The following is a 287,189-nucleotide window of genomic DNA, read 5'->3' as shown; positions in this document are numbered from 1 at the left end:
AAGAGCTAGTTCTGAATAGTGATTCAGCTGTCCACAGTTCCGACCTGTTCACGAGGCCTGCTGCTGGTTACTCTCTGGCAACCTCCACTCTAGACTCTTAGAACAAAGGAAAGTTCTGGCACTGGGACACACTGGCCGTTCCGTGGTTGTCCGGGCTGAGTCTCAGGATGGTCAGGAGGCGCGCTGTGAGAATGTCCTGCCCTTGGGATTCTCCTTTGTATTCCCTTTAGAATTGTTGAATCTGAATCTGAATTTTGTCTGAATCTGAATCTGAATCTCAATCTCCCAGGCTCTCTGTGTTGCCTGTTTTACCTGGAGGAACTTCAGCTCATTGATTGGCTGAAAGTTCCATGGGCATCAGAGTCCCACGTGGGTTACTCGGCCCTACCAGTCCCTGATTGGTTGATCAAGGTGAGATATGAGTCACTTAGTCCTGACACTTAGTAATGCAGTCCAGATGTCCAACTGGCACTCCCTAAACAGATAGGCGCCAATGGATGACCATTGATCATGATAGCCAGGCTTAGCTAAGTGCATCCCCCTGTGGGAGCTGTCCTTATCAAAAGAAAACATCTTGCATGAATAGTTTCTCTGTGGCTGCACCACAGAGATGAACAGAGAAATGGGGCCTCATTTGGGAAGCTCAGAAACACTTAATTCTGCCTTATTATTTAAGCCTCACCGCTACATCTTAAAGCACCAATATATTTCTTGCAAAGCTCTCTACATTTTAAGAATCAATTTACTTATTAGATTTCCACTTCAAGACTTGTTCGGCTGGCGTTCTGGGAGTCGCGTTTATCAGAATTGTATTGAAATCGTTTCCCACAGAGCTCAGATGTCAAAGCACAGCAGCAGCTCTCCACAGCGATCCTCTATAGCGCCCTTTCTCCCGCAGCTCCGTCCTCATTGGAAGGAAGCAAGAGTGAAAGGCTGAAGTGAAATTGAGCGGGGACGAAGGCAGTGAAGAGAGAGAACGTGGGAAGAAGAGAAAAACGCAGGGGAAAAAAAGCAGCGTCGTAAAAGAGGTGACAGAGCTGTCCTCTCTATAAGTGGGGTGCCAGGGAGCTTTGCTCTAGCTTACGGCCACACCCCCTTGAGCATGCCTGATCTTGGAAGCTGAACAGGGATGGGCCTGGTTAGTACTTGGATGGGAGACAGCCTGGGAATACCAGGTGCTTTTAAGCGCAGGAGGCGCCCTATCCCCGCTCGCTCGCTCATTCCCCTGTTCACAAGTGCAGTGCGGCTTGTCCGTCTGTTTATTTGTCAGCTCTGGCGAGACACGGGTGCTTGTGTATTAGCGTGAGCGTTTTTTTTATTCTGATCATGAACAGTTTTACAAGTCCGCAAAGGATCGAGGAAAGGTTTATCGCCAGCTGAAAAGAGACACAGCGCTTCGGCTGTGGAGACTTGCTCGGCTGGCGTTCGGGGAGTCGCGTTTTTCAGAATTGTATTGAGATTGTTTTCCACAGAGCTCAGATGTCAAAGCACCGCAGCAGCTCTCCACAGCGATCCTCTATAGCGCCCTTCCTCCCACAGCTCCGTCCTCATTGGAAGGAAGCAAGAGTGAAAGGTTGAAGTGAAATAGGGCGGGGACGAAGGCAGTGAAGAGAGAGAACGTGGGAAGAAGAGAAAAACGCAAGGGAAAAAAGCAGTGTTGTAAAAGAGGTGATGGAGCTGTCCTCTCTATAAGAAGGGTGCCAGTGATCCTTGCTCTTGCTTACGGCCACACCCCCTTGAGCACGCCTGATCTCGGAAGATAAACAGAGATGGGCCTGGTTAGTACTTGGATGGGAGACTGCCTGGGAATACCAGGTGCTGTAAGCTTTTAAGCGCAGGAGCTTGTAAAACTGATCATGAACAGTTTTACAAGTCCGCAAAGGATCGAGGAAAGGTTTATCGCCAGCTGAAAAGAGACACAGCGCTTCCGCTGTGGAGACTTGTTCGGCTGGCGTTCGGGGAGTCGCGTTTTTCAGAATTGTATTGAGATCGTTTTCCACAGAGCTCAGATGTCAAAGCACAGCAGCAGCTCTCAAAAAAGCAGCGTCGTAAAAGAGGTGACGGAGCTGTTCTCTCTATAAGAAGGAGAAGAAGAAGAGGAACAGAGGATTCGTTTGTCTTAAGTTAGACTTTGTTTTTTTGTGTTTTTTTGGTGTTTTTGGTTGATTTTTGAGGCCCTCCCCTTCAGCCTAGCTCTGTTTGGGGAGGGGAGAGACTTTTGGGGTTTTTTTGTTGCTTTTTTGTTGCTTTCTGAGTCCTGTTTGTGTTTTAATGGAAGGAAAAAACATGGAGGCAGAGAATGTTATTGTAGTGGAGGAGGAGAGTGGTGTAGGAAAGAGAAGGATGAGGAATTCGGACCGACCCCCCTGGCGGGTTTTTGCAAGGGCGCATACTGTTGTGGTGGATGTGAGCGGCGTGGAGAAACCGTCTGCGGGTGCTATTATCGCAGCTGTGTACGGCGTCTGTGGGGAGGGCTCTCTTTTTGCCTGCCGCCCCCAGACGCCAAAAGAGTTTGAACTGACTCTGGACTCAAAAGAACATGCGGACGCGGTGGCTGTGGGGCTGGATGTGCAGGGCACACCCTGCTACTGCCGCTGGCTGGAGCGGAAGGAGGTAGTGGTGTCCTTCCTCCACCTCCCTGCATATATCTCAGATTAGACTATCAAGGAGAAGCTGAGTAGCTGGGGGGTGAGAGTCATTTCGGACATCAGGATGCGCCACTACCCCGGGACCACCATTGCTGATGGCAAGAGGTTTGTTCGGATTCGCTTTCCCGATCATGTAGCCTCGTTGCCATACAGCACCCGCTTCGCCACGGCAGAGGGGGACCAGTACTTCAGGGTCCTCCACGACCAGCAACAAAGGGTGTGTCATGTCTGCCTGGACTTGGGGCACATCGCCAAGGACTGCCCTGAGTTCCTCTTCTATGAGTGCAGACAGCCCGGCCATCGCGCCAGGAAATGCACCGCTGCCAAGTGCCCGGACTGCCTCCATGCGCTCATGAGCTGCAACTGCGAGCCAGAGCCGGAAGATCCAGCCGCCGCAGGAGCAGCTGCCCGCAACGCTGAGGAGGTTGAAGATGGACTACGAGTGGCCACTGCAGCTGAGCATGGAGAGTTGCTAGCAGCGGCGCCCCAGGACCCCAGTGAGCCAGCAACGCCCCAGCCGGTGATGGGGGAGAGGCAGAGGAGGCCCCTCCAATCCTGGGTACAGCGCAGCAGAAAGGAGCCGGGGACCAGCCAGCATCTCCACCAGCAGAGGCGCCCCGTTGCCCTAACAATCCTGCTGCATCCCACTCTGTGCCGCAAGACAAGCAGAGGGAGGTTGCTCCACAACATGCGGCGGTGCAGCGTGGTGCAGCTGAGATCCTACGGGCACCACCACCACCAGAGGCTGCCCCTCAGCGTACCAGTGGGCTTTTGACACCCAAGCCTGTGCAGGGAGAGAGGCAGAGGGAGGAGGCGACGGCACCAGCACCACCACCACCATCACCGTCAGCGGTTCCCCAGCTGTGGGCAAGCCGGGGTACAACCGCCTGGGCACTCGAAGGCTGGAATCCAGTGGCACCACGTCAGGCCTCAGCCCAACCTGAAGCCCAGTTCAAGAGTTGTCCGCAGACCCATCCCTGATGTCTCTGCGGTGGCGGAGACAGGAGGTGGGGAGGAAGCGGCAAGTGTTGGCAATGAGAATGTGGCAGAAAGGGCGGGGGAACTGTCGCGCGGGCCGGAGAATTAATTTCACTCTTATGGCCATATGCGTGATGGCAACTTTCGCCTCTTTAAACGCCAACGGGCTGAGGGACTGAGCAAAGCTGGGGGCAGTGTTAGCTCTGCTGGGGCGGACGGATGTTGTCTGCCTCCAGGAGACCTTTTGGGACGAGGAGTGTGTCCGGAAGGTGCGAGCACAGTGGGACGGGGAGCTGTTTTACAGCAACACCTCCAGCCTGTGCAGGAGGGGGGTGGCTGTGCTGGTGAGGAGGGGAGTGTACGAGAGCGTAAGGCTCCTGCACCGCGACACGTAGGGCCAGCTCCTGCAGGTCGGTCTTGGGTTTCCTGGACAGTCCGTGCTGCTGAGCAACATCTACGCCCCCAATGGGGAAGCTGAGCGGCTCGCCTTCTTCAAGCAGCTGGAGGCGAGCTGCTTTCAGCAGCCAGGGCTGGTCGTCGGAGATTTTAACTGTGCACTGAGTGCGCTCGATGTCGCGGTTGGGATGACCTTTAAGAGCAGTGCTGCTCGCAGCTTCCTGGAGCGCAGTGCGGAAGCTCACTGGTTCGTGGATGCGTGGCGTCAGGCTTAGTGTGCGCGGAGGGACTTTTCTCGGCGGCAGGTCGTCGAAGGTGTCTTGAGACAGAGCCGGATCGACCTGTTGCAGGGGCACATGAGTCTCTTCCCGTGCCTGAGCCAGATGCGCTATGTGTTCATGACCCTGAGCGACCATGCTGTGCTTCACTTTTCTCTAGCAGGGGCACAGGAGGACCGGTGCCCCGGCCTCTGGTGCTTTAATAAGGCGCTCCTGGGGAGGCTTCATTCTGTCAGGGCATAGAAGACCTTATCCGGCAGCAGCTGCAGTGTCCCCTGTATAGGTCAGAAAAGCTGGTCTGGTGGGATAATCTCAAGTAGGCCATCAAAGAGTTCAGTATCTAGTATGGCCTGTCCCGGGGGCGGGAGAAGGCCAGGCGGGAGAGACAGCTTCGGGCTCGGATCACCTCAGAGCTCGGGCTCCTGGCAGATCACGGCGGGGGCTGCGAGCTCTTGCTGGAGCTGAGGGGTGAGCTGCAAGCCCTGGAGGAGGAGAAGTGGAGAGGAGCCAGGGTGCGAAGCAGAGCCCAGTATCTTGCCAAGGGCGAGAAGAGCATGAGGTTCTTTTTCGGCCTGGAGCAGGAGAGGCAGCGCAGCTCCTTCATCGAGGAGCTGGTGGGAGAGGACGGTGTGCGGCTCTCTGCCCCCGAGGCCGTTAGGAATGAGGTGTTTTCTTTTTATAGCGCCTTGTTCTGGCCGAAGTGGTGGATGAGCAGCAGACCCGGGCCATGCTGGCTTGGGTGAGTACCCGCCTGTCACAGAGCGATCGTGAGCTCTGTGACAGTGCGTGAGCTTGGAGGAAGTGCTTGAAGCACTTCGGGGCTCGTCTCCTAACAAGAGCCCTGGGTGGGACGGGCTCTCCTTCAAGCTCTACAGACACTTTCAGCAGTCCCTGGGGCCCCTCCTTCTGGAGGTGTTCCAGGAGATTGCCAGGACCGGCGCTCTGACCCCATCTATGAGAAGGGGGGTGATCTCTCTTGTCTACAAAAAGCAGGGGGATCCCTCCCTTTTGAAAAACTTTCGCCCGATCAGTCTGTTGAACACAGACTATAAGATACTAACTTGTGTTCTCTCCCTCAGGCTCGGGAAGGTTCTGCCCAGGATCCTGTCGCCTTCGCAGACCTACTGCGTCAAGTGGAGAGACATCGCGGACACGGTGTGCTCCATCAGAGATGTTGTGGACCTTATGCGGGAGCAGCCGAGGGGTGGATACGTCCTGAAACTGGACCAGGAGAAGGCCTTCGACAGGGTGGAGCATTCCTTCCTGTTTGAGGTCTTGAAGAGCTTTGGCTTCGGCGAGGCCTTCATCTCCTGGGTGAGGCTCGTGTACAAGGGGATCGTGAGCTGTGTCAAGGTGAATGGTTCCCTCACGAGCTTCTTTCCAGTGACCTTGCCTGGGGGCACCGCCACCTCGTTGATCTACCAATATGCTGACGACACCAGACTGACGTTGGCAGAGGTGGCGGAGATCTCGGCCATTTTAGAGGTGGTGCAGGCCTACTGCGCTGCCTCGGGCGCCAAGGTAAACTTGGAGAAGTCTGAGGTCATGCCGGTGGGGAGGGCAGACCTTGCCCCGCTCTTCGGTTACCCTTTCAGGGTTGAGACGGGTCACCTGAAGGTCCTTGGCATCTACATTAACGCTGATGAGCAGGCCACTGGGCTTCTCCTGTGGAAGGAGAAGCTCATTAAGATGAGGGCAAATTAAATCGGTGGAGACACAGGTCCCTGACCCTAAAGGGAAGGGTCCTGCTCGTTAACACACTGTGCCTGTCCCTCTTGTGGTACCCACTGTCTGTGATGCCTCTTCCTGAACGGGTAGAGAATGAGATTAGGCAACTGGTGGTGGGATTCGTGTGGGAGGGGAAGCCTCCGCGGGTCACTCATGACACCCTCATTGGGAAAATCTCCAGGGGTGGGCTGAAGCTGTGTGATGTAGGCCTGAAGCTGAAAAGCTTTAGGCTGAAAGTAGTGAAGAAGTTCCTTGACCTGGATAATGTCAGCATTTGGAAGATTGGTATGGGAAGCTACCTCGAGACTTGCGGGGGCTTGGGGCAGGAGACTCTCCTGGTGAGGCTGACTCCGGGGTTGATAAAACATCTGCCCTCCTTTTACAGGGAGGTCCTGCTGGCGAGGGGGTAGTTCATGTCCCAGCATGTCTCCTACACGCTGGAGACCCGGGCCCAGATTCTGGAACAGCCTCTGTTCCTCGACCCCCTGCTGGTGTCTCGATGGAACAGGCAGCTCTACGAGGCTGGCTTATCCAAGGTCAAGGATCTTCTTTATGAAGTAAAGGATGGATTTCTGCCCACCCAGGCTATTGTCGACGCTGTGCGAGAGGTCGACGACGAGCTGCCTGTCAGTAAGATCCGTCAGGATTACGAGCAGCTCAAACTCGGTCTCCCGGACAGTTGGCTGGAGAAGCTCCATCTACAAGACGGGGCAGCAGGCCCGGCCTGGCCGGAGCTGAGGGTGAAGTGGGGGGACCGTGGGGTGGACCTCCTGGGGTTCACCACCAGCATGTTCTACAGGCTGATGGTGGCGAAACGCTTCAGAGTGCCGGTCTCAGAGGTGTTCTGGGGTAAGATCTTCCCCCAGCTCGAGCCAGGGCGTACTTGACGGATCTGCTGGATGGCCTGTTTCGCTCTGTTCGAGGAGCTGTTCTTGACGGGGTGCCCTGGAAAGAGCTTTTCCTCTTTGGGTACCGCGGGTCTGAGAGGGGGGTTAACGCCATTTTAGTGAACCTCTTCCTCAGCCTAACGAGGACAGCTGTCTGGGAGAGGAGGAACCTCATGATGTACAATGGCCTGAAGCCAGACCTTGTCAGGCTGTGCATTGCCAGGGTGAAGGACTGCTTCTCTCTCAGCCTGGCCTACTGCAGGGCTGAGAGGCGGATGGCCGACTTTCGCAGGATCTTCTTAAAAAATAACATCTTTGTGGACCTGCGGGAGGAAGGCCTGTACTTCCGGCTCTGAGATGGGGGTGTCTTTGAACAAAAGACACACACGGCTCCACCCTTTTCCACCCCTGAATAGCATTGGCGAGTTGAATAGCATTCAATTCACATCGAATAGCATTGGCCCCTGAATAGCCCCTGAATAGCATTGGCGTAGCTCAGCACTGGGCCACTGGGCACAATTTCCCACCGTTTCCAGAGTGTAGTGGTTATCACGTTAGCCTCACATGTGGAATGTCCCCAGTTCAAAACAGAGCAGCTTTTTTTGTTGCCACGCACACTGTTTGGGGATTCGCCTAGCGCTGTGATCGAACAGACCCACTCACCTCTTAGTGTGGCGGGATCTGCACAGTGCATGTCGCAGCGCTTTCTGCTTTCACTTCAATGTGCTTCCTGATGTCGAGTCGTGTGCTGTGCAGAGGCTCTGAAAGCGAGAGCAATGAAAAAGTGCACAGCGCTGTGAAAGAAAACACAGAGAAGTGAAAGGCAGTCCTTTCTCTAAGACCGGGGTAAAGTTAGCTTGAAGTTCAAAAACGATTTTGGCACACCTGTAGTGCTTTCGCGAAATCTTTAAACGCGTTACAAAAACACTTGCTTTGTGTATAAAATGCATTATGAATGCTTTCTCAGCCTTCACTTTGCCATTTTTATGACTTTTTTTTACCACGCTCAAATATTGTTTTGTCCATATCTTCACAATGGAAGCACAGAACGTCTTCAAACCAAATGCATTTTAAAGACCACAACTTGTGGAAATTTCGACATTCTCTACATCAAACTTTCAGTGAGCTAATTTCGTTTTTCATCGATGCGTAATTACGCACTAACTGGAACCCGGGGGACCGCTGTGTGCACATGTTCACAATGCGAGAAATACTGTTCAATACGGCTTCATGCGAAAAACCCGTATATGACCTTAGGAAGCAGAACAGTGCAGTCTCCAATTACCCAGACTGTAAGATGACAAGATGAGTTGATGGAAAGAGCACAAAAGTTCAGCTCGTACAATAGGCAACGAAGATCCCAGCGTCGTCATCGCACATGAAAGGACTGCCTTGCAGACCAAGGGCAGTGGGCGGTGCCCTGTAAGAGGGGCAGAGGCGGTTCTTTTTCTTTTTCCCGTTTACAACCACTTTTGTGCAATATATGCCAGGGACCTGTGCAATACATTTATATTTATATTTATATCTATGGTTACATCTATATCTATATTCATACGTGTGATACGATTTTCTGTGTACTGTTCTGTTCTAGTTTCCTCTTGTGTGTCCGGACTGTGAGTAACTCTTGTATTGTATTGTATGTATTGTACTATTAGTATATAATTCGTTACACTGTGGCTGTGTTGTGTGTGTTAAGCTGCTGTTGCACTGCAATTTCCCTCACGGGATCAATAAAGTATCTAAGTAAGTAAGCCATGATGCCGAGACGCATGAAGCGAGGGGGATTAGCTCAAATGGTAGAGCGCTCGCTTAGCATGCCCGGTGCTCTCGTTTAGCCTCTGCAACTTCTGACAGGTGCTCCTCCATTGCGGAGAGAATGTCCTTCAGTTGTCAAGCGTTGAAGGGCCACACCTCCTTCCCAACCTCAGTCTGCACTGAGTGCGTCTCCGGCATTTTCTCGTCCAATTTGTCAGCTTAGCAAGTGAAAAGTATATCCGAGTGAAAACAGTGCTGATAATACTCTCACGAATTGTTAGAAGACGTGCTTTTGATCATCGATTGCTTAACAATCACATTCGTTCGACTTGAGCCATCAAGCTCGTAGTTTTCCTTCAAATCTTGAAAGCTCTCAGTGAGAACATCATAGGCTGCAGGACGCCCCGTAACTTGATTACTTCAACAGAAAGAAGAGCAGACAGCTCGACAAATATGTGAGGCGCAGAGAGCGCAAGGCGAGCCGCACACGTTTCGGTGGCTGAGAGAGGGCAGTTTTTGCTTCTGCATTTCCCAAGTAAGGACGCATGACAACAAGCTCATCTACGACACAGTGGTGATGAGTTTTCAGTACGTGTTCTTTTGAACGAGCAATGAGGTTGCCGCCTTGGACAGCTGACTGCACGCTCTCATTGTGCCACGTGATGAGAATTCACCTGGCTCGTTCAGTCATTAGTCACATTCCATCGTTTGCCATAAGCAGACGCTGCGAAGTGATGTGGATATCAGTTCCCAGTCTTGTGGAAGAGGAGGAAAAGAGCACACGAGGGCTCGTCCGGGAGTTGAACCCGGGACCTCTCGCATCCTAAGCGAGAATCATACCACTAGACCAACGAGCCACAGCAGCACTTTCCATTTCAATCTGTCAGCGAGCTTGAGGATGGGGAGAGGCGCCATTCGCTCGTCCAGTCAGACCTTCATCAATAAGTCAAGAAAGCTGCAATTACACGACTGCCTTGCAGACGAAGGGCAGTGAACTGTGCCCGGTAAGAGGGGAACAAGCGGCACTAGGTGACGCCGAGGCATAAGTCCCAGCGGGGGGGGTTGGCTTGTATGGTACAGCGCTTGCTTTGCATGTGGGAGATAGCAGGATCAATTCCCGCATCCTCCAGGTGTGTGCTTAGAGCTTGATGTGCCGAAAGGTGTCCTTTAGCCTGTGGTCCCGCCTTACATGGAGAGCATTGTGCAGCTGTCAAGCGTTTCGCAGCCACGCCCCCTTTTCATCTTCTCTCTGGCTTAAGCGTCACTCCTCCCCTCTCTCTTGACATTTCATGTCAGCATGTCAGAAGTCCGAGTGACATTTTTAATGGCTGAGTGAGGGCACGATGCTGAAGCAGAGAGGCCACTTCAGCCACAGAGACTTGTGCTAGGTGAGATCTGAAAGACGGACTCGCAACAGAAACAGACCAAAAATGTATCGGTGAGATCAAAAGGCAAATGCAACATTCAGCAGAGGGCGTCTAAAGATTAGGGAACGGGCGACTGACATCCATGTGAGGCAAACTTTCTGGTGTGTGTACTGCAGCTGGGCTTGTTGGCGTAATTGGTAGTGCGTCAGTCTCGTCATCTGAAGGGCCTGAGTTTGATCCTCACACGGGGCAGGGCTGCTTCCTCTCTTGCTCTTTTCAAACACTTGCGGCAACTGTTCGCTCATAACCACGTCTGGAATGCGTGACCTTTACACGGGCGAGAAGCAACGCCGCATCCCTTTTCTAAAGAACATTCACATTCAGAAATAAGTCAAGAAATTTGCCATTACTTTCGCTCGCACTGCTGTCAGCCTGCCCATGTTGCCAAAGAAAGATTCACTCGGCGTCAACATGACAGAACAGCGATCACTTGAAAGCAATGTTCCACACTCCGTAAGCAAGAACTTCAGTGTTTGCAGTCACCCGATATGCCAATAGTCAAAGGAGCGCAAAACACGAAGCGTCAAAAGACAAGATGAGTTGATGGAAAGAGCGTTGAATTGATGAGCACAAAAGTTCAGCTCGTACAATAGGCAACGAAGGTCTCAGCGTCGTCATCGCACTTGAAAGGACTGCCTTGCAGACCAAGGGCAGTGGGCGGTGCCCGGTAAGAGGGGCAGAGGCGGTAAGACATGATGCCGAGACGCATGAAGCAAGGGGGATTAGCTCAAATGGTAGAGCGCTCGCTTAGCATGCAAGAGGTAGCGGGATCGATGCCCGCATCCTCCAGGTCTGAGTTTGGATCTCCGGAAGCCCGGTGCTCTTGTTTAGCTTCTGCGACTTCTGACAGGTGCTCCTCCATTGCGGAGAGAATGTCCTTCAGTTGTCAAGCGTTGAAGGGCCACACCTCCTTCCCAACCTCAGTCTGCACTGAGTGCGTCTCCGGCATTTTCTCGTCCAATTTGTCAGCTTAGCAAGTGAAAAGTATATCCGAGTGAAAACAGTGCTGATAATACTCTCACGAATTGTTAGAAGACGTGCTTTTGATCATCGATTGCTTAACAATCACATTCGTTCGACTTGAGCCATCAAGCTCGTAGTTTTCCTTCAAATCTTGAAAGCTCTCAGTGAGAACATCATAGGCTGCAGGACGCCCCGTAACTTGATTACTTCAACAGAAAGAAGAGCAGACAGCTCGACAAATATGTGAGGCGCAGAGAGCGCAAGGCGAGCCGCACACGTTTCGGTGGCTGAGAGAGGGCAGTTTTTGCTTCTGCATTTCCCAAGTAAGGACGCATGACAACAAGCGATCGCGGTGCTCATCTACGACACAGTGGTGATGAGTTTTCAGTACGTGTTCTTTTGAACGAGCAATGAGGTTGCCGCCTTGGACAGCTGACTGCACGCTCTCATTGTGCCACGTGATGAGAATTCACCTGGCTCGTTCAGTCATTAGTCACATTCCATCGTTTGCCATAAGCAGACGCTGCGAAGTGATGTGGATATCAGTTCCCAGTCTTGTGGAAGAGGAGGAAAAGAGCACACGAGGGCTCGTCCGGGAGTTAAACCCGGGACCTCTCGCACCCTAAGCGAGAATCATACCACTAGACCAACGAGCCACAGCAGCACTTTCCATTTCAATCTGTCAGCGAGCTTGAGGATGGGGAGAGGCGCCATTCGCTCGTCCAGTCAGACCTTCATCAATAAGTCAAGAAAGCTGCAATTACACGACTGCCTTGCAGACGAAGGGCAGTGAACTGTGCCCGGTAAGAGGGGAACAAGCGGCACTAGGTGACGCCGAGGCATAAGTCCCAGCAAGGGGGGTTGGCTTGTATGGTACAGCGCTTGCTTTGCATGTGGGAGATAGCAGGATCAATTCCCGCATCCTCCAGGTGTGTGCTTAGAGCTTGATGTGCCGAAAGGTGTCTTTTAGCCTGTGGTCCCGCCTTACATGGAGAGCATCGTGCAGCTGTCAAGCGTTTCGCAGCCACGCCCCCTTTTCATCTTCTCTCTGGCTTAAGCGTCACTCCTCCCCTCTCTCTTGACATTTCATGTCAGCATGTCAGAAGTCCGAGTGACATTTTTAATGGCTGAGTGAGGGCACGATGCTGAAGCAGAGAGGCCACTTCAGCCACAGAGACTTGTGCTAGGTGAGATCTGAAAGACGGACTCGCAACAGAAACAGACCAAAAATGTATCGGTGAGATCAAAAGGCAAATGCAACATTCAGCAGAGGGCGTCTAAAGATTAGGGAACGGGCGACTGAAATCCATGTGAGGCAAACTTTCCGGTGTGTGTACTGCAGCTGGGCTTGTTGGCGTAATTGGTAGTGCGTCAGTCTCGTCATCTGAAGGGCCTGAGTTTGATCCTCACACGGGGCAGGGCTGCTTCCTCTCTTGCTCTTTTCAAACACTTGCGGCAACTGTTCGCTCATAACCACGTCTGGAATGCGTGACCTTTACACGGGCGAGAAGCAACGCCGCATCCCTTTTCTAAAGAACATTCACATTCAGAAATAAGTCAAGAAATTTGCCATTACTTTCGCTCGCACTGCTGTCAGCCTGCCAATGTTGCCAAAGAAAGATTCATCGGCGTCAACATGACAGAACAGCGATCACTTGAAAACAATGTTCCACACTCCGTAAGCACCCGATATGCCGATAGTCAAAGGAGCGCAAAACACGAAGCGTCAAAAGACAAGATGAGTTGATGGAAAGAGCATTGAATTGATGAGCACAAAAGTTCAGCTCGTACAATAGGCAACGAAGGTCCCGGCGTTGTCATCGCATTTGAAAGGACTGCCTTGCAGACTAAGGGCAGTTGGAGGTTGCTGTTTTGAGACGGAGGCATTGGGATGGTGGGCCGAGATCTATTCTTCTTAAGGAATTCTTCATCGTGAAAGATCGGTCCACAGGTCATCCAAAGAACTCAGGGAATCATGTGCTACTGAATGGAGTGAAGTGCTGAAACACATGACATGCCCCCTTGATCTCACATGCTGCAACATGCACAGCTACCGTCCACACCAGGCAGTGGGGCTTCAGCAGAATTTGCTACGCCACCTGCAATTACATATCCAGCTGCACACATATACATGGCCCTTCTTTCGTTTTCAGGATCTCAAAAAAAAGCTTAGCTTGGTTTTCCTGCCACCTGATTGACCTCATCTCCCTCAGAATGTGCCCCGCCACATTCATTGCTGAAGCAGGACGGAGGCCAACGGACATGTCAGAACAGTGAGGTTCAACGATCTCTCCAAAATATTGTGGTTGTAGTGGAAGAGATATGTTTTAAATTGTACCTTGGTATTTCAAACTCTCTCTAGAATGTTATCCATTTCTATTTTATTTTGACAGGAACTGTTAAAAGGCTAATGACACTAGATGAAAAGAGAAGAAAGAAAACACAACGTTTCAGCCGTGGAGCCTTCTTCAGGTATGAGGGCTCCACGGCTGAAATGTTGTGTTTTTTTTCTTTTCTTTTAAGCATGGAATAGACCTATTACTTGTTCCTTTGCAGCCTACACATGGTGACGCAGCTCCCCACCTCTAGTATCATTGAACTGCTAATGATACTAGATGCCTGGTAGTTTGTGGTACTTGGTTATTGTCTTATATTTGCTCAAACTGCATATGTGTGATTGCATATTTTTGTGTATTTTCATATGTCAATATTTAATTCACTGACATTCCTGTATGCTTGGAAGGAATGCAGATTGGATTTGACACAGGACGCCTGCTCATATATGTTGATCTTTGTTGGGCTGGAAAAACAATGATAAAAAGTGAATGAAAAAAGATCTCTCCAACATTTCCCTTCTCTTGGCCATGGTTACACTGCCCTTTCTTTCCATCTTTTGTCCTTCTACAAAGATTCCAGGGCTCTTTATCCATCATAATATCAGAAGCCAAAAATAACCATCTAATGTGTAAACAGCATTTGTAATGTTGGTAGCTGGAAGAGGTTAAGTATATTTGCAAGACCTAGTTGATTACACCACAGACTTACTTTGTTGCTGTCCGTTTTTTTTTTCTATTTTAAAGACTGTGCTGGACTGTAGCACTATCATAGAAGATTTTTTTCAGGACACATCACAGTTCCATAGTAGAATTTATCAATAGTAGAATTCCATAGGACATTATTTATCAACATCTAACATTACCCAGTGTGAGACTCTGCCAGTAAACCTCAGAGCATTGAGTTCTCCACTGGTGAAGATGGCTTTCTGAAGTCATGAAATCCACTGCTGGGATGCCTGAGAGACAGTGATTGAATCCTGGCTGGAATTAGGCTCTCTGTTAGTGTTGATCTATGGGAATTATGTGGTAAAAAGGGAAAACTCCTTTACTTTAGTCACTTTGAAAGTTCAAATGTACAGATCTTCAGAAACCCCAGTCTGAAGGATGAAGCAGGTTCTGCTCAAGGAGTTGCCTACGTTTTGCTCCATTCACTCCAAGCAGATAGTCCAACATTTGCCTTCTCTTGGCCATGATTACACTGCTCTTTCTTTCCGTCTTTTGTCCTTCTACAAAGATTCCAGGACTCTTAATCCACCATAATATCAGAAGCCAAAATTAACCTTCTAACATGTACAAATCATTTGCAATGAAAGGAGGTGGAAGGGTTTAAGAATGTTTGTAAGACCTGGTTGATTACCACACATAGACATACTTTGTTGTCAGTTTTTTTTCTCTTTGAAAGGCTATAGGAGGGGTGTGATGGACTGTACCACTATCATAGAAGATGTTTTTCTTCTAAGGGCAGTTCTGTAGTGGCAAGGCGTATTTAAAATACAGGAATTAAGTTTGCTGCTCCCTTGCTAGTCCCTCTCTCCCTCATCTCAGTGCAGCTGGATACAGAGAGGCCATTCCATCTGGTTCACATTTAAGGTGTTTTTCTAGCTGATAGAGTTTCCTGATAAGGAACACCTCCCAAGGCTGAGATTCACCAGCCACCCTAATAAGTGGTCATCTCTGGCGCCTTACTGTCTGGGAGATTCCATGGGAGAGTCTCATCCCAAGGTTTACAAGGTCAGAGGTCATTGATACTCATCCTCTACCTCAATCAGCCAATCAGGAACTGGAAGGGCAGGGTAACCCCACGTGTGTCTCGAATGCCCGCGGAACTTTAAGCCACTGTACTGCCGTAGTTCCTCCAGATAAAACAGGCAGCACAATGCCCAGAAGGTGTCCCTCCAGGATGTTCTCAGACTCAGCTCGGACAATCACGTGACGGCCAGTGCGTCCGAGTGCCAGGACTTAACTTTGTTCTAAGAGTCGAGAACTGAGGTTGCCCGTGCATAACAAAAAGATCTGCCCAAGGTTAGCCCAGCTGACAGCCTCGTGAACCACCGGTACTCCACCGCCAAAGCTCGCCTGATCAACGAGTGAACTACGGTTGGAACTGTCGACAGCTGAATCTCAGGATTCAGGACTAGCGCTACATCGGGAACGAACTGGTCTTCTTCCCATCTAAAGAGTGTGACTTGCTTGGACCTGCAGTCACTTTCCATGTGCACAAGCTCTGCTAGTTTCAGCCAACACTAACTAGCCAGTCTTCAAAGAGCATTAGCAGCGCATCGCAGCAGGAATCTCTCCCTCCTCTCCTTCTCGCCAGCCGCACCGGCCACTGCCTGGCATCAAGCCAGAGAGCGCCGATTGCACACAGCAACAGCCTGCCACTGCTTCTTTGTGTCCGCGGGAGATCTGAATCCACACAGATCGGATGAGTATTCAACATTCTGCATTACAGCTTGAGAATTCCATTGTTACCTCAACCACAATTGATATCAATCTAATACCTATGAGTGATGTACTTGCTTTTGAGTATCTAGTGTAGAAGTTGTAATCCCAGCTCATTTACGAAACAGTCTAAATGAATGGTATACTGAATGTATGTCCCTCTTGGTTTGGAACTCTTAGTGATTTAATATATACCTTTTGTATTCTGCTAACCCACACTCTTAAGATCTGTTATGTTTATATGCACATTTTATGTATTAATAAGTGTATTAGTATCAGTGTGTGTGCGTTAATGAGTTAACCCGCAAGGTCGGTTTTCTAATAGCCATCAAAGAATCATTTTGTGACTTACTGCTACAATTAATAATTGTCCCAGTAAATACACAAAACCCCTACACATGCATGGAAACCAATATTTACCTGCTAATCCAGAATGCAGCAGAGAACAGTTGGACAGAAGGTTAGTATCTGTCGATACTGCATCACAGAAGTCAGTCTCTTCCCCCTCATTATGCAGACTGACTTGTTCACGATGAACTGTCCTCCAGTGACAGTCAGCTGCAATCACTGAGTCAGACATGGTGTTGATACACTGATGGCACTTTGGCTGATTTGGTTAATATGCTTTCCTCAGGAGATGCTGAGTTCAAATCCCAACAGTGCTTTTCTTCCTGTCTTGTCTTACAAAATGTATCACTATGGATGATTATGTATAGCTTGATTTTGTTTAATGCAAGTTTTCATTTTCTTTCTAGAACAACTTGCTTTTCATGAAATTCATACAGCTTGCGAAAGATGAAATACAAATCTTGCCTTGTATATTGCAGGCTGGTAAGAAAGAAGCATTATTTTCTTTTTTTTAATCAGAAGCTTGCAAATGGAGAAAAGGGACACACGTGAGTCTCTGTTAATTGAAAGGTTAGTGGTTTGAGCCTACCCAGAAATGCACTTCTCATTATTGCAATGTAAATCTCATCTCTACTTATTCGGATTTCTTAGCAAAACCTTAACCCACTTGATATTTGCAGGAAATGTGAATGTTTTTGTTAAACAATTAAGTACATAAGTCAATATCACTGGGAATTGCCAATAATGACCAACATTCAAGGACATCATATTCAGCCAAGGACTTTGATCTTCGAACGGCTGGCAGAAGAATTCATTTATGCTCTCGATGCATCCTTAGTTAGAATATTTAAAATTACGACACAGATTTGTTGGAGAACTTGACAAGCAAAAAAGACAGTTGGACAGCATGATGATGTTAGGACTGTACGTTTGTATTTTAATACTTTTGTATATTTATCTTAATTTTAATATACATGTAACCACAAATGCTGTTCTATGTAAATACATTTTGTTGTATTTTATCATATTTTAGCTGATGGCACAAGGGGGTCTATTATACCTTCCGAAACTTCCAAGACAACTATAACTGAGGCTCATATTTTAATATAATTTGCTTTAAAAGAAAACCAAAATGTGTAAGATATCATCCCTCAATATTGACGTTCAAATGAAGGATTTAAAGAAGCAACAGCGATAGGAGAGTACATTGATTTTGGACCAATGTTTGCATCTGAACAATCCTTCCTCCTGGAAAGAAAAAAAAACAGGTATGTTTTGAGTCTCATGATGATGCTCTTCTGGATAAAAAAAAACAGTGCAAATTTGTTTCGGATGTATTTTGGATAACATTATAACTGTCATCGAAGAGAAATTTGATCAGTTGAATGCAGTCGAAACTTTTGACATTTTATATGATGACAGGACATACATTTAGGACTCAGTACCGATACACTGCTGCTATTGATGTAGTAGAAATAAGTGTATTGGTAGTTTTATCTGAGGCAAGAAGTACTAGAACACCTCCTATAAAAATGTTAGGATTCAGAGCAAGAAATATTTTTCCACCTCACCCAATGGTATTGCATTAACGAGGCTGAATCTGGCTTCTTATTCGCCAGCTTCTTCTGCCTTAAATGCTGCTGCTGTGATGTTATGCCGCCTTTCACCTGTAGATGGCTCTTTACAGTAATTTTTAAAAGTACTAATCGGGATGGATTACTGTATTTATCCTCAGTAAAGGGGAATATGTAAGTAGTGACTATCCGAATAGAATTTTTGTGTGAAACACATTTCAGAAAATTGTAAACCAATTTTCAAAACTCACAATAACACAAACACAATAAGTAAATAAGACAAAGGTAAAACATAAGTTCACAGGCACTTTCTGCATATTTACCACAACCTTACCTTCTGATCATAAAAAGTCTTAAAATCTTGCATTTTACAAGAACTTTTTAAAATAAATGGGACATTTAGAACATGGCATATGAGAATATATGGTTAACTGAGGATGAGCAACTGGTGATGGCACTTTCTGCTTCTTGCTATAAACCTATCCCCTGGTTATAAAAACATCTAAAAATTCTGACACTGAGGTGTGAGAGACAATGGAACAGACTATCAAAATCCTGAACTTTAGGAAATTTTACTGTGCCATTTTTTTAAATATGACCCTGTGAACATGGCATGTCCCTCCTTCCTCATTACCAAAACATCTCAATGTTCCAACACTATGTACATTGGTAATTACAACACTTCACTGTTGCATTTCTGAGTTGTGACATTGTGAACATGGCATGTTAAAGTATATAGAAAATCTAGATCAGAACAGGCTAAATGCAATTCATAGTGATGTATCATTTTCTTACTTTCTAAATGAAAAAATAAATTCAGTGATTATGACACTTCGGTATGACATAAAATATGCTTCAATGACAGAATAAATACTCATGGAATAAATACCCACAGTGGACATTCATAGTTGTGATTATAGGAATGTTAAATATCAGGTGAGTAGCTGCGTCAGCATGCGTAGGCTGCAAAGGAACAAGTAAAGGGTTATTCCATGCTGAAAAGAGAAGAAAGGAAACACGACGTGTTGGCCGTGGAGCCTTCTTCAGGTGTTAGAAAGACAGGGCAGTATGCAAAGATAATTTTCTTTTTATCTTTGCTTACTGCAGTTTATCTTTGATGACAACATCAAAGACCTTAAGGGATTCTTACGGCAGCTCCACATCAACTTCCTTTTATAACTAACCTCATCAGATCTCTCAACTACACTCTTTCAGTTTCTCACTTCAGAGAAGGATAAAAAACTCAATCATCCTCTACAGAGAAAAACCATCAACACCCCTACCACCTCCACCAGTCCTAACCTTGTTGTTACTGTACCCTCTGACCTTTCCCTTTCACCCCTTTGCATCCTCAGCTAACATATTTTGATATTACAACACAATTACAATAGATTGTACAGTATTTACAGTTTAAAATTAAGATAAATGTCAAAATATCAAAATCCAACTGCACAGTGCTAACAAAACAATGCTTGTCAAGTTCTCAAACAAATCCGCATTGTATTTTTAAAATATTTCAGCAGAGGATGTGACGGGAGTATAAATGACGATTCGACGATCATTTTTCTTGGGTAAATATGGTTTTCTGGGGAGTTGCGATGTTGGGCATTATTGGACATTTTTGACACGTGTTGAACAGTCGCATTTCCTACAAATATTAAAATGGCTATGGTTTAGCTGAGAAATCCAATCGACCTACAGTATGTAAAACAATGTTTACATCGCAGAAGAAAGCCGTCCCTGGGGGGACTTGAACCACCAACCTTTCAGTTAATAGCCAAACGCGATAACCGATTGTTCCACAGAGTCTTTCCTCAGCTCAAAAAAAAAAATCTCTTACCGTTTATTTTGCCAGCCGGTAATATTTCTTCTGCACTGATAACCAAGAACTGAATTTCATGTTTCGCAAGCTGTGTGAATTTCATTAAAAACAAGTTTTCCAGAAGGGAAATGAACACATGCATTTAACGAAATCAAGCCCTTTGTGAGTGCCCAAAATGGTACGTTCTGTACTACAAGATAAGAAGAAATACACGGCTGGGATTTGAACCGCGGTTCTTTTGTTCAATAAAGAGGCACTTTAACCAACTAGGCTACAGTGACAGGACCACCATCACCTTTTACACCCACTTGGACACACCGCTCTGAGACATCTGTGTTCAGAAAGCGCTGAAGCTGCTCTCAGAGCAAATTGCCTCTTTTACATACAGTAGCAGCCCCGACACTGAGAAACGAAGAGAACTGGCTTTTATCTGGCATTTTTCATGTCCAATGCGTTTGACATCTCCCAAGGGCGACAGAGTTCTTTTGCAACACTATTTCTTCTTCTTTTTTATTTCTGTACGCTTTGATAAAAAACGAGAAATCGTGCAAGGGAAAAATGTATTTGTTTCATAGAGAAAACGTACACCAGGAAATGTTGTGTTGAGAAGAGGTGATTTAACATGATACGTAACCTAGTTTATCGGAGTAAATGCTCACCCAGCAAGGTCTGGAGAAGTTGGAGAGTCTGGTGGATGTGTTAATTATACGGTGTTGTGGAAGAAAACAGTCTTTCTTTGAATTCTCAATCAATCGGAATTCCAGTGCGAAACATAAACCCTTTGTCTGATTTAAAGAAATAATATTTTAAAAATCATAAAAAATCGGAAAACACACGTTTCTCACTTTGAAATTTTAGACGGGGCGGTATATTACTAGTAGCGACGCTGAGCACACTAGGGGGGAATTCCGGTTATGTGAAATACCAACAGTTTAATAAATAACGCATCTGATTTTGAATCATAAGATTGTAGGTTCGACTTCTACCTGGCTCGTGTAAATTTTATTCAAGCTCCTCAGTAATAGATGTCTATTATGTAATGAACCGCACCTAAAAGCAAACATTGGGTCTGTTTCCTTTGTTTTCCAGCATGAAATAGCAAATCGTTACAAAAAGTACCTGCTAATGTCCAATAGCGGGTTTTTTTTTCAAATTACATTTTCAGGCTTCAGACACTTTTTAATAAAACAAAAGTGTCCGGAAACTCCCTAACTTTCAGGTTTGCTTGAACCTGTATTAAAAGAAGTTATTTGAAACTTCCGGGATTCCATTCTCTGATGTAGCTGTCTCTAAAGACGGATGTGATGTTTCGCAGATGTGAACTGTGCCTTCTCTCTTGTGTTCAAGGGTATTCGCTGTGTGAGATCCTAACTGTATGTCCAGTAGGGCTCTATTTTGTTTAGATTATCTGTGTGGTGTACAGATAGAACTCAACTACATGGTGTGAATTCCGTGTTTAGGACGAGCAGAACCTGAAAAACGAAAAGCAGACCTCAATGTGATTTGAACATGCAGCCTACTGATCTGGAGTCAGATATGCTACCTTTGCGCCATGGCTATCAGCACCTTTGAATTTCCCAAAGGAGACAAATCGACTTCACACAAAAAAATCTCCTGTGAAGAGCGACGCTCTTCCGAAGAGAGTCTCTTCATCCCAGACCACATTTTATTCTTCCTGCGCAGCTCTTGTGCAGGTGTTGTTCTCAATTACAGATCCAGGAACACTAATTTTTTTCCCCTATTTTTTTAACTTAAGTACCCCATGGTGCAACGGTAGCACGTCTGACTCTAAATCCCCAAGTTCATTTTCAAAGTATATCGGAGTCAACTGATACTGATCAGGTTCTGCTGCTACTGAACCCGCAGTCTTCACCTTAAAGTTCAATTCCCCAAGCCTTTTGACCTTATATGTCCATCCCTTCTCGTCAAAACTCGTATTTTCACAGAGTACCCTTCAGAAATCGCAGTATAGAATGAAAAAACTCCAGTAGATCTCGGCCGCTGTTGGTGATTTTCCTTTAAAAATAAATGAATCTCTGGAAATTTTACGGAGTGTATCACTTTCACTGAGACCGAGAAGTGTTAAGCTGTACATGAGTCTTTGTGGTTCGGTTGTTAACCAAAAAGGTTGTGGTTTGAGCCCTCCCAGGGACACTATGAGCCTTTTAATGTACACACCCGTCTCACTTTATCTCCACGGCCGGTCTTGTACCGCAATCAAATACAGAGCCCGTAGGAGGCAGTAAGCTCGCATATATAGCTCACTGTGTATATAATGAAGAAGTAGAGGTTAGTTTCTCATCTGCGCGTTACAGAGCCTTATGCAACTCGTACTGTACCAATAGCTAGGGTTTGATCCCTGCACGGGCTATTAGTTGAAAAGCCATTGTAAATGACGTGTAAGAGATTTATAGATACTGTAGATCAGTGGTTCTCAAACTGTGGTACGCGTACCGGCAGTGGTACGTGGAGTGCCACCAGGTGGTATGCCAAATGACCCTGGAACTGTGTAGTGTGCACTGAAAAATCGGGATGGGTTTTCATATTTTGTATTTTAATACGTGTCGAATACGCAGCCTACGTACTACGATACAGTGCATGCTAATACTTCAGTGGACACAAGAGATACTCTGTAATTCTATACCACTCTATAGGAATGCGTGCTACGGATGCAAGTGACCAATTGTATTTAAAAAAAGCTATTGTATCTCCAGCAAATAGGGAGAAAGGAGAATGTGCGTGATTTTGGAACAATGCCAACATTGTAAACACAGGAATGCATAGAAATACGTGCTACGAACGCAGGCAATCTTGTGAGCACACGAAAGCGTGATAACAGAAAAATATTTAAGAACTGTTCGAATTTGAGAAAAATACACCAAGCGTCTCTGTGTTTCGCTCCCATGCGCATGAAATAAAAACTTTAAATAAATACGGAAATAAAAACAGAAACGCGGAAAAATGCAAGCTTGCGGATTGCTAAAGCAGGTAAGCTACACTATTTTTGAAGAACCTTATTTACCGTTGGCAAAAGAGCTGACACGTATTATGTGTGGAGAAAAAGCTGCTAAACAGCTCGACCTGCTGCCCCCCTCCCCCTGAAAGACACAGTCATTCAAAGAATTATTGAAATGAAGGATTATATCAAAAGTACACTGATAGACCGCGTTAAGATGAGCAGATGTTTTTCACTGCAATTAGATGAGTCTGTAGTCGATTTGGCCAATTTGCTCGTTTACGTTAGATACGAGTTTGAGGGTATGTCCCATGAAGACTTTCTGTTCTGTAAACCGCTACCAACAGGAACTACAGGAGAGCACATATTTCAGCTTCTGAATGAATTTTTCGAAGAGAATGGCCTCGACTTGATAAAATGCGTCTGAGTTTGTACAGACAGTGCTAGAGCAATGACAAGCCGACATAACGGTGCAGTTGCACGAATTAGAGAGGTTGCTCCAGAAATTAATGTACGCATTACAACATCCACCGCGAGACCTTTGCCGTCAAGAAAATGCCTGACGATTTAATATCTGTTAGACTCTGTTGTGAATTGTATCAAGGCTCGAAAAATTAATTCACATCTCCTTTGCTCAACTAAATAGGCTCACCCCTCTCACTGAAATGGTGCTTTTTTATTAGTTGTTGTTAATGTTTTTTTTCTGTAAAATACTTTGAGAAGCCACCTTTAAAGGCGCTATATCAAATAAAGTTCATTATTAAAATATTTATTATATGTATGTGTGAGTATGTGCACGTACACTCATGTTGGTCATTGAGAATTTCTGGGGTTCCTATGAGATGATGACTTGTAGGTGGTACTTGGATGCTTTGGTTGGATTAGGGATGGTACTTGGTCCAAAAAGTTTGAGAACCACTGCTGTAGATACTTTATTGATCCCATGAGGGAAATAATAAAGCTTATCCAGCTGGCTTTTATGTTTCACACTAAATTGCGATCTTGAAACCAAAATAATTAGAAATATGGAACACAACCATTGTTCTCCAAGAAGGAAAGCTGTTTAACACTGACGTCACTCCTTTTTATTTAACCCAGATTGTGAAGACAACTCCACCCTATCAAAGGAAAATGTTGCACAAAAGTTGGAAAGGACACTCTGAATCCATCTGTACTCTATATTTGATTTCCGCGATCCGTTCAAGGCTGCTTGGTGCTTCGCAAGCAAGTCATTTCAGGGAAGAAACTCAGTTTAGAGAACTACTGGTGCATTTTCACTCATTGAATTTGATCTTTGTACTCTCTTTTCATTCTCAGCTATAATATTTCAAAATTACAGTTCGGATTTGTTGGAAAACTTCACAGGCATTATTAAGTTAGGACTGTACAATTGTATTTTAATATCTTGGTATATTTACCTTCATTTTAATATGGATGTAACCATAAATGTTGTACTTTTGTCGTACATTTTAACTGAGGACGCACGACGACTATTATACCTTGTGATACATGCAAGACATCTGTAAACGAAGATGTAATTAGTCAAATTGGCAATTAACAGAAAACCACAATTGTATAATATTATTTCTCTATGTCGATGATCAGTTGAAGGATTTGAAGAAACTATATATTATTCCTCGATATCGATGATCAGTTGAAGGATTTGAAGAAACAGCAGCGATAGCAGGTGATTTTGGTTTTGAACCCATCTTTACACCTCAATAATCCATTTGTCCTCGAAAAAAGAAAAGACAGGCATGTTTTGAGTCTCATAATGATCATCTTCTCGATCCAAAGAAACATATAAATTTGATTCCTTCCGTAGTATTTGGGTTTTCTTACGAAGATCTCACGAAGTATTGCCAGGATCTATATTTAGCGTTCGGTAGTGATAACACTGCTGATATTGATTGAGTAGAAATCTATGATGTATTGACAACTTTATCTGAAGCGAGAAGTCCTAGAACGCTGCCTATGAAGTGTTACGATTCATACCAAGATATACTTTTTGTTTTCAACCCAAAATGCTGCTATTGCATTAATCATTATATGAACTATACCAGTTTTGGTAGCTTCTCTGCATGATTTTTCAAAACTGAAACTAATTACAAAATTATTTAAGATCAACCATGACAAAAAATTATAAATCAGGACTAATATTAATATCAACTGATGTTACTACAGAAAAAAAGATTTAACTGAAATATTAATAAGACTATTTGTGATTATGTCACTTCTCTGCTTCAGCAAGGTCAATATAAGACTCTGAAAGTAGTAAAGCAAAACTGAACTCAAAATCATATTAGGAATTCTGAGCGATATCTCCATACAGGTAATCCAACAGAACGTTGAAATATTTGAATATCATCTCTCTGTATATTGCGCTGCTTTTAACCTAGAGTAAAACTATTGGATTGAAGGAATGCTAACCGCTGGGTTAAAATGTATAGTTGTTATTTGGAGAAATCTGTAAACTCGTGATCTTATATGTTTTAAAAGACAGCACAGGAAAAAACAGTGCTGATTATTTTCCGGAGACGGAGCACTGATGACCTATCTGAGCTAATCGATAAAACCCACCCAGTGGATACTCTAGCAGAACGTCAAAGAACATTCACCTTTGTATCCAAAGAAACCACAGGAACAACATCAGGTAGCACAATCAATTCCCCTTTTAAATCTTTCCTGTAAGGTATGCTATGTGAATTCATGAAGTTAATCCTCTGATCTCTTTTGAGCACGAACAAAGTATTTCTGATGGAGCGCTCTGTTCAAAGATAAGCTATTACCCCTGCCAACGATTCGGCGTGAAGAATTAAAAGTTTCACAGACAAAAGCAGCTCACCACCACAGCCAATATTGAATGTACTGTACTTGCCGGTACACTATCATGTGCACTGCCTCAAAAGTGATCTTGGCAGATGTTGTTCCCTACATAAAGCTGAACATGCCAAAGAGAATTTTTGTTGAGAAAACAAAATATTTTTTCTGCCTTGATGTTTAGCCTGTCTTTTAGAAAGTCTATCTCTAAACACCTCCTGCAGCCTAACAAAAAGCACTTTTACTGGTCGTATTGCAGGTCTTAAAACACTAACATTTGGCAGCGGTGGGATTCAAACCCACGCCCCCAGAGAGACTGGAGCCTAAATCCAGCGCCTTAGACCACTCGGCCACACTACCTTCCTCCATGTCTGTCTTCCTCACATTCCTGGCTTGGACTGGGGGGGCTTCAGCTCTTGTCGTCCGATCTAATGATATCATGACATGTGGAAGTGACTGCAACTTCATCTTCCGAGATGCTTTCAATAGCACAAACGCTACTTTCACCGGCACAAACATAGCAATAATGAAAGAGGTGGGTTTCATCCTTTGTGCTGTTTGTAGGGGCGCAACTCTACGTCGATCTACTGACTTGAAGAGCAAAAATCAAAATCCTCTGCTATTACTGTTGCTTTTTTCATAGTTTCTTTAAATCCTTCATTTGAACATAGATTTTGAAGGATATTGATGATAATACCACATAAATTGTGGTTTTCTTGTGATCGCCAATTTTTTTCAAATACCAGCCTTTTTTACAGTTCCTTGCGTGTTTCACAAGGTATAATAGCCCCCCTCGCATCCTCAGCTAACATATATTAAAATTACAATAGATTATACAGCATGCATGTTTACATTTATATTAAAATTAAAGTAAATATACCAGAATACATACAGTGCTAACCCAATAATTCTTGTCAGGTTCTCCAACAAATCTGCGTTGTTATTTTAACGTTTCAGCTGAGGGTGCAACAGGAGTATAAATGAATTTTCCCGCCAGCCGTTCAAAGACCAAATTCCATGAGTGAACATTATTTTCTCAGAAGTTGCCGGTATTGGACTTTGCCGGTGGTAATGAATTATATCCACAACTGTTGTAGTAGTTCCTTCTTGAAATTCGACACGTGCAAAGCACTCGTAATATCATAGGTGTTAAAGTTCGCTGAGTCTATTCGAGTCATGGTGTGTATCCCTGCCTATCATTGGGAGACGGGTAGCTTTTTTACACTCAGATTCCAATCTTCAATGCTTTGTGTCAGAGCTTACATAACTTTCATTTTCTCACATTTTCTGACGACTGTTCCAAAGGGGCACCCTGTCAATTCTGAATACTTTTAAAAAATCTGCCTGCATGTTTGATTATTGTCATTTCATTTCGAAAAAGTTCAATATTGATCATAACTAAAGAAAATAATGATCACGAACAAAAAAGGGATAAAGATGCGAGTCGATCTTGAATCACAGCTGGGTGACACGGTCTTCTGTTCTGATATGGTTGTACGAGAAACAGGAGGAATCGCCAATCTCCTATAGAACATAAGTTGAATCAGGAGTGAGACATTTCGTATACTCGTGCATATGTCAACACCTGACCTACATCGTAAAACTAACATTAAGTTGTCAGAGACATTCATTTATATACAAACAAGAGACAGACCAAGTAATAATTCTACATTAGTTCAGGTGGGTAAACCTGAACTAACTAACTAATAAACCTATTAATAATTCTACATTAACGTGTCCTACACTGATCAGACTAATTGACATGGTCTGATTCAGAGCCTGTGCAGTTCGTGCTAATTACAACAAGGACAGTTCTGAACCCTCATCACCGAACTGAGCACAAGTTCAGCTGTTCTCCAGTTTTGTTACGCATGGTTTTTCATTGCAATTGAGTTCAGAGCTGGAGCTGAACTCCAGACAGTACAGTGTTTTGGGTAAGTTGTCGAAATTCGCATGAGGCTGCAGACAACTTACCTAAAGTGTGTTCTATAGCTTTCAGGTGGAGTTCATTTATATAAAAGAATGTAAGTGGTATAAACGAAACAAGCCAGACGGCAGTCCAACCTACAGTATAATTTTCTGATGGAAGTCCTGACACGTTATTCATTACGCCACTGACCCTGCTATTGTAGTGCTAAAATAAAACACGTTTTCTACATTTATGTCTGTTTAAAAATTACTATCTAAAAAAGACAAAGGGTTTGTGTGTCGCGCTAAAATTCCGCTTCATTTCGAATGCAAATAAAAACCATTTTGTTCCAAGAAATCATAAATTTGTCACATCCTTCATACTACTGATAAGTATACGAATAAATACTCGGAAGAAGCCGCTCAGGTATTAGAGAGATTTAAAATCGGATCGGAGGATTTAGAGTCCAGACTGCAAACCAACAGCTGACACAGGTCTTTTATAGAACCGTTTTGATTTCCTCTACTTTGTCCCCGTGACGTCACTGTCCTGCTCACAGCCGAGCCCGACACACGTCTGGTTTCTGTCGCTGGGCGCTCACCCTGCAGTCCATGCGGGTCCTGATACCCCAGTACAATGACGGGGACACTAAACTGTAATCAGGTGCCGTCCTTCAGCTGAGACGTAAAACCGAGGTCCTGAATCTCTGTGCTCATTCAGGAGAATGGTGGTGGTGGAGGGGAGTCCCCATTACCTGTAAAGCGCATTGAGTGGAGTATCCAGAACAGCGCTATATAAGTGTAAGCAATAATGATGATGATGATAATTATTATTATTATAATGTAAAATGCAATAAAAAAATCAAACTTTGATTCAAAATAGATTAATGTAAAAACTGATAAAGCTAATGCTTTTTTCAGGGCTATATCTACTTTTTTTTTAAAAAGCGAAGTCTGTCGCGATTGTGAGAGTTAGAGAATGTGTTCCAGCGGGTGCCTTCATATCATGAGCGTCAGTCTCGCCCGTAGCTGCGAGAAGGTTAAAAGCGCACAAGTGATCTGTAGACGATGTTCGGGGAAGAAATAATTCTGTTTTCAGCACAGGGAGTGAGAATGAGCTCAGCCCGGCTCCCAGCAGAATGCATTCTGGTTTGGTTACTGTTAGACTGTGCGTCTGAGGCTCTTTGGATCGCAACGTAAAAAAAACAATTGCTCACATCGTGTGACTTCCACGACAGGAAGGAAAGATATCACTTTAAAAAATCAGAACTGAAGATTTGGATCCTGGGCCTCAACTTCGAACCCCTCCAATCTGGCTTCCGTCAACTTCACAGCACAGAAACCGCCCTAGTCAAAGTCACCAACGATCTCCTAATAGCTTCTGATTCTGGTTCTCTTTCCATACTCATCCTTCTTGATCTCAGTGCTGCCTTTGACACTGTTGACCATAACACCTTGCTTTCTCGTCTTGAGACTGTGTTTGGAGTCTCTGACACTGCCCTCAAATGGTTTAAGTCTTACCTCACTGATCGCTGTCACTTTGTCTCTCTCTCAATGGGTACAGGTCTGAAATCGGTCTTGTCAAGTCTGGTGTCCCCCAGGGCTCAATACTGGGCCCCTTGCTCTTCAGCATTTACATGTTCCCACTTGGTCAGCTTTTAAGATCACATGGCCTCAGCTTTCATTTTTACGCTGACGATACTCAAATATACATCCATACCAAACCCGACACTGACGTGGCTGTCTCTATTCTATCTAAATTCATCTCTGACATAAAAATTTGGATGACTCAAAACTTCCTTCATCTTAACTGTGACAAGACTGAAGTCATGCTTATTGGTACCCCCCATCAACTTCGTAAAGCCAGTCCTGTAACCCTGTCTGTAGATGGCTCTGTACTAGAGCTTCAATCAAAATTGAAAAACCTTGGGGTTATATTCGATTCTGGCTTAACATTCGACCCACATGTACAGCATACTGTCAAAACATCTTTTTTTCACCTTAGAAATATCGCAAGACTACGCCCTATGCTATCATTAACTGTGGCTGAAAAGCTGATCAACATATTTGTATTCTCCCGAATTGACTACTGCAATGCTCTGCTCCCTGGTGTATCTAAATCTACTCTGAACAAGCTGCAGTATGTCCAAAATTCAGCAGCCAGAATCCTGACCAGGTCTAGTACAAGTGTTCACATTACTCCTATCCTGGAGTCCTTGCACTGGCTTCCGGTCAAATTCCGCGTAGACTTTAAAATCCTCATGCTCACCTACAAGGCTTTACATGGCTTGGCACCTCAATACCTGTCTGAACTTTTATCGCCCTACTCCCCACCTCGCAACCTCCGCTCTTCAAATTCTGCCCTCCTTACTGTCCCCCAAGCCCGTCTACATTGTATGGGCGACAGGGCCTTCTCCTGCTATGCCCCCAAGCTCTGGAACTCTTTGCCCAAGGATATTAGAGAGACACCTTCTCTAAACTCCTTCAAATCCAGACTCAAAACCTTCTTCTTCAGAAAAGCCTTTACTTAACTGGTTCCATTCTTCACCCCTCTGCTCTTCTTAATACCATCTTCCACGGTCTCCTCTATTTTTATTGTTGTATTGTTGTAATTATAATTGTGTCCTGTCTTGTGAAATTTTCTTATTTATTGTTGTAGTCTTCTTATTTATTGTTATTGTCATCCTGTAAAGCGCTTTGAGAAGCCACCTTTAAAGGCGCTATATAAAATAAAGTTTATTATTATTATTATTATTATCAACTTAAAAATAAACAGAGTTTAACGACAGGAAATTGATTCCAGTTGTCAGATCACGTATACGCATACCTTAGCTTTGTGCAACAACCTGAAACTTTCAGGTACCATAAATAATATTATTGCTAAACATATGCCATTCTAATCTGCAATCTGCATTCTAAAAATGCATTAAGTCCTGTTCTACACCTGCATGCTTTGGAAGCGCTGGCCTACCTGTATCAAAATATCAGATTGTGTTTCTGCAACATTTCGTGCATAGTACGCCATCTTATCTAAAACAGTCACAACAAGGGCTTTACATGCAGTCTGGGGTATTTTCCCCTTTTATATTTTTGCCACTTTATATCGAACCTGTTATACTCCCAGAAGTGCACAGTAGCTTGTACTTAATAAAAATGTACAATTCACCGCTGGTATAAACAGATGTGTGCCGTGTTTGCCTTTGTAAGCATTTGTTTAAAAAATAAGTTCACAATACGATAAAAACACAGAAAGCACAAACTTTATAATACAACGATACAAAATCAATACCAAATCATTATGCCAATGAAGTAACTATCCTTTGAAAACAGAGAACACCTTTATATCTACAAAAAACTTGACATTTGTATGTATTTTTGAATTACAAAGCAGACAGTCTAGTCCCTTAATTCAAAGATCAGATCTTGGCCAAAACAAGACAATCAGACGTGGGCTGAATTCGGAACAGGAGCCTTTGCTTAGTCGATTATTGAGCTTTTGATCAATGTCTGAATAAAACGTTTTTAACTCTTTGATTAAATTACACAAAAAGCACCTTCCTTCGAGCCAGAATCGAACCAGCGACCTAAGGATTCCTTGTTGACTCTACTACAGTCCTCCGCTCTACCAACTGAGCTATCGAAGGGATGCTGTGGCATTGCTTTCAGGCACATACTGCCCAATGAAGTAAAATGTGAAATGGGTGATTTAAATCCCACTTCGACATCAAGTTTCCAACTCGTTTCCTTAGTCTCATTTACCTTGAATTTAAGCCACGAACCAGAATTCTACTGTATAAACTTCCAGGGATATTACAAAATGTTTGATGGGGCATCAATCATTACAGGCGGAAATTGATTCCTTTTTTTTCTCGAGGGATCATATTAAACATTTCATTAGTCTCGAGAGGAGGATCACCATGAGACACAAAACAAACAGTTTCTTTCTGTCTTTATTAGAAAGTAGCGTTTGTGCTACATTAATAATATTTTCGTGAAAATAAAGAAGTTGTAAATTTTAAAAATTTATATCTGAATCGAAATGTGGTTTTGAGTTAAATATTAGCGTGTTCATGTAATTAGTTTGTGTTTGTCATTACTATATATATTGCCATGTTACTAGAATTTTTAACTGAAGTTTACTAGTTGTGTTTTTTATAATGATTAGACATTTGAATACAATATTGTATATAATGTATAATTTGAACTACATATTGTTAAGGTGTGAATAATTGTATATTTTAAGAATACATTTCTAAAACAAATCATTGGCTTTATTTACTAGTTTCTACACCTATAAAAATCTTTCTTTGATGTCTAATAGACATCAAAGAAAGATGTCTATTATACATCAAAGATGAGCAGTGTGTGTCGTGTTCACAGCTGATAACTAGAAGATGTCTGGAAGAGGCAAAGGCGGAAAGGGACTCGGGAAAGGAGGCGCTAAGCGTCACCATAAGGTTCTCTGTGACAACATCCAGGGAATCACCAAGCCCGCCATCCGCCGCCTGGCTCGCCGTGGGGGAGTGAAGCGGATCTCCGGGCTGATCTACGAGGAGACCCGCGGGGTGCTGAAGGTGTTCCTGGAGAACGTCATCCGCGACGCCGTCACCTACACCGAGCATGCCAAGAGGAAGACCGTCACCGCCATGGACGTGGTGTACGTGCTGAAGCGCCAGGGCCGCACCCTGTACGGCTTCGGAGGCTAAACAGGAGCGGAGCTTCACTACCGGACCCTGACGTATAAACCCAAGTGACCCAGTGACATTTGTCACTGCTGAGGTTGCTTTATGGGTCTATTTTCTATGCTGATCTGTGCTGATCAATTGGAAATCAAATGCAAAAAAGACCCGTTCCCACACCTAAGGTCAAATATTAGGAATCAAAACTGCTCGAGTGTATGGAAGCACACAGCTTTATCAAGATTTCCAAGTGCAAGATCTTTTTATTCATAAAAGACCCTATTTATGTTGTATGAGCAATATTAATATTAATACAGAATCTTTTTTCACCAAATAAATGGGCTTCCTGACTTCAGAAAGCCTTCTAGACAAATACTAAAAGAGCAAAAATTCAATTTGGTAAATGAAATGAAAACACATTCCCTACCAAACCTTGAGTACAGGCCATTCAGGATGATAATACAAAACCATTTATAATTCAACAAATAAAACCTGTCAACTGGTAATCACCACTTATCATAAAAAAATAAGTAGCAATACACAGTAGGGGACTCTTGGGTGCAAGTTAAATCCATGCAAGAAGGGGGTGTAGTGTTATATTTCCAAATCAGATATGCAAATGAGAGATCTGGCCCAGCCAATCTCAAAGCTCCCTTGGTCTGGAGTGGAGCTGCTCCCCTCTTCTAGTTATTCACACTGGAGTTAGGTTACATATTAGCACATTTCATCTAACAGTTGCTGCAGAAACAAAAACGTAAACAAATGACCTGGAATGTGACCACACCTATTAGAATGTAGTTCAACAGATAACTTGTAAACCTTGTCATAAGATTTTTTTTGTGCTACAAAATATACTTTATTCCGCAAAAAAAAAAAAACATCTCAAAAGGAACATCTCACTCATATTAGCACTCCATGGAATAAAAAACAACGGCGGAACGGAGATTGATTGTCCGTTATCAATCTTTGCAAGTGGGGGCAGATTTGCGCAATTAAGAGAGTCCCTCCAAACCTACCACTTGCTATTGTCCTTTAATCCCTGTATATCCCAAAGTCCTTTCCAGCGCTCCCTCGCCGTGGGGAAACCCCATTTGGCGACGTGGTGCTTCGTCCTCCTCCTGAGGTCCGCCAGGATCCTCTTCTCCAGCTCCCTCGCCCCCCACTTTATGTTGTGCCGGATGAGAGTGTTCCTCGCCTTCCACAGTCATTGTTTTGTGAGGGACAGTAGCAGCCCCCACAGGTCCTGTGTCCCCTTGTCCAGTCCGGTGGGTGCCAGCCCCCAGCAGAATGTACTGGTAACTGAGCACCGCATCCTTTCCCAGGAGTTGCATAATGTTGTCCATTCTGCCCCACACCGCCTTGGCGAAGAGGCAGCTCCAGAACACGTGCTCCTGAGTCTCCTCGACAAAACACGTGTCCCGGGGGCAATGCGGATTCCTGGTTAGCGAGTGTCTGTAGAGAACCTCTCTGGTAGCCAGTCTCTTGTGTACAGCCATCCAGTTGAGGTCCTTCAGTTGGTTGTCAAGTTCTTTGGGCTGTGTCCTTTCCCAGACTTGTCTGGGAACCTGCAGCCTTTCGTCAGCGACCAAATGCCCCCTCACCTCTTTGTACAGGGCTCTGTGGTTGGTGCAGAGCTCTGGCTGTCTCGTGGCCTCGTACCTCCTGCTCCACTTGACAGCGTGGGTGTAGAACTTCGGTCGCCTCTCTGCCTTGGGCCCAGTGTTTGACCACTGGACCAAGTGCCTCATCGGGACGGAGAGCCACAGCCTGACAAAGTACTGGTACTTGTGGCCAATGGGCTCCTGCAGCGCCCGACAGAGGTTGCAGTAGAAGATGCAGTCGAGTTTCAGGGGGAAATGTGGGACATCTCGAACCCCTTCCTCGACCGGCTGACACATCCGGTTTCTCGTGATGTACTCGTACTTGCCACCCCAGACGAAGCCGAAGATCATCCCTTGCGGCGCTCGTCTGAGTCTGGCCGGCAGCGGGTACACCACCGCCAGGTAAACCAAAGCCGGCAGGATGTCTGCTTTCAACACCATCACTTTCCCTGTGTAGGACAGCGACCGTGTTTTCCACAGACCCAGCTTCGCATTCACCTTGGCGATCATCTTGGTCCAGTTGTTGGTCTCGTTGTCCTGGCTCTGGAAGGAAACCCCCAGTATTTTGAGGGGCTCCGTGCAGAGCTCGAGACCCTCCGGCGCTGTCGTCCTGTGCTTCCAGGGCCCGAAGAACTTCAGTTTGCTCTTTCGGCCTCGCCCCCCACTTTCGACCATGAGGCTCTGGAGTATTGCTCCATGACCTGCAGGGCCCTCCTTAACCCCCTGTCCGACCTCAGGAACAGCATCGTGTCGTCGGCGTACTGGGAGATTTTCAGGGTTTCCCCCGCGCCTCCCGGTATCTCCAGGCCGTCGATGACAGGGTCCCATCTCACCGTCTCTGCTAAGGGCTCTTGAAGAGGAGATGATGCCCTCCCTCATGGTGTCTCCGATTTTCCCCCGGCGGAAGATCTTCTGCGCCACTTCCACCAGATCTGCCGCCAGGGTGTCCCAGAAGCAGGTGTAGAATTCCTTGGGGAGTCCGTCCGGCCCTGGCACCTTGCCATTCTCCATGGACAAGTACGCCGCCTTCAGCTCCTCGGCCGCGATCGGACCCTCCAAGTCCTCCCTCACCTCCTCCGGTACTCGTGCCTTCAGCTCCTCCAGAAAAGCATCGCCTGCCTCCACCTCCGTCTGCTTTTCTGAAAACAGCTCCGTGTAGAAAGCGGTGGCCGCTTCTACCTTGTCGCTTTCGTCCAGCACTTCCTCTCCATCTCCCCGTCTCAGGCCGTGGATCACCCTCTTTTTCTGGGCTCCTCGGACCTGATTGAGTTTGCGGAGCCTCTCCTTCAGGTCCCGTGCCCGGCTGAATTGAAGGCTCCTCCCCCGTTAGCCGAGCTGTACTCCTCCTATAGTTGTCTCTGGAGTCGTGCAGCTTCCTTCCTCTCCCTGGCCGCCTTCCGTCTGCAGTACGTCTGCGCCAGGGTTCGGGTCCTGTCCTTCACCGACTCCCACCATTCCACCATGGAGCTGTAGCCGTCTCTCAGATTGACCCAGCTCGCGTAGTCTTTACGGAACAGTGCCTTGAAGTCGTCTTCCTGCAGTATCTCCCGGTTCAGCTTCCAGTACCCACGACCGAATCCCGGCAGGTTGGTGTTAGCCACCACCGTCAAGCGCTCGTGGCTGGAATACCACTCCGGGGACACCGTCGCCGATTCCAGGGAGCAGGTCGTGTGCAGAAAGATGTAGTCCATGCGGCTGCACACTCCCCGGGAGTTTTTCCATGTCATTCCGGCGTCGTTAGGGCGGCACTGTCTGAAACCGTCTACCAGGGAGAACTGCTTGAGTAGCGACTCCAGCTCTGCCGAGCTAGCGTTGCTCCCCTTCTCCCGGTCAATGTTGAAGTCCCCGCCAAGCACCACCTGTCTGTAGGTGGTGCAGCAGCTGGCCAGGTCAGCAAACACTTCCTTCCGGATAGAGGGTTCCGTCGGAGCATAGACATTAATTGCTCTCAACTTCTGCCCCCTCCAGTCGATGTCTGCGACCAGGATCCGGCCCTGCACCACCGAGAAGTTGGAAACCAGCGTCATCTCTGGGTTTCTGAGGAGGATTCTCACTCCGGAAGAGTGGACCCCTCCTACGCTCCAGCATGATTCTCCCTTCGTCCATTCCCTGGTGAATGTCAGCTTGTCCCTTTCATCTTTCAGGTGGACCTCCTGTAAGAAACAAACTGAGAAAGACTTTGAGACCAGATCATGAAAGACTCCCCATCTTTTCACCGGGTCTCTTAGCCCTCTCACGTTAGTTGTTAGAAAGGTAAGTTTCACAATCATGATTAAACAAGTGAAAGTTGAACCTCCTCTCTTTGTGCTTACAGTGGAAAACTTGGGAGTCTACATCTGGGCACTGTTTAGCCTAGATGTAACTCCTCTCGTTCGGGTCCTGGGGGGAATATGCTGGGCTCCCTCCAGGTCTCGCTGGGGACTGAAAGGTAAACATGCTGGACAGGTCCAGCCCTACCATCAGTCCCAGCTCCAGGGCGGCTTCAAAGTAATCTTGTCTTCCTCGAGGATACTCTCCGCCACCGCTTCGGGAAGGCTTTTTTCTTCCCTTTCTCCAGGAGTTTCGGGGACCTCCAGTTGCTCCTGGGCCTTGGGGGAGGGGGGCTCCACTTCCTGGGCTGCCTCTTCCTGTTGTTCCTGGGCCTCAGGGGAGGGGGTTCCGACTTCCTGGGCTGCCTCTTCCTGTTGTCCCTGGGCCTCGGGGGAGGGGGTAACCTCTTCCTGGGCTGCCTCCTCCTGTTGTCCGTGGGACTCGGAGGAGGGGGGTTCCGTTTCCTGGGCTGTCACTTCCTGTCATCTTTGGGCCTCGGGGGGGGGGGTTTCCATTTCCTGGGCTGCCTCCTCCGGTTGTTCCTGGGCCTCGGGGGAAGAAAGTTCCGTTTCCTCTAGGACGAGGAAACGGTTCTCCCTTACCACTGTAGGAAAACCGGCTCAGGGACGCCAAATATGTAAGAAAACCGGCTCAGGGACGCCAAATATGTAATCATAGTGGCTCTCTGAAGGCACCAGTTCTGTAGGGTTTGGGCATTTACTGAGACAATTATTAATTGTAGCAGTAAATCACAAAGTTGATTCTTTTGATGGCTTTAGAATCCAACCATGCGACATAACTCAAACAACGCACACACACAGGTACTAATACACGAGGATACATTTATTAATACATAAAATATGCATGTAAACCTAACAGATCTTATCGAGAGGGTTATCAGAATACAAAAGATATATATTCAGTCAGTTACGAAGTGTTACACATATCAAGAGGACATACATTCAGTATATCATTCATTAAGACCGTTTCTTAAAGTGAACTTGGTTACAACTTCTACATTAGATACTCAAAACAAGAACATAACTCTTAGGAATTAAATTGATATCAACTGGTTGGGATTACAATTGAATTCTCGAGCAGTAATGCAGTGAAGTTGAATACTCATCCAATCTCTGGGGATTCAGATCTCCTGCGGGCACAAAGAAACAGTTGCAGGCTGTTGCTGTCCAATCTGCGCTCTCTGGCTCGGTGCCAGGCTGTGCTGTGCGGCTTGCGATGGTGCGCTGCAGATGCTCACTGACCAGCTAGTTAGTGTTGGGTTTAACTAGCAAAGTTTGTGCACAGGAGAAAAGATGACTGTGGGTCCCAGCAAGTCAGGAAGAGGACTGGTTCGTTCCTGATGAAGAGCTAGTTCTGAATAGTGATTCAGCTGTCCACAGTTCCGACCTGTTCACGAAGCCTGCTGCTGGTTACTCTCTGGCAACCTCCACTCTAGACTCTTAGAACAAAGGAAGGTTCTGGCACTCGGACACACTGTCCGTTCCGTGGTTGTCCGGGCTGAGTCTCACGATGGTCAGGAGGCGCTCTGCGAGAATGTCCTGCCCTTGGGAGCCTTCTGCTCCTGGGCCGTCCTGCCCTGGAATTCTCCTTTGAATTCCCTTTAGAACAGTCCACAGAATCCTCTCCAGAATCTTACTGAATCTTACTGAATCTCGTGTTGCCTGTTTTTACCTGGAGGAACTTCAGCTCATTGATTGGCTGAAAGTTCCATGGGCAACAGAGTCCCATGTGGGTTACTCGGCCCTACCAGTCCCTGATTGGTTGATCAAGGTGAGATATGAGTCACTTACTCCTGACACTTAGGAATGCAGTCCAGATGTCCAACTGGCACTCCCTAGACAGATAGGCGCCAATGGGTGACCATTGATCATGATAGCCAGGCTTAGCTAAGTGCATCCCCCTTTGGGAGCTGTCCTTATCAAAAGAAAACATCTTAAATCAGCCTGCATGAATAGTTTCTCTGTGGCTGCACCACAGAGATGAACAGAGAAATGGGGCCTCATTTGGGAAGCTCAGAAACACTTAATTCTGCCTTATTATTAAGCCTCGCCGCTACACCACTCTTTTCTTTTGTCCTTCCGAAGGTGGATCCTCTTTCCCTTCTTGCTGGGAGTTATCCAGGGCCCTTCCTCCGGTCAGCCATTTTGTCCGTCGTCCTGGCGGCCATCTTGAGGCACTGGTGCGGCTGGGGTGTGGCCTCGGCAGTTTCGGTTCTCTGCGGGGGAGGTGCGGGTTCTTTGTTCTCACCTCTCTCCCTTTGTCTTGAGACCGGTTTCTGCTGGTCGGCTTCCACCACCTGCGCAAACGAAGGTTTGCTTACCTTGCATTAGTGAAGGAGGTGTCCCTCGGCGCCGCATCCATCGCAATTTTTGGCTGCCCGGCAGGTTTTTGCCAGGTGCCCCTCTTTGTTACAGTTGTGACATCTGACGATGTCACACATGTTCTCCTTGTGGCCGGACTGTCTGCACTTCTTGCAGAAATCCGGCATCCTGGGGTAGTAAAGGTACCCCCTGTCGGCTCCGATGTTGAAGCGGGCCGGGGGGTGCTGGAAACCGTCGACGCCCTCTAGGTCCTCTTTCAGGAGGACTCGGTACTGGCGTTTGCCGTACCAGACGCCGCAACTGTCCCTGATCTCCGTCGGTTTGCCCACCACAGTTACATACCTCCCTAGGTACGCTGTTACCAGTGCCATTGGTACGTAGGGGTTGTACGTGAGGATTGTGATGGTCCTCTGGTTTGTCTTCCTCATAGGCTCCGGCTTGAAATCAGAGAAACAGGGGTGCTTACCTTTTTCTCTGATCATTTTCGTTGCCTTTTCATATGAGGCGTCCGTGGCTATGTAGGCCTCCATGTATCTCTCTGCCTTGTTGTCTTGCAGGCAGTAGAGATCTCCGGCCACCAACTGCAGGATCCCTCTCAGGAAGGTAATGAAAAAGGATTTCGCAGTTGGCATCGTCTCTGTTTTCTTGGTCCAGTGGAACCGGATCAGTGTCTTCTTGTCTGCCATCTGGAAAGGAGAAAAAAGAAAAAAGGAGAGAAAGAGAGAGAGCAAGGTCCTGTGGAGAGGACGGTTTAGCTGCTAAAGGAGCAGCGAGTGAGCCCTGGACTTTGTCCTTGTGGGCAAAGCCCAGCTAGGTGCAGGCGCAGGAGGAGAGAGAGAGAGGGAGTGGATAGCGCTTCTGAGTCTCGAGGAAGAAAGCAAGCACCGCGGGCAGGCCACGAGTACCTACTCCCAGCCAAGAGGCCAAGGAGGTGGAGCAAGAGAAAGGGGGAGGGGAGAGGAGAGAGCAGAGAGAGAGAACGTTGCTGCCGGATCCCAACCAGCTCAGCTGCTGCTTGGCCTTAACCCCCTAGGCTCAATCTAGGGCGATACCAGCTCAAGCACTCTTCAGGATCTTCGATCGCCTTCTAGAACTTTGGAAAGACAAGAACTGCGGGCATGCCACTTGAACTTGATCTTAGCCAAAAGGCCGATAAAATTGGATTCCAGCTCACTGGCCCTGCAAAACTTAGTTCAAGACTTTAAACTCTCAGACACATATAGATGTATATATCCCACAACAGCAGGATATACATGGTCAGGGAGGAATAGCAGCTCCAGAATTGACTATTGCTTTGTCTCAGAGAGAGTGAAAGTTGTTGGGGTCACTCTTCAGCCTGTCTTCTTCTCAGATCATCAGGCTTTAGGGTGTAGAGTGGAACTCCAGGGCGGGACTGTCTTTGGCCCAGGCCTCTGGAAACTCAACACAAAGCTGCTAGAGAACGAGGGGGTAGTATCCCGCTACAAGGAGAAACTATCACAGTGGCTGTCCTTGCAGTGTCTGTACGGGTCAGTAAGAGAGTGGTGGGAGGAGGTGAAGGTGAGGACAAAGGCCTTTTTCATGGCTGAGGGAAGGAAGGCTGCTGCCAGACGGAGAGGAGTGCTAGCCAGGAAACAGAGGCAGCTGCAGCGTCTCTACACGATGCTGCACAGTGGCTTCGATGTGCTTGAGGATATCACCCTTTTAAAAAAGGACATCCGGAGCATAGCCGAAGAAAGCAGTCGAGGAGTGCTGTTAAGAAGCAGAGTGCAGTTCTTGGAAGAAAATGAGAAGTGTACTCGCTTCTTTTTCAGGAAAGTGGTAGGCTCCAAGTCTGTCATGGAAAGTGTAGTTGATGAGGAGGGAAGAGAGAGTACAGAGCTGAGTGCTATCCTCTCCTGCATCGAGGCCTTCTTGTCACGGACGTCCAAAGGGACTAACTGTGGGGAGCAGGAGTGCGGAAAAAGACCCATATGCATAGCGGCGAGACGGGAAAAAGGCCCGGGTTCATTAGTGCAAAGAGTTCAGGAATGCCGTATAGAAACCTGTGCCCTCAGGGAGCGGACGTGGGGCGCCCTGGTGCTAGGCGGGTCTCAGGACATCCGAACGTCAGTGCTGAGCGAGGACAGAGTGCAAGACCCGGAAATATATAGCCCAAGGGAAAGAGAGGGACAGGAAGGACAGCAGACCAGGAACTAGGGACAGGACAGAGAAGGACCGCCCTCTGGCTGCAGAGGGCGTGACACTTCTACTCAAGACTGTACAGCTCTACAGAGGTAAAGGATGAAGAAATTCATTTTTTTACCTCAAACCTAGAAAACGTTTTGAGTGAAGAAGATAGGGAAGTACTTGAGGGGAATTTGACAGTAGAAGAGCTGAGAGGCTATGGAGAGCTTACAGAAGGGGAAAACTCCGGGTGCTGACAGGCTCCCTAAAGGGGCGTCTGCTTTTACTACTTGCATGAAGGCAAAAAAAAGCCAATCCATGTGAACGAACGGCGCTTTACAGAGGAGTACTGCCTGACTGGATCGTTGATGAACGACAGAGGTCACTCCGACCTCTTCTCGGTTTTCTTCAATGACTTACTAAGGATCTTCTTCACATTCGCCCATGCAGGGGAAGCCAGTTACACCAAAGCAAACACAGGAAAGTGCAATTCAAGCAGAGACCAGGAGAGACTTGTTTACACCGAGAGTGGGCGGAGAATGGAACAATGCGCCCAGCCCTGTTGCTGGAGCCGATTCTTGATGAGATCTTGGGCTCACTAAGAAGCCCCCGCTGGATGCTAATCTTTCTGTTGTTCTTGCAGGTCCTGCACTGCATTTGAGCCAACAGAGCTCGTCCTGGTCTGTCGGCACAGCCCAATTGCGAATGATCTGCTCCGTGTACAGAAGGAACGTGCGTTTGGTACAAGAGTGCATGAAGGCACCGGAAATACATTGGCAACAAATGACCGGTCGCTCAAGACCTCTGTGAAGTACAGGAGCGTGCAAAACGATGCTGTTTCCGCCCAGTCTCGAACCGGGGACTTTTCAGCTGTTAGGCTGACGTGACAGCCTCTACGCTACGGAAACCAGCAGGGACTGCTGCTGGTGTCTCGCTTGCATTTCAGGCTGAGAAAGGGAAGCGTCACTTTAGGAAGGGGGTGCTGCAGAGAGGAACAGAGGGCTCCATGAAACAAAACGCTGAAACGAGAAAGGGAAGCGTCACTTTAGGAAGGGGGTGCTGCAGAGAGGAACAGAGGGCTCCATGAAACAAAACGCTGAAACCCGGGATCGAACCAGGGACCTTTAAATCTTCAGTCTAACAGTCTCCACACCCACCTGCTCCAGCCTTCCTGTGTTGCAGCATGAGCGCACCAAGAGTAGTGGGAGAGTGTTGCAGGAACGTCACTCAGAAGGAAAGCCACCCAGGTGCGCCCTCTGAGCTCTGTCCAGCGCATCTTCCTCGCATGGACTCCTGCCTGCGACGGGCAGGAAACAATTAGCAAGAACAGAACGACACCCCATGGGTGTCTCATGACCGCACCTTAGGTTGTGACACGTGCAGGTGTGAGGGGTTGCCGGGCTACTTTGGAGCAGAGCTTGGGCGGAGGGGGGGCGGGAAAGCAGACAAAGAGGTGACACCTCAAGGTCTGCACGATCACAGCTCTCCGCCGCCCCAGGCTTCCGCTCGATAAGCTACTGGACACACCCGCCCCTCCTCACACAGACCGTGGAAAAGCCCCCGAGTGGGAGGGCTCGCTCTTCCTCCCAGGAGCTCTTGGACACGACGCCCAGACAGGGCGCGGGGAGCCGCCGCCTGCAAACACGGCTCCAGGCAGGACTCCAATCCGCAGGAGCCGCAGAGCAGAGCAGAGGAGATGGGGGCAGCTTAGCTCCTGTGCAGAGACCTGAGCTGTTGTTGCTGCGGACGCTGTCTTTTCTGTTCTCGGGGTAGGACATCAGGAAGCACATTGAAGCGCTGCGACATGCACTGTACAGATCCCGCCACTACTGGACCCGATTTCCCCGGATCGAAACCGGGCTGAAACAGGCCTGTTTCGTTTGTTGCCACGCACACTGTTTGGGGATTCGCCTAGCGCTGTGATCGAAAAGACCCACTCACCTCTTAGTGTGGCGGGATCTGCACAGTGGATGTCGCAGCGCATCCTGCTTTCACTTCAATGCACGTCCTGATGTACCCCGGTCTCCCGCGTGACAGGTGGGGATACTCGCCACTATACTAACGAGGAAGACATCGCTCTCTGCTTAGTGTGCAAAACACTTACTTGCAGCATTGTGGGTGCTGTGGTTTAAATGCTATTGGTCTGTGAACAGAATACCCCTATCCCAGTGCATTGTGCCACATTAAATAAACGCACGAGAAAAAGAGATTCAGAACGCAAAGCTGTGTCAGTGTTCTGTGTAAAAAATCGGTTTGAACATCATGGGAGCTGTTTTTAATAAGCTGCTGAGTAAAGAATATTTTAATCTTCCTGCTGTCAGTAGTATTGTGCATATAGTTGACTCTTACCTGAATGAAAACAGGACGTAAAGAAAGGGTTTCAGAATTCAGACAAAGCTTTATTCGCGTGCTTACAGTCTGAGTAATTGGAGACTGCACTATTCTGTTGCCTATAGTCATATACGGGTTTTTCGCATGAAGCCGTATTGAACAGTATTTCTCGCGTTGTGATCTTGTGTATACAGCGGTCCCCCAGGTTCCAGTTAGTGCGTAATTACGCATCGATGAAAAACCGGAGGTTTAAAAAAAGATAATTAGCTCACTGATACTTTGATGTAGAGGCTGTGGAAATATCCACATGTCGTGGTCTTTAAAATGTATTTGGTTTGAAGGCGTTCTGTGCTTCCGTTGCGAAGATATGGACAAAAGAATATTCGTGATTGGTCAAAAAAATGTCATATAAACGAAAAAGTAAAGGCTGAGAAAGCATTCACAATGTATTTTATACACAAAGCAAGTATTCTCGCGATTCTAAGAGGTTTCGTGTAAACGCTACAGGCGTGCCAAAATCGTTTTCGAACTTCAAGCTAACTTTACTCCGGTCTGGTACCGTAGGTCACGTAGGTTAAAATCCCAGTCATGTTTTTTTTCCTATCTTGTGGTACATAACGTACCATTTCAGACTATCACAAAGGGCTTGATTTCGTTGAATGCATGTATTCATTTCCTTTCTGGAAAACTTGTATTTCAAGAAATTCACACAGCTTGCGAGAAATGAAATTCAATTCTTGATTATCAGTGCAGAAGAAATATTACCAGCTTAACCTGGAAGTTGTGATGCGAGACACAGACCCACCATTCCATCTGTGTGGCGCGTTCGGTTGTTCACTGAAAGGTTGGTGGTTCGAGTCCACCCAGAGACGTGTTTCTTATGTGATGTAAACATTGTCTTCGCAAAGGTCGATTGGATTTCTCAGCGAAACCTTAACCATTTTAATATTTGCAAGAAATGCGAGTGCTTAACAGGTTTCAGAATCACCGGGAAATGTCCAATTACTGTATGCCCAACATCGCAACTCCCCAGAAAACCATATTCACCCAAGAAAAAGTCGAGTCGTCATTTATACCCCCGTTGCATCCTCTGCTGAAATATTTTAAAAATACAATGCAGATTTGTTTAAGAACATGCAAGCATTGTTACATTAGCACCGTGCATTTGGACTTCGATATTTTGACATATTTACCTTAATTTTAAACATAAATACTGTACAATCTATTGTAATTTTGTTGTACTATTAAAATATGTTAGCTGAGGATGCAAAGGGGTGAAAGGGAAAGGTCAGAGGGTGTAGTAACACCAAGGTTAGGATTGGTGGAGGTGATAAGGGTGTTGATGGTTTTTCTCTGTAGAGGATTTTGAGTTTTTTTTCCTTCTCTGAAGTGAGAAACTGGAAGAGTTGGGAGTTGAGGGATCTGATGAGGTTAGTTATGTAAGGAAGTTGATGTGGAGCTGTTAGCTGTAAAAACTCCTTAATGTCTTTGATGTTGTCATCAGCGATAAACTGCACTCAGCAAAGATAAAAAGAAAATTATCTTTGCTTACTGCCCTGTCTTTCTTACACCTGAAGAAGGCTCCACAGCCGAAACATTGTGATTCTTTTCTTTTCAGCAGGAATAGTCCTTTACTTGTTCCTTTGCAGCCTACGCATGCTGACGCAGCTACTCACCCGATATCTAACATTCTATAATCACAACTATGAATGTCCACTTTGGGTATTTTTTCGATGATTATTTATTATTATTATTTATTCTGTCATTGAAGCATATTTTATGTCATACTGAAGTGTCATAATCACTGAAAAAATATTTTTTTCATTTAGAAAGTAAGAAAATGATAAATCACTAGGAATTGCATTTAGCCTGTTCTGATCTAGATTTTCTAAATACTTTAACATGCCATGTTCACAATGTCACAACTCATAAATGAAACAGTGAATTGTTGTAATTACAAAAGTACATAGTGTCGGGACATTGAGATGTTTTGGTAATGAGGATGGAGGGACATGCAATGTTCACAGGGTCAAATTTATAAAACGCTACAGTAAAATTTCTTGTATTTCGGGATTATGAGAGCCTGTTACATTGTGTCTCACACCTCAGTGTCAGAATTTTGAGACATTTTTATAACCAGGGGTAGGTCCATAGCAATAAGCAGAAAGTGCGATCATCCTTTGCTCATCCTCGGTTAACCATATATTCTCATATGCCATGTTCTGAATGTCCCATTTAAAACTGCTATATTAAAATTAAGACTTTTTATGATCAGAAGGCAAGGTTGTGGTAAATATGCATAAAGTGCAAGTGAACTTATGTTTTGCCTTTGTCTTGTTATTGTGAGTTTTGAAAATTGGTTTTCGATTTTCTGAAATGTGTTTCACACAAAAATGCAATTTGGATAGTCACTAATTATATATTCCCCTTTACTGAGGATATGTACAGTAATCCATCCCGATTAGTACTTTTAAAAATTACTGTAGAGAGCCATCAGAAAGGGAATGAAAACTTGCATTAAACAAAATCAAGCTGCATGTAATCATCCATAGTGATACATTTTGTAAGACAAGACAAGAAGAAAGACACTGCTGGGATTTGAACGCAGAATCTCCTGTTTAATAGGAAAACACTTTAACCAAATCAGCCAAGATGCTGTCAGAGTATTAACATCATGTCTGCATAAGTGATTACAGCTGACTATCGCTGGAGGACAGTTCACTGTGAACAAGTCAGCCTGCATAATGAGGGGAAGAGACCAGCCTCTGTGATGCACTATAGAGTTACACTAACCTTCTATCCAACTGTTCTATGCTGCATTCTACCCTAATAGTAAATATTGATTTCCGTGCGTGTAATATTAATTTTTTTGTCAAATATTATCAAGCACAAATTTTGTTGTTGAAAATAAGCCTTATGGTTTTCAATGTTGTGATCCTTTTCCCCCACTGTCACCCAAATTGATACACTGTGCTTTGACAATTCTTCAGGCGATATTGTTTAGAGGAGCTCAGTAGAATTAGTTTGCGTATATAAAGTATTTATTTTCCCTTTAATCCTTTAAAACATATTACATTTTCAAAATATTGTATCTTTCTTCCTACTAATTGTAGCGGCAATGCTTGTTAATAAGACAGAATTAAGTGTTGCTGTGCTTTCCCAAATGAGGCCCCATCTCTCTCTTCATCTCTGTGGTGCAGCCACAGAGAAGCTATTCAGGCAGGCTGATTTAAAGATGTTTTCTTTTGATAAGGGACAGCTCCCAAATGGGGATGCATTTAGCTAAGTCTGGCTATCATGATCAATGGGCATCCATTGGCGCCTATCTGTCTAGGGAGTGCAAGATTGACATCTGGACTGCATTCCTAAGTGTCAGGAGTAAGTGACTCATATCTCACCTTCATCAACCAATCAGGGACTGGTAGGGCCGAGTAACCCACGTGGGTCTCTGATGCCCATGAAACTTTCATCCAATAAACGAGCTGAAGTTCCTCCAGGTAAAAACAGGCAACACAGAGCTCCAAGACTATTCTAAAGGGAATTCAAAGGAGAATTCCAGGGCTGTGAGACAATTCCAGGGCGGGACGGCCCAGGAGCAGAAAGGCTCCCAAGGGCAGAACATTCTCGCAGCGCGCCTCCTGACCATCCTGAGACTCAGCCTGGACAACCACGGAACGGCCAGTGTGTCCGAGTGCCAGAACTTTGCTTTTTTCTAAGAGTCGAGAGCGGAGGTTGCCAGAGAGTAACCAAACGATCCACCCGAGGTTAGCACCAGCAGCAGGCCTCGTGAACAGGTCGGAACTGTGGACAGCTGAATCACTATTCAGAACTATCGCTTCATCAGGAACGAACTGGTCTTCTTCCTGACCTGCTGGGACCCACAGTCATCTTTTCTCCTGTGCACAAACTTCACTAGTTTCAGCCAAAACTAACTAGCCGGTCTTCAGAGAGCATCAGCAGCGCAACGTCGTGTGATCCACTGTCCCAGCCTGAGGAACAGACAGTCAGCCCGTCTCTCAATAATAATAATACGGTGTGTGATCTCCTGTCCCAACCTGAGGAACAGACAGGAGTGAGCCAGTCTCTCAATAATAATAATACAGTGTGTGACTTCCTTTCCCAGCCTGAGGAAAAGACAGTGAGCCTGTCTCTCAATAATAATAATACAGTGTGTGATCTCCTGTCCCAGCCTGAGGAGCAGACATGCGAGCCTGTCTCTCAATAATAATAATACAGTGTGTCATTTCCTGCCCCAGCCAGAGGAACAGACAGTGAACATGTCTCTCAACAATAATATAAATAAACTGTGTGATCTCCTGTCCCAGCCTGTGGAACAGACAGTGAGCCTGTCTCTCAATAATAATAAAACAAATTTTGATCTCCTGTCCCAGCCTGGGTAACAGACACTAAACCTGTCTCTCAATAATAATAATCCAGTGTGTGATCTCCTGTCTTAGCCTGAGGAACAGACAGTGATCCTGTCTCTCAATAATAATAATCCAGTGTGGAATATCCTTTCCCAGTCTGAGGAACAGACAGTGATCATGTCTCTCAACAATAATATTAATAAACTGTGTGATCTCCTGTCCCTGTCTGAGGAACAGACAGTGAGCCTGTATCTCAATAATAATAATAATACATTGAGTGATCTCCTGTCCCAGCCTGGGGAACAGACAGTGAGCCTGTCTCTCAATAATAATAATACAGTGTGTGATCTTCTGTCCCAGTCTGGGGAATTGAAAGTGAGCCTGTCTCTCAGTAATAATAATATAGTGTGTGATCCACTGTCCCATCTTGAGGAACAGACAGGAGTGAGCCAGTCTCTCAATAATAATAAAGCAGATTATCATCTCCTGTCCCAGCCTAAGGAACAGTCAAGAAAGAGCAAATCTCTCGATAATAATAATACAGTGTGTGATCTCCTGTCCAAATCTGAGGAACAGACAGTGAGCCTGTCTCTCAATAATAATAATACAGTTTTTGATCTCCTGTCCCAGCATGAGGAACACTGAGCCTGTCTCTCATTACTAATAATACACTGTGTTATTTCCTGCAAAAGCCAGAGGAACAGACAGTGAGCATGTCTCTCAACAATAATATTAATAAACCGTGTGATCTCCTGTCCCAGTCGGAGGAACAGACAGTGAACCTATCTCTCAATAATAATAATACAGAGTGTGATCTCCTGTCCCAGCATGAGGAACAGACAGTGAGCCTGTCTCTCAATAATAATAATAATAAAGTGTGATCTCCTGTCCCAGCCTGAGGAACAGTGAGCCTGTCTATCAATAATAATAATACAGTGTGTGATCTCCTGTCCCAGCCTGAGGAAAAGACAGTGAACCTGTCTCTCAATAATAATAATAATACAGTGTGTGACCTCCTGTCCCAGCCTGAGGAAGAGACAGTGAGCCTGTCTCTCAATAAAAATAATACAGTGTGTGATCTCCTGTCCCAGCATGAGGAACAGACAGTGAGCTTGTCTCTCAATAATAATATAGTGTGTGATCTTCTGTCCCAGTCTGGGGAAAAGAAAGTGAGCCTGTCTCTCAGTTATAATAATATAGTATGTGATCCACTGTCCCAGCCTGAGGAACAGACAGGAGTGAGCCAGTCTCTCAATAATAATAAAGCAGATTATGATCTCCTGTCCCAGCCTAAGGAACAGTCAGGAAAGAGCAGGTCTCTCGATAATAATAATACAGTGTGTGATCTCCTGTCCCAGCCTGAGGAACAGACAGTGAACCTGTCTCTCAATAATAATAATACAGTGTATGACTTCCTGTCCTAGCCTGAGGAACAGACAGTGAGCCTGTCTCTCAATAATAATAATACAGTGTGATCTACTGTCCCAGCCTGAGGAACAGTGAGCCTGTCTCTCAATAATATTAATACAATGTGTGATCTCCTGTCCCAGCCTGAGGAACAGACAGTGAACCTGTCTCTCAATAATAATAATAATACAGTGTATGACTTCCTGTCCTAACCTGAGGAACAGACAGTGAGCCTGTCTCTCAATAATAATAATACAGTGTGATCTACTGTCCCAGCCTGAGGAACAGTGAGCCTGTCTCTCAATAATATTAATACAATGTGTGATCTCCTGTCCCAGCGTGAGGAACAGACAGTGAGCCTGTCTCTCAATAATAATAATACAGTGTGTGACTTCCTGTCCTAGCCTGAGGAACAGACAGTGAGCCTGTCTCTCAATAATAATAATACAGTGTGTGACCTCCTCTCCCAGCCAGAGGAACAGTGAGCTTGTCTCTCAATAATAATAATACAGTGTGATCTCCTGTCCCAGCCTGAGGAACAGTGAGCCTGTCTCTCAATAATAAAAATACAGTGTGTGATCTCCTGTCCCAGCCTGAGGAACAGACAGTTAGCCTGTCTCTCAATAATAATAATACAGTGTGTGACCTCCTCTCCCAGCCTGGGGAACAGTGAGCCAGACTCTCAATAATAATAATACAGTGTGATCTCCTGTCCCAGCCTGAGGAACAGTGAGCTTGTCTCTCAATAATAATAATGCAGTGTGTGATCTCCTTTCCCAGCATTAGGAACAGACAGTGAACCTCTCTCTCAGTAATAAAAATACATACAGTGAGCCTGTCTCTCAATAATAATAATTCAGTATGTCATCTCCTGTCCCACCCTGAGGAACAGTGAGCCTGTCTCTCAATAATAAAAAAACAGTGTGTGATCTCCTGTCCCAGCCTGAGGAACAGACAGTGAGCCTGTCTCTCAATAATAATAATAATAATAATAATAATAATAATAATAATAATACAGTTGTAGTGTGCTCTCACGAGGCACCAGTTCTGTAGGGTTTGGGCATTTACTGGGACAATTATTAATTGTAGCAGTAAATAATAAAATGATTATTTTAATGGCTAGAATCCAACCATGCGATATAACTCAAACAACGCATACACACAGGTACTAATACACGAGGAAATATTTATTAATAAAATATTTATACATAAAATATTTATACATAAAATATGCATGTAAACCTAACAGATCTTATCGAGAGGGTTATCAGAATACAAAAGGTATATATTCAATCAGTTACGAAGAGTTACATATATCAAGAGGACATACGTTCAGTATATCATTCATTTAGACCGTTTCGTAAATGAACTTGGTTATAACTTCTACATTAGATACTCAAAACAAGTACATAACTCTTAGGAATTAAATTGATATCAACTGGTTGGAATAACAATTGAATTCTCGAGCTGTGATGCAGTGCAGTTGAATGCTCATCCAATCTCTGGGGATGTAGATATCCTGCGGGCTCTCTGGCTCCGTGCCAGGCTGTGCTGTGTGGCTTGCGACGGTGCGCTGCTGATGCTCACTGACCGGCTAGTTAGTGTTGGCTTTAACTAGCAAAGTTTGTGCACAGGAGAAAAGATGAGTGTGGGTCCCAGCAGGTGAGGAAGAATACCGGTTCGTTCCTGATGAAGCGCTAGTTCTGAATAGTGATTCAGCTGTCCACAGTTCTGACCTGTTCACGAGGCTTGCTGCTGGTGCTAACCTCGTGTGGATCCTCTGGTTACTCTCTGGTAACCTCCGCTCTAGACTCTTAGAATAGAGGAAAGTTCTGGCACTCTGACACACTGGCCGTTCCGTGGTTGTCCGGGCTGAGTCTCAGGATGGTCAGGAGGCGCGCTGCGAGAATGTCCTGCCCTTGGGAGCCTTTCTGCACCTGGGCTGTCCTGCCCTGGAACTGTCTCGCACCCCTGGAGTTCTCCTTTGAATAGTTCTGTGTTGCCTGTTTTTACCTGGAGGAACTTCAGCTTGTTCATTGGCTGAAAGTTTCGTTGGCATCAGAGACCCACGTGGGTTACTCGGCCCTACCAGTCCCTGATTGGTTGATCAAGGTGAGATTTGAGTCACTTACTCCTGACACTTAGGAATGCAGTCTAGATGTCCATCTGGCACTCCCTAGACAGATAGGCGCCAATGGATGACCATTGATCATGATAGCCAGTCTTAGCTAAGTGCATCCCCATTTGGGAGCTGTCTCTTATCAATAGAAAACATCTTTAAATCAGCCTGCATGAATAGCTTCTCTCTGGCTGCACCACAGAGATGAAGAGAGAGATGGGGCCTCATTTGGGAAAGCACAGCAACACTTAATTCTGTCTTATTAACAAGCATTGCCGCTACAAGTGAAAGACTGTAGTGAAATAGAGTGGGGACGAAGGCAGTGAAGAGAGAGAACGTGGGAAGAAGAGAAAAACGCAAGGGAAAAAAGCAGCGTCGAAAAAAGAGGTGACGGAGCTGTCCTCTCTATAAGAAAGGTGCCATTGAGCCCTGCTCTCGCTTACGGTCACACCCCCTTGAGCAGGCCCTCTGACGTCACAGGGGCCGTGGTCAGCGTGAGAGCAGGAAGAAGGAGAGGAATAGACCATTTGTTTGTCTCAAGTAAGACTTTGTTTTTTGTGAATTTTTGTGGTTTTTTGTGAATTTTTGGTTGATTTTTGAAGCCCTCCCCTTCAGCCTAGCGCTGTTTGGGGAGGGGAGAGACTTTTGGTTTTTTGTTGTTGCTTTTTTGTTGCTTTCTGAGTCCTGTTTGTGTTTTAATGGAAGGAAAAAACATGGAGGCAGAGAATGTTATTGTAGTGGAGGAGGAGAGTGGTGTAGGAAAGAGAAGGATGAGGAATTCGGATCGACCCCCCCGGCGGGTTTTTGCAAGGGCGCATACTGTTGTGGTGGATGTGAGCGGTGTGGAGAAACCATCTGCGGGTGCTATTATCGCAGCGGTGCATGGCGTCTGTGGGGAGGGCTCTCTTTTTGCCTGCCGCCCCCAGACGCCAAAAGAGTTTGAACTGACTCTGTACTCAAAAGAACACGCAGACCCTGCCGCTGGCTGGAGCAGAAGGAGGTAGTGGTTTCCTTCCTCCACCTCCCGGCATATATCTCAGACGAGACTATCAAGGAGAAGCTGAGTAGCTGGGGGGTGAGAGTGATTTCGGACATCAGGATGCGCCACTACCCTGGGACCACCATTGCTGATGGCATGTAGCCTCGTTGCCATACAGCACCCGCTTCGCCACGGCAGAGGGGGAGCAGTACTTCAGGGCACATTGCCAAGGACTGCCCCGAGTTCCTCTGCTATGAGTGCAGACAGCCCGGCCACCGCGCCAGGAACTGCACCGCTGCCAAGTGCCCGGACTGCCTCCATGCGCTCATGAGCTGCAACTGCGAGCCGGAGCCGGAAGATCCAGCCGGAGCAGGAGCAGCTGCCCGCAACGCCGAGGGGGTTGAAGATGGACTACGAGTGGCCGCTGCAGCTGAGCATGGAGAGCTGCCAGCTGCGGCGCCCCAGGACCCCAGTGAGCCAGCAACGCCCCAGCCGGTGATGGGGGAGAGGCAGAGGGAGGCCTCTCCAATCCTGGGTACAGCGCAGCAGAAAGGAGCCGGGGACCAGCCAGCATCTCCACCAGCAGGGGCGCCCCGTTGCCCTAACAATCCTGCTGCATCCCACTCTGTGCCGCAAGAGAAGCAGAGGGAGGTTGCTCCACAACATGCGCCGGTGCAGCGTAGTGCAGCTGAGATCCTACGGGCACCACCACCACCAGAGGCGGCCCCTCAGCGTACCAGTGGGCTTTTGACACCCCAGCCTGTGCAGGAAGAGAGGCAGAGGGAGGAGGGGACGGCACCAGCACCACCACCACCATCACCGTCAGCGGTTCCCCAGCTTACCAGTGAGCCAGCAGGGCCCTCTTCTGGGTCCAGGCATGAGAAGCCTGCTGGGGTCAGCAAAGGCGCTGCTGCGAGGCGTGTGACCAAGCGGCAGTGGCAACGGCGAAAAGACCCTGGCAAGGTGGACATAGGCCCAGACGAAAAGACGCCCGAGGACCCAGAGGAGCCTGAGGGGAAGCGCCCGGTTGCCCTGCAGCGGCCACAAGACACCGGCCTGCCAAGTGAGGGAGCCTCTTCAATACTCGGTCAGGCACCGTTGGCAGAGACTGAGGAAGGGGAGTTGGATATGGTCGTGGGAGGAGAGGTAGGGGAAGTGGTGGAAGTAGGAATGGAGGATGGGTGTCTGGAGATGGATGGGGCAGGGACGGAGGAGGGGTATTACAGGACATGAAGATGGAGGGGGAAGGGGAGGTGGTGGAGATGGATGGGGTGGAGAGGGAGGACAGGGAGGAGGGGGAGGGGAGTGGGCAAGCCGGGGTACAACCGCCTGGGCCCTCGAAGGCTGGGATCCAGTGGCACCACGTCAGGCCTCAGCCCAACCTGAAGCCCAGTTCAAGAGTTGTCCGCAGACCCATCCCTGATGTCTCTGCGGTGGCGGAGACAGGAGGTGGGGAGGAAGCGGCAAGTGTTGGCAATGAGAATGTGGCAGAAAGGGCGGGGGAACTGTCGCGCGGGCCGGAGAATTAATTTCACTCTTATGGCCATATGCGTGATGGCAACTTTCGCCTCTTTAAACGCCAACGGGCTGAGGGACTGACCAAAGCTGGGGGCAGTGTTAGCTCTGCTGGGGCGGACGGATGTTGTCTGCCTCCAGGAGACCTTCTGGGACGAGGAGTGTGTCCGGAAGGTGCGAGCACAGTGGGACGGGGAGCTGTTTTACAGCAACGCCTCCAGCCTGTGCAGGAGGGGGGTGGCTGTGCTGGTGAGGAGGGGAGTGTACGAGAGCGTAAGGCTCCTGCACCACGACACGGAGGGCCGGCTCCTGCAGGTCTGTCTTGGGTTTCCTGGACAGTCCGTGCTGCTGAGCAACATCTACGCCCACAATGGGGAAGCTGAGCGGCTCGCCTTCTTCAAGCAGCTGGAGGCGAGCTGCTTTCAGCAGCCAGGGCTGGTCGTCGGAGATTTTAACTGTGCACTGAGTGCGCTCGAAGTCGCGGTTGGGATGACCTTTAAGAGCAGCGCTGCTCGCAGCTTCCTGGAGCGCAGTGCGGAGGCTCACGGGTTCGTGGATGCGTGGCGTCAGGCTTATGGTGCACGGAGGGACTTTTCTCGCGGCAGGTCGTCGAAGGTGTCTTGAGACAGAGCCGGATCGACCTGTTGCAGGGGCACATGAGTCTCTTCCCGTGCCTGAGCCGGATGCACTATGTGTTCACGACCCTGAGCGACCATGCTGTGCTTCACTTCTCTCTAGCAGGGGCACAGGAGGACCGGGGCCCCGGCCTCTGGTGCTTTAATAAGGTCAGAAAAGCTGGTCTGGTGGGATAATCTCAAGTACGCCATCAAAGAGTTCAGTATCTCGTATGGCCTGTCCCGGGGGCGGGAGAAGGCCAGGCGGGAGAGAGAGCTTCGGGCTCGGATCACCTCAGAGCTCGGGCTCCTGGCAGATCACGGCGGGGGCTGCGAGCTCTTGCTGGAGCTGAGGGGTGAGCTGCAAGCCCTGGAGGAGGAGAAGTGGAGAGGAGCCAGGGTGCGCAGCAGAGCCCAGTATCTGGCCAAGGGCGAGAAGAGCACAAGGTTCTTCTTCGTCCTGGAGGAGGAGAGGCAGCGCAGCTCCTTCATCAAGGAGCTGGTGGGAGAGGACGGTGTGCGGCTCTCTGCCCCTGAGGCCGTTAGGAATGAGGTGTTTTCTTTTTATAGCGCCTTGTTCCGGTCCGAATGGGTGGATGAGCAGCAGACCCAGGCCATGCTGGCCAGGGTGAGTACCTGCCTGTCACAGAGCGATCGTGAGCTCTGTGACAGTGCGCTGAACTTGGAGGAAGTGCTTGAGGCACTTCGGGGCTCGTCTCCTAACAAGAGCCCAGGGTGGGACGGGCTCTCCTCCGAGCTCTACAGACACTTTCAGCAGTCCCAGGGGCCCCTCCTTCTGGAGGTGTTCCAGGAGATTGCCAGGACCGGCGCTCTGACCCCATCTATGAGAAGGGGGGTGATCTCTCGTCTACAAAAAGCAGGGGGATCCCTCCCTTTTGAAAAACTTTCGCCCGATCAGTCTGTTGAACACAGACTATAAGATCCTAACTCGTGTTCTCTCCCTCAGGCTCGGGAAGGTTCTGCCCAGGATCCTGTCGCCTTCGCAGACCTACTGCGTCAAGGGGAGAGACATCGCGGACACGGTGTGCTCCATCAGAGATGTCGTGGACCTTATGCGGGAGCAGCCGAAGGGCGGATACGTCCTGAAACTGGACCAGGAGATGGCCTTCGACAGTGTGGAGCATTCCTTCCTGTTTGAGGTCTTGAAGAGCTTCGGCTTCGGCGAGGCCTTCATCTCCTGGGTGAGGCTCGTGTACAAGGGGATCATGAGCTGTGTCAAGGTGAACGGTTCCCTCACAAGCTTCTTTCCAGTGACCAGGTCAGTGCAGCAGGGCTGCCCTCTGTCAGCTCTGCTCTACTCCTTAGTGGCTGAGCCCCTGGGTCTGGCGATCCCCAGTAAGGAGGGGGTGTGCGGTGTCACCTTGCCTGGGGGCACCGCCACCTCGTTGATATACCAATATGCTGACGACACCACACTGACGTTGGCAGAGGTGGCGGAGATCTCGGCCATTTTGGAGGTGGTGCAGGCCTCCTGCACTGCCTCGGGCGCCAAGGTAAACTTGGAGAAGTCTGAGGTCATGCCAGTGGGGAGGGCAGACCCTGCCCCGCTCCTCGGCTACCCTTTCAGGGTGGAGACGGGTCACCTGAAGGTCCTTGGCGTCTACATTAGCGCTGATGAGCAGGCCACTGGGCTTCTCCTGTGGAAGGAGAAGCTCATTAAGATGAGGGCCAGACTAAATCAGTGGAGACACAGGTCCCTGACCCTAAAGGGAAGGGTCCTGCTCGTTAACACACTGTGCCTGTGCCTCTTGTGGTACCCAGTGTCTGTGATGCCTCTTCCTGAATGGGTAGAGAACGAGATTAGGCAACTTGTGGTGGGATTCGTGTGGGAGGGGAAGCCTCCACGGGTTGCTCATGACACCCTCATTGGGGAAATCTCCAGGGGTGGGCTGAAGCTGTGTGATGTAGGCCTGAAGCTGAAAAGCTTTAGGCTGAAAGTAGTGAAGAAATTCCTTGACCTGGATAATGTCGGCATTTGGAAGATTTTTAATGGTACGCTACCTCGATGACTTGTGGGGGCTTGGGGCAGGAGACCCTCCTGATGAGGCTGACTCCGGGGCTGGTAAAACATCTGCCCCCCTTTTACAGGGAGGTCCTGCTGGCGTGGGGGGAGTTCATGTCCCAGCATGTCTCCTACACGCCGGAGACCCGGGCCCAGCTTCTGGAGCAGCCTCTGTTCCTCAACCCCCTGCTGGGGTCTCGATGGAACAGGCGGCTCTACGAGGCTGGCATATCCAAGGTCAAGGATCTTCTTTATGAAGTAAAGGACAGTTTTCTGCCCACCCAGGCTATTGTCGACGCTGTCCGAGAGGTTGACAACAAGCTGCCTGTCAGTAAGATCCATCAGGATTACGAGCAGCTCAAACTCGGTCTCCCGGACAGTTGGCTGGAGAAGCTCCGTCCACAAGACGGGGCAGCAGGCCCAGCCTGGCTGGAGCTGAGGGTGAAGTGGGGGGACCGTGGGGTGGACCTCCTGGAGTGCACCACCAGCATGTTCTACAGGCTGATGGTGGCGAAACGGTTCAGTGTGCCAATCTCTGAGGAGTTCTGTGGTAAGATCTTCCGCCACCTCGAGCCGACATGGATCTGGGCATGTCTGAGGCTGCCTTTCCTGCCCTAGAGATGCAAGCAGCTGGACTTCATCCGTCACAACTGCGTTTTCACCAAGATGGTACTGCAGCGCTTCCATGCTGAGGAGGACTCCCTCTGCCCTGTGTGCAGGAAGTGGACGGAGGGGCTGCTGTACCTCTTTTCTTTCAGTTGTGATGGATTGAAGGATTTGAGGGCGTGCTTGACGGATCTGCTGGATGGCCTGTTTCGCGCTGTCCGAGGAGCTGTTCTTGACGGGGTGCCCTGGAAAGAGCTGTTCCTCTTTGGATACCGTGGGTCTACATCCCATAACCTTTAACGGCAGATGCCTGGGTGAGGATTTATTTTAAAAGTAAACATTTTAGTAAAGTCCGTTATATTGTTAAAATCTATAAGCGTTATAAATATCAATTTTTTGCTTGTGCTTAAAAGTTATCGCTGCTAAATGTGTCTTATTCAATTATTTTAACACTTTTATGACCTATCCACTAAAATATAAAGACCAGCCCCACAATGCTCTTCTCAAAAAATAAAATAAGTTACATTTTTTGATTCAATGTAATTTCTTTTCTAGGCAAACACACAACATTTGAGGTTTGGGTTGCATGTGAATATTTTTAAGGTTTAAAGACTTTACATTCACGGTATGTGGAAAATTATTTCAAACTTTTGAAAAGCTGTTAAGAATTTCTCATCAAAAATAAGTTTACGTATTTTAATTCAACGTGATTACTTTTCGCTCTCGATAAAACACGTGTGATTTTGGGGCAGGGGGATATGGTGGGGCATTCTAAAACATCACAACCATTTGAAAACTGTCTTGAGCTATGTAGGCATGGTTACGGATTTGGAGTTTATGCTTAAATGAGCCGACTTGCCGGTTTTGAAGTGTGACACCTTAGCTGTCAGGCCCCGATATTGACTGCTGCGAAGATGGCTTCTTTGAGTAGTGAATCATCGGATTCCTCTGCTATGCAAACTGAAGAGGTAAGTTGCTAAAATATTTTTTCTGATAATGGAATTGTTGTTTCAAACTGCGCTTAGCGTATATCATTTTCAACACTTCGTCTTCTTTTTAGCAAAAGCTGACCCCGCACTCAGTGGTGTGTGACAGTGGCTGTCATGTGAGCACGTACGGGGAATCTGGTGTTGGTGAACCGTCAACGACTGATGATAAAGAGTCGCTACAAATAGTCAATATTAAACCGCGGCGAGTTTGGAGGAGACTTTGTGTGTGTATGTGTGTGTGTGTTTACACGCCCTTGCTGTATTTTGAGACTTGCTGTCAGGGTCAACCACACTGTCACCGGACCCTGGCTGCAACAGCCCACACCCCGGGATCTCGCGGCCCACTTTACTCAGTGTGTGTGTGTGTGTGTGTGTGTGTGTGTGTGTGTGTGTGTGCGCGTGCGCTTGATGTTTTTTGAGACATGCTATCAGGGTCAACCAGTCTGACACCTGGCTGCGGCTGGTGCCGCTTACACCTCGGGAACTCGCGGCCCTCACCAGACTCCCCACACACCGCCGTAACGCCCCGATTCCTTAGGGTTATAATAGAGCGCGCTGAAACCTACGGCAGACTTGATCACCTTCCAACCCTCGTCGCTAATACGTGCTTTCATACACTTATTTATAAATTGAGGGGGATGCGATGGTGGGTATTTGGACCCTGAGGCCCAGGGAGTGGAAGGCGGGACAACAACACTCATAATGACACACCATTGGCTCTGGAGGGGGCGGGACATCCACTCGTAATGATGCACCATTAGCCAAAAAGGGGGCAGGACATCTGCCCATGGCGGCCTCCCATTGCCTGAAAAAGGGGGCGTGGTACCTGTCAAAAAGTTTGACGAAAGGTGTCACTTTATTCTACTCCCAGGCCAAAAACAGCCCTCGGCTCATCAACTCAATCCGGAACTCCTGGTCTCACAACCGCATTCCCTCGGTGCTTTCCTACCACCCTAACCCAATTTCTATCCCCAGGACCATCATTAACAATGACTCCATTTTACAGGACGATCCCTCCATCGGTACTCTTTTTCCCGACCGCCCAATCATCTCTTATCGCTGACCACCACATAAGCTTCTTGTTCACAGCTCCCTCGCACTTGGCACCTTCCCCTGCAACAGCACTCGCTGCATCACTTGCAAATACATATCTAACAACATTCAGGGCATCACAGGACAATTCCGGATAACCCTGACAACATCCTGTATCTCATTTACTGTATCGCTTGCAAAAAATGCCCAGCTATCTACATTTGGGAAACCGAAAGGAGTCTAGGAGAACGATTCAGAGAACATATTAGGGCTGGGAAGGTTAAAGATTTCTGCAAGCCCATAGTTTTTCTTTTCACCTCAAATGGCCAGGATCTCTCAATGACTGACTTATTTTAATGTAATCTTCTCTATTCTCTTGCAGGTCTTGACTTCATACCTTTCTTCACCTCTCTCCACTTTGCACTTCCTGAGTGGCCTCTCTGCCGCTCCTGCCTCCTCCCCTATCCCAGCTTTTGTTCTTCTGTGCTATTTAACCTTTGTAACCTGCCCTGTCTTTCTCACACCTGAAGGCTTCACAGACGAAACGTTGAGTTTTCTCTCTTCTCTTTTCAGTATGGAATAAACCTATTACTTGTTCCTTTGCAGACTACACATGCTGACATAGTTTAGTTCAGGTGGGTAGCTGCTTTAATATACATTTGTAAATGTCAATTTAAAACTGTAAAAATAGTAAGATTATAACTCCACTTTAAAATGTGGCAAGAAATAGACACATGGCAGGCTACACCCTGGAAAGGACACCAGTCCATCACAGGGCAAAGATATAAAAAATAAACATATAGGCAGCACATATCAAGCCTTACAAGAAATCATTAACACCCTCAACACACACCACAGGTCCATTAAACTCAAATACACCAAGCATGGTAGCCTGATAGACTTCCTAGACACCACCACATACAAAGTTTCTTCCTTCAACAACACAGACAAACTGGACATCAAGGTATTTTTCAAAGACACATTCACACGGCTTACTGCACAAGGATAGCTTCCACCCAAAACATACTTTCAAAGGACTGGTAAAATCACAACTCCTACACTTCCACAAAATCTGTACACAACAACAAGACTTTGAGGAAGCCAAATAAACACTCTTCCAAGCTTTATGCCAGAGAAGATACACACAAAGTTTCCTCAAAAATGTGGCACAAACATTTCTAAATAGAAAAACTCCAGATGACAGAAAAATACCCCTCAACACATCATATTTTCAACTCAGCATAAAAACCAACCAAAAACCATGATATTAGAAAACACAAACATACTGAGGGAGCACAAAATCATATCTGCACACAGAAAAAAACAAAAACCTTTAGCATTAATTAGACCAAAGCAAGCTAAAACCTGTACACAACAGATCATATACACCAAGAGCCAAACATTTCATAACAGAAAACAACTATCCAAAACAAAGAAACTAAAGAAATCTTCCAGTTGCAAAGGGCACTCTCAGAAAACATCAATAACGCCATCTACAGCATCCAGTGCAAAAAGTGCGGGGTGACCTATGTGGGGGGAACGGGTAACTCCATCCGAACCCAGCTGACACAACACAGGTACATCAGGAACCACGGGACTGGAAAGCAACCCCAACTGGACAGAGACAGAAAGAAAGAAAAAGGAAAGGGAGTGGATCAAAAGACTTAATACTATCTTTACACAAGACCTGTATATCAGAAAAACTGGGAGGGTTTTAGTCGTTGGAAGGAGAGTCCTCTCCTTGTCCCAGATGGTCCCCTCTCGGATAAAGTCTGGGAGAAGGAGCTTCGTTCCCCTCTCCTAACTAGCCAGATCCTACAGGGACTGGAACTCTTCACCATACTAACACGCAACAAACAGAAGAATAACTGAAACCAATCAGCTATGGAAACTCACACAGCTTGCACAGTCCTACTAGGGAGGAAAACAAAAGACCCTGATTGCCTATTGAGATGTTAATGGTCCATGCATAATCCCCACCAGGAAAAGCAGAAACCCATTCACCAACTGAAACTGCACCTACTCATACAGAAACGTACAGAAGGAACACAGACCATAGGATACAAACTAGCCCCCTAGGAGGAACTACAACACACTGCCCCTTACAAAACAGGATAAAAACAAGCCAGCATGGACACAGTGTTCCAGAACAATGCCTGAAGAAGACCCAGGCAGAAACATAGCGACACACAGAAAGGCAAGATAGTCTTCCTATGGAGCCACAGATTCTACAGAGTTAAAGCTGCCTAACAGTGGAAACCTAACGGTGTCAACAAAGCTTTAGGCATTTAAATGGTAAGTATGGATCAATCCAGAGTTGACAATGCACGCAACCATATGGTCACCCTCCACACTGCCTACACAGCAAACATGTCAGACAGGATACCTTCCACCAAGGAACCAGGATCATCTACAAAATGATCCAAACAGTCCACCATTTACAAAACACAGCAGTTTTATTGGACGGGAGAACCGAGCACCCGCCAGCCTACGACGGAAGACCGAGGAACTCATAAAACCTGCCAAGCCACCTAAACTCACATATCTGAAGCTGGTAAGCAATGCCAAAAATTGGCTTCACACCTCACTGCAGATCCTCGAAGAGCACTACGACGAAAATCTGTCATACAACTAGAGGATCTTGAGCTTCCCCACTGGGAGGAAGCTTTCACACTTACTTCCAACTGATCAAAGAAACATTATGGGAGGAAATTGCAGAACACCACCTTTGGACCCTACAGTACACAAACTATCAATACTGGGTTAGGGAAGGACACTCGGGCAGATCAAATTATCACAGCAGTTTTTAGATTCTACAACGACTTCTACTGGAAAGACTGCGAACAAGACCAAGTAAGAGTTAAGTTGTTTTATAAAGTCATTATTTTAGAGCAAGGTATAATTCTGATAAAAATACAATAAACAATATGGTGAAGCTATTGGAGAGAAAATTAAGGCTCGGTTAAGAAACTGAAACAGTCTTGACTTGTTCCTTTACACAAAAGTTATTTATTTTCAAAAGAGACCCATGAGGATTCCTCTGGTGTGCAAGACCTGCCTGAAGACATTTGACCAGTTTCCTCTTCACCTAAAGAGGGTGTGTATGAAATGAGCCTCAGCAGAGGAGATCAGCAAGGTCCTTCTCCAGGCCAGGAAGGACTTGTTGAATCACTTGAGGAATCGGCAGGTCAGGGATTGCAAGAGCATAGGGCTCATGTGTGGTGAGAATGTGAGACTGGCGGAGTCCATGGACTGTTTTATGTGGAATCTTGAAGACACATCAGCAAGGTAAGATATTTAGAATTTATAAGGGTTCTTCTGTTTCATTTCTAACCTTTACCTTTATGTAAGGGTATGTTAAAATGATATACCAGTGGTCCAGATGCCCTGAGCAAGAGGCTGCTGTCCAGGAGGAAGAGATGCCAGAGACTGAAGTGGAAGAGGAAGGGGAAGATGTGAGTTCTGGAGAACTTTCTATTTTTTCCAAATGTATCTTTTGTTTTATACTTGTATTCTAGTTTGTCTTAGAAGTAAAAATGTTTAAATGTGTATTTTGTATTCCTTCTGTCCCCCCAGTTCTTAAAAGCCATCAGCAGGCTTTCAGGAAGATGGTGACCCAGGCTGGACTGGACAGAACGCACTCCCTGGATGCTCCTCACCTGGCTGGGTTTAAACAGGACCTTACCAAGGATCTTGGAGTGGCAGATTGCTCTCAGGAGGTATTTATTTTTTAAAGGCATTTAAAATTGAGCAGTGATATTTCCATAGCACATGTTTTTACTCCTTAGCTTAAAATTCACCCATGTGAAATCTCAGCCATAAACATAGTGACTCTACATTTATCAGGTAGAAAATGTTTCCAGATTCCTGTTTTTATGGATCCATCTGCATCTTCCTTAAACTTTGTAAAGGGCCTATCCAAAACAACAATTATTGTAACCAAATGAAGACCACTGGACTGTCTCACCAAATCATTGCTAATTATATTAAGAACATAAACCATTTTCCGGGCTACATCCTAAATGATATCAGTGTGAAAGTAGAGGATCCCAGCCTGGCTAACCTCATCATCAACTTCCAAAGTATCCTAAAGGATATTCAGAAGAAGAACAGTAAGAATGTTGCCAAGAGATTACTAAAATTAGGTCATTTTCATTATAAAACTTCTTTCAGTTGTACTTTTAATTTGAATACAAAAAAAGTTGATGAGTACGAATTTCTCAAACAGATATAGACAGTTGCAGAGTCCAGAACCAAGTACGAAGGATTGCTGGAAGGTGTTGATGGTTGCAAAGAGAGATGTGTTCCACAGACTGGGCAAGACATCACCTTACCTGAGCAGCTTCTTGTACTGTATTACCTGCAGGCCTTTCTCCACCTGAAGCACCTGCAGCACCCAGGGGTGGTAAAGAACATGTTAAATCTTTGCGCATAGCGCTCCTTTGGAAGAACTTTGTCCAAGTTCAAAAGCAATCGTGGGATTTACTTCATGCGTGCAAAAAGCATGCCTCGCACGACAGATTTAAATGGGGAATGGAGCCTGCTTCTTGCTGTTTTTCCTGTGGTTGCAGTTACAAAGTTGATCGTGCTTTCACATTCTGTTATCAGTATTCACTGGCTGAGCTTTATCAGTTGGTTCGTAAAGGAATCTCTGCTTCGGTTCCAGAAAAGTCATCTGTAGTGTGTTTTTTTCCGTGCCCATGGCAGTCTTTTAAAGCTGGTAGTAATGGCGGCGAAGTTAATTTTTTATCCTCTTTAAAAGAATAAGGACGGGCTGGGGCGAGCTCCATTTACCACTCTTTCAGCTAACTGCCGAACTCGCGAACTGATTACACTGCAGAGCCACAGGCGCCTCGCTTTTCGCCATTCTCTGGGTTAGGGTGAAAAAAAAACTTTGTTGGTATTAGCTGGCCTGCTGGGAGTACCTCTTCCTCACTGATAAGAAAGATTTGTGTTTCATCTTTCGCAAGCTGTATAGATTTCTTTCAAAACAAGTTGTTCCAGAAAGGAAACGAACACTTGCATGCACCTGAATTAAAAGGCATGGGATTTGCCCATAAGGATAAATTCTGTACAGTAAGACAGGAATAAAGGCACCGCTGGGAATCGGACCCAGGATCTCCTGTTTACTAGACAGGCGCTTTAGCCAACTAAGCCACGGCACCGGCAAAGTGCTGTCCTTTGACAGCCACTTGGACACGTCTCAACTGCTCTGAGACATCTGCGTTCGGTGTGCACCGAGCCTGCTCGCCTTGCAAGTTGCCTCATTTACATGCTGTAGCGGCGAGGCTTAATAATAATGCAGAATTAAGTGTTTCTGAGCTTCCCAAATGAGGCCCCATTTCTCTGTTCATCTCTGTGGTGCAGCCACAGAGAAACCATTCATGCAAGATGTTTTCTTTTGATAAGGACAGCTCCCACAGGGGGATGCACTTAGCTAAGCCTGGCTATCATGATCAATGGTCATCCATTGGCCCCTATCTGTTTAGGGAGTGCCAGTTGGACATCTGGACTGCATTACTAAGTGTCAGGAGTAAGTGACTCATATCTCACCTTGATCAACCAATCAGGGACCGGTAGGGCCGAGTAACCCACGTGGGACTCTGATGCCCATGGAACTTTCAGCCAATCAATGAGCTGAAGTTCCTCCAGGTAAAAACAGGCAACACAGAGAGCCTGAGAGATTCAGATTCAGATTCAGATTCAACGAGATTCAAATTCAGATGCAACAATTCTAAAGGGAATTCAAAGGAGAATTCCAGGGCAGGACGGCCCAGGAGCAGGAGGCTCCCAAGGGCAGGACATTCTCGCAGCGCGCCTCCTGACCATCCTGAGACTCAGCCCGGACAACCACGGAACGGCCAGTGTGTCCGAGCGCCAGAACTTTCCTTTGTTCTAAGAGTCTAGAGTGGAGGTTGCCAGAGAGTAACCAGCAGCAGGCCTCGTGAACAGGTCGGAACTGTGGACAGCTGAATTACTATTCAGAACTAGCTCTTCATCAGGAACGAACCGGTCCTCTTCCTAACTTGCTGGGACCCACAGTCATCTTTTCTCCTGTGCACAAACTTTGCTAGTTAAAGCCAACACTAACTAGCCGGTCAGTGAGCATCAGCAGCGCACCGTCGCAAGCCGCACAGCACAGCCTGGCACGGAGCCAGAGAGCGCGGATTGGACAGCAACAGCCTGCAACTGTTTCTTTGTGCCCGCAGGAGATCTGAATCCCCAGAGATTGGATGAGTATTCAACTTCAATGCATTACAGCTCGAGAATTCAATTGTTATCCAAACCAGTTGATATCAATTTAATTCCTAAGAGTTATGTACTTGTTTGAGTATCTAATGTAGAAGTTGTAACCAAGTTCACTTTACGAAACGGTCTTAATGAATGATATACTGAACGTATGTCCTCTTGATATGTGTAACACTTTGTAACTGACTGAATATATACCTTTTGTATTCTGATAACCCTCTCGATAAGATCTGTTAGGTTTACATGCATATACTATGTATTAATAAATGTATCCTCGTGTGTTAGTACCTGTGTGTGCGCGTTGTTTGAGTTATGTCGCATGGTTGGATTCTAAAGCCACCAAAAGAATCAACTTTGTGATTTACTGCTACAATTAATAATTGTCTCAGTAAATGCCCAAACCCTACAGAACTGGTGCCTTCAGAGAGCAACTATGATTACATATTTGGCGTCCCTGGGCCGGCTTAATCTACAATGCGATAGTTCCACCACTAAGAGAAAGGATGAGAAATGGCTTTTATCTGTCACTTTTCATGTCAGAGGATCTCAATCTGCTTTCCCTGTACAAGAGGATGTCCAACTCATGTAGCTAAAGACGTAGACGACAGTGCTCCACTGAAATCTTGATCTCACAACCCTCGGCATGACTCCGCTGTGTTCTGCTTTAGACAAAGGGGGGAAAAGACTTCTTTCATCACACGTTTTGCACTGTTTACGGTGTTTGCAGTGCTCTTTCTTAAATGAAAACCAGGAATCGGCACCATATGAGGTGAGACTAGATAATATTGGAACAAGTAGCCTCGCCATTCCATGCGTGACGTGAGCAAAGTGTAATTCCTGTCTTTATAGTGTGCTTGTTAGAGACATAGCTGGCACCCAGAGCGCTTTAAATCCAGGAGTCAGCAGCCCAAGACAAGAGAGTTTCCATCGTCTATGTTTTTTGCGTGAAGGGGGAAACCATGCGTGTGCTGCAAACGATCTTAGTATCGAAGTGCCGTCCCACATAACCGATCCGAACAATCTGCTTTACAGAGGAGCACTGCCGGAGCTTATCGTTGGCAAACTGAAGACCAGGCTGACCTCTTCTGTGACTCTTGAACACTGAGTCTCAAGGTTGTGAATTCAAGCTCCACGCTGGCGGGAAATTCCATAGGTAATGATCACATTTTCTTGCATGCTAATCAAAAGAAATATTAAGAAACTTTTCCCGATACCAGTTTTTTACAAAAGTAAAGGCACACGGCACATGTGTGCCACATCACGTCCGAGTTTAGTGACAACTACCTCAGAGATTGTAAGCTGGGTAGTTTCAGATCAGATCACTTTTTTTATCAAAGGTTCAAGCAAACCCGAATACTTTTGCAAGAGACATTTCAGAATCCCAGTCAAATCCAGTAAGATTGCTGGTACCTTTGAATTCGACTGAACTATAGCACAGATCTGCAGTCCACCATTAGAATACTGTGGGTGTGTTGTATAAGCCATACTGCCCAAAATAGTTCTAAAACATGAGAAGCATCCTCGTTTAGGAATGTGGTATAAAGTGAAATGGTCTGGGAAGAGTCCTACGTTTGAACAGTTCAAAATAGACGTAAAGGGGTATTTACGGACTCTTTCGAAATGTAAGAACGAGCTGTGCGGACCTTATCTTTATTTACCTTGTGTAATCGTTTTTCATAAAGTGTAATTGTATTATAGCATGTGCCCCTGACGATTTTCTTGATACGTTATATGTGCTCTTGTTTGTATTGTATGTAGTTTTGTTGTTCAAATAAAACGTAAAGGACACAACTTTCTGGATGCGGCTGCTGTAAAAATAAAATGACATCAAGGGTGCTGTACGCAGAGGTCTGAAACCTGCTCAACAGAAGATCTTTATCAAGAGGTGTTAAAGAAGTAGAGATCTCGCCATGAGAGGGGAAGCATCTCAGAAAAAGCAGGTGCAGTCGGTTCCACGGTCATAACGCCACTAATTCGGGTGACAAGAGCAAAACCCACCCGGCTTCCTCCGGGCAAGTAATGAGACAAAAAAAGAGGGCCCAGTGGGTAGCGTGGCCGAGCGGTCTAAGGTGCTGGATTAAGGCTCCAGTCTCTTTGGGGGTGTGGGCTTGAATCCCACTGCTGCTAGGAGTTTTTGTGTTACAACCACCAAATGGAGCAATGTGTTAAAAGCTACTTTATCAGCTTAACATCAAAGCAGGGAGAAAAAAGTGTTTCTTCTTCTCAACACAATTTATCGTTTCCACCTTCAGCAGGGAAGTTTGTCTACCAAGATCACTTTTGAGTCAGTGCAAATCACAGTGCGCCCTCAATTTTAATGTCGGTTGTGCTCCTTTTATCTGTGAAACGTTAATGTTCTGCATTTTCAAGTCGAGTCATCCTCAGGGGTAGAGCTGATTATGTCTTTCCGCATAGCGCTCCATCAGAAATAACTTGTCTAAGTCCAAAAGAGATTGTGGGTTTCACTTCAAGCAATCACAAAGAATACCTCACATGTCAGATCTAAATTGGGAATTTGTTGGTTACGAAGCTGAACGTTTGTCCATGTTCTGCTAGAGTATCCACTGGCTTGCCTTTATAAGCAGTCTTGGAAAGATAAGCTGTGCTTCATCTCAGGAAAAATCATCAGTACTGTCATTTTATTCTGTGTGTATGGCAGTTATTTAAAGTATATAAAAATCACGAGTTCATAGACTTATCCAAATATCAACGGGACCTTGTAAACCTGTCAGAAGAATTCCTTCAATCCAATAGTTTCACTCCAGGGACAAGGCAGGGAAACATAGAGAATTCTTATTTAAAGACAACATCCGTATTGGATTGCATGTAAGCAGGCACCACTCAGAATTCCTAATATGATTTTGAATTCAGTTTTGCAGTGCTTTAGTGCTTTACTACTTTCAGAGAGTCCTTTATTGACCTTGCTGAAGCAGAGAAGCGACATAATCACAATTGTGACCAGTTTTTCTGCTGTTTCTGGTTAATACTGATTATTATTTTGTATTTTGATTAGTATTTTTCGTAGCGTTCTTCCTCAGCTTTTTAGTTATTTGGTGAGCAAGAACCACTGAGAACGAGTCTGAATCAATCAAGAACACATATGGTACTGCTGTCCTGTGTATTACTGCTTCATCCTAATTGAGCTTTTCAGTGTTGAAGAAGACGTTTCCAATTTCGATTGCTGGTTTCAGAGGATGTGCTACAAGATCACAGATTCATTTGAAAAGATTTGGAGATGCATTGGCTGGGATTCAAACCTGGCTCAATTGCATGAAGGCACCTATACTCAGCAACGAGAGGAAAGGAGAAGGGGCCAGAGGTAGTGTGGCTGAATGGTCTAATATGCTGGATTTTAGGCTCCACTCTCTCAGGGGCATGGGTTTAAATCCCACTACTGCCCAATGTTTCAAGACCTTACTTCCTGTGATTTGTAATATGGTCAGTAAAAGCACTTTATGTAAGTATCTCTTATGTCAGCGCTACAAGTCACTTACTGCTCCACAGGTCCGGGGTTCAATCCCTGGCATCTTCAGGTGTTTTATATAACTGTACTCACATTGAAATCTTCTGTTGAGTGAGAACTCTTTGCTCGTGTTCATAGAGAGCCAGGTTTACCTTTTGAATCTCACCCGGGATTTCCTGAGAGATGATTCAGCGAGCGAGTCCTCCCTCTGGACTCCGCACTGAGCTGAAAGCTGTACGAATTCCTCACTGTGTGTCCTATACTGTTACAGGTGGTCCAGCGTAAATGTGCAGCACAGTGATATGAACAACTTGAACTTTTTCTGTATGTGAAGGAAAATGCAAAAGAGCATGTAAAGTATTGATCATATAAAATATCCATGGTACAACTCGATAAAAAACTGAAGCACAAAACAGCGACTTTTGATGATTACAAGAGATTCAAGAAACACAACCGTCCACAGATGGGTTCGGATCCTGAACGCTTAAGTCAAAAGAACAAAAGCGAAGTAAACTCTCTTCATTGTCTTATAGTTTATGTAATAAAACAATTTTTTACTTTCTTTATAATTTAAGTTTCAGTTTAGGAAAATCGTGCCCAGAAGCTACCAAAACTGGTAATGTTCACATAATGTGTAATGCCAAAGCAGCAGTTGGGGTGGGAAACAAAAGGCATTTCTTGGTATGAATCCTAAAACTTCATAGATGGCGTTCTAGGACTTCTTGCTTCAGATAAAGCTGTCAATACATCATAGATTTCTACTCAATCAATATCAGCAGTGTTATCACTACCGAACACTAAATATAGATCCTGGCAATAATTCATGAGTTGTTTGTTAGAAAATTGTTTATGGTTTTTTTTAAACATATTTTCAATACCAGACAAAAAGTCGAAAGTTTCAATTTCATGCAACTGATGAAATCTCTCTTCAATGGAAGTTATAAGTACAGTACATCCAAAATACTGCGGAATCAATCAAATTTACATGTTTCTTGTGGATCCAGAAGATCATTTTGAGACTCAAAACATGCCTGTCTTTTCTTTTTTCGAGGACGAAGGAGTAGCAGCAGGAGTAGCAGTTATGGCAAGAACGTGTTTAGAGTTCAGGACTTCTAATTTCTAATGCAGAGCCATCGACTCGGAAAGCACCGCCCGCGATAAAAGAAATTGCAGAATTGGTCTGTTCATGCTGCCTACACGCTTTGAATTGCTGGCATTTTCTGCAAGCGTTCCTTTTTGAGGGTTCATGAAATTCCTCACATTTGAGCCAACACTAAAATATTTCATTCGGGGTCGCCTAATTCATAGTGCAAACCGAATCTACAGGGGAATGCTGTGGAACATGAAGCCGTTTGTTATTCTGTTGTGAGGTGTGAGGGGCGGAATGCAAATCGAGTTGGTGAATAGAAAATGAAACAGGAGTGACTTCTTGAGCTACGAATTCCAAAAAGTATGAAAACCTGTGCATTTTAACAGTGCAGAATACTCACAAATTGCACTGAGTTGCTTGCTTTCTTCTGCTGCTTTTATATTTCAGTCATTCACTGTCAGCTAGCACTGGAACCATTCAAGAGAGGTAAAAACGGAAGCTGTCAGGAGTGGGATTTGAACCCACGCCTCCATTTGGAGACCAGAACACCCAAGCCAGCTGGAAAGACACATGTCCTTGAGTCTGGCGCCTTAGACCACTCGGCCACCCTGACAAGCGAAAGCAAGTGGTGTGCTGAATGCACCAGTAGTTGACTAAACTGAGTTTCTTCCCTGAAATTATTTGCTTGCGAAGACCCAAGTTGCCTTGAATGGATCTTGGAAATCAAATATACGGATGGATTGTTATTCGGTTGTGAGTTTTGAGGGGCGTATTATAAATTGAGTTGGTGAAAAGGCGCTTTTTGTTAGTCTGTCGGGAGGCTGCACAAGGTGTTTAGAGGGAGAATTCTAAAAGGCAGGCTCTCTATGTTTAACATCAAGAAAGATTTTTTTTTCTCAATGGAAATGCTCTTTGGCGCTTTCAGCTTTACGTAGGGAACAACGTCTGAGACCACTTTTGAGCCAGTGCAAATGGTAATGTGCCACCAAGTACATTTAATATTGGCTGTGGTAGCGAGCTGCTTTTGTTTGTGAAGCTTTTACTTCTTTAAGCTGAATCATTGGCAGGAGTAGCTTATTAAATCTTTGCTCATTGCGCTCCATCAGAAATACCTTGTCCATGTTCAAAAGAGATCAGGGGATTTACTTCATGCTTTCACATCGCATACCTTACACGAAAGATTTAAATGGGGAATTGATTGTGCTTCTTGATGTTGTTCCTGTGGTTGCCTTGGTTACAATGGTGAACGTTCTTCCACGTTTTGCTAGAGTATCCACTGGGTGGGCTTTATCAATTGGCTCGGATAGGTCATCAGTGCTCCGTCTCCAGAAAAATAATCAGCACTGTCTTTTTTCTGTGGGCATGACCGTCTATAAAACATATAAAATCACGAGTTCATTGATTTCTCCAAATAACAACAATACATTTTAACCCTTCAATCCAATAGTTTTACTCCAAGTAAAAAGCAGCGCAATATATAGAGAGATGACATTCAAAGATTTCAACGTTCTTATTGGATTGCCTGTATGCAGATATCGCTCAGAATTGCTTATATGATTTTAATTCAGTTTTTCTCTACTACTTTCAGAGTCTTTTATTGACCTTGCTGAAGCAGAGAAGTGACATAATCACAAATGCAACCAGTTGTGCAGCTGTTTCTGGTTAATAATCATTAATGCGAAAAAAAAAAGCTCCTTGCATTAAGATCAAGAGCAACCAACGCGCTCGCTTGTTGAGTTGGGTATTTTCCGAGCTACTCTTCCTTAGCTGTGTAGAGGTTTGATGGGTTTACTGAGACAATTATTCATTGCAGCAGCAATCACGAGGTGATTCGTTGTGGCTTTTAGAAAATCAATTGTCAGAACAACTAACAACGCACACACACGGGTTCAATACACGAGATACAGTTATTAATATAAATTGTGCACCAAACATATACCAGTCTGCCTGGATACAAGCGGCAGACCTTACTGTGAGGGTTATCAATACACAAGGTATATAATCTCGAAGAGATGCAAACACAAAGAGATACACAACAGAGAATATATGTCAATATATATCGTTCGGTTACCAAATCGCTAATCAGTGTTATTACCCACTGTTACTCTAAACTCGGAAGTAAATGCAATACTCATGAATTAAATTGATAACAACTTATGTTGAGGTACAATTGAATTCTCGAGACGCAATGTAGAACATGGGGTTTACTTATCCGCTGTGTATGGATTTGGAATTTCCTGGCACGAACACCAAACCAGCTGACAGGCTCTGTTGCAGCCTCGGTTCCAGCGGTTGTCCAATGGGCATTGTCCCGGCGTCCTCTGGCTACCGACCAACCAGTCGAGGTGCAGCTCAGAGTTGGACGGGCGGAGGAATCTGATTGCGGCGCGCAGGGCAGTCGTTGCTCCGAGGGGATCTACCAGCAGTCCGGCTGGCTAGTAGAAAGTCTCTATGCACAGAGTGTGACTGCGAGTCCTCACAAGTCACTCTTTTGCCCGGGAAGAAGCTGGTTCGTTCCCGGACCAGCGCTGCTTCTGAATAAACTATTCAGGTTGTCGACAAGGGTCCAACTGTAGGCTGCCGTTGATCAAGCGGAGCATTCACGTTGGTAGAATTCTGAGTACGTACGGGATCCTCGGTCTCGTGCTTAGAACAAAGTCCAAGTCCCAGTGCAGACAACAGCAGTTGTCACATGATTGTCTCTGAGGATGCCCGAAAATGGCCAAGGAGAGCCCCGATCTGAGCTTGCGCTCCGTTTTTGACCAAGACACAGATGTGTGCTGATTGGTTGAGATTTTGGCGGGCATTGGAGACCCACGTGGTGTTACCACGCCCTGCCAATCCCTGATTGGTTGATCAAAGTGAGATATGAGTCACTTACTCCTGACGCTTAGGAATGCAGTCCAGATATCCAATCGGCACTCCCTAGAAAGATAGGCGCCAATGGATGACCATTGATCATGATAGCCAGGCTTAGCTAAGTGCATCTCCGTTTGGGAGCTGTCCCTTATGAAAAGAAAACATCTTAAATCAGCCTGCATGAATACTTTCTCTGTGGTTGCACCACAGAGAGGGAGAGTGAGATGGGGCCTCATTTAGGAAAGCACAGCAACGCTTAATTCTGTCTTATTAACAAGCATTGCCGCTACAGCTGTAAACTTATTTGGCGAGCATGGACCTCTGAGAAGGAGTCTGAATCCATCAAGAAGACAGGAATTCTAATATCGCACTGCCGTCTTGTGTACAAAATATTTGTTCAGCTCTAACGTCTGTGTGCGTTGACAAGGCATCTCAAACGGACATATTAAATAAGAAAATGATCCTTTCTGTTACCATTCCTGCAGTTGGAGCGTTGTTTCACCCTTTTACGTTCTACAATATTTACAGACAAGGTTTTATCACTGGAGTTGTACAGAACAAGTGTGCATCAGTCCATGAAAATCATCAGTACTGCTGTTTTTCTATGCATTGTTTAATCAAGAGCACTTAAAAGATGCAAAAGATGGATTGTGTTCTGTGAGCACCTGCACATCTCTAAGTCACTTCCACAGGCATCTATGTTGGGGATGTAGCTCAGTGGTAGAGTGCTTGTCTTAAATGTATGAGGTCCTGGGTTCAATCCCTGGTTTCTCCAAGTGCTTTATGTTACTGTGCTCACATCGCAGTCTTCTGTTGAGTGAGAACTCTTTGCTCGTGTTCATAGAGAGCCAGGTTTACACAATTAAACTCGAAGTGCTACAGTGTTCTCTGAAGTTTTAAATGTACCTCCAAATTATTTAGTTCTGTTAACTACCAAAGAATGTGAACTAATTTAAAGCCACATTCAGGAAATCCAGAGAACATCTTCACACTTGTCGTGGCTGTTGCAAAAAAACCTCACCCGGGATGTTGAATCTCACCCGGGATTTCCTGAGAGATCATTCACTGAGTGAGTCCTCCCTCTGGACTCCGCACTGAGCTGAAAGCTGCGCGAATTCCTCCCTGCGTGTCCTGTACTGTGTAGCACAGTGACAAGAACGCCTTGAGTTTTTTTCTGTATGTGAAAGAAAATGCAAAAGAGCATGAAAAGTATTGATGGTATAAAATATCCATGGTACAACTCGAGAAAGAACTGACGGACAAAACAATGACATTTGATGATTACAAGAGAAACACAACCGTCCGAATATGGGTTTTGATCCTGAACACTTGTGTTAAAAGACAAAGCAAAGGATATAACCTGTAAATGTCTTCATGTCTTACAGTTTATGAAATAACACAATTTCTTCCTTTCTTAATAATTTCTTACTATTGATAGATGCTTTTTTGAATTTTAACAGAATCACAATTACAGACATTTGGGGTTAAACTGTTATTCACATATTCACATATAATTATGAGACTCAAAATATGCCTGTCTTTTCTTTTTTCGAGGACAAATGGATTATTGAGGTGTAAAGATGGGTTCAAAACCAAAATCATCTGCTATTGCTGCTGTTTCTTCAAATCCTTTAATTGATCAATGATATCGAGGAATAATATTATACAAATTGTGGTTTTCTGTGAATTGCCAATTTTATTGTAATTACATCTTCGTTTACAGATGTCTTGCATGTATCACAAGGTATTACAGATGCAGCAATTCAAAATGGGTGGGGTATTTCGCGGCATACCCCGGTGGGCGTGTCGCGGTGTCACGCAGTATCACGCGGTTAATCGCGTCATTTGGTGTCATCCCGGAAACTATCCGGCGTCACCTTGTAAAACCGCCAGGGGGAGCTTAACCTCTCATGTACAGCATTTGAGCTTTTAATTTTGAACTGTGTATTACAGCATGTTAATCATCAGTCATTAAAATGTTGGTATATTTTATGAAAGCAAGATTGCTCAGTTGGACAAAAGTACACAACCTACCTTTATCAGAAATATTTATGCATCAAAGCCTTTACCGAAGATATTACTAATAGTATTAATAATGGATGACTTTGGACAAGCTGTATACTCAAAGTATAATTTCTTTAGCACATTTGTACAAGCACTTGGAATCTGTCCAAGCCATACTTTGTCAGGCATTTTGTTTTACTTCAACGGGCATAAAAACTTCCTTGCTTTTAACAGGGCGTTTCATAATTTCTAACTACGAAAATGATTTAAAATGCGACACTTATCATTCAACTAGAGCTCAAAATATCACAAGGATACTCAAGAGCACAGCAAAGACTGTATTAAGAGATACTTGTATGTAGCAACACTTTCTTTTCCGTATACCAGATTTTATGGAACGACTTCAGAGGGGTGTCAGCCGGTCAGATTCCAGGAATCGGTACTTTAAAGGAAAAATACACACCGGTATTCCATTTCTCCCTAACGATTTAAAGCATCGAAGTATATAACTAGCATGTGAAATAGCGTGTGAAAAAATGGTAGTTTTAAGCTTTTCTGCTAATATAATATGGAATCGCGTATCTAAAGAATTTAATAACGATATGATTATATTCGTGTACTGCGACAGGGCTGTGTAGGGCTGTTTCGCCTCTCTCTTTATGCAACTTCCCTAGTAGCCTACTGGTCTACGTGCCCAACTATCAACTCATGGGTTGTGTGTTCAAATCCAGCTTGTGCAAACATTTCTTTGAAAAAATAGAATAGCGATATTATGGACAATCAATTGACTTTTATATTTCAAAATATCACAACATGATCGATTCTAAGTCATTTTTGATAACAATGAATAGTCACCTTCTTCCCTTCTGACAATGGTCCCTGTTTCTGCTTCCTGCTTCTAGTGTGTGTGTGTGTGCAATAGAGTAAATTTTTATAGAGAAATGCAGGCTGGACAGTATGCGTTACAATATAAACATTTATATTGATTTAAATCGTCATCTGATTTAAATCGCAAACGCGAGTTTAATTATATGTGTTTTTTAATCATAATTAGGCTAATGCAACATAAATTGATACAGTATCTTTGTCTTCTAAGTATCTTAATAAACTTTCAGCATACCTTTCTACCCGTTTAGATTTATATTTCTTGGGATTTTGGGATCAAACGTGGAAGGATTAGATTGTAATCGTTTTTATTTTTCAAATATGAGATTGTATTTCTGAATGTTATGTTACACCTACAGTAGTTCACTGCTTTAAATACATCGAATTAAGAAAGTTATGTGTAGCACTTTAGATATTTTTTTCTGAACCTGGGAAAATCTGATCATGTTTCTCTATAACAATAATAAAAAACTTTATTTTACATATCACCTTTAAAAGTGGCATCTCAAAGCAAAAAAGTAGATGGGAAAAACAGTTAAAAGGGACCAAAGTAAATACCAGACAAACACAAACGTGTTTTTAATAAAATGCTTTTATTCATATAGCAGAGAGTGAGAGGGACATCCAGCAGGGAGAGACACACACACCGGTTTCCATTGACAAAATTGTTTTTTTTCAATTCCTCTTGTCTAACAGGAATGTTTTGTTGTGGACAGACTGTTAGACTAGAGGAAAAGAGCGCCTCCTTCTACGAAGCATTTTGTTGATCCGATCACTAATTCTTTTCCAGTCGCACGCAGTAAGGGTTGAGAATCTCCGATTCACCATGCTACTATTGGTTTCCCGGAGATTGCAAGGCAAGGGACTTTTGCCTCTGGACCCATCGAAATTTACAGACGTGGCCCACCCCCAGTAAATTTCAAAAGTCACAAGATTTCGAAACACGAGGGCGGCGTAGCGGTCGGCTCTTGCTTTCCCGTCTATGCTGATGCACTGCAAGTACAACCCCCCCTCCATCTCCTGAGTGATGGGTAGTTGGATATCTGGGAGAATTATTCGTCCCACTGGCGTCTGTGAATTCCGCTCTGTAAATGGTGCTTCCTGGGGGGAGATAGACGGCGGGGACAGCATCAACAAATTCCTGCGCGGTGGTGAGCGGAGAGGCCGGGATGGAGTGTCCTGAGGCGGTGTGTGCTCTGCGGGGGGCAGAGCTTCCGCCAGGCATTGCAACCTGCGCGGCGGGGAGAGGCACTTTTCGGGAGACAGCTGCTCAACTGTTTGACTGCTGGAACATACTGTCTCCTTCCTCTGCATTTTCAGGAGTGTCTCTAGCCTCCCAGTCCTCCCTAGTAATGCATCGTACTGCTCCCGCTGCTGCCGAAATGTCTCCACACAGATGCTGCTTCTACAGGTTGGCACCCTGGCCAGTGGCCGAGAGTAGAGACCCACGGCCTGTGGCAAAATAACATAATTCATGTAAGAAATAAAGTCACACAGTAGTATTCATCAGTCGCGGAACAGAAGTGAAAATAAACTTTTCTTTTTTTCCGTCTTACCGCTTTCTTTTTTACTCTCCTGGTGGTAGATCGTTTCGCCCGTGCGGTGTTTTCTTGAAGAACAGGCTACGAAGAAATAATTATAATTGAATTTAAAATTCAAAACGGCAATAATACCTTGTAATATACGCTGTAATCACGTATTTCAGATGAAGTCTGCTGTATTTGCTTACCCTTCGCTCTTTGGAAGCTGGGGCGGCAGAAGCACCCCGTCTCTTCCCGTAAAAGGTCTTGGTCTCCATATTGTACTATGGTCGCTGTAGTGCAGGTTCGCAGTTCTTTTTTTGTGATGGGAGCTCACCCAATCCCTTTGTGTATTTATGCTATATTCACATGTACAGCTAGAATGTTCATTGTCTTCCAATGAAAGGCGGGTGCCTCTTGCCAAAGTCGGGAGACATTAGAGGCTTGCCACACCCGGACTGTTAAACCACCGCATTAGCACGTCAAAGCCCATTGAGGACCCGGGCGCAATAGTTGTTTTGTCCCTTGATTTACTGATGTGCATTAATTAAATCTTGTCATTCAGGTCTTTTTTTCTCTATTTGAATTGTCGTTTACACATGCACGACTTTAAAAGCTAGCAAGACAGGTTTCGATTCACATTAGCTGGCGAGCCTTGTAAACAAAAAAACGAATAATAATGTAACATGCCACTGTTTGTTCATGAACAAAGTTACACTGAGATTTCCTTAGATACCCAATTAAAAAATAAATAAATAAAAATTTGAATCCCCTGCGGAACACATTCCATAAGAATCAGCAGTTTTACAGTATATATCGCCTTTAAAGGTGGCTTCTCAAAACGCTTTACAGGATAAAAACAACCAGAACAGGAACAACAACAATATTGTATTTCATTGCACTTTGAAAACCAAGTAATAACTTAACTATACGTGCAAACGTTTCATATGTTGCTGTTGTGAATGCCTGTGGATTGTATCTTATTTGCCTTGAGTCCTGGTTATCTCTCTCTCCCTTCCCCCCTCTCTCCCTCAATTCAATTCAATTCAAGGTGTTTTATTTGCATGACAGATGGGTACAATCAGTGTTGGGTATGTATATTTTGATATTTACACCCGGCGCGGCACCGAGGGAGCATCTGCATTTATAACTTAGTTTTTAAAATTAGTCAAGCAATATGAAGCATCTCCTTTTACTTTTAAGTCCCTTAAATACATTGAGCACAGCTTTCTCGCCACTTAAGATTGCTTTTTGATACCATCCTTACAAAAAGCAGAAACTTTCCGATGACTCACAGTACAAGTGGAAAGATTACAGATTTTAATCGTCTTTAATTTTATTACGTTATACGTTTTAGGAACGTTTCATCTAAACAAACACCACAAAACTATTCTCGATTGTATTTCTGAATGTTATGTTACACCTGCAGTAGTTCACTGTTTTAAATACATCGAATTAAGAAAGTTAGATGTAGCACTTTAGATCTTTTTTTCTGAACCAGGGAAAATCTGATCATGTTTCTCCATAACAATAATAAAAAAATTTATTTTACATATCACCTTTAAAAGTGGCGTCTCAAAGCAATACTGTAGACTGTAAAAACAGTTAAAAGGGACCAAGGTAAATACCAGACAATCGCAAACGCGTTTTCAATAAAATTATTTTATTCATTCAGCAGAGAGTGACAGGGACATCCAGCAGAGAGAGACACACACACTGGTTTTCATTGACAAAATTGTTTTTTTTTTTCAATTCCTCTTGTCTAACAGGAATGTTTTGTTTGTGGACAGACTGTTAGACTAGAGGAAAAGAGCGCCTCCTTCTACGAAGCGCTAGTTTAGTACTATAAAATACTATTAAAATCTGTAATCTTTCCACTTGTACTGTGAGTCATCGGAAAGTTTCTGCTTTGTGTAAGGATGGTATCGAAAAGCAATCTTAAGTGGTGAGAAAGCTGTGCTCAATGTATTTAAGGGACTTAAAAGTAAAAGGAGATGCTTCATATTGCTTGACTAATTTTAAAAACAAAGTTATAAATGCAGACGCTCCCTCGGTGCCGCGCCGGGTGTAAATATCAAAATATACATACTCAACACTGATTGTACCCATCTGTCATGCAAATAAAACACCTTGAATTGAATTGAATTGAGGGAGAGAGGGGGGAAGGGGGAGAGAGATAACCAGGACTCAAGGCAAATAAGATACACTCCACAGGCATTCACAACAGCAACATATGAAACGTTTGCACGTATAGTTAAGTTATTACTTGGTTTTTAAAGTGCAATGAAATACAATATTGTTGTTGTTGCTGTTCTGGTTGTTTTTATCCTGTAAAGCGTTTTGAGAAGCCACCTTTAAAGGCGATATGTACTGTAAAACCGCTGATTCTTATGGAATGTGTTCCGCAGGGGATTCAAATTTTTATTTAAAAGTAAAATCACCTTTAAAATTGGTAGTACCTTTTTTAGTACTATATTTTTGTATTATATTCCCTATTAATCAAACTCTAAGAGTATGTATCGGCTTGTCAGTCAGGTCTTTTTTCTCTATTTCAATTGTCGTTTACACATGCACGACTTTAAAAGCTAGCAAGACAGGTTTCAATTCACATTAGCTGGCGAGCCTTGTTAACAAAAAAACGAATAATAATGTAACATGCCACTGTTTGTTCATGAACAAAGTTATACTGAGATTTCCTTAGACAGCGATTAAAAAATAAACGTTTCATATGTTGCTGTTGTGAATGCCTGTGGAGTGTATCTTATTAAGCTCTAAATTGCATTTTGAGCGCGGTTTTTGACTTTTTTTAAATTGCATTTTGGGCGCGGACAGAACATACAAGGGTTAATGAACTGCGCCAAGAAATTTAAAATAGTATTCTTTAGGTGTGAGGGTAGGAGTGGACCACAGCAGGCATAATCAGCAAACCAGGAAAACAAAGAACAGGACAGGTGAAATGTGTATCCAGAAAGCGAATGATCAGAAAAAGGAAATGGTGTTACGCCCAGGTTTTCGACCCAATTGTTTTAACTTGCTAATGCATCAGACACATTTCCTGGCGTATTGTGTTTTAAATAAAATAGGAGTGTCTTTCCCTGGCATTAGCTCATCGGTATGGTGTAAGTTTTATCTGTACCATACCATACAGTATATAGGTACAGAATTCAAGCTGCACCACTGTATCGCTTTGGTAAGTGGACGGACAATGACCAAAATCACGAAAACTCTCTCACACCAAATAATGGAGATGAAAAGAAACGGGAAGTCAACACGGGACATTGTACAGCAGTTGGCTTCGATGGACATCTTCGTTTCTGAAAGCACAGTGAGATGGCATTATAAAGGGGAGAGGAGGCAAAGAGAATCTAAACCGAGGACGATTCAAAGGTAAATAAATTTCTAAAAATACCTTTCTTGCATGTAAATACAACTACGCACATTATTTTTAAAACTAACTGCTGATCTCTTTTTTTTTCCAAGTCTTATTGTGCGAGCTGTCGACAAACTGACTGATGAAAATGATGAGCTACCGGCGATGCAAGTCCAAAGATGGCTTTGGGCTGACCTCGGTGCGACCGTTAGCCCGACATCGATAAGAGGAGTACGCAGGAGGCTTGGATGGAGATACAGAAAAACCAACACATGCCCCATGATAAGGCAAAAAAACAAAGAGGAAAGACTCAAGCAAGCGCTCCAATGGATTGAACAGGGGGAGGCATTTCAGGATGTACTTTTCACCGACGAAACAACAGTGGCTCTGGAACAGTTTTCAACAATGGCATTTTGCAAAAAGGGGAGATATGTGGACAAGCCAAAGCCCAAACATCCACTGAAGGTTCACGTCTGGGGGGGTATATTTAGAAGAGGCCCGGGACCACTTCTTATTTTCGAAGGAATTATGGACCGTGTATTCTTCGAGGAAGTTGTGGTCACACAGCATGCTGCCCCATATATCAGGGAGCAGTTTGGATCAAGGCACCGTCTCTTTCAAGACAACGATCCGAAACAAACAGCAGCAAGGGCGAGGCTTATAGCAGAAGGAGTGAACTGGGTGAAAACTCCAGCCGAATCCCCAGATCTAAATCCGATAGAGATGGTTTGGCATTCGTTGAAAGACTACGTTCGGAAAACTGCTAAGCCCGTCACAAAGCAGGAACTGATCGATGCAATCTGTAAATTCTGGGAGGAAGAACTGACCGAACAAAATTGTAAAAATTTTATTAACAGGCTGTTTCGTGTTCTTCCTAGGATTGTTGACCGGGGCGGGGGACATTCGGGAATGTAAGTCTGAGAAAGACAGTCTCACGTTTGTGGACAGTCTGTCCACAAACAAAACATTCCTGTTAGACAAGAGGAATTGAAAAAAAACAAATTTTGTCAAATAATTTTTTTGAATCCCCGGCGGAACACATTCCATAAGAATCAGCGCTTTACAACCCTTACTTCGTGCGACTGGAAAAGAATTAGTGATCGGATCAACGAAATGCTTCGTAGAAGGAGGCGCTCTTCTCCTCTAGTCTAACAGTCTGTCCACAAACAAAACATTCCTGTTTGACAAGAGGAATTGAAAAAAAACAATTTTGTCAATGGAAACCGGTGTGTGTGTCTCTCTCTGCTGGATGTCCCTCTCACTCTCTGCTGAATGAATAAAAGCATTTTATTAAAAACGCGTTTGTGTTTGTCTGGTATTTACTTTGGTCCCTTTTAACTGTTTTTCGATCTACTGTATTGCTTTGAGATGCCACTTTTAAAGGTGATATGTAAAATAAAGTTTTTTATTATTGTTATAGAGAAACATGATTAGATTTTCCTTGCTTCAGAAAAAAAGATCTAAAGTCCTACACATAACTTTCTTAATTCGATGTATTTAAAGCAGTGAACTACTGTAGGTGTAACATAACATTCAGAAATACAATCGAGAATAGTTTTGTGGTGTTTGTTTAGATGAAACGTTCCTAAAACGTATAACGTAACAAAATTAAAGACGATTAAAATCTGTAATCTTTCCACTTGAACTGTATGTCATCGGAAAGTTTCTGCTTTGTGTAAGGATGGTATCAAAAAGCAATCTTACGTGGTGAGTAGCTGTGCTCAATGTATTTAAGGGACTTAAAAGTAAAAGGAGATGCTTCATATTGCTTGACTAATTTTAAAAACGAAGTTATAAATGCAGATGCTCCCTCGGTACTAGTATTTTAGTACTTAGTACTAAAGTACTAAGTATTTATTTTAGTACTAAAAATAAGATACACTCTACAGACATTCACAACGGTGACTGTCAGAAGATAGGACACAGCGGCTCAGGCACCTGCTGAATGGAAAAGGGGCACTTTAATGTTCTGTATGGCTAATACTAAAGCCAATACTAATATTCAATACTTTAATATTCTTTTCTGTATGTTTAACAATAGTGGGTACTGGCCTTATTCGTCCCTGCTCCCGTTGTTTGGTGTTAATGTGTTGTTAAGTGTGAATTTGTACCTGTTTCCCTGAGGTCTGGCTTTTTTTCTGGAAAACCATAACTCTGTTCTTGTCCAGATTGACTGTCGGCGCCCAGGTCTGACAGTGCTGCTCCAGCAGCGCCAGGTTCTGGTGCAGCCTCTGTTCTGTGGGCGACAGCGGGACCAGGTCGTCTGCAAAGAGCAGGAACTCGATTTCCATAATTAATGCAGATCAGTAAATCAAGGGACAAAACAATTATTGCGCCCGGCTCCTCAATGGGCTTTGACGTGCTAATGCGGTGGTTTAACAGTCCGGGTGTGGCAAGCCTCTAATGTCTCCAGACTTCGGCAACAGGCACCCGCCTTTCATTGGAAGACAATGAACATTCTAGCCGTACATGTGAATATAGCATAAATACACAAAGGGATTGGGTGAGCTCCCATCACAAAAAAAACTGCGAACCTGCACTACATTGACCACAGTACAGTATGGAGACCAAGACCTTTTACGGGAAGAGACGAGGTGCTTCTGCCGCCCCAGCTTCCAAAGAGCGAAGGGTAAGCAAATACAGCAGACTTCATCTGAAATATGTGATTACAACGTATATTACAAGGTATTATTGCCGTTTTGAATTTTAAATTCAATTATAATTATTTCTTCGTAGCCTATTCTTCAAGAAAACACCGCACGGGCGAAACGATCTACCACCAGGACAGTAAAAAAGAAAGCGGTAAGACGGAAAAAAAGAAAAGTTTATTTTGACTTCTGTTCCGCGACTGATGAATACTACTGTGTGACTTTATTTCTTACATGAATTATGTTATTTTGCCACAGGCCGTGGGTCTCTGCTCTCGGCCACTGGCCAGGGTGCCAACCTGTAGAAGCAGCATCTGTGTGGAGACATTTTGGCAGCAGCGGGAGCAGTACGATGCATTACTGGGGAGGACTGGGAGGCTAGAGACACTCCTGAAAATGCAGAGGAAGGAGACAGTATGTTCCAGCAGTCAAACAGTTGAGCAGCTGTCTCCCGAAAAGTGCCTCTCCCCGCCGCGCAGGTTGCAATGCCTGGCGGAAGCTCTGCCCCCCGCAGAGCACACACCGCCTCAGGACACTCCATCCCGGCCTCTCCGTTCACCACCGCATGGGAATTGGTTGATGCTGTCCCCGCCGTCTATCTCCCCCCAGGAAGCACAGCGGAATTCACAGACGCCAGTGGGACGAATAATTCTCCCAGATGTCCAACTGCTACCCATCAATCAGGAGATGGAGGGGGGGTTGTACTTGCAGTGCATCGGCATAGACGGGAAAGCAAGAGCCGACCGCTATGCCGCCCTCATGTTTCGAAATCTTGTGACTTTTGAAATTTACTGGGGGTGGACCACGTCTGTAAATTTCGATGGGTCCAGAGGCAAAAGTGCCTTGCCTTGCAATCTCCGGGAAACCATTAGTAGCATGGTGAATCAGAGATTCTCAACCCTTACTTTGTGCGACAGGAAAATAATTCGTGATCGGATCAACGAAATGCTTCGTAGAAGGAGGTGCGCTTTTCCTCTCGTCTAACAGTCTGTCCACAAACAAAACATTCCTGTTAGACAAGAGGAATGTAAAAAAACAATTACGTTTGTCAATGGAAACCTGTGTGTGTGTCTCTCTCTGCTGGATGTCCCTCTCACTCTCTGCTGAATGAATAAAAGCATTTCTATTAAAAACGCGTTTGCGTTTGTCTGGTATTTACTTTGGTCCCTTTTAACTGTTTTTCGATCTACTGTATTGCTTTGAGATGCCACTTTTAAAGGTGATAAGTAAAATAATGTTTTTTATTATTGTTATAGAGAAACATGATCAGATTTTCCCTGGTTCAGAAAAAAAGATCTAAAGTGCTACATCTAACTTTCTTAATTCGATGTATTTAAAGCAGTGAACTACTGTAGATGTGACATAACATTCAGAAATACAATCGAGAATAGTTTTGTGGTGTTTGTTTAGATTAAATGTTCCTAAAACGTATAACGTAACAAAATTAAAGACGATTAAAATCTGTAATCTTTCCACTTGTACTGTATGTCATCGGAAAGTTCCTGCTTTGTGTAAGGATGGTATCAAAAAGTAATCTTAAGTAGTGAGAAAGCTGTGCTCAATGTATTTAAGGGACTTAAAAGTAAAAGGAGATGCTTCATATTGCTTGACTAATTTTAAAAACTAAGTTATAAATGCAGACGCTCCCTCGGTGCCACTCCGGGTGTAAAGATCAAAATATACATTTGTCCCGGGCAGAGGCCGAAGAGTGCCCGGCTGGGGTGCGCGGGGAAGAGCAGGACAGGAGTGAAAGTGGTCAGAGCGGGGTTTAGGAAGGCGTACAGTCTGGGCAGGTATAGATTACACTTTTCTAAAACGTATTTGAAAAATAAAAACTATTACAATCTAATCCTTCCACGTTTGATCCCAAAATCCCAAGAAAAATAAATCTAAACGGGTAGAAAGCTATGCTGAAAGTTTATTAAGATACTTAGAAGACAAAGATACTGTATCAATTTATGTTGCATTAGCCTGATTATGATTTAAAAAAACACATATAATTAAACATGCGTTTGCGATTTAAATCAAAACACGATTTAAATCAATATAAATGTGTATATTGTAACGCATACTGTCCAGCCTCCATTTCTCTATAAAAATGTACTCTATTACACACACACACAATAGAAGCAGGAAGCAGAAGCAGGGACCGTTGTCAGAAGGGAAGAAGGTGACTATTCATTGTTATCAAAAATGACTTAGAATCGATCATGTTGTGATATTTTGAAATATAAAAGTCAATTGATTGTCCATAATATTGCTATTCTATTTTTTCGAAGAAATGTTTGTTAAAAGAAAAGTCCAGCACCAGCTGGATTTGAACACACAACCCGTGAGTTGGTAATCGGGCACGTAGACCAATGGGCTACAAGGGAAGTCGCATGAAGAGAGAGGCGAAACAGCCCTACACAGCCCTGTCGCAGTACACGACTATAATCATATCGTTATTAATTTCTTGAGATACGCGATTCCATATTATATTCCCTTTTAATCAAATTCTAAAAGTATGCTTGTTGACTCCGGTATCACGTTAGTTAAAGTGTGTTAAAATGTTTAGGGAGAAATGGAATACTGGTGTGTATGTTTTCTTTAAAGTACCGAGACCAGCCATATACTGTATGTTTAAGTTCCAAAATTAATATCGTTTATGGCCTTCACACGCGTTGCAGTATGCTCCTATTCTTTTTATGCTCAGGCACTAAGATTTCCCTTCAGTGGTAAAATTCCATATAAATATTCAATACTTAAACGGGCACATATTTAAGACATTAAATATACATATACATACTGTATACAGTACAGTTTGCATACGGTAATATGTTTATGTTCCTAAATCAATCTCTTTTATGAGCATGTGAAAAGCATGGTGGATCGATTCTCAAAAATTACTGTACTTTGCATGATTGGAAACAAATGCGTGATTGCGAAATGCTGTGGTGTTACTTTTACAAAGACGGTCAATAAAAAAAAGAATGTGGACCAGGGCAATACTTTGAGTTTACACTTACAGCTTGTCCAAGGTCATTCATTATTACTACTATTAGTAATATCTTCGTTAAAGACTTTGATGGCCACAGCTCAAACATGAGAGGTTGAGCTTTATTAGCTCCACCTTGCTGAAATTCTGGATACTATTATTTTGCTTGCTGTATTATAGGTGAATTTACGGTAACTAGCAGTATTTACCGGTAACTCGCGGTAGACTGCGTACAGCGTACCGGAAAATAATGCGGTATCGCCCGCGCATTTTGAATGGCTGCATCTGTATGTTCCAGCAGTCAAACACTAGGGTGTCAGCCGTCTCCAAACAGACCTTCATCTCCTGAAAAGTGCCCCTCCCTGCCACACAGGTTGCTGTACCTGATGCAATGCGTATCTCCATACAACCCTCCACCCCCAGCAGAGCACACCCCCTCAGGACCCTCCATCCTGTCCTCTCTGCTCACCACCACTAATGAATTGGCTGGTGCCGTCCCCACTGTCTCTCTCCCCTCAGGAAGCACCATCTACACAGCAGAACTCACAGATGCCACGTACAGTTCTCCCAGATGTCCACCTTTTGCCCATCAGTCAAGAGAAGGAGGGATTGAATGTGCAGTGTGTCGGCACAGAGGGGACAGCCAGAGCCGACCGCTACGCTGCTCTTCCGTTTCGCAATTTTGGGACTGGGGGTGAACCACATCCATAAATTTTGACTGGTCCAGAGGCAAAAGGGCTTTGCATTCTCCAGGGAAACATAGGTATGGTGAATTGGAGATTCTCAGAACTTACTTTGTATGATTGGAAACCGATACATGATAGGATAAACAAAATGCTTCAAAGAAAGAGGTGCTATTTCTCTCTGGTTTTAGTCTGTGCAGCAATAAAACAATCAGATTAAACAAGAGAGAGTGCGACATTACTTTTCGTCAATGAAAAAATAGTCTTTTCATGTTTATTTAAGTGTCCTTCTTTCGTTTGGATTGCATTAAACAACTCGGGAGTTATTGTTATGATTACTCTATTATCGAATCCTCAACTCGTTCACTTTTTGTTATTTTGGGAACATTTTGACATGTTGCTTTTAGCCGTCGATTCTGTTGAATTCACTCAGTTTGTAATGTAGGGTAAGTTAAACTTTGATACAGGACAAATGTATTTCCCACAAGCTGTACTGTAGTAGCATTAAAAATATACAACATGACACTGTATGCATGTGGCACATCTTTGTTCAACTTAAGAAAAAACAGGACATTTGATTGCTGATTGCCTTATGTTAAAGGCCAACAATGACACCAGAAAACTGAAAGTTCCTTCCCCTCCCCAAGTAGAACTGTCTAATCTACATAAACACAGTGGGGTGTAACACCTAGCCTAGACTTTGTGAGAAGTATGGAGCTGTGTTGCATTAAAATGGCTGCAATGGAATATACATAGTAGGCAAGAGTTAATTTCAAGCTGAAAAGAAAAGACTCAACATGTCCCATTAAAATCAGAAATTTTCTTACAAGTGTAAATCCAACTATTTTCTAATTGCTTTATCCAGGACAGGTAACAGTTTCACCAATATTATTTGGTAACTTTTTACGATTGTCAGACTTCAGAATGCTTCAACTGATGTTTAAAGATATGACATAATGCGTACTGTGTTAAAGAGCTATTGAGCACAGAACATCTTTACACTTGTGAAAAGATTTGCACGTGCAGTTTATTCTTATCTGTGTGAAAACAGGAAATATCGATGGAGTTTCAGAAAGTAAACAGAGGTCTGGAACACCATATCTAAGACGTTTAATAAATTGAAGTTTGTGAAAACAGTGACAAATCACCCGCAAACAAAATACAATTTTAGAATACAAGCAGTTTGAAATGATTAGTTGTTATTAATAAATCACTTAACTTTGAACATTTTGTGATATTTAGAAATACATTTTCTAGCAACAGCGCAAATGCTGCACATGAGACATTAAGCTTTCATAGCTCCGCCTGGCGGTTTTACAAGATATTTCACCCTACTTTGATACATCATGCGATATCCTACAGTTCTTTGCAGAACAAGCACTGCTATTTACTGCACATTTTGAATGGTTGGATCTGTAGTTCTACTCAGTTTGGTGTATTCTCGATAAACCAAACTGTTGCCCTCCCTCCAACTCACCATTCCTCCCTTATGGTAGTGTATGCAGAGAAACCCATGTATATAAACCCACAGGGTCAATTGCAATGGACATCCCAAGTTAAAACACAGCCGCGTGCTAAGTTAGTACGGTACATTCTGGAGATCATCTCCCGCTCCGAGTTCAATTGCAGCAAAAACATGTGGAACAAAGATGGAGCTCAGCTCAACTTGTGCTTAATCCGGTTCCAAGGGCTTGGCCTTGTTGAACTAATTAGCCCGAACTGGAGAGGACTGTACATCAGAACACTTCTGATTAGTAGAATAATACATAGGCCACATTAATATACAATTACTTTTCTGTTTCTTCTTTATATTCAAAATAAATTTCCTGACAAATCAGTTAGTTTTTAATTTAAGAATTGCATTTAGGCTACAATTCACCTGATGAGGCTACGTCATTATTAAATGAGATACCCAATTGTAATTAGTCATGAAACAAATGAGAACCACAGCTGTGCATTTGAAATTGAACACTACTGTATTATTGCAGCATTAATTTTGTTTAACACTCCAGATGAATAAGTGGACACATCGTTATAGCTAAATCATTACAAAACACACCAACTAATAACCAGTAAAGTTAAGTTTAATTTTTAACAGAACTGGAAATTAAACTTGTGCAAAAAAAAAAAAACAATTGTTCCTCTGACCTAGGCATTTTTTTTTAAGGCAATACATTTCTTTAGCAGGGTGTGCTTTGTGCTTACTTTTCAGAACTTTGATTTTCTCCCTCTCCTGTATCAGTAGGAGCGTACATTTCAAATTAAGTTATTTTCTAGTCAGTTCCAATGTCTTCTTTTCAGTTCAGCTCAACTTGTGCTTAATAAACATTTGGAACCAAGTTGGAGCTCAGCTCATCTTGTGCTTAATCCAGTTCACAGGGCTCAGCATTGTTGTTGTACTATTTAGCCCGAATTGCAAGGGACTGTGCATCAGAACATTGCATCTGATAAGTAGGTTAATTCATAGACCACGCTAATTACTTTGTCTCTTGTTTAAAATTAGTCAGGAAATGTAGTTTAAATATAGTTTTAAAATGTAAGAATTGCATTGAGGCTACAATTCACCAAATGAGGGATACTCAATTGCAATAAGTCACAAAACAAATGAGAACTGCAGCTGTGGGCTTGAGACAGGACACTACTGTATTAATTTGACATTAATTTATTTTTAACAGAACTTTACTTATAAAACTACCTGAGCAAATAAATACAACAATTATTGTTCGTCTGACCTTCTCAGAATCAGTTCCAGCATCTTCCTTTCAAAGTGGGGAAGTGCTTGCTGGCGTGTTGTTTTGCTAACTCATGCTTATCCTTTATAACGGTATCTTCTGACACCTGTGCACAATCCAACAACATTACAAGACCAGCACTATAACAGGAGTCATAAAAACACAAGAAGCCACATTGAACGAGCTTTCAGAATTGTAAAACATTGCTTTGCTTGTCTGTCATTTGGTTTGCATACCAGTCCATCAAGAGCTAGCACAACCCTGGCTGTTTCAACACAGTCATTGGATCACAGCCACAGGACAGAAAAGGGACTGTAAACCATCATAAATTACTTAAGATGCTGAGTTTTTTCCTTTAACATGCTTGGGTGCCACCTATTTCCTCCTCATCCCTGCTTTCCTCTGATAACCACAAATACGGAGACCCATCACTAAAATATTTAACAAATCTATCCAGTTGACTCCTCGATTTTATAGAACACATTAAAGCCTCACGCTACATTTATATAAATAATAGTTTAAGTTCTGTTCTCTTCACTCCCTAGCACCTTAAACTTCACAGCTACTAGTAATGATTAACATTCAACATAATTAGGAAATGTCACTTTTGTAAATACACATATTAATCAGCTTCATTATGAATAAATGTGGTATGAGTGTTAAGCAATTTTAATTAAATATTACAATGTTTTCAAGCGACGGATGCATAAATTCAGTACGTGGTAACGATATTATTTCCACTATATTCTGGAGCCTTCTAATGCAATTCATCGTTACACCAAGTATGGTACTAAGTTGCTCAAGCCATATTAAGAGGTGGTTTAAAATAATTCACTAGTTTAGTCACTTCTAGAGGGCAACAACTATTACTCTGTGTTCGTTGCAATTGAGAACAGGTTTAGTACGGTGCTGGACTAAGCACAATAGCAACGTTCATTGCAATTGGACTTAAGGTGGAGCACAACTTCAGACCACAGCTGCGTACTAAACACGGGTTGAACGCCTGTTAGTACTTCACTTTCAGTTTGTTGCAATTAACCCCTAGACTTTGCACTACTAAGGTCTAAATCAAGCTCAAGCAGAGACAACCCATTAATGGCTTTCATAACTTCCATTAGTCTCCACCTCTGTCTTCCCTAACTCATTCTTGATCTTTCTAAACTAGGCGTTTAACTGAAATTCAGCCCAATGATACTGTTTAGCCTGAGAAAAAAATATAATAAGCGCTATTCCTGACAGCCTGAGAGAAACACAGATTCCTATAGCCTCAACTGAGCAAAAGAGTCAGTTCCTGCACTTTCTGAAGTATTATTTAAAAAAAAAAACTCCAGCACTGGCTGGAGAGGCTGTGTCCGGGCTCAGCGGTTATATAGGACAGGACTCAGCGCGCAGCAGGTGTGACTCATTGCTCTGCGCTGCCCGTGCGGAATGCGCGTCTCCTCCCTCCACACGCCACCGCCTCGCTAAACCGCCTTCATACTCCCCAGCAGCAATAACATCTCCATTTATTACATTTATTCTTCCATCTTAACCTAGAAAACTGCTGGGACGTTTCTGTGAACCGATAAAGCTCTCTCTGTTGGTTTTCACACGTAGAAACAATGCACGAGCTGAAAGCAGGAAGTCAAGCACTCCTCCCTCACTGTATATCTGGGTCCAGACTTCCGAAAACTCCTAAAAGTGAATTTCCAGAACGCCATATTAAAGTCTCCCACCCGTTCGTTTCAAATACATCAATTAGATGAGTTCGGGTTCTTTTCTGATGTATTTTAATAGTTTGGCACTGTGCCTTGTTAAATATGTTACAAGCAAAGTTTATCAACTTCATGCGAGATTTTGCGTGGATACAAAAACATTATATGATATCTATAACACACGTGAAGAGTGAATCTGAATTAATCAGAATGCTTTGCTGCACCAGAATTGTTATTTACGTATTTTAAAAATACATCTGGTGCATCTGAAGACAGAATAAAACCCAGAACTGTAAAAGGACGACAGACCATTAAACTGTCTGGTGATATTGCTGCATGTATAATAGAACACGTTATTGTAAAAAATGTTTACATTCGTGAATTAGTATTTTTTTAATTATACCAAATGTCCGTTAAATAATGAATTACGTTTATCAGACCATAAACACTATTATATGAAAAAAAAAACATTTACTATACATGCATTTAACTCGCTTTTTTAAAAAAACATGACAATACGGTAGATGAAAATTGTTGTTCAGCGCTTTTGTATTAAATATACTCTACCAGCCTTTTAAGTCATGTGTCAGAAATAAAGTGTATAAAATTCGCTAAATCAAACAAAACACAAGCGCTACGAAAAAGAAAAAAATGTGTTTACCCTGCAATTTTATCTTGCTGAAACGTTTTTTTTTCTGTGGCACTAACGGGCTAACGGTTAGGATTCCTGGTTTCCTGATTACATAGAAATGTGTCTCTCTTGTCTTACGGTGTCCAAATGACCAGTTCAGTGTAGAAAGGAGCAGCGTAAAACACCGGGGTAAAGTTAGCTTGAAGTTCGAAAACGATTTTGCCACGCCTGTAGCGTTTACACGAAACCTCTTAGATTCGCGAGAATACTTGCTTTGTGCATAAAATACATTGTGAATGCTTTCTCAGCCTTTACTTTTTCGTTTATATTACAGTTTTTGGACCAAGCACGAATATTCTTTTGTCCATATCTTCGCAACGGAAGCACAGAACGCCTTTAAACCAAATGCATTTTAAAGACCACGACGTGGATATTTCCACAGCCTCTACATCAAAGTATCAGTGAGCTAATTATCTTTTTTTAAACCTCCGGTTTTTCATCGATGCGTAATTACGCACTAAGTGGAACCCGGGGGACCGCTGTATACACAAGTTCACAACGCGAGAAATGCTGTTAAATACGGCTTCATGCGAAAAACCCGTATATGACCATAGGCAACAGAATAGCGCAGTCTCCAATTACTCGGACTGTAAGCACGGGAATAAAGCTTTGTCTGAATTCTGAAACCCTTCCTTTACGTCCTGTTTTCATTCAGGTAAGAGTCAACTATATGCACAATACTACTGACAGCAGGAAGATTAAAATATTCTTTACTCAGCAGCTTATTAAAAACAGCTCCCATGATGTTCAAACCGATTTTTTACACAGAACACTGACACAGCTTTGCGTTCTGAATCTCTTTTTCTCGTGTGTTTATTTAATGTGGCACAATGCACTGGAATAGGGGTATTCTGTTCACAAACCAATAGCATTTAAACCACAGCACCCACAATGCTGCAAGTAAGTGTTTTGCACACTAAGAAGAGAGCGATGTCTTCCTCGTTAGTATACTGGCAAGTATCCCCACCTGTCACGCGGGAGACCAGGGTACATCAGGACATGCATTGAAGAGAAAGCAGGATGCGCTGCGACATCCACTGTGCAGATCCCGCCACACTAAGAGGTGAGTGGGTCTGTTCGATCACAGCGCTAGGCGAATCCCCAAACAGTGTGCGTGGCAACAAACGAAACGGGCCTGTGTCCGCCCGGTTTCGATCCGGGGAAATCGGGCCCAGTAGTGGCGGGATCTGTACAGTGCATGTCGCAGCGCTTCAATGTGCTTCCTGATGTCCTACCCCGAGAACAGAAAAGACAGCATCCACAGCAACAACAGCTCAGGTCTCTACACGGGAGCTAAGCTGCCCTCATCTCTTCTGCTCTGCGGCTCCTGCGGAGTGGAGTCCTGCCTGGAGCCGTGTTTGCAGGCGGCGGCTCCCCGCGCCCTGTCTGGGCGTCGTGTCCAAGAGCTCCTGGGAGGAAGAGAGAGCCCTCCCACTCGGGGGCTTTTCCACGGTCTGTGTGAGGAGGGGCGGGTGTGTCCAGTAGCTTATCGAGCGGAAGCCTGGGGCGGCGGAGAGCTGTGATCATGCAGACCTTGAGGTGTCACCTCTTTGTCTGCTTTCCCGCCCCCCCTCCGCCCAAGCTCTGCTCCAAAGTAGCCCGGCAACCCCTCACACCTGCACGTGTCACAACCTAAGGTGCGGTCATGAGACACCCATGGGGTGTCGTTCTGTTCTTGCTAATTGTTTCCTGCCCGTCGCAGGCAGGAGTCCATGCGAGGAAGATGCGCTGGACAGAGCTCAGAGGGCGCAGCTGGGTGGCTTTCCTTCTGAGTGACGTTCCTGCAACACTCTCCCGCTACTCTTGGTGCGCTCATGCCACAACACAGGAAGGCTGGAGCAGGTGGCTGTGGGCTTTGCGCACTGCCGAAATAGTTCAGTTGGGAGAGCGTTAGACTGAAGATCTAAAGGTCCCTGGTTCGATCCCGGGTTTCGGCATTTTGTTTCATCGCGCCCTTTGTTCCTCTCTCCAGCGCCACCTGCCTAAAGTGACGCGTCCCTTTCTCAGCCCCAAACGCAAGCGAGACACCAGCAGCAGTCCCTACAGGTTTCCGTAGTGTAGCGGCTATCACGTTCGCCTAACACGCGAAAGGTCCCCGGTTCGAGACCGGGCGGAAACAGCCTCGTTTTGCACGCTCCTGTACTTCACAGAGGTCTTGAGCGACCGGTCATTTGTTCCCAATGTATTTCCGGTGCCTTCGTGCACTCTTGTACCAAACGCACGTTCCTTCTGTACGCGGAGCCGATCATTTGCAATTGGGCTGTGCCGACAGACCAGGACGAGCTCTGTCGGCTCAAAAGCAGCGCAGGACCTGCAAGAACAACAGAAAGATTAGCATCCAGCGGGGGCCTCTTAGTGAGCCCAAGAGCTCATCAAGAATCGGCTCCAGCAACAGGGCTGGGCGCATTGTTCCATTCTCCGCCCACTCTCGGTGTAAACAAGTCCCTCCTGGTCTCTGCTTGAAATGCACTTTCCTGCGTTTGCTTTGGTGTAACTGGCTTCCCCTGCATGGGCGAATGTGAAGAAGATCCTTAGTAAGTCATTAAAGAAAACCGAGAAGAGGTCGGAGTGGCCTCTGTCGTTCATGAACGATCCAGTCAGGCAGTACTCCTCTGTAAAGCGCCGTTCGTTCACATCGATTGGCTTTTTTTTGCCTTCATTCGTGCGAGTAGTAAAAGCAGACGCCCCTATTCTGCTGTGACCCGGATTCGAACCGGGGTTGTTGCGGCCACAACGCAAAGTACTGACCACTATACGATCACAGCGAGTTACCGAGACACATGCGGCAGGGCGGAAAGGGCTGTGCTCTCTTCGTGTGACATAATTCGGAAAAGTCCTGACGTTGCATTTCAACTGAGCCCCAGTATACATCGACCCTTCGACACTCTGAGTGACAACTCTCTTGCGTGTTTTCTCATATTTATGTAGTTTGCTTGCATGATGCCGGGAACAGCATGGTTGTTCGCTGCCATATAGTCTAGCGGTTAGGGTTCCTGGTTTTCACCCAGGCGGTTCGACTCGGTTTTGCCTCCTGCTTTCCAAAAGATCAGCACCGTGTACGAAAGAGCCGCATTAAAACTACTCGAACGTGCAAAACGTGCGAGAAGAGGGGGCGCTTGTTTCCAACCGAAACTTCTCGCGTGTGAGACGAGCTGATCATCGCTGTGGGAGGGTTACTCTGGTAGACAGGGCTGACCTTCGGCAATAGGATTTATAGTCTCCAAGATGATATTTGCACTTTCTGGAGAGGCGATTTTCTCCACTTCAGTAGCCCGATTTCGTCGATTGCGTGGAGAGGACTGTAGAATGTGGCGCCGCCTTTCCTGCTCCGTCCATGACAGGCGTGCTGGTCTCTGGAGAGAGAGCACGGTCCATCAGCGCACTCCAATAAAGGCACTGGAAGCAGCTGAATCGCATTGGCGAAGCTCAGCGCTGGGCCGCTGGGCACGTCTTACCACCGTTTCCGTAGTGTCGTGGTTATCACGTTCGCCTCACACGCGAAAGGTCCCCGGTTCGAAACCGGGCGGAAACAGACATCTTTTGTCGCCAGGCACAAAAGGGGATTGGGGATTCGCCTAGCGCTGTGATCGAACAGACCCACTGGACCCACCTCTTAGTGTGGCGGGATCTGCACAGTGCATGTCACAGCGCATCCTGCTTTCACTTCAAGGCGCGTCCTGATGTACCCCAGTCTCCCGCGTGACAGGTGGGGACAGGTGACAGGTCCTATACTAACGAGGAAGACATCGCTCTCGCCAACCCCCGGCATCGTGTCCCGACCCACCATGCTGGAAGCCGACGCGTGCTGTGATTCCTTTACGGAGCAGAAATGACAACCGAGGAGCCGAGAGATCATTTCAGCATTTCGCGTCTGAACGGAAAACACAAACGACCAACTCGGAATGACTTGCCTTTGACGCTTTTCAAAGCGTTCTTTGTGCACGACGACTACGCCGCCTAGCAGATACAAAGGGGTTGTACAACTTTGAACTAGCAAATGGAAGAGGGCTAAGCCCCCTCTCTTTTAGCCCAGGTTCGATCTGTCTCCCAGAATCACCAGGGCGCACACACACACATCCGTGCCGTTGAAGTGCTCTGCTTCATTTCTAAGGGCAACTCAACATTCACTCCTACCCCGAGTGCAGAAAAGACAGCATCCACAGCAACAACAGCTCAGGTCTCTGCACAGGAGCTAAGCTGCCCTCATCTCCTCTGCTCTGCGGCTCCTGCGGAGTGGAGTCCCGCCTGGAGCCGTGTTTGCAGGCGGCGGCTCCCCGCGCCCTGTCTGTGCGTCGTGTCCAAGAGCTCCTGGGAGGAAGAGAGAGCCCTCCCACTCGGGGGCTTTTCCACGGTCTGTGTGAGGAGGGGCGGGTGTGTCCAGTAGCTTATCGAGCGGAAGCCTGGGGCGGCGGAGAGCTGTGATCGTGCAGACCTTGAGGTGTCACCTTTTTGTCTGCTTTCCCGCCCCCCCTCCGCCCAAGCTCTGCGCCAAAGTAGCCCGGCAACCCCTCAAACCTGCACGTGTCACAACCTAAGGTGCGGTCATGAGACACCCATGGGGTGTCGTTGTGTTCTTGCTTATTGTTTCCTGCCCGTCGCAGGCAGGAGTCCATGCGAGGAAGATGCGCTGGACAGAGCTCAGAGGGCGCAGCTGGGTGGCTTTCCTTCTGAGTGACGTTCCTGCAACACTCTCCCGCTACTCTTGGTGCGCTCATGCCACAACACAGGAAGGCTGGAGCAGGTGGCTGTGGGCTTTGCGCACCGCCGAAATAGCTCAGTTGGGAGAGCGTTAGACTGAAGATCTAAAGGTCCCTGGTTCGATCCCGGGTTTCGGCATTTTGTTTCATCGCGCCCTTTGTTCCTCTCTCCAGCGCCACCTGCCTAAAGTGACGCGTCCCTTTCTCAGCCCGAAACGCAAGCGAGACACCAGCAGCAGTCCCTACAGGTTTCCGTAGTGTAGCGGCTATCACGTTCGCCTAACACGCGAAAGGTCCCCGGTTCGAGACCGGGCGGAAACAGCCTCGTTTTGCACGCTCCTGTACTTCACAGAGGTCTTGAGCGACCGGTCATTTGTTCCCAATGTATTTCCGGTGCCTTCGTGCACTCTTGTACCAAACGCACGTTCCTTCTGTACGCGGAGCCGATCATTTGCAATTGGGCTGTGCCGACAGACCAGGACGAGCTCTGTCGGCTCAAAAGCAGCGCAGGACCTGCAAGAACAACAGAAAGATTAGCATCCAGCGGGGGCCTCTTAGTGAGCCCAAGAGCTCATCAAGAATCGGCTCCAGCAACAGGGCTGGGCGCATTGTTCCATTCTCCGCCCACTCTCGGTGTAAACAAGTCCCTCCTGGTCTCTGCTTGAAATGCACTTTCCTGCGTTTGCTTTGGTGTAACTGGCTTCCCCTGCATGGGCGAATGTGAAGAAGATCCTTAGTAAGTCATTAAAGAAAACCGAGAAGAGGTCGGAGTGGCCTCTGTCGTTCATGAACGATCCAGTCAGGCAGTACTCCTCTGTAAAGCGCCGTTCGTTCACATCGATTGGCTTTTTTTTGCCTTCATTCGTGCGAGTAGTAAAAGCAGACGCCCCTATTCTGCCGTGACCCGGATTCGAACCGGGGTTGTTGCGGCCACAACGCAAAGTACTGACCACTATACGATCACAGCGAGTTACCGAGACACACGCGGCAGGGCGGAAAGGGCTGTGCTCTCTTCGTGTGACATAATTCGGAAAAGTCCTGACGTTGCATTTCAACTGAGCCCCAGTATACATCGACCCTTCGACACTCTGAGTGACAACTCTCTTGCGTGTTTTCTCATATTTATGTAGTTTGCTTGCATGATGCCGGGAACAGCATGGTTGTTCGCTGCCATATAGTCTAGCGGTTAGGGTTCCTGGTTTTCACCCAGGCGGTTCGACTCGGTTTTGCCTCCTGCTTTCCAAAAGATCAGCACCGTGTACGAAAGAGCCGCATTAAAACTACTCGAACGTGCAAAACGTGCGAGAAGAGGGGGCGCTTGTTTCCAACCGAAACTTCTCGCGTGTGAGACGAGCTGATCATCGCTGTGGGAGGGTTACTCTGGTAGACAGGGCTGACCTTCGGCAATAGGATTTATAGTCTCCAAGATGATATTTGCACTTTCTGGAGAGGCGATTTTCTCCACTTCAGTAGCCCGATTTCGTCGATTGCGTGGAGAGGACTGTAGAATGTGGCGCCGCCTTTCCTGCTCCGTCCATGACAGGCGTGCTGGTCTCTGGAGAGAGAGCACGGTCCATCAGCGCACTCCAATAAAGGCACTGGAAGCAGCTGAATCGCATTGGCGAAGCTCAGCGCTGGGCCGCTGGGCACGTCTTACCACCGTTTCCGTAGTGTCGTGGTTATCACGTTCGCCTCACACGCGAAAGGTCCCCGGTTCGAAACCGGGCGGAAACAGACATCTTTTGTCGCCAGGCACAAAAGGGGATTGGGGATTCGCCTAGCGCTGTGATCGAACAGACCCACTGGACCCACCTCTTAGTGTGGCGGGATCTGCACAGTGCATGTCACAGCGCATCCTGCTTTCACTTCAAGGCGCGTCCTGATGTACCCCAGTCTCCCGCGTGACAGGTGGGGACAGGTGACAGGTCCTATACTAACGAGGAAGACATCGCTCTCGCCAACCCCCGGCATCGTGTCCCGACCCACCATGCTGGAAGCCGACGCGTGCTGTGATTCCTTTACGGAGCAGAAATGACAACCGAGGAGCCGAGAGATCATTTCAGCATTTCGCGTCTGAACGGAAAACACAAACGACCAACTCGGAATGACTTGCCTTTGACGCTTTTCAAAGCGTTCTTTGTGCACGACGACTACGCCGCCTAGCAGATACAAAGGGGTTGTACAACTTTGAACTAGCAAATGGAAGAGGGCTAAGCCCCCTCTCTTTTAGCCCAGGTTCGATCTGTCTCCCAGAATCACCAGGGCGCACACACACACATCCGTGCCGTTGAAGTGCTCTGCTTCATTTCTAAGGGCAACTCAACATTCACTCCTACCCCGAGTGCAGAAAAGACAGCATCCACAGCAACAACAGCTCAGGTCTCTGCACAGGAGCTAAGCTGCCCTCATCTCCTCTGCTCTGCGGCTCCTGCGGAGTGGAGTCCCGCCTGGAGCCGTGTTTGCAGGCGGCGGCTCCCCGCGCCCTGTCTGTGCGTCGTGTCCAAGAGCTCCTGGGAGGAAGAGAGAGCCCTCCCACTCGGGGGCTTTTCCACGGTCTGTGTGAGGAGGGGCGGGTGTGTCCAGTAGCTTATCGAGCGGAAGCCTGGGGCGGCGGAGAGCTGTGATCGTGCAGACCTTGAGGTGTCACCTTTTTGTCTGCTTTCCCGCCCCCCCTCCGCCCAAGCTCTGCGCCAAAGTAGCCCGGCAACCCCTCAAACCTGCACGTGTCACAACCTAAGGTGCGGTCATGAGACACCCATGGGGTGTCGTTGTGTTCTTGCTTATTGTTTCCTGCCCGTCGCAGGCAGGAGTCCATGCGAGGAAGATGCGCTGGACAGAGCTCAGAGGGCGCAGCTGGGTGGCTTTCCTTCTGAGTGACGTTCCTGCAACACTCTCCCGCTACTCTTGGTGCGCTCATGCCACAACACAGGAAGGCTGGAGCAGGTGGCTGTGGGCTTTGCGCACCGCCGAAATAGCTCAGTTGGGAGAGCGTTAGACTGAAGATCTAAAGGTCCCTGGTTCGATCCCGGGTTTCGGCATTTTGTTTCATCGCGCCCTTTGTTCCTCTCTCCAGCGCCCCCTGCCTAAAGTGACGCGTCCCTTTCTCAGCCCGAAACGCAAGCGAGACACCAGCAGCGGTCCCTGCAGGTTTCCGTAGTGTAGCGGCTATCACGTTCGCCTAACACGCGAAAGGTCCCCGGTCCGAAACCGGGCGGAAACAGCCTCGTTTTGCACGCTCCTGTACTTCACAGAGGTCTTGAGCGACCGGTCATTTGTTCCCAATGTATTTCCGGTGCCTTCGTGCACTCTTGTACCAAACGCACGTTCCTTCTGTACGCGGAGCCGATCATTTGCAATTGGGCTGTGCCGACAGACCAGGACGAGCTCTGTCGGCTCAAAAGCAGCGCAGGACCTGCAAGAACAACAGAAAGATTAGCATCCAGCGGGGGCCTCTTAGTGAGCCCAAGAGCTCATCAAGAATCGGCTCCAGCAACAGGGCTGGGCGCATTGTTCCATTCTCCGCCCACTCTCGGTGTAAACAAGTCCCTCCTGGTCTCTGCTTGAAATGCACTTTCCTGCGTTTGCTTTGGTGTAACTGGCTTCCCCCGCATGGGCGAATGTGAAGAAGATCCTTAGTAAGTCATTAAAGAAAACCGAGAAGAGGTCGGAGTGGCCTCTGTCGTTCATCAATGATCCAGTCAGGCAGTACTCCTCTGTAAAGCGCCGTTCGTTCACATCGATTGGCTTTTTTTTTCCCTTCATTCGTGCAAGTAGTAAAAGCAGACGCCCCTATTCCGCCGTAACCCGGATTCGAACCGGGGTTGTTGCGGCCACAACACAAAGTACTGACCACTATACGATCACAGCGAGTTACCGAGACACACGCGACAGGGCGGAAAGGGCTGTGCTCTCTTCGTGTGACATAATTCGGAAAAGTCCTGACGTTGCATTTCAACTGAGCCCCAGTATACATCGACCCTTCGACACTCTGAGTGACAACTCTCTTGCGTGTTTTCTCATATTTATGTAGTTTGCTTGCATGATGCCGGGAACAGCATGGTTGTTCGCTGCCATATAGTCTAGCGGTTAGGGTTCCTGGTTTTCACCCAGGCGGTTCGACTCGGTTTTGCCTCCTGCTTTCCAAAAGATCAGCACCGTGTACGAAAGAGCCGCATTAAAACTACTCGAACGTGCGAGAAGAGGGGGCACTTGTTTCCAACCGAAACTTCTCGCGTGTGAGACGAGCTGATCATCGCTGTGGGAGGGTTACTCTGGTAGACAGGGCTGACCTTCGGCAATAGGATTTATAGTCTCCAAGATGATATTTGCACTTTCTGGAGAGGCGATTTTCTCCACTTCAGTAGCCCGATTTCGTCGATTGCGTGGAGAGGACTGTAGAATGTGGCGCCGCCTTTCCTGCTCCGTCCATGACAGGCGTGCTGGTCTCTGGAGAGAGAGCACGGTCCATCAGCGCACTCCAATAAAGGCACTGGAAGCAGCTAAAACGCATTGGCGAAGCTCAGCACTGGGCCGCTGGGCACGTCTTACCACTGTTTCCGTAGTGTAGTGGTTATCACGTTCGCCTCACACGCGAAAAGTCCCCGGTTCGAAACCGGGCGGAAACAGACATCTTTTGTCGCCAGGCACAAAAGGGGATTGGGGATTCGCCTAGCGCTGTGATCGAACAGACCCACTGGACCCACCTCTTAGTGTGGCGGGATCTGCACAGTGCATGTCACAGCGCATCCTGCTTTCACTTCAAGGCGCGTCCTGATGCACCCCAGTCTCCCGCGTGACAGGTGGGGACAGGTGACAGGTCCTATACTAACGAGGAAGACATCGCTCTCTCCGACCCCCGGCATCGTGTCCCGACCCACCGTGCTGGAAGCCGACGCGTGCTGTGATTCCTTTACGGAGCAGAAATGACAACCGAGGAGCCGAGAGATCATGTCAGCATTTCGCGTCTGAACGGAAAACACAAACGACCAACTCGGAATGACTTGCCTTTGACACTTCTCAAAGCGTTCTTTGTGCATCGAACAGACCCACTCACCTCTTAGTGTGGCGGGATCTGCACAGTGCATGTCGCAGCGCTTCCTGCTTTCACTTCAATGTGCTTCCTGATGTCGAGTCGACTGCCGTGCGGAGGCTCTGAAAGCGAGAGCAATGAAAAGGTGCACGACGCTGTGAAAGAAAACAGAGAAGTGAAAGGCAGGCATTTCTCTAAGGAGGTGAAAGAAAAGCTACTCCCCGTCGGGGAATCAAACCCCGGTCTCCCACGTGACAGGCGGGGATACTTGCCACTATACTAACGAGGAAGACATTGCTCTCTCCAACCCCCGGCATCGTGTCCCGACCCAGCATGCTGGAAGCCGACGCGTGCTGTGATCCCTTTACGGAGCAGAAATGACAACCGAGGAGCCGAGAGATCATTTCAGCATTTCGCGTCTGAACGGAAAACACAAACGACCAACTCGGAATGACTTGCCTTTGACGCTTCTCAAAGCGTTCTTTGTGCACGATGACTGCGCCGCCTAGCAGATACAAATGGGTTGTACAACTTTGAACTAGCAAATGGAAGAGGGCTAAGCCCCCTCTCTTTTAGCCCAGGTTCGATCTGTCTCCCAGAATCACCAGGGCGCTCACACACACACACACCCGTGCCGTTGAAGTGCTCTGCTTCATTTCTAAGGGCAACTCAACATTCACTCCTACCCCGAGTGCAGAAAAGACAGCATCCACAGCAACAACAGCTCAGGTCTCTGCACAGGAGCTAAGCTGCCCTCATCTCCTCTGCTCTGCGGCTCCTGCGGAGTGGAGTCCTGCCTGGAGCCGTGTTTGCAGGCGGCGGCTACCCGCGCCCTGTCTGTGCGTCGTGTCCAAGAGCTCCTGGGAGGAAGAGAGAGCCCTCCCACTCGGGGGCTTTTCCACGGTCTGTGTGAGGAGGGGCGGGTGTGTCCAGTAGCTTATCGAGCGGAAGCCTGGGGCGGCGGAGAGCTGTGATCGTGCAGACCTTGAGGTGTCACCTCTTTGTCTGCTTTCCCGCCCCCCCTCCGCCCAAGCTCTGCTCCAAAGTAGCCCGGCAACCCCTCACACCTGCACGTGTCACAATCTAAGGTGCGGTCATGAGACACCCATGGGGTGTCGTTCTGTTCTTGCTAATTGTTTCCTGCCCGTCGCAGGCAGGAGTCCATGCGAGGAAGATGCGCTGGACAGAGCTCAGAGGGCGCAGCTGGGTGGCTTTCCTTCTGAGTGACGTTCCTGCAACACTCTCCCGCTACTCTTGGTGCGCTCATGCCGCAACACAGGAAGGCTGGAGCAGGTGGCTGTGTGCTCTCGGCACCGCCGAAATAGCTCAGCTGGGAGAGCGTTAGACTGAAGATCTAAAGGTCCCTGATTTGATCCTGGGTTTTGGCATTCTATTTCATGGCGCCCTTTGTTCCTCTCTTCAGCTCCCCCTGCCTAAAGTGACGCTTCCCTTTCTCAGCCCGAAACGCAAGCGAGACACCAGCAGCAGTCCCTGCAGGTTTCCGTAGTGTAGCAGCTATCACGTTCGCCTAACACGCGAAAGGTCCCCGGTTTGAGACCGGGTGGAAACAGCCTCGTTTTGCACGCTCCTGTACTTCAGAGAGGTATTGAGCGACCGGTCATTTGTTCCCAATGTCTTATCGGTGCCTTCATGCACTCTTGTACCAAACGCACGTTCCTTCTGTATGCAGAGCCGATCATTTGCAATTGGGCTGTGCCGACAGACCAGGATGAGCTCTGTCAGCTCAAAAGCAGCGCAGGACCTGCAAGAACAACAGAAAGATTAGCATCCAGCGGGGGCTTCTTAGTGAGCCCAAGATCTCATCAAGAATCGGTACCAGCAACAGGGCTGGGCGCATTGTTCTATTCTCCGACCACTCTCGGTGTAAAAAAGTCCCTCCTGGTCTCTGTTTGAATTGCACTTTCCTGCGTTTGCTTTGGTGTAACTGGTTTCGCCTGCATGGGCGAATGTGAAGAAGATCCTTAGTAAGTCATTGAAGAAAATCGAGAAGAGCTCGGAGTGGCCTCTGTCGTTCATCAACGATCCAGTCAGGCAGTACTCCTCTGTAAAGCGCCGTTCATTCACATCGATTGGCTTTTTTTTGCCTTCATTCGTGCAAGTAGTAAAAGCAGACGCCCCTTTAGGGAGCCTGTCAGCACCCGGAGTTTTCCCCTTCTGTAAGCTCTCCATAGCCTCTCAGCTCTTCTACTGTCAAATCCCCCAAAAGTACTTCCCTATCTTCTTCACTCAAAATTTTTTCTAGCTTTGAGGTAAAAAAATGAATTTCTTCATCCTTTACCTCTGTAGAGCTGTACAGTCTTGAGTAGAAGTGTCACGCCCTCTGCAGCCAGAGGGCGGTCCTTCTCTGTCCTGTCCCTAGTTTCTGGTCTGCTGTCCTTCTTGCCCTCTCTTTCCCTTGGGCTATATATTTCCGGGTCTTGCACTCTGTCCTCGCTCAGCACTGACGTTCGGATGTCCTGAGACCCGCCTAGCACCAGGGCGCCCCACGTCCACTCCCTGAGGGCACAGGTTTCTATACGGCATTCCTGAACTCTTTGCACTAATGAGCCCGGGCCTTTTTCCCGTCTCGCCGCTACGCATATGGGTCTTTTTCCGCCCTCCTGCTCCCCACGGTTAGTCCCCTTGGACGTCCGTGACAAGAAGGCCTCGATGCAGGAGAGAATAGCACTCAGCTCTGTACTCTCTCTTCCCTCCTCATCAACTACACTTTCCATGACAGACTTGGAGCCTACCACTTTACTGAAAAAGAAGCGAGTACACTTCTCATTTTCTTCCAAGAACTGACACAGCTTCTTAACAGCACTCCTCGACTACTTTCTTCCGCTATGCTCCGGACATCCTTTTTTAAAAGGGTGATATCCTCGAGCACATCGAAGCCACTGTCTCGTGTAGAGACGCTGCAGCTGCCTCTGTTTCCTGGCTAGCACTCTTCTCCGTCTGGCAGCAGCCTTCCTTCCCTCAGCAATGAAAAAGGCCTTTGTCCTCACCTTCACCTCCTCCCACCACTCTCCTACTGACCTGTACAGACACTGCAAGGACAGCCACTGTGATAGTTTCTCCTTGTAGCGGGATACTACCCCCTCGTTCTCTAGCAGCTTTGTGTTGAGTTTCCAGAGGCCTGGGCCAAAGACAGTCCCACCCTTGAGTTCCACTCTACACCCTAAAGCCTGGTGATCTGAGAAGAAGACAGGCTGAAGAGTGACCCCAACAACTTTCACTCTCTCTGAGACAAAGCAATAGTCAATTCTGATTCCTCCCTGACCATGTATATCCTGCTGTTGTGGGATATATACATCTATATGTGTCTGAGAGTTTAAAGTCTTGAACTAAGTTTTGCAGGGCCAGTGAGCTGGAATCCAATTTTATCGGAGAGCTAGACTGCCTATCTGTGTGCTCTAAGATACAATTAAAATCCCCTCCCACTATCACGTCTGTGCTACATAACAATAGGGGAGAGAGTGCTTTGAGTAGCTCCACCCTTCCTCCCACATCAGTAGGACAATACACATTGATTAGACGCAGGTTAACGGTCTCCCATTCCACATCCACACACAGCAACCTGCCATCTATGACCCTCTGAATACTTTTCAATTTGAATGCCCATCCTTTGAAAAGAATGGCCACGCCAGAGGTTCTGTTGTTATTGTCCCCTGACCAATCAGAAGGCCCTTTATCCCACCTATCTTCAAAGCTTTTATACCTCTCTTGATTTACTTCTTTTTCTTTTTCTTCTTACCAATTTCCTGCCAGCCATCCTCTGAATGAGCCTTCATCAGGGTGGCAGCAGTAAAAGCGTTCACGGAGTCCATTTCAAGGAAGGGGGTAGAGGGAGGGGTGGAGGGGTTCCAGCTGTCCCCATCGCCATGCTCTCCTTCCTCCTCGCTCGGGGAGAAAACAGAGTCATTTTTCCTTTTCCTCAAGTCCAGCTCCTGGGAGCACTGAGGGGAAAGGGGTGCAGCCGATGCACCAGTCTCCTCTTCCCCCTCACCCACCAGCTGCTGCAGATCCTCCGTGATGGACTGGATGGAGGAGAGGAGGGCATCTGTAGCACTTGCAGAGTCTGAGAAAAGCAGCTCCGCTGAATCCTGGGTATCCTCGCTGGACCCGCTCCACCAGGGCGCCCCACACTGGCCCTCGTTCTGAGGAGCAGGAGTGGGGGAGGGGTCCTCGCTGTTCTCGGGGGTTTTCAAACCCTCGTGCTTGTCTGGTGCAGTCTGCAGTTGTGGGGGCGTAGTGGATTTCTCTTCCACCGGCCCCGGAGCCACAGCAGGACTGATCCTGGCTGGAGGCTGAGAGTCTTTGTCCAACAAGGGTTCTTTGTTTGACTTGTTATTTGCTTTGGGTTTTCGGGCCGGTTTGGCTCAAACAAGCACTGCCTCATCCTTTCTCATTTTGAGTTTATTGGCGTAGGCGTGAGGGCAGTTCTTAAAAACGTGTCCTTCCGAGCCACATAAATTGCAATTTGGCAGCATTGAACAGTCAGAGGATAAATGTCCCTGTTTGCCACAGGTCTTGCAGCATTTCACAGTGCAGGACAATGCCAGGTGTCCCACAGCACCACAGCGCTGTGACACACACCTTTGGTTGTCCCACATAAAAAACATAGCCATTGCAGGTGCCCAGTCGGATTGTAGAGGGCAGGTGCCTTAAGTCTCCATTTACATTGTCCGGTTGCAAACGAACCTCGAATTTCCTTGCTCCTGTTTTTATACTATCAACATCTCTAACCTCAGTTCCATGGTGGACGGTGCAGTACTGGTTAAGCCAGGTTTGAATGTCCTCCGTCTTTGCCAGATTCGAGAACATAACAACATGCACTGTTTTCCTCTCTCTCTGTGTCAGAGGCTGCAAGTTGATCTTCTCAAGGGCAGGAACTTTCCCTCTTTTTGCCTCAAACACATCCACACATCGTTCAAACAGAGAATAGGTAGCAAAAACAACCTCAAATGCTTTCTGACCTGGGAGAGCGAAGATGAAATCCAAGTGCCAAGGTTCAAAGCCAAGTTCCTTCTGCAACACTTTTCTGCTGAACTGCATGCAATCCATGAAGAGGTCATCCAAAACCTCAAAACGCACAGCATTCTTGCGGGATCCAAAACTTGCCATTTCATAAACTGCAAAACAAACACTGCTTCCACAAAACAAGAAAACAATCCAACTACTCCACCTACAGGATGATCAAGGTATCTCCCCTGCCAGGTAAGTATAAGTTATATAAGGCCCTGCAAGCGGCCTGGACCCACAGCACAAAGCGCGCAGCCTAGCCCAGCTACTCGCCCCGCACGCCACTGCCTCCTGCTGGGCCCACTCTTTCGCACACTCACACACCACACTAACACTCAAAAGGGTGGGCAAAACGAGAAAACGAGCGCGCCGTTTCCTACACATCTGCAGTCGCCAATGCGCATTCGCAGCATGTCCCGGGATGCAATTCGGCCTCATTTGCATAACACCAGACCCACAAATCGCTACGCAAGCTCGCGTCGTGCGCCTGCCACGCACCGAACAAACACCAGAGCCTTTTCAGCAATTTCCAAAAAATGGGCCTGCTCGCCTGCCCACAAGGCTTCGTCTCTTACCCGCTCTCCAGAGCCTGCTGCCTTCTGTGCTGTTCTCTCGGCACCGCTGCAGCGCACACAACTCCTGCAGCGCGGGGAGAAAGTTTCCACGCTCCGCCGCAGGGAAGGCTCGCTCCGTGCGCACACGTCCTTTCAATGCTAGTTCAACAAGTGCTCCGCATTAGCAGCGTCAGGGCTCCGGCATGTTGCACCTCACCTCACCTCGCACAGCCCCCTCCTTGAATGTCTGGCGCTGGGCATGCCCCGCTCTCCTCCACCTTATCTTATCGCGTGTGACCACCGACAATGGCCACAATGCACCTGTAAAGTGTTAATTGGGGCACAGGAACAGCCCGTCTCGTCTCGGGGGCCGGCTTCAAAGACAATAACCGCAAACACAACGGGGCGGAGGAAGTAGACGACACAACACATGCAGGTACATTCAGCTCCGGCGGGAACGAGTCATTTGTTGGTCTTTTCAAGTGCTGAGAGCTGAGTAATCCTTCGCTTGTATCGTTTCTCCCTGGTAACTGCGACTCATGACTGGGCTCACCCACAGCAGCCCAGCAGGTGTGAGACTGGCCGGCATCAGGATGGGAGATTCCCCCCTGAAAAGCTCATGTTGCTGCTGCTCCTGCAAGAGGTGTTACTGGGACCAGTATGGAGCACTCACCCTGCGGTCCATGTGGCTTTCTCATGCCCCAGCATCCTGATGGCGACACTCTACTGCGCAAACAGGCGCTGTCCTTCGGGGGAGGTGGAAAACTGAGGTCCCGACCCTCCTTGTGTCAGTGTCTCAGGGAGAGGATGGGCACTGTGAAACTGACAGGGCTGTGTGGGAGAAGCTCCTCCTACAGGTCTAGGCACAGAAGAGCTTCACCAACAGAGTCACACAGCGAACGTGATAACTGCTACACTACGGAAACATGCAGGGGCTGCTGCTGGTGTCTTGCTTGCATTTTGGGCTGAGAAAGGGAACGATGGGAACTTGTGCCCAGTGGCCCAGCGCTGAGCTTCACCAATGCTATTCAGCTGCTTCCAGTATCTTTGTTGGAGTGCGCTGATTGACCATGCTCTCACACCAGGGTCCCACATTCTACAGCCCTCTCCACACAATCGACAAAATCAGGCTACTGAAGTGGAGAATATCTCCTCTCCAGAAAGTGCAGATATCATCTTGGAGAGTATGAATCCTATTGCCGAAGGTCAACACTGTCTACCAGAGTCACCCCTCCCACCTCCTGCAAGTTTCCAAGCTGCAGAGATGATCAGTTCGGCTCACACGCGAGAGGTCCTCGCTTGAAAACATGCGCCCCCTCTTCTCGTACGTTTTACACATGATCGAGTGGTTTAAATGCGGCTCCTTTGTACATGGTGCTGATCTTTTGGAAAGCAGGAGGCAGAATGGAAACCTTCCCATACCAGGAGTTGAACCCAGGCCATGTGGGTGAAGATCAGGTATCGTAACCGCTAGACCATATGGGAGCATACAGCCATGTTGTGCCGTGCGTCATGTAAGCAAACTGTAATTGCTGCCTTCATGACCTGCTTGGTGGAGAAAACACACAAGAGAGTTGGCACTCAGAGTGTCGAAGGGTCGATGTATACTAGGGCTCAGTTGAAATACGTCAGGACTTTTCCGACTAGTGTCACACGAAGAGAGTACTTCCTTTCCAACCCCCCTGTGTCTGTCTCGGTAACTCGCTGTGATCGTATAGTGGTCAGTATTTTGTATTGTGGCCGCAACAACCCCGGTTCGAATCTGGGTCACGGCAGAATAGGGCCACGGCAGAATCAATGACTTACTAAGGATCTTCTTCACATTCGCCCATGCAGGGGAAGCCAGTTGCACCAAAGCAAACGCAGGAAAGTGCATTTCAAGCAGAGACCAGGAGGGACTTGTTTACACCGAGAGTGGGCGGAGAATGGAACAATGCGCCCAGCCCTGTTGCTGGAGCCGATTCTTGATGAGCTCTTGGGCTCACTAAGAGGCCCCCGCTGGATGCTAATCTTTCTGTTGTTCTTGCAGGTCCTGCGCTGCTTTTGAGCCGACAGAGCTCGTCCTGGTCTGTCGGCACAGCCCAATTGCAAATGATCGGCTCCGCGTACAGAAGGAACGTGTGTTTGGTACAAGAGTGCACGAAGGCACCGGAAATACATTGGGAACAAATGACCGGTCGCTCAAGACCTCTGTGAAGTGCAGGAGCGTGCAAAACGAGGCTGTTGCCGCCCGGTCTCGAACCTGGGACCTTTCGCGTGTTAGGCGAACGTGATAGCCGCTACACTACGGAAACCTGCAGGGACTGCTGCTGGTGTCTCGCTTGCGTTTCGGGCTGAGAAAGGGACGCGTCACTTTAGGCAGGTGGCACTGGAGAGAGGAACAAAGGGCGCGATGAAACAAAATGCCGAAACCCTTGATCGAACCAGGGACCTTTAGATCTTCAGTCTAACGCTCTCCCAACTGAGCTATTTCGGCGGTGCGCAAAGCCCATAGCCACCTGCTCCAGCCTTCCTGTGTTGTGGCATGAGCGCACCAAGAGTAGCGGGAGAGTGTTGCAGGAACGTCACTCAGAAGGAAAGCCACCCAGCTGCGCCCTCTGAGCTCTGTCCAGCGCATCTTCCTCGCATGGACTCCTGCCTGCGACGGGCAGGAAACAATTAGCAAGAACAGAACGACACCCCATGGGTGTCTCATGACCGCACCTAAGGTTGTGACACGTGCAGGTGTGAGGGGTTGCCGGGCTACTTTGGAGCAGAGCTTGGGCGGAGGGGGGGCGGGAAAGCAGACAAAGAGGTGACACCTCAAGGTCTGCACGATCACAGCTCTCCGCCGCCCCAGGCTTCCGCTCGATAAGCTACTGGACACACCCGCCCCTCCTCACACAGACCGTGGAAAAGCCCCCGAGTGGGAGGGCTCTCTCTTCCTCCCAGGACCTCTTGGACACGACGCCCAGACAGGGCGCGGGGAGCCGCCGCCTGCAAACACGGCTCCAGGCAGGACTCCACTCCGCAGGAGCCGCAGAGCAGAGGAGATGAGGGCAGCTTAGCTCCTGTGCAGAGACCTGAGCTGTTGTTGCTGTGGATGCTGTCTTTTCTGCACTCGGGGTAGGAGTGAATGTTGAGTTTCCCTTAGAAATGAAGCAGAGCACTTCAACGGCACTGGTGTGTGTGTGTGTGCGCCCTCGTGAATCTGGGAGACAGATCGAACCTGGGCTAAAAGAGAGGGGGCTTAGCCCTCTTCCATTTGCTAGTTCAAAGTTGTACAACCCATTTGTATCTGCTAGGCGGCGCAGTCGTCGTGCACAAAGAACACTTTGAAAAGCGTCAAAGGCAAGTCATTCCGAGTTGGTCGTTTGTGTTTTCCGTTCAGACGCGAAATGCTGAAATGATCTCTCGGCTCCTCGGTTGTCATTTCTGCTCCGTAAAGGGATCACAGCACGCGTCGGCTTCCAGCATGCTGGGTCGGGACACGATGCCGGGGGTTGGAGAAGGCGATGTCTTCCTCGTTAGTATAGTGGCAAGTATCCCCGCCTGTCACGCGGGAGACCGGGGTTCGATTCCCCGACGGGGAGTAGCTTTTCTTTCACCTCCTTAGAGAAATGACTGCCTTTCACTTCTCTGTTTTCTTTCACAGCATCGTGCACCTTTTCATTGCTCTCGCTTTCAGAGCCTCCGCACGGCACACGACTCGACATCAGGAAGCACATTGAAGTGAAAGCAGGAAGCGCTGCGACATGCACTGTGCAGATCCCGCCACACTAAGAGGTGAGTGGGTCTGTTCGATGCACAAAGAACGCTTTGAGAAGCGTCAAAGGCAAGTCATTCCGAGTTGGTCGTTTGTGTTTTCCGTTCAGACGCGAAATGCTGAAATGATCTCTCGGCTCCTCGGTTGTCATTTCTGCTCCGTAAAGGAATCACAGCACGCGTCGGCTTCCAGCACGGTGGGTCGGGACACGATGCCGGGGGTCGGAGAGAGCGATGTCTTCCTCGTTAGTATAGGACCGGTCACCTGTCCCCACCTGGTTTTCTTCAATGACTTACTAAGGATCTTCTTCACATTCGCCCATGCAGGGGAAGCCAGTTGCACCAAAGCAAACGCAGGAAAGTGCATTTCAAGCAGAGACCAGGAGGGACTTGTTTACACCGAGAGTGGGCGGAGAATGGAACAATGCACCCAGCCCTGTTGCTGGAGCCGATTCTTGATGAGCTCTTGGGCTCACTAAGAGGCCCCCGCTGGATGCTAATCTTTCTGTTGTTCTTGCAGGTCCTGCGCTGCTTTTGAGCCGACAGAGCTCGTCCTGGTCTGTCGGCACAGCCCAATTGCAAATGATCGGCTCCGCGTACAGAAGGAACGTGCGTTTGGTACAAGATACATTTGGTACATTTAATATAGCTGGTGACTTAATATAGTCACCAGCTATATTAAATACTGCACCGACGTTTGTGTACCAGAAATGAAAATTAGTTCATTTCCCAATCAGAAACCGTGGTTCAACCACGACATTCGCAATAAAATAAAAGATAGATCCACCGCGTTCAAATCGGGGGACAAGGAGCTGTACAAGAAATCACGGTATGCATTAGAAGAAGCCATAAAACGCGCCAAACGGAGCTACAGAGTGCGGCTTGAAACGCAGTGCGCTGACACCCGGAGGCTGTGGCAGGGATTACAGTCAATCACAGGCTACAAGGGCTGCAGCCAGGAGATTGACACGAACAACGCATCCCTGCCTGACGAGCTGAACCACTTCTATGCCCGCTTTGATGCTCTGAACACGGGCACTGCCGAGAAGACCCCAAGCGTGCAGGGCGAGTTTGTTCTGAAACTCTCAGAGCAGGACGTGCAGAAGACTCTGAGCAGGGTGAAAATCCGTAAGGCTGCAGGGCCTGATGGGATACCACCTCGAGTCCTAAGGACATGTGCAGCCCAGCTGACCACAGTGTTTACGGACATCTTTAACTCCTCCCTGTCACAGTCCATGGTCCCCACCTGCTTTAAAAAAACCACTATTGTTCCAACCCCCAAAAAGACAAAAGTGACATGCCTGAATGATTACCGCCCAGTAGCATTAACATCTGTGGTGATGAAATGCCTGGAGAAGCTGGTGTTGTCACACATCAACTCCTCCATCACAGAGTCCCTGGACCCCCTGCAGTTCGCCTACCAGAACAACAGATCAGTGGATGATGCTGTCTCCCTGGCTCTGCATACAGCCTTGGAACACCTGGACACTAAGAACTCGTATGTGAGAATGCTGTTTGTGGACTACAGTTCAGCATTTAATTCCATCATACCCTGTCAACTGGTGACAAAGCTCAGGGGATTAGGTCTGTGCAACTCTGTCTGCAACTGGCTGCTGGACTTTCTTATCGAGAGACCACAGGTGGTGCGGATAGGCAATAAAACATCTACACCACTCACCCTGAGCACTGGAACCCCACAAGGCTGCTGTCTGAGTCCAAGGTTGTACTCCCTATTTACTCACGACTGCACAGCCAGACACAGCAATAACCGCATCATCAAGTTTGCCGATGACACCACTATAATAGGACTGATCAGTGATGATGACGAGTCCACTTACAGGGATGAAGTTGTACAGCTGCTTAGGTGGTGTCATAGCAATAACCTGGACTTGAACATAAAGAAAACGAAAGAGCTAATAGTGGACTTTCGGAGACACAGGCCACACACTCACAGCCCACTCAGTATTGATGGAACGGAAGTGGAAACAGTCACCAGCTTTAGGTTTTTGGGAATTCACATCTCTAAAGATCTAACCTGGACTGTGAATACTGACTCTATCATGAAGAAGGCTCAGCAGCGCCTTTATTTCTTGAGGTGCCTCAAGCGATGGGGGATGCCAACACATGTGTTGGTGAACTTCTACCGCTGCACTATCGAGAGCGTCCTCACCAACGGGATCACCGTGTGGTATGGCAACACCTCTTCGCGAGAAAGAAAGGCACTGCAGAGAATGGTCAATATGGCCCAGAAGATCATCGGCTGCGGTCTCACCGAGATTAAACAGCTCTATGAGGACCGCTGCCGTGGTAGAATTCTGGCCATCACAGAGGACAGTCACCACCCAGGGCATGAGCTCTTCACCCCACTGCCCTCAGGCAAGAGATATAAGAGCATACGGACACTTACCACTAGATTCTTCAATAGCTTCTATCCACAAGCAGTGAGACTGGCGAACACATTTAGCCATCCCCCTCGGACCACACCTACACCATCACCATCTACCTCATTGTAATTTATTAATTGTACGTCTCCAGTCATTGTTTACACGTCTGTATTGTTTACATTCAAACTGTCTGCATGTTTACTTGCACATTGTCTATTGTTTGTTTGTACATTGTCTTGATGCACTGTTTGCACTTTGTTTTGTTTTTTACACTTGTTTTATAATCGAGAGACTTTCTGTAAGTAAGAATTCCATTGTACCAGTACCGGTTACATATGGCAATAAAGTTCAAGTTCAAGTTCAAGTTCAAGTTCAAGTTCATGTCAGGGCCATACGACAGTGTTTTACACAGAGAGTGGCGGGGAAGGGATGTTAGGGCTTGAAGACACTGCTTTATGTAGAGAGTGGAGGGGAGGGTTTCAGGGCCATAAGACACTGGTTTTTACAGTGAGTGGAGGGATTGGTGTCAGGGCCATATGACACTGCTTTACACAGAGAGTTGCGGGTGTGGGATGTCAGGGCCTGACAACACAGCTTAACGCAGAGAGTGGAGGGGTGGGTGTCAGGGCCATACAACACATCTTTACGGATACAGTGGCGGGAGTGTGATGTCATGGCCTGACGATACTACTTTACGCAGTTAGTGGTGGGGGTGGGATGTCAGGGCCATACGACACTTCTTTACATAGAGAGTGGCGGGGGTGGGATGTCAGGGCTAGACGACACTGCTTTATTCAAAGAGTGGAGGGGTGGGTGTCAGGGCTATGTGACTGTGCTTTCCGCAGAGAGTGGTGGGGGTGTGATGTCAGGTCCTTATGACAGTGTTTTACACAGAGAGTGGTGGGGGTGGGATGTCAGGGCCATATGACACTGCTTTACACAGAGAGTGGCGGGATTGGGATGTCAGGGCCATATGACACTGCTTTACACAGAAAGTGGCGGGGGTGGGATGTCAGCGCCTGACAACACAGCTTAACGCAGAGAGTGAAAGGGTGGGTGTCAGTGCCATACGACACTTCTTTACGTAGAGAGTGGCAGGGGTGGGATGTCAGGGCCTGACGATTCTTCTTTACGCAGAGAGTGGCGGGGGTGGGATGTCAGGGCCTGAAGATACTGCTTTTCGCAGAGAGCGGAGGAGGTGGGTTACGACAGTGCTTTCCACTGAGAGTGGTGGGGGTGGGATGTCATGGCCATAAGACACTGCTTTATGCAGAGAGTTGAGGGATTGATGTCAGGGCCATACGACAGGCTTCTGCTTGAATTTGTACTCCTCCTCTCTCTCCCTACCTCTACCTCTCCCTCTCTCTACCTCTCTCCCTACCTCTCCCTTTTCCCCTCCCTACCTCTCTCCCTACCTCTATTTCAATTCAAGGTGCTTTATTAGCATGACCGATGGGTACAATCAGTGTTGCCAAAGCAAATAAAAATAATAAAATTAACATGGAACAAAACAAGAAATAGAAATAAAATAAAATCTACAGACATGTTACAGACATTTACAACAAATACATATTATAAAATATTGACATATACTGTAGGCGGCTGGAGCATTATTGGGAGACAGACTCACTGTTCCTCAGGCTGTGACAGGAGATCACATACTGGGCTGCCAGATCAACTGAGTTCCCTCCTCCCTCTCCCAGTAGGATTGGGACCTGTTGTGGTTTTGGCAGGTGTGGGAACTCTGGGATTAGATTTCTGAATTTCGGGAAGAATGTTTCTCTAATCCCAGAGTATCTGTCACAGTGCAGTAGGAAGTGCACCTCTGTCTCTATTTCTCCCCGCTGGCAGTGGGAGCACAGCTTGTCCTCTCTGGGCAGCCAGGTCTCCCTGTGTCGCCCAGTTTCTATGGCCAGGTTGTGGTCACTGAGCCTGTACTTCGTCAGGGTCTGTTTCTGTTTGTTATTTTTTATTTTGGTCAAATATTCAGCTAGTGTGTATTGTCTGTTTAAGGTTCTGTAGCATTCCAGTTTATGTTGTGTTTGTGTGTGTGTGTCCCAGTGTGTGAGATATTGCTGTTTGATCTGTGCTGTGATGTGGTTGAGTCTGGGTTGTGGTGCTCTACCTCTCCCTCTCTGTGGGGCCAGCAGGGGGTGCTCACCCTGTGGTCTGTGTGGGTCCTTATGCACCAGTATAGTGACGGGGGACATGATCTGGCCCACCAGCGACGAGCAGGTTACCAGATCTAGACAACGGGGGCAACTCTTAGTCGTATGAGCTTAGTCACACATCGCAGCGATTAAAAAAACAAAATAAACGTATTATGTCTGTTACTAACGACTTTTTTTTCCTACATTGAAAGTCTCTTTCCCGGGTGATTTTCTAGGGCTCTTCATTTCTCCTCGGTGTCTCATCGCGGGCGGATTTGAAACAGACCACAGAACCTGCCGCTGCAGTGCTCTCGGTTAGGGGCTCTCATCCTGCATCATCAATCTTACACAGGAGGGACGGAGCTGGATTTCTGTCTGGAAAATAAACTCCAGAGTGAGAGAGAGAGAGAGCAGAGAGGGGTAGGGAGAGGTAGAGAGAGGTAGAGCGCTAGAGAGGTAGAGAGAGGGAGAGAGGTGGAGGGCGAGGGAGAGGGAGAGAGGGGGAGAGAGGGGGGGTTAGGGAGAGAGGGAGAGGTAGAGAGAGGGAGAGGTAGAGGTAGGGAGAGAGAGGGAGGAGGAGTACAAATTCAAGAAGGAGAAAATCCAAAACACAACACAGGCGTCGGCATGCGTGGGCTACAAAAGGAACAAGTAAAATGTTTCTTCCGGGCTGAAAAGAGAAGGAAGGAAAACACACCGTTGCGGCGATACGACACGAAGACGCCGAGCCAGTTGAGCACAGCAAACCCAACCTGTTCTCACAAGTTGCTTGTGCTTCAGGCGAAATAAAAGCTGCTGAGCTAAATCAGGAAAGCGGTAACTATTAGGACTGCTCATTGTTCCTCAGGCAGGGACAGGAGATCACACACTGTATTATTATTACTGAGAGACAGGCTCACTTTCTGTTCCCCAGACTGGAACAGGAGATCACACACTGTATTATTATTTTTGAGAGACAGGCTCACTGTGTCTTCGTTTGGGCTCGGACAGTAGATCACACACTGTATTATTATTACTGAGAGAGAGGCTCACTGTCTGTTCCTCAGGCTGGGATAGGAGATCACACACTGTATTATTATTTGTGAGAGTCTGGCTCACTGTTCCCGAGGCTGGGACAGGAAATCCCACACTGTATCATTATTATTTAGAGACAGACTCACTGTCTTTTTCTCAGTCTGGGACAGGTGGTCACACACTATATTATTGAGAGACAGGCTCACTGTCTGTACCTCAGGCTGGGACAGTAGATCACACTGTATCATTATTATTAATATTATTGAGAGTCTGGCTCACTGTTCCCCAGGCTGGGACAGGAGATCCCAAACTGTATTATTATTATTGAGAGTCTGGCTCAATGTTCCCGAGGCTGGGACAGGAGATCCCACACTGTATCATTATTATTTAGAGACAGACTCACTGTCTTTTTCTCAGTCTGGGACAGGAGGTCACACACTGTTTTATTCTTATTGAGAGACAGACTCACTGTCTTTTTCTCAGTCTGGGACAGGTGGTCACACACTATATTATTATTGAGAGACAGGCTCACTGTCTGTACCTCAGGCTGGGACAGTATATAACACTGTATTACTATTATTAATATTATTGAGAGTCTGGCTCACTGTTCGCCAGGCTGGGACAGGAGATCCCACACTGTATTATTATTATTGAGAGACAGGCTCACTGTTTGTTCCTCAGGCTGGGACAGGAGATCCCACACTGAATTTTTATTATTGAGAGACAGGCTTACTCTCTGTTCCTCAAGCTGAGACAGGACATCACATACTGTATTATTATTATTTAGAGACAGGCTCACTGTCTGTTCCTCAGAGTTGGACAGCAGATCCCACACTGAATTATTATTATAGAGAGACAGGCTCACTGTATGCTCCCCAGGCTGGGTCAGGAGCTCACACAGTATTCTTATTATTGAGAGACAGTCTCACTGTCTGTTCCCCAGGCTGGGACAGGAGATAACACTGCATTATTATTGAAAGACAAACTCACTGTCTGTTCCTCAGGCTGGGACAGTAGATCACACTGTATTATTATTATTGAGAGTCTGGCTCACTGTTCCCCAGGCTGGGACAGGAGATCCCACACTGTATTGTTATTATTTAGAGACAGACTCACTGTCTTTTCCTCAGTCTGGGACAGGTGGTCACACACTGTATTATTATTGAGAGGCTCACTGTCTGTTCCTCAGGCTGGGACAGTAGATCACATTGTATTATTATTATTGATATTATTGAGAGTCTGGCACACTGTTCCCCAGGCTGGGACAGGAGATCCCACACTGTATTATTATTATTTTGAGACAGGCTCACTGTTTGTTCCTCAGGCTGGGACAGGAGATCACACACTTTATTATTATTATTGAGAGAGAGGCTCACTGTCTGTTCCTCAGACTGGGACAGGAGATCAGACACTGTATTATTATTGAGAGACAAGCTCACTGTATGTTCCCCAGGCTGGGAGAGGAGGTCATACATTATATTATTATTATAGAGAGACAGGCTCACTGTATGTTCCACAGGCTGGGACAGGAAATCACACTGTATTATTATTATTTAGAGACAGACTCACTGTCTTTTCCTCAGTCTAGGACAGTTGGTCACATACTGTATTATTATTATTGAGAGACAGGCTCACTGTTCCTCATGCTGGGACAGTAGATCACACTGTATTATTATTATTATTATTATTATTATTATTATTATTATTATTATTACTCAGAGTCTGGCTCTCTGTTCCACAGGCTGAGACAGGACATCACATATTGTATTATTATTATAGATTGACAGGCTCACTGTCCCTCAGGCTGGGACAGGAGATAACACACTGTATTATTATTATTGAGAGACGGGCTCACTGTCTGTTCCTCTGGCTGGGACAGGGGATCACACACTGTATTATTTTTATTGAGAGACAGGCTCACTCTCTGTTCCTCAAACTGGGACAGGAGATCACACACTGTATTATTATTATTGACAGATAGGCTCACTGTGTCTTCGCTTGGGCTTGAACAGGAGAGCATACACTGGATTATTATTATTGACAGAAAGGCTCACTGTCTGTTCCTCAGGATGGGGCAGGAGGACATACACTATATTATTATTATAGAGAGACAGGCTCACTGTATGTTCCCCAGGCTGGGACAGGAGATCACATTGTATTATTATTATTGAGAGACAGTCTCACTGTCTGTTCCTCAGGCTGGAGCAGGAGATCACACACAATATTATTATTACTGAGAGACAGGCTCACTGTCAGTTCCTAAGAGTTGGACATGAGATCCCACACTGAATTATTATCATAGAGAGACAGACTCACTGTATGTTCCCCAGGCTGGGTCAGGAGATCACACTGTATTATTATTATTGAGAGACAGTCTCACTGTCTGTTCCGCAGGCTGGAGCTGGAGATCCCATACTGTATTATTATTATTGATTGACAGGCACACTGTTCCTCAGGCTGGGACAGGAGATCACACACTGTATTATTATTACTGAGAGAGAGGCTCACTGTCTGTTCCTCATGCTGGGACAAGAGATCACACACTGTATTATTATTATTATTATTGAGAGACAGGCTCTCTGTCTGTTCCTCAGGCTGGGACAAGAGATTACACACTGTATTATTATTATTGTGAGACAGGCTCATGGTATTTTACCCAGGCTGGGAGAGAAGATCACACTGTATTATTATTATTATTGAGAGTCTGGCTCACTGTTCCCCAGGCTGGGACAGGAGATCCAACACTGTAGTATTATTATTGAGACACAGGCTCACTGTCTGTTCCTCAGGCTGGAACAGTAGATCACAGTATATTAGTATTATTATTGAGAGTCTGGCTCACTGTTCCCCAGGCTGGGACAGGAGATCCCACACTATATTATTATTATTGAGAGACAGGCTCACTGTTTGTTCCTCAGACTGGGACAGGACATCCCACACTGGATTATTATTATTGAGAGACAGGATCACTGTCTGTTCCTCAGGCTAAGACAGGAGATCACATACTGTATTATTATTATTGAGAGAGGCTTACTGTCTGTTCCCCAGGCTGGGACAGGAGATCACACGGTGTAATATTATTATTAGTGAGAGACAGGCTCACTGTTCCTCAGGCTAGGGTAGGATATCACACACTGTATTATTAGTATTGAGAGACTGGCTCAGTGTTCCCCAGGCTGAGAGAGGAGATCACACACTGTATTATTATTATTGAGATATAGACTCACTGTCTGTTCCTCTTGCTGGGACAGGACATTCCACACTGGATTATTATTATTGAGAGAAAGGTTCACTGTCTGTTCCTCAGGCTGGGACAGGAGATCACACACTGTATTATTATTATTGAGAGACAAGCTCACTGCTCCTCAGGCTGGGACAGGAGATCACATAGTTTATTCATATTATTGTTGAGAGACATGCTCACTGTCTGTTCCTCAGGCTGGGACAGTAGATCACACTGTATTATAATTATTGAGAGTCTGACTCACTGTATCCCAGGCTGGGACAGGAGATCACACACTGTATTATTATTATTGAGTATCTGGCTCACTGTTCCCCAGGCTGTGACAGGAAATCACACACTGTATTATGATTGAGAGACAGGCTCTCTGTCTGTTCCTCAGGCTGGGACAAGAGATTACACACTGTATTATTATTATTGTGAGACAGGCTCACGGTCTTTTCCCCAGGCTGAGAGAGAAGATCACACTGTATTATTATTATTATTATTATTATTATTATTATTATTATTATTATTATTATTGAGAGTCTGGCTCACTGTTTCACAGGCTGGGACAGGAGATCCAACACTGTAGTATTATTATTGAGAGACAGGCTCAGTGTTCCTCAGAATGTGACAGGAGATTATACTGTATTATTATTATTGAGAGACAAGCTCACTGTTCCTCATGCTGGGACAGGAGATTACACTGTATTATTATTATTGACAGATAAACTCACTGTTCCTCAGGTTGGGACAGTAGATCACACTATTATTATTGCTTAGAGTCTGGCTTACTGTTCCCCAAGCTGGGACAGGAGGTCACACACTGTATTATTATTATTGAGAGAGAGGCTCACTGTCTGTTCCTCAGACTGGGACAGGAGATCCCACACTGTATTATTATTATTGAGAGACAGGCTCGCTGTCTGTTCCTCAGGCTAGTACAGGAGATCACACACTGGATTATTATTATTGAGATATAGGCTCACTCTCTGTTCCTCAGGCTGGGAACGTAGATCACACTGTATTATTATTATTGAGAGACAGTCTCACTGTCTGTTCCTCAGGCTGGAGCAGGAGATCCCATACTGTATCATTATTATTGATTGACAGGCACACTGTTCCTCAGGCTGGGACAGGAGATCGCACCCTGTATTTTTATTATTGACAGATAGGCACACTGTGTCGTCGTTTGGGCTGAGACAGGACATCACACACTGTATTATTATTACTGAGAGAGAGGCTCACTGTCTGTTCCTCATGCTGGGACAAGAGATCGCACACTGTATTATTATTATTGAGAGACAGGCTCTCTGTCTGTTCCTCAGGCTGGGACAAGAGATCACACACTGCATTATTATTATTGTGAGACAGGCTCATGGTATTTTACCCAGGCTGGGAGAGAAGATCACACTGTATTATTATTATTATTGAGAGTCTGGCTCACTGTTCCCCAGGCTGGGACAGGAGATCACACACTGTATTATTATTATTGAGTATCTGGCTCACTGTTCCCCAGGCTGTGACAGGAAATCACACACTGTATTATGATTGAGAGACAGGCTCTCTGTCTGTTCCTCAGGCTGGGACAAGAGATCACACACTGTATTATTATTATTGTGAGACAGGCTCACAGTCTTTTCCCCAGGCTGAGAGAGAAGATCACACTGTATTATTATTATTATTATTATTATTATTATTATTATTATTATTATTATTATTATTGAGAGTCTGGCTCACTGTTTCACAGGCTGGGACAGGAGATCCAACACTGTAGTATTATTATTGAGAGACAGGCTCAGTGTTCCTCAGAATGTGACAGGAGATTATACTGTATTATTATTATTGAGAGACAAGCTCACTGTTCCTCATGCTGGGACAGGAGATTACACTGTATTATTATTATTGACAGATAAACTCACTGTTCCTCAGGTTGGGACAGTAGATCACACTATTATTATTGCTTAGAGTCTGGCTTACTGTTCCCCAAGCTGGGACAGGAGGTCACACACTGTATTATTATTATTGAGAGAGAGGCTCACTGTCTGTTCCTCAGACTGGGACAGGAGATCCCACACTGTATTATTATTATTGAGAGACAGGCTCGCTGTCTGTTCCTCAGGCTAGTACAGGAGATCACACACTGGATTATTATTATTGAGATATAGGCTCACTCTCTGTTCCTCAGGCTGGGAACGTAGATCACACTGTATTATTATTATTGAGAGACAGTCTCACTGTCTGTTCCTCAGGCTGGAGCAGGAGATCCCATACTGTATCATTATTATTGATTGACAGGCACACTGTTCCTCAGGCTGGGACAGGAGATCGCACCCTGTATTTTTATTATTGACAGATAGGCACACTGTGTCGTCGTTTGGGCTGAGACAGGAGATCACACACTGTATTATTATTACTGAGAGAGAGGCTCACTGTCTGTTCCTCATGCTGGGACAAGAGATCGCACACTGTATTATTATTATTGAGAGACAGGCTCTCTGTCTGTTCCTCAGGCTGGGACAAGAGATCACACACTGCATTATTATTATTGTGAGACAGGCTCATGGTATTTTACCCAGGCTGGGAGAGAAGATCACACTGTATTATTATTATTATTGAGAGTCTGGCTCACTGTTCCCCAGGCTGGGACAGGAGATCCAACACTGTAGTATTATTATTAAGACACAGGCTCACTGTCTGTTCCTCAGACTGGGACAGGACATCCCACACTGGATTATTATTATTGAGAAACAGGATCACTGTCTGTTCCTCAGGCTAAGACAGGAGATCACATACTATATTATTATTATTGAGAGAGGCTTACTGTCTGTTCCCCAGTCTGGGACAGGAGATCACACGGTGTAATATTATTATTAGTGAGAGACAGGCTCACTGTTCCTCAGGCTAGGACAGGAGCTCACACTGTATTATTATTATTGAGAGACAAGCTCACTGTTCCTCAGGCTGGGACAGGAGATGACACACTGTATTATTATTATTGAGAGACAGGCTCACAGTCTGTTCCTCAGGCTGGGACAGGAAATCAAACACTCTATTATTATTATTGAGAGACAGGCTCACTGTTCCTCAGGCTAGGGTAGGATATCACACACTGTATTATTAGTATTGAGAGACTGGCTCAGTGTTCCCCAGGCTGAGAGAGGAGATCACACACTGTATTATTATTATTGAGATATAGACTCACTGTCTGTTCCTCTTGCTGGGACAGGACATTCCACACTGGATTATTATTATTGAGAGAAAGGTTCACTGTCTGTTCCTCAGGCTGGGACAGGAGATCACACACTGTATTATTATTACTGAGAGACAAGCTCACTGTTCCTCAGGCTGGGACAGGAGATAACACACTGTATTATTATTATTGAGAGACAGGCTCACTGTCTGTTCCTCAGGCTGGGACAGGAGATCACATAGTTTATTCATATTATTGTTGAGAGACAAGCTCACTGTTCCTCAGGCTAGTACAGGAGATCACACACTGGATTATTATTATTGAGATAAAGGCTCACTGTCTGTTCCTCAGGCTGGGACAGTAGATCACACTGTATTATTATTATTGAGAGTCTGACTCACTGTATCCCAGGCTGGGACGGGAGATCACACACTGTATTATTATAATTGAGTATCTGGCTCACTGTTCCCCAGGCTGTGACAGGAGGTCACACACTGTATTATTATTATTGAGAGACAGGCTATCTGTCTGTTCCTCAAGCTAGTACAGGAGATCACACACTGGATTATTATTATTGAGATAAAGGCTCACTGTCTGTTCTTCAGGCTGGGAACGTAGATCACACTGTATTATTATTATTATTGAGAGTCTGGCTCACTGTTCCCCAGGCTGGGACAGGAAATCACAAACTGTATTATTATTATTGAGAGACAGGCTCACTGTCTGTACCTCAGGCTGGGACAGGAGTTCACACACTGTATTATTATTATCTTTGAGAGACAGGCTCATTGTCTGTTCCTCAGGCTGGGACAGGAGATCACACACTGTATTATTATTATTGAGAGTCTGGCTCACTGTTCCCCAGGCTGGGACAGGAAATCACAAACTGTATTATTATTATAGAGAGACAGGCTCACGGTTCCTCAGGCTGGGACAGGAGATCACACTGTATTATTATTATTATTATTATTATTATTGAGAGACAATTTCACTGTTCCTCAGGCTGGGACAGGACATCACACTGTATTATTATTATTGACAGATAAACTCACTGTTCCTCAGGCTGGGACAGTAGATCACACTGTATTATTATTATTGAGAGTCTGGCTCACTGTTCCTCAGGCTAGTACAGGAGATCACGCACTGTATTATTATTATTGAGATACTGGCTCACTGTGTGTTCCTCAGGCTGGGACAGTAGATCACACTGTATTATAATTATTGAGAGTCTGACTCACTTTTTCCCAGGCTGGGACAGGAGATCACACACTGTTGTAGTGTGCTCTCACGAGGCACCAGTTCGGTAGGGGTTTGGGCATTTACTGGGACAATTATTTTTGTGGCAGTAAATCACAAAATTGATTCTTTTAATGGTCTTAGAATCCAACCATGCGATATAACTCAAACAACGCACACACAGGTACTAATACACGAGGATATATTTATTAATATATAGAATATGCGTGAAAACCTAACAGATCTTATCGTAAGGGTTATCAGAATACAAAAGATATAAATTCATTCAGTTACAAAGAGTTACACATATCAAGAGGACATAAGTTTCGTATATCATTCATTTAGACCGTTTCGTAATCGAACTTGTTTACAACTTCTAACATTAGATACTCAAAACAAGTACATAACCCTTAGGAATTAAATTGATATCAACTGGTTGGGAGCAGTAACGCAATGAGGTTGAATACTCACTGCCGGTGGACTTGTGTTCTCACCATTTCCGTAGTTGGGAGAGCGTTAGACTGAAGATCTAAAGATCCCGGGTTTCGGCATTTTGTTTCATCGCGCCCTTTGTTCCTCTCTCCAGCGCCCCCTGCCTAAAGTGAACGCTTCCCTTTCTCAGCCCGAAACGCAAGCGATACACCAGCAGCGGTCCCTGCAGGTTTACGTAGTGTAGTGGTTTTCACGTTCGCTTCCCAGGCGAAAGATCCCTGGTTTGAAACCAGACGGAAACAGCCTCTTTTCGCACGCTCCTGTACTTCACAGAGGTCTTGAGCGACCGCTCATTTGTTCCCAATGTATTTCCGGTGCCTTCGTGCACTCTTGTACCAAACGCACGTTCCTTCTGTACGCGGAGCCGATCATTTGCAATTGGGCTGTGCCGACAGACCAGGACGAGTTCTGTCGGCTCAAAAGCTGCGCAGGACCTGCAAGAACAACAGAAAGATTAGCATCCAGCGGGGGCCTCTTAGTGAGCCCAAGAGCTCATCAAGAATCGGCTCCAGCAACAGGGCTGGGCGCATTGTTCCATTCTCCGCCCACTCTCGGTGTAAACAAGTCCCTCCTGGTCTCTGCTTGAAATGCACTTTCCTGCGTTTGCTTTGGTGTAACTGGCTTCCCCTGCATGGGCGAATGTGAAGAAGATCCTTAGTAAGTCATTGAAGAAAACCGAGAAGAGGTCGGAGTGGCCTCTGTCGTTCATCAACGATCCAGTCAGGCAGTACTCCTCTGTAAAGCGCCGTTCGTTCACATCGATTAGCTTTTTTTTGCCTTCATTCGTGCGAGTAGTAAAAGCAGACGCCCCTATTCTGCCGTGACCCGGATTCGAACTGGGGTTGTTGCGGCCACAACGCAAAGTACTGACCACTATATGATCACAGCAAGTTACCGAGACACACACGGCAGGGCGGAAAGGGCTGTGCTCTCTTCGTGTGACATAATTCGGAAAACTCCTGACGTTGCATTTCAACTGAGCACCAGTATACATCGACCCTTCGACACTCTGAGTGACAACTCTCTTGCGTGTTTTCTCATATTTATGTAGTTTGCTTGGTGGCGCAGTCGTCGTGCACAAAGAAGGCTTTGAAAAGCGTCAAAAGCAAGTCTTTCCAAGTTGGTCGTTTGTGTTTTCCGTTCAGACGCGAAATGCTGAAATAATCTCTCGGCTCCTCGGTTGTCATTTCTGCTACATAGAGGAATCACAGCACGCGTGTTAAAAGAAGACTGTGATATTCGGTGCGTCTTGGATTAGACGAGATTAAAGAGTGAGTAGTTTTGTTTTTCTGTGATGTAATGGGACCAATGAAGAATGTGGCATTCAGACTAATGTGGAGTATTTGTTTCCTTAGGGAAATTGCCACTACCATATACTGGGGCATTAGGACCCATATGGACCGCAGGGTGAGCGCCCAGCGACAGAAACCAGACGGTACAGTGTGTCGGGCTCGGCCGCGAGCAGGACAATGACTTCACTTAAATGTTTAACTGATAAAACCCAAATGAACCAAACCTGTATAAATTAGTGGTGGAAAGGAGTCTTTTTATATAGCAAGAGGTCCCTGATCCTTTGGTAAGAACGATGGGTATATAACCCATTGTCCTCAATATTAGAAATGAATCCTTGAGCACTGCTGTTGTACCAACGGTCCATAAAAGCCTAACATTACCCTTTCTTGCATAAATTGTAGAACATGCCGTCACATTTCAGTTGCACCTCAGTAGCAGTTTGATCTATTATCACCCTACTCCCCACCTCAGAACCTTCGCTCTTCTTATTCTGGTCTCCTAACTGTCCCCCACGCCCATCCACACTGTATGAGTGACAAGGCCTTCTCCTGTTATGCCCCCAAGCTCTGCAACTCCCTCCCCAGGGATAGCAGAGTCACCTTCCCTAAACTCCTTCAAATTCAGACTCAACACCTTGTTCTGTAGAAGAGCCTTTACTGAACTGGTTCCATTCTTTACCCCTCTGCTTCTACTTTCCTTAGTACCACCATCCATGGTCTCCTCTGTCTATTGGAATTGTTTTATCCTGTGTATTCTTATTGTAATTATTTCAAGTGCTTTGAGAAGCCACCTTTGGAACCATTATATAAAATAGTTTATCCTAAATCCTTGAAGCTTTAATAGGGCAGTGCAGTAGGGCTAAAAATTGACAGCCTTTGTGGGCCAGCAGGATTTGTGCAAGTTATAGGTAGTCACAAAGGAAGACTAGGATTCACTTGAAATTCATGACATGGGACACTGAAACAGGGGAGAGGCTTTGTGTAGTAAGCGTTCAGTCTCAATCTACACAGTCTGTGGTGCTGATAGAGGTGGTTGTGAACACCTGTCTTGCCAGTCAAGTACTGGGATCTCCTGTCTCAATCCTAATACTTCCCATAACTGTCCAATACTGTGAAATCAACACCCATAAGACAAGACCTCCAAGATTCTAACTGTACCATTATTCACTGATGTTTGCGCACCAGTATTGTTCCTCTGCTAAGGAAGGGAAGGCCTACTTTACACCAAGCCCCTGTTGACAATTCCTTCCTTGTGTTTCTTTTAGTCAGTCTGTGCAGCCTAGAATGGGACACCAGATCTCACTCTTACTGGGCACAACAGTAGCAACTCACACTCCATAAGCACTACCCCTCTCAGAAACGGGAGGATTTCCAGTATATTGAACACCTCTGTCTCTCCCCCAGTAAAAAAAAAGGCACACTGCCCTGCCCAAGGAATAGTGCGGCCATCTTCCCCCAGTACAACGCTTTATTACTCCAGCCATTTTCAGTCCTCATTGGCAGCAATATGGGAAGCATTCTTGAAAGGGGAACCCCCACAAATACTTCCCTTGAATTCCTCCACCCCATTCAAACCTATAAACCATAAAGAAACAAGGGCAGGCAGAAGGGTCTTTCACAGCTTTATTGAGATGTTGCCATTACAAGGCAAGTGGAGGCAGGAGAGTCACAAGGGCCAGGCTGGAGCCTTCATTCAGGCACCTGTGGAGGAAGAAGGAGAACAATCCAGCTACACTGCAGGACACCACCCCTACAGGAGCTCTTCCTGCCAGACCCTACCTGTCCACTGGCCAACATCTCCAAAGTCCTCTGCTCCCTCCACATCCTCACTGGTGCTCTCAGCATCTTCACTGGAGCTCTGAGGGTCTCCTTCCTCATCCTCAGTCCAGTCAGCTCCCACATCCAGAGGAGCTTCTACTGGTGCCACAGCCACCCGACTACTGGTCACCAGGCTCCTGGTACCTGTGGACAAGCAACACCCAGGAGTGAGGGATCCGCTATACCCAGAGACCCACAGTCTACTCATCTAAACAGTCCCTTTGTCCAGCACGGGATCATTCCTCAGTTGTCCAAGCATGGTTGTCTCTTGAGCAGAGATGCATCCACAAGGGATAGAGAACCAGACCCACCTTCATTCCGACTGCCAGCACACCTGGACTCACAGCAGGCACAGACCTCATGGTCACCATACAGCTCCTCCCACCTGGAAGAGAGGAGGACAGGTGAGGCCTAAACCTGGCATTTCCCAGAGCACCCTCAGCAGGCTCCTTGCAGAAGTACCTCTTAGCCTCCCTGTTGTAGGTGCAGGACTTGGTCCCTGGTGTTGCTTTAGCAGGAGCCACAGCCATGACACAGTGCATGTACAGCTCAGTCACTTCATGCTGCAAGAGGGAAAGGCACAGCATTAAGGGATCAAGGCCAATAGAGGGACAGAGAAGGACCTTCTGCCATCAGTGAAGGCAAGCTGGCAGCTCTAGGCACTACAGCTGCCACAGTCTGGTTCACATCTAGATCATGGCTGTGAAAGCAGACAATGGATCAGTAGAGCAAGAAGGCTGAGCAGCCTTTGAGAGCAGTACCTTCCTGGACAGCTTCTTCTGGAAGAGGAAGGCATCAATTGTGAAGCGGAGCACATCCTTCTGCTTGGAGGGGACAAACCTGGACAGGCAGCCATCTGCCTTGCTGTCCACCATGCACCTGGGGACAAGGACAAGGATGAACCCCTGCAGGCTCTCAGGGCTCCTGCCCACCTCCCCTCCCAGAAGGGGCCGTACCCCAAGTTGTCGATCACGGGGAAACGGGGCTGGGAGTGCTGGTCTGGTTTCCCCGTTACGTAACACGAGTGGATGTACAGCCTCTGCTCCGCTGTGGCAAAGTAGGCAGTGGCCTGGAAGTACATGGGCTGACCCAGGAAGTACTCATCCTTGGGAGAGAGCCGGACCCAGTGGGCTGGAGAGAGAGGCAGCATTACACCTGCACACAGCACCCCCTGCAGGCAGGTGAAGCCACTCGCTCAAGGAGCTTACAGTTGGTGGTGAGCAGCACAAAGCTGTGTTTGTTCTTCAGGTCCTTGAAGAAGGTCCTTCTCCTGGCCCACGTGGGGACATAGCCAACCTTGTAGGAGTAGTGGAACCTGCAGGACAGAGGGGATGAGGGGCTTCTGGACACTTTCTCAGTGGCTTCTCAGCAGCAGCAGAGCCCTGCCTACCTGTTGTAGGAGCACTTGACCGGCACAGAGAAGGGAATGAAGCGATGCACAGGTGCACTGGAGGAGGGCGGGGCATAGCGGAGAGTATTGGAGTACACCAGGCGGCCCTGGACAACCTGCAGGGTCACAGAGGAAGGGATATTCCCAGGAAAGGCAACCCCGATACTGGCCCTACAGCTCACATCGATACACTGCCTGTAGATGAAGACCCGCTTACCGATCGCTCGGTGCCGCACTCGTGAAGCCCGTAGATGAAGTAGAAGTAACTGCGTGTGGTTCGGCTGACGCTGCAGTTGCCCAAGGTCACCTCCGATGGCCGACAGCTGAAGCCGAACAGGAGCCGACTGACCCTCACGTACATCCTGCTGGAGTCGCACCACACAGCCACTCCTCGGGTGCCCCCGATGGCCGGGCGAGCCGGCTGCCGCCCTCGCTGGGGAGGAAACAGGACGCTCTTGATGTAGGCGGGTAAGGGCCGGCTGCCGGCTTCGGGCTTCATCTTCTCCTTGACGAAGTACGGCGAGTACGCGTCTCTGGACACGGGAAGGCGGCGAAAGTCGGGAGCCAAGGACTGCGAGTCGTTCTCGCTTGCAGACAGGTCTTCGGAGGGCGCATCTGCCAGGTTCAAGTCCTCCGACTGGGCTGCGTCTTCAGGAGCCGGGAGGTCGGCCTGGAGCGCTAATTCCCGAGAGTCCCAGCCAGCCGGCCCGGCGGAGATCAGTGCGGGGAGCCCGGCCCCTGCGCACAGGCACAGCACAAAGAGAAACGAGCGCATTGCCAAATTGACGTCCCGCTAAACTGCTACAGAAGTAAGACACATAAACCACCAAACTGTGTTGAAGCAAGAGAGCATAAAGTGTGAACGCGGTGACTAGGTTTTTATACTAGTAGGACTATGCTACCACACACATGGTCGCACTACCGCTCAATCAACACAATCAATTACACACAGAGACCCGGATTGTTCTCAGCGTCTAATTAGAACCTGCTTCCAGTCAGAGGCGGGACTCCGTGAAGCCGCCTGAACACTTTCCCGTGTGTATCTGACCCCAGCGGAGGAGTTCCACGTAATTTCGACAGAATTAAATCACCCACACGTGTAAAATTAGCTCAGATTAATTTATTGTTCAATTAGTTTCTAATTTCCAAGGACAGTGTGTTAAACTCGCTGTCAGACAGAGTACGGAACATGCGACACGTCCGTCCACACTTTCTTTTATCGAGGGGGTTGTTCTATCAACACGTACTGCAATGAAAATAATTTTACTCATTTTCATGTGTAATTGCATGTCATATTAAAATGTGTAATACAAGCATTTCTTTGTTTTCCAGTAAAGAAATACTGATCAGCTTTTGACATGTTCTGATAAAAATTTGTCTGATTTCTCAGAGATTGCTTTTGCTTCGCAGCACTGAGAACCAATGGAAGCCCGTTTCCGCCAGGGAGTAAAAAAAAACGCACTATGGTATCTCAGAATTGCGACCTAAAAACTCAGAATTTTGACTTTATATCTCACATTTGCGACTTCGAAATAGCCCATATTTCATTGTCTATGCTTTTGTTATTGTAACGGATTCGGGTTCTAGGGCTTGTGCCCTCGCCGCTCCCACCCTACTTCGTGCCTCACTGTATTGGCTTGAATCCAGGCCTTGCTAGCTGAGCTAAAGAACATTTTAGATATAAAGTCGGAGTTCTGAGTTACCAAGTCGCAATTTTGAGTTACTTAGTCGGAATTCTGCGATACCATAGCGCGTTTTTTTAACTCCCTGGCAGAAACGGGCTTTCATACATTTCAATTAGTCTGATCAGTGTAGGACAAGTTAATGTAGAACCATTGCTATGTCTGTCTCTTGTTTGTATATAAATGAATGTCTTTGACAACTTAATGTTAGTTTTTAATTTAGTTTTACGATGTAGGTCATGCGTTAACATATGCACGAGCATACAAAATGTCTCCCTCCTGATTCAGCTCATGCTCCATAGGAGAGAAGCGATTCCTCCTGCTTCTCGTACAACCATATCAGAACAGAAGCCCGTGTCGCCCAGCTCTGATTCAAGAGCCACTCACATCTTTAGCCCCTTTTTTTATTCGTGATCATAATTTTCTTAAGTTTCTTAAGCATTTTAATGAATTGTTAAAAGATTGATACACAAATCGCTAAATAAGAAAACGTAAAAACCCAACTGTAAGCAATTGACCATTCATATTCCTGAATTTTAAATCCCTGTGTTTATCTGTGTCCAAGTGCCTGGTGCAGCTATTTTGAAAGCAGAGTCTATGATTTATTGCGGAGGCGCATTGTTGCCACCCAGGAAAAAAATCTTAATTAATAAATACCAAATTATCTCCTAATTACGAGATAGCAACGATGTCATTTGTGTGTATGAACAACCTGTTACATTTGCAATGGCAGTACCTACAGGCTATCGAAAGGTTTGCTGGCACTGTGGGTTTAGTTTTCCTGACAATGTGCATGCTGAGAAATGCGCACGGACTGACTTTCTTCTCGCAATGAAAATGTTACCGTTTGTACCTCATGTAAACACAGTTCTAACCATTAGCACACTCATATACAGTATATCCTGAATCAAGAACGAATGTGACCTAGAATCCATTGTACTGCTTCAAACTGAAAGTCAGATATGTAGTCTCAAAACTACATAACTCAGGATTTTTTTTTTCCTTGATGGCAGCATTGGCTTCTGTTATTTAGATTCAACCACTGAAGAGGTTGGTTTTGTGTTTTTAGCTATTGAACATAACTGGTAAGTTTAAGTCAGTTCTTGTAACTCTTTCCGCTCGAAAGCGCTGTATTAATACCGGCGCACCTGTCTCCACAGGAAAGTTATTGCTGTTCCAAAACCAATGTACTGCAGCTTGTGGCCACGTGTTCCTGCTGTCAGCATGTGATACCATGTTCTTCCACCGCTAGAAATATTACTGCTCTAGTACAGGAGTAAAAGAAGAAACAAATGCAAACACCGTTTAGAAAAAACACACACGTCTCAGGCCTTAACTATGACAAGGATGGGATTTGAACCTAGACGAGCAGAGCACAGTGGATTAGCAATCCAAAAAAAGACTCCTGTTTAATTTTCTTTTCGCTTGCTCGATTTGTAGTACGCACCTCAATCCTTACAACCGGCAAACAAAAGGGCTTCATGTGCCACAGAATTCTGCTGCAGGTACGGTTTGCACCGTGTATTGGGCGAACCCGAATGAAATATTTCAAATATGTGAAGAATTTCATGAAACCTGAAAAAAGAAGATCACAGCCAATGTCAACAATTCGGAGCCTGTAGGTAGCTTCAACAGAACAAAACGATCTGAAGCCGCAATTCTTTCATAGAGTATTGTGACACTCTACGCTGTTGCTATTACTGCTATATCTGCTGCCGTTGCTTAAAACTCTACTCAGCGGGCAAGTTAGTTGTACAAGGAATAGACTACTTTGAGCCGTCCAAATTCCATTATGTGAATTTAAGCTTTTTTTTATTAATAACAGCATTAGTAATACAATGCGTGCTCAGAAACGTTACTTATTAGCTCATGAAGCAATAGTGTTTCGACAATTTGCGGTCTTCAAAAAGTAAACGCTGAAGTTTTTATACTTCCTTGTGAGCAGATCACCTTTGATTTAGAAAAGGAAAACTTACTCCCCTGTTGCTTTCATTACAATATCTGAATCGAGACCCAAGCGCTAAGAAAGCTGAAAAACGCAGAAGTCATAAACCCGATTTTAATTTAGATACACATTTTCTAATGCAGCCTTCATTACAAGACAGTCTATTTCTCGAAAGCGTGTTATGTAAAAAAGAGAAAAACGAAAATATGTGGATGACAATATTTAAAAGCTGAAGATTTTACTTTTGAGAAATTGTCATTTTATGTATCTAGACGCTTTTCAACCACTTCTTTTAGAACTTTGCTGTGCTTCCTGAATCATTTTCAGTGTTATAAACTGGGTGTGGAAGTAGCGATCACTTTGTAGAGCAGTTGATAGACTGGAGCTGTTCAGACTACTCTTCTTATTTCTCAAATGCTTCCATCATTTTTCTTTCACACTAGGACGCGAGTGTGCACATGTGTTTGGTTTTCGTTTCACTGATTCTCATTGAAGATTTGTGAATTAAGGAGGAAAAATCAGTTGCTTGGGAAAGCAGAAGGTTTGGTTCTCAACGATCTTGAAGACACGCCCATGTAGTGCAGCGTGTGATATTTGTACTATAAAAGACCAAGTGCTCAAAGTGACGTCTGCGTTTACCGTTTAGACTTTTCATCTCGGGCGCACTTTTAGAAAGCAAAGATAGAGCAGTTGTGTTGAATCACCCTATGACAGCTGTCAGCAGAGTGGCGCAGCGGAAGCGTGCTGGGCCCATAACCCAGAGGTCGATGGATCGAAACCATCCTCTGCTATACACACCGTCAGTCTAAGAAAGTGAATTTAAACAGATTTTTTTCTCTCGTGTGTGTGCAAGCTTCACACTTACTGTATTCGTTAATCTTTACCAATAGCAGATGCCCAAATGTATCTTTGGTTGTTCTGTGATCCTTCATAGTTTCCTCAATTCCTTCAAATGAACATCCATATCAAAGCAATTATATATATACATTACAATTAAGGTACATATTAAAAATATCAACGCACATTTGTATAATGCTCATTTAATAATGATTGTCAAGGATTGTCAAGTTCTCCAACAAATCTGTGTTCTAATTTTAAAATATTTTTGCTAAGGATACAACGGGTGTATAAATGAATTCTCCCAACAGCCAGTTAAAGAAAAAATCCACATGTGAGGATGGTTTATTGGACATTGACTTAGGTACTTAATTGTTTACTTGTTGTAGTTGCACACGAGTAAAACACGAAGATTTCCTGCAACATTCAAGAGGGTTTGCGAAGAAATCCCTTCAATTTTTAGCGGAGATTATGTTTACATCATCACAATCTGAAGCTCGTCCCTGAGTGCGTTTGACCCAGCAGCCCTTTGTTTAACAGCTGCACAGGGACACATTCCCATTGCTTTTCACAAATCACTGGCATTTTTTTGCAGCATTTCTTCTGTCCTGAGAAGCAAGATTTGTATTTTATCTTTCAGAAGTTGTATGAATTTTTTGAAGTTCAGAAACAAATTGTTCCAGAAAAGAAATGAACACTTGCTTCAAAGTAAATCAAGACGTATGTGTCTCTTGCTGTGTGTGCTCTTATCTGTCCATCTCTCGCTCCTCTTCTCTCTGGCAGTCTGTGTAGAGTATCTGAAGGGGATGTAACACCACTTGGAAAAGAAGAAAAATTCTCAGGCAGAATAAAAAATCATTATTCTCTTCTCAGTCAGATTCACAGCTCAGACTCACACTCAGACAGAAGCTCAACTCCGTACTGCTCTCTATCCTCACAATCCAGAACCAGAAGATATTCAGACAATCAGTGCTGCTACATGAACAATATCAGACAGAACAGCCTGGACTCATGTCACATTTCCCCCTTTTATCCTTCCTCCCAGCCCTCTTAGAGACATAGAAGAGCTCCTGGTTCTCCTCTCTGTGAACTGGGCTCAGGGGTCACTGATCTGGCAGTTGTGGGCTCTGTTCCAGGTCGAAAGCAAGAAGGTTCTATTAACGCTTTCCAGGACTTCCAGCCCTTCAGTATTACTTTCTTTACTGTATGTCAGCCTCCCAAAATGTTTATAAATGTTTTATAACACACATGAGTGTGGAATTATCTTATTATTTATATATAGTATTTATGTAATAAACACCAGTAGTGACACTATGATCAGTATATTGATTATTTGTAGCCGATGGTCCGATGGTCGTGTCTACAATAGTGACCATTTGACCAGTCTGTAGCTCTGGGCAGTGGGACTCAGATCACACAGAAGACCTGTCTGTGTGTGATTCCACACCAGCCCTGGGATTCAGCTACTCTCACAAATGTCTCACAGACTGTCTTATAAATTTACAATTAGATGAAGTCATGTAACAGTTTTACAGATAATTTAAATAATCAGACAGCAGTTTTGGCAGTGGATACATCTCCACATGGGGGAAAGGGACAGTAAAATAGTAAGGAAAATACAAAAGAAGAAACTGAAATATATGCGCTCACTGTAAAGTATGAAGAGGTGGTCAGACAAGCAAAACAGCTTTGTGGATAATGTGAAGTGACATTGTTTTGTGTCAATCAGCTCACGGATTCAGCTTCATGTGCCTTAAGCTGTGCATGCCTTCATGAAGACTCTCTTTAAGATGATTGCACCTTTCATTGTCAAATCGCCTTCTTTGCATACAAAAGTTGCACCAATACTAAGAGAAAGGATGAGGAATGGCTTTTATCAAGCGATTGCAGTGTTTGTTTGACTGAGGATCCTTGTGTGCTGAACTGGCCATACAATTACAATACTTTTGTGAGAGTAAATATTACTGGTGCATCACAGTTCTTATAATGGTGAAAACAGGAGCACCTTCTCTACATTTTTGACTGAAGTATTTAAACGGAAAGAAATACTTCACTATGCAATTCATAAATGCAATTGAGCTCCTTTAAATGTTCTAGTCTGATGAAACAATGTATAGAATTAGGTGACAATATCGGAATTCATTCAAATGCACAAGATTAATTTTCAGCAACAAAAAAAGTGCTCGGAAATATTTTACAAGAATGAAACCTTACATTCACCTAAATAAACATTCACCCTCTACATTAGCAGAGAACAGTAGGACAGAAGGTTAGTGTCACTGGACTCTGCATCAGAGAGGCCGATCTCTTCTCCCTCATTATGTAGGCTTACCCACTCATGATGAACTGTCCTCCAGCAATACTCAGCTGCCATCATCGACTCAGACATGACGTTCATGTACATATTATACCTTAATAAGACACTGCGTTACAATGATTTGATCAAAACAACTGGTGAATAAATAATAATTAAATATTTTTTTCCTTTCTTTTAGTAGCTAAAGACCAAAAAAGAAGCATTTATTCTTTTCCTCTCCTACCAGCCCTTACAAGTCACCCAGTTTTTAGTTTAGAGCTGGATTAAAGCTCCAGTCTCTTTGAGGGTTGAGTTGGAATCCCACAGCTGCCAAATATCTCCAACTATCTCAGTGTTAAGAAGCAAAAAAACTCACATTTGCTGCAGAAGGAACAGGAGAATTCGTGCCATTCAGCCTCATTCAGCGTGATGTCATTTTCTCATTCTCGTTTTTAGATGCTTGTGATCGAATCTATGATCCTTATGAGTGTGGTCACCCTCCATAAAGGTAGCACAGATACAACGTGCCACGTTTTCAGAGAATCACATTAATTACAGGTCAGAAGAAGGCGACAAAGTGTCCGCTAGGCAGTTCAGCGATTTCAATGGTGTTCTCTGTTGTTTAGGTCCAGAATGACACCCGTTACAACCAGGAAACACACAGTGTCAGGCATCAAAAAGACTTCCCATAACCCTGATCCTCTCCTTGATCCGGTGATGGCATCCAGACATTTCCTGCAACACAGCCAGGATACGGTCTTCAACAACACGAGTGAAAAGCTAATTCCCAACCTTTGCAATCCTTTGCAAAGAAGGACCGCATGTGCTCAGTGTTAAATGCACTGTTCATTATTAATAATAATAATAATCTTTACATTATATAGCGCTTTTAAAGGTGGCTTTTCAAAGCACTTTACAGAATGACAACAATAAAGTTAAAAAAATACACAAGATAAGCAGGATGAGAATACACAGTTAGAGGAGACAATAGATGGTGGTATTAAATACAGTAGGAACAGAGGGGTAAAGAATAGTTCATTAAAAGCTCTTCTAAAGAAGAGGGTTTTGAGTCTGGATTTGAAGGAGTTTAGAGAAGGTGACTGATATCCTTGGGGATAAAGATCCAGAGCTTTGGGGCAAAACAGGAGAAGGCCCTGTCACCCATAGAGTGTAGTCCAGATGGACTGGGGGACAGATAGGAAAACACAATTAGAAGAGCGAAGGTTGTGAGGTGGGGAGTAGGGCGATAACCCAGACAGGTACTGAGGTGCCAAGCCATGGAGAGCCTTATAGCTGAGCTTGAGGATTTTGAAGTTGACAGGAAGCCAGTGCAAGGACTCCAGGACAGGAGTGTTGTGATCACAGTCCAGTGCTTATTTCTTTCTTGTGGCTGCTGGTTCATTTTCAACTGTGGACTCTTAAGAAGTCCTGTATTTGACTTGATCAACACCAATCCCTAGAGGATTTCGAAAGGTTCAATAAAAATGATACATGACTCTGGTGGGACTCAAACCCACACCTTTGAATGACTTAATTCTATCGAGGCCTAGAAGTCCAACACGCTCTCCATTGCGCCACAGAGCCAGCTGTATGAAAAAGTGTTTGCCCCCTTCCTGATTTCTTATTTTTTTGCATGTTTGTCACACTGAAAGTTTTAGATCATCAAACAAATTGAAATATTAGACAAAGATAACACAAGTAAACACAAAATGCAGTTTTTAAATGAAGGTTTTTATTATTAAGGGAAAAATTAAACCTACATGGCCCTGTGTGAAAAAGTGATTGAGATTTATCAGTCTGGAAAAGTTTATAAAGCCATTTCTAAAGACCAAAATTACCCCAAGAGCACAGCGAAGACTCATCCAAGAGGTCACAAAAAACCCCACAACAACATCCAAAGAACTGCAGGCTTCACTTGCCTCAGTTAAGGTCAGTGTTCATGACTCCACCATAAGAAAGAGACTGGGCAAAAATGGCCTGCATGGCAGAATTCCAAGACGAAAACCACTGATGAGCCAGAAAACATCTTGATGACCCCCAAGACTTTTGGGAAAATACTCTGTGGACTGACGAGACAAAAGTTGAACTTTTTGGAAGGTGTGTGTCCCATTACATCTGGCGTAAAAGTAACACAGCATTTCAGAAAAGGAACATCATACCAACAGTAAAATATGGTGGTGGTAGTGTGATGGTCTGGGGCTGTTTTGCTGCTTCAGGACCTGGAAGACTTGCTATGGTAAATGGAACCATGAATTCTGCTGTCTACCAAAAAATCCTGAAGGAGAATGTCTGGCCATCTGTTCGTGACCTCAAGCTGAAGCGCACTTAAGTCCTGCAGCAGGACAATGATCCAAAGCAGGCAAACTTCTATGCCCGCTTTGATGCTCTGAACACGGGCAATGCTGAGAAGACCCCAAGTGTGCAGGGCGAGTTTGTTCTGAAACTCTCAGAGCAGGACGTGCAGAAGACTCTGAGCAGGGTGAAAATCCGTAAGGCTGCAGAGCCTGATGGGATCCCACCTCACATTCTGAGGACATGTGCAGCCCAGCTGACCACAGTGTTTACGGACATCTTTAACTCCTCCCTGTCACAGTCCATGGTCCCCACCTGCTTTAAAAAAATCACTATTGTTCCAAACCCCCAAAAGACAAAAGTGACATGCCTGAATGATTACTGCCCAGTAGCATTAACATCTGTGGTGATGAAATGCCTGGAGAAGCTGGTGTTGTCACACATCAACTCCTCCATCACAGAGTCCCTGGACCCCTTGCAGTTCGCCTACCAGAACAACAGATCAGTGGATGATGCTGTCTCCCTGGCTCTGCATACAACCTTGGAACACCTGGACACTAAGAACTCGTATGTGAGAATGCTGTTTGTGGACTACAGTTTAGCATTCAATTCCATCATACCCAGTCAACTGGTGACAAAGCTCAGGGGATTAGGTCTGTGCAACTCTGTCTGCAACTGGCTGCTGGACTTTCTTATCGAGAGACCACAGGTGGTGCGGATAGGCAATAAAACATCAACACCACTCACCCTGAGCACTGGAACCCCACAAGGCTGCTGTCTGAGTCCAAGGTTGTACTCCCTATTTACTCACGACTGCACAGCAAGACACAGCAACAACCGCATCATTAAGTTTGCAGATGACACCACTATAATAGGACTGATCAGTGATGATGACGAGTCCACTTACAGGGATGAAGTTGTACAGCTGCTTAGGTGGTGTCATAGCAATAACCTGGACTTGAACATAAAGAAAACGAAAGAGCTAATAGTGGACTTTCGGAGACACAGGCCATACAGTCACAGCCCACTCAGTATTGATGGAACGGAAGTGGAAACAGTCACCAGCTTTAGGTTTTTGGGAATTCACATCTCTTAAGATCTAACCTGGACTGTGAACACTGACTCTATCATGAAGAAGGCTCAGCAGCACCTTTATTTCTTGAGGTGCCTCAAGCGATGGGGGATGCCAATACATGTGTTGGTGAACTTCTACCGCTGCACTATCGAGAGCGTCCTCACCAACGGGATCACCGTGTGGTATGGCAACACCTCTTCGCGAGAAAGAAAGGCACTACAGAGAATGGTCAATATGGCCCAAAAGATCATCGGCTGCGGTCTCACCGAGATTAAACAGCTCTATGAGGACCGCTGCCATGGTAGAATTCTGGCCATCACAGAGGACAGTCACCACCCCGGGCATGAGCTCTTCACCCCACTGCCCTCAGGCAAGAGATATAAGAGCATACGGACACTTACCACTAGATTCTTCAATAGCTTCTATCCACAAGCAGTGAGACTGGCGAACACATTTAGCCATCCCCCTCGGACCACACCTACACCATCACCATCTACCTCATTGTAATTTATTTATTGTACGTCTCCTGTCATTGTTTACACGTCTGTATTGTTTACATTCAAACTGTCTGCATGTTTACTTGCACATTGTCTATTGTTTGTTTGGACATTGTCTTGATGCACTGTTTGCACTTTGTTTTGTATTTTACACTTGTTTTACAATCGAGAGACTTTCTGTAAGTAAGAATTCCATTGTACCAGCACCGGTTACATATGGCAATAAAGTTCAAGTTCAAGTTCAAGTTCAACCACTACACTACGGAAACGGTGGTAAGACGTGCCCAGCGGCCCAGCGCTGAGCTTCGCCAATGCGATTCAGCTGCTTCCAGTGCCTTTATTGGAGTGCACTGATGGACCGTGCTCTCTCTCCAGAGACCAGCAAGCCTGTCATGGACGGAGCAGGAAAGGCGGCGCCACATTCTACAGCCCTCTCCACGCAATCGACGAAATCGGGCTACTGAAGTGGAGAAAATCGCCTCTCCAGAAAGTGCAAATATCATCTTGGAGACTATAAATCCTATTGCCGAAGGTCAGCCCTGTCTACCAGAGTAACCCTCCCACAGCGATGATCAGCTCGTCTCACACGCGAGAAGTTTCGGTTGGAAACAAGCGCCCCCTCTTCTCGCACGTTTTGCACGTTCGAGTAGTTTTAATGCGGCTCTTTCGTACACGGTGCTGATCTTTTGGAAAGCAGGAGGCAAAACCGAGTCGAACCGCCTGGGTGAAAACCAGGAACCCTAACCGTTAGACTATATGGCAGCGAACAACCATGCTGTTCCCGGCATCATGCAAGCAAACTACATAAATATGAGAAAACACGCAAGAGAGTTGTCACTCAGAGTGTCGAAGGGTCGATGTATACTGGGGCTCAGTTGAAATGCAACGTCAGGACTTTTCCGAATTATGTCACACGAAGAGAGCACAGCCCTTTCCGCCCTGGCGCGTGTGTCTCGGTAACTCGCTGTGATCGTATAGTGGTCAGTACTTTGCGTTGTGGCCGCAACAACCCCGGTTCGAATCCGGGTCACGGCAGAATAGGGGCGTCTGCTTTTACTACTCGCACGAATGAAGGCAAAAAAAAGCCAATCGACGTGAACGAACGGCGCTTTACAGAGGAGTACTGCCTGACTGGATCGTTGATGAACGACAGAGGCCACTCCGACCTCTTCTCGGTTTTCTTCAATGACTTACTAAGGATCTTCTTCACATTCGCCCATGCAGGGGAAGCCAGTTACACCAAAGCAAACGCAGGAAAGTGCATTTCAAGCAGAGACCAGGAGGGACTTGTTTACACCGAGAGTGGGCGGAGAATGGAACAATGCGCCCAGCCCTGTTGCTGGAGCCGATTCTTGATGAGCTCTTGGGCTCACTAAGAGGCCCCCGCTGGATGCTAATCTTTCTGTTGTTCTTGCAGGTCCTGCGCTGCTTTTGAGCCGACAGAGCTCGACCTGGTCTGTCGGCACAGCCCAATTGCAAACGATCGGCTTCGCGTACAGAAGGAACGTGCGTTTGGTACAAGAGTGCACGAAGGCACCGGAAATACATTGGGAACAAATGACCGGTCGCTCAAGACCTCTGTGAAGTACAGGAGCGTGCAAAACGAGGCTGTTTCCGCCCGGTCTCGAACCGGGGACCTTTCGCGTGTTAGGCGAATGTGATAGCCGCTACACTACGGAAACCTGTAGGGACTGCTGCTGGTGTCTCGCTTGCGTTTCGGGCTGAGAAAGGGACGCGTCACTGTAGGCAGGGGGCGCTGGAGAGAGGAACAAAGGGCGCGATGAAACAAAATGCCGAAACCTGGGATCAAACCAGGGACCTTCAGAGCTTCAGTCTAACGCTCTCCCAGCTGAGCTATTTCGGCAGTGCGAAAAGCCCACAGCCACCTGCTCCAGCCTTCCTGTGTTGCGGCATGAGCGCACCAAGAGGAGCGGGAGAGTGTTGCAGGAACGTCACTCAGAAGGAATGGAACATGTGACCGGTCGCTCAAGACCTCTGTGAAGTACAGGAGCGTACAGAAAGAGGCTGTTCCCGTCCGGTTTCGAACCGGGGATTTTTCGCGTGTGAGGCAAACGTGATAACCGCTGCACTACGGAAACGGTGAGAAAAGGGACCCACTGGCAGTGAGTATTGAACCTTATTGCATTACTGCTCCCAACCAGTTGATATCAATTTAATTCCTAAGGGTTATGTTCTTGTTTTGAGTATCTCATGTAGACGTTGTAAACAAGTTCAATTACGAAACGGTCTAAATGAATGATATACTTATGTCCTCTTGATATGTGTAACTCTTTGTAACTGAATGAATTTATATCTTTTGTATTCTGTTAAGCCTTACGATAAGATCTGTTAGGTTTGCATGCATATTCTATATATTAACAAATTTATCCTCGTATATTAGTACCTGTGTGTGCATTGTTTGAGTTATGTCGCATGGTTGGATTCTAAGACCATTAAAATAATCAATTTACTGCCACAAAAATAATTGTCCCAGTAAATGCCCAAACCCCTACAGAACTGGTGCCTCGTGAGAGAACACTACAACAGTGTGTGATATCCTGTCCCAGCCTGAGGAGCAGACAGCGAGCCTGTCTCTTAATAATGCTAATAATACAGTGTGTGATTCCCTGCCCCAGCCAGAGGAACAGACAGTGAGCCTGTCTCTCAATAATAATACAGTGTGTGATCTCCTGTCCCAGCCTGAGGAACAGACAGTGAGCCTGTCTCTCAATAATAATAATACAGTGTGTGATTCCCTGCCCCAGCCAGAGGAACAGACAGTGAGCCTGTCTCTCAATAATAATACAGTGTGTGATCCCCTGTCCCAGCTTGGGAAACAGTGAGTCAGCCTCTCAATAATTATAATACAGTGTGATCTACTGTCCCAGCCAGAGGAACACACAGTGAGCCTGTATCTAAATAATAATAATACAGTGCGTGATCTCCTGTACTAGCCTGAGGAACAGACAGTGAGCCTGTCTCTCAATAATGATAACCTAGTATGGAATGTCCTGTCCCAGTCTGAAGGACAAACAGTGAGCATGTCCCTCAGTTATAATAGAACAGTGTGTGATCTCCAGTCCCAGCAGGAGGAACAGACAGTGAGTCTGTATCTCAATACTAATAATACAGTGTGTGATTTCCTGTCCCAGCCTGGGGAACAGTGAACCAGATACTCAATAATAATAATACAGTGTGTGATCTCCTGTCTCAGCCTGGGGAACACTGAGCCTGTCTCTCAATACTAATTATACAGTGTGTCATTTCCTGCCCCAGTCAGAGGAACAGACAGTGAGCCCGTCTCTCAATAATAATAATACAGTGTGTGATCTCCTGTCCCAGCCTGAGGAACAGACAGGAGTGAGCCAGTCTCTCAATAATAATAAAGCAGATTATGATCTGCTGTCCCAGCCTAAGGAACAGTCAGGAAAGAGCAGGTCTCTCTATAATAATAATACAGTTTGTGATCTCCTGTCCCAGCCTGAGGAACAGTGAGCCTGTCTCTCATTAATAAAAATACAATGTGTTATCTCCTTTCCCGGCCTGGGGAACACTGAGGCTTTCTCTCAATACTAATAATACAGTGTGTGATATCCTACCCTAGCCTGAGGAACAGACAGTGAGCCTGTCTCTCAATAATAATAATAGAGTGTGTGATTTACTGTCCCAGCCTGAGGAACAGACTGTGAGCCTGTCTCTCAATAATAATAATAGAGTGTGTGATCTCCTGTCCCAGCCTGAGGAACAGACTGTGAGCCTGTCTCTCAGTAATAATAATAGTGTGTGATTTCCTGTCTCAGCCTGAGGAACAGACTGTGAGCCTCTCTCAATAATAATAATCCAGTGTGTGATCTCCTGTTCAAGCCCAAGTGAAGACACAGTGAGCCTATCTGTCAATAATAGTAATACAGTGTGTGATCTCCTGTCCCAGCCTGAGAAACAGACAGTGAGCCTGTCTCTCAATAATAATAATACAGCGTGTGATCTCCTGTCCCAGCCTGAGGAACAGACAGTGAGCCTGCCTCTCAATAACAAGCCAATGTGTGATCTCCTGTCCCAGCCTGAGGAACAGAGAGTGAGCCTGTCTCTCAATAATAATACAGTGTGTGATCCTCTGTCCCAGCCTGAGAAACAGACAGTGAGCCTGTCTCTCAATAATAATACAGTGTGTGATCCTCTGTCCCAGCCTGAGGAACAGACAGTGAGCCTGTCTCTCAATAATAATAATACAGTGTGAATTCCTGTCTCAGCTTGTGGAACATACAGTGAGCCTGTCTCTCTATAATAATAATATAATGTATGACCTCCTGTCCCAGCCTGGGGAATATACAGTGAGCCTGTCTCACTATAATAATAATACAGTGTCTGATCTCCTGTCCCAGCCTGAGGAACAATGAGCCTGTCAATCAATAATAATACAGTATGTGATGTCCTGTCCCAGTCTGATGAACAGACAGTGGGCCTCTCTCTCAATAAAAATAATACAGTGTGTGATCTCCTGTCCCAGCCTGAGGAACAAACAGTGAGCCTGTCTCAAAATAATAATAATACAGTGTGGGATCTCCTGTCCCAGCCTGGGGAACAGTGTGCCAGACTCTCAATAATATTAATAATAATAATACAATGTGATCTACTGTCCCAGATTGAGGAACAGACAGTGAGCCTGTCTCAATAATTATACAGTGTGTGACCATCTGTCCCAGACCGAGGAAAAGACAGTGAGCCAGACTCTCAATAATAATAATACAGTGTGATCTACTGTCCCAGCCTGAGGAACAGACAGTGAGTTTGTCTCTCAATAATAATACAGTGTTATCTCCTGTCCCAGCCTGGGGAACAGACAGTGAGCCTGTCTCTCAATAATAATAATACAGTGTGTGATCTCCTGTCCCAGACTGAGGAACAGACAGTGAGACTGTCTCTCAATAATAATAATACAGTGTGTGATTCCCTGCCCCAGCCAGAGGAACAGACAGTGAGCCTGTCTCTCAATAATAATACAGTGTGTGATCCCCTGTCCCAGCTTGGGAAACAGTGAGTCAGCCTCTCAATAATTATAATACAGTGTGATCTACTGTCCCAGCCAGAGGAACACACAGTGAGCCTGTATCTAAATAATAATAATACAGTGCGTGATCTCCTGTACTAGCCTGAGGAACAGACAGCGAGCCTGTCTCTCAATAATGATAACCTAGTATGGAATGTCCTGTCCCAGTCTGAAGGACAAACAGTGAGCATGTCCCTCAGTTATAATAGAACAGTGTGTGATCTCCAGTCCCAGCAGGAGGAACAGACAGTGAGTCTGTATCTCAATACTAATAATACAGTGTGTGATTTCCTGTCCCAGCCTGGGGAACAGTGAACCAGATACTCAATAATAATAATACAGTGTGTGATCTCCTGTCTCAGCCTGGGGAACACTGAGCCTGTCTCTCAATACTAATTATACAGTGTGTCATTTCCTGCCCCAGTCAGAGGAACAGACAGTGAGCCCGTCTCTCAATAATAATAATACAGTGTGTGATCTCCTGTCCCAGCCTGAGGAACAGACAGGAGTGAGCCAGTCTCTCAATAATAATAAAGCAGATTATGATCTGCTGTCCCAGCCTAAGGAACAGTCAGGAAAGAGCAGGTCTCTCTATAATAATAATACAGTTTGTGATCTCCTGTCCCAGCCTGAGGAACAGTGAGCCTGTCTCTCAATAATAAAAATACAATGTGTTATCTCCTTTCCCGGCCTGGGGAACACTGAGGCTTTCTCTCAATACTAATAATACAGTGTGTGATATCCTACCCTAGCCTGAGGAACAGACAGTGAGCCTGTCTCTCAATAATAATAATAGAGTGTGTGATTTACTGTCCCAGCCTGAGGAACAGACTGTGAGCCTGTCTCTCAATAATAATAATAGAGTGTGTGATCTCCTGTCCCAGCCTGAGGAACAGACTGTGAGCCTGTCTCTCAGTAATAATAATAGTGTGTGATTTCCTGTCTCAGCCTGAGGAACAGACTGTGAGCCTCTCTCAATAATAATAATCCAGTGTGTGATCTCCTGTTCAAGCCCAAGTGAAGACACAGTGAGCCTATCTGTCAATAATAGTAATACAGTGTGTGATCTCCTGTCCCAGCCTGAGAAACAGACAGTGAGCCTGTCTCTCAATAATAATAATACAGCGTGTGATCTCCTGTCCCAGCCTGAGGAACAGACAGTGAGCCTGCCTCTCAATAACAAGCCAATGTGTGATCTCCTGTCCCAGCCTGAGGAACAGAGAGTGAGCCTGTCTCTCAATAATAATAGTGTGTGATCCTCTGTCCCAGCCTGAGAAACAGACAGTGAGCCTGTCTCTCAATAATAATACAGTGTGTGATCCTCTGTCCCAGCCTGAGGAACAGACAGTGAGCCTGTCTCTCAATAATAATAATACAGTGTGAATTCCTGTCTCAGCTTGTGGAACATACAGTGAGCCTGTCTCTCTATAATAATAATATAATGTATGACCTCCTGTCCCAGCCTGGGGAATATACAGTGAGCCTGTCTCACTATAATAATAATACAGTGTCTGATCTCCTGTCCCAGCCTGAGGAACAATGAGCCTGTCAATCAATAATAATACAGTATGTGATGTCCTGTCTTCGCCTGAGGAACAGAGAGTAAGCCTGTCTCTCAATAATAATAATTCAGTGTGGGATCTCCTGTCCCAGTCTGATGAACAGACAGTGAGCCTCTCTCTCAATAAAAATAATACAGTGTGTGATCTCCTGTCCCAGCCTGAGGAACAAACAGTGAGTCTGTCTCAAAATAATAATAATACAGTGTGGGATCTCCTGTCCCAGCCTGGGGAACAGTGTGCCAGACTCTCAATAATATTAATAATAATAATACAATGTGATCTACTGTCCCAGATTGAGGAACAGACAGTGAGCCTGTCTCAATAATTATACAGTGTGTGACCATCTGTCCCAGACCGAGGAAAAGACAGTGAGCCAGACTCTCAATAATAATAATACAGTGTGATCTACTGTCCCAGCCTGAGGAACAGACAGTGAGTTTGTCTCTCAATAATAATACAGTGTTATCTCCTGTCCCAGCCTGGGGAACAGACAGTGAGCCTGTCTCTCAATAATAATAATACAGTGTGTGATCTCCTGTCCCAGACTGAGGAACAGACAGTGAGACTGTCTCTCAATAATTATAATAATACTGTGTGAGCTCCTGACCCAGCCTGGGGAACATACAGTGAGCCTGTCTCTCTATAATAATAATTCAGTGTGGGATCTCCTGTCCAACTCTGAGGAACAGACAGTGAGCCTGTCTCTAAATAATAATAATACAGTGTGTGATCTCCTGTCCCAGCCTGAGGAACAGTGAGCCTGTCAATCAATAATAATACAGTATGTGATGTCCTGTCTGAGCTTGAGGAACAGAGAGTAAGCCTGTCTCTCAATAATAATAATACAGTGTGGGATCTCCTGTCCCAGCCTGGGGAACAGTGAGCCAGACTCTCAATAATCTTAATAATAATAATACAGTGTGATCTACTGTCCCAGCCTGAGGTACAGTGAGCCTGTCTCTCAATAATAATATAGTGTGTGACCATCTTCTGTGGTCTGTTTCAAATCCGCCCGCGATGAGACACCGAGGAGAAATGAAGAGCCCCAGTCACGCTAGAAAATCACCCGGGAAAGAGACTTTCAATGTAGGAAAAAAATGTCGTTAGTAACAGACATAATATGTTTGTTTGTTTTTTTAATCGCTGCGATGTGTGACTAAGCTCATACGACTAAGAGTTGCCCCCTTTGTCTAGATCTGGTAACCTGCTCGTCGCTGGTGGGCCCCATCACTACATCGTGTCCCCCGTCACTACACTGGGGCATTAAGACCCACACAGAGCTCAGGGTGAGTGCCCCCTGCTGGCCCCACTGAGAGGTTGTATCCCACCTCCTCCGCTCTCTGCGAAAAGCAGTATCTTCAGGCCCTGACATCCCACCCCTGCCACTCTCTGCGTAAATAAGTATCGTCAGGCCCTGACATCCCACCCCCGCCACTGTCTACGTAAAGTAGTATCGTCAGGGCCTGACATCCCACTCCCGCCACTCTCTGTGTAAAGTAGTGTCATATGGCCCTGACACCAATCCCTCCACTCTCTGCATAAAGCAGTGTCTTATGGCCCTGAAACCCTCCCCTCCACTCTCTACATAAAGCAGTGTTGTCAAGCCCTGACATCCCTCCCCCACCACTCTCTGCGTAAAGCACTGCCGTATAACCCTGACACCCACCCCTCCACACTCTGCGTTAAGCTGTGTTGTCAGGCCCTGATATCCCACCCCCGCCACTCTCTGTGTAAAGCAGTGTCATATGGCCCTGACATCCCACCCCCACCACTCTCTGTGTAAAGCACTGCTGTATGGCCCTGACATCACACCGCCACCACTCTCTGCAGAAAGCACTGTCATATAGCCCTGACACCCACCCCTCCATTTTTTGCATAAAGCAGTGTCGTCAAGCCCTGCCACTCTCTGCGTAAGTGTCGTATGGCCCTGAAATCCCACCCCCACCACTAACTGTTTAAAGTAGTATCGTCAGGCCCTGACATCCCACCCCTGCCACTCCCTGCGTAAAGAAGTGTCATATGGCCCTGACATCACAACCCCACCACTCTCTGTCGAAAGCACTGTCGTATAGCCCTGACATCCCACCCCTCCACTCTCTGCATAAAGCAGTGTCGTCAAGCTCTGACATCCCACCCCCACCACTCTCTGTGTAAAGCAGTGTCATATGGCCCTGACATCCTAGCCCCGCCACTCTCTGTGTAAAGCAGTGTCATATGGCCCTGACATCCCACCCCCACCACTCTCTGTGTAAAGCACTGTTGTATGGCCCTGACATCACACCCCCACCACTCTCTGCGGAAAGCACTGTCGTATAGCCTTGACACCCACCTCTCCACTCTCTGTGTAAAGCAGTGTCATCTAGCCCTGACATCCCACCCCCTCCACTCTCTGAATAAAAAAGTGTCGTATGGCCCTGACATCCCACCCCTCCACTCTCTGCGTAATACGGTATCGTCAGGCCTTGACATCCAACCCCCGCCACTCTCTGCGTAAAGCAGACACGTTACAGACATTTACAACAAAGACATATTATAAAATATTGACATATACTGTAGGCGGCTGGAGCATTATTGGGAGACAGACTCACTGTTCCTCAGGCTGTGACAGGAGATCACATACTGGGCTGCCAGATCAACTGAGTTCACTCCTCCCTCTCCCAGTAGGATTGGGACCCGTTGTGATTCTGGCAGGTGTGGGAACTCTGGGATTAGATTTCTGAATTTCGGGAAGAATGTTTCTCTAATCCCAGAGTATCTGTCACAGTGCAGTAGGAAGTGCACCTCTGTCTCTATTTCTCCCCGCTGGCAGTGGGAGCACAGCCTGTCCTCTCTGGGCAGCCAGGTCTGCCTGTGTCGCCCAGTTTCTATGGCCAGGTTGTGGTCACTGAGCCTGTACTTCGTCAGGGTCTGTTTCTGTTTGTTATTTTTTATTTTGGTCAAATATTCAGCTAGTGTGTATTGTCTGTTTAAGGTTCTGTAGCATTCCAGTTTAAGTTGTGTTTGTGTGTGTGTGTCCCAGTGTGTGAGATATTGCTGTTTGATCTGTGCTGTGATGTGGTTGAGTCTGGGTTGTGGTGCTCTAGCAGTGCTGTCCTGAGGCTGGTTAGTGTCGGTGTCACTCACTGCGAGTGTGATCTCAGCAGAGTCTCTGTACTCTTGGGACACTTGACTCACCTGTCTCTCTCTTTCTCTCCCTGTGCTGTCCCTCTCCTGCCCCCTCTCTCCCTCTTTGGACTCCAGCTGGAGGAGGTCCAATCACCACCTCCTGTGAGACAGAAGAAAAAGAAGGTGGGTAATGCTCTGATCCTCTCTTTACATCTGGAGGAGGTCCAATCAATGTGAGGGGCGACATTTTATTTATTTATTTTTTTTCCCACGGTCTGAAACAGAAACAGAAACGGCCGGGTGGTGTTGTAGAGGTCGACGTGCCTGGGTTTCCTCGTCTGCGAAGCCCGTTTTTTTGGCACCTCTACACAGAGAGTGGTGGGGGTGGGGGTGGGGAACAAAGCCAATACCCTGGCTTCTCTCCAGACACAGCTGGGTGAGGTCCTCCAGTCAGGACAGGAGGCTCTTCTGTACACAGAGGAGGGCGGGGGTGGGGAACAAGCCGCCCAGCTGTGTGGCTCCGCCCCCTCCCCTCCCCTCTGTGACTCTGCTTGTCTCGGCAGGACGATGGACCGACAGAGATGCCGCACGGCCGTGCGCGGTCACAGCAGGACCCGGGCCCTGTAAGTCCACCCCTCCCGCCCGCCGTCCAACGTCCAGCCCTCCTCCGACTGACCTCTCCACCCCCAGCAGCGCTTGCTGTATTATAATAATAATAATAATAAACTTCACTGATAGAGCACCTTTCACACACATAGCAGCGCAAAGTGCTTGACAGACCAGGTCTCACGGTAACACCTCCAGACGAGGAGAGACACTTCCAGTGGTGATCTTGACTGAGGACACGCCTCGGCTCAAGAGACAGGGTCTCAGGTCCATTATAGCCTTCTGAGAGCACAGATTGCCTCTGAACGTCCCAGACTCTTACTGGACACACTGTAGAGACTCACCTGTCCAGACTCTCACTGGACACACTGTACACACTCACCTGTCCACACTCTCACCGGACACACTGTAGAGACTGCCCAAGGCCCCTAGTCTCGACACGACTGGGCTGGGCTATGTGGTCAGAGCTGTCTCGGAGATGGGCTGTTTGGCGTCTTCACAGGTCACACCAGTCAGGCCGAACCCGGACTGGCAGCGGGAGAGGTCCCGGCCCAAGTCCCGGTGCTTTTCCGTAAGTCTGACCCGATCGCCATCCGTGAGACTGGACCGGCCGCCCTGTGGTGGGCCCGGTGCCCCACATCTACCCTACAGCTCCCCCCACTGACCCCTAAACTCCCGATACCCTACAGCTCCCCACACTGACCCCTAAACTCCAGATACCCTACAGCTCCCCACACTGACCCCTAAACTCCCGATACCCTACAGCTCTCCACTCTGACCCCTAAACTCCTGATACCCTACAGCTCCCCACACTGACCCATAAACTCCCGATACCCTACAGCTCCACACTGACCCCTAAACTCCCGATACCCTACAGCTCCCCACACTGACCCCTAAACTCCCGATACCCTACAGCTCCCCACTCTGACCCCCACAGTCCTGATGGCCGAGAGGTCTCTGCTTGCTGTAGTGATTGAGTGAGCTCTGTGGACCTGACCTTTGTCTTGTGTCCTCGTTTCCAGCGTCTCCTAGTGGTCCGGCATTTCACACGACCTGAAGGTGAGATCTGGGGAGGAGACAGAGCACCCCCTAACACCCCTGAGCTGGGTTACAGGGTAAGACAGCTTCTTACTGTTGGACACACCTGTCCACACTCTTACTGGACACACTGGACACACTCGCCTGTCCAGACTCTTACTGGACACACTGTACACACTCACCTGTCCAGACTCTGACTGGACACACTGTACACACTCACCTGTCCACATTCTCACTGGACACACTGTACACACTCACCTGTCCAGGCGTAATCTCTGCTCCTCATCCCCCCTGCGTTGTGTCTCCCCCTCTCCCCGCTGGACAGAATCCTGTGGTGTCTTCCTGTTTCCCCGAGCTCGTCCAGAAGCTGGAGAGGGCGGCCGAGCTGCAGCTGGAGCTCCCGGGGTCGCCTGGCTCGTCCCGCTCGGGCTCGCCCGGCTCGTTCCGCTCGGTGTCCCCCCCCTCCTCGCCCGAGAGCCCCCTCCGCCCCCGGCCCCCCCCTCCGGCCCCCTTAGGCCCCTGCCCACCCCGCCCCGCCGCCCCCCCTTCATCCCCGCCATGCCCCTCGAGCCCCCCCTGCTGCCCGGGGCGGTGCCCCTGCCCCTGCCCCCGCCCGTCCTGCCCCCCATCGCCCGCCCGGCCCCGCCAGGCCCCACCTGGGGCTCCCCGGTGCGGAGGGCAAGGAGAGAGGCGGAGATGTCTGACGAGGCAAGTGGGGCAGAGTCTGTCCGTCTGTCCTTCTGTCCGTCTATCCTTCAGTCCATCTGTCCCTCTGTCCATCTGTCCTTTTCTCTGTCCTGTCCTTCTGTCCTTTTCTCTGTCCTTCTGTCTTTCTGTTCTTTTCTCTGTCCATCTGTCCTTCTGTCCATCTGTCTTTCTGTCTTTTTCTGTCTTTCTATCCATCACTCTATCTATCCTTTTCTCTGTCCATCTGTCCATCTGTCTTTCTGTCCTTTTCTGTCTTTCTGTCCTTTTCTCTGTCTTTTTGTCCATCTGTACTTCTCTCTTTCTGTCTTTCTGTCCTTCTGTCTGAGTCTCTCTTTTTCTCTGTGTCTGTCCCTCTCTCCCTGTCTCTCTCCCTGTGTCTTTCCATGTCTCCCTGCTCTCTGTCTGTCCTGCGTTGTCCCAGCTGGGTCTGTCTCCCTGTGTCTCTCCGTGTGTCTCCCTGCTCTCTGTCTGTCCTGAGTTGTCCCAGCCGGGTCTCTCTCCCTGTGTCTCTCCGTGTGTCTCCCTGCCTGTCTCTCTGTCTGTCCTGCGTTGTCCCAGCTAGGTCTCCCTCCCTCCTCTCTCTCTCCGTGTGTCTCCCTGCTCTCTGTCTGTCCTGCGTTGTCCCAGCTGGGTCTCTCTCCCTGTGTCTCTCCGTGTGTCTCCCTGCTCTCTGTCTGTCCTGCGTTGTCCCAGCTGGGCCTCTCTCCCTGTGTCTCTCCGTGTGTCTCCCTGCTCTCTGTCTGTCCTGCGTTGTCCCAGCCGGGTCTCTCTCCCTGTGTCTCTCCGTGTGTCTCCCTGCCTGTCTCTCTGTCTGTCCTGCGTTGTCCCAGCTAGGTCTCCCTCCCTCCTCTCTCTCTCCGTGTGTCTCCCTGCTCTCTGTATGTCCTGCGTTGTCCCAGCTGGGTCTCTCTCCCTGTGTCTCTCCGTGTGTCTCCCTGTCTGTCTCTCTGTCTGTCCTGCGTTGTCCCAGCTGGGCCTGTCTCCTCTGCTCTCTGACTTCAGCTCTGTTCGCCGATGTCCCGCCAGCCCGTCTCTCTCTCAGCCTGTCTCTTGACTTGCAGGAGGAAGAGGAGGTGGAGACAGCTCTTCCGGCAGGAGAGAGGAAGGAGGTCAGTGCTGGTCCCACCCTGCCCCCTGTCCTGTCTGTGGTGGAGTTTTGCCGTCTTGTCTGTCCCTGGGTCTCAGTGTCTCTCTCTCTTTCAGCCCTGTCTGTCAGTGTCTCTCTCGTCCTGCTGTCTGCCTGTCCCTGCCTCTCTGTCTCTCTCTCTTTCAGCCCTGTCTGTCAGTGTCTCTCTCCTCCTCCTCTCTGTCCTCAGTGTGTCTCTCTCCTCCTCTCTGTCCTGTGGTTTCCAGTGGGTCAGAATTAGTGGGCTACACCCAGGCTCACTCACTGCGAGTGTGATCTCAGCAGAGTCTCTGTGCTCTTGGGACACTTGACTCACCTGTCTCTCTCTTTCTCTCCCTGTGCTGTCCCTCTCCTGCCCCCTCTCTCCCTCCTCGGACTCCAGCTGGAGGAGGTCCAATCACCACCTCCTGTGAGACAGAAGAAAAAGAAGGTGGGTAATGCTCTGATCCTCTCTTTACATCTGTCCAGTGTCCAGTCAGTGTCCAGTCAGTGTGTCTGTATGAACCCCTCTCTCTCTCTCAGTGCAGTGTTCATGTACTGGAGTGTCCAGTCAGTGTGTCTGTATGAACCCCTCTCTCTCTCAGTGCAGTGTTCATGTACTGGAGTGTCCAGTCATGTGTCTGTATGAACCCCCCTCTCTCTCTCTGTGCAGTGTTCATGTCCTGGAGTGTCCAGTCCGACTCTTAACGTGACTCTCCTGTCTCTGCTTCAGAAGCGCCGATGCGTCTTTTTGATGTCCCTGAGCTGCGTGTCGGTGGAGACAGAAGATCAGGACGAGCCGATGGAGGTGGCGGAGACCGTAGCTCAGGAGAGGAAGAGCGAGGGAGAGGAGGAGCAGGCTGCCGGGAAGGGCAAGAAGAGGAAGAGGAGGGGCGGGTGAGCAGACAGGGGGGCGCCGCCCGGTCGTGTCTGTGATTCAAGGAGGAGTCTCCTCTTGCTGTTTGATGTCATGGTGACGTCTGTGTCTATGTCCCTCACACCTGCAATAACAATATTCTTTCCAGGTTCCTTTCCTGGTTCTGTGCCTGCTAAGATCTGGACTGGACTGGACTGGACTGGACTGGACTGGAGCTGAGGGACACCAGACGACTGGACTGGAGCCTAGGGACACCAGACTGGACTGGACCGGAGCTGAGAGGCACTAGACTGGACTGGAGCTGAGGGACACCAGACTGTGCTGGACCGAAGCTGAGGGACCCCAGTCTGGACTGAAGCTGAGGGACCCCAGACTGTGCTGGACCGAAGCTGAGGGACCCCAGACTGTGCTGGACCGAAGCTGAGGGACTCCAGTCTGTGCTGGACTGAAGCTGAGAGACCCCAGACTGTGCTGGTCTGAAGCTGAGGGACCCCAGACTGGACTGCACTGGAGCTGAGGGACACCAGACTGGACTGGACTGGAGCTGAGGGGCCCCAGACTGCACTAGACTGGAGCTGAGAGGCCCCAGACTGGACTGGACCAAAGCTGAGGGACCTCAGGCTGTGCTGTACTGAAGCTGAGGGACCCCAGACTGTGCTGGACCGAAGCTGAGGGACCCCAGTCTGTGCTGGACCGAAGCTGAGGGACCCCAGACTGGACCGAAGCTGAGGGATCCCAGTCTGTGCTGGACCGAAGCTGAGGGACCCCAGACTGGACCGAAGCTGAGGGACCCCAGACTGTGCTGGACCGATGCTGAGGGACCCCAGTCTGGACCGAAGCTGAGGGACCCCAGACTGTGCTGGACCGATGCTGAGGGACCCCAGTCTGGACTGAAGCTGAGGGACCCCAGACTGCGCTGGACTGAAGCTGAGGGACCCCAGTCTGTGCTGGACCGATGCTGAGGGACCCCAGTCTGGACTGAAGCTGAGGGGTCCCAGACTGGACTGATGACCTTTTGTTAAGCATCAATAAATTTTTTTAAAAAAAAATCTGTTTAGCTTTTGGTTTTTTCCCTCCCCCCCCCTAAGATTGCTGTTGGGAGAGGTGTGAGTGGGGCCAGCAGGGGGCGCTCTCACCCTGCGGTCTGTGTGGGTCCTGATGCCCCAGTATAGTGACAGGGACACTGGACTGTAAACAGGCGCTGTCCTTCGGATGAGACGTCAAACCCAGGTCCTGACTCTCTGTGCTCATTTACAATCCCGGGGTGTCTCTGGAGAAGAGTAGGGGTGTTACCCCAGTGTCCTGGCCTGATTCCCCCCCTGGTCTTGACCCATCATGGCCTCCCAATCACCCCCCCCTCTCTGAACTGGCTCCATCCCTCTGCTCTCCTCCCCACTGAGAGCTGCTGTGTGCTGAGCGGACTGGAGCATCATCCAGGTGGGGGCTGCACACTGGGGGGACTGGAGGGGATCCCCCTGACCTGGGAAGAGCTCTGAGGGGAGGGTCCAGACTTATTAATTATTAATATAAGAAGTTTTCACAACCCGGACTCGTGAAGGTACAGGCTCCCTTAATCCGGAGCAAGGTGAGAGGCCACCCCCTCGGGGCGCAGTATCCCCGATGCACCCCCCACCACCCAAAACGACACACACTTCTGTGACGATTGGGAGACCCCGGTTCGACCAGCCCCTGCGGTGGAGGAAACGACCCGCTGGAGAGAACACGCAGACTCCACACAGAAGGGTCACCTCGGCATTTATTCCAACAGCAAAACAACACCAGAGAGAAACGGTCTCCGAAAGAGAAGCGTACACCGGGAAAAACACGACGGGGTCATTACAAATGGGAATAGGAGTTCTTTTTTTCTTTTTTTTTCCGGACGTCAGTTGTATCGTGTCCTGGTGATTTCTCCCGTTTCGAACGGAGTTTAATGTCGCGTTTCTACTTTATTACAGAGAGGCACTGAACTTTGGGGAACGTGACATCCACCCAGTATTACTAGTAGGTTGATACATATAAATGTTATTTTTCCCCCCGTATTATACCTCGTGAAATATAACGATGGCCAACTCCTTAAGTCGAAATTTAAACCCTTATCAGCTATAAGACAGTCCGTCAACATCGCCGCGGTCCGAAGCGCGACCTTCGGTATGACGTTGGCCGAAGGGGGTAGGGTAAGGACGTCACAGCCGGGGGAAGCCCCTATCACGTGAGAGGGGTGCGGCGGGCGGCGAGCCCCCGGGAGCGAAGAGAAGTTGATTTGCGTGGGGTGTGGAAACACTACACGATCGGGCAAGCGAGCCGTTTTTTTTTTGTTTTGTTTTTTTCCAGAACATCAGAACAACCGCAGAGATGACCATCGATCCACTCCGGACGTTTCCTTTTTTGTCCTCTTTGGCCTCCAAAATAAAAAAAAAAACTGGAATCCATCGTGCCGTTGCCAAATTAAAACGTCGACCACTTTTCGGGCTTTCGTGGTGTCCATGATGAAACCGTCATGGTTGTGTAAGGATACGTTACGTCACAGACCGGCGGCGCTCGGGCGTGAGGAGTGTCGTTACGTTTTTGAAAAACAAACCTGTAAGATTCAATTTCAATTGAGTTTTTTTATATAGCGCCTTTCACAACAAGAATGCCCCAAGGCCCCGAACAAAGGAGTTGTTCCACACCCCCGCCACCCTCTGTGTACAGTAGAGCCCCCTGTCCTGACTGGAGGAGCTCAGCCAGCTGTGTCTGGAGAGAAGCCAGGGTATCGGCTTCAACCACAGGGCTGGGCGGCTTGTTCCCCACCTCCACCACCCTCTGTGTACAGTAGAGCCTCCTGTCCTGACTGGAGGAGCTCAGCCAGCTGTGTCTGGAGAGAAGCCGGGGTATCGGCTTCAACCACAGGGCTGGGCGGTTTGTTCCCCACCTCCACCACCCTCTGTGTACAGAAGAGCCTCCTGTCCTGACTGGAGTGACAGTAGAGACGGGGTTCATGGGTTATCCGGAGGGGGACTTCGCTCCAACAAAACGCCCAGCCCTGCTGCTCCTACCTCGGACGGAAGACACTTTCCCCAGCTGCTTCATCGTCTTCTCCCTGCGGGAGACCGGCCGCCTGCCGGATCGGGGGGCGCTGTCGCCGGGGCGGGCCGCGGCCCCGACGTCGAGGAGCTCACAGGGGGGGGGGGCGCCCCGCTCGTCGTCGGCACCGCCGCCGCGTTCTCTGCCGCCGCCACCACCACCACCACCGGCGTCGGGCTGCGGGCCTCACCTGGAGACAACACACCGGCTTCTTTTAACAGATCACCTCGGGAATCGGGAACAACGGAGCTGTGTGCGGCCGTCTGTACGGAGGGGTTCAGCGCGGGGGGGCTCTGGGGTCTGGACCCGGGGGGGGGGGGGACTGTCTGTGTGGAGTCTGCATGGTCTTCCTGTGTTCTCCGGGTCCAAAGACAGGCTTTTGGGCTAATTGGCTTCTGGGAAAACTGGACCTGGTGTGTGTGTGTCCTGTGATGGACTGCTGTCCTGTCCAGGGTGTGTGAGTGAGTGTGTGTGTGTCCTGTGATGGACTGCTGTCCTGTCCAGGGTGTGTGAGTGAGTGTGGGTGTGTCCTGTGATGGACTGGTGTCCTGTCCAGGGTGTGTGAGTGTGTGTGTCTGTGTGTCCTGTGATGGACAGATGGTACCCAGCCTGGACACCCATGAGACACTGTCTTCCTCAGAAGACTCTCACGGAGGGCACACTGTCCCTAACCCAGGTCCAGAAGAAACTACAGTGATCTATAATTCCTGCGCCTCGGAAGGGGTTATGACGTCTATGTCCGGCGCCCGCGGACCGGCAGTTCGGCGTTGCGCTCCGCAGCTCGAGCTTCGGTGCGAGGCAGGGCGGGAGGTGTCGATGTGGCCTCGGCGCCATCTTTGCTGGTGAGTCAATTGTGACCGTTGCGGTACAATAAACCATCAATAAACCTTTTCCCACCCCGACCAGTATTTCTGTCGCGGCCCACGTCCCTTACAATCGACAAACTATAAAAAAACAGTAGCCCTTCGCAACATTACACGCCATTTTTTTATTTTAAACGTCCGTTAGATACGCAGGTGGCTCGATACCTGTCTTAACCTCGCCGGCGTCTTTATACCGGCAAGTGAATTTTATTTGGGGTCCCTCAGAATTGTGACAGAAATGTCAGTGAGCCACAATAAAAAACTAAACTTTTTTTTAAAGGCGATGAATGGATTTTATGAGTAACCGTGTAGGGACTGAAGACGTTTTGGTACAGGACTTTCTTTAAATATCAGTTGGGCATAGCGTTTTACAAAAAGATGATGATCTTGGAGATAATTGCAAAGGAAAATTGAGATAACTACCAAAACATTACGTGTGAAACGACAGGACAGAACTTTGAACCCACAAAGAAACAAAGGTATGAAATATTGCCTCGTCATGGGGGGTTGATAATTGTAATAAGTGTTCCTAATTTTCGGAAAGAAATGTATATTATGGGAGTCACACGTGAGATTTAGTGTATATACGTTTCATATTGTGCATATATACGGGGTTAAAAAGTGGAATGAGTATGATTATAAACTCGTGTGTCCTATAATCAGATAATTTTTGAACAAGCTTTGATTAGACAGGTGAAAAACAACATCAGATCCTTGTTTTTAATATATTCTCACGTCTGAATATCAGCTTCTCCCCTCTGACCAACATTTCAGGGATCCCAGATGTAGATCCCAAATTGAAACAAATATTCATTTGTTACCCTTATTAAAACAGTTAATAGAAGTGAGTGACCAGGGTAAATAAAGGTGGGTCAGTGTAAACTGTTTATTCTGGACCAGACTTTGTCATGTGTGATATGTCATGACTTCTTATATTAAGTTTAATCTTTATATTTAGTCATACATGTGTAATAGATGCGATGTGTGTCCATAAAAAGGTTTCTCCAGGGGAAAATCAAGTTGGTTTTAAAACCGTGTTTCCTTTTTAGGGTACGTTTGCATTCCAAGTGTGGGGATTTTGCCTTTATGTCACATTTCGGATGTGAATCCGTGGTATTTTTGCCGAGACAAGTTGCCTTTCTTATACGCGGAGGGATCTGCTCGTGAGATGTCCGCTCGGTCCATTTCTGAGCTCAGTATAAGGTGTAGAAAGCATGACTGTCATCATAACCCGCCTCTCACCCTGGCCCGAGCCTGAAGCACGCCCCCTAGTGCAGGGTTAGAGGTGTGGAATAATGTTGTGACTATTGCTTCATTAATAACATGCTGATTGCATGTTTCTAGATGGGTATAACAGAGATCTCAACTACTGAGGGGCCTTATTAATAATTGCTTACACTTATATAGCGCTTTTCTGGACACTCCACTCAAAGCGCTGCACTTTATTACAGAGAGGCACTGAACTTTGGGGAACGTGACATCCACCCAGTATTACTAGTAGGTTGATAAATATAAATGTTCTTTTTCCCCCCCTATTATACCTCGCGAAATATAACGATGGCCAACTCCTTAAGTCGAAATTTAAACCCTTATCTGCTACAAGACAGTCCGTCAACATCGCCGCGGCCCGAAGCGCGACCTTCGGTATGACGAATCCCACTACCACCACCAATGTACAGCCCCCACCTGGTTGATGTGACGGCAGCCATAGTGTGCCAGAACGCTCCCCACACAGCAGCTCTCAGTGGGGAGGAGAGCAGAGGGATGAAGCCAGTTCAGAGAGGGGGGTTATTAGGAGGCCATGATTGGTAAGGGCCAATGGGAAATTTGGCCAGGACGCCTGGGTTACACCCCTACTCTTTTCGAGAAACACCCCGGGATTGTTAATGACCACATAGAGTCAGGACCTCGGTTTTACGTCTCATCCGAAGGACGGCGCCTGTTTACAGTATAGTGTCCCCGTCACTATACTGGGGTATCAGACCACAGGGTGAGCGCCCCCCTGCTGCTTCCTCAGAGACACCGCAGGAAGACAGGAGTTTGTGATGAAAGTTCATGAGGGATGGCCACACCCTAGTTCGGTCAGACTCGGCTGTCGAAATTTTAGCAATCACTCCTGACTCCTCTCCTGAAACACTGTCAATACTGCACGTGATCCCCCTCTCACCCTCGCATCCCTCTCTCACCCCGTCTCCACCTGTGTAGCTGCCCCCCCTGGTCACTCCTCCTCGCTGTGCAGGGGGGGTCCCAGCCTCCTCATCCTCTGGCCAGGAGCCCTCAGCCAAGCGGGTTCAGCCAGATCATCACTCCATGATCCTTTCAGTATGCTAAATTCCTGGTGTTGTTTTTTTTCTCCCCAGAAAACTGACTGTCCGCCCCACCTCTGCGCTAAGTGGACGATGAAGTCAGGTTCCAGTGTGCCTGGTGTTTACAGGTAATACTTCAGACTGGTCGGCCTCACCTCAGGGTGTCTGGGCGTTTGATATTATACAGTTGCAATGCTGAGGCCTGTGACTGTGATGCTGTAAGGCTACAGGAGTCTCTCTGGAGATCCTGAGTGATTTCCGGCGTTCGTGTGGAAACACAGCCCCACCCTCCCGCAGTGTCCAGTCCGCAGAATTTTCTGGAGACGTGGCCTAGCCGATGGGCGACCCCGCCAGCGAGAGACTAGCTGAGGCAGGACGTTCTGTACGGTTCAGTTAATTAGACGCGCACAGATGTTGAGCTCATCGTCCTTTTAATTGTGCCATCTATGCTAACTGTAGCAGAGATCGAACTATCAAGGTGACAGATCAATAATTTTAAATTAAATAGATGCATGATATCAGATGCATGATATTGCTAGCGCTGATGCAAGAGGCAAGTCAGAGGAACTGAACACAGAATGGATAGGAGTCGCAGTGAGTGAGTGAGGAATGAGCTAAATTATTTAAGAGGATTAAAACACTGAAGAACAGGAGACACTGAGAGAGAGGAGATCACAGGAAATTACCTCAGTAACAAACATACTAACACACAGGACAGGAGACACAGTGAGAGAAAGAGAGGAGATCACAGAGAATCCCTCAGTAACAAACACACAGGACAGGAGACACAGCGAGAGAGAGGAGATCACAGGAAATACCTCAGTTTTAAGTGCAGACAACCGGACAGGAGACAGAGTGAGGAAGAGTAAATGAAACACAGTAGGATTGATAGGAGACGGGTTATGAAGAGATGGGACACACAGAGATGGAGAGAAGGGAGGCAACAGTTGAACTCGCTGGCTGAGTTAATTGACGCTGCTGTTTCTTTGGCAGATGAAGTCGGGGTCCAGAGTTTCGCTGACATGGCAGAACCGTCCCAGCTCGGTCTCCTCCCATTCCTGCAGGTCAGTGCCCCTTCAGAAAGACCCTGTGTTCAGGGAGACACACAGGGAAGTCGCACACTGTGACAAAAGGCTCCAGAGACATCGCCAAACCACAGAATAGCTCCGGAGCATTTGTGCACCTTTTGGAATTCTTCACGTATAGTGAAAGGTGAAAATAAAACCAAGAATGGGTGACGCGTCTTTACACAGAGGCGGGTGGGGAACAAGCTGCCCAGCCTTGTTGTTGATGCCGATACCCTGGCTTCTCTCCAGATACAGGTGGATTAAATCATGGGTCCAATTAATCACTAACTACCAGACAGGCTTGAAAAACCGAATGGCGTTCTCTCGTTTTTAACCTTTCTTCAGTTCTTAGAAAACCTGCACGCAGAAAAAAAATAATTTGCATTTTTTTACTACTTCCAACGGTCAGGTCTGTGGGTATTTACATCTGACTAGAATGTGTATTGTTCAAAATCTCTTGTTCACTATCAGTGTTGTTGTTTTTAGTGTCCTTCTCATTACTCCTGTGGGTTTTATACTGTGGTAAAGAGTTAAAAAAGTCCTCACTTTGTGCTGCTCTCGGTTTGTTGACGGTGGCGTAATCCACATCACTGTTGGGTAGTGTGATGTCTGTAGAGAACAGGATACGGGTCAATACTTATGTTAACTTATGTTAACACCATACTGAACAACAGGACTCACTGTTCACACGCGTATTGACACTGTTCAGACGACAGGACTCACTGTTCACGCTCGTATTGACACTGTACACAACAACAGGATTCACTGTTCACGCTTGTATTCACGCTGTACACAACAGCAGGACTCACTATTATTACATATGTTCACACTTGAGTTAAAACTGGACAGAGCAGCAAGAAGTTATCATGATGTTTTATTTCTGCTAGTTTAATAGATAGAAGTAAAAGATCCTCACTTTGTGCGGCTCGGGGTTTGTTGACTGTGGAGTATTCAACAGCAGTATCTGTCTGTGTTAATTCTGCAAAGAATAAAACATGTGTTCTCACCCGTTAACACTGTGCAGAGCAAAAGGGAATTCAATGAGTTAACACTGTACAGAACCGGACTCACTGTTCACACTCGTATTGACACTTTATTGAACTTTATTGACACTTTATTGAACAACAGGACTCATTGTTCACACTCGCATTGACACTATACTGAACAACGCCGCGTCTCTTTTCCTGTCCTTTCAGCGCAGGGATAAACCTTGACCTGTTCCGTTTCGGGTGAAGACAAAGTCGGCGTCGCTGGGTTTTTTAAAAAAACCTGCAGAGCCACTTCATACTTCTGACGACGATGGAATGGGAATATTTACAAGTCCTGTTTTAAAAGGTCTTCGGATCTCACCGTTTCCGGCTGGGAGTGGGGTTTGCGCTAGGCAGTAGTCGGAGTCTGTTTTCTCCAGGCGTTCTGAAACAACCCAAAACACAGGATGAGAGACCGCAGTTGTGAAATGAGTTGAAAGCTGATCGTGGGCCGCCTGTTTGCTAACTGAACCAGGCTTGCCCAGGCCGGATCCATTAAAACCCACAAACTTCATGAATACAGGCGACCAGCTTTGACTTTGCTGGACCTTTTATTGACCATCATATCGGACTGCTCCAGTGAGAACTCCGCATTACAGATCTCTCAAGGTCAAACTCACAGAAGAGCCACAGTCAGACAGAGACAGGATCAGAGACACAAGGGAGAGTCAGGACGGTGAAGGAGTCCTCATGGAGGAGATCAGATACAGATGCAGCCATTCAAAATGCGCGGTAAAAACCCGCGGTACAGTAACCTACCCACAAGCCACCGCGGGGCACCGGAGGGCACCGCAGGGCAAGTGATTGGCTGGCCAAAATGACCGACAGGGGCACTCGTGGTGCATTGGTTGGTAGTGCAAAGATTTAATCATTTAATGTCTTTACTGTGCACATTTTAATCCGTTTTGAATATTTATATGGATTTTACCACTAAAGGGAAATTTTAGTAGCTGAGCATAAAAAGAAGAGGAGCATAACGCATCTGAAGGTCATAAACGATATTAATTTAGGAACATAAACATTACTGTATGTATGTAAACTGTACTGTGTATGGCTGGTCTTGGTAGTTTAAAGAAAAAATACACACCAGTCTTCCATTTCTCCCTAAACATTTTAAGCATGAAAGTTTTATGAAACGGTACCCAAATATGCGATTGCTGTATAGAATGAATTTTAATTAAAAAAATTATTTAACACGAACATTAAGCTGTTTACATCTTCCGCCTGAGAACAGTCACCCGTTGCTACCCAACGCAGAAACACAGCCACTACCTAGCAAAGAGAGGACATTAGCTACCCAATATGATAAAGAAATAAATGATTATTTTGTTTATTTCTTTTGCACATTTATTTGAACATTTCCATCGATTGTACAAGCGCTTTGAAACTGTCCAATCCCTAGTTCATCAAGCATTTACCGGTCTGGCGCCGGTCTGTGTCTTCCAGGATATAATGCCAGCGAACTCTTGTTTTTATGTCCACTATAACAGACAATCTCCTTTGCTTTTAACCGAGCGTTTAATAATTTCCTAAAATGAAAATATTTACTTTATTTCCCTCACGGGATCAATAAAAGTATCTATCATCTGTCTAAACTATGGGACAGAATTCTGGGGTCTCCCCATACCAGAGATTATGGTAGGGCTTCAGAATGGTGATTGGCTGAAACCATCTGACACCCCTCTGATTGGAGAAAAAAGACATGCTGGTTTGCTATACATACTGTACCAGGAAGAGGATTTCTTTCTATTCAAAACGTGTATTTTAAAAGTTTAAGAAGAAAAAACCTTACAGCGTACACAGATTTCTAAACTGATCAGGATCGTTATCTTTGTCTTATGCATAATAATGTTCACCGCTCTGTCCAGCAAATTAATAATAAACTTTATTTTATATAGCGTTTTAAACTAATAAGTAATTAGATTGCTCATAAACCTAATCACTTTATTTTCTTTTTATTTAGGCTCAGATTTCAACTATAGATCGTATTATTAATAACCATAATAACAACCAACCAACAAAAACAACCATATAAATATAATACCAACCAAAAACATAGATAACAACCACAATACAAAATCAAATAATCAAACCATTTTACTCTCGCAAAGTCCTCCAATTATCATAATCCCGCCCCTTATGCAAAACCAAACCTTCCTCCCATCCCAGTTTATCCTGTTTCTCATAAACAAAATCCACCTCAATTTTCAACATAAAGCATTACACAAAATCAATACCTTAACACTCCATACTCAACAACGATAATTCACAAACAGCCAGAACATGTAACTACACATTCCCAAACAGACCTAATTTCCATAGCCCCGCCCCTTATGCAAAACCAACATCCCTCCCCTGTTCTCTCTCTCCCCTGGCAGTTGTAATTGTTTTTATTTTCAAATAAATTTTAGCAAAGTCATGTATTTTTTAAATCTTAAGATTTTTATATTTATGTCTTTATTTAGTGGTTTCATTAGTGACAAAGGCTAAACTTTCTTGGAAAAATGTCTTTTATGTAAACCATGTTTGCTATTAATTCATTTAGGGCTAGAATATGTTCATTGTCTTCCAATGAAAGAATGGTTCCTTTTGCCGTAGTCGGGTAGACATTAGAAGCTTGCCACGCCCGGACTGTTACACCAAAGCATTAGCATGTTAAAGCGATTTCATTGAGGAGCCTAGCTTTCTTAACTAGTAAGTAATGTACTTTTGGAGGGGGGGGGTGTCTTTCGCTGGAAAACTTGCCCCCTTCTACTTTGAAAATACCTGTGAAACCGGTTTAATTTGTCACAGCCAGCACTCCCGCAGAGAGGGGGGTTGTACTTGTTAATGTCTTAGCCGGAACACATCATTATATCTCATTTTGTATTTCTATAAAAAATCGTTTGCCCAGCCTAACACTATTGTTGTTATTGTTTTTATCCTGTAAAGCGCTTTGAGCAGCACAGCTTTCTCACCAGTTAGATTACTTTTTGATACTATCCTTACACAAAGCAGAAACTTCTTGTATTTTCTGATGACATACAAGTGGAAAGATTACAGATTTTAATCATCTTTTTTATGAACCAGGGAAAATCTGATCATGTTTCTCTATAACAATAATAAAAAACTTTATTTTACATATCACCTTTAAAAGTGGCATCTCAAAGCAATACAGTAGATGGAAACCACAGATTACAAAGTAAATACCCAGACAAACGCAAACGCGTTTTTAATAAAATGCTTTTATTCATTCAGCAGAGAGAGCGTAAAACCTGGGCATAACAGCTGTTCCTTTTTCTGATCACCCGCTCTCTGGATACACGTCTCACCTGTCCTGTTCTTTGTTTTCCTAATTTGCTGATTATGCCTTCTGCGATCCACTCCTGCCCTCACACCCAAAGAAGACTATTTTAAATTGATTTGCGCGGTCCATTGTGCAATTAACACTTGTATATGCTGTCCTTAAGGTGATATCACATAAAGGTGATATGTAAAATAATGTTTTTTTATTGTTATAGAGAAACATGATCAGATTTTCCCCGTATCAGAAAAAAAGATCTAAAGTATACTAATTTGTCACTAGTATACTTTTAATACAGTCTTTGCTGTACTCTTGAGAATCCTTGTAATATTTTGAGCTCTGGTTGAATGATAAGTGTAGCAGTTTAAATAATTTTCGTAGTTAGATATTATGAAACGCTCTGTTAAAAGCAAGGGAGTTTTTATGTCCATTACAGTAAAAGAAAATGCCTGACAAAGCAGGGCTTGGACAGATTCCAAGTGCATTTTTGCAATTTGCGTTGCATTGTGCTGCTGTAATACAGTTTAAAATAATTAAAAGTCTAAACAGTATCAGCTTTATTTATGGGTTGCAATTTAAAAAAAGTCAAAAACCGCACTCAAAATGCAATTTAGAGCTTTCTGGCAAGAGGAGACACCCAAATTAATAATGTAACATGCCACTGCATGAACAAGGTTATACTGCTATTTCCTTAGATACGCGATTAAAAAATAATTTTTATTAAATTTTTAATAAAATGTTTTTGTTCACTCATAATCTGACAATTTCAGGAAGACTAAGGAAGGACTAAGGGAATTGTCATCTGTTGTGAAAGGTCTGTGAGCTCTGTGACTTTGAGACCACTTGTTATCCCAGGTTGTTTGAATTGCCACAATTCAAATAGAGAAAAAAGAGCTGACTGACAAGATTTAAGATGTGGCTGTCAATGTTGGATTAAAAAAAACACATTGCCCGACGTTAGTTGCATTGCTTGAAAAATAATTTTATTTCGAGAGACTGGATAAGTAATTCAAGTGTTTTTTTTTTAACTTCCTGAAAAACAAATAATAATTTAACTTTATGTGCAAATGTTTTATGATATGTCGCTGTTGTGAATGTCTGTGGAGTGCCTGTCTGTCCTGGCTATGCTCTCTCGCTTGCTCGCCCTCCCCTTCTCTCTCTCTCTCAATTCAAGGTGCTTTATTAGCATGACAGATTGGTACAATCAGTGTTGGGTATTTACTTTGCTTTGAGATGCCACTTTTAAAGGTGATATATAAAATCAAGGCTTTAACTTGCTTTAACTCCGCAAGTCTGAGTTCTCGTGTCTGTCCTATCCAAACCCGAAAGTATTACAATATGTATCTTTATAGCAGGTGGTGTACAACTTTTTAGCATAGATTACACTTTTCTAAAATGTATTTAAAAAAAAAAACGATTACAATCTAATCTTTCCATGTTTGATCCCAGGATCCCAAGAAAAATAAATCTAAACGGGGAGAATGCTATGCTGAACGTTAATTAAGATACTTAGAAGACAAAGATATCAATTTATGTTGCATTTGTCTGATTGTGAATCAAAAAACACATATATTTAAACCTGCGTTTGCGATTTAAATCAAAACGCGATTTAAATCAATATAAATGTTTATATTGTAACACATAGGTGACTATTCATTGTTATTAAAATGACTTAAATTCGATCATGTTGTGATATTTAGAAATATAAATTTGTTTGGTGCGAGTGAGGTTTTATTTAATCTCTGACCCAGGGAAATGTTTTATTTTTTCAAAGAAATGTTTGTTGAAAAAAAAGTCATGACTCCAGCAGGATTCAAACACACAGCATGTGAGGTAGGAGCCAGGAGCCTAACCCACAGTGCCACCAGCAAGGTCACATGCAGAGTGCTGAAAAAGCACTACAGAAACATTATCAACAGACAATGTACAGCATGTACTATTCTTGTGTTGCGGTACATGAATATAATTATATCGTTATTAATTTCTTTAGATACGCAATTCCATATTATATTCCCTTTTAATCAAATTCTAAAAGTATGCTTGTTGACTCCAGTATCACATTAGTTAAAGACTTCGAAGCTTAAAATGTTAAGGGAGAAATGGAATACTGGTGTGTATTTTTTATTTAAAGTACAGAGACCAGCCATATACTGTATGTTTATGTTCCAAAATTAATATTGTTTATGGCCTTCACACGCGTTACAGTATGCTCCTATTCTTTTTATGCTCAGGTACTAAGATTTCCCTTCAGTGGTAAAATTCCATATGAATATTCAATGCTAAAATGGGCACAGTAAAGACATTTACTGTAAATCTTTCTACAACCGACCAACGGACTACGAGTGCCCCTGTCGGTCAACCAATCACGTACCGCGGTATTTTGCGTCATCCCGCATCACAATGCGCGACGCCGTAGCCAATTACCTCCGGTATGTGTCTGTATTTGTAAGCAAAGGAGAGTCCGTGCTGCGTGTGAAACACATCAATAGTTCAGCATTTCTGAAACGTTTAATTGAATTGACAAAGAAATCCTCTCCTTAAACTTCAAAAAAGGATTATCTGTGGAGCCAGCAGGCGTAACACTGCAGTTGCCCGTTTCTCACAGGTGTTTGAAGTTGTGGATAACATTTAGTTAAACCTAATAACTGGTTGGGCCACCCTTAGAAGCAACAGCTGCAATCAAGCGTTTGCGATAACTGGCAATGAGTCTTTTACAATGCTGTGGAGGAATTTTGGCCCACTCATCTTTGCAGAATTGTTGTAATTCAGCCACTATGGAGGGTTTTCGAGCCTTAACCGCTTTTTTAAGGTCATGCCACAACATCTCAATCGGATTCAGGTCAGGACTTTGACTAGGCCACTCCAAAGTCTTCATTTTGTTTTTCTTAAGCCATTCAGAGGTGGACTTGCTGGTGTGTTTTGAACTTGAACTTGAACTTTATTGCCATATGTAACCGGTACTGGTACAATGGAATTCTTACTTACAGAAAGTCTCTCGATTGTAAAACAAGTGTAAAAAACAAGACAAAGTGCAAACAGTGCATCAAGACAATGTACAAACAAACAATAGACAATGTGCAAGTAAACATGTAGACAGTTTGAATGTAAACAATACAGACGTGTAAACAATGACTGGAGATGTGCAATAGATAAGAAATCATAAAGAGGTAGATGGTGATGGTGTAGGTGTGGTCCGAGGGGGATGGCTAAATTTGTTCGCCAGTCTCACTGCTTGTGGATAGAAGGTATTGAAGAATCTAGTGGTAAGTGTCCGTATGCTCTTATATCTCTTGCCTGAGGGCAGTGGGGTGAAGAGCTCATGCCCGGGGTGGTGACTGTCCTCTGTGATGGCCAGAATTCTACCACGGCAGCGGTCCTCATAGAGCTGTTTAATCTCGGTGAGACCGCAGCCGATGATCTTCTGGGCCATATTGACCATTCTCTGTAGTGCCTTTCTTTCTCGCGAAGAGGTGTTACCATACCACACAGTGATCCCGTTGGTGAGGATGCTCTCGATGGTGCAGCAGTAGAAGTTCACCAACACATGTATTGGCATCCCCCATCACTTGAGGCACCTCAAGAAATAAAGGCGCTGCTGAGCCTTCTTCATGATAGAGTCAGTGTTCACAGTCCAGGTTAGATCTTTAGAGATGTGAATTCCCAAAAACCTAAAGCTGGTGACTGTTTCCACTTCCGTTCCATCAATACTGAGTGGGCTGTGAGTGTATGGCCTGTGTCTCCGAAAGTCCACTTTTAGCTCTTTCGTTTTCTTTATGTTCAAGTCCAGGTTATTGCTATGACACCACCTAAGCAGCTGTACAACTTCATCCCTGTAAGTGGACTCGTCATCATCACTGATCAGTCCTATTATAGTGGTGTCATCGGCAAACTTAATGATGCGGTTGTTGCTGTGTCTTGCTGTGCAGTCGTGAGTAAATAGGGAGTACAACCTTGGACTCAGACAGCAGCCTTGTGGGGTTCCAGTGCTCAGGGTGAGTGGTGTTGATGTTTTATTGCCTATCCGCACCACCTGTGGTCTCTCAATAAGAAAGTCCAGCAGCCAGTTGCAGACAGAGTTGCACAGACCTAATCCCCTGAGCTTTGTCACCAGTTGACTGGGTATGATGGAATTGAATGCTGAACCGTAGTCCACAAACAGCATTCTCACATACGAGTTCTTAGTGTCCAGGTGTTCCAAGGTTGTATGCAGAGCCAGGGAGACAGCATCATCCACTGCTCTGTTGTTCTGGTAGGCGAACTGCAAGGGGTCCAGGGATTCTGTGATGGAGGAGTTGATGTGTGACAACACCAGCTTCTCCAGGCATTTCATCACCACAGATGTTAATGCTACTGGGCAGTAATCATTCAGGCATGTCACTTTTGTCTTTTTGGGGGTTGGAACAATAGTGTTTTTTTTAAAGCAGGTGGGGACCATGGACTGTGACAGGGAGGAGTTAAAGATGTCCGTAAACACTGTGGTCAGCTGGGCTGCACATGTCCTCAGGACGTGAGGTGGTATCCCATCAGGCCCTGCAGCCTTACGGATTTTCACCCTGCTCAGAGTCTTCTGCACGTCCTGCTCTGAGAGTTTCAGATCAAACTCGCCCTGCACACTTGGGGTCTTCTCAGCATTGCCCTTGTTCAGAGCATCAAAGTGGGCATAGAAGTTTGCCCGCTTTGGATCATTGTCCTGCTGCAGAACCCAAGTGCGCTTCAGCTTGAGGTCACGAACAGATGGCCGGACATTCTCCTTCAGGATTTTTTGGTAGACGGCAGAATTCATGGTTCCATTTACCACAGCAAGTCTTCCAGGTCCTGAAGCAGCAAAACAGCCCCAGACCATCACACTACCACCACCATATTTTACTGTTGGTATGATGTTCCTTTTCTGAAATGCTGTGTTACTTTTACGCCAGATGGGACACACACCTTCCAAAAAGTTCAACTTTTGTCTCGTCAGTCCACAGAGTATTTTCCCAAAAGTCTTGGGGGTCATCAAGATGTTTTCTGGCTCATCAGTGGTTTTCGTCTTGGAATTCTGCCATGCAGGCCATTTTTGCCCAGTCTCTTTCTTATGGTGGAGTCATGAACACTGACCTTAACTGAGGCAAGTGAAGCCTGCAGTTCTTTGGATGTTGTTGTGGGGTTTTTTGTGACCTCTTGGATGAGTCTTCGCTGTGCTCTTGGGATAATTTTGGTCTTTAGAAATGGCTTTATAAACTTTTCCAGACTGATAAATCTCAATCACTTTTTCAGACAGGCCCATGTAGGTTTAATTTTTCCCTTAATAATAAAAACCTTCATTTAAAAACTGCATTTTGTGTTTACTTGTGTTATCTTTGTCTAATATTTCAATTTGTTTGATGATCTAAAACTTTCAGTGTGACAAACATGCAAAAAAATAAGAAATCAGGAAGGGGGCAAACACTTTTTCATACAGCTGGCTCTGTGGTGCAATGGAGAGCGCGTTGGACTTCTAGGCCTTGATAGAATGAAGTCATTCAAAGGTTGTGGGTTCGAGTCCTACCAGAGTCATGTATCATTTTTATTGAACCTTTCTAAATCCTCTAGGGATTGGTGTTGATCAAGTCAAATACAGGACTTCTTAAGAGTCCACAGTTGAAAATGAACCAGCAGCCACAAGAAAGAAATTAGCACTGGACTGTGATCACATCACTCCTGTCCTGGAGTCCTTGCACTGGCTTCCTGTCAACTTCAAAATCCTCAAGCTCAGCTATAAAGCTCTCCATGGCTTGGCACCTCAGTACCTGTCTGGGTTATCGCCCTACTCCCCACCTCACAACCTTTGCTCTTCTAATTGTGTTTTCCTATCTGTCCCCCAGTCCATCTGGACTACACTCTATGGGTGACAGGGCCTTCTCCTGTTTTGCCCCAAAGCTCTGGATCTTTATCCCCAAGGATATCAGTCACCTTCTCTAAACTCCTTCAAATCCAGACTCAAAACCCTCTTCTTTAGAAGAGCTTTTAATGCACTATTCTTTACCCCTCTGTTCCTACTGTATTTAATACCACCATCTATTGTCTCCTCTAACTGTGTATTCTCATCCTGCTTATCTTGTGTATTTTTTTAACTTTATTGTTGTCATTCTGTAAAGTGCTTTGAAAAGCCACCTTTAAAAGCGCTATATAATGTAAAGATTATTATTATTATTAATAATGAACAGTGCATTTAACACTGAGCACATGTGGTCCTTCTTTGCAAAGGATTGCAAAGGTTGGGAATTAGCTTTTCACTCGTGTTGTTGAAGACCGTATCCTGGCTGTGTTGCAGGAAATGTCTGGATGCCATCACCGGATCAAGGAGAGGATCAGGGTTTTGGGAAGTCTTTTTGATGCCTGACACTGTGTGTTTCCTGGTTGTAACGGGTGTCATTCTGGACCTAAACAACAGAGAACACCATTGAAATCGCTGGACTGCCTAGCGGACACTTTGTCGCCTTCTTCTGACCTGTAATTAATGTGATTCTCTGAAAACGTGGCACGTTGTATCTGTGCTACCTTTATGGAGGGTGACCACACTCATAAGGATCATAGATTCGATCACAAGCATCTAAAAACGAGAATGAGAAAATGACATCACGCTATAAGGCTGAATGGCACGAATTCTCCTGTTCCTTCTGCAGCAAATGTGAGTTTTTTTGCTTCTTAACACTGAGATAGTTGGAGATATTTGGCAGCTGTGGGATTCCAACTCAACCCTCAAAGAGACTGGAGCTTTAATCCAGCTCTAAACTAAAAACTGGGTGACTTGTAAGGGCTGGTAGGAGAGGAAAAGAATAAATGCTTCTTTTTTGGTCTTTAGCTACTAAAAGAAAGGAAAAAATATTTGATTATTATTTATTCACCAGTTGTTTTGATCAAATTATTGTAACGCAGTGCCATATTAAGGTATAATATGTACATGAACGTCATGTCTGAGTCGATGATGGAAGCTGAGTATCGCTGGAGGACAGTTCATCATGAGTGGGTAAGCCTGCATAATGAGGGAGAAGAGATCGGCCTCTCTGATGCAGTGTCCAGTGACACTAACCTTCTGTCCTACTGTTCTCTGCTAATGTAGAGGGTGAATGCTTATTTAGGTGAATGTAAGGTTTCATTCTTGTAAAATATTTCCGAGCACTTTTTTTGTTGCTGAAAATTAATCTTGTGCATTTGAATGAATTCCGATATTGTCACCTAATTCTATACATTGTTTCATCAGACTAGAACTTTTATAGGAGCTCAATTGCATTTATGAATTGCATAGTGATAGTATTTCTTTCCGTTTAAATACTTCAGTCAAAAATGTAGAGAAGGTGCTCCTGTTTTCACCATTATAAGAACTGTGATGCACCAGTAATATTTACTCTCACAAAAGTATTGTAATTGTATTGTTCTGTTCTGTAACAATCTTGAGTGACACAAACCTTCTGTTTTACTGCACTACACTTCTCCAGAGGCCAGTTCAGCACACAAGGATCCTCAGTCAAACAAACACTGCAATCGCTTGATAAAAGCCATTCCTCATCCTTTCTCTTAGTATTGGTGCAACTTTTGTATCCAAAGAAGGCGATTTGACAATGAAAGGTGCAATCATCTTAAAGAGAGTCTTCATGAAGGCATGCACAGCTTAAGGCACATGAAGCTGAATCCATGAGCTGATTGACACAAAACAATGTCACTTCACATTATCCGCAAAGCTGTTTTGCTTGTCTGACCACCTCTTCGTACTTTACAGTGAGCGCATATATTTCAGTTTCTTCTTTTGTATTTTCCTTACTATTTTACTGTCCCTTTCCCCCATGTGGAGATGTATCCACTGCCAAAACTGCTGTCTGATTATTTAAATTATCTGTAAAACTGTTACATGACTTCATCTAATTGTAAATTTATAAGACAGTCTGTGAGACATTTGTGAGAGTAGCTGAATCCCAGGGCTGGTGTGGAATCACACACAGACAGGTCTTCTGTGTGATCTGAATCCCACTGCCCAGAGCTACAGACTGGTCAAATGGTCACTATTGTAGACACGACCATCGGACAATCGGCTACAAATAATCAATATACTGATCATATTGTCACTACTGGTGTTTATTACATAAATACTATATATAAATAATAAGATAATTCCATACTCATGTGTGTTATAAAACATTTATAAACATTTTGGGAGGCTGACATACAGTAAAGAAAGTAATACTGAAGGGCTGGAAGTCCTGGAAAGCGTTAATAGAACCTTCTTGCTTTCGACCTGGAACAGAGCCCACAACTGCCAGATCAGTGACCCCTGAGCCCAGTTCACAGAGAGGAGAACCAGGGGCTCTTCTATGTCTCTAAGAGGGCTGTGAGGAAGGATAAAAGGGGGAAATGTGACATGAGTCCAGGCTGTTCTGTCTGATATTGTTCATGTAGCAGCACTGATTGTCTGAATATCTTCTGGTTCTGGATTGTGAGGATAGAGAGCAGTACGGAGTTGAGATCCTGTCTGAGTGTGAGTCTGAGCAATGAATCTGACTGAGAAAAGAATAATGATTTTTTATTCTGCCTGAGAATTTTCCTGAGAATTTTTCCTGATAATTTTTCTTCTTTTCCAAGTGGTGTTACATCCCCTTCAGATACTCTACACAGACTGCCAGAGAGAAGAGGAGAGAGAGATGGACAGATAAGAGCACACACAGCAAGAGACACATACGTCTTGATTTACTTTGAAGCAAGTGTTCATTTCTTTTCAGGAACAAGTTGTTTTTGAACTTCAAGAAATTCATACAACTTCTGAAAGATAAAATACAAATCTTGCTTCTCAGGACAGAAGAAATGCTGTAAAAAAATGCCAGTGATTTGTGAAAAGCAACGGGAATGTGTCCCTCTGCAGCTGTTAAACAAAGGGCTGGTGGGTCAAACGCACTCAGGGACGTGCTTCAGATTGTGATGATGTAAACATAATCTCCGCTAAAAATTGAAGGGGTTTCTTCGCAAACCCTCTTGAATGTTGCAGGAAATCTTCGTGTTTTACTCGTGTGCAACTAAAACAAGTAAACAATTCAGTACCTAAGTCAATGTCCAAGAAAACCATCCTCACGTGTGGAATTTTTCTTTAACTGGCTGTTGGGAGAATTCATTTATACACCCGTTGTATCCTTAGCAAAAATATTTTAAAATTAGAACACAGATTTGTTGGAGAACTTGACAATCCTTGACAATCATTATTAAATGAGCATTATAGAAATGTGCGTTGATATTTTTAATATGTACCTTAATTGTAATATATATATATAATTGCTTTGATGTGGATGTTCATTTGAAGGAATTGAGGAAACTATGAAGGATCGCAGAACAACCAAAGATACATTTGGGCATCTGCTATTGGTAAAGATTAACGAATACAGTAAGTGTGAAGCTTGCACATACACGAGAGAAAAAGATCAGTTTAAATTCACTTCATTAGACTGACGGTGTGTATAGCAATGGATGGTTCTGATACATCGACCTCTGGGTTATGGGCCCAGCACGCTTCTGCTGCGCCACTCTGCTGACAGCTGTCGTAGTGTGATTCAACACAACTGCTCTATCTTTGTTTTCTAAAAGTGCGCCCGAGATGAAAAGTTTCAACGGCAAACACAGACGTCACTTTGAGCACTTGGTCTTTTATAGTACGAATCATCACACGCTGCTCTACATGGGCGTGTCTTCAAGATCGTTGAGAACCAAACCTTCTGCTTTCCGAGGCAACTGATTCTTTCCTTGTTAATTCACAAATCTTCAATGGGAATCAGTGAAACGAAAACCAAACACATGTACACACTCGCGTCCTAGCCTGAAAGAAAAATGATGGAAGCATTTGAGAAATAACAAGAGTAGTCTGAACAGCTCCAGTCTATCAACTGCTCTACAAAGTGAGCGCTACTTCCACACCCAGTTTATAACGCTGAAAATGATTCAGGAAGCACAGCAAAGTTCAAAAAGCAGTGGTTGAAAAGCGTCTAGATACATAAAATGACAGTTTCTCAAAAGTAAAATCTTAAGCTTTTAAATATTGTCAGCCATATATTTTCGTTTTTCTCTTTTTTACATAACACGCTTTCGAGAAATAGACTGTCTTGTAATGAAGGCTGCATTAGAAAATGTGTGTCTAAATTAAAATCGGGTTTATGACTTCTGAGTTTTTCAGCTTTCTTAGCGCTTGGGTCTCGATTCAGATATTGCAATTAAAGCAACAGGGGAGTAAGTTTTCCTTTTCTAAATCAAAGGTGATCTGCTCACAAGGAAGTATAAAAACTTCAGCGTTTACTTTTTGAAGACCGCAAAAACACTATTGCTTCATAAGCTAATAAGTAAGGTTTCTGACCACGCATTGTATTACTAATGCTGTTATTAATAAAAAAAAAAGCTTAAATTCACATAATGGAATTTGGACGGCTCAAAGTAGTCTATTCTTTGTACAACTTTACTTGCCCGCTGAGTAGAGTTTAAAGCAACGGCAGCAGAAGTAGCAGTAATAGCAACAACGTGGTTAGAGTGTCACAATACACTCTATGAAATTATTGCGGCTTCAGATCGTTTTGTTCTGTTGAAGCTGCCTACAGGCTCTGAATTGCTGACATTGGCTGTGATCTTTTTTCAGGTTTCATGAAATTCTTCACATATTTGAAATATTTAATTCGGGTTCGCCTAATACACGGTGCAAACCGTACCTGCAGCAGAATGCTGTGGCACATGAAGCCGTTTTGTCTATCGGTTGTAAGGATTTAGGAGCGTACTACAAATCGAGCAAGCGAAAAGAAAATTAAACAGGAGTCACTTTTTGGATTGCTAATTCATTGTGCTCTGCTCGTCTAGGTTCAAATCCTATCCTTGTCATGGTTAAGGCCTGAGACGTGTGTGTTTTTTCTAAACGGTGTTTGCATTTGTTTCCTCTTTACTCCTGTAAACTCAGGATTTTTTTTCCTTGGTGCAACAATACGCTTCTGTAAACGGTAGACTCTGCTTTCAAATTAGCTGCACCAGGCATTCGGATACAGAAAAACACAGGGATTTAAAATTCAGGAATATGAATGGCCAATTGCTTACAGCTAGGGTTTTTACGTTTTCTTATTTAGCGATTTGTGTATCAATCTTTTAACAATTCATTAAAATGCTAACAATATGTAAAATCAAAACAACAGCACCGTTAAATGCTGGGGAGACAGGTAGTTTTTTTTTTCCATCAGATGCCAATCTCTAATGCTGTGTGTGAGAGCTTACGTACCTTTCCTTTTCTCACATTTTCTGACAACTATTCCAAAGGGGCACCCTGTCAGCTCCTAATACTTTTTAAAAGTCTGCCTGCATGTTTGATTATTGTCGTTTTATTTAGAAAAAGTTCAATATTGATCATAACTAAAGAAAATTAGGATCACGAATAAAAAAAGGGCTGAAGATGCGAGTCGCTCTTGAATCAGAGCTGGGCGACACGGGCTTCTGTTCTGATATGATTGAGAAGCAGGAGGAATCTCTTCTCTCCTATGGAGCATGAGCTGAATCAGGAGGGAGACATTTCGTATGCTCGTGCATATGTTAACACATGACCTACATCGTAAAACTAAATTAAAAACTAACATTAAGTTGTCAAAGACATTCATTTATATACAAACAAGAGACAGACATAGTAATGATTCTACATTAACTTGTCCTGCACTGATCAGACTAATTGAAATGTATGAAAGCCCGTTTCCGCCAGGGAGTTACAAAACAACGCGCTATGGTATCGCAGAATTCCGACTAAGTAACTCAGAATTGCGACTTAGTAACTCACAACTCCGACTTTATATCTCACATTTGCAACTTCGAAATAGCCCATATTTCATTGTCTGTCCTTTTGTTATTGTAACGGATTCGGGTTCTAGCTAGCAAGACCTGGGTTTGAGCCAATAGAGTGAGGCACGAAGTAGGGTGGGAGCGGCGAGGGCACAAGCCCTAGAACCCGAATTCGTTACAATAACAAAAGGTCAGACAATGAAATATGGGCTTTTCGAAGTCGCAAATGTGAGAGATAAAGTCAAAATTCTGAGTTTTTAGGTCGCAATTCTATGATTCTAAGTCACAATTCTGAGATACCATAGTGCGTTTTTTTTACTCCCTGGCGGAAACGGGCTTCCATAGGTTCTCGGTGCTGCGAAGCAAAAGCAATCTCTGGAAAATCAGACAAATTATCAGATCATGTCAATAGCTGATCAGTATTTCTTTACTGGGAAGCAAAGAGATGCTTGTATTACACATTTTAATATGACATGGAATTACACGTGAAAAATAGTAAAATTATTTTCATTGCGGTACGTGTTGATAGAACAGCCCCCTCGATAAAAGAAAGTGTGGACGGACGTGTCGCATGTTCCGTACTCTGTCTGACAGCGAGTTTAACACACTTTCCACGGAAATTAGAAACTAATTGAACAATAAATTAATCTGAGCAAATTTTACACGTGTGGGTGATTTAATTCTGTCGAAATTGCGTGGAACTCCTCCACTGAGGTCAGATACACACGGGAAAATGTTCAGGCGGCTTCACGGAGTCCCGCCTCAGACTGGAATCAGGTTCTAATTAGACGCTGAGAACAATCCGGGTCTCTGTATGTAATTGATTGTGTTGATTGTGTGACCAGGTGTGCGGTAACAGGTCCTGCCAGTATAAAAACCTAGTCACCGCGTTCACACTTTATGCTTTCTTGCTTCAACACAGTTTTGTGGTTTACTTATTTTACTCCTGTAGCAATTGAGCGGGACGTTAATTTGGCGATGCGCTCGTTTCTCTTTATGCTGTGCCTGTGCACAGGGGCCGGGCTCCCCGCACTGGTTTCCGCCGGGCCGGCTGGCTGGGACTCTCGGGAATTGGCGCTCCAGGCCGACCTCCCGGCTCCTGAAGACGCAGCCCAGTTAGAGGACTTGAACCTGGCAGATGCGCCCTCCGAAGACCTGTCTGCAAGCGAGAACGACTCGCAGTCCTTGGCTCCCGACTTTCGCCGCCTTCCCGTGTCCAGAGACGCGTACTCGCCCTACTTCTTCAAGGAGAAGATGAAGCCCGAAGCCGGCAGCCGCCCCTTACCCGCCTACATCAAGAGCGTCCTGTTTCCTCCCCAGCGAGGGCGGCAGCCGGCTCGCCCGGCCATCGGGGGCACCTGAGGAGTGGCTGTGTGGTGCGACTCCAGCAGGATGTACGCAAGTGTCAGTCGGCTCCTGTTCGGCTTCAGCTGTCGGCCATCGGAGGTGACCTTGGGCAACTGCAGCGTCAGCCGAACCACACGCAGTTACTTCTACTTCATCTACGGGCTTCACGAGTGCGGCACCGAGCGATCGGTAAGCGGCTCTTCATCTACAGGCAGTGTATCGATGTGAGCTGTAGGGCCAGTATCGGGGTTGCCTTTCCTGGGAATATCCCTTCCTCTGACTTTGCAGGTTGTCCAGGGCTGCCTGGTGTACTCCAACACTCTCCGCTATGCCCCGCCCTCCTCCAGTGCACCTGTGCATCGCTTCATTCCCTTCTCTGTGCCTGTCAAGTGCTCCTACAACAGGTAGGCAGGGCTCTGCTGCTGCTGAGAAGCCGCTGGGAAAGTGTCCAGAAGCCCCTCATCCCCTCTGTCCTGCAGGTTCCCCTACTCCTACAAGGTTGTCCCCACGTGGGCCTGGAGAAGGACCTTCAAGGACCTGAAGAACAAGCACAGCTTTGTCCTGCTCACCACCAACTGTAAGCTCCTTGAGCGAGTGCCTCCACCTGCCTGCAGGGGGTGCTGTGTGCAGGTGTAATGCTGCCTCTCTCTCCAGCCCACTGGGTCCGGCTCTCTCCCAAGGATGAGTACTTCCTGGGTCAGCCCATGTACTTCCAGGCCACTGCCTACTTTGCCACAGCGGAGCAGAGGCTGTACATCCACTTGTGTTGCGTAACTGAGAAACCAGACCAGCACTCCCAGCCCCGTTTCCCCGTGATCGACAACTTGGGGTACGGCCCCTTCTGGGAGGGGAGGTGGGCAGGAGCCCTGAGAGCCTGCAGGGGTTCATCCTTGTCCTTGTCCCCAGGTGCATGGTGGACAGCAAGGCAGATGGCTGCCTGTCCAGGTTTGTCCCCTCCAAGCAGAAGGATGTGCTCCGCTTCACAATTGATGCCTTCCTCTTCCAGAAGAAGCTGTCCAGGAAGGTACTGCTCTCAAAGGCTGCTCAGCCTTCTTGCTCTACTGATCCATTGTCTGCTTTTCCATCCATGATCTAGATGTGAACCAGACTGTGGCAGCTGTAGTTCCTAGAGCTGCCAGCTTGCCTTCACTGATGGCAGAAGGTCCTTCTTTGTCCCTCTATTGGCCTTGATCCCTTAATGCTGTGACCTTCCCTCTTGCAGCATGAAGTGAGTGAGCTGTACATGCACTGTGTCATGGCTGTGGCTCCTGCTAAAGCAACACCAGGGACCAAGTCCTGCACCTACAACAGGGAGGCTAAGAGGTACTTCTGCAAGGAGCCTGCTGAGGGTGCTCTGGGACATGCCAGGTTTAGGCCTCACCTGTAAACCTTTCCTCCAGGTGGGAGGAGCTGTATGGTGACCATGAGGTCTGTGCCTGCTGTGATTCCAGGTGTGCTGGCAGTCGGAATGAAGGTGGGTCTGGTTCTCTATCCCTTGTGGATGCATCTCTGCCCAGGAGACAACCATGCTTGGACAACTGAGGAATGATCCCATGCTGGACAAAGGGGCTGTTTAGATGAGTAGCATCACTGTGGGACTCTGGGTATAGCGGATCCCTCACTCCTGGGTGTTGCTTGTCCACAGGTACCAGGAGCCTGGTGACCAGCAGTCGGGTGGCTGTGGCACCAGTAGAAGCTCCTCTGGATGTGGGAGCTGACTGGACTGAGGATGAGGAGGGAGACCCTCAGAGCTCCAGTGAAGATGCAGAGAGCACCAGTGAGGATGTGGAGGGAGCAGAGGACTTTGGAGATGTTGGCCAGTGGACCGGTAGGGTCTGGCAGGAGGAGCTCCTGTAGGGGTGGGTGTCCTGCAGTTCAGCTGGATTGTTCTCCTTCTTCCTCCCCAGGTGCCTGAATGAAGGCTCCAGCCTGGCCCTTGTGACTCTCCTGCCTCCACTTGCCTTGTAATGGCAACATCTCAAACCTGTGGAAGACCCTTCTGTCTGCCCTTGTTTCTTTATGGTTTATAGGTTTGAATGGGGTGGAGGAATTCAAGGGAAGTGAGACCCATTAATCAATGGAAGTATTTGTGGGGGTTACCCTTTCAAGAATGCTTCCCGTATTGCTGCCAATGAGGACTGAAAATGTCTGGAGTAATAAAGTGTTGTACTTGGGGAAGATGGCCGCACTATTCCTTGGGCAGGTCATTGTGACTTTTTTTACTGGGGGAGAGACAGAGGTGTTCAATATACTGGAAATCCTCCTGTTTCCGAGAGGGGTAGTGCTTATGGAGTGTGAGTTGCTACTGTAGTGCCCAGTAAGAGTGAGATCTGGTGTCCTATTCTAGGCTGCACAAACTGACTAAAAGAAACACAAGGAAGGGATTGTCAACAGGGGCTTGGTATAAAGTAGGCCTTCCCTTCCTTAGCAAAGGAACAATACTGGTGCACAAACATCAGTGAATAATGGTGTAGTTAGAATCTCGGAGGTCTTATCTTATGGGTGTTGGTTTCACAGTAGTGGTATTGGACAGTCATGAGAAGTATTAGGATTGAGACTGGAGATCCCAGTACTTGACTAGGAAGACAGGTGTTTACAACCACCTCTACCAGCAGCACAGACTGTGTAGATTGAGACTGAATGCTTACTACACAAAGCCTCTCCCCTGTTTCAGTGTCCCAGTCATGAATAACAAGTGAATCCTAGTCTTCCTTTGTGACTACCTATAACTTGCACAAATCCTGCTGGCCCACTAACAGCTAATCTTTAGCCCTACTGCACTGCCCTATTAAAGCTTCAAGGATTTAGGATAAACTATTTTATATAATGGTTCCAAAGGTGGCTTCGCAAAGCACTTGACAGAATTACAATAAGAATACACAGGATAAAACAATTCCAATAGACAGAGGAGACCATGGATGGTGGTACTAAGGAAAGTAGAAGCAGAGGGGTAAAGAATGGAACCAGTTCAGTAAAGGCTCTTCTACAGAACAAGGTGTTGAGTCTGAATTTGAAGGAGTTTAGGGAAGGTGACTCTGCTATCCTTGGGCAGAGCGTGGGGGCATAACAGGAGAAGGCCCTGTCACCCATACAGTGTAGACGGGCTTGGGGGACAGTTAGGAGACCAGAATTAGAAGAGCGAAGGTTATGAAGTGGGGAGTAGGGTGATAATAGATTAAACTGCAACTGAAATGTGAAGGCACGTTCTACAGTTTATGCAAGCAAGGGTAATGTTAGGCTTTTATGGGACGGGGGTAATGGCAGCACTTTTGAGGACCGTTGGTACAACAGCAGTGCTCAAGGATTCATTTTTAATATTGAGGACAATGGGTTATATACCCATCGTTCTTACCAAAGGCTCAGAGACCTTTTGCTATATAAAAAGACTTCTTTCCACCACTAATTTATTCAGGTTTGGTTCATTTGGGTTTTATCAGTTAAACATTTAATATTGTATGTCAGTTTGTTGATGCCTGTATATCACAGTGATCTGCACACACACCTTTGACTGAATATGGGCTGCCAAACCTCTCCACCAAACTTATGTATCACGGTAGGTACACAAGAAGTTTATTTGTACTAACAGAGTTGTTGGTGCCAGTAGTCAGATTGGGTCAATTGCAAGGTAAGAACAGCATCACATTAACTGGAGATGATCCAGAGATTAGCATGCAGCTCTGTACACCAGATTAATACCGATTTGCAACTCGCTCGTCTGCTGACTTTAGTCCCCTGCTCAGTTATCACAATGTTCCCAATTGCAATGAGCCCAAGGAAACAGCTGCTGCTCTCTAGAGGACACTACAGGACAGGACTAAGTACAATTCCTGCAATAGACTAAGCAGTTTAGTGCCAAACTGATGGAACACTGAATGCTATGGGACAGTTCCGAATGTAGTAACAGCTTAATACTGAAATAATATCGTAAACACCTCGTGATCTTAAGAATCTGTCGCTGTTAAAAAGTATTATACTAATAAGCTAAAATTGTACTGCAGCCACAACACAGTGGACTTGCAGCTCCTGTCCTGATCATAAAGAAAGATGTCATCACTATAACACCTGTTAACAAACATAGCACCTGCAGTCTGTGAAAGAGAGCTCTGAGGTAAATATTCCTTGCAGGGAAGTGAACTGAAAAACAGGCAAATACATCACTCACATGAAGAGCAACGACTGTCGCTAAAGAAAGTGAGCGAGGGTACACCTATAGTAGTTCATCCACAGAAATTCAAACGTAAATTTGTGACGCACCAGAGTACCACAAAGCTAGAAGCGTGCCTTCAACTGGAGTATTGTAGCACGACTATGTATAAGTAATATTAACTTATTCCAGGCGTTCATCTGGTTTAAGAATACGAATTGATGCCTTCAAATAGACCTTTAACAGTCCTGTGATGTAGAATTAAGAAAATGGGGAATTATCGGGCTCTGCTGTAGATTCCTGTAGAACCGGTGTGAAATGATAATGTATCGTTGGCTGGTATTGTTAGTGTAAAGTTTACTGGTACGTTTCGGCCAAAACATATTTTATTTCTTCTTTTTTTCAGCATGGAATAAACCTATTACTTGTTCCTTTGCAGCCTACGCATGCTGACGCAGCTATCCACCTGAACTACAAATTGTATGTTGGCCGTTCTGTTACACTATATTGATGAATCGTACAAGATCATAGGATCTATAAGCCTGAAGACTTGTCTTGTACAGTGACCTGATAAAAATCAAATTAATTACACTAATTTTTATGGAATCCCATTTCCGGTAGTGAGGCTTCCATAGTACACGGATGGAATAGTGGACGGTGGGCTTTTAATTTTTTTTTTTATTTAAACACCAGAAATACAAAAACGAAGACAATATGAAACAAGATACATAAATAGACACTTCACATCCACGAGAATTCACAATTATAAAAGCTGAAACTTTTTAAATATTTCCATTGTATGTCATTTTTTACTTTAAAAAAAAAACTCTTCTTTAGCTCAGCAGGCAAGGCCTGGGTTCGAGCCAATGCAGTGAGGCGCGAACTAGGGTGGGAGCAGTGAGGGCACAAGCCCTGGAACCCGAATCCGTTACAATAACAAAAGGACAGACAATGAAATATGGGTTATTTTGAAGTCCCAAATGTGAGATATAAAGTCGGAAAGTTCTGAGTTTTTAAGTCGCAATTCTCAGTTACTTAGTCGGAATTCTGAGATACCATAGCGCGTTTTTATTTTTACTCCCTGGCGGAAACGGGCTTCCATAGAAATGGTCAGATTCAGAGCCATTGCAGTTCGTGCTAATTAGAACACCGCCAGTACTGAACCCTCAGCACCGTACTGACTACTGAGCACAAGTTCAGCTGCTCGCCAGCTTTGTTACGCACAGTTTTGCATTGCTATTGAGCTCAGAACAGGAGCTGATCTTCAGACAATACCGTGTTAAAAAAGCAACATGAGCCAGGCAGGAGTCAAACCTACAATCTTCTGTTTCGAAGTCAGATGCGTTATACATTACGTCACTGGCCCTAATCTTACGGTGCTCAACTGCACCATAGTGACCCTAGCGCCACTACTAGTAATACATCGCCCCTGGCCAAAATTGCTTAGTAAAAAAAAACGTTTTCTATACTGTCTGTTTAAAAATATTATATCTTTAAAAAAGACAAAGGGTTTGTGTGTCGCGCTAAAGTTTCGATTCATTTCGAATGCCAAGAAAAAACATTTTCTTCCAAGAATTCATAAATTTGTCTCATCCTACATACTATAATTCTCTCTTGTAGTAGTAAAGCATTTTGAGTCAAACCGAACAATATATAAAAGGAACAAGTAATAGGTTTATTCCATGCTGAAAAGAGAAGAGAGAAAACACAACGTTTCAGCTGTGAAACCTTCTTCAGGTTTGTTTTCTCTCTTCTCTTTTCAGCATGGAATAAACCTACAGTAGTACTTGTTCCTTTGCAGATACGCATGCTGACGTAGCTACCCACCTGAATATATTAAACGTTTCATCCATACGATTAACATAATGTTCTCCTGAATAACTACAGTAGATGACAAAGCCTTAGAGCCACAGAGAAAAACAAATTGCATTTAAAGTAATTTTAAAGGCTCCAGATAATATTGCACTATAAACGCAAATCTCTGTCTTCTTTGTGGCGCTTACTCTTTGTTGCTTTAGCAAATTTCATGCAGTTTATTTCTGACACAAGACATAACAAGCTTGTGTATTTATGACAAAAAAGCAGGGCAGCAATTTATATCGGCCTTGAAATTGATATTGTTAAAAAGTGAGTTAAATGCAGATATAGTAAATATATGTTTTCATATAATGGTGTGTTTTTTTGTCTAAAAATCCTGGTTTAACAGACACCTTGCATAATTGGTGAATGGTTTAACAGACACCTTGCATAATTAAAAAAAATATATATTTACGAATATTAACCTTTTATACAGTAAAGTTTTGTTGTGAACATGAGCCCTGTTTATCGATGTCACCAACACAGTTCTGGATTTTATTCTGCCTTCCTACGCACATATGAATTTTCTTTCACACAACAGCTCGCATGTATGGTAGCGTATTAGCGCCAGGGATAAAAAGAATGATGTTGGCTTTTAAATGATAAACCATTTGCGTTTATACAAAATCACAATGCGTTGTCGCAGACATTGGGACATACTCTGTTTAAACATCTGTCGTTTTCTCTTATATTGGCTCCTGTGCTTCGGTCCATTTGAGAGAGAAGACACTGAAAAAGTCTTGTGAAAGTGGATTTTGCACCTACGCCAGTGCTGTAGTGGTATCATACAGACACCCATACAAATCCATCAAACGTTGGAAGCTCTGGAAGGCAACGTAAAATATTGCTCTGTCCGTTGGTGGATTAGGTATGCATGCTACATTTCAACGTAAAATGCAATGTAAAAAGATCAAATTTGATTCAAAATCGATTAATGTAAAAACCGATAAAGCTCATGTTTTTTATCTAGTTTTATCTATATCTATATCTAGTTTTTCAAAGGTCTTAAAAAAATGTTTATCGCGATTGTGAAAGTTCGAGAAGGTGTACCAGCGCGTGCCTTTATATCGCCAGCTTCAGTCTCGCCTGTAGCTGCGAGAAGGTTAAAAGCGCACAAGTGATCTGTCTTTCGTCCAAATAATTGCTGGAGCAGCAGGACGTAGAGCACCATCCAGCAGCTGTAGACGATGTTCGAGGAAGAGCTAATTCTGTTTTCAGCACAGGGAGCAAGAATGAGCTCAGTCCGGCTCCCAGCAGAATCCATTCTGGTTTGGTTGCTGTCAGACTGTGCATCTGAGGCTTTTTGGATCGCAACGTGAAAAAAAAGAACAAAAAACAATTGCTCACATCGTGTTACTTCTACCAGAGGATAGGAAGATATCACTTAAAAAAATCAGCAATTAATATTTGGATCCGTGGCCTCATACTAATTATTTAACTATCAGATTGTGTTTCTGCAACATTTCGTGCACAGTATGCCGTATTCAACAATAAAACAACAGTCACAACGAGGCCTTTACACCCAGTCTGGGGTATTTTCCCCTTTTATATTTTTGCCACTTTATATCGAACCTGTTGTAGATTATGCCGGTTCAGGGACGCCAAATATGTAATCATAGTGGCTCTCTGAAGGCACCAGTTCTGTAGGGTTTGGGCATTTACTGAGACAATTATTAATTGTAGCAGTAAATCACAAAGTTGATTCTTTTGATGGCTTTAGAATCCAACCATGCGACATAACTCAAACAACGCGCACACACAGGTACTAATACACGAGGATACATTTATTTATACATAGAATATGCATATAAACCTAACAGATCTTATCGAGAGGGTTATCAGAATACAAAAGTTATATATTCAATCAGTTACAAAGTGTTACACATATCAAGAGGACATACGTTCAGTATATCATTCATTAAGACCGTTTCGTAAAGTGAACTTGGTTACAACTTCTACATTAGATACTCAAACAAGTACATAACTCTTAGGAATTAAATTGATATCAACTGGTTTGGATAACAATTGAATTCTCGAGCTGTAATGCATTGAAGTTGAATACTCATCCAATCTCTGGGGATTCAGATCTCCTGCGGGCACAAAGAAACAGTTGCAGGCTGTTGCTGTCCAATCCGCGCTCTCTGGCTCTGTGCCAGGCTGTGCTGTGCGGCTTGCGACGGTGCGCTGCTGATGCTCACTGTTGGCTTTAACTAGCAAAGTTTGTGCACAGGAGAAAAGATGACTGTGGGTCCCAGCAAGTCAGGAAGAGGACCGGTTCGTTCCTGATGAAGAGATTGTTCTGAATAGTAATTCAGCTGTCCACAGTTCCGACCTGTTCACGAGGCCTGCTGCTGGTTACTCTCTGGTAACCTCCACTCTAGACTCTTAGAACAAAGGAAAGTTCTGGCACTCGGACACACTGGCCGTTCCGTGGTTGTCCGGGCTGAGTCTCAGGATGGTCAGGAGGCGCGCTGCGAGAATGTCCTGCCCTTGGGAGCCTTCTGCTCCTGGGCCGTCCTGCCCTGGAATTCTCCTTTGAATTCCCTTTAGAATTGTTGAATCTGAATCTGAATCTGAATCTCACAGGCTCTCTGTGTTGCCTGTTTTTACCTGGAGGAACTTCAGCTCATTGATTGGCTGAAAGTTCCATGGGCATCAGAGTCCCACGAGGGTTACTCGGCCCTACCAGTCCCTGATTGGTTGATCAAGGTGAGATATGAGTCACTTAGTCCTGACACTTAGTAATGCAGTCCAGATGTCCAACTGGCACTCCCTAGACAGATAGGCGCCAATGGGTGACCATTGATCATGATAGCCAGGCTTAGCTAAGTGCATCCCCCTTTGGGAGCTGTCCTTGGACCTTAAATCACCTTGCATGAATGGTTTCTCTGTGGCTGCACCACAGAGATGAACAGAGAAATGAGGCCTAATTTGGGAAAGCTCAGAAACACTTAATTCTGCCTTATTATTAAACCTCGCCGCTACATATCCCCCCTTTTTGAAGGTCACGAGGTCCTGAGGCGTTGTTGCCTTCAAAACAAAACAGAGTTAAGTGATGTCCCTTGCCATTAGAACATTAATCTTAAATGTCTACATTACTCCTCGAGAATTCATACCGGAACCAGCATTGGGTACAAACAGGATGAATAACATCTGGAGTATGTATAAACATGGTAGGAGACATTATCTAAGTCTAGGAATTACACATCAGGAAGTTCACTGTCAATATCTGATACCTCTGTGGTAGATATTTGGGGAGAAGTCACTTCCTTTCTTTTTAAAATGCTACCTTTGACTCATTCATGCTACCCAGAGTACATCTTGATGTGAGAGTACATCATTCAGAGTACACTGTCAGTCATGATCCAGCTACCTGGCAGTAGTGTTACAATAACAACAGTTCCTGTTCCCAGCCCCCGATAAACCACAACACCTGTGTTGGGTATCTGCTAGGGTGGTTTGGAGGTTTGTTCCATTAAAGCAAACTAACTACCTGTACCTCTTCAGGGCTTACTGTTTCTTGGATTTCTATCCAATTGAATAGTGTGGCACCTGAAGGCATCTTAGACCTCAAGTTTGGTCTTATTGTCTGGTTCCAGACCGTACAATGTTAAGTTACCATGCTGTACTATGGCCTCCTCGGGAACTTGCAGGGAAACTGTTTGATTAGGTAGCTGCATTGCGGTAGCTGTATCTTGCCCATCACAAGTCATAGTGTCAGTTAAATGTGGTGTGCTGACCAGCCATTTACTTCCCACCTGCTCTTCATGGGGTTCATTAACCTCCCTCTGCCCATTTGTAGCTTTACACCCTTCATTGGTGAATTGTTTAGACACAGCCAATGGATAGCTTTGGTAGCCATACCCATCTCAAGATTTGGAACCAAATTCAATCTTGGATTGCCTTCTGGGTGAGCTATGAGCGATGGGGTTAATGTCACATACTCCTCTACTGAGAAGAGTGGAATCAAGTGGGTTGGGAATTGTGCCATGGCTAGACTGGCTACAGTGGCACTAAACTCCCTTAACAGGTCTTGTGTCAACATTCTGGCCTGTTGCACACAAGCATAAACCCACTGTATAACACCAACAATCATGTCCACTGTTTGGGGAATAAGATTTAACCCTGTTGCATAGGAAGTTGCCTGTAGGGTTTTCCCTAAGCTTTCCAACTTTTGCTGCTGTTGATACAGTCTGTCACTACCCTCTGGCATCTCTGACACCTGCCTTCTTGGGGCAGTCAGGGTGAGAGTGCCAGTAGCAAATGCACAACAGTGGTGGCAGCAATCAGTCCTCCCAAAAGTCTTTTCGGGTGGCTGATCCCAGTCATCTCCTTCTGAGTGACTGTTGCCTTTCTAAGCTGGCGCAGCATGTACATGGTGTCTTTCTCAGTATGCCCTGTGGCATCTTGGGCACCAACATCCTGGAAATCTGGGGAGATCTGACGCAGCGGCTGATGCTGCTCCTCCGTTTCCAGGGCATCTGCTTTTTCGATTTGTTCATGCCTGTGCTCTAGGAACCCTGCAGGGAGTGGTGCAGCGGTGGAGCATGCCTGACCCTCGGCTGAGTGGTCATCTGGAGCACCTGAGTGATCTGGGATTGGTACCCCATTCTCACTGTTCAGTTCCACCCTGCACACTTCCTGATTGAGGAATCCCTCTATCGGCATGTTTACAATCGTTCGCTGTGGGTAGGTGTAGGACACCTGCTCGCTCCCCCCTTCCCTCGCTAGGGCTTCAGGGAGCTGCCCCAGCAGTGAGATAGCTAGTTCACTGTCTTTGAACTCACTATCACTCACCAGGCCCATGTCAGTGCAGGCGGGGATTCTGACACCCCTCTTTGCGATGTCCTGCACTGGCAGGCGGGTGACTTTACCATCCAGCTCCAGTCTGGCTGAACCACTGTTGGTCAGACTCAGACTGACAGACTAAGCTGGTGGCTGTAAGAAAACCGTCTCGGCTTTCATTCCCTGTCCCTTCTGGGGGACTGGGTGTGTTGGCAACCCTGCCGTTGAGGCAGGAACAATCAGGTCAGTCTCACTCACTACCTGGTAGTTGTGAGAAATACTGTTACCTGACTGCAGGTTCCCTGGGTCACAGCAGAGGGAATCGGCATCTGGGATCAGGTGTGTCCACAGCGCAGTAGTCTCAGCGTCCAGCTGGACCTCCTGTCTAACCTGTGAATGTTGCACCAGTGGCACCTGGCGGTGGCCCTGTGACAGCTGCTCAAGCAGATCCTCACTAATAGAGGACCTCTCAGGGCTAAGGGTGAGGGCTACATCACCAACCTGGTCTCCTGCCATCTGGATCCCTTCCACCACTGCGGGGTGGTGTTCCTGAACCCTCTTGGGTGCCAGGGTGCACAGGGAAAGCTCCTTCTCATCGCCATGTGGGGAGATCTGCTCCTCTTTAGGGATGTAGAAGGGGTGTGCTTTACCTGGTGGATCAGGCGGCTGCTCGGAGCACCGCTCCTGTGGCAGGGAGGCTGTTGTGACCTCAGCCGGGACACGACTTCCCTGTATATCTGGGGAACAAGGAAATATTTTTATTTCTTGTCCAGAGGGAACGGAAGGAATCTTCACATAGGCTTCTGTGTTCGGTGGGCACTGTGTGAGCACAGTCTGCCTCTTGGCCCCCCTTTCCTTCTGTACAGAAGGCTTAGGAGCCTTGACCTTTTTCCACACTTTGCCTTTCTGGTGATCCACCAAAGGTTCCTCTCTGAGTCGCATGCCCTTTTCTTTTTCTACCCGTTTGAGCTTGCCGTGTGACATCAAACACCTTTCAACCTCAGTGTCAATCAGTGTCTCACTGGGTAAGACATCTCCCATGGCAGCCTTGAGGTAAAAGCTTCTTGCTTTTCCTCTGCGTTTTACTGCCTGCTCTGTGACTTCAGGGGTGGAGTCAGCACTCACTTGGGAGTGGCTGACCTTATCCAGGCAGGAACCCTTCCGCTCAATCAGATAGACTGGGGGAGGGAGAGGGGGCGGGTCTCCGCCTCCTCCAGTGGAGAGTATCAGCTCATTCACGCTTCCGGCAGCCTTGGGGAACGGTTGTCCCTGTCCTAATAAAGCTTGTTCAAGCCTGGCCAGGCGGGCGGCTACTGAATCCTTTTGTTCAGCTTTTTCTAGCCCTTTCCCTCCCCCGGTGTTCTCATGGCACTTAGGACGCTGGGTGCGGTCCTGTGTGAGTGCTTTGGAACGGGGCTTAGCCAGCTCAGGAGCCTGTGCTCCTTCGAGCAGGGGGGAATTAACCCTGCTGGCTCTGACGGCGAACGCAGTCGCTTTAGCAACTTTTTGCTCAGAGCGACTTTGGACATCATACTCCCAGGCTTTCTGCACGAATCTCTTGATATCAGTCATTTTCATGGTCTGTGCATCTGTATGCATTAAGATCATCTTTCTGACTGACGGGTGGAGATTCGCAATGAATAAACCCTTGAAATGTGTGTTCTCTTCGCAACCCTCATCATTTCGCCCTGCAAAATAAGTTCGTCTAAGTCTCTCGTAATATTCGCGAGGGGACTCTGCTCTCTCGTGCTTAATGTTAAGAGCGGCGGCTATCGCAGCAGTCGGGTCAATAAACGCACTGTATTCTTCGATAAGTGCTTGACAAAGCTGCTCAAAGTCATTACAGACTTCTTTCATCTGCCTAGCCATCCACTCATGTACAGCTCTGCTGGTAGTTTTCCTGACCAGAAACACTTTCTCCTGTTCTGTGGCGTTTGGCAGGTACTGCAGGTTATACCTGAGGTCTTGAATATAACTCTCGATATTATTCTCTGACACTGCGGGGTCAAATCTCTCTATGTCCTTCGCTAGCTCTCTCAGAGAATGGAGATCTATTCTCCTAGCTTCTCCGCTGACGGAGATATGGAAGAGATCGTGGTCAGACCTGTCGCTGCTAGAGAGAGTGCTTAATAGCGACTCGAATTCAGACCTTTTTGCAACCATCGTTAGACTTAAAGAGTATTACGTTTAAGTACGAAATCACAGTTTTACCACAGAAAACCACAAGATCAAGTATGCAATCAACCCGGTAGATTGCAAAAGATCACAAAACAATCAAGCACTGCTTAAAGAGCAAGGGGAACTTTTTTTCCTTTCGGCTTTCAGCACACTGTATTGTCGTGTATGAAACCCGCGGCGTTTTATATGAATTATTCGCTTGGTTGACTCATTTCAGTCTTGCCACGCCCACCCAGGGACGCCAAATAAATGTAGATTATGCCGGTTCAGGGACGCCAAATATGTAATCATAGTGGCTCTCTGAAGGCACCAGTTCTGTAGGGTTTGGGCATTTACTGAGACAATTATTAATTGTAGCAGTAAATCACAAAGTTGATTCTTTTGATGGCTTTAGAATCCAACCATGCGACATAACTCAAACAACGCGCACACACAGGTACTAATACACGAGGATACATTTATTTATACATAGAATATGCATATAAACCTAACAGATCTTATCGAGAGGGTTATCAGAATACAAAAGTTATATATTCAATCAGTTACAAAGTGTTACACATATCAAGAGGACATACGTTCAGTATATCATTCATTAAGACCGTTTCGTAAAGTGAACTTGGTTACAACTTCTACATTAGATACTCAAACAAGTACATAACTCTTAGGAATTAAATTGATATCAACTGGTTTGGATAACAATTGAATTCTCGAGCTGTAATGCATTGAAGTTGAATACTCATCCAATCTCTGGGGATTCAGATCTCCTGCGGGCACAAAGAAACAGTTGCAGGCTGTTGCTGTCCAATCCGCGCTCTCTGGCTCTGTGCCAGGCTGTGCTGTGCGGCTTGCGACGGTGCGCTGCTGATGCTCACTGTTGGCTTTAACTAGCAAAGTTTGTGCACAGGAGAAAAGATGACTGTGGGTCCCAGCAAGTCAGGAAGAGGACCGGTTCGTTCCTGATGAAGAGATTGTTCTGAATAGTAATTCAGCTGTCCACAGTTCCGACCTGTTCACGAGGCCTGCTGCTGGTTACTCTCTGGTAACCTCCACTCTAGACTCTTAGAACAAAGGAAAGTTCTGGCACTCGGACACACTGGCCGTTCCGTGGTTGTCCGGGCTGAGTCTCAGGATGGTCAGGAGGCGCGCTGCGAGAATGTCCTGCCCTTGGGAGCCTTCTGCTCCTGGGCCGTCCTGCCCTGGAATTCTCCTTTGAATTCCCTTTAGAATTGTTGAATCTGAATCTGAATCTGAATCTCACAGGCTCTCTGTGTTGCCTGTTTTTACCTGGAGGAACTTCAGCTCATTGATTGGCTGAAAGTTCCATGGGCATCAGAGTCCCACGAGGGTTACTCGGCCCTACCAGTCCCTGATTGGTTGATCAAGGTGAGATATGAGTCACTTAGTCCTGACACTTAGTAATGCAGTCCAGATGTCCAACTGGCACTCCCTAGACAGATAGGCGCCAATGGGTGACCATTGATCATGATAGCCAGGCTTAGCTAAGTGCATCCCCCTTTGGGAGCTGTCCTTGGACCTTAAATCACCTTGCATGAATGGTTTCTCTGTGGCTGCACCACAGAGATGAACAGAGAAATGAGGCCTAATTTGGGAAAGCTCAGAAACACTTAATTCTGCCTTATTATTAAGCCTCGCCGCTACACTGTTATACTCCCAGAAGTGCGCAGTAGCTTCTACTTAATAAAAATATACAATTCACCGCTGGTATAAACAGATGTGTGCCATGTCTGCTTTTGTAAGCATTTGTTTCAAAAATAAGTTCACAATATGTTAAAAACACACAAAGCACAAACTTAATAATACAACGATACAAAATCAAAACCAAATCATAAAGCCAATTAAGTACCTATCCTTTGAAAACAGAGAACACCTTTATATCTACAATAAAAAAGTGACATTTGTATCTACTTTTGAATTACTGTACAAAGCAGACAGAGTATTCCCTGAATTCAAAGATCAGATCTTGGCCAAAACAAGACAATCAGACGTGAGCTGAATTCAGAACAAGAGCCTCTGCTTCGTCGTTTATTGAGCTTGTGATCAAAGTCTGAGTGGAAAAAGATCGGCTATTTTAACTGTTTGAATGAAATACACAAAGGGCACCTTCCTTCGAACCGGTGTCAAACCAGCAACCTAAGGATTCCCTCTTGTTTCCACTACAGTCCTCCGCTCTACCAACTGATGTCAGGAGATGCTCTCTGGCACATACTGTCCGATGTAGTGAAATGTTCCGGGTGATTTAAATCCCAGATCGACATCGTTTCCAACTCGTTTCCTTAGTCTTGTTTACCTTGAATTTAAGCCACATACCAGGATTCTACTGTATAAACTTCCGGAGATATTACAAAATGTTTGATGGAGCATCAATCTTTCCAGGCGGAAATTGACTCCTTTTCTTTCTCGAGAGATCATATTAAACATTTCATTTGGATCGAGAAGAGGATCACCATGAGACACAAAACAAACAGTTTCATTCTGTCTTTATTAGAATCTGTATTACAGCTAATGAATGTAAAGCCTTTAGTATGCGAGAGTGAGAGTTCAGTTATGCCAGGGAGTGTGAGAAAAGAGAACTGAAATTTAGTAAATTAATATTTAAATAGAGCGTAAATCTTCAAAGTGTCACTGCAAAATTATTACAGGGGTCTACCAGCTGCCGGACGTACTTGTTTTGGGACTATTTCCAATAAGTACCGCATTAGTAGTTGTGTGTCCTTACTGGTATCTTTTAAACATTCGGTTATATACAAACGGGACAGAGACACAGTGATAATCTGATTTTAACATGTCCTGCATTTTAACTTACTGAACAGATAAATTGAAATGTTCTGATTCAGAGCCCCTGCAGTTCGTGCTAATTACAACCACAACAATACTCCTGAGTCCTGAGCACCACACTGAGCAAAGGTTCAGATGAACTCTGACTTTGTTCAGCACAACTTGTTGTTGCAGTTGAGCTCAGAGCTGGAGATGATCTCCATATTCTACCACACTAACTAGTCCTAAACGTAGTACACAGTACACACTTTTTAAAAACAATTTAAAATATTACACAAAGGCTGTAAAGCACACTCTAAATCGATCCGAATATTTGATTTCCGCGATCCGTTTAGGCAACATTAGGCAACGTGGCGCTTCTCCAGCAAAGCATTTCTCAGTTTTGTGAACTACTGGTGCTTTTAACACACCAACTTATGCAACTCGTCAGGATGGCCGAGTGGTCTAAGGCGCCAGACTCAAGGACTCCTGTCTTTCCATTGCTTGGGTGTTCTGGTCTCTGAATAGAGGCGTGGGTTCAAATCCCACTCCTGACAGCTTTTCCCTCTCTTGCATTTTTCCTGTCTTCTTGTGCTCGCTGACAACGACAGAAAGAAGAAAACGGAGAAACAGGCTTGCGGGCACATGATGGGCAGGGAAATGCTTCGTGAACACTTCAATGTGATTAGCAGAAAGTCAAATAGGCTTCGATTTCTCCCTTAAGAACTGTTTGGGGTGCCTGTAATCGAGTAAAGATTTACGGTCAAGGTATGCATTCAAAGGTGAAAGACCGAAATATAAATCCAGAAGAAGATGTATTAAAACATATTGTTTTCCTTGCGGTTTCCCCTGTATTTCATTAAATGTGGCATTGTGAAATCAGCCTGTAGCCCTATGGAATGCAGCCACTCTCCCGGTGACAGCGGCAGGAGCCGAGAGGATTAAATCAGAGCTCGAACAGAGAGTTAAAAAAATATGGGCAACTAGAACATAGATCATAGAACATTTTTATTAAACTTTCCTATCTGCTCGGCCTTACTGAAGTATTTTAGCTGCATTTTAGCTTCTATTTATATACTTTACAGTAGATAGTGTTTAGTAAGAGAAGAGAGATACAAGCGCTAAACCCCCACAATAACCAAACCTTAACTAAAGCAGGAAGATCTGTTGCTTTAGCAAATTTCATGCAGTTTATTTCTGACACAAGACATAACAAGCTTGTGTATTTATGACAAAAAAGCAGGGCAGCAATTTATATCGGCCTTGAAATTGATATTGTTAAAAAGTGAGTTAAATGCAGATATAGTAAATATATGTTCTCATATAATGGTGTGTTTTATTGTCTAAAAATCCTTCATGAATGGTTTAACAGACACCTTGCATAATTAAAAAAAATATATATTTACGAATATTAACCTTTTATACAGTAAAGTTTTGATGTGAACATGAGCCCTGTTTATCGATGTCACCAACACAGTTCTGGATTTTATTCTGCCTTCCTACGCACATATGAATTTTCTTTCACACAACAGCTCGCATGTATGGTAGCGTATTAGCGCCAGGGATAAAAAGAATGATGTTGGCTTTTAAATGATAAACCATTTGCGTTTATACAAAATCACAATGCGTTGTCGCAGACATTGGGACATACTCTGTTTAAACATCTGTCGTTTTCTCTTATATTGGCTCCTGTGCTTCGGTCCATTTGAGAGAGAAGACACTGAAAAAGTCTTGTGAAAGTGGATTTTGCACCTACGCCAGTGCTGTAGTGGTATCATACAGACACCCATACAAATCCATCAAACGTTGGAAGCTCTGGAAGGCAACGTAAAATATTGCTCTGTCCGTTGGTGGATTAGGTATGCATGCTACATTTCAACGTAAAATGCAATGTAAAAAGATCAAATTTGATTCAAAATCGATTAATGTAAAAACCGATAAAGCTCATGTTTTTTATCTAGTTTTATCTATATCTATATCTAGTTTTTCAAAGGTCTTAAAAAAATGTTTATCGCGATTGTGAAAGTTCGAGAAGGTGTACCAGCGCGTGCCTTTATATCGCCAGCTTCAGTCTCGCCTGTAGCTGCGAGAAGGTTAAAAGCGCACAAGTGATCTGTCTTTCGTCCAAATAATTGCTGGAGCAGCAGGACGTAGAGCACCATCCAGCAGCTGTAGACGATGTTCGAGGAAGAGCTAATTCTGTTTTCAGCACAGGGAGCAAGAATGAGCTCAGTCCGGCTCCCAGCAGAATCCATTCTGGTTTGGTTGCTGTCAGACTGTGCATCTGAGGCTTTTTGGATCGCAACGTGAAAAAAAAGAACAAAAAACAATTGCTCACATCGTGTTACTTCTACCAGAGGATAGGAAGATATCACTTAAAAAAATCAGCAATTAATATTTGGATCCGTGGCCTCATACTAATTATTTAACTATCAGATTGTGTTTCTGCAACATTTCGTGCACAGTATGCCGTATTCAACAATAAAACAACAGTCACAACGAGGCCTTTACACCCAGTCTGGGGTATTTTCCCCTTTTATATTTTTGCCACTTTATATCGAACCTGTTATACTCCCAGAAGTGCGCAGTAGCTTCTACTTAATAAAAATATACAATTCACCGCTGGTATAAACAGATGTGTGCCATGTCTGCTTTTGTAAGCATTTGTTTCAAAAATAAGTTCACAAAATGTTAAAAACACAAAAAGCACAAACTTAATAATACAACGATACAAACTCAAAACCAAATCATAAAGCCAATTAAGTACCTATCCTTTGAAAACAGAGAACACCTTTATATCTACAATAAAAAAGTGACATTTGTATCTACTTTTGAATTACTGTACAAAGCAGACAGAGTATTCCCTGAATTCAAAGATCAGATCTTGGCCAAAACAAGACAATCAAACGTGAGCTGAATTCAGAACAAGAGCCTCTGCTTCGTCGTTTATTGAGCTTGTGATCAAAGTCTGAGTGGAAAAAGATCGGCTATTTTAACTGTTTGAATGAAATACACAAAGGGCACCTTCCTTCGAACCGGTGTCAAACCAGCAACCTAAGGATTCCCTCTTGTTTCCACTACAGTCCTCCGCTCTACCAACTGATGTCAGGAGATGCTCTCTGGCACATACTGTCCGATGTAGTGAAATGTTCCGGGTGATTTAAATCCCAGATCGACATCGTTTCCAACTCGTTTCCTTAGTCTTGTTTACCTTGAATTTAAGCCACATACCAGGATTCTACTGTATAAACTTCCGGAGATATTACAAAATGTTTGATGGAGCATCAATCTTTCCAGGCGGAAATTGACTCCTTTTCTTTCTCGAGAGATCATATTAAACGGTGGCTCTGTGGCTAGGGATCTGCGCCTGTGACTGGAAGGTTGCCGGTTCAAATCCCGTGGCTGGCAGAGGAATCCTACTCCGTTGGGCCCCTGAGCAAGGCCCTTCACCCCAACTGCTCCAGGGGCGCCATACAATGGCTGACCCTGCACTCTGACCCCAAGCTTCTCTCCGTGTCTGTGTGTCTGTGTCTCCATGGAGAAAAGCTGGGGTATGTGAAAAGATGCATTCCTAATGCAAGAAATTGTATAGGGCTAATAAAGAAACATTAACATTAACATTTCATTTGGATCGAGAAGAGGATCACCATGAGACACAAAACAAACAGTTTCATTCTGTCTTTATTAGAATCTGTATTACAGCTAATGAATGTAAAGCCTTTAGTATGCGAGAGTGAGAGTTCAGTTATGCCAGGGAGTGTGAGAAAAGAGAACTGAAATTTAGTAAATTAATATTTAAATAGAGCGTAAATCTTCAAAGTGTCACTGCAAAATTATTACAGGGGTCTACCAGCTGCCGGACGTACTTGTTTTGGGACTATTTCCAATAAGTACCGCATTAGTAGTTGTGTGTCCTTACTGGTATCTTTTAAACATTCGGTTATATACAAACGGGACAGAGACACAGTGATAATCTGATTTTAACATGTCCTGCATTTTAACTTACTGAACAGATAAATTGAAATGTTCTGATTCAGAGCCCCTGCAGTTCGTGCTAATTAGAACCACAACAATACTCCTGAGTCCTGAGCACCACACTGAGCAAAGGTTCAGATGAACTCTGACTTTGTTCAGCACAACTTGTTGTTGCAGTTGAGCTCAGAGCTGGAGATGATCTCCATATTCTACCACACTAACTAGTCCTAAACGTAGTACACAGTACACACTTTTTAAAAACAATTTAAAATATTACACAAAGGCTGTAAAGCACACTCTAAATCGATCCGAATATTTGATTTCCGCGATCCGTTTAGGCAACATTAGGCAACGTGGCGCTTCTCCAGCAAAGCATTTCTCAGTTTTGTGAACTACTGGTGCTTTTAACACACCAACTTATGCAACTCGTCAGGATGGCCGAGTGGTCTAAGGCGCCAGACTCAAGGACTCCTGTCTTTCCATTGCTTGGGTGTTCTGGTCTCTGAATAGAGGCGTGGGTTCAAATCCCACTCCTGACAGCTTTTCCCTCTCTTGCATTTTTCCTGTCTTCTTGTGCTCGCTGACAACGACAGAAAGAAGAAAACGGAGAAACAGGCTTGCGGGCACATGATGGGCAGGGAAATGCTTCGTGAACACTTCAATGTGATTAGCAGAAAGTCAAATAGGCTTCGATTTCTCCCTTAAGAACTGTTTGGGGTGCCTGTAATCGAGTAAAGATTTACGGTCAAGGTATGCATTCAAAGGTGAAAGACCGAAATATAAATCCAGAAGAAGATGTATTAAAACATATTGTTTTCCTTGCGGTTTCCCCTGTATTTCATTAAATGTGGCATTGTGAAATCAGCCTGTAGCCCTACGGAATGCAGCCACTCTCCCGGTGACAGCGGCAGGAGCCGAGAGGATTAAATCAGAGCTCGAACAGAGAGTTAAAAAAATATGGGCAACTAGAACATAGATCATAGAACATTTTTATTAAACTTTCCTATCTGCTCGGCCTTACTGAAGTATTTTAGCTGCATTTTAGCTTCTATTTATATACTTTACAGTAGATAGTGTTTAGTAAGAGAAGAGAGATACAAGCGCTAAACCCCCACAATAACCAAACCTTAACTAAAGCAGGAAGATCTGTTGCTTTAGCAAATTTCATGCAGTTTATTTCTGACACAAGACATAACAAGCTTGTGTATTTATGACAAAAAAGCAGGGCAGCAATTTATATCGGCCTTGAAATTGATATTGTTAAAAAGTGAGTTAAATGCAGATATAGTAAATATATGTTCTCATATAATGGTGTGTTTTTTTGTCTAAAAATCCTTCATGAATGGTTTAACAGACACCTTGCATAATTAAAAAAAATATATATTTACGAATATAAACCTTTTATACAGTAAAGTTTTGATGTGAACATGAGCCCTGTTTATCGATGTCACCAACACAGTTCTGGATTTTATTCTGCCTTCCTACGCACATATGAATTTTCTTTCACACAACAGCTCGCATGTATGGTAGCGTATTAGCGCCAGGGATAAAAAGAATGATGTTGGCTTTTAAATGATAAACCATTTGCGTTTATACAAAATCACAATGCGTTGTCGCAGACATTGGGACATACTCTGTTTAAACATCTGTCGTTTTCTCTTATATTGGCTCCTGTGCTTCGGTCCATTTGAGAGAGAAGACACTGAAAAAGTCTTGTGAAAGTGGATTTTGCACCTACGCCAGTGCTGTAGTGGTATCATACAGACACCCATACAAATCCATCAAACGTTGGAAGCTCTGGAAGGCAACGTAAAATATTGCTCTGTCCGTTGGTGGATTAGGTATGCATGCTACATTTCAACGTAAAATGCAATGTAAAAAGATCAAATTTGATTCAAAATCGATTAATGTAAAAACCGATAAAGCTCATGTTTTTTATCTAGTTTTATCTATATCTATATCTAGTTTTTCAAAGGTCTTAAAAAAATGTTTATCGCGATTGTGAAAGTTCGAGAAGGTGTACCAGCGCGTGCCTTTATATCGCCAGCTTCAGTCTCGCCTGTAGCTGCGAGAAGGTTAAAAGCGCACAAGTGATCTGTCTTTCGTCCAAATAATTGCTGGAGCAGCAGGACGTAGAGCACCATCCAGCAGCTGTAGACGATGTTCGAGGAAGAGCTAATTCTGTTTTCAGCACAGGGAGCAAGAATGAGCTCAGTCCGGCTCCCAGCAGAATCCATTCTGGTTTGGTTGCTGTCAGACTGTGCATCTGAGGCTTTTTGGATCGCAACGTGAAAAAAAAGAACAAAAAACAATTGCTCACATCGTGTTACTTCTACCAGAGGATAGGAAGATATCACTTAAAAAAATCAGCAATTAATATTTGGATCCGTGGCCTCATACTAATTATTTAACTATCAGATTGTGTTTCTGCAACATTTCGTGCACAGTATGCCGTATTCAACAATAAAACAACAGTCACAACGAGGCCTTTACACCCAGTCTGGGGTATTTTCCCCTTTTATATTTTTGCCACTTTATATCGAACCTGTTATACTCCCAGAAGTGCGCAGTAGCTTCTACTTAATAAAAATATACAATTCACCGCTGGTATAAACAGATGTGTGCCATGTCTGCTTTTGTAAGCATTTGTTTCAAAAATAAGTTCACAAAATGTTAAAAACACAAAAAGCACAAACTTAATAATACAACGATACAAACTCAAAACCAAATCATAAAGCCAATTAAGTACCTATCCTTTGAAAACAGAGAACACCTTTATATCTACAATAAAAAAGTGACATTTGTATCTACTTTTGAATTACTGTACAAAGCAGACAGAGTATTCCCTGAATTCAAAGATCAGATCTTGGCCAAAACAAGACAATCAAACGTGAGCTGAATTCAGAACAAGAGCCTCTGCTTCGTCGTTTATTGAGCTTGTGATCAAAGTCTGAGTGGAAAAAGATCGGCTATTTTAACTGTTTGAATGAAATACACAAAGGGCACCTTCCTTCGAACCAGTGTCAAACCAGCAACCTAAGGATTCCCTCTTGTTTCCACTACAGTCCTCCGCTCTACCAACTGAGCTACCAACAGATGTCAGGAGATGCTCTCTGGCACATACTGTCCGATGTAGTGAAATGTTCCGGATGATTTAAATCCCAGATCGACATCGTTTCCAACTCGTTTCCTTAGTCTTGTTTACCTTGAATTTAAGCCACATACCAGGATTCTACTGTATAAACTTCCGGAGATATTACAAAATGTTTGATGGAGCATCAATCTTTCCAGGCGGAAATTGACTCCTTTTCTTTCTCGAGGGATCATATTAAACATTTCATTTGGATCGAGAAGAGGATCACCATGAGACACAAAACAAACAGTTTCATTCTGTCTTTATTAGAATCTGTATTACAGCTAATGAATGTAAAGCCTTTAGTATGCGAGAGTGAGAGTTCAGTTATGCCAGGGAGTGTGAGAAAAGAGAACTGAAATTTAGTAAATTAATATTTAAATAGAGCGTAAATCTTCAAAGTGTCACTGCAAAATTATTACAGGGGTCTACCAGCTGCCGGACGTACTTGTTTTGGGACTATTTCCAATAAGTACCGCATTAGTAGTTGTGTGTCCTTACTGGTATCTTTTAAACATTCGGTTATATACAAACGGGACAGAGACACAGTGATAATCTAATTTTAACATGTCCTGCATTTTAACTTACTGAACAGATAAATTGAAATGTTCTGATTCAGAGCCCCTGCAGTTCGTGCTAATTAGAACCACAACAATACTCCTGAGTCCTGAGCACCACACTGAGCAAAGGTTCAGCTGAACTCTGACTTTGTTCAGCACGACTTGTTGTTGCAGTTGAGCTCAGAGCTGGAGATGATCTCCATATTCTACCACACTAACTAGTCCTAAACGTAGTACACAGTACACACTTTTTAAAAACAATTTAAAATATTACACAAAGGCTGTAAAGCACACTCTAAATCGATCCGAATATTTGATTTCCGCGATCCTTTTAGGCAACATTAGGCAACGTGGCGCTTCTCCAGCAAAGCCTTTCTCAGTTTTGTGAACTACTGGTGCTTTTAACACACCAACTTATGCAACTCGTCAGGATGGCCTAGTGGTCTAAGGCGCCAGACTCAAGGACTCCTGTCTTTCCATTGCTTGGGTGTTCTGGTCTCTGAATAGAGGCGTGGGTTCAAATCCCACTCCTGACAGCTTTTCCCTCTCTTGCATTTTTCCTGTCTTCTTGTGCTCGCTGACAACGACAGAAAGAAGAAAACGGAGAAACAGGCTTGCGGGCACATGATGGGCAGGGAAATGCTTCGTGAACACTTCAATGTGATTAGCAGAAAGTCAAATAGGCTTCGATTTCTCCCTTAAGAACTGTTTGGGGTGCCTGTAATCGAGTAAAGATTTACGGTCAAGGTATGCATTCAAAGGTGAAAGACCGAAATATAAATCCAGAAGAAGATGTATTAAAACATATTGTTTTCCTTGCGGTTTCCCCTGTATTTCATTAAATGTGGCATTGTGAAATCAGCCTGTAGCCCTACGGAATGCAGCCACTCTCCCGGTGACAGCGGCAGGAGCCGAGAGGATTAAATCAGAGCTCGAACAGAGAGTTAAAAAAATATGGGCAACTAGAACATAGATCATAGAACATTTTTATTAAACTTTCCTATCTGCTCGGCCTTACTGAAGTATTTTAGCTGCATTTTAGCTTCTATTTATATACTTTACAGTAGATAGTGTTTAGTAAGAGAAGAGAGATACAAGCGCTAAACCCCCACAATAACCAAACCTTAACTAAAGCAGGAAGATCTGTTGCTTTAGCAAATTTCATGCAGTTTATTTCTGACACAAGACATAACAAGCTTGTGTATTTATGACAAAAAAGCAGGGCAGCAATTTATATCGGCCTTGAAATTGATATTGTTAAAAAGTGAGTTAAATGCAGATATAGTAAATATATGTTCTCATATAATGGTGTGTTTTTTTTGTCTAAAAATCCTTCATGAATGGTTTAACAGACACCTTGCATAATTAAAAAAAATATATATTTACGAATATTAACCTTTTATACAGTAAAGTTTTGTTGTGAACATGAGCCCTGTTTATCGATGTCACCAACACAGTTCTGGATTTTATTCTGCCTTCCTACGCACATATGAATTTTCTTTCACACAACAGCTCGCATGTATGGTAGCGTATTAGCGCCAGGGATAAAAAGAATGATGTTGGCTTTTAAATGATAAACCATTTGCGTTTATACAAAATCACAATGCGTTGTCGCAGACATTGGGACATACTCTGTTTAAACATCTGTCGTTTTCTCTTATATTGGCTCCTGTGCTTCGGTCCATTTGAGAGAGAAGACACTGAAAAAGTCTTGTGAAAGTGGATTTTGCACCTACGCCAGTGCTGTAGTGGTATCATACAGACACCCATACAAATCCATCAAACGTTGGAAGCTCTGGAAGGCAACGTAAAATATTGCTCTGTCCGTTGGTGGATTAGGTATGCATGCTACATTTCAACGTAAAATGCAATGTAAAAAGATCAAATTTGATTCAAAATCGATTAATGTAAAAACCGATAAAGCTCATGTTTTTTTATCTAGTTTTATCTATATCTATATCTAGTTTTTCAAAGGTCTTAAAAAAATGTTTATCGCGATTGTGAAAGTTCGAGAAGGTGTACCAGCGCGTGCCTTTATATCGCCAGCTTCAGTCTCGCCTGTAGCTGCGAGAAGGTTAAAAGCGCACAAGTGATCTGTCTTTCGTCCAAATAATTGCTGGAGCAGCAGGACGTAGAGCACCATCCAGCAGCTGTAGACGATGTTCGAGGAAGAGCTAATTCTGTTTTCAGCACAGGGAGCAAGAATGAGCTCAGTCCGGCTCCCAGCAGAATCCATTCTGGTTTGGTTGCTGTCAGACTGTGCATCTGAGGCTTTTTGGATCGCAACGTGAAAAAAAAGAACAAAAAACAATTGCTCACATCGTGTTACTTCTACCAGAGGATAGGAAGATATCACTTTAAAAAAATCAGCAATTAATATTTGGATCCGTGGCCTCATACTAATTATTTAACTATCAGATTGTGTTTCTGCAACATTTCGTGCACAGTATGCCGTATTCAACAATAAAACAACAGTCACAACGAGGCCTTTACACCCAGTCTGGGGTATTTTCCCCTTTTATATTTTTGCCACTTTATATCGAACCTGTTATACTCCCAGAAGTGCGCAGTAGCTTCTACTTAATAAAATATACAATTCACCGCTGGTATAAACAGATGTGTGCCATGTCTGCTTTTGTAAGCATTTGTTTCAAAAATAGATTCACAATATGTTAAAAACACAAAAAGCACAAACTTAATAATACAACGATACAAAATCAAAACCAAATCATAAAGCCAATTAAGTACCTCTCCTTTGAAAACAGAGAACACCTTTATATCTACAATAAAAAAGTGACATTTGTATCTACTTTTGAATTACTGTACAAAGCAGACAGAGTATTCCCTGAATTCAAAGATCAGATCTTGGCCAAAACAAGACAATCAGACGTGAGCTGAATTCAGAACAAGAGCCTCTGCTTCGTCGTTTATTGAGCTTGTGATCAAAGTCTGAGTGGAAAAAGACCGGCTATTTTAACTGTTTGAATGAAATACACAAAGGGCACCTTCCTTCGACCCAGTGTCAAACCAGCAACCTAAGGATTCCCTCTTGTTTCCACTACAGTCTTCCGCTCTACCAACTGAGCTACCAACAGATGTCAGGAGATGCTCTCTGGCATATACTGTCCGATGTAGTGAAATGTTCCGGATGATTTAAATCCCAGATCGACATCGTTTCCAACTCGTTTCCTTAGTCTTGTTTACCTTGAATTTAAGCCACATACCAGGATTCTACTGTATAAACTTCCGGAGATATTACAAAATGTTTGATGGAGCATCAATCATTCCAGGCGGAAATTGACTCCTTTTCTTTCTCGAGAGATCATATTAAACATTTCATTTGGATCGAGAAGAGGATCACCATGAGACACAAAACAAACAGTTTCATTCTGTCTTTATTAAGAATCTGTATTACAGCTAATGAATGTAAAGCCTTTAGTATGCGAGAGTGAGAGTTCAGTTATGCCAGGGAGTGTGAGAAAAGAGAACTGAAATTTAGTAAATTAATATTTAAATAGAGCGTAAATCTTCAAAGTGTCACTGCAAAATTATTACAGGGGTCTACCAGCTGCCGGACGTACTTGTTTTGGGACTATTTCCAATAAGTACCGCATTAGTAGTTGTGTGTCCTTACTGGTATCTTTTAAACATTCGGTTATATACAAACGGGACAGACACAGTGATAATCTGATTTTAACATGTCCTGCATTTTAACTTACTGAACAGATAAATTGAAATGTTCTGATTCAGAGCCCCTGCAGTTCATGCTAATTAGAACCACAACAATACTCCTGAGTCCTGAGCACCACACTGAGCAAAGGTTCAGCTGAACTCTGACTTTGTTCAGCACGACTTGTTGTTGCAGTTGAGCTCAGAGCTGGAGATGATCTCCATATTCTACCACACTAACTAGTCCTAAACGTAGTACACAGTACACACTTTTTAAAAACAATTTAAAATATTACACAAAGGCTGTAAAGCACACTCTAAATCGATCCGAATATTTGATTTCCGCGATCCGTTTAGGCAATATTAGGCAACGTGGCGCTTCTCCAGCAAAGCATTTCTCAGTTTTGTGAACTACTGATGCTTTTAACACACCAACTTACGCAACTCGTCAGGATGGCCTAGTGGTCTAAGGCGCCAGACTCAAGGACTCCTGTCTTTCCATTGCTTGGGTGTTCTGGTCTCTGAATAGAGGCGTGGGTTCAAATCCCACTCCTGACAGCTTTTCCCTCTCTTGCATTTTTCCTGTCTTCTTGTGCTCGCTGACAACGACAGAAAGAAGAAAACGGAGAAACAGGCTTGCGGGCACATGATGGGCAGGGAAATGCTTCGTGAACACTTCAATGTGATTAGCAGAAAGTCAAATAGGCTTCGATTTCTCCCTTAAGAACTGTTTGGGGTGCCTGTAATCGAGTAAAGATTTACGGTCAAGGTATGCATTCAAAGGTGAAAGACCGAAATATAAATCCAGAAGAAGATGTATTAAAACATATTGTTTTCCTTGCGGTTTCCCCTGTATTTCATTAAATGTGGCATTGTGAAATCAGCCTGTAGCCCTACGGAATGCAGCCACTCTCCCGGTGACAGCGGCAGGAGCCGAGAGGATTAAATCAGAGCTCGAACCGAGAGTTAAAAAAATATGGGCAACTAGAACATAGATCATAGAACATTTTTATTAAACTTTCCTATCTGCTCGGCCTTACTGAAGTATTTTAGCTGCATTTTAGCTTCTATTTATATACTTTACAGTAGATAGTGTTTAGTAAGAGAAGAGAGATACAAGCGCTAAACCCCCACAATAACCAAACCTTAACTAAAGCAGGAAGATCAGTTTCTGCTCGAGACAGATGTTTTCTGAACTGTAAATCTCTGGCTGGAGACGTTGTGTGTCCGGACTCAGAGGTTGTATAAGAAAAGACTCGGAGAGCTGCAGGCGCCGCTCATTGCTCTGCGCTCCCCGTGCGGAATGCGCGTGTCCTCCATCCTTCATTACCTTCATACACTCCTCTCAAACCATATCAAACTCCTGGAATATTTCGGTGAACAGATACTGGATCTTTCTTTCCGAGATCATGGGCAGAAACAATAAACACGGTGAAAACAGGAAGGTATTCTGATCGTATAGAGAAATGCGCAAAAATACATTTCCTAAAATCCAATAAAATCTAGTTACATTCTGATGCTATTTTGATGTATCTGAATAGTTTTGGCACAGTTGTTACAGCAAAGAGACAAATAAACTTTTTTAAATTTCATTCGAGCTGTAGTTTTGAAAATGTTTTTTCAATTCTCTAAATAATACAAACACAAACACCCGTTGTAAGCGTCTGACCATTGATATTCTTGAATTATAAGACCGTACACACGCTGGCAGGCAGTTCAGCGAATATGATGCCCCTGCAGGGGCCGAATATTAGACAGACGTATACATACAGTCATCGTGTGGAGTTTATTCCTCCTCTACCGCAGTCTTTGCCTCTTGTCACATTTGCGCTTAATTGTCGATTTTTTGTATAGAACACCGAATATCTTGAGGAAGCCTGTCAAGCGAAGACTGATGGATTATTGAGGTGCAAACACTGGTTCAAAATCAACACCCTCTGCTATTGCCGTTGTTTCTTTGATAATTTCTTCAAATTCCTCATCTGACCTTCAATATCGAGGGATATTGAGCATAATACCATACAAATTGTAACTTTCTTTTGATTGCCAGTTTTATTAAAATGCCATCCCCTTTTACAGTTATTTTAGATGTTTGGCAAGGCGTTATATCCCCCCTCTCACCCTCAGCTAAAATATTTTAAAAGTACAACAACATTACATTATATTGAACAGCGTTTATGTTAACATTTATATTCAAATTAAGGTAAATATACGAAAATATTAAAATAGAACTCCGGCGATCTGTTGTTTTTGCTTGACAAGTTCTCGAACAGTTTTGCATTGTTTTTTAAATTACTTTAGCTGAAGATGCAACGGGAGCATAAGTGAATTCTCCCTCACTCACTGGAACATATAATTCTATGGGTGAATACTAACTGCTTGCAAGTTGCCAATGTCGGTAATTATTGGAAATTCCCGGTAATGTTGACTCTGGTACTCAATTGTTTGAGTAAATATCAAAATAGTTCAGGTTTTGCGGAACAATTAAATTTTTGCGGTGATGATGTTTACTATAGGAAGAAGTGCGTCCCTGGGTGGGATCAAAAAACCCACCTGGGGTATAATAGCCGAAAACGCTAACCGATTGCACCACAGAAATGCTTACACCTTGCTTTTTTTCATTTACATACTTTTGGTGAACAAAAAAAATCGCTCGCATTTCATCTTTCGCAAGCTGTATGATTTAAAAAAAAACAAGTTGTTCTGCAAAGGAAATGAATAAACGCATTAAACCAAATCAAGACCTCTTTGAGTGTCCCAAATTACATGTTCTGTAAAACAAGACAGGAAAAAAAAAGGTACCGCTGGAATTCGGACCCAGGATTTCCTCTTTATGAAACAGGTCTTTTAACCAGCTTTACCACAGCACTGGCAGAATACTATTCTTATACAGGTGGGTACCCACCCTCAAACCTTTGTTCTCTCGCTATTTTACCTTTGCCTACTGCCCTGTCTCTCTCACACCTGAAGAAGGCTCCACGGGCGAAACGTTGTGTTCTCGTTCTTCTTTTTTTCAGCATGGAATAAACCTATTACCTATTCTTTACAGCCTCTTGGACACACCGCTCTGAGACATCTGAGGTCGATGTGCGCTGAGCCTGGTCGCCGAGCAAAATCATGCCCAAGGGGGGTGGCTTTTGTGACGAGGTGGCCGAGTGGTTAAGGCGATGGACTGCTACTCCATTGTGCTTTGCACGCGTGGGTTCCAATCCCATCCTCGTCGGTTTATGTTTTCGACTTGTGATCCGTTTCTAAGTCGGACTTGCTTTCTTTAGCTACTGTAGTAGAGCAGTAATATTTCTAGCGTTGCCTGAACATGGCGTACAGCAGTAGCTGACAGATATAGTCTCTTAATATTTAGGTTAAATTTATGCTTTGTACTGCTTTCACCTGATATTAATAGTAGTCCTGATGAACGATTTAGGGACATGGCGCATCTTGAAAATGTTCTTGTTAATTTCAGTTTGGAAAAGATGCACTCACCAGAAGCAGAAACTGGTCGTATCTGCAAAATGCGCAATGCAATAGCAATGTCTTGCTATGAGTCCTTACCTGTTACAGGAGGCGTTGTAGGACTTTTTTAGTTCAGAAAAAGCTATCAATTCATCTTACATTTCTACTCCATCAATATTAGCAATGCTATCTTTACTAAGCTCTAAATATAGCTCTAAATAAATGCAAATTTTAAAATACATTTTAAAATAAATGCTATTCCATATGTTGTAACTTTGTGGTATTTAGAAATGTACACTGTGGACTTTATTTCACTTCTTGTTCCTAAGTCAGATTTTTAGTGCTTCCGAACGTTACTTCCAACCTGGACTGACAGCTCACCCGATCTGTTTGTGATCCGACCATGGAGTCGGGGGCTGTACCAAGCGCACGTTCCTTCCCAATGCTGAGGCGATCATTCAGAAGATGGTTGTGAAGATAGACAAGCTTTGTCGACTAAAAAACAAGGCAGGATATGCAAGAATACTAATCACTGGCGACAGTTTTGCTCTCTTACTATTGAGACTCCTACATTGCGAGTTTTTTTGAAGACTTTGAAACTAAAGGAAAGTGGAGACAAATGAAACGGGCACGGGCACGGGCGGGGTGAACCCACGATCTTCGGTTTACAAAACCGACGCCTTACCACTTGGCCACCGCACCTTCGAGGAAAGATGGGAATAATGTTGTCCAAATTATTTTTTTCTGAATCTGGTTTACATCGCCTGGAGGCAGCAACAACAATAAAAGGGATACTTAACAAGGAGATACGCTGTAGCAGTGCGACTCCAACAGATTCTCCTGAAGAGGCTGGAGGTTTAAGCCAGCTCCTTAGAGCACTCGGCCACGTTACTCTCAACAGAGTTGTTGTTTGACCTAGTGTTTTTATAACGCGTGGAATTGACCGCAGCTTCTTTTTCTGAGATGCTTTCTCTCACGTGGTGAAATCTCGACCTCTTTGGCATCTCTGGCTATAGTTCTTCTGTAGAGCAGGCTTTCACACCTCTGCTTTTAGTGCCCTTGAAGTCATTTTATTTTTACAGGAAGACGCATTCCCTAACGAACTCTCCTGTTTTAGAAATGCTTCATAAGGCGTGTTTGATTCAACGGACAAACAGTATACTAATTGTACAATGCAGATTTATGCGGCATTCGTACTGGATTTGAGTGGGATTCTGAAATACTTCTTGCAAAGGTATTCAGACTTTCTTGAACCTATAATAAAAAAACAGACCTGAAACTCCCTAACTTCCAATCTCTGATGTTGCTGTCCTTAAACTCGGACGTGAAGTTCTGCAGACGTGTGCATAATGTCCTGTTTTCTTACAGTGTAGACATTTTGCTGTTCACGCTCCGCATTCATCTGCTTTGTGCATTGTTAGTCCGCACCTGTAACATGTAATGTCAGCCGTCCCCTGTTCTTCTATATCTCTAGCATGACTGCGTCCGGCTGCTCGGCTTTTGTTTGTAAAGTTTGAGCGAGCGCCCCGTTCAGTGTCACTTTGTCACTGTGGTCAGAAAGCATTCTTGATTCTGCTTGAGCTGCTTCATGAATTCTAGCGACTGTAAGAGCTCTTTCCAAAGTCAGCCCTTCCTCCTGCAGCAATTTATAGTCTCTTATGTGCACATTTTTCCACAAGTTGATATCTTAACATGTCAGTTTCCAATACTCCAAAGTCACAAGATTTAGCCAGTTCTCTTAGTGCAGTCACAAAAGCAACAACAGATTCGTCCTGAGACTGAGTTCTCTGCCTAAATTTATGCCGTTCCAAAACCACTTTTCTCCGCGGTGTAAAGTAAGCGTCTAAGGCAGCTACAGTCTGTTCATATGTACCTTTTTCTCCAGGGAGGTTGGCGAAAATCCGCTGCACGGGAGCCCCGATACAGTGCAGTAATGTAGCCCGTCTCACGGCTTCCTGAGCTTCTGTAGATCCACTGGCTATTTAAAAAAATCTGTACGACTCCATCCATATCTTGTATTCCGTATACAAATACGGAGGTCCGAGGTTCAGTAGAAATGGTGGAAAAAGCTGAGCATAAGCAAAGCTTCTCGGCGCGGCTACCATATCTTCCATGGCGAAAGCTAAACGAAAAGTCCGAAAATTCAGAAGTTCGTTTCTACCAGCAAGAGAACTAAAATCAGCAGTGTTCCGCTCGCTTTGAGTCCGTTAACCACTCATCTCTCGTCGCCATAAATGTTGTGTATCTTAATAAGGAGACGTTTTCATATTATTTTAACTATTTTATTAACTACACAGATCACGCCCTTACACCATATATTCCCGCCTTCTACTCTCTCGTTCTGTTGTCTCGCGATGTCTACTCACTATACTACATTTAGCATGACTTCTTGTTGCAGTTGAGCTCAAAGCTGGAGATGATCTCCATATTCTACCGCCGTAACTAGTCCGAAACGTAGTACACAGTACACACTTTTTAAGTGAACTCAGGTTGTTAAAAAATTAAACCAGCGCCCTGTCACAGAAACGTACCCCAATCTCCCGCGCAACAAGCGGGGGTACTCAGCACTATACTAAAGAGGAGCGCTTGTCTGCAGCTGAGCGTCAGCTCTGTTTACTGTCAGCAGTCATTTCCTCATTTCCAAATACTTTTTCACCTGCTTTCAGCTTTTAAACTAAACGCTCAAGAAGTAATTAATGTCAGTTGGAAGTCTGTTTCTGTTGTCTCAGCTCTTGATAAAGAAAAGCCGTGCATGGGAGACTCCCTCTCTGAAGAAGTTTGCTGTCACCCTGCGAGGGAGAAGAGCCATCAATCACCGAGGCAACTACTGAGACAGTTAACATTAAACACGTGAAATGCGAGATGTTGTGATTTTTTTCCCGCTTAAGGCTTCTATCGGTTCTACTCTAACGAGAAAGACCTCTTTATTAGAAGTGAGATTTTAACAAACGTCTCCAGGGTTAACTGCGACCTGAACGCAACGCCTTAGACCACCAGCCATCTGGCCTGTGGTACTTAGAGCAGTGCTCAATAAAAATGATCAAAAACCGAAAGCGCTTCTTATGCGGATCAGTATATTCCGATACCACTGGTTCTGCAGAAGAAATAAGAAAAGCCGAACTCAAACCACTGTGGTGCCATTACGGGTACTCTGTCTGCAGCTGCTTTAAGATCTACTCACACCGTGTTGCCATTAAGGCTACCTAGTTAAAAAAAAAAAACTTATCGTCATCTTTTTGAACTTGATTATTAGACACCCGTTAAATCTCCACCGAGGTTTCTTGAGAGATCGTTCAGCGAGCGAGTATTAAAAAACTACGTCGCTTCCAATCTCTGCTCTCACTGTAAACTCGGACGTGATGTTCTGCAGATGTGCAGTGTGCCTTTCCTCTTGTCGTATTCAAGAGTACTCACTGTGTGAGCTCCTCACTGCGTGTTCTGTACTCTACTGTGATTTAATTTAGATGATTACGTGGAGTAGAGTGACAAGATCTACTTGAACATTTTCGGTTTGTGAAATGAAACACTAAATACACTACTGTAAATACAACTAATGGACATTTAAAATAACCACAGTACAGCTAGAAGAGTGAAAGATAAAAGACTATTTGGAATGACATTCACAATAGACACAATAAGAACAGCACAACCGCCCGAACAGGGACTTGAACCCTGGGCCCTCAGATTAAAAGTCTGATGCTCTACCGACTGAGCTATCCGGGCTCTGAAAGAAGACCGACACTGTCGGGATCCTCGCAAGTCACGTGTCTCTTGTTCCGAAGAGCAGTCATACCTGACCCGTCTGGAATGACCACTGACAGACTTTATCCAGAAGCGACGGCACCACTCCCAGTAGAATGAGTGAGAAATACAGCATGACATGGGTAGTTAAGGGGCTCCCACAATCCATCTTTCCTCACATTACTGATTTTTTTCAATAGCATTTTGACCTTTTTTCACATTCAGATTTTTTTCTCATTTAATAAAATCTTTTAATCAACAACATTAAAAAGAAAATAAATGGAACGTTTTTTGGAACAATAAAAAAAATATTTCAATGCCTTGGTTGTATACGTGTGCACACCCTTTATAAAGGGAGTTGCAACAGTGCTGAAATTTAAAGAGCATTTCTGTAGAGAAAACAGCCTTGATGTTCAGCTTAGGGAGCTTGTCTTTTCGAAATTCTATTTCTTAACACCTTGCACAGCCTCCCGACAGACTAACAAATATTTACGTTAGAGTAAGTGAATAACAGTTTAACCGAAAAAGTTTGTAATTGTGATTTTGTTAAAATTCAATAAATCGTCTATCAACAGTTAGAATTTATTAAGAAATTGTTTTATTTCATAAACTATAAGACAATTCAGAGAGTTTATAGGTCATATCCGTCGCTTATGTTCTTTTAACTCTAGCGTTCAGGATCCAAACCCAGGTGCGGACGGTTGTGTTTCTTGAATCTCTTGTAATCATCAAAAGTCGATGTGTAGTCCTTCAGTACTTTCTCCAGTTTTGCCATGGATATTTTATACGTTCAATACTTGTCATGCTCTTTTGCATTTTCCTTAACAAACGGAAAAAGTTCAAAGTGTGCTTATGGCTGTGCTTCTCATCTACACGACAGCACTTGTAACAGTACAGGACACGCAGTGAGGAGTTCGTGAAGCTTTCAGTTTAATGCGGAGTTCAGAAGGAGGATTCGCTCGCTGAATGATCTCTCAGGAAATCCCGGGTGAGATTCAACAGGTGTTTTCTGCAACAGCCATGACAAGTGTGAAGCAATCTCAGGATTTCCTGAATTTGAACTAAATTATTAGTTCAAATAATTTAGGATTTAACAGAACTAAAAGAGGTACATTTAAAACAGCAGCGCAACTCTGCAGCACGTCGAGTGTGCCTGCATTTATTTGTGTAAACCTGGCTCTCTCTGAACACAAGCAAAGAGTTCTCACTCACCAGAAGATTGCGATGTGAGTACTGTAATATAAAGCACCTGGAGATGCCAGGGATTGAACCCGGGACCTCATACATGCGAAGCATGCGCTCTACCACTGAGCTACATCCCCGATGAAAAAGTTTACGGAACAGACTAAGAGATGTGCAAATGCTCACTGATCACACCACTCATGAAGAATGCCTGCAGTTTCCCACTTTCGCGTTTCTTCTACTACAGAGTAAATTCATAGGAATGAAAAAATAAGGAAGGAAAAATAATGGCATCGAAGCTTCAAGAGACTGTGCACAAATTAATCTGTTATTTTTACATCCAGTTACATGGGCGACGGTGGTTGATTCCCAGACGGGGGAGTGCTTTTTTTCTACCTCCTTACTCGACTGTCTTTCAATTCTATTTTATTTGTAAGCTTTTTGCATCTTTTAAGTGCTCTTGATTAAACTATGCATAGAAAAACAGCAGTGCTGATGATTTAATGTAAAAGGGTGAAACAACGCCCCAACCACAGGAATGGTAACAGGAAGGATCGTGTTCTTATTTAATATGTCCTTTTGAGGTGTCTTGTCAATGCACACAGGCGGTAGAGCTGAATAATTTACTTTTAGTGGTGTTTTTAAACAAAGATGGAACACGTTCTTTCTATACCAGGAAGAAAGGAGCAGACTTTACCTTTTTAGAGGCAAAAATGACACCTTATCAAAGCTAATATTAATTAAAATGACATCACAACAAAAGAGTGGAGCCTTGAGTGAATAAAGCCTTGAGTGGAGCCTTGAGCTTTCATTGGACGTCTGTGTCTCCATAACTTTGTAGGTGAGAGAGAGGAGTGTGATAATTTGCAGGTGCTTCTCGGAAGTGCATTGGTGGTACAGGCGCCTTCCAAATAATTGAGTCAGGTTTGAATCCCAGCCAGTGCAAACCCAAATCTTTTCAAGATAATCTGTGGTCCGCTAACACATCTTTTGAAACACTACAACAGGTAACACCCGTGTGAAACATCATGAGCATCTGTTAAACCTCTCTACCTGCCCGTTCCTCACAGAGACATGACGAGGGTCTAAGGGGACATTTTGAGCCGTAGAAACATTTTATCATTCCGTACTTTCCTGTGCAGTCAGGCCAGTTCCACTTTAACTGCGCCCGACAACGGAGGTCGTTTTGAAAACAACGAGAGTAAAGGCACACTGCACGTCTGCAGAACATCACGTCCGAGTTTAAGGACAGCAACATCAGAGATTGGAAGCTAGGGAGTTTCAGGTCTGTGTTTTTATTATAGGTTCAAGAAAATCTGAATACCTTTTCAAGAAGTATTTCAGAATCCCAGTCAAAGACAGTACGAATGCCGCATAGATCTGCATTGTACAATTAGTATACTGTTTGTCCGTTGAATCAAACACGCCTTATGAAACATTTCTAAAACAGGAGAGATCATTAGGGAATGCGTCTTCCTGTAAAAATAAAATGACTTCAAGGGCACTATAAGCAGAGGTGTGAAAGCCTGCTCTACAGAAGAACAAAAGCCAGAGATGCCAAAGAGGTCGAGATTTCACCACGTGAGAGAAAGCATCTCAGAAAACGAAGTTGCGGTCGTTTCCACACGTTATAAAACCACTAGGTCAAACAAGAGCTGAAGAGCCGCTGTTGAAAGTAACACGGCTGAGCGCTCTAAGGAGCTGGCTTAAACCTTGAGCCTCTTCAGGAGCATCTGTTGGAGTCACACTGCTACAGCGTATCTCCTTGTTAAGTATCCCTTTTATTGTTGTTGCTACCTCCAGGCGATGTAAACCAGATTCAGAAAAAAAATAATTTGAACAACATTATTCCTATATTTGCTTGTAGGTGCCATGGCCAAGTGGTAAGGTGTCTGTCTCGTAAACCAAAGGCTGTGGTTTCAAACCCACCTGTGCCTGTTTCAAAGTCTTCAAAAAAAACTAGCAATGTGGGAGTCTCAATAGTAAGAAAACATAACTGTTGCCAGTGCTTAGTGCATATCCTGCCTTGATCTTTAGTCAACAAAGCTTGTCTCTCTTCACACCCATCTTCCGAATGATCTCCTCAGCATTGGGAAGGAACGTGCGCTTGGTACAGCCCCCCCTCCATGGTCTGATCACAAACAGATCCGGTGAGCTGTCAGTCCAGGTTGGAAGTAACTAAAGCACTAAGAATCTGATTTAGGAACGAGAAGACCGTGTTTTTTTAAACGAGTAAATAAAATAATATAAAATAATATACTGCCTGCAAGACTAAGTCAAGTTCAAGTTCAAGTTTATTGTCATTATACTCATACGCAGGTATATGGTATAACGAAATGCTATTTAGCTAGCTCTCGGACATAAGTAGTACAAAGAAAAAAACACAACAACAATACAATTGTATAACAAAAGAAAGGCAGAGACAACAGCTGATGTGCAAAAAACAACAACAGGCAGTGTGCAAAACAACAAAAAGGTAACAGGTTATGTGCAAAAACATGCATCAAAAGAATGGAATAAAGGGATAGAAATGATGGGGAGTGAGCTTTTGACATGTATGGTAGAGGTAGATTTTCAATGTGTGTTTGGGTTTTTGGTGAGAAAGAAGGCACTGTGAGGTTCAGATCATAGGTGAGAGGTGAGGAGAGAGTGAGAGAGGCTGGGAGTTTAATAGTTTGATATTGCGGGGGTAAAAACTGTTTCTGAGTCTGGTAGTCCGGACCCGAACGCTCCGGTGCCATTTTCCATGTCATGCTAAACGCCACAAATTGTTCGTCCAGTTGTATCAATCGTCCTAAATTTACGGAAAATCGGATGTGACTGATACAATCCGCACCCATTTCTTCAGGATAGTTGAGCGGTTTAAAACAGCAAATTTACAGATGCGTGTCTTATAAGCTTTGTGTTTCGCTCTCCAAATAGAGGCACGGGTTCAAATCCCACTCCCGACAATCAGGCGTTTTACCCTGACTTTTTTACCTGCCTTTACACTGTTTCAGTCTTGTTGTGCTCGCTGACAATCACAGTACGAGGAAAACTGAGAAACTGCTTAGCAAAAACATAACGGACAGAAAAAAGCTTCGTAAACACGTGAATGTGGTTAGCAGCAGTAAGGTATGCATTCAAATGTTTAAGGCTGATTTATAAAAGCAGCAGAAGAAAGGTGCAGCCTTTGTAAGAATTTGCGGGTTTTTATGCTGCTTGGACTTCTTTCAAGCCTATTAAGTGACCCCCGTTTTATTTTCATTTTCAAACTTCAGAACCGAATAACGAAAATGTTTCATGTGTGACAGCATTCCGTTGCAAATACCGTTTCCACGATGTATTCAGCGACGGGAATGAAATGTTTTAGTGCTGGCTCAAATGCGAGGAATTTCAGAAAAACCTGGAAAAGCAATGCTTGCAGTAAATGACATATCTAAAGCGTGTAGTCAGCATGAGCAGAACAACGCAATGCTCTGTAAAAACGATCTGAAGCCGCAATTATTCTTTTATCTCAGGCAGTTCATTCCGATACGATGTTTCCGCAGACTAAATGAAATGCCGAACTTCAAATATGTTGTTGCCATTATTGTACTCCTGCTGAAAGAAGAAAGAAAGAAAGGTGTCGTAAATGACCTTTGTCGCCCGTGGGAGATGTCAAGCGCATTGGACATGAAAAGTGCCGGATAAAACCCATTTCTATACGTTTCTCTTGGTGTCGGGGCTCCTATTGAATGTAAAGGAGGCAACGTGCTCAGCCAGCCGACTCAGCACTTACTGAACGCAGGTGTCTCAGAGCGGTGTGTCCAAGTCGCAGTAAAAGAGGAGGATTCTGCCGGCGCCGTGGCTTAGTTGGTTAAAGCGCCTGTCTAGTAAACAGGAGATCCTGGGTTCAAATCCTAGCGGTGCCTTTCTTCCTGTCTTCTCGCACCGTTTATTGTTATAGAGAACATGCTTCTGCATTACCTCAGTCAATATCACCGGGAATGTGAATAGAAATGTAAACATCAATATTTCTGCTGTCTCCTGAGAAACACAAGTATAGAGTCAAAACACAATAAATAATGCTAAAAAATTATTCAGTTAACACCCAGATGTGACAAAACACATTTAAGACTTACATCCCCTTTAAATATGTATTTCCTTAATATCAGTTCTCTTCCCTCCCCAGGACACCTGCAAATTCACTAGAGCATATTAAAAGCTGTGTGTAAGTCTTACATGTGTTCTGTCACGTCTGGGTGTTAAATTAATAGATGTGTTGTGTCATTTAATATGATTTGACTCCACGCTTGTGTTTCTCGGGAGACAGCAGACATATTGGGGATTTGCGGCTACAGAAAATAATGTGAACTTTACAGGCAAAAGTAAGGTTAAGTTAAAGAAACAAAAACGTATTGTCACCTTTTTCAACGTGATTTTTTAAGACATTTGTTCGGAATAGTATATCTTCTCGTGTCTGTGGCTGTTATCCTACAATAACGGTGGTGAAATAGCAGGAATGTGCGGAAAGAATCGGAGATTGAACAGGAGACTCATCCAGTCGATCGTAAGGTTGTGTAGGACCGCACACCCTACGATGTCAGTGTTGAGTAGTGAGGTTCAAAAGCTTCTTCACGAACCAGGAAGGAGTACAAACCTAAAGTCTTCTGATCCGTAATCAGACACGTTATCCATTGCGCCATTGGCGTTTGTATTGCATTCAGAGCCGCTACTATTCATGTGTCTTGTATGTGTGTCTAGTTACTACGTCTTTCATTATGTCTGGTTTAAAATAATGTATCTTTAAAACAGACAAAGGGTTTATGAGTCTCCCTGAAATTCACACACGAAGAATAAAAAATATCGCGTTTAAAAAGAATACAGAGATGCCGGCGATAGAAAACGGAGCGTCTTAAGTGCGCGCTATCACTGAACTAAACTCCCGATCGATAAGTTTGTCGGCGGCTTTTTAATTGTGTTAGGAAGAGCAAACAGTCCACAGTGTACATTTTAAAGGTCTAAGCAAAACAATCAGACGTGAGGATTAGGATTAGGATCCAGAACAGGAGCCTTTACTTCTTTATATACTGAGCTTTCGGGTGAACGTCAAAGTGAAAGACAAATTCACAATTTTCACTTTTTGATTAAGGAACAAGAAAACACCATCCTTCGAGCTGGATTCAAACCAGGGACATAAGAAATGCCCACTGTTTTTGTCTATAGTCTTAAGATCCAGCAATTGAGCTATCGAGAGGTCGGAAAGCAAACGCTTTGTCACACGTGCAGCCCAATGTAGTGTAGTGTTCCTCTATTTAAATCCCAGTTCGACATCAAAATACTCACTCCCATAGTCTCGTTCAGAAGAAGAAATGGACCAGGCTTCCACTGTATAAACGTCCAGAGTTCTTATAAAACGTTTGAAGGGACATCAGTGCAGGCTGAAATTGACCCTTTTTCTAGTGGGATCAGGATCATATAAAACCTTTCTTTTGGATTGAGAAGAGGATCATGGAGACACTCAAAATATCCCTGTCTTTGCTTCTTTCAAGGATGAATGGAGTATTGAGCTGCAAGCATCGGTTTAAATCAAAACTCTCTGCTACTGCAGTTGCTTGTTTGAGAGTTTCTTCAAATCTTTCAACTGAACGTTGATATCAAGAGATATTGACGGTAATATCATAGGGACTTTGGTTTTCTTTTGATCGAAAATTGTATTAAAATACAAGCCTCTTTCCCTTGCATCCTCAGATAAAATTTCTAAATACCACAAAGATACAACATATGGAATAGCATTTATTTTAAAATGTATTTTAAAATTTGCATTTATTTAGAGCTATATTTAGAGCTTAGTAAAGATAGCATTGCTAATATTGATGGAGTAGAAATGTAAGATGAATTGGTAGCTTTTTCTGAACTAAAAAAGTCCTACAACGCCTCCTGTAACAGGTAAGGACTCATAGCAAGACATTGCTATTGCATTGCGCATTTTGCAGATACGACTAGTTTCTGCTTCTGGTGAGTGCATCTTTTCCAAACTGAAATTAACAAGAACATTTTCAAGATGCGCCATGTCCCTAAATCGTTCATCAGGACTACTATTAATATCAGGTGAAAGCAGTACAAAGCATAAATTTAACCTAAATATTAAGAGACTATATCTGTCAGCTACTGCTGTAAGCCATGTTCAGCCAACGCTAGAAATATTACTGCTCTACTACAGTAGCTAAAGAAAGCAAGTCCGACTTAGAAACGGATCACAAGTCGAAAACATAAACCGACGAGGATGGGATTCGAACCCACGCGTGCAAAGCACAATGGATTAGCAGTCCATCGCCTTAACCACTCGGCCACCTCGTCACAATAGCCACCCCCCTTGGGCATGATTTTGCTCGGCGACCAGGCTCAGCGCACATCGACCTCAGATGTATCAGAGCGGTGTGTCCAAGAGGCTGTATAAGAATAGGTAATAGGTTTATTCCATGCTGAAAAATAGAAGAACGAGAACACAACGTTTCGCCCGTGGAGCCTTCTTCACGTGTGAGAGAGACAGGGCAGTAGGCAAAGGTAAAATAGCGAGAGAACAAAGGTTTGAGGGTGGGTACCCACCTATATAAGAATAGTATTCTGCCAGTGCTGTGGTAAAGCTGGTTAAAAGACCTGTTTCATAAAGAGGAAATCCTGGATCCGAATTCCAGCGGTACCTTTTTTTTCCTGTCTTGTTTTACAGAACATGTAATTTGGGACACTCAAAGAGGTCTTGATTTGGTTTAATGCGTTCATTCATTTCCTTTGCAGAACAACTTGTTTTTTTAAAATCATACAGCTTGCGAAAGATGAAATGCGAGCGAATTTTTTTGTTCACCAAAAGTATGTAAATGAAAAAAAGCAAAGTGTAAGCATTTCTGTGGTGCAATCGGTTAGCGTTTTCGGCTATTAATCCCCAGGTGGGTTTTTTGATCCCACCCAGGGACGCACTTCTTCCTATAGCAAACATCATCACCGCAAAAATTTAATTGTTCTGCAAAACCTGAACTATTTTGATATTTGCAGTAGTAAACAATTGAGTACCAGAGTCAACATTACCGGGAATTTCCAATAATTACCGACATTGGCAACTTGCAAGCAGTTAGTATTCACCCATAGAATTATATGTTCCAGTGAGTGAGGGAGAATTCACTTATGGTCCCGTTGCATCTTCAGCTAAAGTAATTTAAAAAACAATGCAAAACTGTTCGAGAACTTGTCAAGCAAAAACAACAGATCGCCGGAGTTCTATTTTAATATTTTCGTATATTTACCTTAATTTGAATATAAATGTTAACATAAACGCTGTTCAATATAATGTAATGTTGTTGTACTTTTAAAATATTTTAGCTGAGGGTGAGAGGGGGGATATTACGCCTTGCCAAACATCTAAAATAACTGTAAAAGGGGATGGCATTTTAATAAAACTGGCAATCAAAAGAAAGTTACAATTTGTATGGTATTATGCTCAATATTCCTCGATATTGAAGGTCAGATGAGGAATTTGAAGAAACTATCAAAGAAACAACGGCAATAGCAGAGGGTGTTGATTTTGAACCAGTGTTTGCACCTCAATAATCCATCAGGCTTCCTCAAGATATTCGGTGTTCTATACAAAAAATCGACAATTAAGCGCAAATGTGACAAGAGGCAAAGACTGCGGTAGAGGAGGAATAAACTCCACACGATGACTGTATGTATACGTCTGTCTAATATTCGGCCCCTGCAGGGGCATCATATTCGCTGAACTGCCTGCCAGCGTGTGTACGGTCTTATAATTCAAGAATATCAATGGTCAGACGCTTACAACGGGAGTTTGTGTTTGTATTATTAAGAGAATTGAAAAAACATTTTCAAAACTACAGCTAGAATGAAATTAAAAAAAAGTTTATTTGTCTCTTTGCTGTAACAACTGTGCCAAAACTATTCAGATACATCAGAATAGCATCAGAATGTAACTAGATTTTATTGGATTTTAGGAAATGTATTTTTGCGCATTTCTCTATACGATCAGAATACCTTCCTGTTTTCACCGTGTTTATTGTTTCTGCCTATGATATCTCGGAAAGAAAGACCCAGTATCTGTTCACCGAAATATTTCAGGAGTTTGATATGGTTTGAGAGGAGTGTATGAAGGTAATGAAGGAGGGAGGACACGCGCATTCCGCACGGGGAGCACAGAGCAATGAGCTGCGCCTGCAGCTCTCCGAGTCTTTTCTTATACAACCTCTGAGTCCGGACACACAGCGTCTCCAGCCAGAGATTTACAGTTCAGAAAACGGCTGTCTCGAGCAGAAACTGATCTTCCTGCTTTAGTTAAGGTTTGGTTATTGTGGGGGTTTAGCGCTTGTATCTTTCTTCTCTTACTAAACACTATCTACTGTAAAGTATATAAATAGAAGCTAAAATGCAGCTAAAATACTTCAGTAAGGCCGAGCAGATAGGAAAGTTTAATAAAAATGTTCTATGATCTATGTTCTAGTTGCCCATATTTTTTTAACTCTCTGTTCGAGCTCTGATTTAATCCTCTCGGCTCCTGCCGCTGTCACCGGGAGAGTGGCTGCATTCCGTAGGGCTACAGGCTGATTTCACAATGCCACATTTAATGAAATACAGGGGAAACCGCAAGGAAAACAATATGTTTTAATACATCTTCTTCTGGATTTATATTTCGGTCTTTCACCTTTGAATGCATACCTTGACCGTAAATCTTTACTCGATTACAGGCACCCCAAACAGTTCTTAAGGGAGAAATCGAAGCCTATTTGACTTTCTGCTAATCACATTGAAGTGTTCACGAAGCATTTCCCTGCCCCTCATGTGCCCGCAAGCCGATTTCTCCGTTTTCTTCTTTCTGTCGTTGTCAGCGAGCACAAGAAGACAGGAAAAATGCAAGAGAGGGAAAAGCTGTCAGGAGTGGGATTTGAACCCACGCCTCTATTCAGAGACCAGAACACCCAAGCAATGGAAAGACAGGAGTCCTTGAGTCTGGCGCCTTAGACCACTAGGCCATCCTGACGAGTTGCATAAGTTGGTGTGTTAAAAGCACCAGTAGTTCACAAAACTGAGAAAGGCTTTGCTGGAGAAGCGCCACGTTGCCTAATGTTGCCTAAACGGATCGCGGAAATCAAATATTCGGATCGATTTAGAGTGTGCTTTACAGCCTTTGTGTAATATTTTAAATTGTTTTTAAAAAGTGTGTACTGTGTACTACGTTTAGGACTAGTTAGTGTGGTAGAATATGGAGATCATCTCCAGCTCTGAGCTCAACTGCAACAACAAGTCGTGCTGAACAAAGTCAGAGTTCAGCTGAACCTTTGCTCAGTGTGGTGCTCAGGACTCAGGAGTATTGTTGTGGTTCTAATTAGCACGAACTGCAGGGGCTCTGAATCAGAACATTTCAATTTATCTGTTCAGTAAGTTAAAATGCAGGACATGTTAAAATCAGATTATCACTGTGTCTCTGTCCCGTTTGTATATAACCGAATGTTTAAAAGATACCAGTAAGGACACACAACTACTAAGGCGGTACTTATTGGAAATAGTCCCAAAACAAGTACGTCCGGCAGCTGGTAGACCCCTGTAATAATTTTGCAGTGACACTTTGAAGATTTACGCTCTATTTAAATATTAATTTACTAAATTTCAGTTCTCTTTTCTCACACTCCCTGGCATAACTGAACTCTCACTCTCGCATACTAAAGGCTTTACATTCATTAGCTGTAATACAGATTCTAATAAAGACAGAATGAAACTGTTTGTTTTGTATCTCATGGTGATCCTCTTCTCGATCCAAATGAAATGTTTAATATGATCCCTCGAGAAAGAAAAGGAGTCAATTTCCGCCTGGAAAGATTGATGCTCCATCAAACATTTTGTAATATCTCCGGAAGTTTATACAGTAGAATCCTGGTATGTGGCTTAAATTCAAGGTAAACAAGACTAAGGAAACGAGTTGGAAACGATGTCGATCTGGGATTTAAATCATCCGGAACATTTCACTACATCGGACAGTATGTGCCAGAGAGCATCTCCTGACATCTGTTGGTAGCTCAGTTGGTAGAGCGGAGGACTGTAGTGGAAACAAGAGGGAATCCTTAGGTTGCTGGTTTGACACTGGTTCGAAGGAAGGTGCCCTTTGTGTATTTCATTCAAACAGTTAAAATAGCCGATCTTTTTCCACTCAGACTTTGATCACAAGCTCAATAAACGACGAAGCAGAGGCTCTTGTTCTGAATTCAGCTCACGTCTGATTGTCTTGTTTTGGCCAAGATCTGATCTTTGAATTCAGGGAATACTCTGTCTGCTTTGTACAGTAATTCAAAAGTAGATACAAATGTCACTTTTTTATTGTAGATATAAAGGTGTTCTCTGTTTTCAAAGGATAGGTACTTAATTGGCTTTATGATTTGGTTTTGATTTTGTATCGTTGTATTATTAAGTTTGTGCTTTTTGTGTTTTTAACATTTTGTGAACTTATTTTTGAAACAAATGCTTACAAAAGCAGACATGGCACACATCTGTTTATACCAGCGGTGAATTGTATATTTTTATTAAGTAGAAGCTACTGCGCACTTCTGGGAGTATAACAGGTTCGATATAAAGTGGCAAAAATATAAAAGGGGAAAATACCCCAGACTGGGTGTAAAGGCCTCGTTGTGACTGTTGTTTTATTGTTGAATACGGCATACTGTGCACGAAATGTTGCAGAAACACAATCTGATAGTTAAATAATTAGTATGAGGCCACGGATCCAAATATTAATTGCTGATTTTTTTAAGTGATATCTTCCTATCCTCTGGTAGAAGTAACACGATGTGAGCAATTGTTTTTTGTTCTTTTTTTTCACGTTGCGATCCAAAAAGCCTCAGATGCACAGTCTGATAGCAACCAAACCAGAATGGATTCTGCTGGGAGCCGGACTGAGCTCATTCTTGCTCCCTGTGCTGAAAACAGAATTAGCTCTTCCTCGAACATCGTCTACAGCTGCTGGATGGTGCTCTACGTCCTGCTGCTCCAGCAATTATTTGGACGAAAGACAGATCACTTGTGCGCTTTTAACCTTCTCGCAGCTACAGGCGAGACTGAAGCTGGCGATATAAAGGCACGCGCTGGTACACCTTCTCGAACTTTCACAATCGCGATAAACATTTTTTTAAGACCTTTGAAAAACTAGATATAGATATAGATATAGATAAAACTAGATAAAAAACATGAGCTTTATCGGTTTTTACATTAATCGATTTTGAATCAAATTTGATCTTTTTACATTGCATTTTACGTTGAAATGTAGCATGCATACCTAATCCACCAACGGACAGAGCAATATTTTACGTTGCCTTCCAGAGCTTCCAACGTTTGATGGATTTGTATGGGTGTCTGTATGATACCACTACAGCACTGGCGTAGGTGCAAAATCCACTTTCACAAGACTTTTTCAGTGTCTTCTCTCTCAAATGGACCGAAGCACAGGAGCCAATATAAGAGAAAACGACAGATGTTTAAACAGAGTATGTCCCAATGTCTGCGACAACGCATTGTGATTTTGTATAAACGCAAATGGTTTATCATTTAAAAGCCAACATCATTCTTTTTATCCCTGGCGCTAATACGCTACCATACATGCGAGCTGTTGTGTGAAAGAAAATTCATATGTGCGTAGGAAGGCAGAATAAAATCCAGAACTGTGTTGGTGACATCGATAAACAGGGCTCATGTTCACAACAAAACTTTACTGTATAAATGGTTAATATTCGTAAATATATATTTTTTTTAATTATGCAAGGTGTCTGTTAAACCATTCATGAAGGATTTTTAGACAAAAAAACACACCATTATATGAGAACATATATTTACTATATCTGCATTTAACTCACTTTTTAACAATATCAATTTCAAGGCCGATATAAATTGCTGCCCTGCTTTTTTGTCATAAATACACAAGCTTGTTATGTCTTGTGTCAGAAATAAACTGCATGAAATTTGCTAAAGCAACAAAAACTAAGCGCCACAAAGAAGACAGACATTTGCGTTTATAGTGCAATGTTATCTCGAGCCTTTAAAATTACTTTAAATGCAATTAGTTTTTCTCTGTGGCTCTAAGGCTTTGTCATTTACTGTAGTTATTCAGGAGAACATTATGTTAATCATATAGATGAAACATTTAATATATTCAGGTGGGTAGCTACGTCAGCATGCGTATCTGCAAAGGAACAAGTAATATTGTAGGTTTATTCCATGCTGAAAAGAGAAGAGAGAAAACAAACCTGAAGAAGGTTTCACAGCTGAAACGTTGTGTTTTCTCTCTTCTCTTTTCAGCATGGAATAAACCTATTACTTGTTCCTTTAATATATTGTTCGGTTTGACTCAAAATGCTTTACTACTACAAGAGAGAATTATAGTATGGAGGATGAGACAAATTTATGATTTCTTGGAAGAAAATGTTTTTTCTTTGCATTCGAAATGAATCGAAACTTTAGCGCGACACACAAACCCTTTGTCATTTTTAAAGATATAATATTTTTAAACAGACAGTATAGAAAATGTTTTTTTTTACTAAGCAATTTTGGCCGGGGGCGATGCATTACTAGTAGTGGCGCTGAGGTCACTATGGTGCAGTTGAGCACCGTAAGATTAGGGCCAGTGACGTAATGTATAACGCATCTGACTGTCTGAAGATCAGCTCCTGCTCTGAGCTCAATAGCAATGCAAAACTGTGCGAAACAAAGCTGGCGAGCAGCTGATCTTGTGCTCAGTAGTCAGTACGGTGCTGAGGGTTCAGTTCTGGCGTTGTTCTAATTAGCACGAACTGCAATGGCTCTGAATCTGACCATTTCTATGGAAGCCCGTTTCCGCCAGGGAGTAAAAATAAAAACGCGCTATGGTATCTCAGAATTCCGACTTAGTAACTTAGAATTGCGACTTAAAAACTCAGAATTCCGACTTTATATCTCGTAATTGCGACTTTATATCTCACATTTGGGACTTCGAAATAACCCATATTTCATTGTCTGTCCTTTTGTTATTGTAACGGATTCGGGTTCCAGGGCTTGTGCCCTCGCCGCTCCCACCCTAGTTCGTGCCTCACTGCATTGGCTCGAACCCAGGCCTTGCCAGCTGAGCTAAAGAAGAGTTTCTTTTTTAAGTAAAAAATGACATACAATGGAAATATTTAAAAAGTATAAGTTACAGCTTTTATAATTGTGAATTCTTCTGGATGTGAAGTGTCTATTTCTGTATCTTATTTCATATTCTGTCTTCGTTTTTGTATTTCTGGTGTTTAAATAAAAAAAGAATTTAAAAGCCCACCATCCACTATTCCATCCGTGTACTATGGAAGCCTCACTACCGGAAATGGGATTCCATAAAAATTAGTGTAATTAACTTGATTTTTATCAGGGCACTGTACAAGACAAGTCTTCAGGCTTATAGATCCTATGATCTTGTACGATTCATCAATATAGTGTAACGGAACGGCCAACATACAATTTGTAGTTCAGGTGGGTAGCTGCGTCAGCATGCGTAGGCTGCAAAGGAACAAGTAATAGGTTTATTCCATGCTGAAAAAAAGAAGAAAGAAAATATGTTTTGGCCGAAACGTACCAGTAAACTTTACATTAACAATACCAGCCAACGATACATTATCATTTCAAACCGGTTCTACAGGAATCTACAGCAGAGCCCTGAATTGACTCCCGGAGTCCCACTGAGCCCATAGAATTCCACATCAACCATCACTCCTGCGCACAGTCCGCTGAGAGCGCCTGTCCATAAACCACTGGATTGAGAATGGGATCAAATAATTCCCCATTTTCTTAATTCTACATCGAAGGACTGTTAAAGGTCTATTTGAAGGCATCAATTCGTATTCTTAAACCAGATGAACGCTACAGTACTCCAGTTGAAGGCACGCTTCTAGCTTTGCGGTACTCTGGTGCGTCAAATTTATGTTTGAATTTCTGTGGATGAAACACTATAGGTGTACCCTCGCTCACTTTCTTTAGCGACAGTCGTTGCTTCTCAACTAAGTGATGTATATGCCTTGTTTACAGTTCACTTCCCTGCAAGGAATATTCACCTCAGAGCTCTCTTTCACAGACTGCAGGCGCTATGTTTGTTAACAGGTGTTATAGTGGTGACATCTTTCTGTATGATCAGGACAGGAGCTGCAAGTCCACTGTGTTGTGGCTGCAGTACAATTTTAGCTTATTATTATAATACTTTTTAACAGCGACAGATTCTTAAGATCACGAGGTGTTTACGATATTATTTCAGTATTAAGTTGTTACTACATTCGGAACTGTCCCATAGGATTCAGTGTTCCATTAGTTTAGCACTAAACTGCTTAGTCTATTGCAGGAATTGTACTTAGTCCTGTCCTGTAGTGTCCTCTAGAGAGCAGCAGCTGTTTCCTTGGGCTCATTGCAATTGGGAACATTGTGATTACTGAGCAGGGGACTAAAGTCAGCAGACGAGCGAGTTGCAAATTGGTATTAATCTGGCGTACAGAGCTGCATGCTAATCTCTGGATCATCTCCAGTTAATGTGATGCTGTTCTTACCTTGCAATTGACCCAATCTGACTACTGGCACCGACAACCCTGTTATTACAAATAAACTTCTTGTGTACCTACCGTGATACATAAGTTTGGTGGAGAGGTTTGGCAGCCTATATTCAGTCAAAAGTGTGTGTGCAGATCACTGTGATATACAGGCATCAACAAACTGACATACAATATTAAATGTTTAACTGATAAAACCCAAATGAACCAAACCTGAATAAATTAGTGGTGGAAAGGAGTCTTTTTATATAGCAAAAGGTCTCTGAGCCTTTGGTAATAACGATGGGTATATAACCCATTGTCCTCAATATTAGAAATGAATCCTTGAGCACTGCTGTTGTACCAACAGTCCTCAAAAGTGCTGCCATTACCCCCATCCCATAAAAGCCTAACATTACCCTTTCTTGCATAAACTATAGAGCGTGCCTTCACATTTCAGTTGCAGTTTAATCTATTATCACCCTACTCCCCACTTCATAACCTTCACTCTTCTAATTCTAGTCTCCTAACTGTCCCCCAAGCCCGTCTACACTGTATGGGTGACAGGGCCTTCTCCTGTTATGCCCCCAGGCTCTGGAACTCTCTGCCCAAGGATAGCAGAGTCACCTTCCCTAAACTCCTTCAAATTCAGACTCAACACCTTCTTCTGTAGAAGAGCCTTTACTGAACTGGTTCCATTCTTTACCCCTCTGCTTCTACTTTCCTTAGTACCACCATCCATGGTCTCCTCTGTCTATTGGAATTGTTTTATTCTGTGTATTCTAATTGTAATTCTGTCAAGTGCTTTGAGAAGCCACCTTCAGAACCATTATATAAAATAGTTTAGCCTAAATCCTTGAAGCTTTAATAGGGCACTGCAGTAGGGCTAAAGATTAACTGTTAGTGGGCCAGCAGGATTTGTGCAAATTATAGGTAGGCACAAAGGAAGACTAGGATTCACTTGAAATTCATGACATGGGACACTGAAACAGGGGAGAGGCTTTGTGTAGTAAGCGTTCAGTCTCAATCTACACAGTCTGTGCTGCTGGTAGAGGTGGTTGTGAACACCCGCCTTCCCAGTCAAGTACTGGGATCTCCAGTCTCAATCCTAATACTTCCCCATGACTGTCCAATACCACTACTGTGAAACCAACACCCATAAGACAAGACCTCAGAGATTCTAACTGCACAATTATTCACTGATGTTTGTGCACCAGTATTGTTCCTCTGCCAAGGATGGGAAGGCCTACTTTACACCAAGCCCCTGTTGACAATTCCTTCCTTGCGTTTCTTTTAGTCAGTTTGTGCAGCCTAGAATAGGACACCAGATCTCACTCTTACTGGGCACTACAGTAGCAACTCACACTCCATAAGCACTACCCATCTCGGAAACAGGAGGATTTCCAGTATATTGAACACCATCTCTCACAGTAAAAAAAAAAAAAAAAAAAAAGAAGTTACAATGCCCTGCCCAAGGAATAGTGCGGCCATCTTCCCCCACTACAACGCTTTATTACTCCAGCCATTTTCAGTCCTCATTGGCAGCAATACGGGAAGCATTCTTGAAAGGGGAACCCCCACACATACTTCCATTGATTAATGGGTCTCACTTCCCTTGAATTCCTCCACCCCATTCAAACCTATAAACCATAAAGAAACAAGGGCAGGCAGAAGGGTCTTTCACAGCTTTATTGAAATGTTGCCATTACAAGGCAAGTGGAAGCAGGAGAGTCACAAGGGCCAGGCTGGAGCCTTCATTCAGGCACCTGTGGAGGAAGAAGGAGAACAATCCAGCTACACTACAGGACACCACCCCTACAGGAGCTCCTCCTGCCAGACCCTACCTGTCCACTGGCCAACATCTCCAAAGTCCTCTGCTCCCTCCACATCCTCACTGGTGCTCTCTGCATCTTCACTGGAGCTCTGAGGGTCTCCCTCCTCATCCTCAGTTCAGTCAGCTCCCACATCCAGAGGAGCTTCTACTGGTGCCACAGCCACCGACTGCTGGTCACCAGGCTCCTGGTACCTGTGGACAAGCAACACCCAGGAGTGAGGGATCTGCTATACCCAGAGTCCCACAGTGATGCTACTCATCTAAACAGTCCCTTTGTCCAGCATGGGATCATTCCTCAGTTGTCCAAGCATGGTTGTCTCTTGAGCAGAGATGCATCCACAAGGGATAGAGAACCAGACCCACCTTCATTCCAACTGCCAGCACACCTGGACTCACAGCAGGCACAGACCTCATGGTCACCATACAGCTCCTCCCACCTGGAGGAGAGGAGGACAGGTGAGGCCTCCACCTGGCATGTCCCAGAGCACCCTCAGCAGGCTCCTTGCAGAAGTACCCCTTAGCCTCCCTGTTGTAGGTGCAGGACTTGGTCCCTGGTGTTGCTTTAGCAGGAGCCACAGCCATGACACAATGCATGTACAGCTCAGTCACTTCATGCTGCAAGAGGGAAAGTCACAGCATTAAGGGATCAAGGCCAATAGAGGGACAGAGAAGGACCTTCTGCCATCAGTGAAGGCAAGCTGGCAGCTCTAGGCACTACAGCTGCCACAGTCTGGTTCACATCTAGATCATGGATGAAAAAGCAGACAATGGATCAGTACAGCAAGAAGGCTGAGCAGCTTTTGAGAGCAGTACCTTCCTGGACAGCTTCTTCTTCCTTGAGGAAGGCATCAATTGTGAAGCGGAGCACATCCTTCTGCTTGGAGGGGACAAACCTGGACAGGCACCCATCTGCCTTGCTGTCCACCATGCACCTGGGGACAAGGACAAGGATGAACCCCTGCAGGCTCTCGGGGCTCCTGCCCACCTCCCCTCCCAGATGGGGCCGTACTCCAAGTTGTCGACCCAGTGGGCTGGAGAAAGAGAGAGGCAGCATTACACCTGCACACAGCACCCCCTGCAGGCAGGAGGAGCCACTCACTCAAGGAGCTTACAGTTGGTGGTGAGCAGGACAAAGCTGTGCTTGTTCTTCAGGTCCTTGAAGAAGGTCCTTCTCCTGGCCCACGTGGGGACATAGCCAACCTTGTAGGAGTAGTGGAACCTGCAGGACAGAGGGGATGAGGGGCTTCTGGACACTTTCCCAGCAGCTTCTCAGCAGCAGCAGAGCCCTGCCTACCTGTTGAAGGAGCACTTGACCGGCACAGAGAAGGGAATGAAGCGATGCACAGGTGCACTGGAGGAGGGCGGGGCATAGCGGAGAGTGTTGGAGTACACCAGGCGGCCCTGGACAACCTGCAGGGTCACAGAGGAAGGGATATTCCCAGGAAAGGCAACCCCGACACTAACCCTACAGCTCACATCGATACACTGCCTATAGATGAAGACCTGCTTACCGATCGCTCGGTGCTGCACTCGTGAAGCCCGTAGATGAAGTAGAAGTAACTGCGTGTGGTTCGGCTGACGCTGCAGTTGCCCAAGGTCACCTCCGATGGCCGACAGCTGAAGCCGAACAGGAGCCGACTGACCCTCACGTACATCCTGCTGGAGTCGCACCACACAGCCACTCCTCGGGTGCCCCCGATGGCCGGGCGAGCCGGCTGCCGCCCTCACTGGGGAGGAAACAGGACGCTCTTGATGTAGGCGGGTAAGGGGCGTCTGCCGGCTTCGGGCTTCATCTTCTCCTTGTCGAAGTAGGGCGAGTACGCGTCTCTGGACACGGGAAGGGGGCGAAAGTCGGGAGCCAAGGACTGCGAGTCGTTCTCGCTTGCAGACAGGTCTTCAGAGGGCGCATCTGCCAGGTTCAAGTCCACCAACTGGACTGCGTCTTCAGGAGCCGGGAGGTCGTCCTGGAGCGCTAATTCCCGAGAGTCCCAGCCAGCCGGCCCGGCGGAGATCAGTGCGGGGAGCCCGGCCCCTGCGCACAGGCACAGCACAAAGAGAAACGAGCACATCGCCAAATTAACGTCCCGCTAAATTGCTACAGGAGTAAAATAAGTAAACCACCAAACTGTGTTGAAGCAAGAAAGCATAAAGTGTGAACGCGGTGACTAGGTTTTTATACTGGCAGGACCTGCTACCGCACACCTGATCACACTACCGCTCAATCAACACAATCAATTACATACAGGGACCCGGATTGTTCTCAGCGTCTAATTAGAACCTGCTTCCAGTCTGAGGCGGGACTCCGGGAAGCCGCCTGAACACTTTCCCGTGTGTATCCGACCTCAGCGGAGGAGTTCCACGCAATTTAGACAGAATTAAATCACCCACACGTGTAGATTTGGCTCAGATGAATTTATTGTTCAATTAGTTTCTAATTTACGAGGACAGTGTGTTAAACTCACTGTCAGACAGAGTACGGAACATGCGACACGTCCGTCCACACTTTACTTTATCAAGGGGGCTGTTCTATCAACATGTAACGCAATTAAAATAAGTTTACTATTTTTCATTTTTGCATGTCATATTAAAATGTGTAATACAAGCATTTCTTTGCTTCCCAGTAAAGAAATACTGATCAGCTTTTGACATGATCTGATAATAATTTGTCTGATTTTTCAGATTGCTTTTGCTTCGCAGCACTGAGAACCTATGGAAGCCCGTTTCCGCCAGGGAGTAAAAAATAAAACTATGGTATCTCAGAATTGCGACTTAGAAACTCAGAATTCCGAATTTATATCTCGTAATTGCGACTTAAACACTCAGAATTCTGACTTTATATCTCACATTTGCGACATCGAAATAGCCCATATTTCATTGTCTGTCCTTTTATTATTGTAATGGATTCAGGTTCTAGGGCTTGTGCCCTCGCCGCTTCTGTATCTTATTTCATATTCTGTGTCCGTTTTTGTATTTCTGGTGTTTAAATATTTTTTTTAAAAGCCGCTATTCCATCCGGATTTTTATCAAGTCTTCAGGCCTATAGATCCTATGATCATTGTGTTTTCTTTCTTTTTTTTCAGCATTGAATAAACCTATTACTTGTTCCTTTGCAACATACAATTTGTACGATATGGTTGCAGTGTGGTGATGGCACCGCCCTCCCCTGCGCATAACCGGGATGCTGGCCGCCGGGGCTAAAGAAAGTGTTCTTAAGCTCAGCTGGCAAGACCTGGGTTCAAGCCAATGCAGTGAGGCACGAACTAGGGTGGGAGTGGCGAGGGCACAAGCCCTTAGAACCTGAATCCATTACAATAACGAAAGGACAGACAATGAAATATGGGCTATTTCGAAATCGCGAATGTGAGATAGAAAGTCAAAATTACGAGATATAAAGTCGCAATTCTGAGTTTTTAATTTGAAATTCTGAGATATAAAGTTGGAATTCTGAGTTACTAAGTCGGAATCCTGAGATACCATAGCGCGTTTTATTTTTACTCCCTGGCGGAAACGGGCATCCATACATTTCAATTAGTCTGATCAGTGTAGGACAAGTTAATGTAGAATTATTACTTTGTCTCTTTTTCGTATATAAATGAATGTCTCTGACAACTTAATGTTAGTTTTTAATTTAGTTTTAGTTTTACGATGTAGGTCAAACGTTGACATATGCACGAGTATAGGAAATGTCTCCCTCCTGATTCAGCTCATGCTCCATAGGAGAGAAGTGATTCCTCCTGCTTCTCGTACAACTATATCAGAACAGAAGCCCGTGTCACCCAGCTCTGATTCAAGAGCGACTCATATCTTTAGCCCCTTTTTTTATTCGTGATCCTAATTTTCTTTAGTTATGATCAATATTGAACTTTTTCTAAATAAAACGACAAAAATCAAACATGCAGGCAGACATTTTAAAAAGTATAACGAGTTGACAGGGTGCCCCTTTGGAATAGTTGTCAGAAAATGTGAGAAAAGTAAACTTACATTACAAGCTCTCACACACAGCATTAGAGATTGGAATCTGACTGTAAAAAAAAAACTACCCGTCTCCCCAGCATTTAACGGTGCTGTTGTTTTTATTTTACATATTGTTAGCATTTTAATAAATTGTTAAAAGCGGAGCTGCCAGCACACTTACAAGTATCCTTGTGAAGCAGTCAGTGAATATGAGTCTGGTGTTAGCGTACAGGGCCAACTCCTCAGTTAACACTCAGTTCAGCAGTCACTGGTGATTAAACTGCTAGCACAACTGGTCTATACTTATATTGTTAATAATATAATCTTAATAATATTATTAACCTTAGGGGTGCCTGTCTGGACTCAGAGGGAATCTTGCTGGCACAATATCGTCGCTTAGCTCACCTTGTTCCGTTTAGGGACTTTGCCTCGCCCCAGGGGGAAAGCTCCCTGGTTTAGAGACCCGCCCAGAGCTCAGAGGAACCACGTCTTGTCTTGGTTTCAAAACCAAGCTCAGAGGAATCATGTCTTGTCTCGGTTAAGGTATTTTTACCCTGAATCTCAGAGGCGTGTCCTTACTCTTTTCCCTATAAATGATTCTTTATATTCTCTGTATGTTTCCGGTCCTTCCTTTTCGGTAACCTAATTGTGTGGTAACATAAAAAATATACTCACCCTGTGTGCTGTCTGGGAATTACCGAAGACTTGGAGAATCCTGTCGACTACGCCAACTGTTGTGGGAAATTCTTCATCAGAGGAGAAGGACACAGTCTTGTGCAGATTCAGTTTTATTGAGCTCAATAAGTCTGACAATGCGTGCTGGGTCTGCCCCACAAAACAGACAAACCGCAAGGGTTTCCCAATTCTTATATACAGTCAGAAGAAAGTTTGTTTCACCACCTGAGTGCTTGTCCTGTTCTTTGATATCTAATTACTTCTTGTCCTACTCTTTCTTGCTCTAGGTTCTGTCCTTTGATATGCAGCAGACATTGGTGTGATTTATCCTGTTTGTGGGTGTTGTTCCTGTTTTTTATTATGTAGCATTAAGCCACTGGGGCTGCTAAAGCAGGTCAGCTTTATGGCATCTTAGTTTAACTTATGTTTGAGGCTAGATTAACAGACCCCATCAACACCTCTCACAGTGTGCTTAAGTGGTGATACTGTGATGCTGGATAAGTGAGATATATACACATGTCCCACTTCAGTTACAATGGACTTCACTGGGCTCCTAGGAAGATTCAAAGCTTTGCCAATCTTTTTATAACCTTCTCCAGCTTTTCTCCTCCTAACAACTTTATCTCAAAGCTCCACAGGCAGCTCCTTGGTCCTCATGACAGCAGGACTGATCTGATCTGCTGTTTTAGTTGTGAGACCTCACAGTCAGTGATATTTATTGTGCAATTTATCGAGCAAGTGAACACCGGTGAACTTGAAAGGAACACAGGTGTACCTTGTTAACATAATTTAGTATGACCTCTCAAGATAATTGACCCAAATTAGGTTGTTAAAACAAAGGGAGTGAATACTTATCAATTAAGTAATTTTCCATTTTTATTTAATAGATTACTTCAGAACTATAAATATTTAATTTCATTTTAACATTATAAACAATGGGGCATGAATACTTTCTGAAGGCACTGTATATATTGCTTGTCTTGTTTAAAAAATAGTTGCATTGAAAAAAATGACTATTATAGAAATATTGCTAATTCATACGATATCTTGTTCTTTATTATTTACCCTTTATTGTATAAATATTTCTTGTATTTGATATATATCCTCTCTGGGGAAAATACACTTTAGATTGTGCAACAAAGACTTTGAGCTTTTGTTTGTAGAATTTAATCAGATGTGTGACTTTTTTTCCTAAAGAGTGACAGTTAAGGATCTTAATCTGTTTTATACACATTCTGTGTATAACATGGTAAGTTAAAAGCTGTTACACAATTACAAGCTTATCCAATGAGAACAGTCTTAATTGGAAAATTAAACAGGACTAAAATTAACATTCCAAGACTATAAGGAATCCAATTCAATTGACAATGAAATTTATTCAATTTAGACCTCATTCATTTTAAAATTGAATAAAACTAAAAACATTTTATTATACACATAAATTAAACTCTGTGACAGGAGCTATTTCTATTTTAGTCAATCGTAAATAAGAGTATAGTCATAATTTAATTGACCAGATGAACTCAAAAGTGGGTGAGTACAAAGTGACTGTGACTAATAGATATTTTATTAAAGTAAAGGTTTGTTCCATGCTGAAAAGAGAAGAAAATAAATGTTTCGGCTGTGGAGCCTTCTTCGGATGTCACATGCCTACTTGCACTGAAAGACATTTTAGTTTACTTGACTGACAACTGACCTGCTGACTAGATTGGTGTTTTTAAGTCACCTGACTGGAAAAAAACCCACTCTTAACTGCAGCGGAATGGTCTCTCTCCTGTGTGAATGCGCTGGTGCATTTTTAAGTCATGTGACTGAATAAAACTCTTCCCACACTGACTGCACCTGAATGGTTACTCTCCTATGTGAATGTGCTGGTGTGATTGCAAGTGGCTTATCTGACTAAAACTCTTCCCTCGCTGACTTCAGCTGAATGGTCTCTCTCCTGTGTGAATGCGCTGGTGGGCTATTAAGCTACTTGACTGTCTAAAACTCTTCCCACACTGACTGCAGCTGAATGGTTTCTCTCCTGTGTGAATGCGCTGGTGGGTTTTTAAGTCACAAGACCGAATAAAACTCTTCCCACACTGACTGCAGCTGAATGGTCTCTCTCCTGTGTGAATGCGCTGGTGGGCTATTAAGCTACTTGACTGACTTAAATTCTTCCCACACTGACTGCAGCTGAATGGTCTCTCTCCTGTGTGAATGCGCTGGTGGGGTTTTAAATCACCTGACCGAATAAAACTCTTCCCACACTGACTGCAGCTGAATGGTCTCTCTCCTGTGTGAATGCGCTGGTGGGCTATTAAGCTACTTGACCGACTAAAACTCTTCCCACACTGACTGCAGCTGAATGGTCTCTCTCCTGTGTGAATGCGCTGGTGCCTTTTTAAGTCATATGATTGAATAAAACTCTTCCCACACTGACTGCAGCTGAAAGGTCTCTCTCCCGTGTGAATGCGCTGGTGGTTTATTAAGTTACGTGACCGACTAAAACTCTTCCCACACTGACTGCAGCTGAAAGGTCTCTCTCCTGTGTGAAGGTGCTGGTAGGGTTTTGAAATGCTAGACTGACAGAAACGCTGCTCCTCCCTGTGCCATAATGGCAGTTTGTCCACTCCATCTGAGCAAGGCCTTGACTGATCTTTCCTCATCCTCTGATTGTGCTGGGGTCTCTTACTCTGAAAATGCTCCATGGAATGATCTTGCTCTGTGTGCTGAAACTGAGATTTGTTTTCTCCACCTTGTCCCTCAGTGTGCTGCTCAGCAGTGTGAATCATCTGGGGCTCCTTCTCCAGCTCTCTGAGACTAAAACCATCCAGTTCATTCAGTTGTTCCTCTCTTTGCCGAAGAACAGACATACTCTCCAGTTCATTAAAACTTTCAACAATTTTCTCAGTAACCAGATCATTAAACCTGTGTGTAAAGTCATCAGATACTAAGGGATCATATGGTTGTTTGAGACTCTGCAATGACAGTCTCTCCACTTGAACAGAACAAGGTCTAATGATTATCAAGCCCTGTAGGAGCTGCTGTTGCTCCTCCCTGTACTGACTCTTCTCAGTGTGCTGTGACTCAGTATTGTTCTCTTCACCAGGTACATCAGTCGTCTGCTCTGCAGGGTCAATCAACTGGGGATCCATGTCCTGCTCTGTAAGATTAAACTCACACAGTTCTTCTTTGTGCTCTTGTACAGAGAAACAGCCTAGTTCATTACAAACCTGCGTAATATTGTTTGAGTACAGATTATTCATCTTATCTGTAAAATCATCACATACTAAGAGTCCAGGTGTCCCACTCTCAGACTCCATCTTCATCATGGGCACAGAGTTCAGAACCTCAACAATCTGTCTGCTCTCTGTGTGCTGCTCACTGAGAGTCTTTTTCCCTTCTGGAGCAGTGAGCTCTGTCTCCTGCATCAGACTGGAGCCCCACTCCTCCGCACTATGCTTCTGTTCAAGAGCAGCCCTTTCCCCAGCCTCAAAGAGAGCACTGGCCTCTGAGCCTGTAAACACAGAACAAGATAAAATCTTTATAATAATAATAAAAAACTTTATTTTATATAGCACCTTTAAAGGTGGCTTCTCAAAGCATTTTACAGAATGCCAACAACAAAAAATACACAAAATAAGCACGATTAGAACACACAGTTAGAGGAGACACTAGATGGTGGTACTAAATACAGTAGGAGCAGAGGGGTAAAGAACAGTTCAATGAAGGGCCTTCTAAAGAAGAAGGTTTTGAATCTGGATTTGAAGGAGTTTAGAGAAGGTGACTCTCTGATATCCTTGGGGAGTTCCAGAGCTTGGGGGCATAACAGGAGAAGGCCATGTCACCCATTGATTATAGACGGACTGGGGGACAGATAGGAGAACACAATTAGAAGAGTGAAGGTTGTGACGTGGGGAGTAGGGTGATAAACCAGACAGGTACTGAGGTGCCAAGCCATGGAGAGCCTTATAGGTGAGCAGGAGGATTGTTAAGTCGACATGCAACTTGACAGGAAGCCAGTGCAAGGACTCAGGATAGGAATAATGTGAACACTTCTTCTAGACCTGGTCAGGATTCTGGCTGCTGAATTATGGACATACTGGAGTTTGTTCAATGTGGATTTAGAATCCCCAGAGAGTACAGCATTACAGTAGTCGATTCAAGATTAGACAACACTTTTCAGCCACAGTTAGTGATAACATAGGGCGTAGTGGAGCAATATTTTTGCTGCACATATGGGTCAAACGTCAAATAGCATCCCTAAGTTTTTCAATATAGACTGAAGCTCAAGTATAAGATTATCTACAGATAGAGTTACAGCATTGGTTTTACAAAGTTGATGGGTGGTGCCAATAAGCATGACTTCAGTCTTGTCACAGTTAAGATGAAGGACATTTTGAGTCATCCAAGATTTTATATGGGAGATGCAACTAAATAGAATAGAGACAGACACATCAGCGTCAGGTTTGGTATGGATGTATATTTGAGTATCATCAGCATAGTAGTGATAGCTGAGGCCATGTGATCTAAAAAGCTTTAAACTACACACATGCGTACTAGTACACTGACAATCAATTTGGGTTGTTTAAACATAGCGGAATAAATGGGTATAAGGGGGTGTTCTGATTTAGCTTTGTCAAAAACCTAACTACCATCTAAAAAGAAAGTCTACTGTAATAATATCACAATCACGTTACATTTACTTTAACAGTGCACTGAGAGAGAGAGGGGTTAATACAGACACATTGACTGGACACTACAGTACATTAACACTACAGTGAGAGAGAGGGCTTTATACAGACACGGACAAACTGGAAATAAAAGCATATTAACACTGCATTGACAGAGGGGGGTAAATACAGACACTGGACATAACAGTACATTAACAATGCACTGAGAGAGAGAGGTGGGTTAACAGACAAATTGACTGCACACTACAGTACATTAACACCACACTGAGACAGAGGGGTAAATACAGACAATGATTGGACATAACAGTACATTAACACTGCACTGAGAGAGAGGTGTTAATAGATACATACTGACTGGACACTGCAGCATATTAGCACTGCACTGAAAGGGGTTTATACAGACATGCTGACTGGACAGTATAGTACATTAACACTACACTGAGACAGAGGCATTTATACAGACCGTACATTAACAGTGCTCAGAGAGAGGGGGGTAAATGCAGACAGACTGACTGGACACTATAGTACATTAACATTGTACTGAGAGAGATAGAGGGATAAATACAAACACACTGACTTGACACTACAGGACATTAACACTGCATTGAGAAAGAGAGGAATTAATACAGACACACTGACCACACATTACAGTAGTTTAAAACTGCACAGAGAGAGGCAGGTTAATACATACATACAGACTTAACACTACAATGCATTAACACTGCACTGAGAGAGGGGTGAACACAGATACATTGACTGGACACTACAGCATATAAACACTGCACTGAGAGAGAGAGGGGTTGATTCACACACACTTACTGCACAGTACAGTACATAAACAATGCACTTAGAGAGAGAGAGGTTAATACAGACACACCGGATTAATATTCCAGAGGAGTTAATACAGACAGACCCTGGAGGACGGTAATATCTAAACCAATCAAAATAATTTTTATTTACACAATCATTAGTATAAATAAAAAAATCTAGACCGATACAACGTGAATACAATATTTATAAATGGTGTCTCCTAATGACGTTGGATTACAAATTGATTCAGTGGAACAATTGTTGAATGTGAACGAGGGGTTTTCAGCACCGTAACCGGACAAAACAGTTCAGTTTCCAGTAAAGAATCCCGTTGCTACATCACACATGTCTTTCCCACGTCACTCTGCATCTCTCAAAGTTTATTTGATGACAGTTTGATACCTTGTTACTTTGTTAGATACTTTGTTAGAATGCGTACTGAGAATGAGAATGAGAATGTTCACTATTGTGAGATGTTTTCTTTAAAATAAAGTTTGTTATTTAAAAAATCTCACCAGTGAGTTAGTTATATACAGTGGTTTTTAACACACACACTCTGACTTCATACAAGTCACCACACTGACCTGACAACATTTCTTCTTTTATTTCTGCAGTGACTTCACAGGGAAGCGTCTGGGTACCCTGATCTGTCCGACCCTGATCTCCTCTTGCTCCCGAATCCTTCTCCCACAGCTGAAATCTCCACTTCAGGCATTCGTTTTCCTTCTTTAGCTGCGCCATTTCACTCCCGACACTGTCCTCCACACACTGCGTGATTTTAAACACGGCCCGTCTCACCAGAATCTGGGAGACGCTGAGGAGTTTGTCTTGAAACTCGTCCTCAGAGTCAGAAATTCTGTTTCGGAAAACTTCTGAAACTTCATACACGATCGATTTGAGCAAAACCTGCATGAAAGAGTCAAGCTGGGTTTGCAGATTTAACAAGCACTCCGCCATCCTTCTTCAGAGTCGGTCAGAAACAAAGGCTCACTTCCGAAGTTTAAACAGAATAGCTTCTTTATTTTTATTCTTCACAGATCCTGCTCTGTTCAAGCATAAACACAGCCGACGAGACGTTACGTATTCAGAACCTGAAGTCATTTAAAAAATAATAATGAATAATGATAAGAAAATGATTCAGTCACCCACACGTTGGTGAAATACACGCAGTGTCGCGCAGTATGATGACGTCATTCCTTAGCGCGGATGCGGCTTCAAGACAACCGAGAAGCGGAGCTGAGAAAGAGGAGTTCCTGCAGCCGGATATAAACTTCACTGCACCTCCTAGCGCCACCTAGTCAAGAGGAGTGAATCGCCTGCGACCTTCGCCGTTCGTAACGGAACAGATACATTTTTTTGCCCTTTCACATCCCTCCTCCCCAGCGAAAACGTCTCAAGCGGATTTTTGTTCTACATCTCCCTATGCAGGTTTTTGGTTAAAGAAAAAAAATGCTGTCGTTTTCTTGCCAACTGGCAGTATTTCTCCTGCACCGATAAGCAAGATTTCTATTTCATATTTCACAAATTGTTTGAATTTCTCGAAAAACAAGTGGTTCCAAGATAGGAAATAAATACTGTACTTGCATTTAACAAAATCAAGCCCTATGTGATTGTCCTTAATGATACATTCTGTATGACAAGACAGGAAAAAAGGCACCTCAGGATTTTGGACACAGGATCTCATTTACTTTTTAACAGTTTCAATAAGACCGATGAAAATTGTTGCCCTGCTTTTTGTCGTAAATACACAAGCTCTTTACGTCATGGGTCAGAAATAAACTGCATGAAATTAGCTAAAGCAACAAAAAGCAAGCGCCACAAAGAGGACAAACATTTGAGTTTATGGTGCAATATTACCTCGTCTTTAAAATAACTTTAAACGCATTTTTTTTCCCTCTGTGGCTCTAAGGCTTTCTTATTTAGCTGTACTGTTTTCTTTTACATATTGTAAAAAAGTCGCTAAATCATACGAACCATAAAAATTCCAATTGTAAACAAATTACAAATTTGAAATTATTAATATTCCTGAATTTTAAACCCATGGAGTATTCATACCTTGTCTTAGTATTTGTGAATTTTACAGAGCTCCTTTTCAAAAACTGTCTGCAGTCTTGTTAACGTTTTTTTTACATTTTGTTACATATTATTAGCATTTTAATGTCTTTTTAAATTATTTGTAATCTCTAAACCGCCGTCACCCAGGCGGACTGGGTTCGACTTCGGGTATAGGAGCGCGTCTGTTGCCTTTTGGATTTCAAAGGAGCAGCTCAGCGCAGAAGAGAGCCCTGTAAAACAGCATGCGGAGTGCAAAAACGTGTAATAATAGTTATCGCTTTGGTGTGTTAACAGAGATACATTGCGCGAGGAGGGGAGGAGTGACTGGCAGAGAGTGCTGACCTTCAAAAAAAGGACTGGTCTCGGTAAATATATTTCCACATCTTGAAGAGGAGGTTATCCCCATTTCTCTAGTCGGAACTCCTCTATTGCTAGAGAGCTGTAGAATATGGAGTCTCCAATCCTGCTCTGGGAGTGGGGTGTACTGTCGTTTCCATAGCGCGGTGGTTATTACGTTCACCTCGTTTCTTTGGCCTTCTGACAGGCATGTTTTTTTTAAAGAAACTACTGTATAAAAATAGAGAGGAACTAAGCTACCAATAATGGTTGCAATAATGAACAATGTTTTGCTCAAGCAATTTCATACTATAATTTGGCACGTATTAACTGCGTTTATCTGTCCTAGTGTCTAGTTAAAATACATTGAGAGCAGAGTCCTTGATTCATCTACTAAAGCAAGGAAAGAGATTTGCTTCTTGCTAATCTTTAGCTGGACCAAATACATGCATTGCTATTTAGTGCTAGGAAGTAACGTGCAAAAATAATAAAACGGTAAATATTTTTGTACAACATACTTTTAAATACTGTAGGTGTAACTGAATATCAATGGTGTAGCGAAAGATTTAAAGCACACTTGATAAAAAGTGATATACTAACAGTATGTAAAAAAACTCAGCATAATTAAATACAGTAAAAAAGTTTAAAATGAACGATCAATAATGAATTTCTTATCATGGGTGTTGTTTGTGTTTCATGCAATTTATATTAAAAACAATCATTTAGAAATACATTCAAAAGACAACAATATTTTTATAAAAATATATATTTCTAAAAAGTCAGCAGAATGCACAAAACAATGAAGTGATGTAACAGAAAATGCTCACACAATTTGTAAAAACATTTTTTTAAAGCTCTAATATTCACAAATACTAAAACAAAGTATAAATATTCTGGCAGTTTAAAATTCAGGATTATGAATGCTCAATTGCTTACAATGGGTGTTTGTGTTCTATACCTGAACCGATAGAAACACCTATTTCTCTACAAGACATAGAAATAATGACTTAGTAAAACAGAGCACTTTTGCTGGAACATCATTTAATCATAGGATTTGATCGCTTGAAGATGGGCACACAACATGTCTTTTTCCAAGGCTTGTCACACTGTCATTCCATGAACCCATTCCAGCTTCTCATAGCAAAACGTCTACTTTTTACTACTATAAGAACAGTGATGCACAATAAATATTTAGTTATATAAAATATTGTAATAACAACAGGGAGCTATTGGCCTGACACAGTATATCCGGGTGGATGCTGCACATTGGTGGTGGTGGAGGGGATCCCCATTACTTGTAAAGCGCTTTGAGTGGAGTGTCCAGAAAAAGCGCTATATAAGTGTAAGCAATTATTATTATTATTATTATTATTATTATTATTATTATTATTATTATTATAAACAACACAAACCTTCTGCCTTACTGTATGCACTTCTCCAGGACCAATTTCAGCACACGATGATCCTCGGTCAAACGAGAACTTTAATTTATATCACATTGGCTTCTGGAAAAGCAGTTGATTTGACATCACATTTGCCGCAACACACTTCGTCCTCACTTTGAGTGTAATCTTGGGATTTGAGCACAGAAGTGAGACACACCCCACCCCATATAGGACTTGAGACCCAAATTCCTGCCTTAAAAGACTAATAAACATCCACTCTGACACAATTTTAATATCTAAGTTCTCTAATTGGCCATCTTCACCTAAGTATTGAGCCAATCATCTGGTCCTGAGACTTAATAGGCTGGATTTGAGCGTCTTTACGAAAAAATTATTTGAAAGCCTCATTTTTTGCAAATAGCGACACTCTATCTGTTCTTCACATACCAGATTTTAAATATTTGAGCACTTTCCTCTTCACACTCATTTATCTATAGTTAGTGGTATCTTTGCATCATATTTCACCATGGAAAGAAAGATCAAAGGGTTTTGGCAGAAGAGAAGGAGCTCTCCTGGCCCGTATAGGAACAAGCAATCTTGGTGTTATTAGCACCACACTCTAACCAACTGAGCTAACCGGCCATACAGAAGAAAGTGCTCTCTGTGTAGCATAAAATTTCATTTAGAGATTTTTTTTCCTACACTGAATTGAAACTCTCCCAATTAAGTGTTTGGACTCTCTGGAAGTGGACAAAATGGTCATTGATTTTCTATCCCAGTCCTCCTTGGAAGAGGGAAGGATTGCTCACTGTGCAACATAGACTGTGTTTTAGAGCTTCTTTTACTAAGAATTGAAACTCTTGCAAATACGTGTCCTTACTTCCTGGAAGTGGATACACGTGGTCTGAGTTGCTTTCCTGTGAAGTTACTGGAATAATAAAAGAAGAAATGCACACGAAACTGGAGCTGTCAGGTCAGTGGGGTGACTTGTATGAAGTCAGTGTGTTTAAAAACACTGTGTTTAACTTCCTCACTGGTGAGAATATAGTGGAGAGATGCAGATTGAAGTGGGAAAGACTTTCTGTGATGTAGCGGCAGGATTCTTTACTTGAAACTGAACTGTTATTGTCTGGTTTTGGTGCTAAAAACATCTGGAAATAACAGTAACAAGACTGAAAATACCTTTTCAAATACAATTACTGTGTCAGTATTATAGAACTCAAATCATTAAATAATATTTTGCATATTTTATTATAGTGTTGATATGTAGAAATATATTCTGTTAATAATTGCTAATTTCATTTAATTTGGAAAATTCCCTTTCCTCCCAAAACCAGGCAACCTAACATTTTCTGCAGACAAAAGGTTAAATACATTGTTAAAGATCCAGACTGAAAGTATATAGAATATAGTTTTACACAATCCCTTAGTGTTTCACAAATTATATTTATTTTACAGGTGGCACCGTGGTTAACATTGCTGCCATGTAGTGCTGGAGCCCTGTATTTCATTCCTGACCTGTGTGCTATCTGTGCGGAGTCTGTATGTTGTCCCCCATGTTTGCATAAGTTTCCTCCAGGCGCTCCAGTTTCCTCCTAAACTAAAACATTCTGATATTATTTTAGTGTAGCGGCGAGGCTTAATAATAAGGCAGAATTAAGTGTTTCTGAGCTTCCCAAATGAGGGCTCATTTCTCTGTTCATCTCTGTGGTGCAGCCACAGAGAAACCATTCATGCAAGGTGATTTAAGGTCCAAGGACAGCTCCCAAAGGGGGATGCACTTAGCTAAGCCTGGCTATCATGATCAATGGTCACCCATTGGCGCCTATCTGTCTAGGGAGTGCCAGTTGGACATCTGGATTGCATTCCTAAGTGTCAGGACTAAGTGACTCATATCTCACCTTGATCAACCAATCAGGGACTGGTAGGGCCGAGTAACCCACGTGGGACTCTGATGCCCATGGAACTTTCAGCCAATCAATGAGCTGAAGTTCCTCCAGGTAAAAACAGGCAACACAGAGAGCCTGAGAGAGACAAGATTCAGATTCAGACAAGATTCAGATTCAGATTCAACAATTCTAAAGGGAATTCAAAGGAGAATTCCGGGGCAGGACGGCCCAGGAGCAGAAGGCTCCCAAGGGCAGGACATTCTCGCAGTGCGCCTCCTGACCATCCTGAGACTCAGCCCGGACAACCACGGAACGGCCAGTGTGTCCGAGTGCCAGAACTTTCCTTTGTTCTAAGAGTCTAGAGCGGAGGTTGCCAGAGAATAACCAGAGGATCCACCCGAGGTTAGCACCAGCAGCAGGCCTCGTGAACAGGTCGGAACTGTGGACAGCTGAATCACTATTCAGAACTAGCTCTTCATCAGGAACGAACCGGTCCTCTTCCTGATTTGCTGGGACCCACAGTCATCTTTTCTCCTGTGCACAAACTTTGCTAGTTAATGCCAACAGTGAGCATCAGCAGCGCACCGTCGCAAGCCGCACAGCACAGCCTGGCACAGAGCCAGAGAGCGCGGATTGGACAGCAACAGCCTGCAACTGTTTCTTTGTGCCCGCAGGAGATCTGAATCCCCAAAGATTGGATGAGTATTCAACTTCAATGCATTACAGCTCGAGAATTCAATTGTTATCCAAACCAGTTGATATCAATTTAATTCCTAAGAGTTATGTACTTGTTTGAGTATCTAATGTAGAAGTTGTAACCAAGTTCACTTTACGAAACGGTCTTAATGAATGATATACTGAACGTATGTCCTCTTGATATGTGTAACTCTTTGTAACTGACCGAATATATCTTTTGTATTCTGATAACCCTCTCGATAAGATCTGTTAGATTTATATGCATATTCTATGTATTAATAAATGTATCCTCGTGTATTAGTACCTGTGTGTGCGCGTTGTTTGAGTTATGTCGCATGGTTGGATTCTAAAGCCATCAAAAGAATCAACTTTGTGATTTACTGCTACAATTAATAATTGTCTCAGTAAATGCCCAAACCCTACAGAACTGGTGCCTTCAGAGAGCCACTATGATTACATATTTGGCGTCCCTGAGTCGGCTTAATCTACATTATTTGGCGTCCCTGGCACGGGCGTGGCAAGACTGAAATGAGTCAACCAAGCGGAATAATTCAATATAAAACGCCGCGGGTTTTCATACACGACAATACAGTGTGCTGAAAGCCGAAAGGAAAAAAGTTCCCCTTGCTCTTTAAGCAGTGCTTGATTGTTTTGTGATCTTTTGCGATCTACCGGGTTGATTGCATACTTGATCTTGTGGTTTTCTGTGGTAAAACTGTGATTTCGTACTTAAAAGTAATACTCTTTAAGTTTAACGATGGTTGCTAAAAGGTCTGAATTCGAATCGCTATTAAGCACTCTCTCTAGCAGCGACAGGTCTGACCGCGATCTCTTCCATATCTCCGTCAGCGGAGAAGCTAGAAGGATAAATCTCCATTCTCTGAGAGAGCTAGCGGAGGACATAGAGAGATTTGACCCCGCAGTGTCAGAGAATAATATCAAGAGTTATATTCAAGACCTCAGGTATAACCTGCAGTACCTGCCAAACGCCACAGAACAGGAGAAAGTGTTTCTGGTCAGGAAAACTACCAGCAGAGCTGTACATGAGTGGATGGCTAGACAGATGAAAGAAGTCTGTAATGATTTTGAGCAGCTGTGTCAAGCACTTATCGAAGAATACAGTGCGTTTATTGACCCGACTGCCGCGACAGTCGCCGCACTTAACATTAAGCACGAGAGAGCAGTCCCCTCGCGAATATTACGAGAGACTTAGACGAACTTATTTTGCAGGGCGAAATGATGAGGGTTGCGAAGAGAACACACATTTCAAGGGTTTATTCATTGCGAATCTCCACCCGTCAGTCAGAAAGATGATCTTAATGCATATAGATGCACAGACCATGAAAATGACTGATATCAAGAGATTCGTGCAGAAAGCCTGGGAGTATGATGTCCAAAGTCGCTCTGAGCAAAAAGCTGTTAAAGCGACTGTGTTCGCCGTCAGAGCCAGGAGGGTTAATTCCCCCCTGCTCGAAGGAGCACAGGCTCCTGAGCTGGCTAAGCCCCGTTCCAAAGCACTCACACAGGACCGCACCCAGCGTCCTAAGTGCCATGAGAACACCGGGGGAGGGAAAGGGCTAGATAAAGCTGAACAAAAGCATTCAGTAGCCGCCCGCCTGGCCAGGCTTGAACAAGCTTTATTAGGACAGGGACAACCGCTCCCCAAGGCTGCCGGAAGCGTGAATGAGCTGATACTCTCCAATGGAGGAGGCGGAGACCCGCCCCCTCTCCCTCCCTCAGTCTATCTGATTGAGCGGAAGGGTTCCTGCCTGGATAAGGTCAGCCACTCCCAAGTGAGTCCTGACTCCACCCCTGAAGTCACAGAGCAGGCAGTAAAACACAGAGGAAAAGCAGAAAGCTTTTACCTCAAGGCTGCCATGGGAGATGTCTTACACAGTGAGACACTGATTGACACTGAGGTTGAAAGGTGTTTGATGTCACACGGCAAGCTCAAACGGGTAGAAAAAGAAAAGGGCATGCGACTCAGAGAGGAACCTTTGGTGGATCACCAGAAAGGCAAGGTGTGGAAACAGGTCAAGGCTCCTAAGCCTTCTGTACAGAAGGAAAGGGGGGCCAAGAGGCAGACTGTGCTCACACAGTGCCCACCGAACACAGAAGCCTATGCGGAGATTCCTTCTGTTCCCTCTGGACAAGAAATAAAAATATTTCCTTGTTCCCCAGATATACAGGGAAGTCGTGTCCCGGCTGAGGTCCCAACAGCCTCCCTGCCACAGGAGCGCTGCTCCGAGCAGCCGCCTGATCCACCAGGTAAAGCACACCCCTTTTACATCCCTAAAGAGGAGCAGATCTCCCCACCTGGCGATGAAAAGGATCTTTCCCTGTGCACCCTGGCACCCAAGAGGGGTCAGGACCACCACCCTGCAGTGGTGGAAGGGATCCAGATGGCAGGAGAGCAGGTTGGTGATGTAGCCCTCACCCTTAGCCCTGAGAGGTCCTCTATTAGTGAGGATCTGCTTGAGCAGCTGTCACAGGGCCACCGCCAGGTGCCCCTGGTGCAACATTCACAGGTTAGACAGGAGGTCCAGCTCGACGCTGAGACTACTGCGCTGTGGACACACCTGATCCCAGATGCCGATTCCCTCTGCTTTGACCCAGGGAACCTGCAGTCAGGTAACATTATTTCTCACAACTACCAGGTAGTGAGTGAGACTGACCTGATTGTTCCTGCCTCAACGTCAGGGTTGCCTACACACCCAGTCCCCCAGAAGGGACAGGGAATGAAAGCCGAGCCGGTTTTCTTACAGCCACCAGCTCAGTTTGTCAGTCTGAGTCTGACCAACAGTGGTTCAGCCAGACTGGAGCTGGATGGTAAAGTCACCCGCCTGCCAGTGCAGGACATCGCAAAGAGGGGTGTCAGAATCCCCGCCTGCACTGACATGGGCCTGGTGAGTGATAGTGAGTTCAAAGACAGTGAACTAGCTATCTCACTGCTGGGGTAGCTCCCTGAACCCCTAGCGAGGGAAGGGGGGAGCGAGCAGGTGTCCTACACCTACCCCCAGCGAACGATTGTAAACATGCCGATAGAGGGATTCCTCAATCAGGAAGTGTGCAGGGTGGACCTGAACAGTGAGAATGGGATAACAATCCCAGATCACTCAGGTGCTCCAGATGACCACTCAGCCGAGGGTCAGGCATGCTCCACCGCTGCACCGCCCCCTGCAGGGTTCCTAGAGCACAGGCATGAACAAATCGAAAAAGCAGATGCCCTGGAAACGGAGGAGCAGCATCAGCCGCTGCGTCAGATCTCCCCAGATTTCCAGGATGTTGGTGCCCAAGATGCCACAGGGCATACTGAGAAAGACACCATGTACATGCTGCGCCAGCTTAGAAAGGCAACAGTCACTCAGAAGGAGATGACTGGGATCAGCCACCCGAAAAGACTTTTGGGAGGACTGATTGCTGCCACCACTGTTGTGCATTTGCTATTTCTGGTAGGTTTGTGTGCTACTGGCACTCTCACCCTGACTGCCCCAAGAAGGCAGGTGTCAGAGATGCCAGAGGGTAGTGACAGACTGTATCAACAGCAGCAAAAGTTGGAAAGCTTAGGGAAAACCCTAAAGGCAACTTCCTATGCAACAGGGTTAAACCTTATTCCCCAAACAGTGGTCATGATTGTTGGTGTTATACAGTGGGTATATGCTTGTGTGCAACAGGCCAGAATGTTGACACAAGACCTGTTAAGGGAGTTTAGTGCCACTGTAGCCAGTCTAACCACGGCACAAATCCCAACCCACTTGATTCCACTCTTCTCAGTAGAGGAGTGTGTGACATTAACCCCATCGCTCATAGCTCACCCAGAAGGCAATCCAAGATTGAATTCGGTTCCAAATCTTGAGATGGGTATGGCTACCAAAGCTATCCATTGGCTGTGTCTAAACGATTCACCAATGAAGGGTGTAAAGCTATTAACGAGCAGAGGGAGGTTAATGAACCCCATGAAGAGCAGGTGGGAAGTAAATGACTGGTCAGCACACCACATTTAACTGACACTATGACTTGTGACGGGCATGATACAGCTACCACAATGCAGCTACCTAACCAATAGTTTTCCCGAGGAGGCCATAGTACAGCATGGTAACTTAACACTGTACGGTCTGGAACCAGACAACATAAGACCAAACTTGAGGTCATGGATGCCTTCAGGTGCCACACTATTGAATTGGATAGAAATCCAAGAAACAGTAAGCCCTGAAGAGGTACAGGTAGTTAGTTTGCTTTAATGGAACAAACCTCCAAACCACCCTAGCAGATACCCAAAACAGGTGTTGTGGTTTATCGGGGGGCTGGGAACAGGAACTGTTGTTATTGTAACACTACTGCCAGGTAGCTGGATCATGACTGACAGTGTACTCTGAATGATGTAGTCTCACATCAAGATGTACTCTGGGTAGCATGAATGAGTCAAAGGTAGCATGTCAAAAGAAAGGAAGTGACTTCTCCCCAAATATCTACTACAGAGGTATCAGATATTGACAGTGAACTTCCTCATGTGTAATTCCTAGACTGAGATAATGTCTCCTACCGTGTTTATACATACTCCAGATGTTATTCATCCTGTTTGTATCCAATGCTGGTTCCGGTATGAATTCTCGAGGAGTAATGTAGACATTTAAGATTAATGTTCTAATGGCAAGGGACATCACTTAACTCTGTTTTGTTTTGAAGGCAACAATGCCTCGGGACCTCGTGACCTTCAAAAAGGGGGATATGTAGCGGCGAGGCTTAATAATAAGGCAGAATTAAGTGTTTCTGAGCTTCCCAAATGAGGCCTCATTTCTCTGTTCATCTCTGTGGTGCAGCCACAGAGAAACCATTCATGCAAGGTGATTTAAGGTCCAAGGACAGCTCCCAAAGGGGGATGCACTTAGCTAAGCCTGGCTATCATGATCAATGGTCACCCATTGGCGCCTATCTGTCTAGGGAGTGCCAGTTGGACATCTGGATTGCATTCCTAAGTGTCAGGACTAAGTGACTCATATCTCACCTTGATCAACCAATCAGGGACTGGTAGGGCCGAGTAACCCACGTGGGACTCTGATGCCCATGGAACTTTCAGCCAATCAATGAGCTGAAGTTCCTCCAGGTAAAAACAGGCAACACAGAGAGCCTGAGAGAGACAAGATTCAGATTCAGACAAGATTCAGATTCAGATTCAACAATTCTAAAGGGAATTCAAAGGAGAATTCCAGGGCAGGACGGCCCAGGAGCAGAAGGCTCCCAAGGGCAGGACATTCTCGCAGTGCGCCTCCTGACCATCCTGAGACTCAGCCCGGACAACCACGGAACGGCCAGTGTGTCCGAGTGCCAGAACTTTCCTTTGTTCTAAGAGTCTAGAGCGGAGGTTGCCAGAGAATAACCAGAGGATCCACCCGAGGTTAGCACCAGCAGCAGGCCTCGTGAACAGGTCGGAACTGTGGACAGCTGAATCACTATTCAGAACTAGCTCTTCATCAGGAACGAACCGGTCCTCTTCCTGATTTGCTGGGACCCACAGTCATCTTTTCTCCTGTGCACAAACTTTGCTAGTTAATGCCAACAGTGAGCATCAGCAGCGCACCGTCGCAAGCCGCACAGCACAGCCTGGCACGGAGCCAGAGAGCGCGGATTGGACAGCAACAGCCTGCAACTGTTTCTTTGTGCCCGCAGGAGATCTGAATCCCCAAAGATTGGATGAGTATTCAACTTCAATGCATTACAGCTCGAGAATTCAATTGTTATCCAAACCAGTTGATATCAATTTAATTCCTAAGAGTTATGTACTTGTTTGAGTATCTAATGTAGAAGTTGTAACCAAGTTCACTTTACGAAACGGTCTTAATGAATGATATACTGAACGTATGTCCTCTTGATATGTGTAACTCTTTGTAACTGACAGAATATATCTTTTGTATTCTGATAACCCTCTCGATAAGATCTGTTAGATTTATATGCATATTCTATGTATTAATAAATGTATCCTCGTGTATTAGTACCTGTGTGTGCGCGTTGTTTGAGCTATGTCGCATGGTTGGATTCTAAAGCCATCAAAAGAATCAACTTTGTGATTTACTGCTACAATTAATAATTGTCTCAGTAAATGCCCAAACCCTACAGAACTGGTGCCTTCAGAGAGCCACTATGATTACATATTTGGCGTCCCTGAGTCGGCTTAATCTACATTAGGAAGTGAGCTTAAAAGGCTCATTCTTTCAGGATCATGAGTTTTGTAATGTCAGTTTGTCACACTTGTCAAAGTGTGTATTGTTTGAGCATACTTTTAACTCTCCTGTGTTCCTGTCATTTGAATCCAGATGCTTTAGTAGATGTCTGTAGTTATAACATTTCTGAAGTTTTAAAATTTGGGATTCTGTGCCTTCTTGTAGGGAAATTTCAATACCAGGTTGTCTCATGTTGTGTCTGGTTTTGTCTACAGTGTCCTTTGTGTAGATCAGTTTATATGACTAAGTTTATAAACATTTAAATCTCCTTTTCCTGTGGGGTGAAGATTATCATTGTGATTGGCCAAGGGCTCCTTAATTTTTTATTGATACTTTTGATATCAAACATTAGAAATAACACACAGATAACAAAAATAGTTTTAAAAAGTTTATTGCAAAACATCTTTTTAATAACATTTATAAAAATTGTTACCATCAAAAGTGGTACATTCAGAATTGTACATCAATGAATGGTTTTATTTCTAATTTCTAAAACATCAAAATATAAAAAGAAGAAAGACTGAGCAGAAATGGGATCTTCAAGCCTCCCTTTTCTAAAACACAAGCTGCAGGTACTGTAGACACAGACACTGAGGATAGTGTGGAAACAGTGGAGTGAAGTGGACTCAGGTCACAGACAGTATCAGTGTGCAAACAGTGGAGTGAAGTGGACTCAGGTCACAGACAGTGTCAGTGTGGAAACCGTGGAGTGAAGTGGACTCAGGCCACAGACAATGTCAGACAGTCTCAGTGCTCAGAGTTGTTCTAAGACTGTGTGACTCTGTTGGTGAAGCTCTTCTGTGTCTAGACCTGCAGGAGGAACTTCTCCCAGACAGCCCTGTCAGTCTCACAGCACCCATCCTCTCCCTGAGACTCGTCCCCAACATCATCGTAGTCAGTCCTGTGAGGGGTAGGGGCTCCTTCTTCAGAGGGCATTGTGGGCAGGACCCTGTCCACTCCAGGGCAAGTGTGGGGGACACCTGACAGAGAGACACAGCCTCTGAGACAGGCAGTGGACAGCTGATGGAAAGGGACGACACTCTAAGCTGATATTTTTGGTTTTGCAGGTCTTTAAAATTGGACCCATCAATTTTTAATCATGGGTACAGTATGCATTTTTTAAATTGTATATGTGCGATTTTGAAATCTATAGGAATTAATTGCCTATAAACAATGCTAGAAATAGATAGTATCACATAATAAATACTTGAATTTCGGTTTGTCAAATGAGTCAGGTATTGAAATAATATTACAAATTACAAATAGGGGTTATGAAAATGGTGAATATCAGAAATGACAGAGTAGATAAATTAATAATTTAAAAAATCATAGCCCCCACCTTGTAAAAATTGTTAAAATTTTGCTAAGAATATACCCAAGCTTTTGGTATAGTTAAAGGCAGATGCGTTCTTTGTTCTTTGGTACAGCTTTGGGAAAACAAGTAATATTTCAGACACAATGAGTTAAATATTTGTTAACAATGACAATACTCACACTAAACAACACACAGAATAAACATACAGCACACATGCATTGTACAAATTTACTAACAAGGTGTTTTAGGCAACTACTTCCTAACCACCCAGAGAAACCACAAAGTGTCACCAAGTATTTAACTTTTACAGAACACCTACACAGGCCAAAAGAAGAGATATACAGTAGCCGCTTTTTTAAAAATCAAATAGAATACGACCTACACTTAAATCTCTCTCTTTATGAACCTGGATGCTACAAAATCAATATACAGAACAGTTGTTACAATCATTTAGTCAAAAGCCTTGAATAGGACATTTTTTAAATCAAATTGTATTTTTTAGGAAGAGTTGATGGTTCAGTGCAGATTTCACTTATGCTTATGAAGCTCCAGTGCTCTAAAACCACAGTGAAGAAATACTTTGACAGTATTTTCTGGACTAATTCTCTCTGCAGTCAGTGAACAGAATTCCTAGTCTTGGGGAATCCAGAGCTTTGCTCTGCCCAGACCTCACTCTCTCATAATAGATCAGCAGCTGATCAACCTCAAACATCTGATTGGCTGGATATGTCAGTATTTGGGTTTCAATGAGACTTGTCACGCCCTCTGCAGCCAGAGGGCGCTCCTTCTCTGTCCTGACCCTGGTTTCCGGTCTGTTGTCCTTCCAGTTCCTCTCTTTCCCTTGGGCTATATATTTCAGGGTCTTGTACTCTGTCCTCGCTCAGCATTGACGTTCGGATGTCCTGAGACCCGCCTAGCACCAGGGCGCCCCACGTCCGCTCCCTGAGGGCATAGGTTTCTAAACAGCATTCCTGAACTCTTTGCACTAATGAGCCCGTCTCGCCGCTATGCATATGGGTCTTTTTCTGCTCTCCTGCTCCCCACGGTTAGTCCCTTTGGACATCCGTGACACTATCGTGTAAATTTCGCTTTGTTGCTGATAGGTTAAGCTTTCGAAACTCTGCCCCAAAGTCATGTGACTGATTTTTCGCCCTGTTTCGTTTGTTAAACGCAATGATCACAAGCACCACCATGGTAACTGGGATGTGTAGTTTTTAATTTGAATTTGTTTGAATTATAACTGTACGTACTGTCTTCATATTTGGCCAGAGCTTTAAAGAGAAGGCGCGCCAAAAAATTTCGGTGCCATCATATCCGCTTTAAAGGTACCCCCGTGCTGGAAGAATTTGACCTTGGAACGTTTGCCCAGCGTAGTTATAGTGGACATAAAAACAAGAGTTCGCTGGCATTATATCCTAGAAGACACAGACCGGCGCCAGACTGGTAAATGCTTGATGAACTAGGGATTGGATAGTTTCCAAGTGCTTGTACAATCGATGGAAATGTTCAAATAAATGTGCAAAAGAAATAAACAAAATAATCATTTTGTTTCTTTAAATTATTTCTTTATCATATTGGCTAGCTAATGTCCTCTCTTTGCTAGTTAGTGGCTGTGTTTCTGCGTTGGGTAGCAACGGGTGACTGTTCTCAGGCGGAAGATGTAAACAGCTTAATTTTCGTGTTAAATAATTTTTAAAAATTAAAATTCATTCTATACAGCAATCACATATTTGGGTACCGTTTCATAAAACTTTCATGCTTAAAATGTTTAGGGAGAAATGGAAAACTGGTGTGTATTTTTTCTTTAAACTATCAAGACCAGCCATACACAGTACAGTTTATGTACATACAGTAATGTTTATGTTCCTAAATTAATATCGTTTATGACCTTCAGATGCATTATGCTCCTCTTCTTTTTATGCTCAGCTACTAAAATTTCCCTTTAGTGGTAAAATTCCATATAAATATTCAAAACTAAGCGGATTGAAACGTGCACAGTAAAGACATAAAATGATTAAATCTTTTCACTACCAACCAATGCACCACGAGTGCCCCTGTCGGTCATTTTGGCTAGCCAATCACTTACCGCGGTGCCCTACGTTGCCCTGCGGGTTGGTTACTGAACCGCGGGTTTTTAACGCTCATTTTGAATGGCTGCATCTGTATTTCACTTCAGCCTTTCACTCTTGCTTCCATGAGGACGAAGCTGCGGGAGAAAGGGCGCTATAGACGATCGCTGTGGAGAGCTGCTGCTGTGCTTTGACATCTGAGCTCTGTGGAAAACGATCTCAATACAATTCTGAAAAACGCAACACCCAGAACGCCAGCCGAACAAGTCTTGAAGTGGAAATCTAATAAGTAAATTGATTCTTAAAATGTAGAAAGCTTTGCAAAAAATATATTGGTGCTTTAAGATAATATATTTCAAGGATGTAAATGCTGTGCTACAGTACGTACAGAATTTTAGAAAACAGTGCATCAACAAAGTACACTGTTTAGGTTACTTTAGAAGACAAGGTACCAAAACAATATATGCTGTCTGGGTCGTTAGAATTAGCTGAAAGTAACTGATTAGCTTTGAATAACAAAATATAGTGCTTCTTCTCTCGCTTTTTGATGTAATCTGTTTTCTCTTAGGGAAAGGGGAACTTTTAGAAGGGACAAAGCGCTGAGCTTTTTTACAGCGCAACATCTTTTAAAAACCCTGTACTGCTTGTAACAAATTGAGTCTCTGGTTGCACTTTGCGAAGTGGCAGAAGGGCTTGCAATATTGAAATAAAGACCTTACTCAGGTGAGAACTCTCTCTTGTGACTTCCTTGATAGTTCCATGACAATTTGAGGGCTCGTCCGGGATCAGAAACCTGAACGCGAACGGCTTCTAAAACTCCATCCGGACCCTGACAATTTTAGCAAAATTGGACGAACCTCGGAGGATAAATTGTTTATCCTTCCAGAGACGCGTCTGGAGAATTGGCAGCTGTCTGACGCCATTAAATGATCCTTAAAAATTAATAGTTTGAGAAGCGAGCCACAGGGGTGTTCTCACGCGGGTTTGATGAGTCTGGGACTCATATAAAGAACTTATCTTAACACAGACGTGTGGTTTTTGCTCTGCGGAGTAGTTGATGTGATAAGGTTCTAAGTAAGGCACCGATCAGTAAAAATGGGAAATTAAAATTCAAAGATGAAAATGGGACCGAGCAGTCCAGCAAAAGTACATGTACGACAAATTCAGAGAAACAATTATAGCCTGGGTTAGAGTAAAAAAAAAATGTTTTATGTTCATGAACTTTAAAGCTAGGGTAATAGGTGTAAGGGAACTTGCACATAATTTATATATGATAATTAGGGGCCCATAACTATGAAGGATCTTTGTAAGCGAATCAGAATGGACAGAGGAAAGTTGAATTAGGAAAAAGAAGTTTCCTGAAGAAGGGGAAACTTAGAAGAGAAGGAGAAGAAAGGAAAGAAAGTGAATTGGAAAACTTATGTAATGGAAAGAGGAATCACAGAAATAATGGGAAGCTTCAAAAAAGACTAGTCTTGAAACTAAAGAACAGCAAGCTGCAGCTAAAGTCATGGCCATGCCTTCTAAAAAGAAAAAGTCTCCACCGAAACTAGAAAGCGGTCCGGAGCCATAGCCTTTACACTTGTTCGTGAAATGCCAATGTGCACTTTAACAGGTCCTGAAGGAACTCCAGCATATGTACATTGACATTGGTCTCCTAGTGAATTATTTGCATTAGTTGAGTCTTTTCCTAAATTGCCTGATGACCGTAAAGAATTTAGAAGAAAGGCAAGCCTTGTTCTTGATTGTCTTAAGCCTAATTACAGTGACATAACCTTGTTGCTAGATTATATTGTTCCTAAAGGTTTACAACGTCCTCTAAAAAGGAGGAGGCAGATTGGCGGATACATGACCCAAATGATGAAGAAGTATCCATCTAAATTAAACCACACGGACATGGAGAGGAAAAGTTAGGCAGCCGCTTCTATAAAGAGGTAAGGACTCCTCTTTTCTAAAAAGTCCCTTGTCCTCTCCATGTTGCTGTGGTGCTGAAGCAAGTACAACAGAAAAATGAGTTAATGGTGTAAGTGTTTTTAGATGCCTGTTTTGTGAAGGTGGTGTAGAAAAAAAGGGATTGCTGAAGGAATAGCGTTTCGCCCTGCCCGTGCGAAACAATCCAGGTGTTGCATCCTGGTACACAACTGCAGTACGGCTGAAGGTAGTAACTAGAACTGTACTCGCAGAAGAGCCGAAAATGGTAACTCGATTCAACTGTGTGTTTAAAGCCAGGATTTGGAACCTGGTCCGTGTTCCCGAATTGTGATAGTTCGTCAGTTTGTCTCGACTGGGGGGTTCCGCGGGGCGCGTGGGAGACGTGAAAATGGTTTGGTGTGAAGAAAAAAAAAAGTTTGATTAATCCAAAGTGAAACTTAAAAGAAATATGTCAGACGGAATTTAGGCTGAACAGGAATGTAGAAAAGTGTATGAACATTTGGATAAAAATAAACAATATTTAGAGGAATATTTGAGAATTCAACAGAATATCATAGATGAGACGCAAAAATCTCTGATGGAAAAGCTAAAAGCAATGGCTGAACGAAACGAATTTATATATGCAGAAAAAGAAACAGCAAAAGAAGAAATAGAACACCTTAAGAGAGAATCTAGGAGAAGGGTGGGAATTAGTGTGGAGATTTTTGAAAGAGCATTACCCACCAAAAACTGATTAGAGAAAAGTAAGAGCATGTCAGCAAAAGGAAGTGAGGATGTTTCAGATTTTACAGAAAGGTTTATAGCTTTATGGATAGTATACTCCGGGTTAGCCGATGAGAAGGAAGTGAATGAAGATACTTCCACAGTAATAAAACAAATTTACTTGAGTGGGTTAAAACCTGATGTTGCCAAGAATGTACAACTATGCTTTCCTGATATTACAGACAGCGGAGACAGATTTGATTTAATAACTCGCGAAGCATGCATGCAGAAGTGCAAGCGCTGCAAATGGGAGGTAAAAAGACTCCCAAGGAGGAGAAAAGGGAGCCGCCAGTTTGTCGAAATTATTGTGCGACTTTAATGTTATACCGAGATATAAAACCCCAAAGACAAAACTACTAATAAGCTGGTGTGCAGTTACTAAAAAAAAGGTGTTTTTTGGAGAAATTGTAAGAAAGAGGCTTGATTTCACAATTAAAGAAAATGTCAGAAGCTGAAACGAGAGCCGTGCGTGAACTAACAGCTTTAATCTAGTAAACCCCTCTTTAGCCTTCCTAAATTTATCTCAGGATTGAAATAAAAGTGAAATAATCTTACAGTGTGCAGTAACTGGGGGACGCACAGCTGTTCTGTTTTTAGACTAAAACAGCATAAAGATGTGATATAAAGTTTTCTAACGGGTAACAGGAGGCTACAGGAGAAGGGGTGCAAGGGTTGTGTTTAAAGCAAATATAAGCTGTCACAGTCTGCTTGGAAAAAGATGTACAGTTTCAACTACTGATGTGGGTGGGGGACACCCCAGACCTATTTTAGGCCCAGACTGCAGCATTTTATAAGGAATTACTGCATGAAATAGCATTTATGTAAACTAACTCAATAGAGTTATGTGATATTGTGATTGTTTTACCTAATTAGGGAATCCATAAGGCCGGGCTACTCCAAGTATTGGATCTAAAGAGGAAAAAAAGGAGTATAAAACCAACTACATGATAAAGCCAGGGTGAATGCCTTCTCAGAACGAGCTTGTCCAGTGACGTATTGGTTTAAGGGGGGTAGTGCAGTCTAAAGACAAAATTGCCTTGACCCCTGCAGCAGAAACCGTTTTTGATGTTTTGAAACAAGCTTTCTTGCAGACACTGGCCCTGGACTGTATTCCCTCAGACAGATCATCTGTATGTAATCTGTCTGTAAGTGAAAGAAATGGGTTGTGAGCCATTGTGCTGGTGCAGGAGCATGGAGATAGGCATCGTCTGGTGGGTTATTATTATTCAGGACCCCTTGATGCGGTGGCCAAGGGGCCGTGTTTATGTGTTGTGCAGGCTACCTGCCTGGCTGTATAAACTGTGAATAATCTGGTGTAGAACTAGCAGACCGAATGAAAATATTTAATTGAAACTTGTAAATATGCTAAATGGAAAATTGTAGCAATTTATATAGACTGTATATATACATTTGGTGTATGCTACAATTTTGGATGGCAGTGAAGGAATAGGGATTTCCCCAACATGGAAGGGACTCCAGTCAAGAATGCTGGGTTTGTCTCTGAACTGTTAGAAGCTTTGCAGCTACTGGCTGAAGTAGCTGTGGTAAAGTATAGATCACATAATAAAGAAATGTTTCCAGTAACTCGAGGGAACAACTTTGCAGATGTAGCTGTCAGGTGCACAGTCCTGGTAGAACAGGAGTCTGAGACCCCTGTGAGACCTCTGTTGGTGAAAAGGGGACAGCTACAGGATATTCAGGCTGAGGCCTCTAAAGCAGAGAAAAGGACATGGTTAGAAAAGAGTGTGGTGCTGCCAGCACACTGGATGCTCTGCATGCCCTCACAGCCTAATGCCCTTTGTAGCTCGACAAATGCACTCTGTCGGACACCTGGGTGGGGACCGTGTTTGAAGCAGTAGCCACTTATGTGGTAACTCAATGTGATGCTTATCAAAGGAACTCAACTACAGTTCAGGTGCAGGTGTTACAGCTCAAAAGGCCTGCTCCTGAGAAACCTTTCACGCAGTAGCAAATGTTTACAATTTACAATTGTAAAGGGAAACCTTGGCTCTTATCATCTGTTTTCCCAGTGGGTTGCTGTCACTGCCTCTGTGTCTACCAAACACTTGATGATGGAGATAAGCCCTCGGTGGGCACTGACCTACCGCTTGTATTATGATCAAGGGACAGGCTGTGGCTGGATTATTCGGGGTGAGATGGACTGAGATCACCCTCAGTCTGCTGGAACAGTGGAATGAAGGAACAGAACTCTAAAAGATCGACTAGACATCAGACTGAAGGAACGCCATGGGATGCGGGCTGGATCAAACAGAACTGTGTAATAGAGCCTGTTTGATATCATCACAGGCCAATCAACGAAACTTCCTGGAGGGATGAATTTGGCTAATGGATTGTTGAATTTGCTAATTCTCTATTGTAGTATTGTAGGTTGTTAATTGAAGTGGTGCACGGGGCTGGTGAACAGGTGCTGGACACTTGGAGACCTCCAGTAGAGGGAAGACACGACCTGATACCTGGCGAGTGGGTGTGGTGAGGAAGATATACCCTGCCAGATGTTGCAACCCTGCTGGGAAGGACCATATCAAGTGCAACTGACTACCGACTCTGCCATCTGAGTGACAGAATGAGATCGCTGGATCTACGCATTGCGCCGACACCGAACCACTGCACCAGAGACTGAGTGAACATTAATTATTATATTGTCACTGTTTCTGTGTTTGTTGAGCTTCCTGAGGGGGGGCGACAGTGTACCTGTTAAGTGTAAGGAGCTTTACTTTGATAAAATGGGGATATGGAATCAATACTTTATCAGTCAGCCACAAATAATAACCAGAGCTCATGTTGGGATTGTATTGCTATAAAAGATGCTCATGGGAGTAATCCCCTTTGATAGAGGTGATTATTTAGGTTTACTGGCATGGGTAAATAGCCCTGCTTTTAGTCTGAGTGTAACTCAGATGTATTAGAATGGAAATAACTGTATGCTCCTTGCTATAATCACAGTTTTAGGCCATTCTCTATTAGTGTGATAGACAGCTGTTTAGGTGAGCAAAGACTAAACAGTACTTGTATTCTAGACAATTATTAGCAAATTAATGACTTAGCAAAGCACATCTATGATGAAGAAAAATATATATCATAATTATAATCCAGATGATTGGGGCATTGGTGCATGGCTACAGTCTGTGCTAGGAACCTGGAGAGGGTCTCTGGTTTAATACATATTTGTGTGTCTGGTATTATTCATTATGATCATACTGTTAATATCCTGCTTGAAAAACATGTGGACTAAAGCTGCTGCTTCTGTGCTAATTGTACGCCCTGAAGGGATCATGAAGGTCAAAAAATGATTTCATGGGAAAGGTTCTCCTATCTAGTGGCAGAACCTGATGGGTAGAACAATATAGTTTTAAGGGGGGGTTACCCTTGGGACTGATTCCCCTAGATGCACATTATTATGATTTGTTTGTTCATAATAAGATGTTTTGCAGGAACGGGACAATGAGAAATTTTACAATTTCAGCTAGAATTGTTCTGCAAAATGGCACAGCTGAGGCAGTGGAACAATGTGTAGATTTTTCTAAGAGTTATTACTCTTCTGGTGAAATACTTCAGGAAAAAGTATGTCTTCACTCAGGTGGAGGGTGCCGTACCAAGGCTGCTGACCACTGCGACTGCTGTGAAAGTCACGGAAAGGGTGTCCTGAATTCATGCTTCCCACTGTAAAAAGGTCACAAACGAACTGAGCAAAGCGCAGGAGTGATGTCTCCACAGGGATAGATGGGGATCACATGCTTGGGACTGATCTGCACAGCCTTTTTCCTTTTTATGTCGAAGCCTGTCACCACCCAGAAAGAGGAAGAATCTAAATGTGAAGCCTCTTTGTATACAAACTGGCTGAATGCAACTGATAATGAGGGGGATATGAGTAATTTGTGGTATAAACTTATAAATCATACTGTAAAGTTAAAGAAATTTAATGCATCTTGTTATGTATGTGCTTTAATGCCTCATTCTACAGCCTCACCCACTTCTCTCCTGGTTAGAATCACTGTTTGGGCCAGGGGGAATGTTTTTCTTTAAGTTACTAACACCGATTATAGTAGCTGTGATACTTGTCTTCCTGTTTTTGTGTTGCTGTACGACATATATTATTCCAATGCTTTGAAATATGGTAATGAATATGTTTGCGCATCAGTATGTTCTGATAAGAACGCAAGAATCCGAAGTATGGGAGCCTCCTGGGAGTCCATATTGTAACGCCCTAACCTGGTGGTGAGGAGGAAGCGCCCCTAGGCGCTCGTAGTACCGCTGGGTATGCTGGGAGTGGTAGCCGGGGAGAGTCTGAGGGTCAGCACGATGACCAGCGGCTGACCCTACCTGTGTAAATAATGTCCTAGTAATTCTAGTGCCCTGTGTTGTCCTGTAAAAGTATAGTGTGTTGTTAGGTAATTACCACCCTAAACATGTGTACGTGTTCCGTCAGTCTCCTCATGTGTGTGTACTCCTGTGTTTGGTTTTGTGTGGTTGTAAACGATTAAAGCTAATGCTTGTTTGTTAATCGCGTCTCCACTCGTCCTTGTTCTGAAAAGAACCTGCAAACACTAAATTGGGCAGAATGGACAACTCGTGGTAGACACTACCCGATTCTGTTAAGCGCCGGCTGACGCTGGAAGAAACAGAACCCATCGGCAGCGCACATAGGGAGCCTGAGCAACTCCTGGGTGCTTACCAGGGCTATTCAATAGTGGTTCTGCCGGTAGAATTGGGGCGACTGGCCGCTACTCCTGGTCAGCGGGCACCCCAGATAGAGGATACTTTCCCTGCCGGAGCCGATCAGCGATTCCCATACCCATCAGCGCGGGTGCGACCAGATCGCTACAATGGGGAAGCGCCGTGGGAAATCTACGAGGCGCAGTTCCAGCTCGCGGCCCGGACGAATGGCTGGAGCCGGGCGGAGATGGAAGGAGTGGCCTGCCAGGTGCTCCTGGACATCCCGGAGGAGGACAGAGGCGAATACACGGCGCTGGCGGCGGCTCTCCAGCTGCGTTTCGGTGTAGAGGAGGCGCCGGACTTGATGCGGGAAAGGCTGGCCCTGCGGCGGCGCCGACCAGGAGAGCGACTGGGCCCGGTTGCCGCTGATGTTGCGTTCCTCGCCCGCCGAGGATACCCAACTTTCCCCCGGGAGGCGCAGCGGGAGATGGCTCTCCAGGCCTTTCTCAAGGCCCTCTCACCCGAGGAGCTGCAGTTCCACGTGCAGCTGGCCGCGCCAACATCGCTGGAGCAGGCCTTGGCCCTTGCTACACGGGCTGAGGCCGTGTTTGGGGTGACTGGAAGTGCCAGCAGACGCAGTGCGCCCTGCCGGCTGACCGAGACGGCGACGGAGGAATCCAGCGAAGGGGAAGAGGAGCCAGCCCGGGCAGCGACCCCTGCGGATCAGCCCCGCACGCTGATTTGCAACCGCTGCGGGAAGAGGGGACACCGAGCCCGGTTCTGCCGGGCACCCGAACCTCGCACTCCCCGATCGGCGTCGGGAAACGGGAATGGGGCGGCTCAGCGTGGGGAAGGCCGCCCCTCGAACACCTCAACCCCCGCTCCGGAGAGCGCTGTTAAGACAGGCGCCCCTCACGCCACCGTGGGGCGAGTCGGCTGTAGCCGGGGCCTGTACCTCCACTGCAAAATCGAGGACCAACCCTGCCTGGCCCTACTCGACACCGGTTCATCGGTAACCCTACTCCGGCCGGGCGTCCTCCCCGACACTGAGGGCACCAACCCCTCAGGATGGGAGGCCTCCAGCCTGCGGCTAAGGACCGTAACGGGACAGCTCGCTGCAGTCAGGGGGAAACAGGTGCTTGCCTTCCGTCTAGGTGCAGCAATGGTGCGCCACCCCTGCTACCTCGCACCCATCCAGGAGGACTGCATTCTGGGGCTGGACCTGGAGTGGGGGCCAGTTTGGACTTGGGCCGGCAGGAGTTGGTGTGGCAGGGAGAGTGACTTCACCTGGTGGAGGGCAGGCCCGTCGAAGGCCGAGGGACGCAGGCTTGCCAGAGTCGGGGGAAAAAGAGGCAGTGGCAGCGGCGGAGGCAGTGTCCCGACCCAGCGTGCTGGAAGCCGACGCGTGCTGTGATTCCTTTACGGAGCAGAAATGACAACCGAGGAGCCGAGAGATCATTTCAGCATTTTGCGTCTGAATGGAAAACACAAACGACCATGACTTGGTCGGAATGACTTGCCTTTGACGCTTTTCAAATCGTTCTTTGTGCATGACGGCTGTGCCGCCTAGCAGATACAAATGGGTTGTACAACTTTGAACTAGCAAATGGAAGAGGGCTAAGCCCCCTCTCTTTTAGCCCAGGTTCGATCTGTCTCCCAGAATCACCAGGGCGCACACACACACACACACACACACACACCCACCCACCCACCAGTACCGTTGAAGTGCTCTGCTTCATTTCTAAGGGCAACTCAACATTCACTCCTACCCCGAGAAAAGAATAGACCCTGTCCGCACAGCTGAAATAGCTCAGTTGGGAGAATGTTAGACTGAAGATCTAAAGGTCCCTGGTTTAATCCTGGGTTTTAGCATTTTGTTTCATTGCACCCTTTGCTCCTCTCTCCAGCGCCCCCTGCCTAAAGTGACGCTTCCCTTTCTCAGCCCAAAACGCAAGCGAGACACCAGCAGCAGACCCTGCAGGTTTCCATAGTGTAGCAGTTCCGTTACACCCTGCTACACTACGATGCCTGGATGTTTGCGAATTTGCTCCCTTGTGTTGGCTTGTCCCGCACTGGACAAACATGTATCAGCTTGTTCCCTTCTCCCACCCCTCTCTGTGTACAGTACAGCCTCCTGTCCTAACTGGAGAACCTCATCCAGCAGTGTTTGTAGACTCCTGTCCTGAGTGGAGGAGCTCACCCAGCTGTGTCTGGAGAGACGCCAGGGTATCAACTTGTTCCCCTCCCCCACCCCCTTCTGTGTAAAGTAGCGCCTCCTGTCCTGACTGGAGGAGCTCACCCAGCTGTGTTTGGAGAGACGCCAGGGTATCAACTTGTTCCCCTCCCCCACCACCCTCTGTGTACAGTAGAGCCTCCTGTCCTGACTGGAGGAGCTCATCCAGCTGTGTCTGGAGAGGAGCCAGAGTATCAGCTTGTTCCACACCCCCACCGCTCTCTGTGTATAATAGTGCCTCCTGCCCTGACTGGAGGAGCTCACCCAGCTGTGTCTGGAGAGAAGCCAGGGTATTGGCTTAATCCACACCCCCACCTCCACCCTTCTCGGTGTACAGTAGAGCCTACTGTCCTGACTGGAGGAACTCATCCAACTGTGTCTGGAGAGAAGCCAGGGTATCAGCTTGCTCCCCCCTCTGTGTACAGTAGAGCCACCTGTCCTAATTGGAGGAGCTTGTAGGCAGGGTATCGACTTTAACAACAAGGCTGGGCAGTTTGTTCCCTTGTCCCAACCCTCTCTGTATACAGTAGAGCCACCTGTGTTAACTGGAGCTGCTCATCCAGCTGTGTCGGGAGAGATGCCAGGGTATCGGCTTGTTCCACACCTCCACCCCTCTCTGTGTACAATAGAGCCTACTGTCCTCACTGGAGGAGCTCATCCAGCTGTGTCTGGAGAGAAGCCAGGGTATCAGCTTGTTCCGCACCCCACCTCTCTCTGTGTACAGTAGTGCCTTCTGTCCTGACTGGAGGAGCTCATCCAACTGTGTCTGGAGAGAAGCCAGGGTATCGGCTTAATCCACGCCCCCACCCCTCTCTGTGTACAGTAGAGCCTACTGTCCTTACTGGAGGAGCTTGTAGGCATCCTCTCACGAGGCACCAATACATGTAGGTGTCTTGTGCATTTACCGGGACAACTATTAATTGTAGCAGTATGTCACAAAATGATTCTTTGATGGTTATTAGAAGACCGACCCAGCGGGATAACTCAGCAAGGCACACACACATGGATACTAATACACGGAAATACATTTATTATTACATAAAATGTGCATATCAACATAACAGATCTTATAGTGAGGGTTAGCAGAATACAAAAGGTATATATTCAATCACGAAGACTTACAAACCAAGAGGGACATACTTTCCGTATATCATTCATTTAGATCATTTTGTAAATGAACTTTGTTACAACTTGTACAATAGATACTCAAAAGCAAGTACATGATTCATAGGAATTCAATTGATATCAACTCAGAGTGAGGTAACAATTGAATTCTTGAGCTGTAATGCAGAATGTTGAATACTAGTCCGCTCTGTGGGGATTCAGATGTCCTGCGGAGGCAAAGAAGCAGAGGCAGGCTGTTGCTGCGTCCAATCGGCGCTCTTTGGCCCAGTGCCAGGCAGTGCTGTTTCGACGTGAGAGAAGGAGAAGGAGGAGAGAGATTTCTGTTGCGGTGCGCTGCTGATGCTCTCTGAAGACTGGTTAGTTAGTGTTGGCTTAAACTAACGAGAGTTTGCACACAGAAAAGTGACTGCAGATCCGAGAAAGTCACAATCTTTAGACAGGAAGAAGACTGGTTCGTTCCCGATGTAGCGCGAGTCCTGAATACTGATATTCAGCTGTCCACAGCTCTGACTGTAGTTCACTCGTTGATCAGGTGAGCGTTCGCGGTGGGTTCACGAGGCTTGCTGCTGGGCTAACCTCGGGTGGATCCTTTGGTTACGCGCGGGCAACATCCGTTCTCGACTCTTAGAACAAGGAAAAGTCCTGGCACTCAGACACATTGGCCGTTATGTGACTGTCTGAGCTGAGTCTGAGGATGTCCAGGAGGAGCTGGAGTTTTACCTGGAGGAACTACGGTTGCTCATTGGTTGAAAGTTCCATGGGCATTCGAGAATCATTTTGTGACTTACTGCTACAATTAACAATTGGCCCAGTAAATGCACAAACCCCTACATTTATTGGTGCCTCGTGAGAGGATGCCTACATTTATTGGTGCCCAGTGTGAGTAACCATGCACTCTGACCTTGGGGTTGTAAACCACTTGGGATGAGACTCTCCCTTGGAATCTCCCAGACAGTGAGATAACCGTGGTTCAACAACGACATTCGCAATAAAATAAAAGATAGATCCATCGCATTCAAATCGGGGGACAAAGAGCTGTACAAGAAATCACGGTATGCATTACAGGAAGCCATAAAACGCGCCAAACGGAGCTACAGAGTGCGGCTTGAAACGCAGTGCGCTGACACCCGGAGGCTGTGGCAGGGATTACAGTCAATCACAGGCTACAAGGGCTGCAGCCAGGAGATTGACACGAACAACGCATCCCTGCCTGACAAGCTGAACCACTTCTATGCCCGCTTTGACGCTCTGAACACGGGCAATGCTGAGAAGACCCCAAGTGTGCAGGGCGAGTTTGTTCTGAAACTCTCAGAGCAGGACATGCAGAAGACTCTGAGCAGGGTGAAAATCCGTAAGGCTGCAGGGCCTGATGGGATACCACCTCGAGTCCTAAGGACATGTGCAGCCCAGCTGACCACAGTGTTTACGGACATCTTTAACTCCTCCCTGTCACAGTCCATGGTCCCCACCTGCTTTAAAAAAACACTATTGTTCCATCCCCCAAAAAGACAAAAGTGACATGCCTGAATGATTACCGCCCAGTAGCATTAACATCTGTGGTGATGAAATGCCTGGAGAAGCTGGTGTTGTCACACATCAACTCCTCCATCACAGAGTCCCTGGACCCCTTGCAGTTCGCCTACCAGAACAACAGATCAGTGGATGATGCTGTCTTCCTGGCTCTGCATACAGCCTTGGAACACCTGGACACTAAAAACTCGTATGTGAGAATGCTGTTTGTGGACTACAGTTCAGCATTCAATTCCATCATACCCAGTCAACTGGTGACAAAGCTCAGGGGATTAGGTCTGTGCAACTCTGTCTGCAACTGGCTGCTGGACTTTCTTATCGAGAAACCACAGGTGGTGCGGATAGGCAATAAAACATCAACTCCACTCACCCTGAGCACTGGAACCCCACAAGGCTGCTGTCTGAGTCCAAGGTTGTACTCCCTATTTACTCACGACTGCACAGCAAGACACAGCAACAACCGCATCATTAAGTTTGCCGATGACACCACTATAATAGGACTGATCAGTGATGATGATGAGTCCACTTACAGGGATGAAGATGTACAGCTGCTTAGGTGGTGTCATAGCAATAACCTGGACTTGAACATAAAGAAAACGAAAGAGCTAATAGTGGACTTTCGGAGACACAGGCCACACACTCACAGCCCACTCAGTATTGATGGAACAGAAGTGGAAACAATCACCAGCTTTAGGTTTTTGGGAATTCACATCTCTAAAGATCTAACCTGGACTGTGAACACTGACTCTATCATGAAGAAGGCTCAGCAGCGCCTTTATTTCTTGAGGTGCCTCAAGCGATGGGGGATGCCAATACATGTGTTGGTGAACTTCTACCGCTGCACTATCGAGAGCGTCCTCACCAATGGGATCACCATGTGGTATGGCAACACCTCTTCGCGAGAAAAAAAGGCACTGCAGAGAATGGTCAAGATGGCCCAGAAGATCATCGGCTGCAGTCTCACCGAGATTAAACAGCTCTATGAGGACCGCTGCCGTGGTAGAATTCTGGCCATCACAGAGGACAGTCACCACCCCGGGCATGAGCTCTTCACCCCACTGCCCTCAGGCAAGAGATATAAGAGCATACGGACACTTACCACTAGATTCTTCAATAGCTTCTATCCACAAGCAGTGAGACTGGCGAACACATTTAGCCTTCCCCCTCGGACCACACCCACACCATCACCATCTACCTCATTGTAATTTATTTATTGTACGTCTCCAGTCATTGTTTACACGTCTGTATTGTTTACATTCAAACTGTCTGCATGTTTACTTGCACATTGTCTATTGTTTGTTTGTACATTGTCTTGATGCACTGTTTGCACTTTGTTTTGTTTTTTACACTTGTTTTACAAACGAGAGACTTTCTGTAAGTAAGAATTCCATTGTACCAGTACCAGTTACAGATGGCAATAAAGTTCAAGTTCAAGTTCAAGTTCAACCACTACACTACGGAAACGGTGGTAAGATGTGCCCAGCGGCCCAGCGCTGAGCTTCGCCAATGCGATTCAGCTGCTTCCAGTGCCTTTATTGGAGTGCACTGATGGACCGTATTCTCTCTCCAGAGACCAGCACGCCTGTCATGGACGGAGCAGGAAAGGCGGCGCCACATTCTACAGCCCTCTCCACGCAATCGACGAAATCGGGCTACTGAAGTGGAGAAAATCGCCTCTCCAGAAAGTGCAAATATCATCTTGGAGACTATAAATCCTATTGCCGAAGGTCAGCCCTGTCTACCAGAATAACCCTCCCACAGCGATGATCAGCTCGTCTCACACGCGAGAAGTTTCGGTTGGAAACAAGCGCCCCCTCTTCTCGCACGTTTTGCACGTTCGAGTAGTTTTAATGCGGCTCTTTCGTACACGGTGCTGATCTTTTGGAAAGCAGGAGGCAAAACCGAGTCGAACCGCCTGGGTGAAAACCAGGAACCCTAACCGCTAGACTATATGGCAGCGAACAACCATGCTGTTCCCGGCATCATGCAAGCAAACTACATAAATATGAGAAAACACGCAAGAGGGTTGTCACTCAGAGTGTCGAAGGGTCGATGTATACTGGGGCTCAGTTGAAATGCAACGTCAGGACTTTTCCGAATTATGTCACACGAAGAGAGCACAGCCCTTTCCGCCCTGCCGCGTGTGTCTCGGTAACTCGCTGTGATCGTATAGTGGTCAGTACTTTGCGTTGTGGCCGCAACAACTCCGGTTCGAATCCGGGTCACGGCAGAATAGGGGCGTCTGCTTTTACTACTCGCACGAATGAAGGCAAATAAAAGCCAATCGATGTGAACGAACGGCGCTTTACAGAGGAGTACTGCCTGACTGGATCGTTGATGAACGACAGAGGCCACTCCGACCTCTTCTCGGTTTTCTTCAATGACTTACTAAGGATCTTCTTCACATTCGCCCATGCAGGGGAAGCCAGTTACACCAAAGCAAACGCAGGAAAGTGCATTTCAAGCAGAGACCAGGAGGGACTTGTTTACACTGAGAGTGGGCGGAGAATGGAACAATGCGCCCAGCCCTGTTGCTGGAGCCGATTCTTGATGAGCTCTTGGGCTCACTAAGAGGCCCCCGCTGGATGCTAATCTTTCTGTTGTTCTTGCAGGTCCTGCGCTGCTTTTGAGCCGACAGAGCTCGACCTGGTCTGTCGGCACAGCCCAATTGCAAACGATCGGCTTCGCGTACAGAAGGAACGTGCGTTTGGTACAAGAGTGCACGAAGGCACCGGAAATACATTGGGAACAAATGACCGGTCGCTCAAGACCTCTGTGAAGTACAGGAGCGTGCAAAACGAGGCTGTTTCCGCCCGGTCTCGAACCGGGGACCTTTCGCGTGTTAGGCGAACGTGATAGCCGCTACACTACGGAAACCTGTAGGGACTGCTGCTGGGGTCTCGCTTGCGTTTCGGGCTGAGAAAGGGACGCGTCACTGTAGGCAGGGGGCGCTGGAGAGAGGAACAAAGGGCGCGATGAAACAAAATGCCGAAACCTGGGATCAAACCAGGGACCTTCAGAGCTTCAGTCTAACGCTCTCCCAGCTGAGCTATTTCGGCAGTGCGCAAAGCCCACAGCCACCTGCTCCAGCCTTCCTGTGTTGCGGCATGAGCGCACCAAGAGGAGCGGGAGAGTGTTGCAGGAACGTCACTCAGAAGGAAAGGAACATGTGACCGGTCGCTCAAGACCTCTGTGAAGTACAGGAGCGTACAGAAAGAGGCTGTTCCCGTCCGGTTTCGAACCGGGGATTTTTCGCGTGTGAGGCAAACGTGATAACCGCTGCACTACGGAAACGGTGAGAAAAGGGACCCACTGGCAGTGAGTATTGAACCTTATTGCATTACTGCTCCCAACCAGTTGATATCAATTTAATTCCTAAGGGTTATGTTCTTGTTTTGAGTATCTCATGTAGACGTTGTAAACAAGTTCAATTACGAAACGGTCTAAATGAATGATATACTTATGTCCTCTTGATATGTGTAACTCTTTGTAACTGAATGAATTTATATCTTTTGTATTCTGTTAAGCCTTACGATAAGATCTGTTAGGTTTGCATGCATATTCTATATATTAACAAATTTATCCTCGTATATTAGTACCTGTGTGTGCATTGTTTGAGTTATGTCGCATGGTTGGATTCTAAGACCATTAAAATAATCAATTTACTGCCACAAAAATAATTGTCCCAGTAAATGCCCAAACCCCTACAGAACTGGTGCCTCGTGAGAGAACACTACAACAGTGTGTGATATCCTGTCCCAGCCTGAGGAGCAGACAGCGAGCCTGTCTCTTAATAATGCTAATAATACAGTGTGTGATTCCCTGCCCCAGCCAGAGGAACAGACAGTGAGCCTGTCTCTCAATAATAATACAGTGTGTGATCTCCTGTCCCAGCCTGAGGAACAGACAGTGAGCCTGTCTCTCAATAATAATAATACAGTGTGTGATTCCCTGCCCCAGCCAGAGGAACAGACAGTGAGCCTGTCTCTCAATAATAATACAGTGTGTGATCCCCTGTCCCAGCTTGGGAAACAGTGAGTCAGCCTCTCAATAATTATAATACAGTGTGATCTACTGTCCCAGCCAGAGGAACACACAGTGAGCCTGTATCTAAATAATAATAATACAGTGCGTGATCTCCTGTACTAGCCTGAGGAACAGACAGTGAGCCTGTCTCTCAATAATGATAACCTAGTATGGAATGTCCTGTCCCAGTCTGAAGGACAAACAGTGAGCATGTCCCTCAGTTATAATAGAACAGTGTGTGATCTCCAGTCCCAGCAGGAGGAACAGACAGTGAGTCTGTATCTCAATACTAATAATACAGTGTGTGATTTCCTGTCCCAGCCTGGGGAACAGTGAACCAGATACTCAATAATAATAATACAGTGTGTGATCTCCTGTCTCAGCCTGGGGAACACTGAGCCTGTCTCTCAATACTAATTATACAGTGTGTCATTTCCTGCCCCAGTCAGAGGAACAGACAGTGAGCCCGTCTCTCAATAATAATAATACAGTGTGTGATCTCCTGTCCCAGCCTGAGGAACAGACAGGAGTGAGCCAGTCTCTCAATAATAATAAAGCAGATTATGATCTGCTGTCCCAGCCTAAGGAACAGTCAGGAAAGAGCAGGTCTCTCTATAATAATAATACAGTTTGTGATCTCCTGTCCCAGCCTGAGGAACAGTGAGCCTGTCTCTCAATAATAAAAATACAATGTGTTATCTCCTTTCCCGGCCTGGGGAACACTGAGGCTTTCTCTCAATACTAATAATACAGTGTGTGATATCCTACCCTAGCCTGAGGAACAGACAGTGAGCCTGTCTCTCAATAATAATAATAGAGTGTGTGATTTACTGTCCCAGCCTGAGGAACAGACTGTGAGCCTGTCTCTCAATAATAATAATAGAGTGTGTGATCTCCTGTCCCAGCCTGAGGAACAGACTGTGAGCCTGTCTCTCAGTAATAATAATAGTGTGTGATTTCCTGTCTCAGCCTGAGGAACAGACTGTGAGCCTCTCTCAATAATAATAATCCAGTGTGTGATCTCCTGTTCAAGCCCAAGTGAAGACACAGTGAGCCTATCTGTCAATAATAGTAATACAGTGTGTGATCTCCTGTCCCAGCCTGAGAAACAGACAGTGAGCCTGTCTCTCAATAATAATAATACAGCGTGTGATCTCCTGTCCCAGCCTGAGGAACAGACAGTGAGCCTGCCTCTCAATAACAAGCCAATGTGTGATCTCCTGTCCCAGCCTGAGGAACAGAGAGTGAGCCTGTCTCTCAATAATAATACAGTGTGTGATCCTCTGTCCCAGCCTGAGAAACAGACAGTGAGCCTGTCTCTCAATAATAATACAGTGTGTGATCCTCTGTCCCAGCCTGAGGAACAGACAGTGAGCCTGTCTCTCAATAATAATAATACAGTGTGAATTCCTGTCTCAGCTTGTGGAACATACAGTGAGCCTGTCTCTCTATAATAATAATATAATGTATGACCTCCTGTCCCAGCCTGGGGAATATACAGTGAGCCTGTCTCACTATAATAATAATACAGTGTCTGATCTCCTGTCCCAGCCTGAGGAACAATGAGCCTGTCAATCAATAATAATACAGTATGTGATGTCCTGTCTTCGCCTGAGGAACAGAGAGTAAGCCTGTCTCTCAATAATAATAATTCAGTGTGGGATCTCCTGTCCCAGTCTGATGAACAGACAGTGAGCCTCTCTCTCAATAAAAATAATACAGTGTGTGATCTCCTGTCCCAGCCTGAGGAACAAACAGTGAGTCTGTCTCAAAATAATAATAATACAGTGTGGGATCTCCTGTCCCAGCCTGGGGAACAGTGTGCCAGACTCTCAATAATATTAATAATAATAATACAATGTGATCTACTGTCCCAGATTGAGGAACAGACAGTGAGCCTGTCTCAATAATTATACAGTGTGTGACCATCTGTCCCAGACCGAGGAAAAGACAGTGAGCCAGACTCTCAATAATAATAATACAGTGTGATCTACTATCCCAGCCTGAGGAACAGACAGTGAGTTTGTCTCTCAATAATAATACAGTGTTATCTCCTGTCCCAGCCTGGGGAACAGACAGTGAGCCTGTCTCTCAATAATAATAATACAGTGTGTGATCTCCTGTCCCAGACTGAGGAACAGACAGTGAGACTGTCTCTCAATAATTATAATAATACTGTGTGAGCTCCTGACCCAGCCTGGGGAACATACAGTGAGCCTGTCTCTCTATAATAATAATTCAGTGTGGGATCTCCTGTCCAACTCTGAGGAACAGACAGTGAGCCTGTCTCTAAATAATAATAATACAGTGTGTGATCTCCTGTCCCAGCCTGAGGAACAGTGAGCCTGTCAATCAATAATAATACAGTATGTGATGTCCTGTCTGAGCTTGAGGAACAGAGAGTAAGCCTGTCTCTCAATAATAATAATACAGTGTGGGATCTCCTGTCCCAGCCTGGGGAACAGTGAGCCAGACTCTCAATAATCTTAATAATAATAATACAGTGTGATCTACTGTCCCAGCCTGAGGTACAGTGAGCCTGTCTCTCAATAATAATATAGTGTGTGACCATCTTCTGTGGTCTGTTTCAAATCCGCCCGCGATGAGACACCGAGGAGAAATGAAGAGCCCCAGTCGCGCTAGAAAATCACCCGGGAAAGAGACTTTCAATGTAGGAAAAAAAAGTCGTTAGTAACAGACATAATATGTTTGTTTTGTTTTTTTAATCGCTGCGATGTGTGACTAAGCTCATACGACTAAGAGTTGCCCCCTTTGTCTAGATCTGGTAACCTGCTCGTCGCTGGTGGGCCAGATCGTGTCCCCCGTCACTACACTGGGGCATTAAGACCCACACAGAGCTCAGGGTGAGTGCCCCCTGCTGGCCCCACTGAGAGGTTGTATCCCACCTCCTCCGCTCTCTGCGAAAAGCAGTATCTTCAGGCCCTGACATCCCACCCCTGCCACTCTCTGCGTAAATAAGTATCGTCAGGCCCTGACATCCCACCCCCGCCACTGTCTACGTAAAGTAGTATCGTCAGGGCCTGACATCCCACTCCCGCCACTCTCTGTGTAAAGTAGTGTCATATGGCCCTGACACCAATCCCTCCACTCTCTGCATAAAGCAGTGTCTTATGGCCCTGAAACCCTCCCCTCCACTCTCTACATAAAGCAGTGTTGTCAAGCCCTGACATCCCTCCCCCACCACTCTCTGCGTAAAGCACTGCCGTATAACCCTGACACCCACCCCTCCACACTCTGCGTTAAGCTGTGTTGTCAGGCCCTGATATCCCACCCCCGCCACTCTCTGTGTAAAGCAGTGTCATATGGCCCTGACATCCCACCCCCACCACTCTCTGTGTAAAGCACTGCTGTATGGCCCTGACATCACACCGCCACCACTCTCTGCAGAAAGCACTGTCATATAGCCCTGACACCCACCCCTCCATTTTTTGCATAAAGCAGTGTCGTCAAGCCCTGCCACTCTCTGCGTAAGTGTCGTATGGCCCTGAAATCCCACCCCCACCACTAACTGTGTAAAGTAGTATCGTCAGGCCCTGACATCCCACCCCTGCCACTCCCTGCGTAAAGAAGTGTCATATGGCCCTGACATCACAACCCCACCACTCTCTGTCGAAAGCACTGTCGTATAGCCCTGACATCCCACCCCTCCACTCTCTGCATAAAGCAGTGTCGTCAAGCTCTGACATCCCACCCCCACCACTCTCTGTGTAAAGCAGTGTCATATGGCCCTGACATCCTAGCCCCGCCACTCTCTGTGTAAAGCAGTGTCATATGGCCCTGACATCCCACCCCCACCACTCTCTGTGTAAAGCACTGTTGTATGGCCCTGACATCACACCCCCACCACTCTCTGCGGAAAGCACTGTCGTATAGCCTTGACACCCACCTCTCCACTCTCTGTGTAAAGCAGTGTCATCTAGCCCTGACATCCCACCCCCTCCACTCTCTGAATAAAGAAGTGTCGTATGGCCCTGACATCCCACCCCTCCACTCTCTGCGTAATACGGTATCGTCAGGCCTTGACATCCAACCCCCGCCACTCTCTGCGTAAAGCAGACACGTTACAGACATTTACAACAAAGACATATTATAAAATATTGACATATACTGTAGGCGGCTGGAGCATTATTGGGAGACAGACTCACTGTTCCTCAGGCTGTGACAGGAGATCACATACTGGGCTGCCAGATCAACTGAGTTCACTCCTCCCTCTCCCAGTAGGATTGGGACCCGTTGTGATTCTGGCAGGTGTGGGAACTCTGGGATTAGATTTCTGAATTTCGGGAAGAATGTTTCTCTAATCCCAGAGTATCTGTCACAGTGCAGTAGGAAGTGCACCTCTGTCTCTATTTCTCCCCGCTGGCAGTGGGAGCACAGCCTGTCCTCTCTGGGCAGCCAGGTCTGCCTGTGTCGCCCAGTTTCTATGGCCAGGTTGTGGTCACTGAGCCTGTACTTCGTCAGGGTCTGTTTCTGTTTGTTATTTTTTATTTTGGTCAAATATTCAGCTAGTGTGTATTGTCTGTTTAAGGTTCTGTAGCATTCCAGTTTAAGTTGTGTTTGTGTGTGTGTGTCCCAGTGTGTGAGATATTGCTGTTTGATCTGTGCTGTGATGTGGTTGAGTCTGGGTTGTGGTGCTCTAGCAGTGCTGTCCTGAGGCTGGTTAGTGTCGGTGTCACTCACTGCGAGTGTGATCTCAGCAGAGTCTCTGTACTCTTGGGACACTTGACTCACCTGTCTCTCTCTTTCTCTCCCTGTGCTGTCCCTCTCCTGCCCCCTCTCTCCCTCTTTGGACTCCAGCTGGAGGAGGTCCAATCACCACCTCCTGTGAGACAGAAGAAAAAGAAGGTGGGTAATGCTCTGATCCTCTCTTTACATCTGGAGGAGGTCCAATCAATGTGAGGGGCGACATTTTATTTATTTATTTTTTTTCCCACGGTCTGAAACAGAAACAGAAACGGCCGGGTGGTGTTGTAGAGGTCGACGTGCCTGGGTTTCCTCGTCTGCGAAGCCCGTTTTTTTGGCACCTCTACACAGAGAGTGGTGGGGGTGGGGGTGGGGAACAAAGCCAATACCCTGGCTTCTCTCCAGACACAGCTGGGTGAGGTCCTCCAGTCAGGACAGGAGGCTCTTCTGTACACAGAGGAGGGCGGGGGTGGGGAACAAGCCGCCCAGCTGTGTGGCTCCGCCCCCTCCCCTCCCCTCTGTGACTCTGCTTGTCTCGGCAGGACGATGGACCGACAGAGATGCCGCACGGCCGTGCGCGGTCACAGCAGGACCCGGGCCCTGTAAGTCCACCCCTCCCGCCCGCCGTCCAACGTCCAGCCCTCCTCCGACTGACCTCTCCACCCCCAGCAGCGCTTGCTGTATTATAATAATAATAATAATAAACTTCACTGATAGAGCACCTTTCACACACATAGCAGCGCAAAGTGCTTGACAGACCAGGTCTCACGGTAACACCTCCAGACGAGGAGAGACACTTCCAGTGGTGATCTTGACTGAGGACACGCCTCGGCTCAAGAGACAGGGTCTCAGGTCCATTATAGCCTTCTGAGAGCACAGATTGCCTCTGAACGTCCCAGACTCTTACTGGACACACTGTAGAGACTCACCTGTCCAGACTCTCACTGGACACACTGTACACACTCACCTGTCCACACTCTCACCGGACACACTGTAGAGACTGCCCAAGGCCCATAGTCTCGACACGACTGGGCTGGGCTATGTGGTCAGAGCTGTCTCGGAGATGGGCTGTTTGGCGTCTTCACAGGTCACACCAGTCAGGCCGAACCCGGACTGGCAGCGGGAGAGGTCCCGGCCCAAGTCCCGGTGCTTTTCCGTAAGTCTGACCCGATCGCCATCCGTGAGACTGGACCGGCCGCCCTGTGGTGGGCCCGGTGCCCCACATCTACCCTACAGCTCCCCCCACTGACCCCTAAACTCCCGATACCCTACAGCTCCCCACACTGACCCCTAAACTCCAGATACCCTACAGCTCCCCACACTGACCCCTAAACTCCCGATACCCTACAGCTCTCCACTCTGACCCCTAAACTCCTGATACCCTACAGCTCCCCACACTGACCCATAAACTCCCGATACCCTACAGCTCCACACTGACCCCTAAACTCCCGATACCCTACAGCTCCCCACACTGACCCCTAAACTCCCGATACCCTACAGCTCCCCACTCTGACCCCCACAGTCCTGATGGCCGAGAGGTCTCTGCTTGCTGTAGTGATTGAGTGAGCTCTGTGGACCTGACCTTTGTCTTGTGTCCTCGTTTCCAGCGTCTCCTAGTGGTCCGGCATTTCACACGACCTGAAGGTGAGATCTGGGGAGGAGACAGAGCACCCCCTAACACCCCTGAGCTGGGTTACAGGGTAAGACAGCTTCTTACTGTTGGACACACCTGTCCACACTCTTACTGGACACACTGGACACACTCGCCTGTCCAGACTCTTACTGGACACACTGTACACACTCACCTGTCCAGACTCTGACTGGACACACTGTACACACTCACCTGTCCACATTCTCACTGGACACACTGTACACACTCACCTGTCCAGGCGTAATCTCTGCTCCTCATCCCCCCTGCGTTGTGTCTCCCCCTCTCCCCGCTGGACAGAATCCTGTGGTGTCTTCCTGTTTCCCCCAACCTCGTCCAGAAGCTGGAGAGGGCGGCCGAGCTGCAGCTGGAGCTCCCGTGGTCGCCTGGCTCGTCCCGCTCGGGCTCGCCCGGCTCGTTCCGCTCGGTGTCCCCCCCCTCCTCGCCCGAGAGCCCCCTCCGCCCCCCGCCCCCGGCCCCCCCCTCCGGCCCCCTCAGGCCCCTGCCCACCCCGCCCCGCCGCCCCCCCTTCAACCCCGCCATGCCCCTCGAGCCCCCCCTGCTGCCCGGGGCGGTGCCCCTGCCCCTGCCCCCGCCCGTCCTGCCCCCCATCGCCCGCCCGGCCCCGCCAGGCCCCACCTGGGGCTCCCCGGTGCGGAGGGCAAGGAGAGAGGCGGAGATGTCTGACGAGGCAAGTGGGGCAGAGTCTGTCCGTCTGTCCTTCTGTCCGTCTATCCTTCAGTCCATCTGTCCCTCTGTCCATCTGTCCTTTTCTCTGTCCTGTCCTTCTGTCCTTTTCTCTGTCCTTCTGTCTTTCTGTTCTTTTCTCTGTCCATCTGTCCTTCTGTCCATCTGTCTTTCTGTCTTTTTCTGTCTTTCTATCCATCACTCTATCTATCCTTTTCTCTGTCCATCTGTCCATCTGTCTTTCTGTCCTTTTCTGTCTTTCTGTCCTTTTCTCTGTCTTTTTGTCCATCTGTACTTCTCTCTTTCTGTCTTTCTGTCCTTCTGTCTGAGTCTCTCTTTTTCTCTGTGTCTGTCCCTCTCTCCCTGTCTCTCTCCCTGTGTCTTTCCATGTCTCCCTGCTCTCTGTCTGTCCTGCGTTGTCCCAGCTGGGTCTGTCTCCCTGTGTCTCTCCGTGTGTCTCCCTGCTCTCTGTCTGTCCTGAGTTGTCCCAGCCGGGTCTCTCTCCCTGTGTCTCTCCGTGTGTCTCCCTGCCTGTCTCTCTGTCTGTCCTGCGTTGTCCCAGCTAGGTCTCCCTCCCTCCTCTCTCTCTCCGTGTGTCTCCCTGCTCTCTGTCTGTCCTGCGTTGTCCCAGCTGGGTCTCTCTCCCTGTGTCTCTCCGTGTGTCTCCCTGCTCTCTGTCTGTCCTGCGTTGTCCCAGCTGGGCCTCTCTCCCTGTGTCTCTCCGTGTGTCTCCCTGCTCTCTGTCTGTCCTGCGTTGTCCCAGCCGGGTCTCTCTCCCTGTGTCTCTCCGTGTGTCTCCCTGCCTGTCTCTCTGTCTGTCCTGCGTTGTCCCAGCTAGGTCTCCCTCCCTCCTCTCTCTCTCCGTGTGTCTCCCTGCTCTCTGTCTGTCCTGCGTTGTCCCAGCTGGGTCTCTCTCCCTGTGTCTCTCCGTGTGTCTCCCTGCTCTCTGTCTGTCCTGCGTTGTCCCAGCTGGGCCTCTCTCCCTGTGTCTCTCCGTGTGTCTCCCTGCTCTCTGTATGTCCTGCGTTGTCCCAGCTGGGTCTCTCTCCCTGTGTCTCTCCGTGTGTCTCCCTGTCTGTCTCTCTGTCTGTCCTGCGTTGTCCCAGCTGGGCCTGTCTCCTCTGCTCTCTGACTTCAGCTCTGTTCGCCGATGTCCCGCCAGCCCGTCTCTCTCTCAGCCTGTCTCTTGACTTGCAGGAGGAAGAGGAGGTGGAGACAGCTCTTCCGGCAGGAGAGAGGAAGGAGGTCAGTGCTGGTCCCACCCTGCCCCCTGTCCTGTCTGTGGTGGAGTTTTGCCGTCTTGTCTGTCCCTGGGTCTCAGTGTCTCTCTCTCTTTCAGCCCTGTCTGTCAGTGTCTCTCTCGTCCTGCTGTCTGCCTGTCCCTGCCTCTCTGTCTCTCTCTCTTTCAGCCCTGTCTGTCAGTGTCTCTCTCCTCCTCCTCTCTGTCCTCAGTGTGTCTCTCTCCTCCTCTCTGTCCTGTGGTTTCCAGTGGGTCAGTATTAGTGGGCTACACCCAGGCTCACTCACTGCGAGTGTGATCTCAGCAGAGTCTCTGTGCTCTTGGGACACTTGACTCACCTGTCTCTCTCTTTCTCTCCCTGTGCTGTCCCTCTCCTGCCCCCTCTCTCCCTCCTCGGACTCCAGCTGGAGGAGGTCCAATCACCACCTCCTGTGAGACAGAAGAAAAAGAAGGTGGGTAATGCTCTGATCCTCTCTTTACATCTGTCCAGTGTCCAGTCAGTGTCCAGTCAGTGTGTCTGTATGAACCCCTCTCTCTCTCTCAGTGCAGTGTTCATGTACTGGAGTGTCCAGTCAGTGTGTCTGTATGAACCCCTCTCTCTCTCAGTGCAGTGTTCATGTACTGGAGTGTCCAGTCATGTGTCTGTATGAACCCCCCTCTCTCTCTCTGTGCAGTGTTCATGTCCTGGAGTGTCCAGTCCGACTCTTAACGTGACTCTCCTGTCTCTGCTTCAGAAGCGCCGATGCGTCTTTTTGATGTCCCTGAGCTGCGTGTCGGTGGAGACAGAAGATCAGGACGAGCCGATGGAGGTGGCGGAGACCGTAGCTCAGGAGAGGAAGAGCGAGGGAGAGGAGGAGCAGGCTGCCGGGAAGGGCAAGAAGAGGAAGAGGAGGGGCGGGTGAGCAGACAGGGGGGCGCCGCCCGGTCGTGTCTGTGATTCAAGGAGGAGTCTCCTCTTGCTGTTTGATGTCATGGTGACGTCTGTGTCTATGTCCCTCACACCTGCAATAACAATATTCTTTCCAGGTTCCTTTCCTGGTTCTGTGCCTGCTAAGATCTGGACTGGACTGGACTGGACTGGACTGGACTGGAGCTGAGGGACACCAGACGACTGGACTGGAGCCTAGGGACACCAGACTGGACTGGACCGGAGCTGAGAGGCACTAGACTGGACTGGAGCTGAGGGACACCAGACTGTGCTGGACCGAAGCTGAGGGACCCCAGTCTGGACTGAAGCTGAGGGACCCCAGACTGTGCTGGACCGAAGCTGAGGGACCCCAGACTGTGCTGGACCGAAGCTGAGGGACTCCAGTCTGTGCTGGACTGAAGCTGAGAGACCCCAGACTGTGCTGGTCTGAAGCTGAGGGACCCCAGACTGGACTGCACTGGAGCTGAGGGACACCAGACTGGACTGGACTGGAGCTGAGGGGCCCCAGACTGCACTAGACTGGAGCTGAGAGGCCCCAGACTGGACTGGACCAAAGCTGAGGGACCTCAGGCTGTGCTGTACTGAAGCTGAGGGACCCCAGACTGTGCTGGACCGAAGCTGAGGGACCCCAGACTGGACCGAAGCTGAGGGACCCCAGACTGTGCTGGACCGATGCTGAGGGACCCCAGTCTGGACCGAAGCTGAGGGACCCCAGACTGTGCTGGACCGATGCTGAGGGACCCCAGTCTGGACCGAAGCTGAGGGACCCCAGACTGTGCTGGACCGATGCTGAGGGACCCCAGTCTGGACCGAAGCTGAGGGACCCCAGACTGCGCTGGACCGATGCTGAGGGACCCCAGTCTGGACTGAAGCTGAGGGACCCCAGACTGCACTGGACTGAAGCTGAGGGACCCCAGTCTGTGCTGGACCGATGCTGAGGGACCCCAGTCTGGACTGAAGCTGAGGGGTCCCAGACTGGACTGATGACCTTTTGTTAAGCATCAATAAATTTTTTAAAAAAAAAATCTGTTTAGCTTTTGGTTTTTTCCCTCCCCCCCCCTAAGATTGCTGTTGGGAGAGGTGTGAGTGGGGCCAGCAGGGGGCGCTCTCACCCTGCGGTCTGTGTGGGTCCTGATGCCCCAGTATAGTGACAGGGACACTGGACTGTAAACAGGCGCTGTCCTTCGGATGAGACGTCAAACCCAGGTCCTGACTCTCTGTGCTCATTTACAATCCCGGGGTGTCTCTGGAGAAGAGTAGGGGTGTTACCCCAGTGTCCTGGCCTGATTCCCCCCCTGGTCTTGACCCATCATGGCCTCCCAATCACCCCCCCCTCTCTGAACTGGCTCCATCCCTCTGCTCTCCTCCCCACTGAGAGCTGCTGTGTGCTGAGCGGACTGGAGCATCATCCAGGTGGGGGCTGCACACTGGGGGGACTGGAGGGGATCCCCCTGACCTGGGAAGAGCTCTGAGGGGAGGGTCCAGACTTATTAATTATTAATATAAGAAGTTTTCACAACCCGGACTCGTGAAGGTACAGGCTCCCTTAATCCGGAGCAAGGTGAGAGGCCACCCCCTCGGGGCGCAGTATCCCCGATGCACCCCCCACCACCCAAAACGACACACACTTCTGTGACGATTGGGAGACCCCGGTTTGACCAGCCCCTGCGGTGGAGGAAACGACCCGCTGGAGAGAACACGCAGACTCCACACAGAAGGGTCACCTCGGCATTTATTCCAACAGCAAAACAACACCAGAGAGAAACGGTCTCCGAAAGAGAAGCGTACACCGGGAAAAACACGACGGGGTCATTACAAATGGGAATAGGAGTTCTTTTTTTCTTTTTTTTTTCCGGACGTCAGTTGTATCGTGTCCTGGTGATTTCTCCCGTTTCGAACGGAGTTTAATGTCGCGTTTCTACTTTATTACAGAGAGGCACTGAACTTTGGGGAACGTGACATCCACCCAGTATTACTAGTAGGTTGATACATATAAATGTTCTTTTTCCCCCCGTATTATACCTCGTGAAATATAACGATGGCCAACTCCTTAAGTCGAAATTTAAACCCTTATCAGCTATAAGACAGTCCGTCAACATCGCCGCGGTCCGAAGCGCGACCTTCGGTATGACGTTGGCCGAAGGGGGTAGGGTAAGTACGTCACAGCCGGGGGAAGCCCCTATCACGTGAGAGGGGTGCGGCGGGCGGCGAGCCCCCGGGAGCGAAGAGAAGTTGATTTGCGTGGGGTGTGGAAACACTACACGATCGGGCAAGCGAGCCGTTTTTTTTTTGTTTTGTTTTTTTCCAGAACATCAGAACAACCGCAGAGATGACCATCGATCCACTCCGGACGTTTCCTTTTTTGTCCTCTTTGGCCTCCAAAATAAAAAAAAAAACTGGAATCCATCGTGCCGTTGCCAAATTAAAACGTCGACCACTTTTCGGGCTTTCGTGGTGTCCATGATGAAACCGTCATGGTTGTGTAAGGATACGTTACGTCACAGACCGGCGGCGCTCGGGCGTGAGGAGTGTCGTTACGTTTTTGAAACCCAAACCTGTAAGATTCAATTTCAATTGAGTTTTTTTATATAGCGCCTTTCACAACAAGAATGCCCCAAGGCCCCGAACAAAGGAGTTGTTCCACACCCCCGCCACCCTCTGTGTACAGTAGAGCCCCCTGTCCTGACTGGAGGAGCTCAGCCAGCTGTGTCTGGAGAGAAGCCAGGGTATCGGCTTCAACCACAGGGCTGGGCGGCTTGTTCCCCACCTCCACCACCCTCTGTGTACAGTAGAGCCTCCTGTCCTGACTGGAGGAGCTCAGCCAGCTGTGTCTGGAGAGAAGCCGGGGTATCGGCTTCAACCACAGGGCTGGGCGGTTTGTTCCCCACCTCCACCACCCTCTGTGTACAGAAGAGCCTCCTGTCCTGACTGGAGTGACAGTAGAGACGGGGTTCATGGGTTATCCGGAGGGGGACTTCGCTCCAACAAAACGCCCAGCCCTGCTGCTCCTACCTCGGACGGAAGACACTTTCCCCAGCTGCTTCATCGTCTTCTCCCTGCGGGAGACCGGCCGCCTGCCGGATCGGGGGGCGATGTCGCCGGGGCGGGCCGCGGCCCCGACGTCGAGGAGCTCACAGGGGGGGGGGGCGCCCCGCTCGTCGTCGGCACCGGCGCCGCGTTCTCTGCCGCCGCCACCACCACCACCACCGGCGTCGGGCTGCGGGCCTCACCTGGAGACAACACACCGGCTTCTTTTAACAGATCACCTCGGGAATCGGGAACAACGGAGCTGTGTGCGGCCGTCTGTACGGAGGGGTTCAGCGCGGGGGGGCTCTGGGGTCTGGACCCGGGGGGGGGGGGGACTGTCTGTGTGGAGTCTGCATGGTCTTCCTGTGTTCTCCGGGTCCAAAGACAGGCTTTTGGGCTAATTGGCTTCTGGGAAAACTGGACCTGGTGTGTGTGTGTCCTGTGATGGACTGCTGTCCTGTCCAGGGTGTGTGAGTGAGTGTGTGTGTGTCCTGTGATGGACTGCTGTCCTGTCCAGGGTGTGTGAGTGAGTGTGTGTGTGTCATGTGATGGACTGCTGTCCTGTCCAGGGTGTGTGAGTGTGTGTGTCTGTGTGTCCTGTGATGGCCTGGTGTCCTATACAGGGTGTGTGTGTCCTGTGATGGACTGGTGTCCTGTCCAGGGTGTGTGAGTGAGTGTGGGTGTGTCCTGTGATGGACTGGTGTCCTGTCCAGGGTGTGTGAGTGAGTGTGGGTGTGTCCTGTGATGGACTGGTGTCCTGTCCAGGGTGTGTGAGTGTGTGTGTCTGTGTGTCCTGTGATGGACAGATGGTACCCAGCCTGGACACCCATGAGACACTGTCTTCCTCAGAAGACTCTCACGGAGGGCACACTGTCCCTAACCCAGGTCCAGAAGAAACTACAGTGATCTATAATTCCTGCGCCTCGGAAGGGGTTATGACGTCTATGTCCGGCGCCCGCGGACCGGCAGTTCGGCGTTGCGCTCCGCAGCTCGAGCTTCGGTGCGAGGCAGGGCGGGAGGGAGTCGATGTGGCCTCGGCGCCATCTTTGCTGGTGAGTCAATTGTGACCGTTGCGGTACAATAAACCATCAATAAACCTTTTCCCACCCGACCAGTATTTCTGTCGCGACCCACGTCCCTTACAATTGACAACCTATAAAAAAACAGTAGCCCTTCGCAACATTACACGCCATTTTTTTTATTTTAAACGTCCGTTAGATACGCAGGTGTCTCGATACCTGTCTTAACCTCGCCGGCGTCTTTATACCGGCAAGTGAATTTTATTTGGGGTCCCTCAGAATTGTGACAGAAATGTCAGTGAACCACAATAAAAAACGAAACTTTTTTTTAAAGGCGATCAATGGATTTTAAGAGTAACCGTGTAGCGACTGACGTAAGGAAAAAAAAGTTGTCTTTCCCTACGAAGACCTTTTGGTACGGGACTTTCTTTAAATATCAGTTGTGCATAGCGTTTTACAAAAAGTTGATGATGATCTTGGAGATAATTGCAAAGGAAAATTGAGATAACTACCAAAACATTACGTGTGAAACGACAGGACAGAACTTTGAACCCACAAAGAAACAAAGGTATGAAATATTGCCTCGTCATGGGGGGTTGATAATTGTAATAAGTGTTCCTAATTTTCGTAAAGAAATGTATATTATGGGAGTCACACGTGAGATTTAGTGTATATACGTTTCATATTGTGCATATATACGGGGTTAAAAAGTGGAATGAGTATGATTATAAACTCGTGTGTCCTATAATCAGATAATTTTTTTGAACAAGCTTTGATTAGACAGGTGAAAAACAACATCAGATCTTTTTTAATATATTCTCACGTCTGAATATAAGCTTCTCCCCTCTGGCCAACATTTCAGGGCTCCCAGGTGTAGATCCCAAATTGAAACAAATATTAATTTGTTACCCAGTTAAACAGTTAATAGAAGTGAGTGACCAGGGTAAATAAAGGTGGGTCAGTGGAAACTGTTTATTCTGGACCAGACTTTGTCATGTGTGATATGTCATGACTTCTTATATTAAGTTTAATCTTTATATTTAGTCATACATGTGTAATAGATGCGATGTGTCCATAAAAAGGTTTCTCCGGGGGAAAATCAAGTTGGTTTTAAAACCGTGTTTCCTTTTTAGGGTACGTTTGCATTCCAAGTGTGGTGTTTTTGCCTTTTTATCATGTTTCGGATGTGAATCCGTGGTAGTTTTGCCGAGACAAGTTGCCTTTTTATACGCGGAGGGATCTGCTCGTAAGATGTCCGCTCGGTCCATTTCTGAGCTCAGTATAAGGTGTAGAAAGCATGACTGTCATCATAACCCACCTCTGACCCTGGCCCGAGCATGGAGCATGCCCCCTAGTGCAGGGTTAGAGGTGTGGAATAATGTTGTGACTATTGCTTCATCAATAACATGCTGATTGCATGTTTCTAGATGGGTATAACAGAGATCTCAACTACTGAGGGGCCTTACTAATAATTGCTTACACTTATATAGCGCTTTTCTGGACACTCCACTCAAAGCGCTGCACAGGGAATGGGGAATCCCACTACTGCCACCAATGTACAGCCCCCACCTGGATGATGCGACGGCAGCCATAGTGCGCCAGAACGCTCCCCACACAGCAGCTCTCAGTGGGGAGGAGAGCAGAGGGATGAAGCCAGTTCAGAGAGGGGGGTTATTAGGAGGCCATGATTGGTAAGGGCCAATGGGAAATTTGGCCAGGACGCCTGGGTTACACCCCTACTCTTTTCGAGAGACGCCCTGGGATTTTTAATGACCACAGAGAGTCAGGACCTCGGTTTTACGTCTCATCCGAAGGACGGCGCCTATTTACAGTATAGTGTACCCCGTCACTATACTGGGGTATCAGACCGCAGGATGAGCGCCCCCCTGCTGTCCCACTAACACCT

At 45.4% G+C, this 287,189-nt stretch overlaps 3 protein-coding genes, 39 non-coding genes and 1 pseudogene across 43 annotated transcripts; 22 read left to right on the top strand and 21 right to left on the bottom strand.

Annotated features, from left to right (window-relative positions):
• The first annotated feature begins 1,718 nt into the window (after positions 1 to 1,718).
• Positions 1,719 to 1,827, top strand: LOC138219182 (5S ribosomal RNA; annotated as a pseudogene).
• A 7,628-nt stretch (positions 1,828 to 9,455) lies between these two features.
• On the bottom strand, positions 9,456 to 9,527 carry trnap-agg (transfer RNA proline (anticodon AGG)). Its single transcript has one exon. It is a non-coding gene; the product is annotated as a tRNA-Pro (tRNA).
• A 2,117-nt stretch (positions 9,528 to 11,644) lies between these two features.
• trnap-agg (transfer RNA proline (anticodon AGG)) lies at positions 11,645 to 11,716 on the bottom strand. The gene has a single exon. It is a non-coding gene; the product is annotated as a tRNA-Pro (tRNA).
• A 13,920-nt stretch (positions 11,717 to 25,636) lies between these two features.
• On the bottom strand, positions 25,637 to 25,718 carry trnal-uag (transfer RNA leucine (anticodon UAG)). Its single transcript has one exon. It is a non-coding gene; the product is annotated as a tRNA-Leu (tRNA).
• Positions 25,719 to 30,822: 5,104 nt separating this feature from the next.
• On the bottom strand, positions 30,823 to 30,910 carry trnay-gua (transfer RNA tyrosine (anticodon GUA)). Its single transcript is given in 2 exon segments — positions 30,823 to 30,858; positions 30,874 to 30,910. It is a non-coding gene; the product is annotated as a tRNA-Tyr (tRNA).
• A 750-nt stretch (positions 30,911 to 31,660) lies between these two features.
• On the top strand, positions 31,661 to 32,001 carry LOC138243007 (histone H4-like). The gene has a single exon (XM_069198502.1). It carries the CDS (start codon positions 31,661 to 31,663, stop codon positions 31,970 to 31,972), a length of 312 nt encoding a protein of 103 aa, XP_069054603.1. The 3' UTR covers positions 31,973 to 32,001.
• A 281-nt stretch (positions 32,002 to 32,282) lies between these two features.
• LOC138243803 (U7 small nuclear RNA) lies at positions 32,283 to 32,338 on the bottom strand. The gene has a single exon (XR_011192421.1). It is a non-coding gene; the product is annotated as a U7 small nuclear RNA (small nuclear RNA).
• Positions 32,339 to 63,416: 31,078 nt separating this feature from the next.
• trnat-agu (transfer RNA threonine (anticodon AGU)) lies at positions 63,417 to 63,490 on the bottom strand. The gene has a single exon. It is a non-coding gene; the product is annotated as a tRNA-Thr (tRNA).
• Positions 63,491 to 69,627: 6,137 nt separating this feature from the next.
• On the bottom strand, positions 69,628 to 69,740 carry trnal-caa (transfer RNA leucine (anticodon CAA)). The gene is made up of 2 exons: positions 69,703 to 69,740; positions 69,628 to 69,673 (listed from the first exon to the last, which is right to left on the bottom strand). It is a non-coding gene; the product is annotated as a tRNA-Leu (tRNA).
• Positions 69,741 to 93,054: 23,314 nt separating this feature from the next.
• Positions 93,055 to 93,127, top strand: trnaf-gaa (transfer RNA phenylalanine (anticodon GAA)). Its single transcript has one exon. It is a non-coding gene; the product is annotated as a tRNA-Phe (tRNA).
• Positions 93,128 to 93,236: 109 nt separating this feature from the next.
• trnav-aac (transfer RNA valine (anticodon AAC)) lies at positions 93,237 to 93,309 on the top strand. Its single transcript has one exon. It is a non-coding gene; the product is annotated as a tRNA-Val (tRNA).
• Positions 93,310 to 93,883: 574 nt separating this feature from the next.
• trnah-gug (transfer RNA histidin (anticodon GUG)) lies at positions 93,884 to 93,955 on the bottom strand. The gene has a single exon. It is a non-coding gene; the product is annotated as a tRNA-His (tRNA).
• Positions 93,956 to 94,649: 694 nt separating this feature from the next.
• trnav-cac (transfer RNA valine (anticodon CAC)) lies at positions 94,650 to 94,722 on the top strand. The gene has a single exon. It is a non-coding gene; the product is annotated as a tRNA-Val (tRNA).
• A 1,231-nt stretch (positions 94,723 to 95,953) lies between these two features.
• trnaf-gaa (transfer RNA phenylalanine (anticodon GAA)) lies at positions 95,954 to 96,026 on the top strand. The gene has a single exon. It is a non-coding gene; the product is annotated as a tRNA-Phe (tRNA).
• Positions 96,027 to 96,135: 109 nt separating this feature from the next.
• Positions 96,136 to 96,208, top strand: trnav-aac (transfer RNA valine (anticodon AAC)). Its single transcript has one exon. It is a non-coding gene; the product is annotated as a tRNA-Val (tRNA).
• Positions 96,209 to 96,782: 574 nt separating this feature from the next.
• trnah-gug (transfer RNA histidin (anticodon GUG)) lies at positions 96,783 to 96,854 on the bottom strand. The gene has a single exon. It is a non-coding gene; the product is annotated as a tRNA-His (tRNA).
• Positions 96,855 to 97,548: 694 nt separating this feature from the next.
• On the top strand, positions 97,549 to 97,621 carry trnav-cac (transfer RNA valine (anticodon CAC)). Its single transcript has one exon. It is a non-coding gene; the product is annotated as a tRNA-Val (tRNA).
• Positions 97,622 to 98,852: 1,231 nt separating this feature from the next.
• trnaf-gaa (transfer RNA phenylalanine (anticodon GAA)) lies at positions 98,853 to 98,925 on the top strand. Its single transcript has one exon. It is a non-coding gene; the product is annotated as a tRNA-Phe (tRNA).
• Positions 98,926 to 99,034: 109 nt separating this feature from the next.
• trnav-aac (transfer RNA valine (anticodon AAC)) lies at positions 99,035 to 99,107 on the top strand. The gene has a single exon. It is a non-coding gene; the product is annotated as a tRNA-Val (tRNA).
• Positions 99,108 to 100,439: 1,332 nt separating this feature from the next.
• Positions 100,440 to 100,512, top strand: trnav-cac (transfer RNA valine (anticodon CAC)). Its single transcript has one exon. It is a non-coding gene; the product is annotated as a tRNA-Val (tRNA).
• Positions 100,513 to 102,231: 1,719 nt separating this feature from the next.
• Positions 102,232 to 102,304, top strand: trnaf-gaa (transfer RNA phenylalanine (anticodon GAA)). The gene has a single exon. It is a non-coding gene; the product is annotated as a tRNA-Phe (tRNA).
• A 6,594-nt stretch (positions 102,305 to 108,898) lies between these two features.
• Positions 108,899 to 108,971, bottom strand: trnaf-gaa (transfer RNA phenylalanine (anticodon GAA)). Its single transcript has one exon. It is a non-coding gene; the product is annotated as a tRNA-Phe (tRNA).
• Positions 108,972 to 109,995: 1,024 nt separating this feature from the next.
• Positions 109,996 to 110,067, top strand: trnad-guc (transfer RNA aspartic acid (anticodon GUC)). Its single transcript has one exon. It is a non-coding gene; the product is annotated as a tRNA-Asp (tRNA).
• Positions 110,068 to 126,832: 16,765 nt separating this feature from the next.
• LOC138243075 (uncharacterized) lies at positions 126,833 to 240,969 on the bottom strand. Of its 2 annotated transcripts, XM_069198584.1 has the most exons (7): positions 240,370 to 240,969; positions 234,297 to 237,798; positions 231,179 to 231,699; positions 230,962 to 231,077; positions 230,031 to 230,886; positions 127,003 to 127,185; positions 126,833 to 126,924 (listed from the first exon to the last, which is right to left on the bottom strand). In XM_069198584.1, the coding sequence occupies exons 3-5, from the start codon at positions 231,320 to 231,322 to the stop codon at positions 230,763 to 230,765; spliced, it is 384 nt and encodes a 127-aa protein (XP_069054685.1). In that variant the 5' UTR covers positions 231,323 to 231,699; positions 234,297 to 237,798; positions 240,370 to 240,969; the 3' UTR covers positions 126,833 to 126,924; positions 127,003 to 127,185; positions 230,031 to 230,762. The 2 variants fall into 2 exon arrangements, with proteins under 2 accessions (XP_069054685.1, XP_069054684.1); XM_069198583.1 differs by lacking the exons at positions 230,962 to 231,077; positions 231,179 to 231,699; positions 234,297 to 237,798; positions 240,370 to 240,969 and having other exon boundaries at positions 230,031 to 230,104; positions 230,182 to 230,282; positions 230,481 to 230,939.
• Positions 127,285 to 129,292, bottom strand: LOC138243377 (zona pellucida sperm-binding protein 3-like). The gene is made up of 7 exons (XM_069198946.1): positions 128,649 to 129,292; positions 128,432 to 128,547; positions 128,250 to 128,356; positions 127,998 to 128,172; positions 127,803 to 127,920; positions 127,504 to 127,604; positions 127,285 to 127,426 (listed from the first exon to the last, which is right to left on the bottom strand). The coding sequence occupies exons 1-7, from the start codon at positions 129,204 to 129,206 to the stop codon at positions 127,285 to 127,287; spliced, it is 1,317 nt and encodes a 438-aa protein (XP_069055047.1). The 5' UTR covers positions 129,207 to 129,292.
• Positions 136,684 to 136,775, bottom strand: trnar-ucu (transfer RNA arginine (anticodon UCU)). The gene is made up of 2 exons: positions 136,739 to 136,775; positions 136,684 to 136,718 (listed from the first exon to the last, which is right to left on the bottom strand). It is a non-coding gene; the product is annotated as a tRNA-Arg (tRNA).
• On the top strand, positions 140,019 to 140,090 carry trnah-gug (transfer RNA histidin (anticodon GUG)). The gene has a single exon. It is a non-coding gene; the product is annotated as a tRNA-His (tRNA).
• trnav-aac (transfer RNA valine (anticodon AAC)) lies at positions 140,665 to 140,737 on the bottom strand. Its single transcript has one exon. It is a non-coding gene; the product is annotated as a tRNA-Val (tRNA).
• On the bottom strand, positions 140,847 to 140,919 carry trnaf-gaa (transfer RNA phenylalanine (anticodon GAA)). The gene has a single exon. It is a non-coding gene; the product is annotated as a tRNA-Phe (tRNA).
• Positions 170,156 to 170,248, top strand: trnar-ucu (transfer RNA arginine (anticodon UCU)). Its single transcript has 2 exons — positions 170,156 to 170,192; positions 170,213 to 170,248. It is a non-coding gene; the product is annotated as a tRNA-Arg (tRNA).
• trnal-caa (transfer RNA leucine (anticodon CAA)) lies at positions 194,039 to 194,149 on the top strand. The gene is made up of 2 exons: positions 194,039 to 194,076; positions 194,104 to 194,149. It is a non-coding gene; the product is annotated as a tRNA-Leu (tRNA).
• trnal-caa (transfer RNA leucine (anticodon CAA)) lies at positions 197,996 to 198,106 on the top strand. Its single transcript has 2 exons — positions 197,996 to 198,033; positions 198,061 to 198,106. It is a non-coding gene; the product is annotated as a tRNA-Leu (tRNA).
• trnal-caa (transfer RNA leucine (anticodon CAA)) lies at positions 201,686 to 201,796 on the top strand. Its single transcript has 2 exons — positions 201,686 to 201,723; positions 201,751 to 201,796. It is a non-coding gene; the product is annotated as a tRNA-Leu (tRNA).
• Positions 205,377 to 205,487, top strand: trnal-caa (transfer RNA leucine (anticodon CAA)). Its single transcript has 2 exons — positions 205,377 to 205,414; positions 205,442 to 205,487. It is a non-coding gene; the product is annotated as a tRNA-Leu (tRNA).
• On the top strand, positions 208,071 to 208,152 carry trnas-gcu (transfer RNA serine (anticodon GCU)). The gene has a single exon. It is a non-coding gene; the product is annotated as a tRNA-Ser (tRNA).
• Positions 212,033 to 212,105, bottom strand: trnak-uuu (transfer RNA lysine (anticodon UUU)). Its single transcript has one exon. It is a non-coding gene; the product is annotated as a tRNA-Lys (tRNA).
• Positions 213,374 to 213,445, bottom strand: trnaa-cgc (transfer RNA alanine (anticodon CGC)). Its single transcript has one exon. It is a non-coding gene; the product is annotated as a tRNA-Ala (tRNA).
• Positions 217,125 to 217,198, top strand: trnat-agu (transfer RNA threonine (anticodon AGU)). The gene has a single exon. It is a non-coding gene; the product is annotated as a tRNA-Thr (tRNA).
• trnas-gcu (transfer RNA serine (anticodon GCU)) lies at positions 219,545 to 219,626 on the bottom strand. The gene has a single exon. It is a non-coding gene; the product is annotated as a tRNA-Ser (tRNA).
• Positions 222,202 to 222,312, bottom strand: trnal-caa (transfer RNA leucine (anticodon CAA)). Its single transcript has 2 exons — positions 222,275 to 222,312; positions 222,202 to 222,247 (listed from the first exon to the last, which is right to left on the bottom strand). It is a non-coding gene; the product is annotated as a tRNA-Leu (tRNA).
• A 23,946-nt stretch (positions 240,970 to 264,915) lies between the features above and the next one.
• Positions 264,916 to 264,988, top strand: trnaf-gaa (transfer RNA phenylalanine (anticodon GAA)). Its single transcript has one exon. It is a non-coding gene; the product is annotated as a tRNA-Phe (tRNA).
• A 5,820-nt stretch (positions 264,989 to 270,808) lies between these two features.
• trnav-aac (transfer RNA valine (anticodon AAC)) lies at positions 270,809 to 270,881 on the bottom strand. Its single transcript has one exon. It is a non-coding gene; the product is annotated as a tRNA-Val (tRNA).
• A 109-nt stretch (positions 270,882 to 270,990) lies between these two features.
• Positions 270,991 to 271,063, bottom strand: trnaf-gaa (transfer RNA phenylalanine (anticodon GAA)). The gene has a single exon. It is a non-coding gene; the product is annotated as a tRNA-Phe (tRNA).
• Between the last annotated feature and the right edge of the window lie 16,126 nt (positions 271,064 to 287,189).

The sequence above is a fragment of the Lepisosteus oculatus genome, chromosome 14 (assembly GCF_040954835.1).
Source record: "Lepisosteus oculatus isolate fLepOcu1 chromosome 14, fLepOcu1.hap2, whole genome shotgun sequence".
Taxonomy (NCBI): domain Eukaryota; kingdom Metazoa; phylum Chordata; class Actinopteri; order Semionotiformes; family Lepisosteidae; genus Lepisosteus; species Lepisosteus oculatus.
Note: the sequence above shows the minus strand (reverse complement) of the source record. Positions and strands in the feature narration are given on the sequence as shown.

Bases quoted from the DNA above. Each gene is read 5' to 3' on its own strand.
- LOC138243007 (XM_069198502.1), top strand. From the start codon at position 31,661: ATGTCTGGAAGAGGCAAAGGCGGAAAGGGACTCGGGAAAGGAGGCGCT.
- LOC138243377 (XM_069198946.1), bottom strand. From the start codon at position 129,206: ATGCGCTCGTTTCTCTTTGTGCTGTGCCTGTGCGCAGGGGCCGGGCTC. The intron at 128,357-128,431 runs GTAGGCAGGGCT...TCTGTCCTGCAG, and splicing joins GTCAAGTGCTCCTACAACAG to GTTCCACTACTCCTACAAGG. The intron at 127,427-127,503 runs GTACTTCTGCAA...CCTCTCTTCCAG, and splicing joins TACAACAGGGAGGCTAAGAG to GTGGGAGGAGCTGTATGGTG.
- LOC138243075 (XM_069198583.1), bottom strand. From the start codon at position 230,576: ATGGGTGCCTGTCCAGGTTTGTCCCCTCCAAGCAGAAGGATGTGCTCC. The intron at 230,283-230,480 runs GTACTGCTCTCA...TCCCTCTTGCAG, and splicing joins AGAAGAAGCTGTCCAGGAAG to CATGAAGTGACTGAGCTGTA. The intron at 127,186-230,030 runs GTGGGTCTGGTT...GCTTGTCCACAG, and splicing joins TGCTGGCAGTTGGAATGAAG to GTACCAGGAGCCTGGTGACC.